We start from the raw sequence: 250,718 nt of genomic DNA, 5'->3' as shown, positions 1-250,718 counted from the left end.
ATGTCCATACAACATTTTCTTAAATACTTCCAGCAATGGCGTACTTAGCATGTCACAAAGTACCATTAGCACTTGAGGTAATTTTGGCTATCTGGAAATGTTTTTCAACTATTAAGTAACTTCAATAATTTTCTTTATTTTATCCTATATGCCCAGAAAGTCTCAATGAGGATCTCATTCATTTATCCAAAAATATGTACTGATTGCCTTTTTGGAGACAGGCACCTTACTATTTTATCTATTGATATAGTTACAATGGTGGGGTAACAGTTTCATTCTCTACCATCGTGTGTTAAAAACTAAAACAATAACTTACAAGTTATTTTAGATGTATATATTATACATGAATTTTTTTTAACTCCCAAAGAGGATTATTTGGACTTATTTGCACATGGAATTTTTATCCATGCTATTACAAGATCCATTCCAAATCTGTAGAAAGATAGCTACCACACTGTAAAGTGATTAAATGGGGAGCAAACTGGAAGAAGAAATGTCATTTCCTATCTTTTAGTTCATTTTATGGATATTTTACAACACAGCTTAAATTTTACAATTATCATTTGTTCAGTGTCATAAAAATCTATAAAGCAAACACGATACTGATTTCTATCTTAAAAGTCTACGCTCCTCAAAAGAAGACCTTACGAAAATGAAGAAACGAAAATGATGTAGATCATATTGTTCCGATTGCAATAGGTAAAAATATACAATGTGGGAACGTGAAAAAAATCTAAACACTGGTACAAATGGCAGTTAAATTGTGTTGGCAATATTAGTCTTCTTCAAGACTTATTTCTTTTTTCTTTCTTTTTTTTTTTTTTTAGGGCCACACCTGTAACATATGGAAATTCCCAGGCTAGAGGTCTAATTGGAGCTGCAGCTGTTGGCCTACGCCAGAGCCACTGCAACACCGGATGTGAGCTGCATCTGCAACCTATGCCACAGCTTGTGGCAATGCTGGATCATCAACCCACTGAGTGAGGCCAGGGATCAAACCTGCGCCCTCATGGATACTATGTCAGGTTCTTAACCCACTGAGCCACAACAGGAACTCCAAAGATTTCTTCTAATACTGCTGTTATATTATTCTTTCAGTCATTTTCTTTAGCCATCATGAATTGTACGTCATTTGAAACTATTGCTTGTTTCTCTCTTACATAAGAATAAAATACATAACTAAGCCCCACTGATAATCTGAAGTTTAGATCTTTTACTGTTTCTCAGCTAGTATTGGCAATCTTCATTATACAATAATTCTTTTAGCAAGAATGAAAAACTATTTTAATTAGTCCTATCCATTCTGACTGTTATGCTCTAAGGACCAAATAAGATGGGTATATAAAGAATCTGGTTTGTAACAAATGCTCCTGCCAGTCAGTGCCTTGCTCTACTTTCATCAAGTTGTGGAATCACTCCTTTTTATCAGAGCAGGTCACTCACCTGGCTCAGGGCAACACTGTATCGAGCCTTCCTGGCTGTGCCGATTTCCTCTGACTTCTGCAGGAACAGTAAAGGCTTTGTTGTCACAGCCTCCCTTCCCCTAACTCCTCCCCTTCTACCTTCATCACTGGTCTTAGGAACTTAGGAAACAGGCATAGGACTGGCTAAGAAGAAAAATCAGGTCACCAGAATCAACTTGTTGACATAAAAACCCACCCTTGAAAATAGTGTCCATTTGTCTCACAGCTGTCTTCGCACAGCTACTAAAAGACTCGATTCTACTGGCTACATCCTCACTTTTACACACTCAGTAGAATTATGTGTTTTAAGTGTTTTTCAATCTGTCAACATAACCACATGCGAAAAAAAGTGCATTTTATAAAGGTTAACGGTACTTTTTATGGCTCTGTTGGAAAAAGTAAAGATGTCTTGAGGGAAGAATCTTAATGCTTGCCCCAGAGTTCAAAAACAATAGTCTTAAAAGGTCCTCTTAAAAGATGAATGCTATCCCGATTTGAATTTACTTACATTGAAGATTTTTCTTAGCATAATGGATAAACTCATTTCTTAAATGCTCATTTTAACACCTAGATTGTGCTATGACTTTATAACTTGGGTCTACTAATACAAAACTGTTCTCATAGAATGGATGGAGAGGTAAGGCCATTTGTTTGTTTGTTTGGTCTTTTTGGGGGCCACACCAGCAGCATATGGAAGTTCAGAGGCTAGGGGTCAAATCGGAGCTGCAGCTGCTGGCCTACACCACAGCCACAGCAACTTGATATCCAAGTTGCATCTTCGACCTACACCACAGCTCACGGCAAAGCCTTAACCCGCTGAGCGAGGCAGGGATCTAATCCAAGTCCTCATGGGTACCTGCCAGGTTCATTACCAATGAGCCACAATGGAAGTCCAAGCCCATTTTTAAAATTGAAAAGAATAACATCTGAAAAGGGAAAGAGGGAGAAAAAAGGATTAACAAAAGTCTACGCTTACATTCTGAGTGAGAATACTAATTTTTCATTGTAGAAAACACTATTGGTTCATAATATATTAAATGAAGAGAATATTATGTATATATCTGTAAAGAGTATATGTGGATAAAAAAAGAGAAGAAGGATCTACCTCAGAAGTTTAACACTAGTTAAGTTCAAGCAGTGGTGATCGAGGTTCCCTATTTTTGTGCTTCTATATTTCCTAGATTTTTCCACACTAAACCTATATAATTTTTCTAATAAAAAACAGAACATTTTTTCTTTAAAATATAAGCTATTTCAACATAAAGAAAACAAAGTATGATATTGGGTCTATAAATAAGATAGAATCTATTTATTTTAAAAAAAACTGTACATTTGCGAACCATGTACAGTGAGCACACGTGTAGCTTGTGAGTTTTTCATTTTTCCCAAATACATTCACAGAATTAATTCTGCTTTGAATTTTATTAGCACGAAGTGTGGAAGAGCCCTTTCATTCCATTAAAAAAATATGTTGTGTTAATGTTTTTAACAATAAACTTCTGAACTATCAAGAAGAATGCAGATCGAAATCAGTGAAGAAATAGATATTAAGAGGCCAAAAAGCTTTAAAGTTTAAGAGTCCCACTAGAGTCATGCTACAAACCATCAGGGACACTGAGGCTACTGAAATTTAGGTCGTTTGACAAATACAAAGGGCCGAATAAGAACAACAGTGAGTGGATAACTTATTTTATGCATGATTAACAGTACTTTTATTTTTAAAAATCCTCTACAAGGTGACTTATTTTAATGTGTTTTTAGTCATGACACTCTGGATAAAATGTGCTTATTTAGCTGATTCCTCTATTTTCACGATTCCAATCACTATTAGTAATGATACACTGCCTCATTTATTGGCAATACGCCAACACCCTGACTCTCTGGCTCGGCTACCCTGCTTTTGGCCTTGATCATTGCTAATCGTGTCTCACTTGCTTTAAAATTCCACTTATAAAATTCCACTTATCTTGTTTAATTTTATTGACACTTGGCTTACCTATGATTGTCTACTCTAACCTTCCACTGCCAGTTTCCAAACCGATTAAGTCAGGTATGCAAATAACAAAGGAAGTTGCTCTATATATACAAAACGATAGAAAATGCTAGGCGGGGAGGGAATAAATTTAACAACATGCCTTTATAGAAACAACATACATGCGAGGAACTAAAAACACATTTCTTTTAAGGTTTCAGAATTTAAATTATTCCATAAATTAAATGTTTTTGTCAAAAATAAAGCTGCGTCTAATAACTTAGTTTCTATGTCTAACCACTCATTACAAGGACTAAAATGTTAGCTATATAACCATAAACACAGCATAAAATAATTCAATTAATAACTAGGGTATGTTCTTGAAACCAAAATTGCAAGAGAAATTCAGCAGTGTCAAAAAGAAGCCCATTTGCAGACATTTATCATTATTCTTCCTTTCCTCTCTATCAGCACTAGGCATATTTCCTTTGGTTATCATCTTTAAAAAAAAAAAAAAAATTTAAAAATAGAATTCTCCAAGAACAGTGTAACCAAAAAAGTGAACTAAAATACAATTCTGTCAATAAAAAGGTATTAAATATAAACTTATTAGGACTAAAAAGTCAATTATGAAAGTTAACATATTTTTGAAAAAGCCCCAGTATTTCCTTGCTTACTAGTGAGAGTGATCATTTTTCTAAAAGTTTATTAGTTGTTTCCCCTTGTAAAAGCTGTATATTCATGTCTTTTGCCCATATGTCTACAGTAGGTTTTCTTACCAATTTGTATGAGCTCCTTATATGCAATATGGGTATCAGCCCTTTCTGTCACATATTTTGAGAATGTTTTCACCCACCTTTGTTTTCTTTTTTAAATTTGAATTTGGTTTTTGGTTAATGCTCCCTCATTTCTTAATCATAAGTTCATTATGGCTAGGATATGAAACAATAAAAAATAACAAGTTCAGTTTTTTCCACAAATGAGAATTGGTGGAGTACTATATTACTACTAAGATTTCAAGCAAAAAAGAACACACAAGCCTCAATCTTAGTTGGCTACTTAGGAAGGACACTTCAAAACACATTAAAAAATAACTGTATTATTTTCCAAATGATTCAGAACTATTCGAAACAATGAGCCCTGTATAAGTCATGAAATGAACACTGTTGTCTGGGGAGGCATAACAATAGCAAATATAAGGTAGGTTATTCAATGAGTTATTCAAACCTAATAACAATGATTAAACACAAATTCATTTATCCTTAAAAATAAAAATAGTAATCCAATAAATAAAATTATGAAAAGTCCTTTTTTCCCCCATTAAAATGATTTATTTAAAGTACAAAAAGTACTTTTTTATGAATGTTTAGAAAACATTATTGTGCAAAATAATTCCTCTTCCAGAATATTAATTTTAGAGATCACACTAAGGCTAATGATACGCAATTAATGATATAGAAAGTGATAAAAAATTAAAAGTAGATGGCCTCCCATTATAAAACTAGCACTATATTGATGCAATAAGTATAAATGTAAATCATGCATTAAGAAAATGTGATACAAAATCCAAATTTACATGATGAAGTACTAATAGGTGTTTATATAACACAATGATGTTTGGTTTATAAAAGGATTCAATACAGATTTTCTAAATGGTCATTTTCCTCAACAAAGTTAAATGTATACAATTTCAATATCTCTTTGAGACAGTGATCCAAGCTTCTTCCTTGGACGAGGTTACCAGTTCATACTTAGTTTCGATAACTTGTCCCTCCACAGAAAGTAGGTGCAGTCTCCTCACCAGTACACTCAAAAGTACAGTGGTCACCATATACGCAAACCTAGTCAGGAAGAAAGTCAACTGTTTACTAAGGATTAACAATTATACTTTGATTACATAGACTGTTCATTCTCATCAACAGTGATCATCAAAAGAGTAAGTACCAAGTCTGGCGCTTCCCTTTCAGTTTCCTTTCTCTATCATCTCACCTCAGCTCTGGGCATTCCTGTGGGCCTGAGAATCCAAGCAAGGAGAAAGTCTTCATTACCGATTCATCATCAAACCGCTCTGGATCAAACCTAAAAAGATTTGGGGCTGATCACAACAGAACTCCACTGACATGGTACCTATTTACATGATAAGAACACAGGTATATAACAAAGTTTAAAAACTACCGAAGATAGAAACTGCTATCGCATTAAATTTAATTTTCACCTATTGTGTAACCCAAATAACATATTGTACATAAATCGTCTTTTTGCTTAATAATTTCCTAAACAATATATGCCAAATACATTTATCCAGAATCAGCATGAAATGAAATTGTAACATATGCTTATATCATCTTATGAGATATAAGGATACAAAATCACACAAAAATCACATAATGAATATTTACATTTCACAGTGTTCAAAATATGTTACATGAAATGATTGGTTCAATATGCAAGACATTTTACATTGCCTCTTCAATTACATTTTATTCCTTAAAATCAGAGACACCAAACTTAAAATTATATTCCTCAATTACTTTAGATCCAGACTTATTAAGTGAATGAAATGAAGAGGCTAAGATATTTTATTCTACAGATTTTTACGCTGTAAAAAATCACTGGGGAAATGGATATACTGAAACAAAACAAATAACTTACCCAACCAGGAGCATAAAAATTCCTCTCAAAAATAAATGTGTTTTTTTTTTTTGTTGTTGTTGTTGTTGTTCTTTTCTAGGGCTGCACAGGCAGCATATGGAGGTTCCCAGGCCAAGGATCTAATCCAAGCTGTAGCCAACAGCCTACACCAGGGCCACAGCAATGGGATCCAAGCCACATCTGCAACCTACACCACAGCCCACAGCAACGCCAGATCCTCAACCCTCTGAGCGAGGCCAGGGATGGAACCTGCAACCTCATAGTTCCTAGTCAGATTTGTTAACCACTGAGCCATGACGGGAACTCCAAAAATAAATGTTTTAAAAAGAACTAAACTCAAGGGGTTCCCATTGTGGCACTGTGGGTTAAGAAACCAACTGCAGTGGCTCCGTTCAATGCAGAGGTACTGGTTTGTTCCCCAGTCCAGCGCAGTGGGTTAAAGCATCCAGAGCTGCTGCAGCTACGGTAGGCTCCATTTCAAACGCTGGCCTGGGAATTTCCATATGTCATGGGTGTGGCCATTTAAAAAACAAAAACAAAAACAAAAAAAACCTCTAAAACTCTACTATGAGAAAAAAAAAGAATTCTTCTTTTATTTTATTTAAAAAAGTTTTTATTAAAGTATGGTTGATTTAAAATGTTCCTTTAATTTCTGCTATATAGCAACGTGACCCAGCCACCTATTTTTTTCATTTGCCATTAGGCTCTTACTGAAGAGACAGGATACAGTTCCCTGTGCTGCACAACAGGACCCCGTCACCCATCTGTTCTAAATATAACAGTATCCATCACCAAACCCAAACTTCCCATCAGTCCCTTTTCCCCCTTCCCACTGGCAAACACAAGTCTGCCCTCCATGTTCATTTTTGCTTTGTACATAGATCATTTGTGTCATATATTAGACTTGACATATATGTGATATCATACGGTGTTTGTCTTTTTCTAACTTACTTCACTTAGTATGAGAGTCTCTAGTTCCATCCATGTTGCTGCAAATGGCATTATTTTGTCCTTTTTATGGCTGAACAGTAATCCATTGTACATATGTACCATATCTTCTTAATCCATTCATCTGTCAATGAACATTTAGGTTTTTTCCCTGTTTTGGTTATTGTGAATAGTGCTGCAATGAACATGAAGGTGCATGTATCTTTTTCAATGAAAGTTTTATCTGGATATATGCTGAGGATGGGATTGCTGCATCATATGGTAGTTCTATATTTAGTTTTCTAAGGTATCTCCATACTGTTTTCCACAGTGGTTGTACCAATTTACATTCCCACCAGTAGAGAAGGAAGGTTCCTTTTCTCTACATCCTCTCCAGAATTTGTTGTTTGTTGACTTGTTAATGATGGCCACTCTAACTGGTGTGAGGCAGTACCTCATTGTAACTTTGATTTGCATTTCTCTAATAATTAGTGATGTTAAGCATTTTTTGAGATGCCTGCTTGCCACCTGTTTGTCTTCTTTGGAGAAATGTCTACTTAGGTCTTCTGCCCATTTTTCAATTGGGTTGTTTGGTTTTTTGTTGTTGAGTTGTAAGAGGTGTTTGTATATTTTGGAGACTAAACTTTTGCTGGCTGGATCATTTGCAAATATTTTCTCCCAGGAGTTCCCGTTGTGGCTCAGTGGTTAATGAATCCAACTAGGAATCATGAGGTTGCGGGTTCAATCCCTGTCCTTCCTCAGTGGGTTAGGGATCTGGCATTGCCGTGAGCTGTGGTGTAGGTTGCAGATGTGCTCGGATCCCACATTGCTGTGGCTGTAGCGTAGGCCAGTGGCTACAGCTCTGATTGGACCCCTAGCCTGGGAACCTCCATATGCCGTGGGAGTGGCCCCAGAAAAGGCAAAAAGACAAAAAAAAAAAAAAAAGATTTTCTCCCATTCTGTGGGTTGCCTTTTCATTTAAAAAAACAAACAAAAAAAAGGGTTTCCTGTGCTGTGCAGAAGCTTTTGAGTTTAATTAGGTCCCACTGGTTTATTTTTGTCTTTATTATCGTTATTCTAAGAGGTGGATCACACAAGATGTTGCTGTTATTTATGTCAAAGAGCATTCTGCCTATGTTTCCCTCTGTTTTACCATATCTGGCTCTACATTTAGGTCCATTTTAACTCCATTTTGAGTTTATTTTTGTGTATGGTGTTAGAAAATGTTCTAATTTCATTCTCTTACATGCAGTTGTCCAGTTTTCCCAGCACCGTTTATTGGAGAGACTATCTTTCCTTCACTAAATGTTCTTGCCTCCCTGGTCATAGATGAGTTGACCATAGGTGCTTGGGCCTGTTTCTGGGCTTTCTATCCTGTTCCTTTGATTTACATTTTTGTTTTTGTGACAGTATCATACTGTTTTGATGACTGTAACTTTGTAGTACAGTCTGAAGTCAGGGGACCTGATTCCTCCAGTTCCATTTTTTTCTTTTCAATATTGCTTTGGCTATTTGAGGTATTTTCTGTTTCCATACAAATTTTAAAATATTTTCTTCAAGTTCTATAAAAAATATCATTGGTAATTTGATAGAAATTTGATAGTATATTGCCTTAGGCAGTACTGTCATTTTGATTATATTGATTCTTCCAATCCAAGAGCATGGTATACCTTTCCATCTTTTTGTGTCATCTTTGATTTCTTTCATCAGCATCTTATAGTTTTCAGAGTACAGATCTTTTGTCTCTTTAGATGGGTTTATTCCCAGGCATTTTATTCTTTTTTATGCAAGGTAAATGGGATGGTTTCCCTAATTTCTCTTTTTGATCTTTCACTGTTAGTATAGAGAAATGCAGTTTACATCTGTGTATTGATTTTGTATCCTGAAACTTTACCAAATTCATTGATGAGCTCTAACAGTTTTCTGTCAGTGTCTTTAAGATTGCCTAGGTATAGGATCATGTCATCTGCAAACAGTGATAGTTTTACTCCTTCCTTTCCAATTTGGATTCCTTTAATTTCTTTCTCTTCTCTGATTGTGGTGGCTAGGACTCCCAAAACTATGTTGAATAACATTGGTGAAAGTGGACATCCTTGTCTTGTTCCTGATCTTCGTGGAAATGCTTTCAGTTTTTCACCATTGAGAATGATGTTAGCTGTGAGTGTGTCACAGCTAACATTATATTATTATTATATTAAGGTAGTTTCCTTCTTTGCCCACTCTTTGAAGAGTTTTTATCAGGAATGGATGTTGAATTTTGTCAAAAGCTTTTTCTGCCTCTATTGAGATGATCAAATGGTTTTTATTTTTCAGTGGGTCAATGTGGTGTATCACATTGATAGATTTGTGAACACTGAAGAATCCTTGCATCCTTGAAATAAATCCTACTTGATTATGGTGTATGATCTTTTTAATATACATTTGTAAGCAGTTTGCTAATATTTCGTTGTGGATTTTTACATCTATGTTCATCAGCGATACTGGCCTGTAATTTCCTTTTTTCTCTTTTTTTTTTTGTGGTATCTTTGTATGGTTTTGGTATCAGGGTGATAGTGGCTTCGTAGAATGAACTTGGGAGTGTTCCCTCCTCTGCAATTTTTTTGGAAAAGTTTCAGAACAAGAGGGGTTAACTCGTCTCTTATTGTTTGATGGAATTCAGCTGTGATGCCACCAGATCCTGACTTTTGTTTTTTGGAAGTTTTTAAATCACATTTTCAATTTCAGTGCTTGTGATTGGTCTAGTCACATTTTCTATTTCTTCCTGGCTCAGTCTTGGTAGGTTGTACCTTGGTAAGAATCTGTCCATGTCTTCTAGGTTGTTCATTTTATCAGTAAACAGTTACTCATAGTAGTCTCTCGTGATTCTTTGTATTTCTGTGGTGTCAGTTGTTGCTTCTCCTTCCTCATTTCTAATTTTATTTAAATGAACCCTCTCCCTTTATTTCTTGATGAGTCTGGCTAAACGTTGATCAATTTTGTTGATCTTTTCAAACAACAAACTTTTGATTTCATTGATTTTCTCTATTGCTTTCTTTGTCCCTATGTTATTAATTTCTGCTCTAATCTTTATGACTTCTTTCCTTCTACTCATTTGGGGCTTTGTCTATTCTTCCTTCTCTAGATGTTTAAGGTGTAAAGTTAGGTTGTTTACTTGATTTTTTTCCTCTTGCTGAGATAAGATTGTACTGCTATGAACTTCCCTTGCAGAACTGCTTTTGCTATGTCCCATAGGTTTTGGATCATTGTACCTTCATTGTCATTTGTCTCTAAGTATCTTTAAATTCCTCTTTGATTTCTTCAATGATCCATTGGTTGTTTAGCAGCATATTGTTTAGCTTTCAGGAGTTTGCATTTTTTGCCATTTTCTTTTCTTGCAGTTGATTCCTAGTTTCATAGCATTGTGGTCAGAGAAGATACTTGAAATAATTTCAACATTATTTTAATTTACTGAGGCTTCATCGGTGGCCCAAGATGTGATCTATCCTGGAGAACGTTCCATGTGTACTTGAGAAGAAAGTAAATTCTGCTGCTTTGGGGTGAAAAGTTCTATAGATAGTTAAGTCTATTTGGTCTAGTGTATCTTTTTTTTTTTTTTTTTTTGGTCTTTTTTTGTCTTTTTAGGGCCACAGCTGTGACATGGAGGATCCCAGGCTAGGGGTCGAATCAGAGGTGTACCTACAGGCCTACACTACAGCCACAGCAATGTGGGATCTAAGCCACATCTTCGACCTACACCACAGCTCATGGCAATGCTAGATCCTTAACCCACTGAGCAATGCCAAGGATCAAACCTGAGTCGTCAAGGATACTAATCGGGTTCATTAACCACTGAGCCATGACAGGAACTCCGAGTGTATCATTTAAGATCTGTGTCTCCTTGTTGACTTTCTGTCTGGATGATCTGTCCATTGCTATAAAAGGGGTGTTAAAATCCCCCACTAATACTGTGTTACTATCGATTTCTCCTTTTCTGGCTATTAGGACTTGCCTCAAATACTGTGGTGCTCCTATGGTGGGTCCATGTATACTTACACTTGTCATATCTTTGCCTTGTATTAATCCTTTAGTCATTATGTAATGTCCTTCATTGTCTCTTCTGACCTTTTTATTTTAAAATCTATGTTGTGATAGGAGTATTACTACACCTGCTTTTCTATAATTTCCATTTGCATGTAATATTTTCTTCCATCCCCACACTTTAAGACTGCATGTGTCCTTAAATCTGGAATGCTTCTCTTGTAAGCAGCATATATATGTTTTTGTATCCATTCAGCCAGACTATGTATTTTAGTTGGGGCATTTAATCCATTTACCTTCAATGTAATTACGCATAAGTATGTACTTACTGTCATTTTCTTTTTTATGACTATTATTCAATGAATTCATTACATTTATAATTGTACAAGGATCATCACAATCCAATTCAATAGGATTTCCATCCCACATCCACAGCATATCCTCCCAGCCCCCAAAACTGTCTCCTTTGGGAACCGTAAGTTTTTCAAAGTCTGTGAGTCAGTATCTGTTCTGCAAAGAAGTGCAATCTGTCCTTTTTTCAGACTCCACAGGGCAGTGAAAGCATTTGATGTTGGTGTCTCATTGTATGGCTGACTTCACTTAGCATGATAGTTTCTGGGTCCATCCTTGTTGCTAAAAATGCTGGTATTTCGTTCATTTTAATGGCTGAGTGATATTCCATTGTGTATATGTACCACATCTCCTTGATCCACTGCTCTGTTGATGGACATTTAGGTTGTTTCCATGTCTTGGCTACTGGAAATAGTGCTGCAATGAGCACAGGAGTACTTGTGTCTTTTCGAGTCATGGTTTTCTCTGAATAGATGCCCAGGAGTGGGATTGCAGGATCAAATGGTAGTTCTGTTTTTAGCTTTCTGAGGCATCTCCATCCTGTTTTCCACAGGGGTTGCACCAATGTGCAATCCTACCAACAGTGTAATAGGGTTCCCTTTTCTCCACACCCTCTCCAGCACTTATTGCTTGTAGACTTTTCAATGACGGCCATTCTGGCTGGTGTGAGCAGGTACCTCACGGTGGTTTTGATTAGCATTTCTCTAATAATGAGTGATGTTGAACATCTTTTCATGTCTTTTTTGGCCATCTGTGTGTCTTCTTTGGAGAACTGTCTGTTTAGATCTTCTGCCCATTTTTTGATGGAGTTTTTTCTTTTCTTGGTATGGAGCTGCAGAAGGTGTTTATAAATTTTGGAGATGAATCCCTTGTCAGTCGATTCAGTTACAAAGATTTTCTCCCATTCTGTGGGTTGTCTTTTCGTTTTGTTTAGGGTTTCCTTTGCTGTGCAGAAACCTTGACGTTTGATTAGGTCCCATTTGTTTATTTTTGTTTTTATTGTCAGTAGTCTGAGAGGTGGATCTGAGAAGATGTTGCTGCGGTTTATGTCAGAGAGTGTTTGGCCTATGCTTTCCTCTAAGAGTTTTATAGTGTCTGGTCTTATATCTAGGTCTTTAATCCATTTGGGGTTTATTTTTGTGTATGGTGTGAGGGAGTGCTCTAATTTCATTCTTTTCCATGTGGCTGTCCCGTTTTCCCAGCACCACTTACTGAACAAGCTGTCCATTCTCCATTGTATATTCTTGCCTTCTTTGTCATAGATGAGTTGGCTGTAGGTGTGTGGGTTTAATTCTGGGCTTTCTATCCTGTTCCACTGATCTATATGTCTATCTTTGTGCCAGTACCACACAGTCTTGATGACTGTTGCTTTGTAGTATAGTCTTATGTCCGGGAGCCTGATTCCTCCAGCTCCATTTTTCTTTTTCAGGATGTCTTTGGCTATTCTGGGTCTTTTGTGTTTCCAAACAAACTTTAAAATATTTTGTTCGAGTTCTGTGAAAAAATGTCCTTGGTAATTTGATAGGGATTGCATTGAATCTGTAGATTGCCTTGGGGAGTATGGTCATTTTGATCATATTGACTCTTCCAATCCACGAGCATGGTATGTCTTTCGACCTGTTTGTGTCATCTCTGATTTCTTTCATCAGTGTCTTATAGTTTTCAGAGTACAGGTCTTTTGTCTCTTTCGGTAGGTTTACTCCTAGGTATTTTATTCTTTTGGATGCGATGGGAAACGGGATTGCTTCCCTGATTTCTCTGCTCTCTGATCTCTCATTGTTAGTGTATAGAAATGCCGTCGATTTCTGTGTATTATTTTTGTATCCTGCGACTTTGCCAGATTCACGGATGAGCTCTAACAGTTTTCTGGTAGAGTCTTGAGGATTGTCTAGGTATAGGATCATGTCATCTGCAAATAGGGATAGTTTTACTTCTCCCTTTTCAATTTGGATTCCTTCTATCTCTTTTACTTCTCTGATTGCTATGGCTAGGACTTCCAAAACTATGTTGACGAGTAGTGGTGAGAGCAGACATCCTTGTCTTGTTCCTGATCTCAGCGGGAATTCTTTCAGCTTTTCACCATTGAGAATGATGTTTGCTGTGGGTTTGTCACATATGGCCTTTATTATGTTGAGGTAGGTTCCCTCTATGCCCGCTTTCTGAAGGGTTTTTATCAGAAATGGGTGTTGGGTTTTGTCAGAGGCTTTTTCTGCATCTGTTGGGAGGATCATATGGTTTTTATTCTTCAGATTGTTAATGTGGTATATCACACTGATGGGTTTGGGGATACTGAAGAACCGTTGCATCCCTGGGATAAATCCCACTTGATCATGATGTACAATCCTTTTAAAGTATTGTTGGATTTGGTTTGCTAGTGTTTTGTTGAGGATTTTTGCATTGATGTTCATCAGTGAAACTGGCTTGTAGTTTTCTCTTTTTGTGGTATCTTTGGTTTTGGTATGAGGGAGGTGGTGGCCTCATAGAATGAGTTTGGGAGTGTCTCTTCCTCTGCAGTTTTTTGGAACAGTTTCAGAAGGATAGGTGTTAGCTCTTCTCTAAATGTTTGATGGAATTCTCCTGTGAAGCCATCTGGCCCTGGAGTTTTGTTTGTTGGAAGTTTTTTAATCACAGTTTCAATTTCACTTCTTGTAACTGCCCCTTCGTCTTTTCCATTTCGTCTTGGTTTAGTCTTGGAAGATTGTACTTGTCTAAGAATTTGTCCATTTCTTCTAGGTTGTCCATTTCATTGGCGTATAGTTGCATATAGTAGTCTCTTATGATCCTTTGTATTTCTGTGATGTCCGTTGTTACTTCTCCTTTTTCATTTCTAATTTTATTGATTTGAGTCCTCTCTCTTTTTTTCTCGATAAGTCTGGCTAAGGGTTTGTCAATTTGGTTGATCTTTTCAAAGAACCATCTTTTCGTTGCATTGATCTTTTCTATGGTTTTCTTCGTTTCTATTTCATTGATTTCTGCTCTGATCTTTATGATTTCTTTCCTTCTACTAACTTTAGGTCCTGTCTGTTCTCTCTGGAGCTGCTTTAGATGTAAAGTTAGCTTGTTTCTTTGAACTTTTCCTTGTTTCCTGAGGTGGGCTTGTATTGCTACAGTCTTTCCCCTTAGAAGGGCTTTTGCTGCATCCCATAGGTTTTGGAGTGTCGTACCTTTGTTGTCATTTGGGTCTAGGTATTTTTAAATTTCCTCTTTGATTTCTTCACTGTTCCATTGGTTGTTTAGTGGCATGTTGTTCAGTCTCCACATGTTTGTGTTTGGGGCAGGTTTTCTCTTGTTGTTGATCTCCAGTCGTATAGCACTGTGGTCAGAAAAGATGCTTGATATGATTTCAAATCTCTTAAAGTTACCAAGGTTTGATTTGTAGCCCACAGTGTGATCCATCTTAGAGAATGTCCATGTGCATTTGAGAAGAATGTGTATTGTGCTGCTTTTGGATGGGATGTCCTATAAATATCTATTAAGTCCTTCTGGCCTAATGCTTCATTCAGGGCCTGTGTTTCCTTGCTGATTTTCGGTCTGGATGATCTGTCCATTGCTGTAAGTGAGGTGTTAAAGTCCCCCACTATGATTGTGTTATTGTCGATTTGTCCTTTTAAGGTTGTTAGCGGTTGCCTTACATATTGTGGTGAACCTGTGTTGGGTGTGTAGATATTTCAAATTGTTCTGTCTTCTTCTTGGATTGATCCTCTGATCATTAGGTAGTGACCTTCCTTGTCCCTTAAAATATTCTTCATCTTAAAATATTCTTCATCTTAAAGTCTATTTTGTCTGATAGGAGTATTGCTACTCCAGCTTTCTTTTGATTCCCGTCTGCATGAAATATTTTCTTCCATCCTCTCCCTTTCAGTTTGTATGTGTCCCTAGAAGTGAAGTGGGTCTCTTGAAGACAGCATATATAAGGGTCTTGTTTTGGTATCCATTCATCCAGTCTGTCTTTTGGTTGGGGTGTTTAGTCCATTCACATTTAAGGTAATTATTGATATGTATGTTCTTATTGCCATTTTATTAACTGCTTTGGACGTGTTTTTGTTGCTCTTTTTTCTTCCCTTCTTCTCTTGTTCTCTCCTCTTCTTGTTTGATGACTCTCGTTAGTGCTGTATTTGAGTGGATTTTTCTTATTTGTGTGTGTATCAATTGTAGATTTTTGGTTTGCAGTTATTCTGAAGTTTTGATATAAGAGTCTATGTATATAAGAGATTGTTTTAGGAGTTCCCGTCGTGGCGCAGTGGTTAACGAATCCGACTATGAACCATGAGGTTGCGGGTACAGTCCCTGCCCTTGCTCGGTGGGTTAACGATCCGGCGTTGCCGTGAGCTGTGGTGTAGGTTGCAGACGTGGCTCGGATCCCGCATTGCTGTGGCTCTGGCGTAGGCTGGTGGCTACAGCTCCGATTCGACCCCTAGCCTGGGAACCTCCCTATGTCGTGGGAGCAGCCCAAAGAAATAGCAAAAAGAGAAAAAAAAAAGGGGCGGGATTGTTTTAAGTTGTTGGTCTCTTAATTGCACGTGCATCTCCAGTGTCCTGCATTTGTACCCTCCTCCTCTCACGATTTCTGATTTTGCTGGCATACTTGTGCACGGATGATCTCGTATCTTTACCGTATATATACCTTTACTGGTGAGCCTTGTCATTTTTGAAATTTTTGTTTCCTGTTGCTGTCTTGTCTTTTCTGCCTAGAGAAGTTCCTTTAGGATTTGTCGTAAGGCTGGTTTAATGTTGCTGAATTCTCTTAGCTTTTGCTTATCTGTGAAGGTTTTGATTTCTCCTTCAAGTCTGAATGGGAGCCTTGCTGGGTAAAGTAATCTTGGTTGGAGCTTTTTTCCCTTCATCACATTAAGTATATCATGCCACTCCCTTCTGGCCTGCAGAGTTTCTGTTGAAAAATCTGCCGATAACCTTATTGGGGTTCCCTTGTATGGTACTTGTTTCATTTCCCTAGCTGCTTTCAAGATTTTCTCTTTGTCTTTAATTTTGGTCAGTTTGATTAATATGTGTCTCGGTGTATTCCTCCTTGGGTTTATTTTATATGGTAGTCATTGTGCTTCCTGGATTTGAGTGAGTGATTCCTTTCCCATGTTAGGGAAGTTTTTGGCTATTATCTCTTGGAATATTTTTTCTGTCCCCTTCTCCCTCTCTTCTCCTTCTGGCACCCCTATAGTACAGATGTTGGTGTGTTTCACATTGTCCCAGAATTCTCTGAGACTCTCTTCATTTGTTTTCAATCTTTTTTCTCTTTTCTATTCTGCATCCATAATTTCCACGATTCTGTCCTCCACCTTGCTTATCTGTTCTTCTGCCTCTTGTATTCTGCTGTTGGCTGCTTCTAGTGAATTTTTTATTTCAGTGATTGTATTTTGCATCTCTTCTTGCTTAAGTTTTATATCTTGCATCTCTTTGGTCAGTGTTTCCTGTAAGTTATCCATCTTTGCCTCCAGTTTATTTCCAATGTTTTGCATCATCTTTAGCATTAACAGTCTAAAGTCTTTTTCCTGGAGGCTGAGAATCCCCTCATCACTTGGCTGTTTTTCTGAGTTTTTTTCTTTCTCCCTCCTCTGAGTTATAGTTCTCTGTCTTCATTTTTATAGGTTTTTGGTGTGGTGACCTTTTTATAGATAATAGGTTTGTAGCCTCTGTTACTTCTGGTGGCTGCTGCCCTTGTGGCTAAAGTTGGTATGGGGTCTTGCTGCAGGCTTCCTGATGGGAGGGGCTGATGCCTGCCCACTGGTAGGTGGAGCTGATTCCTATCCCTTTGGTAGGTGGGACTTTGTCTCTGGGTGAGATTAGAGGGGCTATGTGCAAGGGGGGGGGGTATCTTTAGGTAGTCTGTTTACTGATGGGTGTGGCTATGATCCCACCCTGGTTGTTGTTTGGGCTGTGGCTTCTCAGCACTGATGGGTGGGGCCAGATTTTCCCAAAATGGCCACCTCCAGAGAAAGGCACTCTGCTGAATATTCCCAAGAGCTTTGCTTCCAATGTCCTTCCCTCACAACAAGCCACATTCACCCCTGTTTTCCCAGGAGGTCCTCCAAGAACTGCAGTCAGATTTGACCCAGATACCTACGGAGACTTTGCTTTGCCCTGGGACTCAGTGCACGTCAAAGTCTCTGTGGTGTGTGTGTGTGTGTGTATGTGTTTTTACCATTTCTTGGGCCGCTCTCACGGCATATGGAGGTTCCCAGGCTAGGGGTCGAATTGGAGCCGTAGGCACCGGCCTATGCCAGAGCCACAGCAACACAGGATCTAAGGTGCCTCTGCAACCTACACCACAGCTCACGGCAACACCGGATCCTTAACTTGCTGAGTAAGGCCAGGGATCGAACCCGCAACCTCATGCTTGTTAGTCAGATTTGTTAACCACTGCACCATGACGGGAACTCCTGTGTGCGCCTTTTAAGAGTGGGGTCTCCGTTTCCCCCAGTCCCCTGGAGCTCCTGTGCACGAGCCCCACTGGCCTTCAATACCAGATGCTCCTGGGGCTCTTTCTCACAGTGCCAGATCCCCACATGTGGGAGTTTGATGTGGGGCTCAGAATTCTCTCTCCTGTAGGTGAGTCTCTGTGAACCAGTTAGTTTCCAGTCTGTGGGGCTTCCCACCGCGGAGGTACGGGGTTGCTTATATCATGTAATCGCCCCTCCTACCTCTTGATGTCGCCTCCTCTTTGTCTTCCAGAGTAGGATATCTTTTTGAAGGTTTCTGGGCCATTTGGTTGAAGATTGCTCAGCATGTAGTTATAAATTTTGTTGTTTTTAAGAGAGACGTTGAGCTCCACTCCTTCTATTCTGCCATCTTAATCCCATCTCTTATTGTCATTTTCTTAATCATCTGTATGTGTGCAGAATTGTTTCTGGTTGCAGGTGTCTTAATTTCAACTGCATTTTCAATGTTCTGCATTCGTCCTCTCCTCTTCTCATGTTTGCTAGTTTTAATATCATATTTGTCAATGGGTGATTTCCTACTTTTATATTATCTTTGCCATTGCCAGTGAGATTTTTCATTTGTAATATTATTTCTAATTGTGGCTTTTCCTTTTCTGCTTAGAGGAATTCCTTTAGTAGTTGATGTAGAACTGATTTAGAGGTGCTAAATTCTCTTAGCTTTTGCTTGTCTGAAAAGCTTTTGCTCTCTCCACCCAATCTGAATGAGAGCTTTGATGGGTAGATTACTCTTGGTTCTAGGTTCCTCCTCTTCATCACCTCAAATATATCTTGCCACTCCCTTCTGGCTTGTAGAGTTTCCTCTGAAAAAATAGCTGTTATCCTTATGAGGGTTCCCTTATATATGATTTGTTGCTTTTCCCTTGTAACTTTTAATATTTTTTCTTTGTATTTAATTTTTGTCAGTTTGATTAATATGTACCTTCCTGTGTTTCTCCTTGGATTTATTTTGTATGGACTTCTCAGTGCTTCCTCAACTTGAATGTTTCCTTTCCCATATTAGGCAAGTTTTTCCTATAATCTCTTCAAATATTTTCTCTGGCCCTTTCTCTCTCTGTTCTCCTTCTGGAACTCCTATGATGTGGATGTTGGTATGTTTAAAGTTGTCCCAGAGGTCCTTTAGACTCTCCTCAGTTCTTTTCATTCTTTTTTATTTTTTTGTGGGGCAGTGATTTTCACCACTCTATCTTCCACCTTATTTGTTCTTCTGCCCCTATTAACCTGCTCTTGGTTCCTTCTAAGTATTTTTCAGTTCAGATATTGTGCTATTCATCTTGTTCTCTAGGTCCTCTAGCTCTTTGTTAAACACTTTTAAGTTCTCAATCTGTGTCTCCATTCTTTTTCCATGATCTTGGATCATCTTTACTATAATTACTCTGAATTCATTTTTGGGTAAACCATCTATCTCCTCATCATTTAGTGGTTTTTGTGTGTTTTTGTCTTGTTCTTTGTCTGAAAGCTACTTTTTTGTTGTGTCATACTATATACCTTTCTATTTATTGTCCCCTTGACAGTAGGACTGTAGATGCAGTAGCAGGTGCCCAGTCCTTGAGTTCTCAGGGGTGGTAACGGTTCACATGTACCCAGAGCACATGTTGGCAGCAGCAGTATCACACTCCCTCTCCTGGAGCTGGGTGGCTGCTAGAGATGGGGTCTGTGAGGCAGACGGCAGTGATTCACAGTTCACAGGATTGCTTTTGTAGCAGTTGGAGGTAGCAGTGTCTCTCTGCAACCCCACCTGCTACCAGGTAGCTTTCAGGACTATTTCCTGCAGCTTGCAATATCAGCAGTTGCGTCTGCCACGCTCCCTTTACTGGGAAGGCTGTGGGGAATGTCCTCTATAGCTGTAAGGGCAGGCGCCACCATTCTGCCTTCATTCCCCTTGCTTGGCCACTCTAGAGATCTCGCTCTCTAAAGCCCCAAGGGTGGGAGGCTTCTCCTTAACTGTTGCTAAGAGACTCTCCCTTTAGCTGCAGGAGATGTACTTCTGGTGGTCCCCCACACACACCAGGCTGCTGGTAGGGGTGCTCTCTGTAGCCACTGCAGATTGAATGTGAATTAATGGGCCTACCACAGGTCCCTTGGTACAGAACGAGTACCACTGACATCAACCCTCACAGGGCCAATGTAGCTTGTGCTCTTCTCCAGCAGGGCAGCCCACAGCTCTGGCAGGGAGCATGCACAGGCAGCCCTTTCTTGGCTCTTCTCAGTACAGATCAGGAACCACTAGTGCAAGCTCCTGCAGGAGCTTGTACTTTTCTTGGTCAGGGTGCTTACAGCACCCACGTGGAACAGGCACTGGTGGTCCTCTCTTGCCTCTTTTGGAACCAGTGCCGCCAGCATGAGCCCCTGCAGAGCCACTGGGCGTAGCTGTGGGGCTTGTGTTTTCCCTGGCTGGGCAGATTACTGCTCTCACAGGGAATGGGCACCTCTGGCAGTGGCTCTTCTGGCACAGGTCGGGGGCGGCTAACACAAGGGCCACCGGCAGGAGTCAGGAGCCTGTGTTATTTCCTCAGGCGGTTACTCCACTTGCTCCAAGGACTCTGCAGCCCTCAGGATGGGTCTGCTTCCCAGCTGTTGCTAGGCAGCCACTGATGCCATGTGACTCCCAGAGCTGAAGCAGGAAGTGTCCTGCAGAATGAGGCATGTGCACACGCGTGCCTGTACTGGAAAAAGGCTGTAGTGGTGGATTCTGCCCCTTCCTTCCAGCACCCTGAAACAACGGCGTCCAGCCTCTAGGCCCAACTGGGCTGCCTCCACTTAGACACTATCAATTGTGGTCGCCCGATACTCTAGTCCCTCCAGGATATTTCTGCATGGCCAATCCCAGTTTTCTTCCACATAGCCAGTCTCAGCTCCCTCTTTGAGTCTGATATCTAAAGGCAGAATTTTAGTTCCCGACACCTTCTGGCACCTGCAGCACTGGCACTAACCCTTTGTGGAGGAATCTTTCCATTTTAACTGCTTTGCACCAATTGTTTAAAGTTCCTCCTCCGTTGTGGTTGATCTCCTAGCTGGTAGAGGAACTTCCCAGGGTGCAGGAGCTTTTCCTCTTTCCAGCTCCCTCCTAGGGGTGCAGGTCCCGTTTTGCTTTGTTTTGAGTCTTTTTCTTCTTCTTTCTTTGTCCTATCTGGTTTTGTGAAGTTTTTCTTGCTCCATCATAATCATGAGGTCTTTACTCAGTTTTTAGCTAAGCTTCTGCATGAATAGTTCCACACGTAGATGTATTTTCAGTATATTTGTGGGAGTAGTTGAGCCTTACATCCTATTACTCCACCATCATCCTTCTATTTTCTTCTTTTTTTAAAGCATAAATTACCTTTCACTTTTAGACTATACTATATTTACATTACAGTCCATGTAAAAATTATATCAAATTTAATCAGCTTTCTCTTTTGAAAACAATTTTGAAAACTGAGACCCTAAATGTTTATTTGACGATATCTATATGGATCCAGATTAAAAGAGAATCAAACTTGATTCTTTCCAACTATTTTATGAAAGACCTTACAACTTTAAGGATTAAAAATAAAATAAAAATAAAAAACAGATTATTTAATATCAAAAACTGAGGTGTTTTAAAATTTATTTATTTATTTTGTTTTTTAGGGCTGCACCTGTGGCATATGGAAGTTCCCAGGCTGAGGGTCGAATCGGAGCTTTAGCTGCAACCCTGTCCCACAGCCACAGCAACATGGGATTCGAGCTGTGTGGTGCACCTACACCACAGCTCAGAGCAACCTTGGATCCTTAACCCACTGAGTGATGCCAGGGATCAAACCTGTATCCTTATGGATACTAGTCAGCTTTGTAACCCACTGAGCCACAATGGGAATTCCTGAGATTTTAAAATTTAAATTTAAAGGTTTTTCAGCTTTACTGAATTGTAATTGAGAAATAAAATTGTAACATATTTAAAAGTATACAATATGATGGTTTGTTTTTTACTTGGCCACACCCACTGCATGTGGAAGCTCCTAGGCCAGGGATCAAATCCACGCCACAGCAGTGACCTAAGCCACTGCAGTGACAATGCTGGATCCTTAACCCACTGTACCACTAGAGAACTCCTATGATGATGTGCACATACATTAGGAAAGGAATCCCACCCTCAAGTTAATTAGCACAACCATTAAATTACAAATAGTAGCATTTTGTGCTTATGTGGTAAGAATACTTAATTTCTACTTGGCAATTTTCAAATGTCAATATGGCATTATCGACCATAATTACCATGTTATATATTAGATCCTCAGACCTTTTTCATCTTATAACTAAAAGTTTGAACCTTTTGCCAAACGCTCCCTATTCCTCATCCTACTATTCCATCCGATGGCAATGTATTTTATTCTATGTCAGAAAGTTTTTTGGGTTTTTGTTGTTGTTATTGTTGTTGTTTTTTGATTCCCCATAAAAATGAGACCATGCCGTATTTTCTTTCTCTGTCTGGCTCCTTTCACTTAGCATAATGCCCTCCATGATATGAAAATGACAGGATTTCTCTCTCTTTAAAGGCTGAATAGTATTCCATTCAATATCTATTCATATCTTTATCCATTCACCTTTATCCCTCCAACCACTGACAGGTTGTTTCCATATCTGTGAATAATGCTACTATAAACATGTGAATTCAGAAACAATTTTGTCTTCTTTGGATATCTAATTCAGCAGAATGTATAGGCATAGGGGGTGTTCCTGCACTCATTTAAAAACCATTTCTTGGGAGTTCCTGTCATGGCTCAGTAGTTAACGAATCTGTCTAGGAACCATGAGGTTGCGGGTTCAATCCCTGGCCTTGCTCAGTGGATTGAGGATTTGGCATTGCCGTGAGCTGTGGTGTGGGTTGCAGACGCGGCTCGGATCCCGCGTTGCTGTGGCTCTGGTGTAGGTCGGTGGCTATAGTTCCAATTGGACCCCTAGCCTGAGAACCTCCATATGCCATGAGAGCGGCCCTAGAAAAGGCAAAAAAAAAAGAACTGTTTCTTAGTTTGCTACAGTCCTGTGGGACTCATGAACGCAGGCCCAGACGACTGTCAGAGGTAGATGTTTGGGGAGCCCATCCCTCAGATGGGAGGCTACTTAAAGTTGAGGCACTAAATGTGTAGTCCAAACCCTTCAATCCTCAGAGAGTAGATGGGAGTTGGGGGTTCCTTCCTGATTGTATGGCACTGTGCTGGGGGTATGTCTCAGCCTTTCCTACCTCTTTCACTGTGGGTATTTCCTCATTCACCCGATGTATAGGAGTCACTCAGCTAGTTTCTGGATTTTTCTCAGGGGAAACTGCTCCATGTGTAGCTGTATATTCAGTGTAGCTCACATCTGTATGAGGAGGGAGACTGCTATGTCTCCATCTTGGTCCCAGTCCACAATGAGGTTTCTGATGTCCTTTATTCTTTTCAGTTGAGATTTCTACTCTAGTCTAGTTTTTTTTAATAATAATTCATCATTTGGCATAAAGCAATATTTATAGTATCCATTTAAATCATAGAAATTGGCCAAGGGTTTCTTCCTCTGAGATACTGCCAATACAATGACAGTTATAATGTATTTCTGCGCATTTATCTCTGTAAATAAATCATATCTAGACATGTTTCTACAGGGAGAATAAAGTAATGTCAGTTATTCAAAAAGAAAACAAAAACCACAATGAAGTACCACCACAAACCTATTAGAAAAACTAAAATTAAAAATAGTAACAGCAGTTATTGATGCTGCTAAAGATGCAGAGAAGCTGAATCTCTCAAACACTATTGGTGAGAATCTGTGAAAAATAGCTTGGCAGTTTCTTGCGAAATCTGATGTGCAATCACACTCTTGGGCATTTATCCAAAGAAATGGAATCCTATATTCACACAAAAACTTGTATATGAATGTTCAAAACAGCTTTATTCAGAAAAGCAAAATACCAGAAGCAACCCAAATGCCCTTCAGTAGGTGAAAGTTGAACCAACTCTGTACATCCCTATAACAGAATACAACTCAGCCATAAAAAGACATGCAACAGCCTATGCTGAGCTGAAAAATATTAAATTTAGTGGACAAAGTCAATCTCTTCATCTTCCTCTGTGCAATAATCATATTTAAACTAATTAATCAACTGTCTCTACAAGGACTCAGTTCTTCTTTTCTTTTTTCTTTTTTTCTTTTAGGGCCACACCCCCACAGCATGTGGAGGTTCCCAGACTAGGGGTCTAATCAGAGCTACAGCTGCCAGCCTACGCCACAGCTCATAGCAATGCTGGATCCTTAACCCACTGAGCGAGGCCAGGGATCGAACCTGCAACCTTATGGTTCCTAGTCAGATTCGTTTCCGCTGCCCCACAATAGGAACTATCTCAGTTCTATGTATCTTTTTGTTACTATACCTTAGAGTGTCTCAGGGATCATCTCAAGGTGTGATATCAATGAAACTGGATTTTCCACAAGGGCAGGGTGAGGGCTCAACTTAAGAAAGCTTCTCCTTACCTTAGAAATCTATACATAGAACTTCCATATGACCCCGCAATCCCACTCTTGGGCATCTATCCAGACAAAACTCTACTTAAAAGAGACACATGCACCCGCATGTTCATTGCAGCAATATTCACAATAGCCAGGACATGGAAACAACCCAAATGTCCATCGACAGAGGATTGGATTTGGAAGATGTGGTATACATACACAATGGGATACTACTCAGCCATAAAAAAGGATGACATAATGCCATTTGCAGCAACATGGATGGAACTAGAGAATCTCATCCTGAGTGAAATGAGCCAGAAAGACAAAGACAAACACCATATGATATCACTTATAACTGGAATCTAATATCCAGCACAAATGAACATCTCCTCAGAAAAGAAAATCATGGACTTGGAGAAGAGACTTGTGGCTGCCTGATGAGAGGGGGAGGGAGTGGGAGGGATCGGGAGCTTGGGCTTATCAGACACAACCTAGAATAGATTTACAAGGAGATCCTGCTGAGTAGCATTGAGAACTTTGTCTAGATACTCATGTTGCAACAGAAGAAAGGGTGGGGGAAAAGCTGTAATTGTAATGTATACATGTAAGGATAACTTGACCCCCTTGCTGTACAGTGGGAAAACAAAAAAAATTAAAAAAAAAAAAAAAAGAAAGCTTCTCCTTGGCATACAACATGATTACTAACATTTCCTAAACTTGGTTACACTCAATTCCTAAAAATGAGTTCCATGTTTTGGCATATATTCCTTTTAGTATTTTCAATTTGTAACCTAGATTCTCTGACTGTTTTAAGGATAGGAATAGTGTCAAAAGTTCCAGAAAAGACCTTACTTTTTTTTGGGGGGGGGCGCACTCACAGCATATGGAGGTTCCCAGGCTAGGGGTCCAATCAGAGCTACAGGTGCCGGCTTACGCCAGAGCCACAGCAATGCCAGATCCAAGCCACGTCTGCGACCTACACAACTCACAGCAACACCAGATCCTTAACCCACTGAGCGAGGCCAGGGATCAAACCCCCAACCTCATGGTTCCTAGTCAGATTCGTTTCCACTGTGCCATAACGGGAACTCCAGATCTTATACTTTTTGCATTACACCTAAAGTTTATCAAAAAGTTGACATATTTCCACATGAGAATTTTTTTAAGATTTTGAAGTTCTCAGCTGCCTTAGTCAACTCAATATAAAACCTCTCTCTTGCCAGCATCATACATAACAATATACAAACAACACCTATTTTCTGAATTCAACTTAAGAGCTTAATCATTGAGACCAAGAGAAGGAAAACAAAGAAACTGCATATGCAATACCCACTTATCAATAAAAGAACTCCAAAATTCTACCAAAATTAAAGGATAACTGTAGAGATGAGGTAATTAAATAGATTCTTAGATATGGTAATAGCAGAGACTGAGTAGCAGAAAGTTGATGCATGAAAGCAAAAGTAGGGAGCAGAAGACATACAGGGAAGACAAAAGCTCTCTTTTTCTTATACCTTGTTACATATTGAATTTTCTCCTCAAAACTTAGAAAAGGCGTGCAAAACATGCAGACATATAAAAAGCAATAATCACAAAGACAATGAGAGAGATTTCCTACTTGTATGGTGATGACCAAGTACTGGGATCCTGAAGTACCACTCCAAGGGCATATAGGACAAGAGTCTGAAAAAAAATTACTCTAGTTATTCAAGGCCTAACAAAGGCAAATAACACTCAGAAAGCCAACTCATCCTAAATGTTCTTTTAAATAAGGTAATGGATACAAAATTAAAATACAAAATAAATGAAAGAAGCACAGGCCAGTATTTTGGCGCTTTCATAGCAGGAAAGTGTCCCTCAGCATGTCACAAAATATCAAAGCCATAAAGGAATAAAAGACTTAACTATATGAAAATTAAAAACCTGTACATAGTAAAAACAAAACACACCATGAAACCAGTAAAAGATTAATAACAGACAGGAAAAAGAATATTTGCCATAAAACTGACAGAATTAATATGCATAACATACCAAAAGACATAAACTCACTAGAAAGAAGATAATTCACAAAAGAGATACGAACTGTTCATATGTGCATGAAAAGCTGTTCAATCTCTCCAATGAGCAGCAGAAAGCAAATTAAAATTATGAGATAATTTTTCACATAAGATTCACAAAACATATAAAAGATTCATAAATCCAGAGGTGGTAGGAATATGGAGAGGTAAAACATTCTCATATACTGTTGTTCAAAATATATAGGGAGTTCCTGTCATGACTCAGTGGTTAACAAACCTGAATAGTATCCACGAGGACAAGGGTTCAATCCCTGCCCTTGCTCAGTGGGTTAAGAATCCGGCATTGCCGTGAGCTGCGATGGAGGTCATAGACTCGGCTTGGATTCCATGTTGCTGTGGCTGTGGCGTAGGCCAGCAGCTACAGCTCTGATTCAACCCCTAGCCTAGGAACCTCTATATGCCATGGAGCAGCCCTAAAAAGGCAAAAAAAAAAAATTGCCTTTACACATATATGTGGTTTGGCCCAAAAACTTCACTTCTAAGTCTCTACCTAATACCAGTACAAGTATACAATTTGTAATAATGAAAAAAAATCAATGTCCATCTAAATTTCCCTCAATGGGAACTGCTTAAATAAATTATGGTACATTCGCATGGTGAGATACCATATGTCCATTAAAAATAACAAATTGGATCTGTAGTAAATGCCAGTTGCATTAATAATCATGATACACTCAATAAAAGAAGAAAATTAAAAAACAGAGTAATCGTTCACATATAAATTTGTTTTTTAAAAACATAGATACATATGTGTATATGCACACAGAGTGATACACATACACATAAGAAATCTACCAAAAACACACACTAAACTATTAATGGTATTAGAGGCAGCACCTGTGGAGAAGATAGCATTTCTTTTATATTTGAACTTTAAAACAGGCATATGTAATTTTGTCATTTAAAATAATTGTGTTGATTTAATAATATGTAGCATTTATTACACACTTTAAAAAATAAAACTTAAAACTACACAATAAAAGAGTTAAAAAGAATAACTAAATAAGTTAAGGATACCAAATGATTCCTACCTCCTTAGGAATAATAAATGTGTCAATCTTTCCTTCAATATCTTGAAGCCGGGCAGAGACTGGGGTCAGTTTGGCAGTTCGAACAGTTTCACAAAGCACTTGCCGACAATATCTATTTAAAAAAAAAATTTTTTTGGAGGGTATTGTGGGAGAGGCAGTTTGAAATGTATATATATGTGTGTGTGTGTACATATATATATATATATATATCTTTTTTTTTTTTGCTTTTTAGGTCCGCACCTGCAGCATATGAAGGTCCCCAGACTAGGGGTCAAATCAGAGCTGCAGCTGCTGGCCTACACCACAGCCACAGCAATGCCAGATCTCAGCCAGGTCTGTGACCTACACCACAGCTCACAGCGACAGCGAGTCCTTAACCCACTGAGCAAGGCCAGGGATCGAACTTGCGTCCTCATGGATCCTAGTCAGATTCGTTTCTGCTGTGCTATGATGGGAACTACTATATACATTTTATTTATTTATTTTTTATTTTTTTTATTTTTTTTGTCTTTTTGCCATTTCTTGGGCCGCTCCTGCAGCATATGGAGGTTCCCAGGCTAGGGGTCTAATCGGAGCTGTAGCCTCCGGCCTACGCCAGAGCCACAGCAATGCGGGATCCGAGCCGCGTCTGCAACCTACACCACAGCTCACGGCAACGCCGGATCGTTAACCCACTGAGCAAGGGCAGGGACCGAACCCGCAACCTCATGGTTCCTAGTCGGATTCGTTAACCACTGCGCCACGACGGGAACTCCTACTATATACATTTTAAAATGTCATTCAGGAGTTCCCATCGTGGCGCAGTGGTTAACGAATCCGACTAGGAACCATGAGGTTGCGGGTTCGGTCCCTGCCCTTGCTCAGTGGGTTAACGATCCGGCGTTGCTGTGAGCTGTGGTGTAGGTTGCAGACGCGGCTCGGATCCCACGTTGCTGTGGCTCTGGCGTAGGCCGGTGGCTACAGCTCCGATTCAACCCCTAGCCTGGGAACCTCCATATGCCGCGGGAGCGGCCCAAGAAATAGCTAAAAAGACCAAAAATAAATAAATAAATAAATAAATAAAATAAAATTTATAAAAAAAAAAAAAATAAATAAATAAAATGTCATTCAACAATTCATAACCTTCCTAATTTGAAACAGCCATATCGTAATTTTTATTTGCTTAAAATACATTATATTTTAGAGGTATATAAAGTCCAGGTGAGTAAAGAATTGAATAAAAATAACTATCAGAAAAAAACTCAAAGCAGTATTTTTTACAATTTTTAATAAAGGATTAAATAAAAACTTTGATAAAAGACTTTCTACTTAAAAATTATAAAAATATTTAAACAATGATGGGATCCATAAGGAAAAATACAAATAATCTATGGAAATTTTTTTTACACACTTGCAATCCCATAAGTAAAATTAAAAGACAGGTAGGAAAACTATCTACAGTAAATATATCCTTAATTCATCAAAGCTCTTTAAAAATTCATAATTAAAGTGATCAAACACCCCTACAGAAATATGGACAGAAAAATACAAAAAAGCAATCAACCAAAAAAAAAAAAAAACAAAAAAAAAAACCAGGAGTTCCCATCATGGTTTAGAGGTAACAAATTCAACTAGTATCCATGAGGATGCAGGTTCAATCCCTAGCCCCACCCAGTGCATTAAGGATCCGGCATTGCCGTGAGCTGTGGTGTAGGTTGCAGATGCAGCTTGGATCTGGTATTGCTGTGGCTACAAGTCCGATTTGACCCCTAGCCTGGAAATTTCCGTATGCCGTGGGTACGGCCCTAAAAAGCTAAAAAAAAAAAAAAAAAGGCCTGAAAACATAAGAAATGATACTCAATCTCATCAACAATGAAAAAATTGCCAAAGTAATTTTTTTATTTTTTTACTTTCCAGATTAGATGAACAAGAGTAGTGTCAGAGAAAATACTAATAATAAAAAGAAGGGAAAAGACATTCATATTCAGTTGCTGGAAGAATACACCGGTACAAACTTTCTGAAAGGGATCTTAGCAATATGTATGAAAATATATAAAGTGTGCATCATAATGAGAACAGAAGCAGCTAAAATGTACGGACACCTTGCTTTGAGTCAGTTCTATTAAATACTTTCTATGCAGTAATTCATTTAATTCTTATAAGAAACTCATGGGTGCTATTGTTTTTTAATTTTACAGATTTAAAAAATGAGGCAATTATTTAAGATCACACATCAGGTAAATGGTACTGATAGGATTCAAACCCTAGTCTGTTACTCCACAGTCCCTAATCATAAACAATACACTACTGCATATAACCTTAAATGATAATCTCATTTCTTGGATCTTATTAATAGAAATAATTGGAACTATTAGCAAAGATGTAAGCACAGGAACGTTGATTATAATTTCTAAAAACAACAAAAACAAAAGAGGAAAACCTCCTTTCCTCTTTGAACAAGTATTTTGTGGGTACCTACTACATTAGAAGCACTGGTTTAGATACTGAGCTACAACAGTGAACAAGACAGATACCCTCAAAGAATATATATATACACACACACACACCCTCAAAGAATATATATATATACACACACACACACAAAGAAAAAGTTCTAGAAAAATAGTAAAGATAGTTAACAATTATTATCTCTTTTTTCTTTAAACTGTATCCACAGAATGCAGAAGTTCCTGGGCCAGGCAGGGATCAAACCCTCACCACAGCAGCAACTCAAGCCACAACAGTGACAATGCCAGATCCTTAATCCACTGTGCCACCAGGGAATTCCACAGCTGCTACCTCAAAAATCTCTTAATTACTTATACATGGAACAGTTCTCAGAGCTTTCTGAGATGCTCTTTCTGTGTCATAATCCTCACATTTGGCTCAAATAAAAATTTCCAATTCTTTCTTTAAAAAAAAAAGTATTACTTATTTATTAAAAAATTTATCTCAAGTTCTCACTGTGGTGCAATGGGTTAACAATCTGGTCTGTCCCTGTGACGTCGCCGGTTTGATCTCCAGCCTGGAGTAGTGGGGTAAGGATCTGGTGTTGCCACAGCTGTGGCATAGTCACACATGGGGCTCAGATTTGATCCCTGGCCTGGGGACTTTCATCTGCCACAGGTGCAGCCAAAAAACAAAACAAACGTACTCTCCTCGTGTCACTTTATAGTTGAGCCCCTCCCTATTCCTGCCTCATTGAACTGCTTCCTATCAAAATAATTTCCTTTGCTAGGATTTCCCCTAAATGAAACAGTCTTTGTATTTGTTTGTTTATTTGTTTTACTTAGCATAATGAGACTTATCTGTGTTGTATGTACTGATATTGTGTTACTTTTTATTACGTGGTAATATTCCATGGTATAGATATAACACAATTTGTTTATCTATTCACCAGCTGATGAACATTTGGACTGCTTCCAGTTTTCTATTACAGTGCTATGAATGTTTGCATACAGGTCTATGAGTGGAGATAACTTTCATTTCTCTTGGGTAGATATGCAGGAGAACTGCTAGGTCATACGGTATGTTTAACTTTACCAAGATCCTGACACAATGTTTTCTAACAGGGCTGTACCATTTTGCATTCCCACCAACAAGGTACAGAATGTTCCATTTACCAGACATCACTGATACTTTTTATACAGGCTCATGTAAACGTTTCCCAGAACTACCTTATGATTTTAAAAAGCAAATTATCTGTTAAAATCTGCATGTAATTTTTTTTTTCTGTCTTTTTTTTTTTTTTAGGGCCGCACCCACAGCATATGGAAGTTCCCAGGTTAGGGGTTGAATCGGAGCTATAGCCACCGGCCTATGCCACAGCCATAGCAATGTGGGGTCTGAGCCACATCTGCGACCCACACCACAGCTCATGGCAATGCCAGATCCTTAACCCACTGAGCGAGGCCAGGGATCAAACCTGTGTCCTCATGGATGCTGCTCCATGATAGGAACTCCCTATATGTAAATATTTTAAGTCCTATAAAAATATATGGCTTTCCTAGATATTAGCATTAGCTTTAAATTAGACAAACCAATTCAAGTTTACCTTTTAATGATCTCCTCTTTCCTTTTATTTTGTTCTTACCTGAGCTCCTCAATTTTCTCTGGAATAATAGGACCCTTCCCAAAAACTTGGTCTATCTCTTCATACAGTTTTTTCTGAACTTCTTCATAAGTGGTTAAAAAACAGATTGTCCAGGTGCACACTAAGTGAAAATTTATATTAATAACAATGAAAGCAGTTAAATTATAGTTTGGGTGCGAAATAAGAAAAAACTTACTACTTTTTGAGTATTTTCCTTTTTTTTCTGATACAAAAGATACATAAAAGCTACCAAAAGATAAAACAAGATTGTTCACAGGATCTATACTTCATTTAACGGAAAATGAACATTTATAGAATATTGCCCAAAAGACAGAGTGAAACCTACAAGACTTCTTTCTTAAAAGAGGCAAGTAATCAAAGGTGCTTAAAGCATTTTACCTCGGGCAAAACAGTAATGATAATAAGTAAACTTCATATCTGGAGAGGTGCTAAATTATTGATAACTGTGATGGAGTATATGGTTCACTCAATATTCTAAATTTTTACTTGCAATAGTAGATACACGGGTTCAAGAACTAAGACTAGTTATTGGTTAGGACAATGGTTCTCAAAAATCTGCTGGAAGTTGCTGATGGCATAACCTCATCACAGATCCTGACTGAACAGGTTTAGGGTATAGTCCAGGCACCTACACTTCTAACAAACACCACAACTATTCTGATGAATGCTAAAACTGGAAGGTCCTCAGATTCTGCCTTCACTTTGGCTTAAAATGGCTTATGGATTATATTCATTGAGGAAACCAAAAGGTAAGAAAATTAAGTATATGATGAACATAAAACAGAGGAAAGAGAGTAGTTATATTTTCTTTAGGAATCCACTGGGATTACAACAGTTCAAATGGAACCATACAGACACACAGCACCTCTCTCCCCTGATTATGCTTGACATCACTCTACCTGCAGCTCTCCTTTTCCATGTCAGGTACTTTTAAAAATGTGTTTGATGATTTCTTTCAATACTCATTATCTCTTTCCTGAGCTAAAGGGCTGGCTTAAATATGTCTCATAGTTAACATGTTTTAATGTTTGCCTAATTCACCTATTATCCAATTCCAATGCCTGGAATGCTACCTGCTTCTCAATTTGTCTTTTGGTCGCACCTGTGGCTGCAAGAGTTCCTGGGCCAGGGATTGAACCTGCACCAGAGCTGTAGCCAGAGTGATGGTGGTAAAAATGTGGGATCCTTAACTCACTGAGCTACAAGGGAACTCCAATTATCTTGATAATTTAATCACATCCAGAGTCCATAAAAGGCATAAGAGTAACTGTCCTGAACTTTTTCCTACGTGTTTTTTTTTATTATTACGGCTTTTGAGTGAACTGCAGGATTTCTATTTCACAAGGGATATGAACATTTATGCAGAAGTACACAATATGTACATGTATGCAATTTTACAGTATTACATATGTGGTAATATATAATACTGAAAGATTTAGAATATACAGTAGGCACTCATACACCCTGATTGACTATCACTTAAAATTAATATAACGGCATAAGTTTAGTAACCTCAAACACTGGTTTTTTTGTATAACTCTGGGGGATAGCTTTAAAATGTGTTTTTAAGCTACTTAATGTTCTTTAAGTACAATATTGAACCAAGACACTATTTTATAGCTGAAAGATACCTTGGAGGTCACCTAGAGCTAAACTCTTATTTTAGAAAAGGAGAAAACGCAGAGGTCAGTATCTTGCTCAAGGCTACTAGCTCGCAGAGGGGGGACTTTAATTAAGGCTTCCTAGACAAGAAACCTGCCTCTCAAATATTTCAGTGGTGCCTTAAAAAATAATCAGCCCACATTCAAAGAAATAGAAATACTCCAAAAATTCCCCCTAAAAATGGTAAAGAAAAAAAGGTTAAAATATGAAATCAACCTCGGAAGTGGTCACTTTTTGTGGGATCCAGAGTACAACTGATTCAGATTTTTTGAAGATCTTTAACAAAGATATATTTTACAAGTATCTTTTTTAAACAAGTATCTTTTTAAAAGGTTCAATACTTATTTTTGACACATGCTTACTTAAATCCCATTTAATCTAAATATCTGAATATCTCTAGGTGTCCAAAATTTAACCACAAAGAAAAACTTATGGCAAGTTTACATCTATACTCACCCTTTAACAAATCTCCATAGAGAAAGAGTTGTGAATGAAATCCTTCAGGTGAACATAAACTTTTTAGATTTTAAACTGCTTTAATACCTCCTTTAGCATTGTCTGTTGGTATAGTTTTATGGATTTTTATGGATATATACATTTCTAGAAATACTAAATAAATAAATGGTAGTCTGATAAACTAAAAACCAGTAAGGAAAATTAGAAAGATATCATAAATTTTAGAATTTTAAATAATAATCACCTTCAATTCCACCAAGAGAGGAGTTATTTTCAATTGTGATTTCTGTGGCCTATATCCTCTGTTGGTAGATTTTAATAATAGCCAACTGGATTGAAGTCAATGTGAAAAGCCGCAGCAGGAAATTGAAAAGCTCACGGCTCCAGTTGGAAAGGTGTCAATAGCAATTCATTTTAAAAGCACTAACTAGAATTCACAATCCATAAACTGTGTCAAGAAATTTATGGCAATGTTCAGAGGTGAAATAGAGCACCTGGGATAAAGGAGAAAAAAATGGTGCCTGTGAAATCAAGCCTTTCAAACAAGAATAAAAAAGGGAAACTATAAAGAGGTCTTATAAACAGTATTTCCTTTATTTTAGAATAGCTTTACCCACATATATTTTATTATCTATCTCAAAAAGAAATCAATTTATACTTACATTTTGCAGTTATTACACAACTGGCCAGAGAAAATATCATACTGTCTTCTAGGATCTATGAAATAAAATTAAGTTTAAAAACTGTGAAATGTAAGGCAGCCTGTTTTAGGCCCTAGTAAAATAACGTATAGTACAGAACTGGGGTTAAGGGAAGGGAAAAGTGTATCATTTCTTGATGATGTTTGCAATTAAAGAAAATGTATTTAATGCAAAAACAAACCTAAATACTGCACCACCTTTTTGATACAATGAACACTTATTTGGTAATATTACTGGCTCATGATAGCTTGGCCTGCTGCAACGAAGGGTCAGGAATAGTGAAGGACAACCTGCCACTGTCCTGCAGCCTGATTCAATTTCTGCACCCGCACACCCAGGAAACCACTTTTGTCTATGAGGACTAACATGCACAGAGGAGGGCGGAAGGTTCCTACAATGAACAGGTGTGCCTGTCATGGCTCCACTCCTGTCCTTTGTCTGACAACACTACAAAACAGTGGTGTGCTGGGCGTGACATACACGCACCAGGAACAAGCCGAGCTGCCACACCTGCTCATGCAGGCAGAGCGGCTCAGATGATAAAGACTTAGACATGTTCTCCCCTTTTAAGAACTTTGGTTCAATATTTACTTACCCAAATATTAAATATTACATAGCTGCTTCAAAGAACTAAATAATAAGAGACAGCGCTTGTACTATTTATGGATGATGAACAATAAAACAAGAAGAAAGCCAGTGAATTCTAGGAGGGCATCTGGGTTAAAGTGAATAAAAAGTCACCCTTTACATGTCTGATTATCTTTTGCTTGATAACTATTTAACAATCACGTCACCTGTTGGTCATTAAGGTTCCCCTGTACTAAGGAGTCAATGAAAACATGTTGACTGAAGTTCCTTCCTTTTCTTTCTTTTATGATTTTCTTTAAAATAGATTCCAGCTGCATAAGGGCTTAGAGAAGAAAGACAAAAAAGATTTTAGAATTTAAGCATTTGTGAGGATTGAACATTTTTTGTATTTCTACAATGTTCTTATGCTCAGAGTAAAACTTACATTCAAAGACTAATAACCAAAAAAAATTTTAAAGCTAATTTATGATTACTTTTTATTTTTTTATTTCAAATGATTTTTATTTTTTCCATTATAGCCAGTTTAGAGTGTTCTGTCAATTTTCTACTGTACAGCAAGGTGACCCAGTCAGACATACATATGTTAAAGCTAATTTATGTTTAAACTCGCCAACTTTTCTGCTAAATTTAACATACATCTCAAAAAGGACATAAGACATATATGCACAATTTAAGGAATAGCTATAGAGCAAATACCTATATATTGACACCCAGGTCAAGAAGTAGAACAAGGCAAGTATCTCAAGGCCCTTTTCCACATATAATCCCTCCCCCGATATTATCTACCTTCCTTCTAAATTCTGTCCTCTTAACTCCATTCTTCTCCCAAATCAGGTATCACTCATTTGGAGACTGAAACAGATGTGAAATAATCAGAAAACTAAATTTCTGAAACCTTGAAGATGAACTTAACTGTAAGGAAAATTATCCAAAGTCATTCCTCAGGCTCCATCATACCTGACCCATTACAGCCTCTGATACTGATCACTTTCTCTGCAGGAAGCACCTTTTCATTGGGCTCCCGGGATTCTACTCTCCTGGACTCCACATTTCCCTCGTACTTTACTGCCTGCTTATTCTCAGTACCCTTTCCTTCTCATCTCTCAATTTTTTTTTTTTTTTTTTCTCGTGGCATGTGGAAGTTCCCATGCCAGGCATGGAACCCACCCCATGGCAGTGACAATACCAGATCCTTAACCTGCAGAGCCCCAAGAGAATGCCAGAATTTCTTCTTTTTTATGTTTATCTTTTCTTCCAGTTTTATTGAGATATAATTGACATACAGCACTGTATAAGTTTAAAGTGTTCAGCATAATGACTTGACTTACATACATCATGAAATAATTACCACAAATAGTTTAGTGGATAGCCATTATCTCCTACAGATATAAAATTAAAGAAATAGAAAAAATGCTTTTTTTCTTTGTGATGAGAACTCTTAGATGTACTCTCTTAACAACTTTCATATATAATATATAACAATGTTAATTATATTAATCATGTTGTACATCATATCTCTAGTACTTATTTATCTTATAATAGATATTTTTACATTTTGACTACCCTCATCCAATCCTCCCTTCCCTCCACAAGTTCAGTCTCTTTTTCTATGAGTTTGTTGGTTTGTTTTTGAGGTATAATTGACCTACGATATACTTAATCACACAGAACTATACACTAAAATAGATAAAGTAATTGACCTACGATATACTTAATCACACAGAACTATACACTAAAATAGATAAAGTAGTGAAACCAGACCAAATCAAACTATATATATATATATATATATATATATTTTTTTTTTTTTTTTTGTCTTTTGTCTATTTAGGGCCACATCCACAGCATGTGGAGGTTCCCAGGCTAAGGGTTGCATTGGAGCTGTAGCTGCTGGCCTATGTCACAGCAATGCTGGATCCGAGCTGAGAATGCCAGAATTTCTTAACGACGCAATGCCCAAGGTCAGGAACCTCTTTTCCGGGACCCCTCATCTTTTTCAGTTTATATTCATTACCTCAGTGATCACCATTCTCAAAGTTTTGAATACAGTCTATGCACTGAACACTCCCAAACTTTTATTTCCAGTTGGGACCTCTTTCCCCTGAACTCCAGACTCATCATCTAACAGTCAACTCAGCATCTCCACTTGGATGTCTGAAGCTGACTAAACATAACATATCCAAAACTGAAATTATGATCTTTCCCCTCAGAATTAGATCTTCCCACAGTCTGCCCCCGTCTTATTTCCTAATATTTCATTTTCCAATTACTTAGGCCTAAAACCTTGGTGTCTCCTTCTCTCGTATACCCCACAAATAACCTGGCAGTTAATGTTGGTGATTTTAATCTTCAAAATACAGAATTATTCTCCTTTACTCTATTTTTTTTTTTAATTTTACATTTTCTGCTACCTGCCACCTAGTCCAAGCCACACTATTTTTCTTGCCTAGTTCATTGCAATAGCCCCATAATTAGTTTCCCTGCTTCTGCTCTGGGTCCCTGTAATATATCACAGCAGCCAGAGTGATCCTTTAAAAACATAACTCAGGAGTCTCCACTGTGGCACAACAAGACTGGTGGAGCCTCTGGATCTCTGGGACGCAGGTTGTTTTCAGCCCAGCACAGTGGGTTAAGGATCCGGCACTGCTGCAGCTGCAGCATAGGTCGCAACTGTGACTAGGATCGGATCTCTGGCCTGGAAACTCCAAATGCCCAGAGGTGGCCAAAAAAAAAAAAATTTAATTAAATAAAATAAATAAATAAATAATAAAAACACAACTCAAGTTCAAAACTGCTCAAAACCTTCTGGTGGCTTCCTATCTCACAGTGACTACCTAGTCATCCTTAAGCCAGACTAAATCTGTCCCATCCCCCCAATCTTTCTGGCCTTATTTCCTTCTACTCTTCTTCTGATTTGTTTTACTCTAGCCAGGCAGTTCCCTGTTGTACCTCAAATATACCAGGAAGAATCCTGCCTCAAGGACTTTGCAACTACTCTTCCTCTATGTGGAGTATTCCTTCTTTCCCCAGGTGTGTAGAACTCACACCATCTGTATTGACTGGTTATCTATTGAAAGTGTTTGCTCAAGTCATCTAATCTTGGTGAGGCCTTTCCTAATAATCATACTTAAAATTGCAACCTCCCCACCCTTAGCTTTTCCTACCCTCCTCCCTGATTTAATTTTCTCCATAGCACTTTTCATCTTTTAACACACTATTCAGTTTACTTATTTAGATTCTTGTGGACCTCTTCCCACTAGAATGTGGTGCCACGAGGAGAGGGATTTTGGTTCTGTTCACTGACATCTCCCAAAACCATACCAGGACGTTCTAGATCTGCACTATTTATAGAGTTGAATGAATCTAATAACACTTTAGTGATTAAAATTAGAAATTACTAACACTGTAATGTCGTGGTTCACAAACTCTGATACACATTAAAATCGCCTAGGGAGCTTTTTTTAAAAAAATCATAAAATACATGCCACACTTCATACCGATTAAATCTGACTATTTTAGAAGTGGAAGCCAGGCTTCAAAAGAGATTAAAAGATTCAACGTGTAGCAAAGTTTGGGAACTACTGCTGTACCACCTCAACCCTACAAGTCTATCAGGATAATCCAGAGAGGTTTTATAAAATTATCTGATGTCCAGGGCACCTCTATCCCATATTCTGAATAAACTGGTCTAGAGTGGGGCCTGATTGTCAATATTTTGGGGGGAGAATAATTTGAGGAGCCATCTGAAAGTAAAATTGCTATTTTTCTGTGTACATTTTATAAAGTTGTAACTAATACTAAATAATTTTGAAAATGTTTTTACTCAATGTTATAATGGCAAGAATTTTTTTTTTTTTTTTTTTTTTTTTTTTTTTTTTTTGTCTTTCATCTTTTTAGGGCCACACTCTCGGTACATGGAGGTTCCCAGGCTAAAGGTCAAATCAGAGCTATAGCTGCTGGCCTATACCACATCCACAGCAAGGCAGGATCTAAGCCGCATCTGTGACCTACCCCACAGCTTATGGCAACACCACATCCTTAACCCACTGACGAGCCCATTGATCAAACCCACACCCTCATGGATCTTAGTCAGGTTCATTAACCTCTGAGCCATGACAGTCACTCCAAGAATTTTTTTTTATGTTGCTACATTTTTTATTGTTTTTTGGTTTTTTTGGTCCTGCCTCTGGCATGTGGAAATTCCCAGGCCAGGGAATGAACCCATACCACAGAAGCAACCAGAGCCACATCAGTGACAAGACCAAATGCTCAACCTGCTGCTCCACAAGGGAACTTCACATGTTGCTACATTTTTTTTTTTTTCCCACTGTACAGCAAGGGGGTCAAGTTATCCTTACATGTATACATTACAATTACAGTTTTCCCCCATCCTTTCTTCTGTTGCAACATGAGTATCTACACAAAGTTCTCAATGCTATTCAGCAGGATCTCCTTGTAAATCTATTCTAAGTTGTGTCTGATGAGCCCAAGCTCCCGATCCCTCCCACTCCCTCCCCCTCCCATCAGGCAGCCACAAGTCTCTTCTCCAAGTCCATGATTTTCTTTTCTGAGGAGATGTTCATTTGTGCTGGATATTAGATTCCAGTTATAAGTGATATCATATGGTATTTGTCTTTGTCTTTCTGGCTCATTTCACTCAGTATGAGATTCTCTAGTTCCATCCATGTTGCTACAAATGGCATTATGTCATTCTTTTTTATGGCTGAGTAGTATTCCATTGTGTATATATACCACCTCTTCCGAATCCAATCCTCTGTCGATGGACATTTGGATTGTTTCCATGTCCTGGCTATTGTGAATAGTGCTGCAATGAACACGCGGGTGCATGTGTCTCTTTTAAGTAGAGTTTTGTCCGGATAGATGCCCAAGAGTGGGATTGTGGGGTCATATGGAAGTTCTATGTATAGATTTCTAAGGCATCTCCAAACTGTTCTCCATAGTGGCCGTACCAGTTTACATTCCCACCAACAGTGCAGGAGGGTTCCCTTTTCTCCACACCCCCTCCAGCACTTGTTATTTGTGGATTTATGAATGATGGCCATTCTGACTGGTGTGAGGTGATATCTCATGGTAGTTTTGATTTGCATTTCTCTTATGATCAGCGATGTTGAGCATTTTTTCATGTGTTTGCTGGCCATCTGTATATCTTCCTTGGAGAACAGTCTATTCAGGTCTTTTGCCCATTTTTCCATTGATTGATTGGCTTTTTTGCTGTTGAGTTGTATAAGTTGCTTATATATTCTAGAGATTAAGCCCTTGTCAGTTGCATCATTTGAAACTGTTTTCTCCCATTCTGTAAGCTGTCTTTTTGGTTTCTTTTTGGTTTCCTTTGCTGTGCAAAAGCTTTTCAGTTTGATGAGGTCCCATGGGTTTATTTTTGCTCTAGTTTCTATTGCTTTGGGAGACTGACCTGAGAAAATATTCATGATGTTGATGTCAGAGAGTGTTTTGCCTATGTTTTCTTCTAGGAGTTTGATGGTGTCCTGTCGTATATTTAAGTCTTTCAGCCATTTGGAGTTTATTTTTGTGCATGGTGTGAGGGTGTGTTCTAGTTTCATTGCTTTGCATGTTGCTGTCCAGGTTTCCCAGCAATGCTTGCTGAATAGACTTTCTTTTTCCCATTTGATGTTCTTGCCTCCCTTGTCAAAGATTAATTGACCATAGGTGTCCGGGTTTATTTCCGGATTCTCTATTCTGTTCCATTGGTCTGTCTGTCTGTTTTGATACCAGTACCACACTGTTTTGATGACTGTGGCTTTGTAGTATTTCTTGAAGTCTGGGAGAGTTATGCCTCCTGCTTGGTTTTTGTTTCTCAGGATTGCTTTGGCGATTCTGGGTCTTTTGTGGTTCCATATAAATGTTTGGATTGTTTGTTCTAGTTCTGTGAAAAATGTCATGGGTAATTTGATAGGGATTGCATTGAATCTGTAGATTGCTTTGGGTAGTATGGCCATTTTTCCAATATTGATTTTTCCAATCCAGAAACATGGAATATCTTTCCATTTCTTTACATCTTCTTTGATTTCTTTGATTAAAGTTTTATAGTTCTCGGCATATAGGTCCTTTACCTCCTTGGTCAGGTGTATTCCGAGGTATTTGATTTTGTGAGGTGCAATTTTAAAAGGTATTGTATTTTTGTATTCCTTTTCTAATATTTCATTGCTGGTATACAGAAATGCAACTGACTTCTGAATATTAATCTTATATCCTGCTACTTTGCTGAATTTATTAATCAGTTCAAGTAGTTTTGGGGTTGAGTCCTTAGGGTTTTCTATGTATAGTACCATGTCATCTGCATACAGTGACAGTTTTATCTCTTCTCTTCCTATATGGATGCCTTTTATTTCTTTTGTTTGTCTAATTGCTGTGGCTAGGACTTCCAAAACTATGTTGAAGCGTTGCTACATTTTTTTACACAACATTTATCATGTTGATATTATCCCCTTAACAATTTTTATATTTTTACATAATATTTAACCATGTTGATATTATCTCCTTAGCAATTCCCATATTATAGGATATTTAGATTTTTTTTTTTCTGGTTTTCTACTTGTATAAATAGCACTACAAAAAATACTCATGAATATTTCTTGTTCCAGATAATTTTACTGATTATTTATGGCTCTTTAATGTATTTTTAAACTGCTTTCCCAGGGTTTTATGCTTACACTTTCTATTAATCCTGCAGGCTATACCAGCTCTACAGCACCTTCATTCTGCAGTGAGTGCTAGGATTTTTTAACTAATTCACTGCTTTTTCCTCTCTTTTGTTTAAGAAAAACTTTTGCAATAGGAAATGTAGGAAAAAATGTACATTACCTGTAATTTCATGATTCAAACATAACCTATTAAAATTAGGGCACATTTCCTTTCGTCCTTACGAAAAATTAGGAGTGGCAAAACTTACCATCTTCATATTGTTTTTTCCGAGTTGTACTTTTATCAAGTGATCCATCTAGAAAGCCTTTTCCAATCTCAGACCAAACCTGAAAACAGGAAAACATACCTATTATCTAATATGCAAATTTTCAAAATAATACCAAGCATCTAAGCTAAAAATTACAGAACCTCTGTCTCACCACAGAACTGTTAATTAAGCTCTCCCTTTCAAGTGGGCTACATAATCATTTAATCCATAACCTTTGAAGACAGGGCATAAATATATTTTAATAATTTCATTTAAAGTACTTTTTAAACTAATTGTAATTAAAAAGTCAAAAATTCCCTTCCCAGAAAACTAAATATAGAACTACCAAATGACCTAGCAATCCCACTCTTGGGCATTTACCCAGACAAAGCTTTCCTTGAAAAAGACACATGCACCTGTATGTTCACTGAAGCACCATTCACAATAGCCAAGACATGGAAACAATCTAAATGTCCATCAACAGATGAATGGATTAAGAAGATGTGGTATATATACACAACGGAATACTATTCAGCCATAAAAAAGAACAAAATAATGCCATTTGCAGCAACATAAATGGGACTAGAGACTCTCATACTAAGTGAAGTACGTCAGAAAGAGAAAGAAAAATACCATATGATATCACTTGTATCTGGAATCTAATATATGACACAAATGAACCTTTCCACAAAAAAGAAACTCATGGACTTGGAGAAAAGACTTGTGGTTCCCAAGAAAGAGGGTATAGGAAGGGGATGGACTGGGAAACTGGGGTTAATATGCAAACTATTGCCTTTGGAATGAATAAGCAATGAGATCCTGCTGTACAGCACTGGGAACCATATCTAGTCACTTATGATGGAGCATGATAATGTGAGAAAAAGAATGTATATATTTACGTGTGACTGGGTCATTTTGCTGTACAGTAGAAAACTGATAGAACACTGCAAACCAGCTATAATGGAAAAAAATAAAAATCATTTAAAAAAAATTCCCTTCCTTTCAAAGGAAAAGGAATGAGGAGGGGAAAGATATGGCATTAGAGTCAATTCTCAATTTCTTATTATAAAGCTACCAGTGGATAAGTAAAATTCATTGGGAATTTCAAATTTTTACTTCACAGAGTAGTGACAAGCACTGGCTGAGATCAAAACAAAAAAAGATTAAAATTTAGTCTAAGGTTTAGAGATAGTAAACAACAGAATAGGCTTCTAATTATTTCAAAATTGGGTAATTAGCCCCTGAAAAAACCGTGTTTATAACTAAAAAGTGCTGAAAGAGCTTGGGGAAAGAACAAAACACTTACCAAATCAATGTTAAACACGTGAAAAACTATTAATAGAGTTAAGAGTCCTCAAGTTTTACCATACAAAGATATGCCTTTCAGATTCTTTAAATGTAAAAAATTAAACTATTAAAAGTACTGTAAAAATGTACAGTAGGTGTTTATATTAGGAATACCTTAAAGTGAGAAAGAAGTAGGCGTTCCCGTTGTGGCGCAGTGGTTAACGAATCCGACTAGGAACCATGAGGTTGAGGGTTCGATCCCTGGTCTTGCTCAGTGGGTTAAGGATCCGGCGTTGCCATGAGCTGTGATGTAGGTCGAAGACTCGGCTTGGATCCCTCGTTGCTGTGGCTCTGGTGTAGGCCAGTGGCTACGGCTCTGATTAGACCCCTAGCCTGGGAATCTCCATATGCCACGAGAGCGGCCCTAGAAAAGGCAAAAAGACAAAAAAGACAAAAAAAAAGAAAAAGAAAAAAGAAAAGAAAGAAGTATCTAAGCATTACCAGAGCACAAGGCAAAAATCCAGGAGGAAAAGCTGAAGTCATTTAGCTACACACCCCAACAACAAAAGACAAACAGACTGAAAAATCAACAACTCTTCTTGGTTCCCTGAGGCAGAGGAGGACCCAGGGAAAACTGAGGCTCCCACAATTGGAGAGATAGGCGAAAAAAGGGAGTCACATTTTATTGGAACAGACATACAAGTGCAACCTACTCCAGGAACCAGTGCTGGGGTAGGAAAACCTGAACTATAGTTGACAAACTGCTAGAGATCCAGTATACACAATGCTGACAGTTAAAAACAACAGGGGACCCAGTCATAGGGAGCCCCTCAGAGTACCGTGAGATTTACCTCAAGGAGCTTGATGGGGTTCCCACAGTAAATACAAGAGAAAAGTCTCCCTGGGTTCCCAGCCAGGGGGATTGAAAAAGGAAGCAATGTGAAATATGCCAGGGCACTCTGCACTTCTTAACAAGGCCTGCTCTCAGAGGGAACTAGTTAGCCAGAGTCTAGCTGGAGAAGGGAGAGATTCGATCCTAGTCAGGTCTAGCCTTCCACGTGGGAAAAGGGAAGTACCAAACTCGAACCTACCCTAGACATCCTTTCCCTCCGAAGAGGGGAGGGAAAACTGAGAAACACTTGTGAAGCTCAGAGTCCAGATCCAGACGCTCACTAAAAGGCTGGATGATGGAATGCTTCCCCTTTCCCCACACCTCACTGCTACACTGCTAACGGCCCACCTACACCAGTTCTTTACCCAGTACATCATGTCCAGCTATCAGGAAAAGGCTAAAAAAAAAAAATTGAAGAAATGAAGCAAGCATCAGATCTAGAGACAGTGGGAATCTTGGAATTATCAGATCAGGAATTTAAAATAACTACAATTAAGGGCTCTAAAGGACAGTAGGCTAAAGGCTCTAAAAGATCCTTAGGTAAAGGAAAAATAGACAGGATACAAGAAGAGAATGCAATGTAAGAGATGGAAATCCTAAGAAAGAACAACAACAACAACAACAAAAAACCAAACCTAGAGACTGAAAACAATGTAGAAATGAAGAATGCCTTTGATAGGCTTATTAGTACATGGTCTTGACTTAGGAAAGAATCTCTGGTCTAGAGGATATATTCACAGAATCCTCAAACACAGTTTCTTACAAAACTAAAAATACTCTTTCCATATGATCCAGCAATCGTGCTCCTTGACATTTACCCAAAGAAGCTGGAAATGTATGTTGATACAAAAACCTATACATGGATGTTTAAGCAGCTTTGTTCTTTTTTTTTTTTTTAATTTGTCTTTTTAGGGCTGCACCTGAAGCATATGGAAGTTCCCAGGCTAGGGGTTGAACTGGAGCTGTAGCCCCTGGCCTGCACCACAGCCACAGCAATGTGGGATCCAAGCCATGTCTGTGAACTACACCACAGCTCATGGCAACGCTGGATCCTTAACCAACTGAGCGAGGCCAGGAATCAAACCCGCGTCCTCTTGGATACTAGTCAGATTCATTTTCACTGAGCCACGATGGCAACTGCGAAAGAGTAATTTTGAATTTGGCTCTAGACTTACTGTGCCATGATTCTTCTGGAAGCGAATGACTTCTTGTTCATCCTCAAAGGTACTACCCATTACCATCTGCGTAACAGACTTCATAGCAAAACCAAGCATATGCTGGCAGAGGGGTACATGCTGGGACTCAGGGTAGGCGAGCCATTTATCTAATAATTCTTCTGAAAGCTGAAAGACAAAGAAAACTGCAATGATTTACTACTTCTTCCTACCGAATCTCAGAAAAATTCAGCAAGAAGATTCATTTTATAGATGCATAGTTCAACTCTGTAATTAAAGCAAGACCTCAAAATGTTTACTCCATCTGTTAGGCTAACACTGGTTCCACCTATAATTGCGTGCTCAATAGTTCAGGTTCAGATTCTGTCAAAGGGCTTATTTTCAAAACAAAACAGAACCACAACAATAAAAACAGAAAAAATATAAATTAAAAATTCAGGAGTTCCCTTGTGGCCCAGTGGGTTATGGATCTGGTGCTATCATCACAATCACTTGCATCACTGCTGTGGCTCAGATTCAGTCTCTGGCCGGGGAACTTCTACATGCTGCAGGCATAGCCAAAAAAAATAGTTCGAAGGCTGGAAATACCTTAAACCTAAAGGAAATTAAGAGAATACAGTTTTAGTATCTAATTTAAAATAGTAAAGGTCCACCACAGAGTGACCGTGATATAGTAAATAATCAATAAATACATGAATACTTTAAAGTCCTAGACATGCTTTAGGGACAGAAACCCCTCAGAGTCTTTCGGTCACTCCTTCATTTAATGAATATATACCAAATCCCTCTGTAATAAAAAACAATATGTAGTAAAAAGATCAAAACCATTGGAGTCAGAAAAACCTTGCGTTTACTCCTGGCTCAGTCATTTAGAAGTAATGTGACTTTGAGAAATTGGCCAGGCTTTGCCAAGGTTCCGGTGTCTCAACAGTTAAACAGGGATGACATCTCCCACTTTTCACGGTTGCTGTCATAGGGATAATTGTGCCCATGTCATGTAACACAGTAAGGGTTCTATGAGGTAAAATATGCAAACTCCTTTCATGTTAGGAACTCAAATTTAAGCTACTTTCCCATATCAACACCATGAAAGTTTTGCCACAGCGTAGAAGATAAAAATTAAATATTGTGAGAAACAGAATAAATATTCAAAATGAAAAGATTAGTGCTATGTAGGTTTACACCTATTTAAAGTGAAGTATATGGACTATAACGCTTTTTTAGAGAAAGGGTAGGGAAGCCTTAATGATTCTAAAGTATCAAGATTAATTAATCTGAGCCAGTTAATATACTTTAAAGAACTCTTTGAGACTTGGGTAAAGTATCAAGAACACAGGAAAATAATGATTAAAATAGAATGTTACTATATAGTTAAAAGTTATTTTCATGTTACCAACAAAATAATTCCACATATTTTAAAAAATTTAAAAAAAAAAAAAAAGAGTTCCCATTGTGACTCAGCAGAAACGAATCTGACCAGCATCCATGAGGACTCAATTTTGATCCCTGGCCTCGCTCAGTGGGTTAAGGATCTGGCGTGGCCATCAGCTATGGTATAGGTTGCAGACACAGCTTGGATCTGGTGTGGCTGTGGCTGTGGCTGTGGAGCAGGCCAGCAGCTGCAACTCCAATTTGACCCCGAGTCTGGGAACTTCCATATGCTGCAATTGCGGCCCTTAAAAGCAATTAAAAAAAAAAAAGATCTCTACATTGACAAGTAAAAAAAAAATCCTGAAAAGAACTAGAGACCAAGAAGTGGGAGGGTATTCTTCTATATTCATGGAATGGAAGATTCCATAATGCTGTGAACAAAGAATGTCACCTGTTGGACTTCCCACTGTGGCGCAGTGGAAACGAATCCAACTGGTATCCAAAGGATGCAGGTTTGACCCGTGGCCTTGTTCAGTGGGTTAAGGATCTGGTGTTGCTGTGGCTGTAGTGTAGGTCAGCAGCTGCAGCTCTGATTTGACCCCTAGCCTGGGAACTTCCATATGCCGCAGATGCCCTAAAACGCAAAAAAAAAAAAAGTTAAAGAATGTCAGCTGTCATTCCAGTAAACAAAGAATGTTGCCTGCCATCAAGCCACCAGACACTGCAGGTTGCACCCCATTCCCATGTGCCTTGAGGGGAATTCAGGATGGAGAAAAAGAGGACACTGGCCCTAGACAGTTAAGAAGCATACCTAAGGAGTAATTTCAATGAGCACAGACTCTTGCATCTTCCCATACATAGAAAAGCAATAAAATCATTAACTTGAGTCTGTTTTTTATGATTAGCAGTAATCTTTTAATGTTCAACATATGGTTTTTTCTTCTACAAAAACTCCTATTTATCCTGGCTCCTCCATCACCACTTCAGAACAGTTCCTCAGAGCTATCTGAGAGGCTGTATCCCAGGCTATAGTCCTTAGTAAGTTCCCCAAATAAAACATAACTTGCAACTTTCAGGTTGTGCATTATTCTTCAGTCAATAACTTTACATACATCAAGTGACCTACACAGTCACCTGGTATATGATAAAAATAACATTACAGTACAATGGAAAAGCATGATCTTTTCAGTAAGTTATGATGGATCAACTAAATAACCATATGGGAAAAAAATGAACAGTAAAGCCCTTCCTCATTCTTTTTTTTTTTTTTTTATTTGTCTTTTTGCCTTTTGTAGGGCTGCTCCTGCGGCATATGGAGGTTCTCAGGCTAGGGGTCTAATCGGAGCTGTAGCCGATGGGCTATGGCAGAGCCACAGCAACCCGGGATCCAAGCTTCGACCTACACCACAGCTCACGGCAACACCGGATCCTTAACCCACTAAGTGAGGCCAGGGATCAAACCCATAACCTCACGGTTCCTAGTCAGATTTGTTAACCACTGAGCCATGACAGAAACTCCCCTTTCCTCATTCTTTACACTATAATAAACACCAGATGGATTACAGGTCTAAACGTGAAAAGTAAATAGTAAAACTCTCAGAAGAAAACTTACATAAATATACCCATGACAATTGGTTAAAAAAAGATTTCTTACATAACATTCAAAATGCAGTAACCATAAAGGCAAAAAAATAAGTTAGACTACACTAAAATTAGTATCTCTTCATCAAGAGACAAGCTTAAGGTCATATAAAAACCAAGCCACAATAGAAGATACTTGAGGTGTATAGAATATATATGTAAATATCCAACAAAGTTCTTAAATTTAGAATTTTTTAAAACCTCTTGAAATTCATATTAAGAGAGATAACCCAAAAGAAAAGTAGACAAAAGACTTGAATTAGCACTACACCAGAGTGACTATCCAACTGGCCAGTAAACAAATGAAAAGATGCTCAATTTTACTAGCTATCAGGAAGGTGCAAATTAAAATCATAATGAGATACCCTATACATATACCAAGACAAAGGAAATGGTGAAGGTGCAGAAAAAGCAAATTTTTCATATACTATGGAACTGTTAATGTCTGGAAGCACTTACTAATGTACAGTCCACTTAATATTTACTACTCTAAGACAAGTAACTGTTACTGTCCCCCTTTTACAAATGAGGAAATGTCACAGAAAATAAGTAACCCATTCCCAAGGCTACCCAGCAAAAAATCACACAATTCCTACTCCAACCCAGGCAGCCTGATGAAGAGCCCAAGCTCTCAACCACTATGCCTCTCTCTTTGTAAGGAAGAAGGTAAGAATATATATCCTTAGAGTAACCAACTACATTCATGTTGGGTAAGAAGGACAAAAACCAAAAGATCGATGAACTTCAAAAATAGAAGGTGTTCTGAGATGAAGGGTTAGGATGTGGGTCAAGAATAGATTTAGGAGTAAGAGAAATACAAAGTGATAGTTTGCTGTAAGAAACTCAGAGTTTGAGCCTGGTTCCAGCATTTAACAAAAGGAATGCTTTTAGTTATCATCACTGTAATATGTGGTTAAAGACCCAGTATTTGATAACCATTAGACATAAAAACCTCCTTGAGGGCAGCTTTTTATATTGGTAATCCTAGTACCTAGCATAGTGACCAGTAAATCTTAGTGCTCAATAAATATTCAGTGAGTTTACCAGACCATTTTTTTTTTCAAAATATCCTGCCTCTACTTCAATAAATTAGTTATATTTCTGACAGAGAGTAAGAACTCTCTCAAAAGTTACAAGATATCTCTTCAATTCTATCTTACTAATAATGTTTCTCAGAACTGTATATGTAAAGTCACTGAAGGAGTTCCCATTGTGACTCAGTAACGGATGTGACTGGTATCCATGAGGATGCAAGTTTAATCCCTGGCGTTGCTCAGTGGGTTAAGGATCTAGTGTTGCCATGAGGCCTGGCGAGGGTCACAGCCGAGGCCTAGAGCCTGTGTTGCTGTGGCCATGGTGTAAAAGTCCAAATTTTATAAAGTGGTGTAAGCTGCAGCTCCGATTTGACCCCTAGCCTGGGAACCTCCATGTGCCACAGCTGCAGCCATAAAAAGCAAAAAAAATAAATAAACGAAGTCATTGACCATTAATAGCTTTTTAACTTCATAAAATTTGGCTTTTCACAAAGAGCAGTTTTGGGGTTTTAAAAAAGGAAAAAAAAAAATCTGATTAAAAAATACTATAGGGGGAGTTCCTGTTGTGACTCAGTGGAAACAAAGATGACTAGGAACCATGAGGTTGCAGGTTTGATCACTGGGCTCACTCAGTGGGTTAAGGATCTGGCATTGCTGTGAGCTGTGGTGTAAGTCACAGACTGCTCGGATCCCATGTTGCTGTGGCTGTGGTGTAGGTCAGAAGCTTCAGCTCTGATTCAACCCCTGACCTCATATGCTGCAAAAAGCAAAATTAAAAAAAAAAAAGGGAGTTCCCGTCATGGCGCAGTGGTTAACGAATCCAACTAGGAACCATGAGGTTGCAGGTTCAGTCCCTGCCCTTGCTCAGTGGGTTAACGATCCGGCGTTGCCGTGAGCTTCGGTGTAGATTGCAGACGTGGTTCGGATCCCGCGTTGCTGTGGCTCTGGCGTAGGCCAGTGGCTACAGCTCCAATTCGACCCCTAGCCTGGGTACCTCCATGTGCCGTGGGAGCGGCCCAAAGAAATAGCAAAAAGACAAAAAAAAAAAAAAAATACTGAATGGCACAATAACAACAGCAGGGAACATAATTCTCCCCAAATCAACTCCTGCATATCGTAGCTTACAGAAAAATAAAGGAAACCAAATACATATTCTGAAAAGTTCATGAATAAAAGACTTTGTTCTTAGAGAAAATTAAATTACTGGTTTGATTTTAATTTTACAATGAATTATTAAGCTTTGCTCCTAATGAAAATTCATTGGATATTCAGACTGTCACTGATAGTTGAGTGGTTGTTTTTTTGTTTTTTGTTTTTTGTTTTTTCGGTCTTCTCTCCTTTTAGGGCCACACCCCCAGCTAATGGAGGTTCCCAGGCTAGGGGTCTAATTGGAGCTATAGCTGCCGGCCTACACCACAGCCATAGCAACCCAGGATCGGAGCCACGTCTGCGACCTACACCACAGCTCACAGCAAAACCAGATTTTTAACCCACTGAGGGAGGCCAGGGATCGAACCCACAACCTCATGGTTCCTAGTCGGATTCGTTTCTACTGCACCCCTATGGGAACTCCTAATTGGCTTATTTCACTGTTAATTATTGGTAGGGTTTAAACAAGCTTCAAGTATTTAATGGGCTTTTTACCTTTTTTTTTGTCTTTTTAGGGCCACACTCATGGCATATGGAAGTTCCCGGGCTAGGGGTCAAATCGGAGCTGCAGCTGCTGGCCTACTCCACAGCCACAGCAAAGCCAGATCCTTAACCCACTGAGCAAGGCCGCGCATCAAACCCGCATCCTCATGGATACTAGTCAGGTTCTCAACCTGCTGAGCCACAAGGGGAACTTCTCAAGTATTTAATGGCCTTTTACATGTTTTCTCCAGTATACAGCATGTTCGCTTCTTGGCCCATTTTTCTACTGGGCTTATATTTTTTCATAATAATGTGTAAGAGCTTTTGTACACAGCTGATTTTTAAATGAAATCTGGGGTATATCTTCCCTTAGTTCTAAGTGATAGGTAGTCAAATAGCTCTCTGGTGACCTTTCTTCTATGAGGTATTACACATACAAAAAAAACCTAGGAGTTCCTGTTATGGCTCAGGGGAAACAAATCTGACTAGTATCCATGACAATGCAGCTTGATCCCTGGCCTCGCTCAGTGGGTTAAGATCCAGCATTGCCATGAGCTGTGGTGTAGGTCACAGACATGGCTTAGATCCCGCATTGCTGGGGCTGTGGTGTAGGCCAGCAGCTACAGCGCCGAGTGGACCCTTACCCTGGGAACCTCCATATGCCACAGGTACGGCCCTGAAAAGACCAAAAAAAAACAAAACAAAACAAAACAAAAACAAAAACTAAGAGTTCCCACTGTGGCTCAGTGGGTTAAGGACCTGACATAGTGTCCATGAGGATGCGGGCTGGATGGCTGGCCTCCCTCGGGGGTTACCAGCGTTGCAGCAAGCCACAGCATAGGCTGCAGATGTGGCTCTAATTGGTGTTGCTGTAGCTGGCAGCTGTAGCTCGGATTCAACCCTAACCCAGGAACTTCCATATGCTGCAGGTGCAGCCATGAAAAGAAACAAACAAAATCTATCAATGGCATTCCCAACACCAAATTTGGGGCCCAAATGGTATCCTAAAAGTCTTTTAGGACAATTTGTTACTTATCAAAGATTTTTAACTGCGACTATCTCCCCACAGTAGCAGATCACTGCTGATTATGGAACTAACAGATTAAATGCTTTTAGCCTATGCTGGTAAAGTCTTTTTTTCCCCCTTTTAACCATGACCATAAAAATTTTATTATCAATACTCTAATTTCTATCACAGAACTGCATGACAATTTGCTCATCCAGTTGTTTTGCACAGTACTCTACAAAACAATGCAACTATTATAAACGATTCATGCAGGATTTTTCTCTAGGCACATATATCTAGTACATCTACTAGAGGCTTATGTCACTCTCTTTTAGTTTATGGATCTTGACTATGTATATTAGATGGGAATTCTAACAATCTGTTAATGAGTTTCATTTGATAGTATTAAACCAATGGGTTCAATAATTTTGGCTATAAATATTATTACTAAGCTGTCAATCTTAAGAGGGTTCTGGAAAATAATTCTAAAATCCAGAAATAGTTGTTAAATCAGAATTTAACCTAAAGATCACAGGAGAATATGGGTTGAAGCACACAGAAGAGAGAAGTTACACTCACAGAATTAAAGTGGAGATTTACACACAGCCTTGGAGCAGAGATGGTCAGGGCAGGAAGGAGCCAGACAGGATGAGGTTTGAGAGGACTAGAGAAGAGTCAGAACACAGAACTCAGATCTAGACCAAAAAAAAAAAAAGCAAAAGGTTTATTGTGTCAATACAAAGGAGGGCTTATTTTGGAGTGATAACTCTGATAAAACAGTGCCCATCAGCAGGGAGGAGGATGTTCTGACCACTGCACTCTTTAATCATGTTCTTGGCTGATTAGATAGCGATAGGTATTTCTGACTAGTGAATGAGCCAAGTGCCTATAGGCTTGTGCAATGGGATTGACAATATAAACCTGAAACACATTCCTCACGTATGGACTCAGTCTATGAACCAAAGCTTGAAAATATGATGGCAAGAAATACGAAAACTGGGAAATAACTGTCCACTTTGATACGGCTTTGATCAAGCAGGAGGAAAAAAAAAATAGAATACAGACCAGCAACAAAAAAGATTGAAAATTTGGAAAACAGAGCCTCTGATAAAAGATTAAACAAGTTAGAATTACTCAGCTTGAAGCACAGAAGAAAGACTGATTAACAGGTTTTTAACAATAAAGAGTATTAAAAACAAAAAGATTTCTATCGTCATTGAAAACAAAGCAAAGAGAAATGGGCAAAATTCCCTGAAGATGTACAATTAAATACAAAGAGATTCTTACTGACAAATGTTAGGTGTTTAAACAGAATAGAAAGAAAGATTCTGACTGGTGAATACTTAGACAGAGGTAACAAAACAACTGCCTTCAGGAAGGACCATAAGGACCAGATATGATGACCTAAGCAGGTAGCATCAGAGGTCCAACAGAATATGATAATATAAAATAGAACTGACAACAATGAGATGTGGGAATTTGATACACAAATCTCTTGATGGCCCTCTGAACAATGGCTCCCAGTCAGAAATGGGAACTGGAAAGGAGAAAACTAATCAGCATCCAGCCATAGTTAAAGGCCTTGTTCATTCTGTTTAGGGGAGCAAAACTGTGCAGAGAGAAGCCAACACATTAGCCAGTCTCAAATCTTGAATGAAAAGTGTGAGTTTCAAACAGAACTCCAATAAGGGGGAAAAATGGCATTAAGCCTCTACCTAATGTAATTTGTAAAAGGAAGAGTTCCCGTAGTGATTCAGCAGAAATGAATCTTACTAGCACCCATGAGGATGCAGGTTCGATCCCTGGCCTGGCTCAGGGGGTTAAGAATCTGGTGTTGGTGTGAGCAGTCATGTAGGTCGAAGATGAAGCTCGGATCTGGCATTGCTCCGACTGTGCTGTAGGCCAGCGGCTACAGGTCCAATTCAACCTCTAGCCTGAGAACCTCCATATGCCATGGGTGCGACCCTAAAAAGATTAAAAAAAAAAAGTGGATACTGTAGGATAAGAGTCCTCTTAAGAGTTATCAGTTATTCTACAACTCAAAAAATTCAGAGAAGTGCTTACAGTGTGCAGTGAGAACATTTTGAGGAGGAATGAACAAAGTTATAGAAGGTGAGAAAGAAACGAAAACTGACCAAGTAGCTATTACATGCTAAACACTGTTAGGCCCTTTAAAATGCACGTGCTCATTGGTATGACGTCTGGATTCTGCTTTAAAATGATGCAAAGAGAAAATGGAAGAAGTAGGGGCAGAGATAAAATAAGATTACATCTTATTTGACAACTGTTAAAGTTTGGTGATGAGGATATGGATGGTCATTATACTGTTCTATTTTTATTTAAATTTTCCTATTTTTAAAATCATTTATATAATGTGAGTCAGTGGGGTATATCTGTGTACTTGTGAGTGAATGGGGGTTGAATCTCTGTAGAACAGACAGAACCCCTATGTAACCCTGATATAGGCCTAGGAACCATAAAAACCCTACATGAAAGAAGGAATGCGTTAGCTAAATTGGAAGCATTAATAAGGAGATGCCATTTCAGAGGAGCAAGTTAAATATGAACAAGAAGAAATGTTAAAGGAACAGAAGAATGTTGGGGGGGCAGGGGGAAGCAGCAAACAAATGGCAGGAAAATCTACTTCTCAAGCAAAGGAAGTAAAGGGTTTGTTTTTTTTCCAGTTACTGTGTTCTAAGGTCTAATATTAGGTATTTTATTTACATCATTATCTCATATAATTTGCACAGCAAATTTGTAAGGTGTGCTATTATCTCAATTTAAGATGAGGCAATAAAAGCTCACAGAGGCCATGCAACACACAATTATGCAGGCAGTAAACGGGAGAAGCAAGATTCAAAGCCTTTTGCCTAAGCTTAAAGTCTCTATGCAACACAATAATGCTACTTCCCAAGAAGGTATGTTAAACACACAACAAAATAAGTAACTTGGTTTGAGGTAAACAGATTAAAGGGGAAGGAAAACACAACCTGAAAAGGGAGGTAAGGACAGATACAAACTATTACATCTACAATGGATAAGCAATGAGGTCCTACCGTACAGCACAGGGAACTAATCCAGTGTCCTGGGATAGACCATAATGGAAGATAATATGAGAAAAAGAATACACACACACATACATACACACACACACACACACACACACGACTGGGTCACTATGCTATACAGCAGAAATTGATACAACACTATAAATTAACTATACCCTAATAAAAGATGGAAGAAAGGAAGGAAGAAGAGAGATAAGAAAATCAATTTCATTTTGTTATATAATTATATCCAGGTTGTTAAGGTAGCTCAGGGAGGGTGAATGTGAGAGGGCACATAACTAAACTGGAGACTGAAAGACCAGTTAGCTGGGAGTGAACTGAGGAGAAAACAGAGATAAGAAAGACAACGAATTGAGGATCTTTAAGTTGGTCAGTATTCATTCACTGATTTAATACATACTTGCCGAGGGAACACTCTCCACCAAAAGCCAAGTAGTGATCACAATGGACTGGAGTGCCCCTCCCCACTTCATGGAACATACATGAACATGAACATGAATGAGGAACATACAGCTTAGGAAAGAGATATTCAAAGAACTGCACAAACTGGGAAGTGTTGTAAAGGGAAAGTGAACAATTTTATGACAACATCTAAAGGGAAGACCTTCCTTGGAATAGTGGGATGATCAGAGATGGTTTCCCTGGGGAAATGACATTTAAATTGAACTGATAGGGAGTTCCATCATGGCTCAGCAGAAATGAACCCAACTAGTATCCATAAGGATGTGGGTTCAATCCCTGGCCTTGCTCAGTGGGTCAGCAGAGGTGATCCGGCTTAGATGAGAGCTGTGGTGTAGGTCGCAGACACAGCTCAGATCCTGTGTTGCTGTGGCTGTGGTGTAGGCCTGCAGCTGCAGCTCTGATTCAACCCCTAGCCTGGGAACTCCCATACACCATGTGTAGCGCCCTAAAAAGCAAAATAAACAAACAAAGCCAAACTGAGCTGAAGAATAAACATGCATTAATGAAGTATGCAGATAGTTAGGAAGGACAATCCAGGCTATGGGGATAGCATATGCGGAGGCCCTGAGGCAGAAAAGAACAAGGTATAAAAGTAAGACAATCTCATTGCTGTGTAGCACTGGGAACTATGTCTGGTCACTTATGATGGAGCATGATAGTGTGAGAAAAAAGAATGTGTACATGTATGTGTAACTGGGTCACCATGCTGTACAGTGGAAAACTGACAGAACACTGTAAACCAGCTATAATGGAAAAAAAATAAAAATCATTATATATAAAAAAAAGATACTAAATAAGTTGAACGAATGAAAAAAAAAAAAAGAAGAAGAAGTAAGAGAAAACCAGGGTGGCTAGAGTAATAAGCACAAAAGAGAAAGCAGGAAACAAGGCTGGAAAAGCAGGCAGCTAAATCACATTTTTCAGATGACATTAAAGATTTCAGAGTTTGTACCAAGAGTAAAGGGAAGCTAGTGGAGGGTTTTTATCAAGGGAGTGGTAAAATAAGAACTGCATTTTGGAAGTATCTGTTCTCAGGGGTTTGTTTTTGTTTTTGTTTTTTGCTTTTTAGGGCCATACCCACAGCATGTGGAGGTTCCCAGGCTAGGGATCTAACTGGAGCTGCAGCTGCCAGCCTACACCACAGCCACAGCAACACAGGATCTAAGCCACATCTATGACCTACACCAGAGCTCATGGCAATGCCAGATCCTTAACCCTCTGACTGTTCTCAGGGGTTCTGAATGCCCAGTCCACGGATATCAAGAGGTCTGTGCATAGAGTCAAGTCCATGAACTTGGATGAGAGGGGAAAGAATCTATTTTTCACTTAAATCCTAAATAAAATTTAGCATTTCCTCTCATTGTGAATGTATGCCCTTTAACTTTGTCACCAATACAGATCTCAAATATGTTCATATTACATTACAGTTATTGCAAAACTCTCAAAATAATGGTTTTGTCTCTCTTACCATCATTACTTTAAAATTATGGAAGTTTGGGAAAGCAATATTAGACCCTTTTATTTAACACATTAATAATAAAGTGTTACATAATGTGGCAAGTTTTTAAAAAATAATATTTTGATAACTCTATTTCCTTTGTATTTTGTAGATTCTTTTGTAAGCACACATTTCCAAATGTTATTCTTAGGAGTCTCTGGGTTTCATCAAAACTGCAAGGAGTACATGTCACAAAAATGGTTTAAGAATTCCTGCAGAGGGCAGAAAACTGCAGAGGGTGTAAATCAAAAGAGAAGTGTAGAGAAAAGGCAGAGAAACAAGCCAGCCACGTGAGATGATCAAAGCTTAAACTAGTATGGTGGCAGTGCTGGGGAAGTAGAGCCACTTGAAAGATATTCAGAAGGTAAAACTGACATTAGAAGGTAAAACTCTTGTCAAATTTTCAAGGAATAGTGTTATAAAAATGCTGACAATAGTAAAAAAAAAAAAAATACAGTCTAAAACTATCTGGACAGCATAATGCTGATTAAAATTCTATTGCACACAGGCTTTTGTTCTGCGGAACAGGGTGCCTCCCGGTCCCCTGCTTTCTAAATATGAGTCTTGGGTGTTTTGTGTGCCATCCCTCTTTCAGGATCTCCTGTTGCCCTGCAGCACTGGTCGCGGCAGAGTGGTGCCCAACGTGGGGCTGGAAGAGAAGGTCTGCCACGAATGGAGAAAAGAGAAGGTCTGCCTCGAGCAGGAAAAGGTGAAACTACAGACAGCGGAGACGGTAGCCTTGCACTCAACAGACTTGAGACGGTGAGTAGAAGGGCCTCTGGGATGGACTGGTCTATAGAGAGAACTACTGACTTTTAACTCACCCTAAAACAAGGCTCTAATAAGAAAAACACCAATGCATGGACCAAAAGAAGACAACATCAGAAGTAGACCACTATCCCAAGATCATCACACCTGACTCGAACCTACCACGTCCAGCCACCCAGTACTCATCATCCCTAACCAGCAGGAAGAAGCTACAGAAGAGAGGACCATCACCCCATCCCATAGAAAAAAAAAAAAAAAAAAAAAAAAAAGGCTGGAATGATGGCTACCCCCTGCCCCCTGAATGTGACTGTTCACCTTAGAGACCTGCTGTGGACATGGTCTGCAGAATCAGATTGATCCACAGAAACCTAATGAATGCCCTACAATCAAAATTTACAATGACGTCTTTATGCAACAAATAAATAAAAGAGGGAGAGATGTTGGAGCCCATGGAACAGCGGAACTCTGCAGAAGGCAAATATCTATGGACAAAGAGTTCTAAAGTACAGAGTCTCCTTCAAAGACAAGATGAAGGACTTACCATTAACCATGTTATTCTATAAACAGCTGTACTACTCCTAAGAATACGCCCTTTGCTATCACTAAGGAGATAACCTCGTTATTGCCTATGCCTGTTCCTGCCCACTAATCTTGTCACCTTCCTTAATCAAACTAATACTGATCTCATCACCTTCCTTAATAAAAGTCTTGTGGGCTAAAGCCTAGGGCCTTTGTTCTGCAGAACCGAGTGCCTTCTGGTCCCCCACTTTCCAAATGTCAAAAATAAATAAATTAATTAAATAAAATAAAATTCTGTTGCACACAGAAGTGACTGTAGTGATGGAAAGTATTTTAAAATGTTAAACACGGTTATCACCGGGTAATGAATAGTAGAAAAAATGTTTTTCCTCAGGATTTCTCTAAATGTTTCTATATTTTATAAAATGACTATTAGAAAAAGTATAATTATAGCTATTTTTGAAATTTTTTCTTTTTTTTGGTCTTTTTGCCATTTCTTGGGCCGCTCCTGCGGCATATGGAGGTTCCCAGGCTAGGGGTCTAATCGGAGCCGTAGCCACCAGCCTACACCAGAGCCACAGCAACTCGGGATCCGAGCCGTGTCTGCGACCTACACCACAACTCATGGCAATGCCGGATCATCTACCTACTGAGCAAGGGCAGGGACCGAACCCACAACCTCATGGTTCCCAGTCGGATTCGTTAACCACTGCACCACGATGGGAACTCCTGATTTCTTTTTTTATAATGATTTTTATTTTTTCCATTATAGCTGTTTACAGTGTTGATTTCTTTATATTGTTAGATTTTACATGTTTTCCTCAGCAACCATATATTACTTTTATAAATTACATTTTTAATTTAAATGTAATTTAAATCAAAATTTTTGGAGTTCCTGTTGCAGCTCAGTGGAAAGAAGTCCAACTAATATCCATGGAGACACAGGTTTCATCCTTGGCCTTGATCAGTGGTTTGGGGATCTGGCGTTGCCATGAGCTGTGGTGTAGGTTGTAGACGCAGCTCGGATCCCGCATTGCTGTGGCTCTGGCGTAGGCCGGTGGCTACGGCTCCAATTGGACCCCTAGCCTGGGAACCTCCATATGCTGCAGGCGCAGCCCAAGAAATGGCAAAAAGACAAAAAAAAAAAAAAAAAAAAATTTCTTCATGGAGTTCCCGCTGTGGCACAATGGATTGGTGGTGTCTAGGGAACACTGGAATGGGGGTTTGATCCCCAGCCCAGCATGTTAAACTTCAGCTTAGGTGGAGACTGTGGCTCTGATCTGAGCCCTGGCTTGGAAGCTCCATGTGCCAAGGGGTGGCCAAAAATGAAAAAAAAATTTCTTCAGATTCTCTCTGGTCCCATCATTCCAACTTACATAGGGAGTCTAAGTGTTAAGATTTTTGTTTTGTTTTAGAATTTCAGGAAAATAAAAATCAGCTTAGAAAGATAGATAAGGAGTTCTCTTATGGCGCAGCAGGTTAAGGATCTGGCATTGTCATTGCAGCAGCTTGGGTCACTGCTGTGGCTCAGGTTCAGTCCCTGGCCTGGGAAGGTGAGGCAGGGGTGGAGGGGCAGGGGGGAAACAGGTAAGAAAAGAGTAGCAAAGACAAAACACCAATAGTCAAAAAATACAGATGGTCCCTGACTTAGGATTTTCTGACTTTACCATAGTGCAAAAGCGATATGCATCCGGTAGAAACATACTTTGAGTTTTTTGTTTTAATCTTCTCCCTGGCTAGCAATATGAGGTCGATACTCTCATGATGCTGGGGGAGCCGTAGCTCACCGTCAGCCACGTGATCAGGAAGGGAAATAGCCCCTAAGCTTACAACCATTCTGTACCCAGACAACCATCTTTTTTTCACTTTCGGTATAATAGTCCATAAATTATATGAGCTATGCAACACGTTATTATAAAACAGGCTGTGTGTTAGATGATTTTGCCCAGCTATAGGCAAGTGTAAGTATCCTGAGCACACATAAGTCTAAGCTACGAAGTTCGGTAAGTTAGGTATATTAAATGCATTTTCAACTTATGATAATTTTCAACTCATGATGGGTTTATCAGATCATAACCCTCATCACAAGCCAAGGAAGATCCATATACTGTTATCTGTATGACAGAACTCCAGGCCAAACTACATTATCACCTTACCTTTAGCAGGAGAGCAAAATTACTCTGCAAAGAATTAGTCACACCATTTTCGTACAATTTTTTCCTCATGTGGTTTTCGCTCATGTTCCCACTATCAGACTGATATCTTAATAAAGACTTTAGCATGGTTTCAAAAGGGTCCGCTGAAAAAGACAAATTAAACATTTCTAAGTCAAAGTGATCACTCCAAAAAAAAAAAAAAAATCTCTAGCAAAACAACAGAGATCAGAGAGGTATGGGACTGTAGCCAAGAGGCTGGGAACTTTTTTTCACAACTCCCCTGTCTTTCCTAAATGTGAGCAGTTCAGGAGGCAATAAAAATTGGCAAAAAAACAATATCCTGACTAGGAATTCCACTGTAAATGTGTAATACTTAACATAAAGCTTTCTACCCATATGACAGCAATATCTTTGATTTAAAAGAAACTCATTCCACTAATTTTAAAGCAAAATTGATGTTATATATGTAATCATCAAATATTACATTTAAAATTATTTAGCTGAGTCCAAATTTCTTTTCTCCTTCATTCATTTTTAAGTGTTTCTTTAATGACTATATTGTTTTTACACACACACAAAATACGCTGTCACTGTAAACAATTTAAACAGTAAAATATAAAGAAAATAAATTCATCTAAATCTCACTACACAGAGATACTCAGTGTTAAATACTTTAGGGAGTTTTTTCACAGCTGTTAATATTTCTTAACAGACACAGACAGAAAAACCTGTCAGATTTCAAAAAGAACTACAATCCCTTCATTGAGAACAAGTCGTTCATTAGCTGATCATCTGATCACCATTTACATGCTTCCCCCACTCCCCAACACTAGACCATAAACTCCATAGGTACAAGGCCATGTCTGGTTTTACTTCATATTTCCTAACAGAGCCATCCTTCCATAGTATGGAAACAGTGATTAAGAGCATGGACTCAGTCCAACAGCTGAGCTTCAAGACCCAACTCCATCATTAATTAGTTGTGTGACCTTGAGCAAATGGTATAACCTCTTTATCCCTCAGTTTTCTCTTCTGCGTCATGGGGATAATCACAGCACCTGCTTCATAAAGTGTTCAGAGGATTAAAAAAGATAATGTTGGTAAGGACTTAAAATAGCACTGGCATATATTATTTGCTAAACAAATATCTGATGAATAAAACAAAATACATCTATATCATCATATTATGGCCTGAATGTATCCTCAGCCATTAAAAAATATTTAAATTTGTGGAGTTCCTGTTGTGGCTTTGTGGTTAACAAATCTGACTAGCATCCATGAGGACACAGGTTTGATCCCTGGCCTCACTCAGCGGGTTAAGGATCTGGTGTTGCCCTGAGCTGTGGTCACAGACACCGCTCAGATCCTGCGTTGCTGTGGCATAGGCCAGCAGCCACAGCTCTGATTTGACCCCTAGCCTCAGAACCTCCATATGACACAGGTGCAGCCCTATAAAGCAAAAAATAAATACATAAATAAATTTGCTTAAAATTATAAGTAATATTAATGTCTTTTCTAATTTATGTGCTTATCAAATTATGATAATTCCTTAAGATATTAGTGCTAAATCAAAGGCTACCACCAATCTTCTCTCCAGAGTTTGTAAAACATTCATACACTATTGCCTCATCTCTTCAAGTTAGATAAGTGAAAATCTCATCTTCATTTGCATCCCTCTGGTTATTAGTGAGGTTGAAATCTTTTAATTCCCATTGGCCATCTGTATTTCCTTTTGCTTTTTCTTTGCATCACCTTATTTATTTATTTATTTCCTCTTTTTTACTAACTTTGTTTTTCCACATTTTTCTATAACCACATTTTTTTTACTCTTATTAGTTTTTATTTACTTTATATATGTATAGGTATGGTGGTAAACAGTTTCCCCAGTTCTCTTTTAAACTTCTTCGTGGCATCTTTTTACTTTACAGAATATAATATGTAGCCAACATGTTCCTATCTCTCTCTTTTTCATTCTCTTTCAAGGTGTTTTTTATTGTACGGAAATTTTTCATTTTTGTGTGGACAGTTCTACATACATCACCTTGTGATGGATGGCTCCTAGACTGCATATCTTAGTAAGAAACGGCTTATTGGGAGTTCCCCATTATGGTACAGAGGAAACGAACCCGACTATCATCCATGAGGATACAGGTTTGATCCCTGGCCTCACTCAGTGGGTCAGGAATCTGGCACTGCCATGTGCTACAGTGTAGGCTAGCAGCTCTAGCTCCGTTTCCCTAGCCTGGGAACTTCCATATGCTGTGGGTGTGGCCCTAAAAAAGGAAAAAAAAAGGGGGGGGGAGTGTTGCTTACTGGCAATCCCTTCGAAAAGTTAAATATTTAACCACGTTTTCTTCTATCACTCTTATGACTCCAAGTTTTATGCATTTGGAATTTATTTTGACATAAAGCAAAACAGGGATTGAGATTTATTTTTTCTAAATAGCTAACCAGTTTTTCCATACTTCTCCCCTTCACCATAAAATGCTATCTTTATCATATATTCTTGGTTGGCCTGCTGGATTACCTACTCTATTCCATCAGTCCACAGTACAAGATTCTTTAAATTAATCAAGCATTATAATTCACTGTTCTAACTAATGGCACAAGTATTCTCCTCATTAAGACTCTTTCAGATGTTTCTTGTTTTGTTTTTGCCTTTTGTCTTTTTAGGGCTGCACCCTCAGCATGTGGAAGTTCCCAGGCCAGGGGTCGAATCGGAGCTACAGCTGCTGACCTACACCACAGCCACAGCAATGCGGGATCAGAGCTGCGACTGCGACCACACCACAGCTCACTACAACACCAGATCCTTAACCCACCGAGCAAGGTCAGGGATCAAACCTGTGTCCTCATGGATACTAGAGGGGTTCCTTAACTGCAGAGCCACGGCTCTTTTTTGCCTCCTTTACTTGTTTTGCTATTTTCCTTCCTACTTTACCTCCTTTACTAGTTTCTTGTCCCTTTACTCTTCCAGATGTTCCCCGGTGCTATTTTCTTTCATGTTCCAAAAAAAAATCCTACTGGGATTTATGTTGGGATTTTCTTCTACATGTTTATAAGGTGAAGGAAAAATAATCATTTTTTAAGACAATGCAGTATCTTAAGTGAGGGAATTAATCCAGAAGACTTTAGCACAATGCCTGGTATAGAGTATAAAGCATTTCATAAATGTTAGCCATTGCTATAAGAACAATGTATGGTCTTCCTTTTTGGATATTTATTCTTAAAAGATCAAGATCAGCTGATTAGAAATAAAATTAAACTTACATGTCTTATTGGGGTTGATATGCTGCTTCAGTACGTCAACAGTGCCCAAACTAACCACAAGGCGCCTCCCAAACCAGAAAGAGACCACAGGCCCGTATCTCTCATGCAAATTAACAAGGAACTCGTGCAAACTTCCACTGTTCACAATATCTGGAAGATTACCATCTCTGAGAAAAGAGTAACATTAGACAAAATAATCATTTTAACTTGGGAGAGTCAGAAAAAAAATATTAGCTGATTCTGAACTAGCTGTATCAACAGATGAGAGCAAAGATACATAAAATTCAAATTACTGCAAGATCCAAAACTCAATTATATTTGACTTCTCACTTTCGGTAGTTATATTTAGATAAAGATTTGTCTAATATTTTGAGAATTCATATCACTTCACACCAAATAAGAAAGTGATAAAAGGAACATCTGACTTGGACACTGAAAAACTATCCAATTTTTGCAGCATCTTATTCTAAGATGCAATGGACACCATCATTGGCTATTAAATCACAGGCTGATTTAAATCAGCTATAGCAATTTTTTTCTTACTTCCTCCTATCTTAATCCTTTCTTTCTATTTTCAACACTCTGGCGAGGGAAAGTGAAAGAAATTAAAGGTTTTGATTTATACAGGCTTCCTTTCTGTTCTTAACAAAGTTTAGGTAGTACGCCCAGAGATAAATTTAGAGAAAACAAAGGAATCAAATAAGCTGAGTAATCTAGAGAAGATACAGTTTAGTTTTGTTCCAAAAATTATGGGCTGACTCTATTTGATTAAAAAAATAATAATTACTCACTTTTCTTCTGTTGGAGTAATCCCTGGAATTCCTGCAGCTTGTCTGGAAGCCTTAGGGGAAGAAAATTTTAAATAGTTTAGTATAATGAATTATTATATCCCGTAAGTCAGATGTGTTTTGCCAAGACCACTGCAGGATCTTAAATGATAGGCTTTTCGATTCAGTTGAATTTCAGAGATTTTTCCTGTATTAAAATACAAAAATTGGATTATATTGAAAAGAATTATCTTGGTGTTCCCACTGTGACACAAGAGGATTGCCAGTGTCTCTGCAGTGCTGGGACTTGGGTTTGATCCCCAGCCCAGCACAGTGGTTTAAGGATCCAGAATTGCTGTAGCTGCTGTGGCGTAGGTCACAACTGCAGCTCAGGTATGTTGCAACTGCAACTCAGATCTGATCCCTGGCCCAGAAACTCCATATGCCATGGGGTGGCCAATAAAAAAAAAAAAAGGAAAAGAATTATCTTAATGTCCCTTCTCTCTGTCAATTAAACTAAGGTGTTTGAAGAAGTTAACATTCCTTCTACTAGTAACCATGAGGATGCAGGTTTGATTCCTGACCTCGCTCAGTGGATTAAGGATCCAGTGCTGCCATGAGCTGTGGTATCAGTCACAGATGCCACTCAGATTCTGCATTGCTGTGGCTGTGGCACAGGCCGACAGCTACAGCACCAATTCGACCCCTAGCCTGGGAACCTCCATATGTGTGTGGTCTAAAAAGACAAAAAAAAAAAAAAAAAGTTTAATATTATAACAAGCGGGAAAAGAATGGAAGGACTCCATGATGAGAAAAAGATAAAGTCAGTAGTATTAAAAACTCTACCTTTGGAGTTTCCATCATGGCTCAGCAGTAACAAACCTGACTAGGATCCACGAAGATGTGGGTTTGATCCCTGGCCTTGCTCAGTGGGTTAAGGATCCAGCGTTGCCGTGAGCTGTGGTATAGGTCGAAGACACGGCTTGGATCCCACATTGTTGTGGCTATGGTGTAGGCCAGCAGCTGTAGCTCTGATTCAACCCCTAGCCTGGGAACTTCGGCCCCAAAAAGGGAAAAAATAAAAACCCTACCTTTTATTTTCTAGGCTGAAATTATTAATATGACTGGAACAAGCTTTCTGATTTCTCTTTAAACATGGTAGATTGATAACACTCATCAATTATCTCTTCCTTCTGTAATGTCACAAAATGAAAGTGAAAAAATAAAAAAGGAGGAAATATGAGTTCCCTCGTGGCACAGTGGGTTAAGGATCTGGTATTGTCACTGTAGCAGCTCAGGTCACTGCTGTGGCAAGGGTAAAATCCCTGGCCTGGGAACTTCCACATGCCATGGGAGCAACCACAAAAAAGGAGGAAATAAGGATAAAGAGAATAGGAGAGGGAACAACAGTGGGTGAACAATCCAACTCAGTTTTGGAAAGTATCAAGCTGCTGGAGGACGTAGTTCAGTGGCCTCCTCTGGGGTTCTGCAGAGGAGGAGGCTTACAAGAATCAATCAGATTTGCACTCAGTAACCAAAAGGGCAGGGTAAGATGCAAGATTTTAACAATTGGCAAAAAGTCAGTATTCAGATCCCTTAGACACCTTCCTCATGATTGCCATCATTCTGGAAGGAGAACTTGAGATTCCAGATTTAGGGACAACAGGCTCATAGGCAGCAGCCCCTACAATTCTGAAGGAAAATTGTTTCCAACCTAGAATTTTATACCAAGCCAAACTATCATTCAAGTGTGAAGCTAGAACAGAAAGCTTTTCAAACAAGCAAGGTCTTAAACAATGTATTTTCCCCGCACACTTTTTTAGCAAACTACTGGAAAATGATGTACTGCAGCCAATGAAGGAAGTGAAAGGAAGAAAGAGAGAGACTCATGTGGCATCCAGGAAACAGGGTATCCAACACAGGCAAAGAGAATATTCATTCTGATAATAAAAGGACAAGAACTATGTAGCCGAAGGAGATGGTAACCACTACTGATTGGGGAAGGATGCTGGAGGGCTCCCGAGGGGATATCGTCACAGGGAAGAAAATACAACTGATGTCACTGAATATCTGAATGACTTCACTGACAAGAGTTATGCCAGAAATGTTGAGATAGCTGACAAAAACTATTGACAAGCAGGAGTGAACAATCTCTAAAAATGTGCAAATTCTAAGTACACCCACCCTGATCCTGGATCCACAGCTCAGTCCCAGCAGCAGGCATGTAGAGGGAGCCTCAGAAGTCTGTGTGCTCTGGATAAGATGGCTCTACAACCTCCCCGCTTCAATAGCAGAAGAGCAAGCCCCAGAATGCTGGGTAAAATGCCCTCCTGCCCTTTACTATATCTCCATGTCCCAAAGAGCTAAACTGATGAGAGGGATTCCTCTACTTGGCATGCACCTGGCAAAACCCTGCAAAGCTTCAATCTCCCTGATAAGCATAGCCTCACCACTACCACCTGCCTTGAGACAACCCAGAATGTTATTATGACTTATTTCCTGTTTCATTAAACACCAAAGGCCAGGGCTACCATCCCTAGGTCTCCCCCTGCCCACCAGACTCCTATTCTTACAGAAGTTTATCTTCTTTCTTGACCCATCTGTCCCCCACCCAAATTTCTACCAGATCTCTGCCACTCATTCCCATGGTTGTACAACCAGTCCTGACATGACCAATAACTTCACCATCCCTGGAAGTTTTTTTGTTTTTTTTTTTTTTTCAATTTTTTATGGCCACACCTGTGGCACATGGAGGTTCCCAGGCTAGGGGTCTAATTGGAGCTTCAGCCTCTGGCTTACACCACAGCCACAGCAACACCAGATCTGAGCCATTTCTGCAACCTATACCACAGCTCACAGCAACGCCAAATCCTTAACCCACTGAGCAAGGCCAAGGATCGAACTTGAAACCTCATGGCTCCTAGTGGGATTCATTTCCGCTGTGCCAAGACAGGACCTCCTTCTATTTTTAATATTTTGACTCCAAAAATTATTTTTACCCCAAAAGGAAAACTCATATACTCATTTCTCACATTACCCAGCTAGATTCCATGGTCCATTATGATAACCACTCCTCTGCGCAGTATCCTTCCGTCATAACCATCTGGCAAAACACCAATTCTAATTAAGCCCAATATTCTGTCATCTGCCCTTGATCCCACAGAGCTGAAGAAAAACAGCTGGGGGAAAATACAGCCATGCTGACCAGTATTTATAATTTTTCACAAACTTCAAATGAGCTGCCTGGAAATCTCATTTCCCTAGTCCCTCACTCTCCTAATCTTCCAGGTGGCTATTTTGCTCCTTCTTTCTCTTCAAATCCCCTATCTTCACCAATAACTGATAAGCCCATTTCTATTTCATCAAAAAAATTAAAGCAATCAAGAATAACTTACACACCATAGCTACCTATCTGCCTACATTTGTGCCCACATATTCCACCTTCCTTCCTGTTACTAATGATGCCCCTAATAAAGTGTTCCCCCATCCCTCCGCACTATCTCTACCACTGCTATCTTGGTCTAAGCCAAGAATTATAATATTCTCCTTATTACTCTGCCCACTTCCACCCTTATCTCAGGTCTTTTTTGGTGGCACCAACAGGATGCAGAATTCCTGGCCCAGGGATCAAACTTCAGTCACAGCAGTGACAACACCAAATCCTTAACTGCTAGGCCACCAGGGAACTCCCCTTAAGTCTTTTCTTAGCATGGCAGCCAAAATGATTCTTTTAAACTTTAATAAAATTATATTTTAATTCCTTTACATTTAAAATGCCACTCTTCTGTAAAGGCAAGTCCACAAAATGGCCTAAACTAAAAACTGCCCATCTTCATCCCTGATTCTTCTGGGTAGTCTCTTCCACTCCAGCCACACCCCTCTCCTTGTGTTCCCGGAACACACCAGACATGTTTCCCCTAAAGATCTGCACTTGCTCTCTTTGCCTGAAATGGCTTCTCAGATACCTGAGTGGCCTGATCCTTCATCTCCTTCAGGTCTCTGCTCAAATTTCTCCTTATCTCTTGACCATCTAAAATTACAATGGCACCTACTTCCAAATTTATTTAGCTCCCTAATACTTAACACTAACAAACTCTATGTTATTTGCTTATATTGTCTGTTTTCCCTTTCTAGAATAGGGTCAAATAGTGTCACTAGAAGAGTGTCAAAAATTCAAGATCTGGAGTTAACTGAATTTTTAACTTTTCAGAAAAAAAAAAAAGATACACTGAAAGTTTCAGATTGTCTAGTTGCAATACTCCAAACTAATCCATTTACCACCTCTGAAAATAATGTGAGGTGTTCTGTCATTGTCAGTGATATATTTGGCTCTGTCCTGCTGCTTTACAACTTCTCCTACAATCACCACCTTGCATTGTAGATGATTTTGTTTTCAGAACCATCTTCCGAGGTTGACAAGAAGGCTAGGAGACCAAGAGATAAAAAACAGATTCAGAGTCAAGTGAAGCTCACAGTTAACTCCCTGCTCAGAGCTATTTCCAGGACCCCCGTAGCCTGTGAGGCCTTGCAAGGAGAAAGACCCGATCTGCACCCTAAAGGAATTTGGATTCCAGGAATGACAAACAGAAAGACACAAGGAAAGAAATACTTGGGGAATCCTCCGGAAAGGAGAAAGGAGTGAAGCAGCCTGGTTTCCTCCCAGGCTCACTAGAAAATGGAATTGGGGTTGGCAGAGTTACCGACCGAAAGCCAGCAGGGCACTTCAGACCTGCCCCCCAAGAATGACGCGGCGATGCTGGGCGCAGAGATCTGAGCCGCCCGCACGCCTGTTTCTGCCTCTGAGGGTGGTCGTACCGCTCGCGCGGGTTGATCCTCAACGCGGGCAGCGCGCGCCTGCGAAGCATCACGTGCTTCGGAAACGGGGCCCGCGCGGGGCCGGTGGTGGACGGAGCGGGAGCGGGAGCGGGAGCGGAAGCCCTCCCTCGGGCCCGCCCCTTGCGGCCCGCTGCGGGCTGAGCGACGTGGATGTGGGAAAGGCAGTGAGGGCCGAGACGGCCGTTACCGGGTAGAGGTAGAGCACCGCTCCCACCAACGCCAGCAGGAAGGTAACCGCGAAGATCGCGAAGTCCAACATGGTTCCTCCGCCCGGGAGCCACGTCTCGGTTTCCCGGCCCGAACAGCAGCGCCTCAGCCTGGCCAGACCCGAGGAATGGGAGGAGGGCCCGCCGGACGTGCGAACGCCAGGGCCGCTGAGGGCGTGGCCCGCAGGGCCTGGCGAGGAGGCCACTGGGCGCCCGGGAGCGGCCCGGGGGCCGGAGCCACGCCCAGGGGCGGAGTTCCAGTGGGCACGACTCCAGGACACGCCCACGACCTCGGGAAGGGGTTGCTTGGGGAAGGGGAACCTCCGCTTCTAGAAAACGTTAGGACTTCTCGTCACCCTTCCACGACCAGCACTTTAAGGTTTAAGAATTTAAGGTTGATTAAAACCACTAAACCCGTCGTTCTCATACTGGGGTCCCTGGACCACCAGTGGCAGCATCACTGGGGAACTTGTAAAAATGCAGATTCTCCATCCCATCACAGACCTAGAGAATCGGACACTGCGGGAGGGAGAGGGGTACAGCAATCTGTGGTTTAATACCGCTATTAAACGCATTGAGAACCACTGACCTAAGCCAAACTGATGGAAACGTCTTAGAGTCAAACACGATTAAGTTAGATATTTTATATTTTATGAAAAGTATTTAGCACAGCTCCTATGTTTACAGAATTGCCAGTTAGATAAACTGTGTAAGACGGTTAAATAGAAAAAAGACATTCAGAGACATTTTCTTCCATGTTATTTGAATGTGTTTTTTCTGGTGGGCGTGTCAAAAAGTTTCACTGTTTTTTTAGATCAAAAAACAAATGACGGGAGTTCCCGTCGTGGCTCAATGGTTAACGAATCCGACTAGGAACCATGAGGTTGCAGGTTCGATCCCTGGCCTTGCTCAGTGGGTTAAGGATCTGGCATTGCCATGAGCTGTGGTGTAGGCTGCAGACTCGGCTCGGATCCCCGCGTTGCTGTGGCTCTGGCGTAGGCTGGCAGCTACAGCTCCGATTAGACCCCTAGCCTGGGAACCTCCATATGTCGCGGGTATGGCCCAAGAAATGGCAAAAAGACAAAAAAAAAAAAAAAAAATGACGAATAGTGCAATATCTTTTGCAAACAACAGCAAAAATCCTAGGCTATTTTCTAGAGCATAAAAATATCCTAGGATCCCTCTTCTGTCTCAAGGGACTCCAAGTTTTGACATGGATAACATAACTCAAGGCCTGCTACTTACTGGTGTCCACTTAGTGGAAATGTCCTAAAAGTATTAATAGATTTTATAGATTTAATTTAGATTATAGATTTTATAGATTTAAAGTCACACGGAGGCAGCAGTTCAGCAAGAGAAATCATTACAGATTTCATTTTGCAGTTTTGTGTGTGTTTGTGTGTGTCATTTTTTACTGCTCCCCTGGCACATAGAAGTTTCTGGACCATGGATGGAATCATTGCCACAGCAGTGACAATGCCAGATCCTTAACCCACTAAGTCACCAGGGAACTCCTGAAGGTTGCATTTTAGAACTTCTATGGTAAATGACTTATTACATAAACATGGAACATATCTCCTTTTTTGGCTTTTTAGGGCTGCATCCACCCCATATGGAAGTTCCCAGTCTAGGGGTCGAATTGGAGCTGCAGCTGCTGGCCTACACCACAACCACAGCAACACCAGATCCGAGCCAAGTCTGTAACCTACACCACAGCTCATGGCAACGCCAGATCTTTGCATGAGTCCAGGGATCTAACCCTTGTTCACATGGATACTAGTCAGATTCGTTTCCACTGAGCCACAACAGGAACTCCCAAAAGTTCATTTTTAAGTCTCCTGTTCTGAATTTTAAAGGCACATTTCCCATCGGAATCATGTTTCAAGTAGATTTTCAAGACAGTGAACATTAAGAGTTCCCGTTTCGGCTCAGTAGTTAACGAACCTGACTAGTAACCACGAGGTTGTAGGTTCAATCCCTGGCCGGTTAAGGAGCTGGTGTTGCTGTGAGCTATGATATAGGTTGCAGATGCGGCTTGGATCCCGGGTTGCTGTGGCTGTGGCATAGGCCAGTGGCTACAGCTCCAATTAGACCCCTAGCCTGGGAACCTCCATATGCCATGGGTGCGGCCCTAAAATAAGACAAAAAAAAAAAAAAAAGGGAATGAACATCAGATTTTTAAATGTGTAACACAGTTGTATAACAGTAGCTATAGGCAGTCCTCTGAGATAACTGGACTCCCCTTTTAGTCTTAAATTGACTCATGGCCAGAGACCTCTAAAATTTAAGGGTCTGTGAAAAAGAGACAAAGATTACAGACAGTGAACAGGGCAAAATACTTTAGAGATTGAGTCTCTAAAACTATGCAACTACCTCCTGTTCTTGTGTTCTTCAGACTTTTGCCCAGATACCCTCTAAAATATTTTGTAAAACCACGTGTATACTTTCACACATTTTTGTATTGACATCTAAAATTTTAATCCTAACTTTGAAGGATTACGTTTCTGATACACTATAAATATCCACATTTTGGGTAGGGCTTCCCTGTCAGAGGTGGACCCTCCCCTCATATTCTCAGATCCACTCTCTGCCATTCTTTGTCCTATTTTGTGACCCCTGGAGCTAATTTCTGCAGGCTATACCACCAGGGCCCCTTTAAAGCTTCCCTCCAGTTGGGTTCCACCAGTAGAGGCATCAGTATGTTGAGGCTGAGAAGAAAGCAGGGCTGACTAGTTGGCCCCAAGAGTGGCTTCCAGAAACAAGATGGAGTCCTGGACCAGGTTAAACACATATTTGACGACCTCATCCTTGACATTCTGTGGCATGCAGTGAAAACAAGATCATTCAAATGACCACCAGTGGTGGCACGGGATGCAGTGCTAGTAGGGAACAAAATTTGGGATAGCCTAGTGACTTTTGATGGTAATAATATGGATTACAAAAAAAAAATGGTGGCATGGATGGTTATTTCTAGCTGCATTATAGATCTTATGAAAGAGGGGAGAAAAAATTAAGGCTTTGAATTCTCAAAATGATGTGCAGAGAATGTGTCAGAAACCAGCCATGGTGGTCCTAAAAGAATTCTTTATCGTTGGCACCTGCAAGGCTGAGATGGCTGAGTATCAGTTTCCAAAATCGAATTGTGCACTTACAACAACATCACGACCTTGCCAGGTCTCTTATTCTCAAGTTATTCTCTGTTTGAAAAGGAATGGGACTCTGAGGTCAAGTGATTTGGTCAGTGAAAGACAAAGCTGAAACTCTTAATTTCTTCTGAACCTCCCTTGCTGATGGAAGCAGATCTTTTTCTCCTACTGAGAAAGCTACCTTCCCTCGCATAGAGCTTTCAGAAATTTCTCTAATGTCAGTTATGTCACAAGGGACTGCCCGTTATCCTGAAGACCTCCCATTTCCCCTCATTATTCCAGGCCCATAAAGAAAGTTAAACCCTGGAGTTCCCTTGGGGCACAGGGAAGGATCTGGTGTTGTCACTGCTGTGGCTCAGGTTGCTGCTGTGGCATGGGTTCGATTCCTGGCTTAGGATCTTCTGCATGCCTCGGGTGCAGCCAAAAAATAAAATAAACTCCTCATGGCCCACAGAGAGAAATGCCATTTCATTTCCTAGAGAAAACAACCTGACAGCAGCATTTCGAGAAAAAGAGGGTAGGTGATGTAGTGCCCCCAACAGAGTGGAGGAATTTATCAATGATGTTGTTTGCAATTGCACATGGTGACAATAAAAAGCAAAAGATATTTAGTTGGTTTATTATCAGTTTAAAATTCTCTACACACAATGCAGCCATAGGGTTGGTGATAGCTTACCTCTGTTGCTAATCTTTTGGTTTTCCTTAAACCCTTCCCATATCTTCATAAATGGCTCATTTGTTGAACCATATTTATTTATTTATTTTTTCTTTTTTGGCCGCCCCACAGCATATGGAGTTCCTGGGCCAGGGGTCAGATCCAAGCCGTAGTTGTGACCTAAGCCACAGCTGAGCAACACTGGATCCTCAACCCACTGTGCCAGGCAGGGATCAAACCTGAGTCCCAGGATTCCCAAGACACCGATCCCATTACACCACAGTGGGAACTCATATTGAACCATCTTTTTTTGGTTTTTTTTTTTTGTTTTGTTTTTGTATTTTGTGCAGCATTCGATAGGTTCCCGGGCTAGGGGTGGAATTGGAGCTGTAGCTGCAGACCTACACCCCCACAATGCAGGATCCAATCATGTCTGTGACCTACACCATAGCTCACAGCAACACTGGATCCTTTAACCCACTGAGCAAGGCCAGGGATCAAGCCTGCGTACTCACAGATGCTTGTCAGATTTGTTTCCACTGAGCCACCAGGGGAACTCCTGATCTGTCTTTAAATTACCTGGTTTCAGCATGCCATCTGTTTCCTGTTGGGACTCTGCTCCACATGGTAATTTTTATCCCTATTAATTTGCCTGTTTGGTGAGTACAAATTTTTTCCTCAATTCTAACGAATAAGGGTAATCAGATACCCTTTACCAAACAGAAACAGTGTTCAGTGTTTTACTCCAGGACTTATTGGTTCACTTCTGTGACATAAGAAGATAAAATTTCTAACTTGTTTGTAATGCTCTTCCACACAACATCTTGCTTTGTCCATTAGTCTGATGACCTTATACTTTGTGACCTGGCGAGCATAAAGAAGAAATTTCCTAGATGTCTTAGTAAAATAATACATGTCAGAAGGTTGGAGATACATCTCAAGTTATTTAGGAGAATGTATAGTGATAAAGATCTTACAGGTTGAGTGGTATGGGGTTGTTGCACATTGCATCAGCAGACTCTGAGGTGGAGTTTAAGATGCAAGATATTTAGTAGGATCGATATAAGAGAAGGAAGGAATCTCGACTGGGCAGAGACAGAAGGGCAACTGTGATGCAGGCCTAGCAACTCCTAGGCCAACCTACTGGGGAGTTTGGAATGGGAATTATCCGCAAGGATTGAGCTCTGCTGGGCTTTTTTTAATGTACCTACTTTACTCCCTTCATGAGGGGAAACGTGGAAGTTAGCTTCTGCAGATTGCCACGTTTGATACTCAGTCTTCTCCTCTATCCATGCTAGATTCTCTTTACTCAGCTCCCAAGTCTTGAGGTTTGCTTGGTGATTAGTCTGAACAAATGACTGGATCACTCTGAACTGAGTCCCTGGTAATTATATACTTTTCAGACTATGGTTTCTCCATCTATTTGCACTCACAGTTGGGCAAAGAAGTACAAAGTGTAGAGCCCAAGTAGATGAACTACACAATTCTAAACTATTACACATTCCACTATGTAATAACAGCTGTACCTCTTAATTATCCAGGTGAATTACTTCTCACATCAGCAAGCTCTTTTGATGCTTTATCCAGATGGCAGTTTGTGGGTGATGTGCCTGATATGACCAGTGAATTCCATGGCCGTGGGCTCCCTCCAGCACCTATTTACTGTAAAGGGGGTCCTTTGGACTGAGGTGATGTTATGTGGACTCCCTTGACAGTGAATCAAATACTCCACTGCACTTAATGGTTCTGGCTGAGGCCCTATAGCCGTAAGAGGCAAACCTACTTAAAATACATGTCTAATCCTATGAGAATGACCTTCTAGCCCTCCAAATGGAAGGGGCCTAAAATACTTGCCAGCATGTGGCCCTCTCTTCTCCTTGAGGAATGATGCTACACTGGGCACTAAACATTAATCTTTGTTGTTGGTAAACTGGACATTGAGTGGGGGCAATAGCTAGACCAGCCATGGTCAGTGAAGAGTTCAGGCTGCTGAGCCCATGTATGGTCTCCATTTCTGCCGCTGTGGCTCTTTCATGTACCTACCCATTGGGCTAGCCTTGGGGTGGTCAATGCAGTGGCTACTTGGCATGAATTGGATTGGTTCTTTGGTCCACTCGTTTGTTTGATGCCTCTTTTGTGGTATGTGCTCCTTGTGGCTGCTAATATGTGACTCAAAGGTTTTTCACATTTCTTACATCACTGCCAATGATTCTATATATATATATATTCTAACCTTAGGCGTCTTCACTTTCCACACAGTGAATGACAAGATGCACCATTAAATATCTGCTCACTGAGATGGTTTTCCCTTGCCACTGTCTTTCAAGACCACCTATAAGGCTTCAGTTCACCTGCTACCGTTTTTGGCTTTACCCACATACTGAGCCATCCCATCTGTAAATCAGCTTGAGGTTTTTTCTCCGCCTCCATCTGACCATACAAGATCACTTGAAAACCAAATGTGTTATCTGAGGAAGGAGCACTCGTTCAACGGTGATGCATACTTTGGAGTTCTGTGCTACTTCCTCACGCAGCTTACCTCTGCCTAATGTTTTAAAGACTTGGTGGTCTGACAAGACCTAGCTGATGACAGGCAGTGTTGGGAAACTGAGTCTCTTAGGCGTGGCATATGGAAGTTGCCAGGCTAGGGGTTGAATTGGAACTGCAGCTGCTGGCCTATGCCACAGCCACAGCAACGCCAGATCCGAGTCACATCTTCGACCTACACTGCAGCTTGTGGCAACACTGGATCCTTAGTCCACTGATCAAACCCGCGTCCTCAGGGATTCTAGTCAGGTTCGTTACTACTGAGCCACAACAGGAACTCCTGGATATAGCTTTTCAAGGATTGTGAAATGAATTCTTCTGATTTCATCTGTAAGCTTATGGTTATGGTACATTTAGGTCTATAATTCTCTTCCAGTTAATCTAAGGTAAAAGTGAGAGATTTTATTCCATATGTGTAACCAGTTCCAGCACCATTTGTTGAAATGACTCTTTTTTCACTGAATTACTCTGCACATTTGTAGACAATTAATTTATCATATATATGGCCATGGCTAAAGCACTTCTATTTTTCTTCCTTTGATCTACATGTCTATTCTTATGCTGGATACCGAAATGTCTGATTCTCGTAGCTCTAATTCTTGAAATCAGTTTTCCAACCTTGTTCTTTTTCAAACTGTTTTTACATTCTGAGTCCTTTGCTTTCCCTATAAAATCATTTTTTCAGTTTCTTTAAATCTCTTTAGGTTTTCTGCAGTTTTTCCAGCCATATTTTGTAGTTTGTGTATGTATTTGGCAGGTATTTTATTACATTTACTCCTAAGTATTTCATATTTTCAAGCTATTGTAAATTGTACTGCTTTGACTGTCAATTTTTGTTACTAGTATATAGAGATACAACCTATTTTTGTATATGGACATTGTATCTCGTGACTTTGCTAGGCTCAATTGTTAAATAAATTCTACTTTTTTGTGTGTATGTAGATATCTTAGAATTTTCTTCATGCTTGTTAACCACAAAAAGGGATATTTTTACTGTCTCCTTTCCAATTTGTATGTTTTTTCTTTCCTATTGTACTAGTCTCTAGTATAATGTTGAATGGTGGTGAGAATAGGGATTCTTACCTTATTCCTAATTTAAGGGGAATTCAGTCTTTTACATTAAATACTGTTAGCTATAGGCTTTTCATAAATACACTTTATTAAGAAAGTTCCTGCCTGGAGTTCCCGCTGTGGCAGTGGGTTAAGAATCTGCCTGCAGCAGTTTGGGTCACTGCAGAGATGGGTTTGACCTCTGGTCCAAGAACTTTCATATGCTGTCAGTGTGCACATTAAAAAAAAAAGTTCCCTTCTATTTTTAGTCTGATGAGAATTTTTATCTTGAACAGGTAACTTTTTAAAAATTAACCTTTTTTTTTTTTTTAATAGCCCCACCTGTGGCATACAGAAGTTCCCTAGGCTAGGGGTCTAAGCAGAGCTGCAGCAGAGCCATGGCAACTTGGGATCTGGGCTGCATCTATGACCCATGCCTCAGCTATTGCAGTGCTGGATTCTTAACCCACTGAGTGAGGCCAAGGATCAAATCTACATCCTCACAGAGACAATGTTTGGTCCTTAACCCCCTGAGCCACAACAGAAACTCCACTGACCCAATCTTAAATTTATGGGATAAACTACACTTGGTCATGATGTGTTATACTTTTTATACTTTGTTAGAAATGATCTGCATTCATGTAGATAATGCATTGTAGTTCTTTTTAGTTTTGGCGGATGAGGGTGAAGGGTAAAATTATATATCCCTTAATATTTTTCTCCCTGGCATGTAGGATTCTAAATCCTAAATTTCCCCTTGTCCCCTCCTTCACCAGTCTCCAAAGTGATTGCATTATCGCAGTTGTCTCAACAAGTAATGTCTTCTGAGATTACCATCAAATCCTGCACACTAAGTCTACTTTTTGTACACAGTACTTTGACCCACTTGAATTCTTTTTTTTTTCTTTTTTTTTCCTGCTTTTTAGGTCTGTACCCATGCATGCAGACGTTCGCAGGCTAGGGGTTGAATCAGAGCTGCAGCTGCTGGCCTACACCACAGCCACCAGATCCAAGCCCCATCTGTGACATATGCCACGGGTCATGGCAATGCCAGATCCTTAACCCACTGAACAAGGCCAGGGATTGAACCTGCAGCCTCATGGTTACTAGTTGGATTCATTTCCGCTCCGCCACAACAGGAACTCCTGACTCACTCAAATTCTTCAATATTTTTGCACTTAGGATGGACTTTCTCAGTTATTACTATTTTTTTTTTTTTTTTTTTTGTCTTTTTGCCATTTTCTTGGGCCGCTCTCACGGCATATGAAGGTTCCCAGGCTAGGAGTCTAATCGGAGCTGTAGCTGCCGGCCTACGCCAGAGCCACAGCCACAGCAACGCGGGATCCGAGCCGCGTCTGCAACCTACACCACAGCTCACGGCAACGCCGGATCGTTAACCCACTGAGCAAGGGCAGGGACCCAACCCGCAACCTCATGGCTCCTAGTCGGATTCGGTAACCACTGTGCCACCATGGGAACTCCAGAGTTATTTTTTTTTTAACTCAATCTTAGTCCTCTAATTATCTATTTTCAGTTTTTCTGGATTTCCTTTGCTCTCTCTGTAAAGGCTTACTGTAGAAGCTTAAGGGATAGCTCTGTTGGAATTTGTTTATATTTTTAAAGTAATTTGAAGTTTGTCATGTTATCTGTCTTGTTATCTAGAAGGCATGGGATTTCTGAGGTTGTATTTGTTCTTGTTTATCTATATAGTTTTTCGTAGGATGTGTGGAGAGATCTGGACTTAGGTACCCATCAGTATCTTAGGCATCTTGTAAACATGGATTAATCCATTTCGAATCCACTAATTTTCTACCTTCCAAAATTGTATTTATTATCTTCTCTGTTTTCTTTGTCTTTTGAGGCCTATTTATTTATTTATGTGGCTGTACCCACAGCATGTGGAAGTTTGTGGGCCAGGGATGAAACTCATGCCACAGTTGCAGCCTGCACCGCAGCTGCAGCAATGCCAGATCCTTAACCCACTGTGCCACAAGGGAACTTGTTTTCAGGCTTATCTTCATCCTTGTAGGTTTATGCCTTCACTCTTGCTCTGACAGAATTTTAATATGGAACAAAATGAAATACAGTCACTTACATTCAATCTGTTATTCTTACCCACAAGTGTAAATGCTTAGGATTAGGTCAACATCTAAACTGTCAAAAGTTGATGAATAAGAGACTTTAATGGTAAAAGGAAATAAATAAAAAAAAAACTAATGTGTCATTTGATTAACTACATATGTATATTTCTGGCTTATTTCTTGGTGGGGGTGGAATATAATAGTTTCTGAAATGGCTTTAAAATGATAGACTTAATACCTGTTGTTATATACACAAAAACTGGTTTACTAACATTTATCTTATGCACATAGGACTACAGAAGAAATTTTGCTCATATGAGAAAGAAGCAGTGCCCAATTTGTCGCTTAACAAATACTGTATCCAATCCCTTGCCTACTCAAATAATTTAGCCAATGGTAAGTTCTTTTTTTTTTTTTTTTTTTTTTTTTTGTCTTTTTGCTATTTCTTTGGGCCGCTTCCGTGGCATATGGAGGTTCCCAGGCTAGGGGTCTAATTGGAGCTGTAGCCACCAGCCTATGCCAGAGTCACAGCAACGCAGGATTCGAGCTGCGTCTGCAACCTACACCACAGCTCACGGCAACGCCGGATCGTTAACTCACTGAGCAAGGCCAGGGACCGAACCCGCAACCTCATGGTTCCTAGTCGGATTCGGTAACCACTGCGCCACGACGGGAACTCCCAATGGTAAGTTCTCATCAGAACCCTATAAATTGAGAATTACAAATCAACTGAAGAAAGTAACATCATTTTTTAATTTGATTTAAATCCATTTTCATATACAAAGCTAATTTATTATGTACAAAATAAATGTACATTCTTAAAAACTGTTAGAATACAAATTTCCAAAGGACTAAAAAAAGTGCAAAATTTTCAATTATCTTCAATCATGCTATACAGAAACAAATCAAACATAAACTCATATACACACAATGAAAAATTTTAAAATAGCATTCAATGAAACAAAACATACACCTTAAACATTTAATTTTAAAAGGATTAGAAAGGGAAGAACATATTGCACCAAATTAACAGTAACCTCATTGTAATGAGAATACTAATCAAAATTATTTACACATCTTTATTAAGTCTAAAACTTTCTGATCTTTAAAACCTTTTCTTTGGCATATAAATATTCATTGAGTCACAGTTTGCACAGTCAGTAATTAGATATAAATAAGGCTTAATAGTCTCTTTTTTTACGGTCAATTCCAGTAAAACAAATGAGAAGGAACATTTTATGATTACACAACTTTTTGATTTCCTTAAATATTTAAGTAGCAGCATGATTTGCAAGTTTTCAACAACTCCGAATTTTCCTGTATCCTCCTCTAAATTTACTATGTGCATATATATGCATTCAAGTCACTGTCATCTCTATGATAACAATGAAATTCTATTTAAACTGGGTCCCGGAAAATCTGACAGAAGAGACAACAAATGTGTCAATGTTTTGCTGTCTTAATGAATTCCCTTCCACAGCAATGCATCTGACAGATAACGACTGGTTAGATCGCTGATTATTTTCTGCTAAATGATTTGCTCCAAGTCTATGATAGCAAACAGTTGGGGGAAAGAAAGTCGTACTTGTTAGGAGTATCTGAAGAGAAGAGATAAGCCACAAGGTTTTCTGTAAAACTAAAAGAGCCATAAAAAAACTTTTGCTGCTAAAATTCATGAATCAGAGAGGACAGTAAAAACCGTAACAGGAAAAAAGTCAAAAATATAAAAGATCTTTAACAGTAAGATGTACTTCAATATGCCATAATTTTGGAAGAAATGTAGAAAGTATTATAATACTTTGAAAGTTACCCCCCAAAATGATCAAAATCCCAAAGGAATATAAATAAATTTATTCTCTTTAATCCCTATATAATAAACTAAGAGGTTGAAATTTTCAGTTAAGTCTGATAACTGACATCTCTCTATCAGAACTACTTTCTAAAGTGTTATTAATATAATTTTAGTATTCTGAAAAGCAAAATAATATGTTTATCAGAGATAAGTTTTTTCCCTTCAAAATGAAGAGGAGTATTTGTTGAATTTGTAGGTTGGGCCCAATAAATCTTAAGATAAGTTGCTTACATATTGTGGGAAAATATTTCCAAGACACAGAACATCAAAAATAGCATTTTGACATTAATTTAGTACACTGGCTACCAGACAACCTCCAGTTTTAATAACCGTAAGTTGTATTACTGTATTACTACTGGAGTTTGGAATGTTTGTGTGTTTTCACTTTTTATTTATTACCAAAATAAAATTTTAGAAGGTCCAATTGGAATAAGACTTTTTTCCTATTTTTTAAAAATTAAAAAAAATTTTTTTAAAGTTTATATTTTAGTCAATAACATATGATTTTATTTTTCATTCCCACATAAATCCTAACTTGCTTTCTTATTCTCAAATTACTACACTGTAATAGTATTTTAAGTAGCTAAATAATTTATATGCTCAAAAATAATTATAAACTTTATATAACGAGGCAGCCATCATAGTACAAGTGAAAACACACACACACACACACACACACATCCCAAACTCCAGTAGTAGTAAACCTGGAAAAATGAATGGATAATTTTTTTCAATGACAATACTGTATTATTATTATGGTAATATTTGCAAAATAAGTTTCCAAGGAAACATTTTAAAACTAAACAATGGAAAACAAATGTTGAATTAGTGACTTCCTACTTGTTCTTTTTCTTTGAATTTTAAGTTCATAAGATTAAAGGCATTAAAACAAAAATAAATTCAGTTTTACCTCTGCCCTTTTATTTTTCACTAAAGCCATCATGTTCATAGCCCCAAATCCTACAATGTGTTTAGAAATAACCCACATGTGACAGATGTCAATCTAAGATGTGTTTGATGAATTACTACATTCTACAGAAAGTACCTGATAAGAGTCATTTTACACAAGGTTCTTACATTAAAGAAAATCATTTAACTTCTATAATCTAGAATGGTCTTATATTTTTAACATAGAAAATTGTTTTTTTGTTTGTTTTTAGGGCCACACCCGAGGTACACAGAAGTTTCCAGGCTAGGGGTGGAATTTGAGCTGCAGCTGCTGGCCTACACCACAGCCGCAACAACGCCAGATCCGAGCCATGTCTGTGACCCACACCACAGCTCAGATCCCTGACCCACTGAGTGAGGCCAGGGATGGAACCCTCATCCTCATGGATGCTAGTCGGGTTCATTACCTCTGAGCCACGATGGGAACTCTTAAATCCAGCATTTCGTAACTCCTGTTTTTCTATTAATACTTTAAAATGTTAACCTAATTCAGGTAAGCAAAATATTCACTGATAGCCACTAGAAACTAATACAAGCAAACAAACACTTTTTTGGAAGCAAATATTAGTTATAATTTTCAAATGTGAAAGGTATGAGAGGGTTTATAAGAATAATGCAAACTGAAATGGAAATCTGATTGTTTCTATGGCATGCAAAACAAAGAAAGACATTGCAAGCAAATTTTAGACAAAATGTTGCCAAGGATAATGATTAAATCTATCTTTTTTTTTTGGCTTTTGAGGTCTGCACCTGCGGCATGTGGAGGTTCCCAGGGTAGGGATCAAAAGAGAGCTGCATCTGCTGACCACAGCAATGCAGGATCAGAGCTGTATCTACGACCTACACCACAGCTCAGAGCAATGCTGGATCCCAGACCCACTGAGTGAGGCCAGAGATTGAACCCACGTCCTCATGGATACTAGTCGGATTAATTTCTGCTGTGCCACAATGGGAACACCTAAATCTATTTTCAAATAAGCTTGTGAATATTAAATCTGATTTATAAATATAATGGACATAATTTCTATAACTGAAAATATTTTAAGATTTAATAACCCTGAGACATAATATTATACCAAGAATATCAAATGAAGAGATTCAGCAAGTCCAGAGTAATGCCTAAACATTTGTATAATTATACAACTTCACAAAGATGTCTGAACTACAATCTCAATTAGGAAACAATGACCTATAAAATGCTAGATTCAAATTCAAGAAGTTGTGGCCAATTTTTAATAATATTGAAATGATGATTGAAAGTACAATATTGTTGCCTAATGTTTCAGAAAAAGCAGGAGGGCTCTTACATAGAAACTCTCAAGAACAATGCTCTGGATGATCAAGTTTAAAGCAAATCCAATATACATATGATAAATGAATTAGGCAAAAAGAATATTAAGAATGGTATTTGTTTAGAGTGACAGAAATGTTTAAAACTGGTCACTTACTAGGAAGAACAGTTTTAGTTGATGAGAAGAACAGTAATTAGGACAAACTAAGAGTCTATCTGATAAAAGAAAATAACAGATTAGATTTAGGGGGAAAAAAAATGTATTTCATTTCTTGTATCAGTCAAAAACTATACCCTGAAGACAGGTTTAAGAACTTATTTATGGAAGACAAGTTTAATGATGTATTTAAAGTGACCAACCTTCACACATACACAACCTCGCATATTACATATGATATTATTTAATATTTATAATATTTATATTTAATATAGTCCATGCACTTGCATCTTTTCATTGGAAAAGTGATAAAGACAGTGCTATTCACTTTATAAATATAAATATACAAAAGGAGCTAACCTTTTTAAATTCATTTAAAAGATTTCCATTACTATTTCTTTGGTAATAACAATATAAAATATACTTAAAGGCAAAGGCCATGTGTCGTCATTAAATAAAAATAGGGTATTCAAGTTAACAATTTCCTCTGTCTACTTCTATTCAAGAAAATACACATCTTGGTTATGACAACTTTCAAATCTAAATTCTAATTAATTATGAGGGCACACTTACTCCTTCAGAAGCATAAAACTGACTTTCAATAATAGTTCTTTAAGGATAATTTTTATATGCCTTACATAGAGAAAAAAGGAAGCCTCACTGATGTTTCTTGTTAATAACAAGTGAATATGAGGCATTTTCTCTCTTACAAAAGGATGTGACCTAAAAAAGCACTGTGACCTAAAGGAAATTAATAAAAATTTATTCATAGATGACATGAGCTTCACAGGCTTAAAAGACTTTAAACCAACTGCCCAAGCTTTATTCATACCCTGCTCTATTTTTTTTCTCCTCTCCTCCAATTTCATCTAAATAAAGTAATGACAATACTGACTGGGGAGAGGTGAACGAAACTCTTACAAAGCCTCTTTATTCTCTAAGTGAGTACATCTGCTATATGTTTTAATATTTGACCTCACTTTATAAAGTCATTATCTTAGTATAAATTTCTCATTTAGGATGCTAGATTTTTATTTCCATCGCCAGTGTCAAGGAACAAAAACAGATGAAGAGTATTTCAGACAAAGCATTTTATATAACAGCCAAGTTGAGATATTATATTCATCAACTGAAATGTCGACCTGTTACTGTACTCTAATGATACCATTCATTTCTCCCATTATACAATATTAAAATAATTTCTATAGATAACATCTGAATACACCAGAATCCTCCAAAGTATATTTTTCCAGTGATTTTATCTAGTGACCTTTTTTTTTTGGCTGTGCACATAGCACACAGAAGTTCCCAGGCCAGAGATCAAACCCATGCCATAGCAGTGACAGCACTGGATCTTTAACTCACTGAACTACCAGGGAACTCCTTTATCTAGTGATTTTTAATTCAGTGGGCTAAACTGTTTAAAAGAAGAATATATTATTCAGCCAATGCTACTATGTTTACTTATTTAATAAACTTTAAGTTCCACTCTTCTATACTGTTGCTAGCATTCTCCAAGATTTCCCTCAAACTCTTAAATTTTTGATTTTCACTTTTTAGAAAATGTAAGGATTAATTCTACTGCTCTGAACATTTACTATTACTCTACTTAGGATATGTATTTTACTATGAATAAAGCTTTTTCCTATTTGTGCTATAAAATGAATACTGCTTGTTTAGTTCCTTCACCTAAACAGTGGCAAAGTAAAATGCAAAAAGTTTAGGAATTTCCCCCAATAATCTAGGTTAAACTTTTTTGTAACTTATAAGCATCCAAAATAACTTCCAGAACCAATATTAAGTGACCTTAAAAACAAACACATCCTTATGCCAAAATCTCTAGATAAATAGGCAAAAGAAATATTTCCAAAGTTTTGATTTAAAAACAGATTTTTAAAAATCAACATTTAAAATATCAAAAATCAATCATTTTGGTTCTGTTGAATTTGAAACCTAAAATACGTAAGATCAAAAAATGAAAACAGAATGAAATAAACTAACAGAAGAAATAAATCTCAATAAATTATAATTTTCTCTAGTGTTCTGAGACATTTTCACCACTAATTTCTGAAGTCCTCAAAGACATATCTGAGTCCCTCACATCTACATACATTCTATTTTACACTTACCGCTTCAGTTTATTTCAGCATAATTTACGTAAAACACAACTGTTTTATGCCAAAAAAAAAAACAAAAACAAAAAACCACCAAAAAAAAAAAAAAAAAACACCAAAACCCCAGGAGATTTTAAATAACTAAAAACTCTTCTACAGCCTTTTTTGGTCTTGACTCAAGCAGGTCAGGTCTATCAAAAGTTGCTCTAAACAGAATACTTCACTTCTCTTAAATTTTTTACTGACTCATAGGATTATAAAGAAAGGATACTAAAAACTGTGGGCAAAAGGAGAGAATTGCAAAGGAAAAATTTCTCAGAGATTCAATTGAGAAGACAACTGGATATAAGGAAATCTATAATTTGTGGAATAAAAAAGATCATTATTATTTTTTAAAGGTATTATGGTAAAAAGCTCCCCCCCCCCAGACCCATACAATCACTCGTTTCTGAAAAAAATGCAGCTAAAACAGAGAATTTCCACACAATTTTAGGGGATCTATAAATTCCCCTCAAACCTGTGAAATCTCAGATTAAGGACACTCGTAGTTGTAAAAGCTCCTGACTTAACTCAAAAGATGACTTTATAAAAGCACGAGGTTTGGCAATCTCTGAATTCCAGAATAAATCTATCAGCATTTTACTTTAAAATCTTCAATAGTAAAGCATAATGTAACATCTAACTATGTATAATAAAATTATAATCCTAAAAGTTATACATAACATGAAACAGAAATGTGTATTTAAAAAAATTACTACATCTAAATGACTAGTTTAAGTTAATGCATATCTTTTCAATTCATTCATCAATCACATGAAATAGGTAAAAATGTAGTATATTTGGGTGTCATTGCTAACTTCAATAATTACTGGGAGAAAACACAGTGTTTGCTTAATAAAGAAAAAGCCCAGAAATTTCAAACTCTGCAGATATAAACTGAGCTGTAGATGCTATTTAAAGGACCCAATTGTCAAAAATCATAGTCAGCATTTTTCCTTAACTATACTAATAATGAAATATATCTGCAAAATATACCTCTCATTCCTATTCAACCTTTATTACTTAAGGATAATAATGCATTGCAGTAAATTCTCATGAATATGCTAAGTAGTAGTGGGATAAGCCAATACACCCTTTCAAAAGTTATTTTCAACTTATTATAAAAACCTGGAATTTATACTCTGAATTTTGAAAATCTAGTATGCAACAGATGCCTTTAAAATATTACCTCCAATCAGAAGTTCCACAAATAAACTGATGTATTTTTAAATATGGTGGTCAGAAATAGGAAAATGATTAACTAAAGAATGTATTAAAAAGCCATGTCTCTCAACTGTCCCATTGTGTCTCTATTATTTTATTAGAAATACTTCAAATTTTGTCAATCTAATTTCTTTAGTTTTAGAAGTTTGTTTTTAAAAATGGATCTTTAGGAATAAACCACTAAGTCAAATCAAATGTATTTTTTCAAATTCATCTTAGTGGACACCAAGAATTAGTTTATAAGATTAGATTCGGTGATGTTAATCAGAAATTTTTGAAGTGGATAATAATATAACCTATGTCTTAATACACATACTGGACCAAATTTGGTAATCCCGAAATGATTTTCAGGGATAAAAACCCTGAAACATTTAAAATAGTTGAGAGATGTGGCTAAAGTGACAAAGCAATAAATCAAGGTTCAGTTTTCTATGACAGAAGACAGAAATAACAATCATTTGGAATCTTGAGTATTATATTCAGTTTCTCCAGCTGAAATCTGGCTGAGCCGCTTGCTAGATCCCCACAATTTTCGAGAAAGCTGACCTGAACGCATCTGTTAAAAGTAATCCAAAGAAAGGAAGAATAGATGTTATTAAGAAAAAAAGGAATAAATAAAATTGATATATAAGACACTGATTTTGTAGAATGCAGAAGAAAGAGGTTTTGTTAGAAGAATCATTAACATTTTAATTTTTTTTTTTTTTTATCACAGCTGCGTCATATGGAAGTTACTGGCAGAGATCAAATCTGAGTCACAGTTGTGACATGCCGCAGTGGCAGCAATGGATCCTTAACCCAGTGGTAACGCCTAATATTCTTAATTAATAATAATAATTAAAGAAAGACTTTTCTACATTGAATGTCTTTCAGTTGAGAAAGCTCTAATGTCAACATACAAATGTTTAAATGAAATGTGCCAACTATGTCAAAATTACCAGACTCCATTACAAAACTATTTTTCACTTCATTAAAATAATCTTCTCAAATTATTCTTACTCTACCTGACACATAGGTCTGGAGATTTTTCTCCTTTGACATTTGCAGTACTATTAATGACAATCAATGGTAAGAAATAAAATAACATTTTGATGAAAAGAAAGTAATTTTTAAATATTTTGATCTAATAATTTAAAAAACACATAAAATGATGAAAAGTTATTTAGAAAAAAAGAATAACATATGCTCTTTGAATCACACTTTGTCCACCATTAAATTTTTACCACCTAGTATACTTTCCAGTATATAACAATTATTAATAAAGTATTAATTAAATCAGTGAGTAAATGTCCCTGCAAAAGTGCTTAAACGTCTACACAGGGCAACAAAATCCCACATTTCTCATTCTAACCATATGATTTTGGAATTACTTTCCCAAGAGCAATCTACTTTTTTTTTTTTTTTTTTTGCGGGTGGGGGGAGGGCACAGCGTGCAAAGGCTTGATATGGGATCTCAGTTCCCATACCAGGGACTGAACCCAGGCTGCTGCAGTGAAAGTGCTGAATGTTAACCACTAAACACTAAACCACCAAGGAACTCCCCATCTACTTTTTTTAATGGTGCTTAATCTGCCACTCTTTTCTAGTGGTTATTTTTCTAGGGTCCATTTACTGGAGTGATAATAGACAAGCCTCAGGCAAAGACACTTTGGCATGTTTGTTTTACATTTTCATTTCCGGATGTATTTCCAAAAACATTATTTCCATTAATCTAGTTCCACTTTACCATCTAGTTTATAAATATAGATTTCAAATACTGACAGCATAATACAGAAAACTGACACATCTTTTAAAAATACACATTAATCAAGATTTTGATCTTTTACATAAAAATAGATATTAAAACTCTTCATAACAATTGATCTATTTAATTTCTACACTTTCATAATTATATTTAATTATGCCAAGTTCTAAGTATTTGATTATATTACTTATTACTAAAGTAGATCCATAATTCAGCTGATACCTCCAAAGATATTAAACAGATAAAAAATAATTTTATTCAAAATCAGCACACAATTCAAATTCTATGGGTTGTAGACTACATAAATCTGTCAATGAGGACCCAAAAATTTTTATACAGTATATATTTTTATATAATTTTTGTTATATATTTGATATATATTATATAAATTCAATAAATATTACAAAACATTGATTTAAGCCAATGAAATGAAGATGCTTAGGTATTTGTTTTCACAATTAACTTTTTTTAAATGAATGCACATTGTTCATTTCATTTAAAAAATTCAGTAAAATCAGAAACTAACAAATTACCTAAGTTGGAGAGCAGGCAAATTTAAAGGCCCTTGTGTAAAAAACAGAAAATAATACATACTCAAAGAGTAAAGTTTGAGCAGAGTTCTCAAGTAATCATCACATTAGCAGAGGACAGGAAGGTAACCTTTACTTGAGAAATGTATTAAAGAAACACTTCTGAATGGAAAAATGATTAACAAGTTTAACAAATGTTTTAAATGTAAGTAAATAATACCGAGATAGCTGCTGATGTTTTTGAGGGACCATTACCCCTGAAACTAAGTGTTTTTTCATTTAGTTAAAATGCTGTATATCCTGAAAAAGAGTATAAGGACTAACAAAATCTTAAAATATTTATAACACAGAAAGGTTCCTATGATCCATGATATATTTATTATAACCATTGACAGTGTGTCATTCAGTAATGTCTTCTCTTGAAGTAACAGCCACAAACGTCGTATTTTAAATTTCTCAGAAAAGACCAATGATATCAATAAAAATTTGTGATGCTTAAATATGACTCTATGTAATAAAATAAATCCTTGAGAAGAATCACTAGATTATTTGGAGTACAGCCACTAAGTCTTCTTAGGAAAGTGTTAGATTTATGATATCTGAGTAATCAATAATTGATAAACTACTGGCAAATAAAGTTACAGTAACTATAAGAAACTCATTGAAAATTAGCACATTATATGGGGATATTTATAGTTCCAGGTAAAAAAATGATGCTTTTACAAAAGGACAACTGACATACAATCATGAGGAATATTTGCTGAAATTCAAGTAGTTTTGTTGAGTCTGCTTTTCTTTTCTTTTTTTTTTTTTTTTTTTCCTTTTTTGGCTTCCCCATGGCATAAGAGTTCCCAGGCCAGGGATCAGATCTGAGCCACAGCTGTGACCTATGCTGCAGCTATGACAACATCAAATTCTTTAACCCACTGTGCCAGGCCGGGGATTAAAACCTACATCCTGGCACTGCAGAGATGCTGCTGATCCCCTTGTGCCACACTGGGAACTCTTGTTTCATTTTTATAAACACTTTCATGTATTAAAAATCCAAGTAGTGGTCATTAATCTAGATTTGGAAAGTTAGAGAACAAAACTTTCTTACTCATATAGAGTTATATAGATAGAAACTGCTAAATGTGTGATTTCAATATCATAATATAAACATCATTCTTGAATACTAGCTTTATCGTCTATCACTTACTGTACTTAGAAAAATCAAATTTGTTTTTCAATTTGTTTACCCACAATGGAGACTTCTGATTCAGCTGGAAATAAGAATAACCAAAAGAATCCCCGATACTATGGGAAATTAAATTCTTGATGCTAGGTTTTACCTCAGCTGGCTTGCCAACACCCACTACAATCAATTTGCCATCTTCTAATCCTACAAGGATATGGCTATGTTCTTTGGTTACACAAACACAGTGGATAGGCAATCGCATGGCTAATGGGTTGATGCTGAGATTCAAACTAGAAGAGAAATAAAAAACACAAACATAATTACATGGATATATAATGGATCCACAGAATCTTATACCTAGAAGATAAGTGAATGATCACCTAGTTCTGCCTTCTAATTTTACAGATGTGGGAACTTAGGTTCAGAAGACCTGAGTGACACAAGAGCCCACATTTGTAGCATTACTTAAAATACATAATAGATGTTTTTTTCTCTATTTCCAGCATCTGCTTTCCTTTTAACCATATATATGTGCCCTCTTTTCATCCTGATGATTAACAAATAAAAGTTAGATAAAAAGGCCAAAGCTCAAAAACTGTGTTTTAATGGCAGATGAGGTCAATAAAATTGGTCTTTTTGCTTTGTCTTAAAACATGTAATATATAAAATATTTTAAAATATAATACCCCAATTATGCAAAATGCTTATAGCTTTTATGATTAGAGAATGAAGAATCTTAGGATGATGTAGACAAACTTGCTAAAAGATTCCACTGATTTTTTCTAATTTGGGATTCTCCTAACAATATCCTAAAAATCAGGGTTTTAAAACAAAACATTGGAAAGATATTTTTGAAATGTGTACTCAATGTCCTATCACAGGAGAAAAACTGACAAAATTGAGAAGGGAAACACAAAAACAGGGAATCAATGTTAGTACAGAAGTGATTCTGATATGAATGCAATAGGAGAACAGTCTGGATCAGGAAATGAGGCCAAGATAGTATGAGGAGTATAAATAAGCCACAATAAATTTTTGAAAAAGAGAAGAAAAGAATATATTTGGGCATGTCGGGAATAACAGTACTTTATATATATAAGTTGGTAAATATAAAGAATAACAATAACATACATATCCACTTTTCAAACATTCTTTCCTTCACTGGGTTAAAAGACACCTCACCAATTTTAAACTCACACGTGCATAAACATGAGCAGATATGCTAGCCTTAAAAAATAGTTTATTTTACCACAATTAGAATTTTTTTTTGTTAAACCCAACTTTAGTTTATAAAACTTGAACTACGATTGGATAAATTTCCAAACCCATAATCCAGGCTTGGCACTATGAAAAAAATTCTCTGGCTATTATAAATTTTTTTTAAAAAAAAATTGTGGTAAAATGTACATAACATTTTCTATATTTTAAAAATTTACATTTCTTTTGCCAATCCAGAAATACTTTAGCTTCCCCATTTTTTCATAGCCAAAAAAGACATTTCATAATAAATGATAAATGAAAAATTAGAAATCTTAGATTACAGATTTCTACTCTTTCTAGGCTGAAAGTACTACCATCTTTTCCTAAGTGACATTTCAATAATTTTTATCATTTACCTGTGGAGATCTCTTATGGACAGGAACCCTTGTAAGCTGCCTGTAACAATGTGTTCTCCAATTATACACATATCTGATACTTGTTCCTTCAGGACTTGAGATCCTAGATACTTGCCATTTACAGAAAACAAATGCAATGCATTCTTATCCTGCAAAAATTAGTTGACGAAAATTTAATTACCTCAAATTAAAACTGAGTTAGAATATTATCAATTAAAATTATAACAGAACGATGACTGGGTTTTAAATTTTGGAATAAACACACGGTTATACTTAAAGTATACTGACCATACTATTAAAAGTGATTTCAATCAGACTGCCAACTAAATATTAAAGAAGAACTCTCTTAAAGATAAAGAGAGTATTCTAAAGGCAGCAAGAGAAACACAAAACTTTAATTATAAGGGACCCCCCCCCAAGGCTATCAGCTGATTTCTCTACAGAAATGCTACAGGCCAGAAGAGACTGGCAAGATATATCCAAAGTTCTAAAAGGAAAAAATTTGCAGCCTAGGATACTCTACCCAGCAAGAATATCATTTAAAATAGAAGGAGAAATAGGAGTTCCCGTCGTGGCTCAGTGGTTAACGAATCCGACTAGGAACCATGAGGTCGAGGGTTCAATCCCTGGCCTTGCTCAGGGAGTTAATGATCCGGCGTTGCAGTGAGCTGTGGTGTAGGTCACAGACTCAGCTCGGATCCCGCGTTGCTGTGGCTCTGGCATAGGCCAGCAGCTACAGCTCTGATCAGACCCCTAGCCTGGGAAGCTCCATATGCCGCAGGAGCGGCCCTAGAAAAGAGCAAAAAATAAATAAATAAATAAATAAATAAATAATAGAAGGAGAAATAAAGACTTTCTCCAACAAACAAAAGCTAAAAGAGTAAAGCAATACTAAAATCCATTCTAAAATAAATACTGAAAGGGCTTCTCTAAATAAAAAAGAAGTAAGAAGAAATAAGAGGAAACCACAATTGAAAGCAATCACTTAAGTAAACCAGTATACAGATAAAAAAACAAAACAAAACAAAACAAAAAACACAATCAAACAGCTGTAAAACTGATGATAAAAACAAGGAGCAGCAAAAGGACAAACATGAAGACGTTTAAAAAGGCCTTCAACATCATATGGAGTTTCCATCGTTGCGCAGTGGTTAACAAATCTGACTAGAAACCATGAGGTTGCGGGTTTGATCCCTGGCCTTGCTCAGTGGGATAAGGATCTGGCGTTGCCGTGGGCTGTGGTGTAGGTTGCAGACACGGCTCAGATCCTGCGTTGCTGTGGCTCTGGCGTAGGCTGGCGGCTACAGTTCCAATTGGACTCCTAGCCTGGGAATCTCCATATGCCGTGGGAGCAGCCCTAGAAAAATCCAAAAAGACAAAAAAAAAAAAAAAAAAAAAAAAAAAAAAAAAAAAAAAAAATCATAGAGTGTGGGGAAGGAAAGTAAGAAAATCTAGACTCTTTTTTTAATAAATAAGAACTCTCACCTCTCCAAAAAAATTAAAAATCTCATTCAAAAAAACCCATTCTTCAAACACAACAAAACAAAAACTATCTTAATTTTTAAAAAGCTTTATCACTGAAAGAAAATAAACATAAAATGTATGTTTTATTTATACCCTGCCCTGTGCAAAAATAATTTACTTTGGTTATAATTTCCACCTATGCTTATAAAGTCCCACAAAATCAGAAATTACTTTTAAAACCATATAGGTCTATAGAAAGCTCTAAAACAAAATCAAACATAAGACTAAGATTGTGAGAGGGAATGAACAAATTGAATGGTGAAAGAAAAATATCCTTTTCAAAATTTGGTATTCTTTTCTTCCTCAAAATGCCACACACACACACACCCACCCACCCACCCACCATGGGAAGGAAAAGACAAGCTTATGGATAGTTTAGCCCTGCTGCATGACACTGTAATATGCCACATGACACTGTAATATACCACACACACACACACACACACACACCCCATGGGAAGGAAAAGACAAGCTTATGGATAGTTTACCCTGCTGCATGAAACTGTAATATACCACATGACACTGTAATATACCCCCCGCCCCCAGCCACACACACACACCCTCATGGGAAGGAAAAGACAAGCTTATGGATAGTTTACCCTGCTGCATGAAACTGTAATATACCTTGAGGGTGGTCCTTTCTTCAATGCTGGAGTAGATGACAATATGTCCTTCCCAAGATATAGCCAAACTGGGAATGGTCAGGAGCAGAGAACTCTCACAAGGTGGCCGTAAAGTCCTCATGTACTGACCTTTCTGAATGGTATGTATGATCACAGTGCCATCCTATGTACAGAAAATATTAGAAAATGAAAAAGAAGAAGAACAAAAAAGAAAAGAAAGTGATCAAGAAACATGGGGAGGGAACAGAGAAAATGATTACTCCACCAAGGATATAGGTACTTTTGGAGAAATTTCAATCTTAAAATTTCAAATAGCATTTTATTTCATAACATGCCCTCTTCTTAACTAATAAGACCAGTAAAGTCCCCTAGGAGAATCCAGTCTCTTTAAGTTTTTTATTTCTAAATTTTTTTTACTTTTGCAAAGTCCTAGACAAAGAGTATAAAATTTCTATGCTTTTACTAATTCTCCTAGAAAAAAGTTTTAAATATATATATATATATATCTATTGTCCCTGAATTTGTAGTTTAGAAAATCAGTGTTCTTACAGGTGAAATCTTACCCTTGATCCTGACACTGCCATGTCTAGCTCAGTGCTGATGCCAACACTCAGGACCTCATCAGTGTGTCCATACAGAATCTGAAAGGGTTTTGATGCTAAGCCCACAGGAACACCACCCTAATATAAAACAAAAAAGGTAATTTTCTTATAAGCTATTTTCTACAAAAAGGTTTATATTGTATTTAAACTGTCTAATCACAAACTGACATTGCAACTACTTCATTCCACTAAATATATTCATAGTAGTACTCATTCTTGGGTTTTTCCTTGGATTTCCAAACTATTCCCAGTCCTTTGAAGGTAAAAAATTTAATCTGAAGTTTCAAAGTTGATTGCTTTAATTTTAACTGGTATATATTTTGCCCTTCTCGTCTACAGAATTATTCACCCTATAATTCAAAGAAACTTTTTATATTGTATCTCCGAAAACTTTCTCTTTTTCATTTATTGGAGTCCTTGTCTCAGAAACCATTAATTATTTTTATACTGATTTGTCTTTGATTTCTTCAGCTATTATTCTTTTTTTCCTTTCTTTTGTTTTGTAGGGCTGCACCTATGGCATATGGAAGTTCCCAGGCTAGGGGCTGAATCTTAGCTGTAGCTGCCAGCCTACACCACAGCCACAGCAATGCAGGATTCGAGCTGTGCCTGTGACCTACATCACAGCTCATGGCAATGCCGGATCCTTACCCCACTAAGTGAGGCCAGGAATTGAACTTGTGTCCTCACGGATACTAGTTGAGTTTGTTACTACTAAGCCATGATAGGAACTCCCCAGCTATCTTTCTTTTTCTTTTCTTTTTTTTTTTTTTTTGTCTTTTGTCTTTTTAGGCCCACACCTGTGGCATATGGAGGTTCCCAGGCTAGGGGTCCAATTGGAGGTGTTGCTGCCGGCCTATGCCAGAGCCACAGCAACACCAGATCTGAGCTGCGTCTGCAACCAACACCACAGCTCACGGCAACGCTGGATCCTTAACCTACTGAACAAGGCCAGGGATCGAACCTGCAACCTCTTGGTTATTAGTAGGGTTCATTAACCACTGAGCCATGACAGGAACTCCTAAAATCATGTATTTTAATGTTCTGTATTATTCTAGGTTTATAATACATATCTACATCATTATACATCTAATACTGAGTATTCTATATTATAAAATATAGAAATGCATTAAAGATTGAAATATTAAAAAAATAAGAAAAGTGTTATAAGAAAAATTTAAGATAATAACATGATGAGGTCATGAATCAGACAATAAACCTAGGAAAAAATGTGGTGATTAAGACAGAACAGAATGAGGGGAAAAAGAATGCAAAGGAGCTCAAATAAGCATCAATGCCAAAGAAAAAATTCACTATTCTATTAGAACATCTCAATAATATTCCCAGGGTGAATCTCTGATATAAACCAAGAGTATTTAAATGAATGACTACCTGTTGTGTTATCTGCCATATCATACATGTAGTATCTCTGGAACCAGAAATCAAATGTATTCCACAGTAATCTGTAGCTAAACAAGTCACAATATCTGTAAGAAAAAGGAATGCAAAAAAATGAAATAGCACAACTATAAGGGCAATTTTCGGTTATATGTTTAAACTGTATCAGTGGCTCTAGCAGGGTAAAACATAGGAATGTTATTGGAAAAGCATTGGGAAAGGGTGACATAGGGAAGAAGCAGTACTAAAATCATGTCAGGGCGCATTCTCTTAGGCCATCCTTTTTTGGGGGTGAAGAGTACACATGAATGCCTGTCAGGATCTTGGCAAGAGGTTATGTAGCTTGAGACAAATCCCCACTTAATTTGGATGTGCTTTTCTGCTCTCTCTCACTCTTACCTCCATTTACCTTCTACCCCCACTGGGATGGGAGCTGTAATCCTACAGAATATGTGCCCTTAACCAAAACACTACATACTACACTGCAAATTCACAATATAAAATACATTTTCCCTAAACTGTAAGAACCTGAGCTAAGTGACATCTTAGGAGTCACTGGTACAGATTTTAGCAGCAGACTCCATTTCCCTGCCCTTCCCCTAACCCCTGCTTTTTAACTGGCCATGCCCATGGCATGTGGAAGTTCCCAGGCCAGGAATGGAACTCGTGCCACAGCAGTAACAATGTCAGATCCTTAACTGCTAGGCCACCAGGGAACTCCTTCATTTCCCTTGCCTAATATGTTTATTAGGAAAGAAATCTATTCAATGTCTTATTCCTAAACTGAAGACTGAGACAATAAGAAGTACGAGGCTGTATTTGACAAATTTATCTCTCTTACGTTTTACAATTGACAGACCAAAGGGGAAGCTGATTTCTTATTCAACTATGACAGACTTTTTTTTTTAACCATTTTTTCATAAAATTCTTATTCTTTCAACCAATCTTCCCCTCCCCCGCAGTGTACAGTAGTGGCTTGACGTGGGCTCTCAGTTCCTAGACCAGGGACTGAACCCAGGCTGCAGTGGTGAAAGTGCCAAGTCCTAACCTCTAGACCACCAAGAAACTCCTTCAACCAATTTTTTTTTAATCTTTCATATACTATTAAGCTGTATTTAATTTATGCTTAGTACACCTAAAACACATTAGATAGTCTTAAAGAAAGAATATACTATTCAAAACACAATTCTATCAAAAAGTTCACTTTGCTTCAAAGGTAAAATTCATGCTTTTTATAAGGACTATGTACTACTTTTTTTAGGGCCACAACCGTGGCATATGGAAGTTCCCAGACTAGGTGTCAAATAAGAGCTACAGCTGCCAGCCTATATCACAACCACAGCAACGCAGAATCCAACCTGCATCTGCAACCTACACCACAGCTCAGGCAACGGCTGGATCCCTGACCAGATGAGTGAGGCCAGGGATCAAACCCTCATCCTCATGGATACTAGTCGGATTCATTTCCATTGCACCACAACGGGAACTCCCTGTACTACTTTTACATTTAGAAGAAAATAAAGAAAATATTGTCTGGGAGAAAAAAAAGTTAATGCTTACCCATATGTCTGATATGATGTGAAATAATTTTGCCTTTTGTAAGGGACATCACTTGAATGCTATTATCCCAGTGTCCAGCACTAAAAAGCAACTTTGCATCATGTGATACTATAAATAGCTTAGAAGTGATTTCCAGCCCTGGAGCAAAAGGACCATTCATAACACGCTGAGTTCTGAAAACACAATTAAATATTAGACTCTTCTTTAAAAACATTACTTAGACCAATTATCCACTATTTTTTAAATCTCTCCAAAAAAGAAAAAAAAATAAGTCAACTTGAAATGTCTATTAATAAATGATAGACATTTAGAATTTTAATTTTATTCATATTTTTCTCTAAACAAAAAAACATATAACAAAATATTCTCAAGGGCTAGGTGTAAGGAAGTTGAAATTGGTGAAGGAGTGAAAAAGATTTAAAGCCAATTTAGTAAGACTGTCAATTCTGTAAATAGTCTCAAAGTATAAAGACAAGATAAGAGTATGCTAGGACCAGGAAAGTTTGGAAGTTGGAAAATTTAATTTATTTGCTTGTCCTGGCAATAAGTTTCTGGCTGTACCTGTTTTGCTTTAAATGTTCATTTACTTACTTTGGATTTGTCACAGTTTGATCCTTGATGAATGTAAAGTAATTAGAAATGGTTCTGTCATAAGGCAGCCATCCATGGGTTCCAATAACATAATTCATGCTTACGGTTATCTGCAAAATAAACATGTGAAGACAAAAATTAAATGAAAGATTAAAGAGAGCAACACAGAATAACCAAATGCTGACATGAAGTTATCATTTATCATTTAGGGAATAGTTTGGGATTGTGTACTTAAAACATAAGACTCATTAAGAAAGTCTTAAAATAATTCAAATGGTTAAAAACTCACTGTTCTCTCACTGCAAGAAAAGGTACCAAATGTACATTTCTTCAGTAAGATTTTGTTCTTCAAAAATTTCAGTTTTCTAGTATCTATTAGCTGGCAGTCAGAATAAATTAAGAGCTAAGTCTTTCCATAAAAATAAGATACTATCATTTAAAACATAAATCAAAAATAGTCCTTATGAAGAACTGTCAGGAAGGTCTCCTTTTCTTAGGAAGAGTAAGAGTGAATATTTACACTTAAAAATGTGAAGCTTTATTTCTCTTTGATAAAAATAACAGACTACAGAGTTCATGCTGTGGTACAGCAGGTTAAGAATCTGACTTCAGTGGCTCGGGTCACTGTGGAGGCGCAGGTTCAATCCTTGGCCTGGTGCAGTGGGTTAAAGCACACAGCATTGCTGCAGCTGCAGTGTAGGTTGCAGCTGCGGCTCAGGTTCAATCCCTGGTCAGGGAATTTCATATGCCAAGGGTGTGGCCATTACAAAAAAGAAGTAATAGACTACCCAAACACACATCTGATAAAAAAATACGAGTATTAAAACTGAAAAAATGACAAAAATTTTACCACTCAAAAAAAACTTTTATTACCTTGTATATCTTCTAGACCTTTTTTCTAAGCAAACACACAACATGGATAATCAGAAAAATGGTTTAATTCTGGAATCTACTCTTCACTGTGCTATTCTCAATTTTTATCATTTTTAAGTGACAAAAACAGAATAAGACAGACTTAGGTTTGGTCCATTTGCTAGGGTCCTTACTTGCTAGCTCTGTGACTTTAAACAAGTTACTTCTGAGTTTTAATTCCTCACCTGTAGAAGGGAAATAATAACTGTGCCTATCTCACAGAATTGTCAGGTAGATTAATAATTTAAATGACAAAATTCAGGTAACATACTCACTAATATGTCTTGCATGTAGACTTTTATCAATTCTGGATTATGTCTCATTTTCATTATTTTCACTGCTTTATGATAAGATATTATATCATAATTTTCTTATACAAAATTTCCTGGTATTTTCACATATTTAGTATTCCAAATAAGCTTTAGAATTATGGAACTAGTTAAAGGCTGTATAAATAAAAGGAACTTTTTTTTTTTTTTGGCCGTGCCTGCAGCTGTACAAGTTCCTTGGCCAGCGACTAAACCCACACCACATCTGTGACATGAGCCACAGGAGTGACAATGCAGGATCCTTAAACTGCTGCACCATCAGGGAACTCCCTAAAAGATATTCTTTTTTTTTTTAATTTTTTTTTAAATTTTATTATTATTATTTTTTTTTAGCTATGTCTTGGGCCGCTCCTGCGGCATATGGAGGTTCCTGGGCTAGGGGTTGAATCGGAGCTGTAGTCACCGGCCTACGCCAGAGCCACAGCAACGCAGGATCCGAGCCGCGTCTGCAACCTACACCACAGCTCACGGCAATGCCGGATCCTTAACCCACTGAGCAAGGGCAGGGACCGAACCCGCAACCTCATGGTTCCTAGTCGGATTCGTTAACCACTGCGCCACGACGGGAACTCCTTTTCTGTTATTTTTAAAAAATGTAAAACAAAATTTATTTTCTTAATTTTTTAAGTAAGTTGTAATGGATATAGACATGGCATGTGAATAAGGTATAAATCGACTTACCAGTAACTCAGGACTGCCTTGTGACATAAAAGAACGAGACTGGTTTTTGGGAACAATGGCCTTTACTAGTGGAATACCATCACTAATTCCCTATAAAATAAAGGGCACAGGTTTAGTGGCTGGTTCTGCTTATCTTTATTAGATGTACATTATTGAAAACTTCTATTTCTTCAAACAAAGATAAACCCTGTGACATAGCATTTTACTCTACCAAAACATAATCACTTAATTCAAAACATGGGAAAGGAACTATACACCATGTTCAAATGGCATACTTGAAAGTTCTGAAAGCATCACCTTCTTGTATTCCACTACTCTGCTGTTAAACAAAGATGTAGATTTCAAGAAGCATAAAACATTTAAAACATCCAGTGATTTAAAAATCCTTCTTTTCCCTGATCACAATGACATGAACATAAAGTAGAAAATACAGACCACATAAGAACATTTCTCAAATAAGTGAAATGGGAAAACTGGTTCTATTTTATAAAATTTTCCTTTGGCAGTTCAACTTTCAAAGAACAGATCTATTCCATTACCTTAGGCTCTTCCAGAAGCCACAACAAAGGACCAGAACATAAAGGTAGCCCTCAGAAAACATCTACTAATATCTTACTACAACGTGAAAGAGAAGTATGACTTGAAGTAAGTTTCTTCCTTTTTCTTTCTTTCTTTTTTCTTTTTTTTTTTTTTTTTGGTCTTTTTGCCTTTTCTAGGGCCACTTCCTGCAGCATGTAGAGGTTCCCAGGCTAGGGGTCTAAATCAGAAATGTAGCCGCCGGCCTATGCCACAGCCACAGCAATGCAGGATCCAAGCTGAGTCTGCAACCTACACCACAGCTCATGGCAACGCTGGATCCTTAACCCATTGAGCAAGGCCAGGGATCGAACCCGCAATCTCATGGTTCCTAGTCGGATTCATTAACCACTGCGCCATGATGGGAACTCCTGAAGTAAGTTTCTTGATGTGACAACAGTTCATAAATTACACCTAACATTTATTAGGTAAATTATAACCTAACATTATTGAGTACATACTATGTGCCAGGTGTTTTCTAAGAGCTTTCCATGAGGTAAATAATGAATTATATTCATATTACAGCTTATCTTTTCATGCTGTGAATTAATCAAGAGAAGAATGACTTACATTTAAGTATGAATGGAAATAGTATCTGAAGAAATCCACTTACTAAGCCCTTGCTTTCATGGCTATGTCAGATGTCAATTTTCTTTCCCGTTTTAACACCTAGGAAGAGGCCTAAGAGAGGCCTTCTCTTTCCATATGAATGAATGGGAAATACCTTCTCGTATGATGAAGAAAGGGGATTAACAAGTTACTCATACACAAGGACATCTTATTGTGTTCTTTATCCTGCTCTAGACACTGGCGCTGGGGAAAGGTACCCTATGACTTGGTGGGTACCAAGAGGACACAAGTCACTGCCCCAGCAGATAGAACTTAGAATATAATGTCCAATAAAAACAATGCTACAAATGATTAGACAAGGTGAAAATAGTTTTATAATAAATACGGTATTGCATGTCCATCAGTTTAGGGGTCTAATAGGATTTTGTGGGTTGCCCTATGTGTAGTAAAGAGTTAACACAGCAGGACTGAAATTGCTCTCCTTAGAAAGGCCTGCTTGCAAGGCTGGCTGTTGGCTGGCCTTTAGGAATTTGTCAGGCAAAAGCCTCCTTACACTGATATAAAATCTGGCTTCAATGATACATGTGGCTCATGACTATCTTATTTGTGCCAACAAGAGTCTGAACATCTGCTTTTATGCAGAAAACCTTGCTTTTCTTCTGGAGGTCTAGAATTTTGGCTTGTGCTAGGCAGAGGGTACTTCTGTGACCAGCCCCCAGTAATCACCTTGGGTGCTAAGTCTATAATGAGCTTTCCCGGGAAACAAAAACATGTTGTCGCATTTCATCAAGCCATGTCCTGTGTGACTCCACTGGGACAGGACTCTTTGATACTTGTGCCTGCACCCCCCCAGACTTCACCCCATGTGCTCTGCTGATGTTGCTTTACATCCTTTCACTGCAACAAAGCTTAGCTGTGAATACAACTATATGTTGAATCCTGCAAGTCCTTCAAGCAAATCACCAAGCCTCGAGGACCAAGAGCACATCCTGGGAATTAGTCATCACTTCTATTTCCTTTTTTTTTTTTGTCTTTTCTAGGGCTGCACCCACAGCATATGGAGGTTCCCAGGCTAGGGGTCCAATCGGAGCTGTAGCAGCAGGCCTATGCCAGAGCCACAGCAATGTGGGATCCGAGCCACGTCTGCAACCCACACCACAGCTCACGGCAATGCTGGATCCTTAGCCCACTGAGTGAGGCCAGGGATTGAACCTGCAACCTCATGGTTCCTAGTTGGATTCGTTAACCACTGAGCCACAACGGGAACTCCTCCTTTTTCTTTTTTTTAAGGCTGCACCAGTGACATATGGAACTTCCTAGGCCAGGAAGCAAATCCACACCTCCACAGAGACCTGAGTCCCTGTAGGTGGATTCTTAACTCATTGTGCCACAGTGGGAACTCCATCACTTTTTTTTTTTTTTTTAATTTTCCCACTGTATAGCAAGGGGATCAAGTTATCCTTACATGTATACATTACATTTTTTCTTTCCCCACCCTTTGTTTTGTTGCAAGGAACTCCACCATTTCTAACTACTGTTTCCATGTGGTCAGAGTTCCAGGCAACTGACTTAAGATACTTTTGGAAAACAACCAATTTTGTCAAGCTTGTATTGCTAAACATTATATAACTAGTCAATAAACATGAATAAATGTGAAAAGGGTTACAAAGATTATTTTTGATGTGCTTTCACAAACACACACAAACATTTACATTAAAATACTGTGGAGTTTACTACAACACTGTTCATTCGAGTAAAGTTCAGTATAAAGGCGTAATTCTCATAAACTTCCTAAAAATTTTTTATACCAAATTATCAAAAAATTCTTGAGTTCCTGTTGTGGCACAGTGGAAAAGAATCTGACTGGGAACCATGAGGTTACAGGTTCTACCCCTGGCCTCACTCAGTGGGTTAAGGATCCAGCATTGTGGTGAGCTGTGGTGTAGGCTGCAGATGCAGCTTGGATCCTGCGTTGCTGTGGCTGTGGTGTATAGGCCAGCAGCTGTAGCTCAGATTCAACCTCTAGCCTGGGAATTTCCATATGCTGTGGGTACGGCCCTAAAAAGCAAAAATCAAAAAATTCTATAACCTTGTCCCAAGACACTGTACCTAGGAAATACATCATGATGATGCTCAATACAGGGTTTGATACACTAGACTTGTGGGACAAATTTAGTTTACCACCTGTTTTGTAGGCTGTAAATTAAAAATGGTTTTTATATTTTTTTAATGGTTATATTTTAAGTGGTTATATATATACCTACCTAATATCTACAAAGTTCAAAATGTTTACTACCTGGCTCTTTAAGGAAACATTTACCAACCTATGTTGCATTGCATGAGAATTACTGCTTGTTCTATGTACATTGCCAGTGCATTCATAATAACTTTTTATCATTTTTCTTCTAATAAAATTAATATTATCTGCCATAACCAAACTTATAGGTATGAATGTATTTCATATTCATATTCTGAACTATTCAAGTACAGCTTTCCCCTGGGGCTCCCATTGTGGCTTAGCAATAACAAACCAGACTAGTACTCTGAGGACATGGGTTCGAACCCTGGCCTTGCTCAGTGGGCTATGGCATGGGTCACAGATGCAGCTCAGATCTGGCATTGCTGTGGCTATGGTTGTGGCTGGCAGCTGCACCTCCAATTTGATCCCTGGCCTGGGAACTTCTGTGCGCTATGGGTGCAGCCCTAAAAATCAAAAAAAAAAAAAAAAAAAAAGTACAGCAAACCCTTGAACAACTCAAGGTTAGAAATGCCAACCTTCCATGCAGTGAAAATCTGGGCATAATACATAGTCAACCCTTTGTATCTGCATTTTGCCATATCTGCAGTTCTGTAACCACAAATTTAACCAACCACATATTATGTAGTACTGAATTATTTACTACCCCCCAAAAAAAATTCATGTAAAAATGAACTCACACTGTTCAAACCTGCATTGTTTAAGGATCAACTGTAATTCAATATTTAAACATCTGAATATGGAGGTACTCTTTTCTTTTCTTTTCTTTCTCTTTCTTTTTTGCGTTTTAGGGCTGCACCCACAGCATATGGAAGTTCCCAGGGTAGGGGTCAAATGGAAGCTATAGCTGCTGACCTGTGCCTCATCCACAGCAAAACGGGATCTGAGCAACACAGGATCCCTGACACACTGAGCGAGGCCAGGGATCAAAACCGCATCCTCATGGATACTATCCAGATTCATTTCCGCTGTGCCACAACGGGAACTCCCTGGAGGTACTCTTTCAATAAGTAACAGCATTAGCTATCTATCTTGCTTTCCTTCACTATTCCTTCTGATATTGACAATTAACAATCTGACTTACTGGGCCGTATCTTATATATGAGCAGATGTATTTAAAAGTTATGTTAGACTTTCTCTACATATCATCTCAACTGACTCAAAAAAGCAGTTTAAATCAAATTATTTATTCTTCCTTCTTATGTTTCTTTCAGGAAAATGTGAGTTAGAAGAAAGCAAGCCAAGAGAAACGTTGTTCAGCAGCAAACAAAAGTTTGCAGTAAGGTTGTTTTTAAAATCTAAGAACATATTACACAAGTATTATTTACTTCTCCCATTAAAGAATAAAAGAAACACTGAGGTGTATAAAATTCACAGAGCAAATTCTTTGACATCATCAAGTTAGATATTACCTCTATAAAAAACGACTTGAGTTCAGGGAGGTGTTGAAATAGGTTTAGGGTTGAGGTGTCTGTTTTGGTCTGCTTCTGCACTGCTTCTTCTGCTGACAATCTGGAAGGGTGTGGTTCCTTCAAAAAATTTTTAAGAAAAAATAACTCCGTAACTACATTAAAACATCTCTCATTATATTCCTTCATACATATCAGACTCTAGCTACAATGGGTTACACACATGCACTGCTCACAACTCCAGGGTTTTTGCTCAGACTGTGCCCTCAACAGAGTTCCTACACTTTTCATTTCTAGACAAACGCTCCTTCTAGCTTAAAGTTTTCTTACTGATATCTGTCCTGAATTTCTAAGTCAAAATTAATTATTCTCTTTTGTTATTTTCCTCAGCACATTACTATATTTAGTATTTTATTTAGGACTATTTCTTTCTATGCTCAACTATATGCAACTATATGCTCTATGCTCAATTATATGCAAAACTATAATTAGTTTTGGTCTTTACCAACTAGACATTAGGAAACAAAGTCAAAAACCAAATCTAATTCATTTTCGGGTTTTCAACATATAAAAAAGTTATCTTAGAGACACCAACATCAAATGCTATCACTGACACGTGGAATCTGAAAAAAGGACAAAATGAACTTCTTTGCAGAACAATATTGACTCACAGACTTTGAAAAATTTATGATTTCCAAAGGAGACAGTTTGGAGGGTGGGGGGATGTGCTGGGGGTGTGGGATGGAAATTCTATAAAATTGGATTATGATGATCACTGCACAACTATAAATGTAATAAATTCATTGAGTAATAAAAAAAGTTATCTTAAACATGGTAGATATGCAACAAATGTTTGGTAATTAAATGCATTATTCAAAAGTCAAAATTTATAACACAGGTGAAACTTTAATTCCTGAAATAATATCTAAATGTCAATACTATCAGAATCAAATTCTGTTATTGCTGTACTTCTTTCAAATAAATTACTCCTTAACGTTAACATCAGAGACAAAGGATAGTATTGCCTTTTTAAATAAGAAAATTATAAATTAACATTCTAATGTCCTAATTAAAATGCAAAACAGAATTCTATCTACAGAGAATTCTCCTATTTCCAGTGCAAAATTTTAGATTATGGGAAATTACTTCAATATTTAGCTCTCAATTATCCAGATGAGTATTATTCACTTTATTTTAAATAAAAGGCTTGGAATTCCCTGGTGACATCATAGGTTAAGGATCCAGTGTTGGCACTGCTGTGGCCTGGATTTGATCCCAGGTCCAGGAACTTCCACGTGCCATGGGTATGGTAAAAAAAAAAACCAATCAGTCAAAAGCTGATTTTTGTGCCTTTTTTTTTTTTGGTCTTTTTAGGGCCGCACCCATGGCATATGGAGATTCCCAGGCTAGAGGTCTAATCAGAACTGTAGCTGCTGGCCTACACCATAGCCACAGCAATGCGGGATCCGAGCCACGTCTGTGACCTACACCACAGTTGACAGCAACGCTGTGACCTACACCACAGTTGACAGCAACGCTGGATCCTAAACCAGAGAGGCCAGGGATCAAACCTGCAACCTCATGTTCCTAGTTGGATTTGTTTCCGCTGCGCCATGATGGGAACTCCTGTGCCATTTTTTAATGATAAAAACTAATTATCGCTATGTAAAAAAAAGAAAAAAAAAAGAAAAAAAAGCTTGTAGCAAAAATATCATAGGCTATTTTAAAGTCCAATGAAAGAGTCTGTTTTATTCTGTAACTTTTGCTTTCTGACTATTTGCAGGTAAGAAATAAAACATTGACTTCATATATGAATATTCTATCAAAATCAATGTTGGAAACTTCAAAAAAAAAAAAAAACTGTTACAAATGGAATAGTAACAATTAGAAAGCTTAGTCTGATAACTGAATTAACAAGTATATCTCTAAGCCAGGGTTTAGATATACTGTTGCTGTTGCAGCTGTGGAGATTTCAATTCCACAGATACTTACTGCATACAAACTATATGCAAGAAAGATAAAAATGATTAAGGCTGTTGCCTTTAACATATTTACAATATAGTAAGGCAAATGGATAAATATACAACTAACTAAGGTGGAAAGCGATATAGTTAGGATATAAATAACAGTCTATAAGAACATGGAAAAATGATCTACAAGTTCAACAAGGGAGCTGACTAATGGCTATTAATTCAGAGGAAACATGGCATGGTAAAAGGCTCTGGAGCTGGATGATCATGCACCCAAATCCTGCTGCAGTTACATCTTAGTTGCGTCAGGTTGGAAAAAGCATTTGATTTCTCAAAGATGTTGCAGGCTAGGAATTAGTTTCTATGAAGTGTGGCTTCATCATCTAAAAAATAAGGCTAATTGAATATTTACTGTGAGGGTTAAGAAAATCATCTAGCATAGTTCTTACATAGGGAAGTATAGACTTAATAAACAGTATATTATTATGTATTCCTCACTTCTAAACTCCTATACTAACAAAGATCAAGATATCTTTGCAAACTAATATTGGATTAACTTCCATGAATTCAAAGCTGCATGCAATGAGGAAGACAGTAATTTAACTTCAGATACTAGGATGGGAAAGAAATACAGTAATATCTATACTTTGATTTACAACAAAATAAAGGTGATCGGCTTTCTGAGTAAATATAAATCCTCTGTGATTTAGGAGTAATTGACTGTATATATGCATTTTGACTGTAATCTTTTGTTATTTCAAAATGGGAATAATCATTTAAATCTATTTTGCTTTTAAGTGACAGTATAATTTTTTCCAAATTCTAAATAATTCTGAAGTAAGGATTTAAATCATTAAAATCCTTGAAAATACTGGCAGCAATAGTCTTAGGCAATTAAATTCTAGACATTCAAGGCAAATTTCTGGATTTCTTTGAGTGTCTGAAGGGCATGTTTTTTAAAACCCACTCCATGGATGCACTTGTGAATGCTGATTATATTCTTTTACGGTCGCCACTTTGCTGATGGCAGACTAGTCCTGGCCACCTTCTTTGCAGGAGACATTTTGCCAGGCCCTGGTTGGAAAGGCTGGAGTCAATAAATTTTATGTTTTACCTTTAACAGTTGGCAAGGTGTTTGCCCAAAATTATTAATCATCCCTTCTAAGGCCTTTCTTTCCTTCTCATCTGTTAAGGCATCCAGATCTACAGCTCCTAAAACCAAGAGAAGTCAATTTACTATTGAGTGAAAACAAATCAGCAAGCCATATAGTGCCTAGTATATTAACATATCAGTGACATGTATATTTTCAACAAAATATTACTCCATTCATCAATTTTGTTTTTGTCTTTCTTTTTGTCTTTTTAGGGCTGCACCCGGGGCATATGGAGCTTCCCAGGCTAGGAGTCCAATCGGAGCTGTAGCCACCGGCCTACACCACAGCCACAGCAACACCAGATCCGAGCCACATCTGCGACCTACACCACAGCTCACGGCAACGCCGGATCCTTAACCACTGAGCAAGGCTAGGGATCAAACTGGAAACTTCATGGTTCCTAGTCGGATTTGTTTTTGCTGCGCCATGACGAGAACTCCCCATTCATCAATTTATAAAAACACTGTAAAGAGAAAACTTTTTTTTTTTTTTTGGTCTTTTTGTTTTTTCCAGGGCTGCTCCTGTGGTATATGGAGGTTCCCAGGCTAGGGGCTGAATTGGAGCTGTAGCTGCTGGCTTACACCAGAGCCACAGCAACACCAGATCCGAGCTGCATCTGCGACCTACACCACAGCTCACAGCAATGTTAGATCCTTAACCACTGAGCGAGGCCAGGGATCGAACCCGCAACCTCATGGTTCCTAGTCGGATTCATTAACCACTGAGCCACGACAGGAACTCCAGTAAAGAGGTAACTTTTAAAACTCAGTGAATCTTCAGATATTAAATGCCTAAAAATAAATTCCACCCACTACTTAGAGATAATTTTTTTTTTTTTTTTTTTTTGGCTTTTTAACACACCTGTGGCATAACGGAAGTTCCCAGGCTAGGGGTTAAATCAGAGCTGCAGCTGCTGGTCTGCACCACAGCCACAGCAACACCAGATCCAAGCCACGTCTGCAACCTACACCACAGCTCACGGCATCGCCAGATCCCCAACCCACTGGGCAAGGCCCGGGATCACCTCCACCACAGCTCGTGGCGTCGCCAAATCCTTGAACCCACTGAACAAGGCCAGGGATCAAACCTGCATCCTCAGGATACTAGTCAGATTTGTTTCCGCTATACCACAACGGGAACTCCAGTGCTAAAATATTTTAAAAGTTAACTGGCAGTCTATAAAATTTTCTCTTGGAAAAATACACACTATACTCATAGTACACCTACCTGACTGCTTTCTTCACAGTAATCAAGCTGAAACAAGTCTAATAATTACACAACTATACTGCTATACATTAGTTTATTTAACAAAAGCTGGGAAAGGTAATATTCTGGCTAACTGATTATACCCAGCTATACTTAATAGGGATTGTTTCATGGCTAGTAACTGGCCAAACTAGGTAAACTCTGCTTTCAAAACCTATGTTCCTGGGAGTTCCCATAGTGGCTCAGTGGGTTAAGAATCTGACTAATATCCGTGAGGATGCAGGTTCAATTCCTGGCCTTGTTCAGTGGGTTCAAGGATTTGGCAACGCCATGAGCTGTGGTAGAGGTGACAGATGCAGCTTGGATCTGGTGTTGCTATGGCTGTAGTACAGGTCAGCAGCTGCACCTCCAATTCAACCCCTCGCCTGGGGAACTTCCATATGTCTCAGGTATGGCCCTAAAAAGAGAACAACAACAAAAAAAAAGTCCATGCTTCTAATCACCATGTTATACCGCCCTCCTACAAAACTATTATCAAATGAATACAGCAAGGTAAAAACATCCTTGTCTAGTTACCAAAGGTCACATAGGCTCTGCTCAAATTCACATAACTTGACACTATTCATAATGTTTACAATTACTAGCTCTATGGAAGGATTAGAAAACAACTCCTTCTTAGGCCTTTCAAAACCTTCAGAAAGCGTTCTTGATCCTGAGCTAAACATTAAAATAATGTCATATTATGACATGGTCACTTTTCTGTACAGCAGAAATGGACAGAACATTGTAAATCAAATATAATAAAAAATTTTTTAAATGTCATATTATCATTAGAAGAATTTATTATTTGTAATTTTTAAAATGTCTTCTTTAAAGCCTGCTAACATTTTTATATTGATATCTAATGTAAGACCTGACAGAACAAGACACATATGGCTAGAAATCAAAATCTTTTATGCAACCAAGAATTTACATTTATAATTAGATTTGCATATAAATGCTTACCTGCTTTTTTTTTTTTTTTTTTTTTTTTAAGCATCAGTCTTTCAAATAGAAAAGATCACTATATCTATTTTTTTTTTTTAGGGCCACACCTGCAGCACATGGAAGTCCCCAGGCTAAGGGTCAAATCGGAGTTGCAGCTGCCAGCCTATTCCACAGCCACAGCCACCACAATGCCAGATCCAAGCCACATCTGCAAGCTACACCATAGCACTTGGCAACGCTGGATCCTTAACATATTGAGCAAGGCCAAGGATCGAACCCACATTCTCATGGATATTAGTCAGGTTTGTTACTGCTGAGCCATGACAGGAACTCTCTAAACCTATTTTTAAAATATCTTTCTTGTGTTAAATAGTTATGTCCAAAATGCCTGTTTAAACACATATTAAATATTTTCTATCCACATCATGTAAAAGTATATAGGCTTATACCTTCATAACTACAGTAATAGAAAACATTGAGTGCCTCCACTGCAGCTGGCCCCCTCTGTTTATAGCCAAAAATCAGATCTATCCATTCGTGAAGATGAGCAGAAACATATTCAGACTCCTAGAAAAAGAACAAATATAATAATTATTATAGATATACCTTCAACTACAATGCAAAGAAGGGTCCCTTAAAAAAGTAAGAGCATTTCAAGCACTTGTACATATAAATATAAATCTTACCATTGTAAATAAAATTATCTCAAAATCATGTTAAAAGTTAATTCAATATCTACTACATAGACTGACTATATTCTATCTAGCATAATGTAGATATCATATTTAGTAATATTTACGACATACACATCTCCTAACCAATGGCTGAAGAAAGTAACAACTATTCTCCAAATATGAACAACATTTTTTTTTTTTTAGGGCCACACCCACAGCATATGGAAGTTCCCAGGCTAAGGGTCAAATCTGAGCTGCAGCTGCCAGCCTATGCCACAGCCATAGCAATGCCAGATCCAAGCCACATCTGCAACCTACACCACAGCTCATGGCAATGCCGGGTTCTTAACTCGCTGAGCGGGGCCAGGGATTGAACCCGTGTCCTCGTGGACACTAACTAGTCAGGTTCATTACTGCTGAACCACAGGAGGAACTTCTGAACAACAAAAAAAGTTAATGAGGAAGCTCCTGTCGTGGCGCAGTGGTTTATGAATCCGACCAGCAACCATAAGGTTGTGGGTTCGATCCCTGGCCTTGCTCAGTGGGTTAAGGATCTGGCATTGCTGTGAGCTGTGGTGAAGGTTGCAGACACAGCTCGGATCCTGTGTTGCTGTAGATGTAGCGTAGGCTGGCATCTATACCTCTGATTTGATCCCTAGCCTGAGAACCTCCATTTGCCACTGGTGTGGCCCTAAAAAAACCAAAAAAAAAAAGAAAGAAAAGGTACTTAATGAACTCTTGGGTATGGGGATAGCGATTTCCAGGCAAAATGTTTTTAAGTGCTAATTGGCTTTTTTTAGCTGCCTGTGATCATGTGTGGGAGGAGCAGGATGGTGTTAAAAATGAAATGTGTGGGTTTTAAGCATAATGTTAAAAAAATATAAAGGAGCTGGGTCATGCTAGGTTTGAAAATTATCTCCCATTTCCAGGATCACTAGAAAGCAGAGTCTCAAAGTGAGAAACAGTCTAAGTTAAGGCTCAAGTCAGAAAGTTACCAGTAAAATATGGCCTCAGGCAAAAGTTTAGATTAAGAGTGTGGCTATAAACCAATCTGTTGAGATCTCAAAAATTTAAGGTTGTGTGTCACAGACCCACTCAACTAGAAAGCAGAGCATCTTAAGAACCTTAAGGGCATTTTCCTAGAGCTGCCTCCCACTCAGCCCAGAGGAGATAAGGGATTGTCTTGTGAGGTAATGCAGAATGATTTTTGCCTATTAGAGATGATGCATAAGAAACCGCTAACATTTTAAAGAAATTGCATTAGTTCTGGAGTCCCCGTCGTGGCGCAGTGGTTAACGAATCCGACTAGGAACCATGAGGTTGAGGGTTCGGTCCCTGCCCTCGCTCAGTGGGTTAACGATCCAGCGTTGCCGTGAGCTGTGGTGTAGGTTGCAGACACGGCTTGGATCCTGCATTGCTGTGGCTCTGGCGTAGGCCGGTGGCTACAGCTCCGATTCGACCTCTAGCCTGGGAACCTCCATATGCCGTGAGAGCGGCCCGAGAAATGTCAAAAAGACAACAACAACAACAACAACAAAAAAAAAGAAATTGCATTAGTTCGGACTGAAAGTGCAGAAACTGTTCAGAAAATAAGAGACTTTTGGCTTCCAACTTACTATGTTTAGGAAAGAGGCTGACAAAGACACTCTTGTAAACGATGTTTTTTGTTTTAGTTTTTATGGAAAAGAATGACTCCAAGTGGGAAGCCAAGAGCCCAAGGGTAGAATAAAAAGAGCCATGGAGAACCACTCTCAGAATAGCAATGGGCCCTAATAAAGGAACTGAGGGCCTGTGCCTCCTGGAATTCTGAATAGTTATAAACAAGACACTAGGTGCCTTAGCTTCCCTTTCCCTTCTGAACAGAAGTGTCTGTAATAGCTCCTATGTCCTCGTTACACTACTGTTACGTGGGGTGGGGTGGGGGGCAGAGGCAGATAACTTGTCTCTTGACAGTCTTCAGATCTAAGAGACACACTGGAGAAGTTTCATCCACACTTGGATTTGATTTAGATGACTAATAAGATTCTGGACTTCAGACCTCATGTCCTTATGCAGGGATCAACAAACTACTGGCTTGTAGGCCAAAACTCACTAGCAGCCAGATTTCTTAGCAGCACACAGCCATACCCCATTTTCTTTTGCACTACAATGGCAGAATTTCAACACAGACTAAGCTTATAGCTAACAAAAATATTTACTATCTGGTCCTTTACAGAAAAAGTTTGCAAATTCCTGCCTTTATGAGATAAGATTTTAGGAAGGTCGTGAAAAGTATGTACATTTGGCATGTAGAAGGAATTTAAACACTCTGTGGCTACAGGGCAGACTGTGCTGTGGATTAAAGATATTTGCAAATTCTTTCTCATTCCCACTATTGAGAAATGGAGTTTACTTTCTTTCCTCTTGGATCTGCACTGATCCTGTTACAGCTTAACCAGTACAAGACGGCAGAAGTGACAGCGACAGTTTGCAGCTTTAAGCCTTAAGAAAGTGTAGAAGCTTCCACTTTTGCATCCGAGGGGAGTCCTAGGCTGCCATGTAAGAAGTCTGGCTACTCTGCTAGAGATACCTCGTGAAAAGGAGATCTTCTGAGACTACAGGGAGAGGGAGAAAAGTTAGCATCCCAGTGTCTCAATGCAGTCTCTGAATGAGACTCCAACCTCAGCTGCCATCTGACTGCAAGGCTGTGAGAACCTTAAGCAAGATCGCTAGAACTGTTCAACTAAGACCAGTCAACTCACATAAGGGTGAGAAATAATAAAATGGTTATAGTTTTGTTTTCCCCTTTGGCTGCACCCTAGGCATGCAGAAATTTCCGGGCCAGGTATCAAACTTGTGTCATAGCAGTGACAACTCCAGATCCTTAACCTGCTGAGCCACAAAGGAACTCCAAAGTGGCTATAGTTTTAGGCCACTAAGTTTTGGGATAGTTTGTTACACAGCAATACGCAAATGAAACAGAAACTCCTAACATCTTATTAATAAGGAGTGTGTCTCTCTAAAATCTTGGATCCCTACTTAATGTCATAAATAATATAGAGGAAAGCATCTGAGAAGTTACTGGCTAGTTACAAAGTAAGATTATTTTTTAGAGTTGTTTTATTTTTTTCCCCAATTCTTTATTCATGCATAGGATTACTGCTTACAAATATTATAATCTAATCCTGAATTTCATAAATTTGACAAACTATATACTAATGACAAGGAATGTTTCCAAGTATTGGCCTATTTAGTTTCAGAATCTGCAACATTTCAGCCTAGATAGAAAGCGAAGGAGTTCCCATCGTGGCTCAGCAGTAATGAACCTGACTAGTATCCATGAAGACAGGAGTTTGATCCCTGGCCTGGCTCAGTGGGTTAAGGATCTGGGTTGCCGTGAGCTGTGGTGTAGGTCACAGATGAGGCTTGGAGCCTGCACTGCTGTGGCTTTGGCTGGCAGCTGCAGCTCCGATTTGACCCCTAGACTGGGAACCTCCATATGCCACAGGTGTGGCCCTTAAAAAAAAAAAAAAAAAAAAAAAAGAAAGAAAGGAAAAAAAAGCTAAGTGGGCTCCTGTAGGGGAAAAACACATTATCTGCAAGATCATAACACAATAGTGACATTAAACTAACTCTCATTAGCTTTTGAACTCCAAAATGGAAATTTAGCTAAAAACTAGTAATATTTTAAAGCAGAATTTAGGATTTATGTAGCTGTCTTATTGAAAGCTTAGTGAAATCCTTTAAAGAAAACAAAGTGTAGTTATCCTTATTAGATTCGAAACAAGGGTGGAAACTGTGAAACATCAAAATAATCTAGTTTGGTGACTGGAATAGTTTCATATACAATAGGCAGATATCTTTTACAACTGAAATTTTTTTGCTGTATATCCATGGGACTGTACAACTACGTTCTCGCTGTATCAGAAGATTTGTAACCTCAAAATAAATTACTATACTTCCTAAAACAGCCTATATAATAGATTGCAAATTAATCTAAAAAAAGAATAGATGTATTTTATTCCATCATCCTCTGGAAAACATGTATCTTTATCTTATAAACTTGTCTAATAACTGAACACAAAAATCTTACCAGAGCTTTCCTATGTTTATAGATGAAATCTTCAGCTGACTTAGCCCATTTGGGGAGAATGACATCATTTACTACTTCTTTTGAAACTTGTAGACGACCCAAGTTAAATTCTAGGACATATAAAATATAAATGTATCAAATCATTTTGGATTTAAGTAAATCAAGTAAAACAAATAAAAGGATACATTTCTTAGCAAAACTGAAGGCTCTTTTTCTTGTTTTATTAAGAGTGAAAGCTGAGAATCAAGTTCCCTTCTTTATCTGAATTTACTCAACAAAATAATTCTTATTTATTAGAATGCATTTTGTCAGCTGATTGAAAAGGTAAATGAAAATAGTTTAAAATTAGTTATTAGAAGATAAATCAGATTTATTTTTTGCTGAGGAAAACGAGGGAAACAATAATTATGAGCAAAACTTAATCTGAAAAAAATGCAATAACAAGCATTCTTCTTACATTAAAAATAGTTAACATAGTCCCTAATTAATATAATTAACCATAGTAACCTAATTTATCTTTAGGTTAATTCACGAAATACAGTTTTTTGTTTGTTTGTTGTTTTTGGTCTTTTTAGGGCGGTACCCGTGGCCTATGGAAGTTACCAGGCTATGCTTTCAATCAGAGCTATAGCTGCTGGCCTATACGCTACAGCCACAGCAATGCAAGATCCAAGCTGTGTCGGTGACCTACACCACAGCTCACAGCAATGCCAGATCCTTAACCCACTGACCCAGGCCAGGGATCAAACCAGCATCCCCATGGATACTAGTGGGATTCGTTACCACTGAGCCATGATGGGAACTCCCATGAAATATAGCTCTTTAAAGGTTTTGGTGTAACCTATACTTTAACTCACTTAATTTTGTCTTATGCAAGAACAATATATTTATATAGGCCCAGACTTAGTCAATAGTTCCACTTGATTTTCTGAAAGTGACCAATTCCAACTGCCTTTCTCTGAGAATCAAAGGCTTTGCCTCCAATGGCTTGTCCCAGAGTGCATGATCAAAGGTCATGAAGCCCTGTGAATGCTCTCACTCTCACCAGCCTGACAAATAATTCTACTGAACAAGCAAAGGGTCAAACAGTAATACATGCTAGCGGAGGACAAAGAAGTTGGTAAGGCCCTTTGAACTGGAATTTCCCTAAAGAACACCAGTAGCGACAACCTTGCCAATTTCCTTAATGGTGCCTAATATAAATCTAAAACTACCTCATAGAAAAATAATTAGGACATTTTAAAAGACTGTATTTCACTCTATGATTCTTTTCTTCAAAAACATAGTATGGTTTTTCAAATACTGTGGTAACATACCCAGTCATTATTTTCAATTTGCCTCTTATCTTCTGCTCTAAAAAGAGTCAACACACTTCTACAAAGGGTCAAAGAATAAATATTTTTGGTTTCTGAGCACCATGGTCTCTGCTGCAACTTCAAATGTGCCATTACACTGTGAGAGCAGCCATAACCATGTCAATTAATTGGCTGGTTGTATTCCAATAAAATTTATAAAACATGCGTTTGCCCACAGATTTGGACCATGAATCAATAGTTTGTTGACCCCTAGTATAAACTATCATCTAATTCAAACGCTTTTAACCCACATAACTGTGTGGCTGAAATAGCATATAGCCATTTTTGCTTCTCTAGTAAACACTATACTCTGATAAATTCTCTTACCAGTTCAAATTTGACTCATTTACCTTAGTTCACTGTAGCACTTCCCTAGAAGGTAATGCTAGTACCTGGATATCAGTTAAGCCCTGTCACTGAATAATACACAGACAGAATGAATCTTAATCTATAGGACATCGTAAAAGTGTCCAGAAAGGCATTTTCCAGCATCTTTCATTGGGACTTGTTGAGTCAAATTTTTAATCTTCTGTTTCTTACTATTTTGATTTTCCAAAAACTCTGGGAAATAGAAGAATTCAGGAATAAGTTCCTTCACATCATATGGATTGTCCATGAGAGCCTGCCAGGTGGCAGGGATGGAATGGAACTGTCGATCTGCACAGTCAAACCTGCATGTGGAGATTGCAAGAGCACAGTGATTAATGAAACCACCAACAGGCTAAAAGAAACCTTTAAACTTTCTTCAGGATTCGTCATGATTAATTTCTCTTTATTTATTCTTTCTCTTTGATGTCTAAAAACAATTTTCTCTTATTTTGTTATCAGGAACTAAATACTACCTTTTTTTTGCTTTTTAGGGCCACACCTTTAGTATAGCTGCCAGACTATGCCTCACTCACAGTAACTCAGGATCCGAGCCACGTTTGCCACCTACACCACAGCTTACGGCAACACCAGATCCCTGACCTACCGAGGGAGGTCAGGGATCGAATCCGTATCCTCATAGATACTACTCTGATTCATTTCCACTGTGCCACAATGGGAACTCCCTAAAAACTACATTTTAATTATTATCTTACATAAAATAGACGAAAATGGCATAATTATTGTAGGGTAAAATTTATTACAGAAAGTAAATAAATCTTATTTGGATATTTTAAAATTAGAGTTTAAACCACTCCAAGTATTATAGTATTTATGTACATAGTTCACTTCTATAGAAATTGCTGCTGGTTTAATCCTCAATATATAAATACCTTTACAAACTCTTCTAAAAACCAGAGGGTGAGTTAGAGAAACAGTTCTGTGGCTAAAGTTTTTATGCTTTACTTGCATACACTATTATCTTATTCTAACTTTATTTTCAAGTTCTATCATGGCTTATGGTAGTTGAGAGAAGCTTACATGGTCATACTGCAATTTATTATGCTTTTGCTTATCATAAACCATTCTACCTCATCTCTTTTGATATTGCTTTTTGGGATTTATTCCATAAATGACAATTTCCGAAGTGACAACTGATGACTATTGAGTCATCTTTTTTTACACCTACCAATCTTGGTTTGACGCAGAGCTGAACTTAGCAGAACTCTGAATTGAATTATAGTCCATGATTAGGTCACCAATAAAGTCTAATAATGGTTTATTCAAATTCAAGGAGAGATACCACTTTAATGGCAGAATCTTTTGTTTCGGTGGCAGAGGACAGCTTACAAACATATAATTTGCTCTTTTAAGTGAACGATTCAATGCTTTTCAGTATATTCCGAACTGTGCAGCCACCACAATCAGTTTTAGAACATTTTCATGACTCCAAAAGAAACCCTGTATTTAACAGCAGTCACTCTCCTTTACCCTACTTCCACCCCTGGACTGGCCTATTTTGGACATTCCAGGTATATCATACAGTATGTGGCATTTTGTGTCCGGTTCATTCCATTCAGTATACTGCTTTCAAGGTTCATCCATCTGGTAACATGTATCACGTTTTATTCCTTTTATTAGCTTACAGCCAAATAATACTCCACTGCATAAGTATAGCATATATCAGTTGATAGACATCTGAATTGTTTCCATACTTTGGCTATTATAAATAATGTTGTTAAGTACATTTGTGTACAAGTTTTTGCTTGTATTCAATTATTTTGGGTATATATCTAGGAAGGGAATTGCTGGGCCATACATAATTCTATGTTTAGCCTTTTGAAGGACTTTTGAAGAACTACCAGACTGTCTTACACAGAGACCGCATCATTTTACATCCCCACTGGCAGTACATAACTGTTCCAATGTCTTGACATACTCATCAACAGAAGGTATTATCTGTCCTTTTTATCATAGCCCTCCTTTGGGTATAAAGGGATACCTCAATTTGGTTTTGATTTGAATTTCCCTGATGGCTAATGGTGTTGGTCACCTTTTTTTCATGTATTTATTGGGCATCTGTAACCTAGATGGAGAAACGTCCATTTAGATCCTTTGTCCAGTTTTTAATGGGGTCATTTGTCTTTTTATTATTGCATCATAAGGATGCTTTATATATTCTACATACAAGTCCCTCCTCAGATCTAGAATTTGCAAATATAGTCTCCCACTGAATGGATTGTCTTTTTACTTTCTTGATGGTGTCCTCTGAAGCACAATCTATTTTTGAAGCTTTATTAAAAAATCATTTATTCATAAAATCATTAAAAGCTGAAAAGACCCAGTTATACACCATCCAGGAAGGAAAACTACTTGCTACCATGGTAAACATAACACGTGGCGATATAGTGATCTTGGGAACAAAGTTTCTTCTTGAAAGCCAAGGCTTACTGTACTCAAGACAGGAATGAGGAACACAAACTAATTCTGAGAGAGAAAAGGTACACAGAAAGAGAGTAAAATAGGTAATGTTTACATAGTTCTTGGGGTAGAAAAGGCAAAATGATAATGTTAAAGAATAAAGCAACATGGAGATAAAATGTGAATAAGCAGATAGTTACCTGGAGGATACATGGAGAATGAAGGATTCTTGGATATGTTTTTCTTTAGGATCAGTAGGAAAATGTGAAACTTAGGTAAGGTATAACACTGACAAGTAATATGACAATATAATGGCATCACAGACCTGTTTGAGCTGCTACAAATAATGTAAGGGCCCTCAAACCTCTTTTTTTTTTTTTTTTTTTTTTTTTTTTGATGGCCACATCTGCGGCATATGGAAGTTTCCAGGGTCAGGGACTGAATCTGAGCCACTGCTACATCCTATGCCACAGATGTAGCAATGCAGGATTCTTAACCCATTGTGCCAGGCCAGAGATTGAACCCACACCTCCACAGCAACCTGAGCTGCTGCAGGTGAATTCTTAACCCACTGTTCCACAGCGGGAACTCTGATCCTCCCTATTTTTATTTCTCTTGATTAATAAATTTTTTTAGGCGAATTACATAGGGATTGGTTAGTAATTTCTGGTAGATGTCTTGGATCACAAGCTAAATCAGTTCTACCTCTTCTCTACAGGTTCCTAAGCCCAGTTAAAAATCACAAAAGTACACTAGATAACTGTAAAAGGGAATTCACCTTAAAAGTCATTTGTTTAAGTCAGTTTGAGTGACCCATTCTTAAACTACTTTGGCTGCTTTTATCTAGGGGCTATGATATAAATCAAAACCTAACAGAGGAGAATTAAAAAAAAATAAGGCCATGTTACACAGTACATGACATGAAGAAAAAGTGTCTTCAACAATATGATATAGTCTTAATAAAATAGCTTATTTACCCAAAACTTACCTTCCACTTTGAAGCTGGATATGGAGGGTGGTGAATGGTTCTGTACGAATAAGATAATGCATAACTCCAGCAGAATTTGAATAGTGAGTACCATAATGAAACTTATCAATAGTTCCCATAGGATCCTCAAAATTTTCATACCTAAAAAAGGAAACTAAAGTTTTATAACCACAGTAGTAAAATTAATTTAGGGGGACATATGCTTGTACTGTATTGCTGAAAACAGTTTTAAAGAGGCCCTTATTAATATGTTTCATTATCTACATATTTATATCATCATACCAATAAATGAAAAAAATTATTAATTTTCTGAACAATAAAATAGCACTAATACTGGGTTTTGGAAGACTTTTGCATAATAATACATGTTCACTAGAGATAAACTAGAAACCATGAGAACCAAAAATGAATAAATCTAAAATCAATTATACTTCCCAGAGATAATTAACATCAATATTTTGGCAAATTTCTGTCAGTCCTTAATTATGAATTAATGTAAAATTTAACATGAAAGTATATTTTAATATAAAATGCTATGCGTAATATATTGTCCACAATTTATTTTTTCATTTAACAACTTCCGATTAATGTCTTTCGAAATGACCGCATAGTCTATTTTAAATATATACATGGTATTTATACCAAGCAGATGTACATGTGTACAGATATACAACAATTTAACTGTTTCTTACTTTTAGATAACTTAGGTTGCTTTTATTTTTCTGCTATTATAAGCAACGTGATAATTACACATCCTTTTGTGACCAAGGTAATGGGAAAAAAATACAGAGGGTTAGTCAGGAATTGTGAAGATGAATGTCTAACAAAGGTAAAGGAAGACGGAGATGGTAGACAGAAGCCCTAAATGAGATTATGAGCAAAGGATACATATAATAATTCTGCAAGCACTATCACTAATACTGTAACTATTTTGAATGGTGACATCTGAATTAGTGGGTATAAAATCTAAATAAAAATGAATGGTTTTTTGGAATCAATAAACAATGAAATTTTTAAACCAAAATGCTAATTGGTTCATCAAGATGAGGTCAATTTCCTTTTACAGAGAAATCATAAATATTCAGGAGAATAAAACAAGCTTTCAGATCACAGTCATTTGTACTTACACACAAAAAATATTATTAAAATTTAAAACCTGTACCTTTAGTTATCAATAAAATAAGTTACTTATATAATAAATACTTCCTGTGGGACAGTGTTAATGCTTAGACTAATGGCAGTGAGGTCTTGTATACACAGCAAAATTTCATTAGTAAACTCAATGTTAAACACTGCAGAAAGTCCTGCGGAAGATTTGAAAAAAAAAAAGAAAGAATAATGAACCATACCCTCAAATAAAACTACAACTAAGTCTGTTTGCAAAGCTGCTCTTTGTCTTTATTGTTAGAAGTCATAACTGACAAGTCATCCATCCATGAGTTCACATGGAGAAAAAGAGAAATTAAATAGATTATCCTTTTCCTGTCAGCAGCTTGCTTTGGATTAAAAAAAATTGTGAGATGTTTACATAGTGGATCATAAATATATAGAACTATAAATATTTTCTTGTCCTCATTCAAATTTCACTTTTTAAATTTTTTTTAGGGTTGCACCTGTGACATATAGAAGTTTCCAGGCTAGGGGTCAAATCAGAGGTGCAGCTGCCGGTCTACATTACAGCCACAGCAACACCAGACCTGAGTCTCATCTGTGACCCTATGCTGCAGCTTGTGGCAACACTGGATCCTTAATCCACTGAGTGAGGCCAGGGGATAGAATCTGCATCCTCATGGATACTAGCTAGGTCCTTAACCCACTGAACCACAATGGGAACTCCCAAATGTCACTTCCTAGAGTTCCATTTCACTGCTCTTTAGTCACATTTTTGGTGAACAATAGCTTCATATTACTAATTTTATATCTACCTAAATGATATATTGGATGGACATTTTTACATGTTTGAAGGTTTTTAAGTTTAAAATACCTGCGGAGAAAAATTCCAAGAACCTATTACCCTTTAGTACATACTTAATACAAAGTGAAAAGGAATTCTCAACATCAATTTAAATTTAGCAAAGAAAGGAAAACACTAACTATAGTTATTTCAAGGACAACTGATATATTTTCAAGAAAACTTAGTGAAGGAATTATCTGACTCTGATTATCAAAAGTAGCTGTGTATTTTAAAAAGCAACACTTGATGGCCACAGAAGAAATCAATACAAATTTAAACGAGTTATGAGTATCTTTCAAAGGAGATAAAAGACACTTACTTTTCTCGCATGGCTTTGGCATTTTTATCATTGACCACCCCAATTGGTTTGGATAGATCTCGAAATACAGATGGGTTATTAAGATCCAACTCTTCTGAAGTATAATCTTGTAAAATCCAGGGGAACTAAAAGAACCACAGTTTACACTTTAGTCATTCCTTCCTAGAGAAGCCACTAACTCCATATCTAATATCAAATGCTTAACTAAAGACAAAAAGAGAAAGTCTGTAAGAATATTTTTCCCTGTTGGAAATGTTTACTCATCTTTAGTTCAATAACTAGAAGCATTATTTCCCATAATTCCACAGGAATATTTTCAATGAAGTGAAAGAAAATTTTTTTTTTTTTTTTTTTTTGTCTTTTTGCTATTTCTTTGGGCCGTTCTCGCGGCATATGGAGGTTCCCAGGCTAGGGGTTGAATCGGAGCTGTAGCCACCAGCCTACGCCAGAGCCACAGCAACGTGGGATCTGAGCCGCGTCTGCAACCTACACCACAGCTCACGGCAACGCCAGATCCTTAACCCACTGAGCAAGGGCAGGGACCGAACCCGAAACCTCATGGTTCCTAGTCGGATTCGTTAACCACTGCGCCACGACGGGAACACCAAGATTTTTATTTTTGAAATACTCTTCCTGTTTATATACTTCTTGAAAACAGCAGGGTAGAAAATATACAGAATGGTAAAAACAATTTTTGTATCTTTCTTAAAATAAAAGCTATTATGTGCATATATTTCTGTGTATTAATAAAACAAAGGTAATTCCATATTTACAAGATTTATATAAAACTCACCACAGGATACTGTGCAAGGTCATTATAGGTTCGTCCTGCCATTGTATTTAATTGAATGAGGTAGTCAAAATTTGATATCTCTCTGTTCACCCATTTCTAGATAGAACCAAAAAAGAAAAAAAAAATTAATCTATATCTCTCAGAAATCAGTAACTATTACAGACAGTACTAACATAATCTTTTGTTTCCATTTTCTCTATCATCTTTCTGATAAAAAGAATGGAGTTTTAACAAGATTTAACAATATACTTTTCTTAAATTCACTTCCTTTCAAAAACTGGTCTCTGGAGGAGTGAGTTCCTCGGTAGCCTAGCAGTTAAGGACTCAGCAATGCTACTGTTGTGGCTTGGGTTACTGCTATGGCTCAGGTTTGATCCCTTCTGCATGCTGCAGGTATAGCAAAAAAAAAAAAAAAAAATTAATTGGTCTCTAGAAAAGGAAAAGAGGAGTTTCCGCTGTGGTGCAGTGGCTTAAGGATCTGGCATTGTGTCTGCAGTGACTTGGGTCACCTCTGAAACACAGGTTTGATCCCATATCCTGTGTTGCCACAGCAGCGGCGTAGGTCACAGCTCAGATTTGATCCCTGACCAGGGTGACCTGGAAACTTCCATATGCCACAGGTGTGGCCAAAGGGGAAAAAAAAAGTTCAACAGAAATCTTATACTACAATCTAAAAGGTCTTCTATAAGAACTAAGATCTTCAATTAAAAGATATTTTATTTGAGTATCTTTAAAAAAATTTAATTCTGGAAAGACTGTCCAAATTTGAAAATTTTGTCATAAGTTAAATTTTAATAAGTGTACATACTGAAAAATCAATATCTTAAGGTACTAAAATGATCTACAAATTTTAAATAAACATTATACTAACTATGCTCAGAGAACTACCTTTATAGAGCAAAGGTAGATGGGATTTTTCTACAATAGATATAAAAATTTTCTAAAGACATAGTCATTATTTTCTTTTAATCACCTTACTGTATGCAGCCTAACTAGTTAGCCTACACAGTGTGTGTATGCTTAAGCATTTTGCTAACATATTAACATTCACCTTTAAGTTTACTGTGTGCCTTAAGCAAAGGACATGTTATGGAAAATGGTAAGAAATGAATCTATGTATGCAGATTTTATAAAAAGCCCAATTATTATTGTACTTGAGTGCCAAATTGAGGGGTCAGTACTTTAATGAATAAAGTTTATTCTACAGAAAACAGGAAATGCATTTTTTTCTTTTGTCTTTTTAGGGCCTCACCTACAGCATATAGAGGTCCCCAGGTTAGGGGGTCAAATCAGAGGTGCAGCTGCTGGCCTACACCACAGCCACAGAAACGTAGGATCTGAGTCATGTCTGCAACCTACACCACAGCTCACAGCAACGCCGGATCCTTAACCCACTGAGTGAAGCCAGGGATCAAACCCACATCCTCATGGATACTAGTCGGGTTCATTAACCACTGAGCCACAATGGGAACTCTGGAAATTTACTATATTAAATAAAGCTTATTCCATAAAAAATAGGAAAGAATTGCTGGTGGCTACTGAACAAGAGCAACATTTAAGATTAAGATTAATGTATAAGTAGTAGGAAGGCAAGAGTCGGTAGCAGAGGCCCTACCTTAGTAGGAGCCTACTAACAACCCTGGAAAGCAAAAAACAATGGGCTTTCCTTGGATTTTGGCAGTACAGATTCAAGAGATGTTGGAATATAACTTCGCTAACTTTGGCAGAAAGAAGGATTGGTGAAAAATTTTTTAGCCTTTTTTCCATGGAGTCTTTAGTATTTTCCCTTTTTTTTCTTGTGCATGAATTACTTTTATTATTAAGAAAAAATTTATAAGATATGCCCATGAACTGAATGACATGGGAGCTGAAGGACAAGGCACTGTTATGTGTAAGGGAAACAGATTCAAATGTAATTCAAAAGATCAATCTGAATGGAAGAATAGCAATAGAACAATCAAAATAAAATAATCAGAAGAAGGAAGTTTTACTTTTAAGCAAAAGTCTGAAATATAAAATGAGCACTGGAGTTCCTATTGTGGCACAACAGAAACGAATCCAACTAGTGTCCATGAGGATGTGGGTTTGATCCCTAGCCTTGCTCAGTGGGTTGGAGATCCAGTGTTACCACGAGCTGCTGTGTAGGTTGCAGATGCAGTTCAGATCCCGCATTGCTGTGGCTGTGGTGTAGGCTAGCAGCTGTAGCTCCAACTGGACCCCTAGCCTGGGAACCTCCATATGCCGGGTGCAGCCCTAAAGAGCAAAAATGAATAGAGTAGCGCAGAATAGAGTAGAAGAGACACAAAACTGTGACAGTTAAATTTCTTACCTGTGTTAACCCCGATGTTTTGAATAATTCCTGTGGTGATCTGGTTCCATAACTATTTGGAGAATGAAGTGACAACAATCTGCTATATACTTTGTTTCTAACCTATAAAAAAAAGCATTTTATGACTTAAAACTTGATCAAGACAAACCAGGACTATAAAAATAATAAAAACTAAAAACTACAGACAAACCAAATATACATTATGTAACAGGACTATGCTTGCTTTAATTATACGACGCTCTAAAAAACATGTGCACTGTATTTTCCTGTGGGAAGAAATTTATTTTTAATAGTAAAGAAAAGAAAAATACTTCTTAAAGGTATGCATCAAATCATCTATAAAGAAACTTGGATCTCACAAGGGAACAGAAACTTAGTTACTGACTGTGCTAATCCAGATCATCTGAAAAGCAGATACTAAACACTGAACATGTAGGATTTAATTACAAGAGATGCCTGTGAGGGAAAACGGAGAGAAAAATGAGGCAAGGTGAGGAGTTATAAGACTATGATGCAAGTCACACCCCAAGTATAAGACAGAGAGGGAAGGAAGGCTTGTGGCAAGCAATGGGCTAAAGCTTGTGTACACAGCTAGTGGTGGAACAGTTTTATACCCAGGTAACCTGACTTCAGTGGCGATCTCTTAACCATTTATGTTATTTAAGAATTTAATCCTAGACAAATTACATCTTTCCTTATATTTTTTCTGATTACACATGCCCATTATTGCTGAAGTGAACCTAACCTAATTTCATAAATCCAATTATACCATATATGTTGTGTATGATTTCACAACTGAATAATGTAAGACATTGATTGGCTGAACCTCAATATTCTACTGACTTCTGTACCAATCCATATATATAAAAACTGAAAACATCCTTCAAACACTTAAACATAAACATAAATCCTAACAAAAATTCATGTACTGCTTAGCCCCAAAGGTATGTATTTTTTCGATTTGATGTTTCATTACAGCTCACTAGTTAGAAAATTATTTCAAGCTAATACTCTGGAACTTCTAGAAAGGTAGCACCTTACATACCTCTTTTTTGAAATTAAGAAAGTAGTTGGATTGGTCAACATGAAAAATCTCAAGGGCTGACCTCCTTAAGTTGTACCGTCGTAGGTGAATCTCTCGAACTTGAGAATGAGGCCACTTGAAATCAAAGCCTACTCCTAAAACAGAAAAATATTGGGACTGGGGTATCATAAAAACTTACTCCTGCTATGCAGAAAATATCTCCCTAGTTCCTGACAAAAGTAGCACTTAGGGAAAAGGAAGTCCCTGGTGGCCTAGTGGTTAAGGACCTGGCACAGTCATTGCTGTGGCATGAATTCAATTCCTGGTCTGGGAACTGAGCATATCACAGGTGTGGCCAAAACAAAAACAAAAACAAAAACATGTTTAAATTGTTTCTTTTTTTTTTTTCTTTTTAGGCCTGCACCCACAGCATATGGAAATTCCCAGGCTAGGGGCTGAATCAGAGCTGCAGCTGCTGGCCTATTTCACAGCCACAGCAATGCAGGATCCGAGCCATGACTGTAACCTACACCATGGCTCAAGGCAACGCCCGATCCTTAACCCACTGAGCGAGGCCAGGAATTGAACCCACATTCTCATGGATACTAGTTGGGTTCATTACCCTGAGCCACAATGGGAACTCCCTAAACTGTTTTTTATACAACTATTTTAAAATTCTATAGCTTTTCTACTTCCTTCTCACTAGACTAAAAATAATTTTGAATATTATATCTTAGAAATATTTTTCTTCTTCTCTTTATGTTGGCAGCTTAGATTTAAATATACTTTTCTTTTCAGATAAAGAATTAGGTGAGGAGTTCCCATTGAGGTGCAATGGAAACAAATCCGACTAGTATCCATAAGGATGCGGGTTTGATCCCTGGTCTTACTCAGTGGGTTAAGGATCCAGCGTGCCTTGAGCTGTGGTGTAGTTTGCAAATATGGCTCGGATCCTATGTTGCTGTGGCTGTGGTGTAGACTGGCAGCTGTAGCTCTGATTTGATCCCTAGCCTGGGAACCTCCATATGCTGAGTGTGAGGCCCTAAAAAGGCAAAAAAAAAAAAAAAAAAAAAAAAAAGAATTAGGTGAGAGGCCTATACGAAAAAGTATACATAAAAACAAAATTAAGATTATATTTTGTAACTTAAATTTATACTTGTCCACTCCAGACAAGCCTTTTAAAGAATACTGGTGATAAAAAAAGAAGCAGTCCCTTCAGTTTACTGTTGAATAATAAATTTAATCCCATATTGACTTTCCATTTCGACTTTTACGTGATAGAGTATAATTACACAGTCCCACCTTATTGCTTCCTTCTCATTAATGATTGAAAAACTGGATACTTAACTACTGAACAACAGAAATTATTTCCCCAGAACTCCTTACCATCTTCTTTTTCAATGCTGCCATCATAGAAGTAAATGTGTTGAGTAGTGATTTCTAATCTGCCAGGAATGACGTCAATTATTGTAATGAGTTCGCAGTCCTCTGACAACACCAATTTTTCTTTTTGATCTTGTTCTTCCTTCTCATCACTGTAAAAACAAAAACCAACTGAAAAAATATCCATTACATATTCTGTATAAATGGAAAAGAACATCATATCTAAATATGAATCTCATGTCTGTAAAATTACTATGCAAGAAAGAGTACTTGAATTTTCTACAAAAAATATTCCACTTCATATTAAATTACTTAAATGTTGTCCAAATAAACTTATTACACATTAAGAGAGCTCCTGCTGTGGCTCAACAGAAATGAATCTGACTAGCACACATGAGGACGACGCAGGTTCGATCCCTGGTCTCACTCAGTGGGTTAAGGATCCGGTGTTGCCATGAGCTGTGCTATAGGTTGCAGATGTGGCTTGACTCTGACGTTGCTGTGGCTGTGGTGTAGGCCAGTGGCTACAGCTCTGATTTGATCCTCTAGGCTGGGAACCTGCATATGAAGCAGGGATGGCCCTAAAAAGCATAAACAAAACAAAACAAAAACCCTTATTACACAATAAAAATGTTTTACATTTTAATGGTATATGACCCATTAAAACAAAATCTAGTGAATCTTTAATAGTACTGGTAGAGGGCAGTTCAAACATGCAGCAAGACTAGTTATATTCGGGAGACATGAATTGACCCAGGGAATAAATGAATCTGTGAATAAAGGATTGTGTCACTAGCGGTGTTTCAAAATTATCAGAAGTATTATTATAATTGATTCTTAAACTGTAAAATGTGATGTTTCAAGAGCGACTGAAACTACAGCCTCATCACAGTACCTGAGAGTGTAAATGGAGATAACATTGCCACATCATACTTAAAGCAAAATCACCTTGTATTTGGAGGATTCTTATCAATTATGTTTATGGGAAGGAGTAATTGGGAAGGGACAGTTTTCTGGTGGCCTAGGTGACTTTTAACTGCCATGTATAGAAATGAGAACTCCTATGACTTACGGAAAGTTATGCGAGTAAATCCTTCATACCACCTGCTCTCTGGTCCTAGATATTTCACATGTGCCTTATTTCCAGGATAGAAATGACTAAATCTAATTTTGTTTCCAATGGATTTCCATAGGGAAGCTTTATAAGTATCACCAACCTAACTGGTAGTACTGCAACTCTTAGCTTAAAGCTAAGTTTAAAAAAAAATTGATGTTTTCCTAAAGAGTGAAATTCCAATATTTATAGTGATAAAAGAAAAATAAATGACCCAAGAGAGTAAACAGTCTGAAGGTTAAGTGTATTCTATGAAAGAAAGAGTTTTGGCTTTTCAGTTGAAAATGAGTAAGACTGACATCTGATGAATTCACTAGTCACTGAAGAAAGAAAATTAAATTACATTAAAGGGCTGATGAAGTAACATACTAAAACCAAATATAGCTTTCTAGATAAACCCACCCCGGCCAAGTTCCCTGAAAATAATCAATGAAATATTTAATTATTATATTTCATGCTGTACCTTCCATCTAAACACTTCAGCTGTATCCCATACATTTGATATGTTTTGTGTTCATTATCACTCTGCTCAAAATATTTTCTAATTTCAAGGTCCAGTTCCAAATTAACCCAATTCTAAGAAACCTCCTTCAGTAGTCTCAGTTCACACTGATGAGACTCCTAACAGCTAGTACAGATAGTATCAACTGTTGGACCCTGGAAATACATAGTATTAGAATATCAAGTAAATATTTTCCACGTTATTTTTTCTTCATTGGCTGTACCCATGGCACATGGAAGTTCCCGGACCAGGGATCGAACCTGTGCTGCAGCTGCGATTTATGCCATAGCTGCAGCAGCACTGGATCCTTAACCCACTGTGCCAATCTGGGGATTGAACATGTCCCTCCGCAGCAACCGGAGCCACTGAAGTCAGATCCTTAACTCACTGCACCACAGAAGGAACTCCCTCCACAATTTTATAATCCCTTTCTCTGAATGAAATAATTTTACATTCTTTCGAGTACTTATACATACATATTTACTCTGGTTGTTATTTCTTCTTCTGGAAGATCTAATTTATCCTCGTCCATATCACTAACTTTGACTTGTTTCACTACTTCCAAAAGCAATGAATCACTGGAAGGCTGTGAGTGTTGGATACCTGTTTAAACATAAAATATCTGTTAAACACAAAGCAGAAAAAAAAATTCTATTATAGTCCTTCTGTAATTTCTGTTAATTATAACAATGTGTATTATCAATAAAGTACTTGAAATTTTCTAAGATAAAAAGAAATTTACTAACAGAAAAGTTTTTATACACGATTCAGAGTTATCAATACTGTTTGTGATTTTTTAAAATTATAAGATAATAAAGGAACTTAAATGTTTTTAGGAGTTCCCGTCGTGGCTCAGTGGTTAACGAATCCAACTAGGAACCATGAGGTTGCGGGTTCGATCCCTGGTCTCGCTCAGTGGGTTAAGGATCCAGCATTGCCGTGAGCTGTGGTGTAGGTTACAGATGTGGCTCAGATCCCGCGTTGCTGTGGCTGTGGCGTAGGCAGGCGGCAACAGCTCTGATTTGACCCCTGGCCTGGGAACCTCCATATGCTGCGGGAGCGGCCCAAGAAATGGCAAAAAGACAAAAAAACAAACAAAACAACAAAAAAAAAACTTAAATGTTTTTAAAATATGGTATCTATTTTTAAGGATAGTATTATTTATTTTAGAAATAGGCCAAGTAATCTCTTTAATCATATTTACGTGTAAGCATACAAATATGTTAACTCAAAGAAAGAATTATTCTCACATTAGTACAGTAGAATGATTTTTAATGTGCATTTGTACTAAAGAAATATTAAGAATGTGACAAATTATCTTTAATTACAAGATAAAACATAGGAGTTCCCATTGTGGCACAGCAGAAATGAATCCGACTAGGAACCATGAGGTTGCAGGTTCAATCCCTGGTCTTGCTCAGTGGGTTAAGGATCCGGCGTTGCTGTGAGCTGTGGTGTAGGTCACAGACGCGGCTCGGATCTGGTGTTGCTGTGGCCCTGGCGTAGGCTGGCAGCTACAGCTCTGACTGGACCCCTAGCCTGGGAACCTCCATATGCCACGCGTGCAGCACTGAAAAAAAAAAAAGATAACACAGAGACCAAAAGCAGAAGTGTTCCTTTCTTCTTCTTTTTTAGGGCTTCACCTTCGGCATATACAAGTTCCCAGGCCAGCAGTCAAATCAGAGCCGCAGGTACTAGCCTGCACCACAGCCACTGCAATGCCAGATCTGAGCCACTGCAGACTTGTGGCAATGCTGGATCCTTAACCCACTGAGTGAGGCCAGGGATTGAACCCTCATCCTCATGGATACTAGTCAAGCTGTTAACCCAGTGAGCCACAACAGGAACTCCCTGAAGTGTTCCTTTCTGGAGTATGAGGGATTTAATAGATAATTCCAACACACATATATATACATAAAAATATAATAAACTATGCATTTTTAATGTGATAAATTATTACATTATATAAGAAGGCAGGGCTAATGTAATGGAAAGAACATGGGTTGCGAAGTGGTAAACCTAAATTCAAATTCTTCTTTTTTTTTTTAGGGCTGCACCTGCAGCATATGGAGAGTCCCAGGCTAGGGGTCTAATAGGAGCTACAGCTGCCAGTCTAGGCCACAGCCACAGCAACACCAGATCCAAGCTGCATCTGTGGCCTACACCACAGCTCAGGGCAACGCCGGATCCTTAACCCACTGAGAGAGGCCAGGGATCGAACCCACAACCTCATGGTTCCTAGTCAGATTCATTTCCACTGACCCACGACGGGAACTCCTAAATTGAACTTCTCTCCTGCCATTTATTAACCATATTTCGCATGTAGAAAGTAAAAATAATTCATGCTAAATGACAAATCATTGTAAAGCTGACAAAACCTCCCTTAATTTCTCAAATGGTATCATTGCTCTGTCATGTAAAATGAATTACCCAAATGTAGAGTTGCATTTTTCTTTGTAAATATGCTATAAGTTCCTCCATACCAGGAATTACCGACTCACACTTTTACAGTACCAAGTAACTATTTCTACTGAACATATTCTTCTCCTGTGGCCTAATATAAACAAAAATTTATTTTTAAACATTTACTTACACAAAAGTACCTAAGAATGCAATAAAACATGGAAAGCAAGAAGTCTAGATAATCTGATACAAATAGACAATTGACTTTATGTAGTCAATTAGAGTACGTAATTCTATGTTACAGAGTAACAGTACTCCATGAGAGATGAATTGAAAATCTGATGTGGACTTCCCCAGTGGCCTAGTGGTTAAAGGATCCAGCATTATCACTGCTGTGGTGCAGGTTTGCTTCCTGGCCTGGGAACTTCTGTACACTATGGGTACAGCCAAAAATAGAAAAGAAAAGAAAATCTGATGGAAGACTGGTGCATAAACTGAGGAAAGAAAGCACTACAGGCAAGAAAGTCAGCTGGGAAAACTATTTTAAGTGTGGGAAAAGACAGCACTAAGCTAAGCCAAATAAGGAAAAATATTCAAAGTATACGTAAGAGAATTAACAGGACACTGTACATAAAGACCTACTGTGTATAGGGAATTAAGAGAGATGAAGATCAGAGCTCCCTCAGTGGCTTAGAGAATTAATGATCTGGTGTTAGCAAGGCTGTGGTACAGGTTGGATCCCAGGCTCTGGAACTTCTGCATGCCATGGATGTGGCCAAAAAATTTTTTAAAAAATTTAAAGGAGGGATGAATATAGACTCATAGTTAATACTGATAATTTAAATCTGAGTAACTAACAGATTTAGAGACAATGATAACTATAAGATACATGAGAAGCAGCATCTAGGGTTAGGTCTAGGGTTAGAAGCAGACAAATGAGAAAAGATAATGGATTCAGTTTCCAAATAAATGTTATACGAGACCTCTGTGGAAGAGGTATCACAACAGGCAGTTGGAAACCTTGGTCTAAAGTTCACAAATCAGGAGTCCCTGCTGTGGTGCAAGGGGATTGGCCATGTCTCAGTAGTGCCAAGATGTGGGTTTGATTGTCGGAGGTCCAGCACAGTAGGTTACAAGGATCTGGCATTGTCGCAGCTGTGGAGTATGTTGCACCTGTGGCTTAGATCTGATCCCTGGTCCAGGAACTCCATATGCTGCAGGGCAACCAAGCAAGAAGAAAAAAGAAAGAAAAAGTTCAAAAGGCAGGTGAGAATTATGAAAACAGGTAGGAAAGCATTATCATATGTATCATTATAAATACATTTTATATGTAGTGGTGAAATCATGAGATCACCACCTCACCAAGAGAAGTTTATATAAAAGACAAGATAGCCAGGCACAAATGTGAGAATTATCATTGGTAAAAGATGAATTGTCAATTAAAAGAATACTCTAGGGAAAAAAGACTAGCAATTGGTAAGAAAAGTAGGAGGTTAAGCAGCAGTGCTAAAATAATATACTTATGGAGAAGGACAACTACCAATGCTTCAGAGACAATGGAAGCAGTATAAAACTAAAACTAAGTTGTTGCATTTGGTAATCAGAAGAGTATTTCTAATGGAGAAGTGTAGACAAAAATTTCCTAAAACCAAATATTTTTAATGATACAATTACAAATATACTTTCTTTTTGACTATTTAAATTCCATAGTTTATAGGTGAGTGTACTCCAAAAGATAATTCACAAATTACTTGTTTGGAATTCACAAAGAATTTCCCATCAAAAAAGTTATGAATAATGGTTAACTTTGTGGGTTACCCCATAATGTAAAAGAGATTCTGAATACATGCAATGGGATGCTTATACAGTTGTACTGGGGTAGGTGAAACAAAAGAAAAGAAAAAAACCCATCATGAATTCTGGCAGCTGATGAAAATACTCATAAACATATGGAGTAGGTAAACATTTTGCAGTTAATTTGAAAATCTGAAAAGTCTGAAATCTAATATCTGAAGTAAACTTCAGGGCATTTAGTTTTAAAGATTGATGCCACTGGTTTTGTACTAGTCTCAATTTCACATTGAAATGATTATTTTTTTCTGTACAATTTTCTTGTCATCATTATACTTGGGGTGATTTTGAAAAGCAGATAAAGAGAGAAACAGAGATGGGAAAAAAAAGAAGGGGCATTGGTTTTCCTGGACTTGAAGCAACTGACTAGGGAGTTTCCTTGTGGGTTAAGGATTGTCACTGTAGCAACAGGGTCACTGTTGTGGCACAGGTTTGATCCCTGGTCCAGGAACTTCAACATGCTGCAGGCATGGCCAAAAAAGAAAAAAGAAAAAACCCCAAGACCAAGAAGAAGAAGAAAATTACTTCTGTATACATGTGTAGAAGTGCAAAAAAGGAGACGAAGAAGGACAGGGAATTTCCTGGAGTGAGATTTCTTAGCAAAAATGAAGAAAAAATAAAGAACACCATTCCTTAAATATAACTAAATTGAAATCATTCACCAAAAGATGTTTTCTGGGTGATAAGCAGAGTAGAATTTCAAGAGTTAGAGAAAGCATAACAGTCTCAGAATATACATGACGGGACAAGCTATATGCAACTGACAATTCCTATATAAAAGACACTGTCAAAGTTAGTGTTTGTATCATGGGCAAGGCCTTTATTTTCCATTAAGGAAAGTACCTTACTGTGTCTGATTTATTTCAGAATGTAAGACTCTAAATGGCAGATATCATAGCTCTCTAAATTTTATAGCATTTGACTGTATTAGCCAATTTATGGCATTTTTTAAAAAGTAAGATTAAAAAACTGGTACTTATTTCATTTATAACTTAGTTATTGAACACAAAGAGCATAGATGGATTTAGTACAGTTAATTACAATTTAGTATACACATGACTAGCCAATGACTTTTAACAATCAATATCATTTTGGGGTATTTCATAGACCTCTCCTCAAAAACAAAAAGATGCCAAGTCAAATAGGTCATTATAAAGGAATGCTTCCTAAAGAATTGTAGAAACTATTTAAAATCTGTTTTGATAAACCACGAGGCCATACATTTTTAAGCACTTTTTTTTTTTTTCCAAAAAAGGCATTAGCCCATCAAAATACTAAATTATCCAGAGTTCTATAAGAAGAATAGGTGATAAAAAAAAAAAAAAGGCCTAGGGAGTTCCCGTCGTGGTGCAGTGGTTAACGAATCCGACTAGGAACCACGAGGTTGCGGGTTCAGTCCCTGCCCTTGCTCAGTGGGTTAACGATCTGGCGTTGCCGTGAGCTGTGGTGTAGGTTGCAGAAGTGGCTTGGATCCTGCGTTGCTGTGGCTCTGGTGTAGGCTGGCAGCTACAGCTCCGATTAGACCCCTAGCCTGGGAACCTCCATATGCCGCGGGAGCGGCCCTAGAAATGGCAAAAAGACAAAAAAAAAAAAAAAAAAGGCTTAAAGAGTTGTTAAGAATTCTAAACATAATATTAGCTTCAGTTTTGGTAAGCAAAAGGCTAAGGTTAAAGGACCATTGTTTCACAATAGATAGAGATAACACATTTCATATGAACGACAGTATAATTTTGTGAGTTTAAATTGTTCTTCTTTAAAAAATTGCCATCAGTTTAAATAGGAGGTTATGTTATATTTAGGCCAAAGGTAACATACACAACCATTTAAATATCAATTATAAAATGTCACCCTTCTCTCATGAGTAAATAACTTAGAAACAATTAAGAAAAACAATAAACACCCCCCACCAACACCCTCATTATCTTCAACAAATAATTAAACAGCCATTGGAACTCACCTAGATTATCTCTCAAAGCACTCGCTTCATCGTGGGTTTTGAAGTTATAATTTGGCACCAATTTAAGTCTCATACGGGAATAATTTTCTACGTTAGCCAGTTTCCAGTGGATTGGTTTTTGCTTCCTATCAATGTTCATAAATAAACAGATAAAATTATTTAGCTTAAAGTTACAAAGATTGGTTGACCAAAACAGAGTGAGAAAGTATCAGCTACTTTACATATTTTTAGCACTATTTTATAAAAACATTCACATTTATTATCTCATTTGACTCAAACAACTCAGAGAAAATGTATGCATATCTACAGTTTAGACTTGAGGAGTCTAAGGCTAAATTATTTGCCTAAAATGCCATGTTGTTTACAGGAGGTACCAGAAGTAAGATTTGAACATAAATCTTCAGACTTACAGCTTGGTATGTTTTACTCTTTCACCATCACAAGGAAAAGTCTTAACTAGCTATATGAGTATATTCTAAATACAATTTTCAAAATAAGATAATTTTATCACAAATAAAGATAATATAATTTAAAATGGGCCAAAGATCTAAATATGAGTTAAAACTCTTAGAAGAAATGATACGAATAAATCTCATGACCATGCATTTGGGATTGGTTTCTTAATAACATAAACAACAACAGAGTTCCTTTGTGGTACAGAAGGTTAAGGATCTGGCATTGTCACTGCAGTGGCTCAGATTGCTGCTGTGACACAAGTTTGATCCCTGGCCCAGAAATTTTCATACGCCACAGGCGCAGCCAAAAAAATAAATAAATAACACAAGCAACAAGAGAAATATATAAACTGTATTTCAAAAATCCAAATCTTTTGTGCAACCAAAGGCCACTATCAAGAAAGTGAAAAGATAATGTACATATTTAGAGTAGTATATCTGACAAGGGTCTAGTATTGAGAAAATAAAAAGAACTCTTACAATTCAACCACAAAAAGTCAAACAATCCAATTTTAAAATGGACAGAGAACTTGAATAGACATTCCTCCAAAGAAAATATACAAATAGCCAACAAGTACATAAAAAGATGTTTAACAATATTATTAGGGAAATGCAAAAAAAAAAAAATCCTAAGATACAACTACTAGGATGATCATAATGAAAAATCAAAAACTGACAAGTACTAGTAAGGTTATGAAGAAACTAGAACCCTCAAACATTGCTGATGGGAATGTAAAACAACAAAGCTGCTGTGAAAAAAAGTTTGGTAATTCCTCAGTAAGTTAAACACAGAATTAACACACAACCCAGCAATTCTGCCTGCAGGTATATAACCAAGAGAATTAGAAACAGGTGTTGAAAGAAACACCTGTTCACAAATGTTTATAGCAGTACTATTCACAATGGCCACAAGCAAAAAAACCAAATGTCCATCAGGTGATGAATGAATAGACAAAATATGGTATTATCATACAATGCAATATATATTATTCAGTCATAAAAAGGAAAGTACTGTTACATGCCACAAGATAATGAAAACAATACATTAAGTGAAAGAAGCTGGACATAGAAGTTCACACATTGTATGATTTCATTTATGAAATATCCAGAATAGGCAAATCCATAGAAAGAGAAAGCAGACTGGTGGCTGCCAGTGGCTGGAGGAAAGGATAACAGGCAGTGACTGCTCAATGGGTCCAGAGTTTCTTTTCAGGTGATGAAAATGTTCTACAGCTAGACAGTGGTGACGATGACATAACTCAGGAATGTACTTGGTGCCACTAAATTACACATTCTAAAATGGTGAAAATACTAAATTTTACATTATGTGTATTTTACCACAATAAAAAAGGGTGGCTTTTTTTTTAAAGTGTGTATAATATACAGATAATCTATTTCAACAAAACAGAAGAAACTGAGGATAAAGAAACTGTAAAATATTCAAACACATAGCATTATTAACCCTAGTTCAAAGAGGTGGTGTCAGGAAAATATAAGTAAATGGAGTCAAAACAAATTCTATTATCACAGGGTAAGAGTAAAGAAAATAACTCCATGGTAAAAAACATATAAACACAAAACTCTAAAGAAAACAGACCTAAAATTCATAAAAGACAAGCAAATTAATTAAAAGCAATCTTTTAAAAACTGAATGCTTTAAAATTGGATTGCAGAGGCTAAAGGCTCATACATTTCTAGATCAGAGTTCTAAAGAGAAAAGGGTATTTAATGAATGATAAACTCCTACCTTTCAGCCCAAGGTCCCCTTTCACAGGTAAGATAGAGCTTTATTGCCTTCCAGCGCCTCAGAGTGGCTAACTGTTGACTGCTAAGTTGTTTAAGCATATTATTATACCTCAAGTTCTCTTGGCGTGCTTTTCGATTAAATGGCTCCACAAAAAACTCCTGAAAGAAACAGCAATACATAACAGCATTGAATCATATATTTACAGGTATATTTAAATCTTAATGCTATAATTTTAATAACCTGATCCAATAAAATCATGCAGTAAAAGAAAGCAGCTGGTAACCAACAGGATTTTCTTACTCCATTTGAATCATTTCTTTAATATGACTCTAGCTATAACTTGCTTGTATTTTTTAAAACTTAAGGAAGTACCTAATTAACATATGAAGAACTTCAAAAAGGTAAGGTGTCTCAACACAGGATTTTATTTTATTTATTGTTTTCTTTTTTTGGCCGCACCAACATATGGAAGTTCCTGGGTCAGGCATCAATTCTGAGCTTTAGCTGCAGCAACACCAGATTCTCAACCCACGGTGTGGGGCCAGGGATCAAATCTGTACCACCACAGAGACAATGCCAGATCCTTAACCTGCTGAGCCACAGTGGGGACTCCTCAACACAGGATTTTAAAACTCATACTTTTTTTTTTTTTTTTTGTCTTTTTGCTATTTCTTGGGCCACTCACGCAGCATATGGAGGTTCCCAGGCTAGGGGTCGAATCGGAGCTGTAGCCACCGGCCTACGCCAGAGCCACAGCAACGCGGGATCCGAGCCATGTCTGCAACCTACACCACAGCTCACGGCAACGCTGGATCGTCAACCCACTGAGCAAGGGCAGGGACTGAACCCGCAACCTCATGGTTCCTAGTCGGATTCGTTAACCACTGCACCACCACGGGAACTCCAAAACTCATACTTATTAATCTCATACCATCAAGTGAAACAATTTTCTTTTGAGATCTTTTAATTTATAAAACATCTGGAATGAGATTTAAGTTTAGGTAAAGTAAAAGGAACAGTAATCACATGCCACACTACTATGGATGGCCTGAAAAGCAATGCCAAAGACAGAAGAAATCTCCAGGGACAAGTCTCTCACGATGAAAAATTCCATCACTTAAATTGCTACTCTCTGAACAGCAACCTAGTTAGCAAATGAATCCACTTACTCATTCCAGTTTTCACGATAAAATATACTCTGATAGTAGGGTCTACCCTCATGTAACTCTAAGCCCTGAAATTAAAGTTTTCACATTTTCAAAAAGACAAGTGATAAGACTGGCTTATCTAACTTTCATTGATAATCATCTATTAGCAAGTATTATGAATTAAACAGTATTTAACTGTTTCAAACAAATCAACACTAAATTACATTAAAATGAATAGTTAAAGACATGGATTTAAAAGACATCTTTTAAAGAGGCAGTACAGAGTGTGTGGTTAAGAATATAAGCTTTGGAGCTAGACCAGGGTATGAATCTTAGCTATTTAATTCTCTGAGGCTCAATGCCATCACCTGTAAAATGAGGCTGACAATAACTATCATCATAAAGATTAAAATTTAATGTGCTTAATATAGTTCCGGAAAAGTAGGAAGCTCTCAATAAATTATAGCTGTTATTATAATTGCTATTATAATTATTACTTGATTTGTAGGATATCAATGATTTGGGGTACACTGTTACCATATTTTTAGAACAGATCATTGCTGAAACAGTTGAAGTTATGAGAGCTCCATGATAATTAAACATCAACTGCACAGTTTTAAAGTTCAAGCACGTAAGGATATTCTTAAAGTTGTAGAGAAAATGATGGCTGGAATACTAATTGGTAGAACTTCTATGAAGGCAGCATAACTGTATTTATCACGAGTGTTACACACCAGTAATTTCACTTATTCTAGGAAAGTTATCCTGAATAAGCTCACTAAAACATGACTGTAGAGATGATCAATACTATCTCTAATAAAGAAACAACTGATTAGTTAGGTCCAAAACTGGTAAATAAATTTAAATCTTCTAATACATAATATAGTGGAATATTACACAATCACATAATGGCATGAGAACATGTTCACAATACTTTTTTTTTTTTTGTCTTTTTAGGGCCACACCCTTAGCACATGGAGGTTTCCAGGCTGGGGGGTCAAGTGGGAGCTAGAGCCGCTGGCCTACACCACAGCTCACAGCAACATCGGATCCTTAACCCACTGACCAAGGCCAGGGATCGAACTTCTGTCCCTATGGGTGCTAGTCAGATTTGTTTCCACTGAGGAGCCATGATGGGAACTCTCACAATACATTTTAAGAAACAATTGGCAAATGAAACTACCATTTCAGTTGAACCAAATATATAGATAAAAATACAGGAAAGATTATGTATCAAAATGTTAGTAAAGGTGGATTACAAATGTTTCTTTTTATACCTAAGTTACGTAATAAAAATATGAATTTTTATTTGGTCTTCTTTGCTTCATCTGTGTTTTGTTAGTTTTAGCACACAGATTTACTTAAAACAAATTATCTTTATGGCTGCACCCGTGACATCATTAGATCCTTCATAACCCACTGTGCCAGGCTAGAGATTGAACTTGCACCTTTAGAGCAACCCAAGCCACTTCAGTCAGGTTCTTAACCTACTAAGCCATAGGGGGAACTCCTTTATTTTTTATATCTTGCTGGATTTGATCTGCACCTATGTTCTTGAGGGATACTGGTTTGTAGATACTATTTTTGCATGGTTTTAATGTGAAGGTAATATTGCCCTCATATAATGGCTTGGGAAGTTATGTCATTTTTTTATTTTCTAAAGAGATTGTAATTGATATAGTTTCTCCAATAAATATTTGGTATAATTTGCCAGTAAAACCACCTGGGCCTATAGTTCTCCCTTTCAGAAGGTATATTTATTTAACTATAAATTCAATTCCTTTAATAGGGGACAATCAAGGTTATCTACTTATTTTTGAATTAGTTTTAGAAATTTGTATTTGTCAAGAAATTGATCTGGAGTTCCCACTGTGGTACAGTGGGTTAAGAATCAAACTTCAGGGGCTCCAGTTGCTGCAAGGGTACAGGTTTGACCCCTGGCCTGGTGCAATGGGTTAAAGGATTCAGTGTTGCTGCAGCTGCAGTGTATACTGTAGCTGTGGCTTAGATTCAGTCTCTGGCCCAGCAACTTCCATATGCTGGAAGTTTTTTTAATGTGGCCATTAAAAAAAAAGAAATTGATCCCTTTCATTTAAATCATCTTATTTAAAGCACAGATTGGTTTATATTGATGGTTTGTGTTGATGTCTGTTAAGTCATTAGTGACACCCCATTTTCATTTCTTTTTTTTTTTTTTTTTTTCGCTTCTTAGGGCTGAACCGTGGCATATGGAGACTCGCAGGCTAGGGGTCAAATCGGAGCTACAGCTGCCAGTCTACAGTACCACAGCAACACCAGATCTGAGCCGTGTCTGTGACCCACACCACAACTCATGGCAACACCGGATCCCATGGAGTGAGGCCAGGGATCAAACCCACAACCTCATGGTTCCTAGTCGGATTCATTTCTGCTGCATCAAAATGGAAACTCCCCCCCCTTTCATTTCTGAGGTTAATCATTTTTTTTTTTTCTCAATTTGGCTAGAAGTTGATCAAATTTTTTGTGGGGGTGGGGGGCCCACACCCACGGTACATGGAAGTTCCCATTCTAGGGTACTGAATTGGAGCTGTAGCTGTCGGCCTACGCCACAGCCATAGTAATGCTGGATCCAAGTTGTGTCTGTGACCTACACCACAGCTGATGGTGACACTAGATCCTTAACCCACCTAGCGAGGCTGGAGATCGAACCCACATTCTCATGGATACTAGTCGGGTTTGTTACTGCTGAGCCACAATGGGCACTCTGGAAGTTGATCAATTTTATTGGTATTTTGAAGAAGTAGATTTGGATTTCATATATTTTCTCTGCTGTTTTTCTGCTTTCAAACTTCATTGCTTTCTGCTCTTTAATAATTTCTTATTTAAAACTAATGTAGATCAGTCTTTTTTCAGTTTCCTGGGTGCAAACATTAATTTGATGGCCTTTTTAATTTTTATTCATTTATGTATTTATATTTTAAATTTTATTGAAGTACAGCTGAATTACAAAGTCGTGTTTCAGGTGTACAGCAAAGTAAATCAGTTATATATATGTCCATCCCTTTTCAGATTCTTTTCCCATATAGGTTATTACAACAGAGTATTGAGTAGATTTCCCTATGCTATACAGTAGGTCCTTGTTATCTATTTTATATAAAATAGCATGTATGTATCAATTCCAACCCCCTAATTTAGGCCCCCCCAGCCCCTCCACATTTCCCCCTGAGAACCGAAAATTTGGTTTCAAAATTTCTGAGTCTGTTTCTGTTTCCTAAGTTCTTTTCTATTGTTTTTTAAATTAGATTTAACATATTAGTGATCTCATATGATACTTGTCTTTCTCTGTCTGACTTACTTGACATAGAATGATCATTTCTCGGTCCATTCATGTTGCTGCAAATGGCATTATTTCATTCTTTTTAATGGCTGAGGAATATTCCATTGAATATATGTACCACATCTTCTTTATCCATTTCTCTGTTGATGGACATTAAGGTTGCTTCCATGTCTTGGATATTGCAAATAGTGCAGCAATGAACACTGGGATGCATGTATCTTTTCAAATTATGGTTTTCTCTGGATAGGTGTCCAGGAATGGGATTGCTGGATCATATCATAGTTCCATTTTTAGTTTTTTGAGGACCCTCCATACTGTTTCCATAGTGGTTTTCACCAATTTACCTTTCCACCAAAAGTATGGAAGGGTTCCCTTTTCTCCACACCCTCCCCAGCATTTATGGTTTGTAGACTTTTTGCTGATGGCCATTCTGACTGGCCTGAGGAGATACCTCGTTGTATTTTTTTTTGATCTGCATTTCTGTAGTTAGCGATGTTGAACATTTTTTGGCCATCTGTCTTCTATGGAGGAATGTCTGTTTAGATCCTCTGACCATTTTTTAATTGGGTTTTTTTTTGGTATAAAGCTGTATGAGATGTTTCTATAATCTAAGGAATCCCCCCCTTCTTTTTTAATATAAGTATTTTGTGGTATAAATCTCTCTAAGCACTGATATATACTTAGCTGCCTTAGAGATTTCTACTATCAGCTTAACAGACTTTTTACATGTATAAAACACTTTGATATTAATTTTTAAATTTAGAATTTTTACTTATCAATGTTTTTCTTCCAATTCTGAAATAATATTCAAACAAACAATAGGAAATAATGAATTCAAAATTCTCATTTGACTATTAAATGCCTGAAATCAACATTAAAAACTAGGTATTAAAAACATTTAATAATTTTTACCTGAAACTTGAGCTTGCTTTCTCCTCCTTCCCGATCTCGTTTATGCATATTCACCATTAAGGCTTCATAACAATCTTTCCAATAAAGTGCCATGCTCTCATGACCATCATAAAATGTATGGGTTTCATACTGCTTCATATATGGTACAATCTTATAAAAAATAACATGGAAAATTTAAGATATGCCTCTCTAAAAATGATAATTTAGTAGAAAAATCTCACTCAACACAGATAAAACTTACATATTTTTCAATGTAAACTTGCCATTCATTTGAACTGCAATATTCTTGAAAATCTTCAAAAAATGAAGAGCTACCATTGGCAAAAGGTAAAGAAGGCAGGTGCAAGTTCATGAAGAGAAGCTCATAAATTTTGGAAACCAGGGTACGGACCAGGGGAATCAGAAATGAGTATATTTCAGTCTGTTCCTTGATTGACTGTCTTAGAACATGTTCCAGCTTCCCTAAAATGTAGCATGCTTCATCCTGATTCTCAATCACTTTTGTCTGAAGAAGGGTGTTTAGCTTAGCTGATGCCATTGCACAAACCTAGAGGAAAATAGTAAAATAAAGCAGATATTTAGCAATAGATAAATTCTTTGGTTCTTCTTGAAGTTATTTTTAAAAATAAATTATAGGAGTTCCCACCACGGCACAGTGGAAACGAATCTGACTAGGAACCATGAGGCTGTGGGTTCAATCCCTGGCCTTGCACAGTGGGTAAAGGATCCAGTGTTGCCATGAGCCATGGTGTAGGTCACAGATGTTGCTTGGATCTGGCATTGCTGTGGCTCTGGTGAAGGCTGGCAGCAACAGCTCCAATTGGATCCCTAGCCTGGGAACCTCCATATGCTGTAGGTGTGGCCCTAAAAAGACAAAAAGACAAAAAAAATTAATAATAATAAATAAAATTATAAAAGTGGAAGTTCCCATTGTGGCTCAGCAGGTTAAAAACTCAACTAGTATCTATGAGAATGTGGGTTCAATCCCTGGCCTAACTTAGTGGGTTAAGAATCTGGCATTACTACAAGGGGGGCAGACACCAAAAGTAAGAGAGGCCACAAACCTATTATCTGGAAATAGGTCACCACACCAAAAACCTATAAAAATGAAAATACACAGAACTATAACTCAGATGAGGGAGAAAGGAAAAACCCCAGAAAATCAGCTAAGTGACGAGGAGATTCTCAGCCTCCAGGAAAAAGACTTTAGATTGTTGATGTGGAAGATGATGCAAGACATTGGAAATAAACTGGAGGCAAAGATGGATAACTTACAGGAAACACTGACCAAAGAGATACAAGATGTAAAACTTAAACAAGAAAAGATGCAAAATACAACCACTGAAATAAAAAATTCACTAGAAGCAGCTAACAGCAGAATACAGGAGGCAGAAGAACGAATAAGCGAGGTGGAGGACAGATTAGTGGAAATTATGGATGCAGAACAGAAAAGAGAAAAAAGATTGAAAACAATTGAAGAGAGTCTCAGAGAACTCTGGTGAAACGCACCAACATCCATAATTAAAGGGGTGCCAGAAGGAGAAGAGAGGGAGAAGGGGATAGGAAAAATATTCCATGAGGTAATAGCCAAAAACTTCCCTAACATAGGAAAGGAACCACTCACTCAAATCCAGGAAGCACAATGAGAACCATATAAATAAACCCAAGGAGGAATACACCAAGACACATATTAATCAAACTGACCAAAATTAAAGACAAAGAGAAAATCTTGAAAGCAGCTAGGGAAAAGAAACAAGTAACATACAAGGGAACCGCAATAAGGTTATCGGCAGATTTTTCAGCAGAAACTCTGCAGGCCAGAAGGGAGTGGCATGATATACTTAACGTGATGAAAGGAAAAAAGCTCCAACCAAGATTATTTTACCCAGCAAAGCTCCCATTCAGACTTGAAGGAGAAATCAAAACCTTCACAGATAAGCAAAAGTTGAGAGAATTCAGCAACACTAAACCAGCCTTATGACAAATCCTAAAGGAACTTCTCTAAGCAGAAAAGAAAAGACAGCAACAGGAAACAAAAATTTCAAAAACGACAAGGCTCACCAGTAAAGGTATATATACAGTAAAGATACGAAATCATCCATGCACAATTATACCACCAAAATCAGAAATCATGAGAAGAGGTGGGTACAAATGCTGGACACTGGAATGAACTTTGCAATTAAGAGACCAACAACTTAAAACAATCTCATATAGACTCTTAAATCAAAACTTCAGAATAACTGCAAACCAAAAATCTACAGTTGATACACAAACAAGGAATCTCTGGAGAAGAAATATATCTCATAGTAAATAAGTGCATAATCCACCATGAAGGGGGTCATTTGACATCATTCTTGGAATGCTGAAGTCTTCTTAGATCTGATTCTGATTTCCTCTCCATCAAAGAATTTATGATAAATTATAATTAAATAATGCAACTGTACAATTAAATAATATAGTTCTACAATTGTATTATTAATAACCATTTCTCTTCATGGTACAATGTAAGGTCTACAATGTCTTGTTTATCACATCACCTAGAATGGTGTAATGCCTGTATTGACGAATCAATAAGATGTAACAAATTGTGAGGACACAGTTATATAGTTACACTGTTTTTTTAACCAATTTATGAATTTTATATTTACTTATTTTCAGGTGTATTATTTTTGTTATTCTTACCAGTGAAGTTATTCTTTTTATTATGCTATATAAAATATTTAATGGGTGAGTTCCCGTCGTGGCGCAGTGGTTAACGAATCCGACTAGGAACCATGAGGTTGCGGGTTCGGTCCCTGCCCTTGCTCAGTGGGTTAATGATCCGGCGTTGCCGTGAGCTGTGGTGTAGGTCGCAGACGCGGCTCGGATCCTGCGTTGCTGTGGCTCTGGCGTAGGCCAGTGGCTACAGCTTCGATTCAACCCCTAGCCTGGGAACCTCCATATGCCGCGGGAGCGGCCCAAGAAATAGCAACAATAACAACAACAACAAAAAGACAAAATAAAAAAAAAAAAATAAAAAAAAATATTTAATGGTATATAAGGCTTTCTTCTTTATAAATTTTAGTTGCATAATATACACAATTTTAATATAATGCTAATTTTTAAAGAAACATTGAAATGTAATAGATAATACTAAATAGTAAATATGAAAGCCATACAACATGAGATAAAGTATAGAATAAATTTCCTATTTGTCTCAGCATATTTTCCATTCCACTTCTCCAGAGGGAGTCACTTAATCTGTTTCTTAAGATCCATGATATAATAATCTGTGTGAATGTAACTGTGTTTAAATATATGTATTTTATTTTGTAAAAAAAAAATTAAAAAAAAAAAAGAATCTGGCATTGCTGTGAGCTGTGGTGTAGGTCACAGATGTGGCTTGGATCCCGTGTTACTGTGGCTGTGGCATAGGCCAGCAGCTGCAGCTCCAATTCAACCCCTAGCCTGGAAACTTCCATATGCTACAGGTGCGGCCCTAAATAAATAAATGGTAACTCATGTTTAATTTGGAATATACAGAAAAGTTAAAAGGTTTATAACTAATCACCTTAACATCCACACTCTATTCCTTCTTATAGTTTGCAAGAATAGCAGATGACCTCATCGCTAGTTCTAATAGTAGGTCCTAAATGATATGTCAAACAAAATAGCCAACTCCTTGCCACAGTGACTGGTTCAAGTAGCTCATCTTTCAGTCAACTCATGTCACTGCTTTTGTCACATGGATTCATTCAGGGATAGCCTAGTGTAAGGTCAGAACTTTTATACAGTAACTGTTAAGAACTGTGAAAGGGCTCAGATTTTACTTCACCTCCAAGCTAACACGTTAGCCTACCAGTTTCATAGATGCCAGCAGAAGAGTGAGACTCCTGCATCAGAGACACAGATCTATGGCACTAGCAATAGCCATATCAGCATTTGTCCTGTTTCCCAAACTGTAATTCCATGGTAAGAGATGAACAGTACCAGGTGATGCCTGCACACATAGTGGGCACATTATAGGAGAGGAACCCCAAGCACAGGGAACCCACATCTTTTATACTGGGTAGTAAGTGTGCCTGAACTGTGCCTAGGAAGAAGATACTATTTTTATTATACTGGACAATAAACAAACCTGCCTTTTCCCCTAAAAGGAGACATGATCTCTATCTTCCAAAACTGTTCACTATATATGCATCTTCAAAAAGGTAATTCATTACAAAAGCATCCAATGTCTTTATTCACAAGAGAGGAAGAAACACAAGAGATCCTTGAAGAACCATTTACGAAAATGAGTACAGGAAGAAGCACTCTTTTTATCTGGATATGAACAAGGAAGCCGGTAGACTCAATTGCTAATGGCAGTCATTTTGTGACAATAAGGGCTGCCAGCTTAAGACAGGCTGACACATAATGGAGAGTAATCATGTGAGAATAGCAAATAAATGGAACTGGAGCCTTGACTGAATCATGCCTTAAGCTCATCTTAAATATGGAATTTTTAACTATATGAATCTTAACTAAGTCAGTTTGCACTGCTATATCTGTTACTTGAAATCAAAAGCATTCTTACACATAAAAGACAGTACAGAGAGGATACAGTCCCTGATGAGAAATCTAACTACCCTTAAAGTTCCCAAGGAAAGTACATTTTCAGGGCACAAACCCAGACAAGAGAATACTCTATATTACTCTTAAGCTTTGGCCTTAAACTCCAATATAGACAGTAAAATTAGGTCATGAAGGGGCCTCTTCTTGTCTGGACTAGAGAAAGATGGAAGCCACAATCAGACAAATACTATAAAGTGCTTCCTTTTCCCTTAACCCTATACCTCAATTTTGGATATTACTTTCAAAATAAAGCCAGAGGGAAAAAAAAGTATTAGAATCTGACATTACTTCAAGACAGTATGTGTGCCAAAAACTGATCTGAGTAGCACGCACAGGTCTTTGTAGGCCAAGGCAACAATAAGGGACCTAAGGCAGTATTTCCACGCAAGACTTCAAGAAGCAAACAGCATTAGAGGAAACAATCTCCATCTCTAAGATGGCTCAAAACTTTAACTTTTCTGCTTTTAACTAAGGTTATACTAGTCAAGCTTTTCAACCACCTCAGATTTTCTCCAAACCCCTTCACTTTAGTCTTTGAATATAACTAAAGCTGTTTAAATCCAATAGAAGCTTCATGCCCGCCCAGGGACACCAAACTCAATCAATCAATCCAACAGAGGCTAACAAATGTGAGACAAAAGGTCATGAAATCTCACTATCTAGGGAATACCAACACTAATAGCTTTTTTGCTATGTGTTTTAAAAAATACTGCTTATATGAAAAGTTAAATATCAGTGCTTTGTTTTTAACTTAGCATCACAGAAGTAAATAAACCTTAGGTTTGCATGTATATTTAAAATTTTAAAAGTATAAGGATACTTTTTTTTTCTTTTTTGGTGGCCCCATGGCATATGGAGTTCCAGGCCAGGGATCAGATCCCAGCCATATTTGAGATCTACACATGCTGCAGCTGTAGCAACATTGGATCCTTTAACCCACTGTGCCAGGCCAGGGATCAAACCTACATCCTGGTGCTGCAGAGACGTCGCTGACCCCATTGCGCCACAGCAGGAATTCCAGTGTAAAGATACTTTTAATGAATACAAAAGTATTTACTTACCATTGCCTTGACTTTAGATGGATACACACACACACACACACACGCACACGCACACGCACACACACACACACACACACACACACCGCACAGAGACATGATTCCCTAGGCCCTCACATTTTAAAGAGTATCACATTAGGGTCACCTGAGAAATAGTAGCAAATACTGATATCCTACTTTCCTCATTCTGATTTAATTACTATGATTGATGCCCCACAAAAAGGTAGTTTTAAAAAGACGATTCTAGAGTTCCCATTGTGGCTCAGTGGTCAACAAACCTGACTAGAATCCATGAGGACGCAGGTTCAATCTCTGGCCTTGCTCAATGGGTTAAGATCTGGAGTGGCCATGAGCTGTGGTGTAAGTCACAGACATGCTCGGATCCTGCATTGCTGTGGCTCCGATTTGACCCATAGCCTGGGAACCTTCATAAGCTGCAGGTATGGCCCTAAAAAGACAAAAGGCAAAAAATAAAAATAAAAAATAAAAAGGTGATCCTTTAGGTAATTTCACATGCAATTAGTGATTTGAATCACTGGCTAATCTAAGACAATTAGGGGAGTAGAAAGTCTGACAAAACAGTGACTAAATAAATCAATAACCACTCTACCCTGCTTTAAAGACAAGCTCAGAAATCATGGCATTTATGGGAAATCACCCAGTATTTAAATGCTGGCAATTAAGTAACATGTATATGCCAAACAAATTTGCTAGCCAGCTTCATTCTGCAGGCAACTCTATTTAAATCCCCTATAAGGAAAGGGGTTCCTTTCCCAGCCTTTAACATGTACAACCTCAGGGAAATATGCTTTTATTCCTGAGAGAATGGAATTAAACAACTAGCTAGTGAGAAATGTTTTAGGTTACTAACTACTGGTGTAGAGGTTTGGTCTTATCCGTAGATGCTGTAGTCTTTATTTAATAAGTATTCATAGGAGTTCCCGTTGTGGTGCAGTGGTTAACGAATCCAACTAGGAACCATGAGGTTGCGGGTTCGGTCCCTGCCCTTGCTCAGTGGGTTAACGATCCGGTGTTGCCGTGAGCTGTGGTGTGGGTTGCAGACGCGGCTCGGATCCCGCGTTGCTGTGGCTCTGGCATAGGCCGGTGGCTACAGCTCCGATTCGACCCCTAGCCTGGGAACCTCCATATGCCGCGGGAGCGGCCCAAGAAATAGCAAAAAAGACAAAAAAAAAAAAAAAAAAAAAAAAAAAAAAGTATTCATAGAGTCCTACCTTGAGATAGGTGCTGGATACTTAATAATGAACAAATTAATCAAAAAGACATTTTATTCAGGGAAATCTCACCAAAAAGAAAAACACTGAGGGTGACTATGAGTGGAACAAAATAGAGTCCTAATAACTAAAACAAATAACTACCTGGCATGCTAGCTGCAAAGGCTTTGAAAGCCACTGGGCTAGTATTAATAAAAAAGCCAAAAGTTATCTGTGTTCTAGTTCTAGATGGAAAATAAAAGAATACTATAATGAATATCTATGTGTGAAAGATTGGTATTTTAGATTACTATCTCAGAATATAGTTTTAGAGTACAATTATTAGACAAAGAATACAATAATTTTTAAAGGTTTTATTTCATATATTTTCTTTTTTTGTAACTTAAAAAAATATATATTTATTTTATTGTTTTGGTCTTCAGGGTCGCACCTGTGGCACATGGAGGTTCCCAGGCCAGCGGTCCATTCAGAGCTACAGCTGTCAGTCTATGCCACAGCCACAGCAACTCCACATCTGATCCTTGTCTGCGACCTATACCATAGCTCATGGCAATGCCGGATCCTCAACCCACTGGATTGAGGCCAGGGATTGAACATGCAACCTCATGGTTCCTAGTAGGATCTGTTTCCTCTATGCCATGATGGGAATTCCTTTATTTCATATATTTTCTTTTTTTTTTTTTGGCTTTTTAGGGCTGCACCCATGGCATATGGAGGTTCCCAGGCTAGAGATCTAATCAGAACTGTAGCTGCCAGTCTACACCACAGCCACAGCAATGCCAGATCCAAGCCGCATTTGCAACCTACACCACAGCTCATGGCAATGGCAGAACCTTAACCCACTGAGCGAGGCCAGGGATCGAACCCGCAACCTCATGGTTCCTAGTCGGATTTGTCTCCACCGCACCACAATGGGAACTCCTATTTCATGTATTTTCAAACTGTATCTAAAACCCACTCAATTCAAACTTTCCCCATTCATATATCAGAACGTCTTTTCTGCATTTTCTATGTTTCCCACAATAAACATGTTACTTTTACAATTACAGGAAAAGAACACTATCTTTACTTCTAAAAAACCAAACAAAACGCTATCTTTAAAAAGTCAGCAACATGGGGAAATGAGTTTGATATGATTGTAAGGAAAATAAAAATGAACACAAAATTATCAAAATAGGAATTCCCATTGTGGTTCAGTGGGTTGAGAACCCAACTAGTATCCATGAGGATGTGGGTTCAGTTGCTGGCCTCACTCAGTGGGTTAAGAATCCGGCAGTGCCACAAGCTGAGGTGTAGGTTGCGAATGTAGCTTAGATCTGGTATTGCTGTGGCTGTGGTGTAGGCTGGCAGCTGTAGTTCTGATTCAATCTCTAGCCTGGGAACTTCAATATCCTACAGGTACAGTCCAAAAAAGTAAAAGAAAAATTCAAAATATGTGATGGCTTTAATCATCTGAAAAAAATATGTATATATAAATATTGAGGTGTTCCCACAGTGGTAGAGCGGAAATGAATCCAACTAGAACCATGAGGTTGCAAGTTTGATCTCTGGCCTCACTTAGTGGGTTATAGATCTGGCATTGCTGTGAGGTGTGGTATAGGTCGCAGACACAGTTCAGATCTGGCATTGCTGTAGCTGTGGTGTGGGCTGGCAGCTGTAGTTCCAGTTGGACCCCTGGCCCGGGAACTTCCATGTGCTTCAGGTTCGGCCCTAAAAAGCACACACACACAAACTGAAATATTTACAGTTGTTTTCTCTTAGGCTATGAGATGGTAGATGTTTTATTTTTTTCTCTTGATGTTTTTTGTGTAGTTTCCACATGAGCATGTTTTCTTCTTTTTTGCTATTAAAAAGTATGGCCTTTTTAAAACAGGACATCTTTTTTTTTTTTTTTTTTTTTTTTTTTTTTTTTTGTCTTTTTGCTATTTCTTTGGGCCGCTTCTGCGGCATATGGAGGTTCCCAGGCTAGGGGTCTAATCGGAGCTGTAGCCGCCGGCCTACGCCAGAGCCACAGCAACGCAGGATCCGAGCCGCGTCTGCAACCTACACCACAGCTCACGGCAACGCTGGATTGTTAACCCACTAAAGCAAGGGCAGGGACCGAACCCGCAATCTCATGGTTCCTAGTCGGATTCGTTAACCACTGCGCCACGACGGGAACTCCTAAAACAGGACATCTTTATAATATTTTAACATCCTCACATTCTTATCAATAATACATCAAGTTTATGTATATTAGAAATTATCCCCACTCCAACCCCCATGCCCTAGGTATTTAAAAATATCAGTATCAAAAGAAAATAAAGGGGTCAGGTAAATAGCCATGGGATAGTGTTATGGCTAATCCAACCAAGGTAATCATAAGCATCCAATGTAAACAGAAAGATGACAGACTAAAATCTGCATTGAACTTTTCCAAAGTTAAAAATTTTTTAATTAAAAATAGAAATAATTTTTATTTATTTATTCATTTGCCTTTTGTCTTTTTAGGGCCATAACAGTGGCATATAGAAGTTCCCAGGCTAGGGGTCAAATCAGACCGACAGCTGCGGGCTTATACCACAGCTGCAGCAATACCAGATCCAAGCCGTGTCTGCAACCTACACCACAGCTTGTGGCAATGCCAGATCCTTAACCCACTGAGTGAGGCCAGGGATTGACCTGCGTCCTCATGGATCCTAGTCAGATTCATTTCCACTGCACCACAATGGGAACTCCAGAGTAATTTTTTAAAAATTTAAACTGTAATAGGTGTTTGGTTATAGTATTCTTTTTAATTAAAAAGAAAAGTTTTACAACATAATAAACAAATAAATTAGAAATAAATACTCCACAAGCCTATATTTTATTTATCCTTATTACAGAAACTTAGCACAATGTTAACAGTTGGTAGGTGTTCATAAGTATTTAATGAATCAAAAAGTGATATAAAATGCAAAACTGAATTAGTGGGTTAGTAAAGTACAGAAAAAGACTTTGATACGAACAATTTAAAAAATAAATTTCCTGGAGTTCCCATCATGGTGCGCATTCCACTAGGAACCATGAGGTTGCAGGTTTGATCCTTGGCTTCGCCTCGCTCAGTGGGTTATGGATCCAGTGTTGCTGTGAGCTATGCTATAGGTCGCAGACACAGCTTGAATCTGGCATTGCTGTGGCTGTGGTGTAGGCAGGCAGCTATAGCTCCCATTAGACCCCTAGCCTGGGAACCTCCATATGTCGTGGATACAGGCCTAAAAAGCAAAAAAAAAAAAAAAAAAAAAAAAAAAAAAATCCTACAAATATAAGCCCTATACTGCACACATATAAATACTCTATGCAGGCTATATGGCTCCTCAGTATACTAAATGTAAATGATGTGATATATAAGCTATATATAAATCCTCTAAAAGGAAACCTTAAATTATACTGGGTCATAAACATCAGGAAAAATAATCAATTATCTGCCTCTCATGTTTCCTTCTAAACTCACAAAATTGAAATGTGTTAAATCATGGTATTTCTGAAACTAATTTTCAAAACTGAAATCTGAAAACATACTGCCATTCAGTTATTATACAAATTCCTACGTCACATGCAAGTAAATAATGTAAAAGAAGTGACAAACCTGCAAATTACCCCTTCCAATGAATCCTAGAAGCAACTGGATCTGAATCTGAGAGAGTTTCACCCAAACTGGACTTTCAGAATACCAAACTGACAGACTGTCAAAGAGCAGCATCATATCCTCTAAAAGCTAACATAAAAGAAAAATTGAGAAAATAAAAACATTCTATTTTTACTCTACTAATGAGTTTTCCCCAACAGCATCACAAATCATAATATTTCAAAACAAATTCCATGTCCAGTTGGTAAAAAATAAAAGAACTGTCCTACTAACAGCTAACAAAATTTGCGACTATCACATCTTATCCATGTTTATTGCATCTGATTAAATATTAATGCTCTGAAAAGAGAGAATACAAAATATCTGTTTGAATAAAGTCTTTCACTCCCCCCCAAAAATTTCAAAGAGATATTACTGCACCTTCTCAGTCCACATGTTTGAATTAACTAGTCCCTCTGACTGCAGAAAGTCCTGTATAATCAGCATGAGTCGCAAAGCATTTTCAGCAGTTACTGGATTAATTTTTGCTTCTCTGTTTTCTGTGACTGCCCATTCTAACATCTTCTGTAGCAAACTAAATATAAAACAAAGTCCTCTTAAAACCATTTTAAATTTATAAAAATAGCAAGTCATTAAAAAAAACCCAAAAAACGGCAACAAACCTAGTTATTTATTAACAGTAGTGTATTTTCAAAGATAATATCATAGGCAGGTATCATAAGATACTGTGAATGGAATTTAGTAACAATGAAGCAACTTTTTCATCTCTGGAGTATTTTTCTCCTTTTTTTTTTTTTTTTGGAGGGGGGCTGGGCATGGCATGCAAGGCTTGTTGTGGGATATCAGTTTCCAGACCACAGACTGAACTCAGGCTGCAGCAGTAAAAGTGCTGAATCCTCACCACTGGAGTATCCATCTTTAATATACCTAATACTAACAGGTAAAGTAAAAGTTAACCTGTTTAACTTGATGTTAAAAAGGCTATAAAAATAATTCACATGTTAGTCTCCATGAGATACTTAAAAGTTTCTTTAAACTGAAATTGGGAATGTTGGGGAAGAAAGCCTTATGCCTTACAGACAGTCCAGCCTGTAGAAAAACAAAAAATTAATTCTCTTCTAGTATGCTATTGTTACAGTGTTCTAACATGTGCAGGGAACTCAAAGCTTTAGAGAAGTCATTTTCATGAAAACACTACTTCCTTCTTTTGCATGGAAACACCCAAATTTGGACCCGACTGTAGAATACAATACACCAAACGCTTAAATAAAGCAGAAAACAACTTAAACAAGGAGTATATAATCATTTAAATTCAAAGTAGTGTAAGGTTTAAATCTCATCGCACTGGGGTTAGTTCTGGATTTCTCCCCGGATGCCACTAGCATGGCAACAGACAGGAAAATGAGCCAAGCACAGAGTTTCTCCTTCTCTCTCTATACACACACTGAATAGTGAATAAATGTTTGATAACTAATAGTATTTTAGATTCCTGCTCACTCCAAAGAACAGGGGACATCACCAACCGCATACTTACATTAGTTTTATTTCATCTGGAGGATGAAGTAGCTCACTGGATATTCCAGGTTTAGTCAGTGCCGAAAACACCTGTCCCCGTTCAATCCAAGTATCATCATCAGACTTTTCTAGTCCCTTGCACATTACATAATTCAAAATAGTTGTCAGTAATTGAAGAAGCTCCTCTTCACATCTCTATAAAAAAGGTTTTTTAAAAAAGATAAACTAATATGAAATTATTGGAGGGAGGGGTGTTAAAAGCACATAATGAGAACATCAGGTACACAGATTGTAATAATTTAACATAAAGTGTCTGGGTGAACCTGGAAGTTACTAGAAAGACCCCAGACATGCCAGATGAATAAGACGCTGGTTTTGCTCTCAAGATAGGCACAATTTTGTTACTTCTAGATTTCCAGTATCTTAGATCATGAGATTTAGAATATGAATAAAATATGAAATTGCTAACAATTACACATTTCTAAGGTTAGACATCTAAAAATAAAAGTCACATTTGGAGAAGTAAGAAATTTTACCTCTTGGCTTTCAAGTAAAGTGAAGTCATCACTAAAGCCCATATCATTTGTGACGCTGCTTTCTTTGTTGGACTGCACAGAAAATGATTTGGCGGACTCTATTGGGGATGGCGTGCTAGGCAGGCTGTCTGGCATTTGACTTCCACTATCACTCAGTTCATAGGAATCAATGCCACTGAGATCTAAACTCAAATGTGAAGGGTTACTGTGCCAGAACTCTTCTTGATTCTCTGATTTGAAGGACAATTCTCCCACAGAGCTATCTTCTTGAAATAATGGTGTGTTAGAGTCTAGAGAATGTCTATCCTCCAAACTCCACTGATCTGAGGACACATGAGCTGAGGCAAAAGAGCTGATTTTTTCCTCATCTGTCTTTTCATCAAAGCTCCTCTTGATATCTTCAGTTGCTATATTTTTATCACTGTCTTTCATTAAAATAGTCCTAATGTGCTTATGAGGAGTATTTCCATTTTCGAAATTTGCTTTTAAAAAAAGCCTAACTAAAGTGTCTTGCCAGCCCACTTGTTGAGATATTTGATGTGCTGCATCTGGCTGAGACTGTAAGGTCTGTAAAATCTGCAAAGAGATTAAGAATACAAGATATGTCAAAAAGTATATAGTACTTTATATCAAAAACAGTTTCTTTTTGGAGTTCCTTGTGGCACAGTGGGTGAAGGGTCTGGCATCATCACTGTTGTGGTTCGGGTCGCTGCTGTGACACAGGTTCCATCTCTGGCCCAGGAACTTCTGCATGCCACTGGCGCAGCCAAACCAAAAGGTTTCTTTTCAGTTACTTTAACGACAAAGTAATGTAATAAGACACTTTGGAAGGATACACTTTCAAAACATTAGGTCCTTAACTGGACTGGAAACTACTTGGAGGGCAGACATTGTGTTTTTAACTAATCTGCATATTATTCATTGTAGATATACAGTAGGGATCTACTTGAATATTTGATGAAAGATAAAAAAGGAAAAACAATAAAATGAGCTTCCACATGTCAACACACTCATGTTATTAATTTGTTCAGAGAAGATATATAAATAGAATTGAGGTACATGGAAAATGTAGTAAAGTTACATCCTCTTAACTAAATACTTTCCATGAGTCTACTACGTTTGTTTAGCAAATACCGAATGTCTATTAGGTGCCAGGCACAGTTCTGGCACTACATTTAGGGCAACACAACACTCTGATAGAATCTAGGTACTCTAAGAATAATTTTTTTCCTATCTCATTTTCCCTCCAGGCAAAGTTAACAGTTGCTTTAGCAAGAAACATTTTTTTTCATTAACTCTATATCATACAAACAAAAACTGAGCTTTACTTCCAGAAAACTATTTCCATTATGATGGATTATATTATACATTCATTTAATACCATTTCAGTAGCTCCATACTACAAAAACCAATGCAATGCAGACTTTCTCTATTTTACCTTCTCCAGAGGATAACCTTTCAGTCAGTCTTCATTATGGCTATATGGAATTGAAGAAAGTATTTAGGGATCTGATCCCCCCTCCCTTTATTTTTATGGTCACACCCACAGCACCTGCAAGTTTCTGCACCAGGGACTGAATCTGAGCTGCAGCTGCATCAACACCAGATCCTTTAACCTACTGTGCTAGCCAAGGATCAAACCTGCACCTCTGCAGGGAGCCAAGCTGCTGTAGTTGGATTCCTAACCTGCTCCACCACAGCAGTAACTCCTGAAGGTGTGTTTTTTCTTTTTTCTTTCTTTCTTTTTTTGCTGTGTCCATGGCATGCACAAGTCCCTGGACTCAGGGTCAGAACTGGAGCCACAGAAGTGACAACATGGGATCCATAAAACTAGGACACCAGGAAACTTTCTGAAGGTGCTTAACAAAGAAATGTTCTCCTATTTTATATACATATGTTTTTTTTTTTCTTTTCTTTTTCTTTTTTCTTTTCTTTTTTTTTTTTTTTTTTTTTTACTCTTTTTTAGGGCAGCACCTGCGGCATGTGGAAGTTACCAGGCTAAGGGTCGAATCAGAGCTGCAGCTGCAGGCCTATGCAACAGCCACAGCCACATGGATCCAAGCTGCATCTGTGACCTACACAGCAGCTCATGGCAATGCCAGATCCTTAAGCCACTGAGCGAGGCCAGGGACTAGCCCACATCCTCATGGATACTAGTCAGGTTAGTAAGCGGCTGAGCCACAATGGGAACTCCTGTCTGGTAATATTTTTCTGACTCTGAAAAGGACATAATTCCAGGAGCCCATGTATGGCTAAGAACAAATTTATATCCTGATTTCTTATGATGAATGAGGCTAATTCACCTCAAAAAGGGAAACTATAAAATTATATCATGTAAGAGATATAAAATATATATCTGGTGCAAAATACTCGATCTAAAAGCTATTCAGTTAACGATGCTGCTGTGTTACACGTCTATCTTTAAAGTTTACTAACCTTTCTGCAGATGACCACTCTGACATTTACACATGCTCTGTGAGATATATATACCACAGATAACAGATCTTTGAAATTAATAGCAGGATCTATGACAGGAAAAAAGACAGTTAAAATTAAATACTAAACATAACCAGAGAAGAACTGTGGTAATAGTTATATACTACAATAATGGCTTCATTTTTATTTTCTACTGTAAACAACACATACCTTTTATTTTCCCCCCAGTTTTATTAAGACATAATTGACATCAAACATTGTTTAAGACATAAAACATGATGACTTGATACATGTATATACAGGGAAATGATTATACAATAAGTTAGTTAACACATATTACCTCACAAGTTACTGTATTTCTTTTTGTGTTGAGGACATCTGCTCTCTCAGTAACTTTCAAGTATACAATACAACATGATTAATGATAGTCATCATGCTATATTAAATCCCTAGGACCTACTTATAACTGGAAGCTTGTACCCTTTGTACCTTCACCTACGTCCCCCACTGCCCCAACTCTGGCAACTACCAATCTACTCTGTTTCTGTATTTTTGTATTTTTTTATTTTTTTTGGCCGCACCCACAGCATGCGAAAGTTCCTGGGCCAGGGATCAAACCTGCACCATAGCAGTGACCTGAGCCACTGCAGTGACAATACTGGATCCTTAATCCAGTGAGCCACACAGGAACTCTCAGAATTTTTTTTTAATTTATTTCACATGTAAGTGAGACCATACAGTATTTGTCCTTCTCTGCCTGATTTATTTCACTTAGCAGAATGCCCTCTAGGTTTTTCCATAATGTTGCAAATGGCAGGATTTCCTTCTTTTTATGGCTAATATTCCATACACACACACAAACATATGCCACATTTTTGTAATCCATTCATCATTGATGGACACTAAGATTGTTTCCATGTTTTGGTTATTGTGAATGATGGTGCAATAACCAAGGCAGCATTGTGAGATACAACTTTTTTTTTTTTTTTTTTTTTTTTTTTTTTTTTTTTTTTTGTCTTGTCTTTTTGCTATTTCTTGGGCCGCTCTGACGGCATATGGAGGTTCCCAGGCTAGGGGTCTAATTGGAGCTGTAGCCACCGGCCTAGGCCAGAGCCACAGCAACATGGGATCCGAGCCACGTCTGCAACCTACACCACAGCTCACGGCAACGCCGGATCTTCACCCCACTGAGCAAGGGCAGGGATAGAACCTGCAACCTCATGGTTCCTAGTCGGATTCGTTAACCACTGCGCCACAACAGGAACTCCATTGAGATACAATTTTATTTCATTTCATTTGGATATATATACCCAAAAAAGGGATTGCTGAATTAATATGGTAGTTTTATTTTTACTTTTCTGAGAAACCTCTGTACAGTTTGCTATAGTGGCTGTACCAGTTTACATTCCCATCAACAGCACATAAGGATTCCCTTTTTTTCCACATCCTCAATAGCACTTATTATCTCTTGTCTCTTTGGTAACAGCCATCCTAACAGGTAGGAGGTGATACCTCACTGTGTTGTTTAATTTTCATTTCTCTGATAATTAGGATGCTGAGCACATTTACATGTACCTGTTGGCCATTAGTATGTATTCTTTGGGAAAATGTCTATTTAGATCTTTTGCTCAGATTTTAACTGGATTTTTTACTATTAAATTGTACGATTTCCTTATATATTTTGAATACTAACCCTTATTAGATTTGATTCGTAAATATTTTTTCCTATTTCCTAGGTTGACTTTTCATTCTGTTGATGGCTTATTTTGCTGTGAACAAGTTTTTTAGTTTGATTTAGTCCCACAGTTTATTTTGACTTTTGCTGTTTATGTTTTTGGTGTCATATCGAAAAAAATCATTACTAAGACCAATGTCAAGAAGCTTGGATCACATATTTTCTTCTAGTAGTTTTTCAGCTCAGTTATTACATTTAAATCTTTAATCCATTTGAATTAATTTTTATGGGTGACATAAGGTAGAGATTCATTTTCATTCTTTTGCAACTAGGTATCTAGTTTTCCCAACATTTTTACAACATTTTTACAACATTTACTGAAGAGACTATCTTTCCCCATTGAGTATTCTTGGACTTCACATCAAATATTAGCTGACTGTATATTCATAGTTTTATTTCTGGGCTCTTGATTTTCTACCATTTGTTTATGTATCTATTTTTATGAACACTGCAGCAAACTGTTTTCATTACTATAGTGTCATGCAGTCTGAAATCAGGAAGTGTGATTTCGCCAGTTTTCTTCTCTCTCAAAGAAAGAACTGTGGGTAATAGTTATAAAAATGCGGAAATAGCTGTTTAATTTTAAGTAAGACTAATAGATATCTTCAAATTTTACAAAGACAATAGGCTTAGAATGTCTGATGTCTTCCTGAACAAACTCTAAATAACTGTTCTGCAGCTCCAATTTGCCACTTAGCCTGGGAACTTCCATATGCTGAACTTGCAGCCCCCATGAATTAAATAAATAAATACTCAAGGAAAGCCCTGCTAGTCAGGTGACAGTTAATTTTAAAAAGCAATCTGGGAGTTCCCATCTTGGCTCAGCAGAAACAAATCTGACTCGTATATATGAGGATGCAGGTTCAATCCCTGGCCTCGCTGAGTGGGTTAAGAATCCGGCATTGCAGTGAGCTGTGGTGTAGGTCATAGATGTGGCTTGGATCTGGTGTTGCTGTGGCTGTGGCATAGGACAGTGGCTACAGCTTTGATTTGACCCCTAGCATGGGAACTTCCATATACCATGGGTGGTGCGGCCCTAAAAAGACAAAAAAAAAAAAAAAAAAAAAAAAGAAGAAGGAAAAGAAAAGGCAAAAGCAATCTGAAGGAGGAGGGGAAAAAAAACCTTAGGGAAAAAAATGAGAGCCATCAAATAGAATTATACTACTATGAAGAAAATTTCTCAAATGCATTATTTTTAGCCATAGTCATACCTGTATTTATGATTTGATTGGTGAGGCTTTTAATGAGAGAAGTATTAACAGGTGCTTCATTAAGAAGGAGCCCCAATCCTGAGTAGCCAACTTCTCTGAGTCGGATACGTTGTTTACTTCGTTCATAAACATTTGTGCATTTCAACATCTGTTCCATAACCTGGCCACAACAGTAATACACTCATTGCAATACAGAAAACTAAATGACAGACTTCCCTAATTTTTTTAATTGAAAAGTCAAAGTGGGTGACTTTAGCCAAAGCTCAAAGTTCGGAATATTCTGGGCAGCTTAATAAAATATGTTCGACATCCTTTGACATGCTATTAATTTCTCGGCTTTGGTTTATCTATAAAATGAGGATGATGATAATAATATCCACTTTATAAAGTTGTTGCAAAGGACTACATAAACTAATATATGAAAAGGGTTTAGTGCCTGGCAAAGAGTGGGTGCTAAATAAGGTTGGCCACACAGACCCACCATAAGTCAAAAGGGGGAATGAGAGGCTTTACATGGAAGATGTTATAACAAAGTGAATTTTTCCACTGAAATTACTGATCAGATTATAATATAATCAGTTTTTAAATACAAAAACATGAAACATATACATTAAAACAAACTGAGCCATTTAAAAATAGATAGAAGTAAAAAAATAAATAAAATTAGATAGAAGTAGATATGAAAAAAGAATTTACATTCATAGAATAGACATGTTCCACACAAATTCATATACCCACAAATGCCCCAAAATATAAGATGTTTAAGAAATGCTCGTACCTTAAAAATGATTTCTCTTAGTCTGTCAGAGTACTTCTGATTTAAGAGCAAGGCATAAAGTATGTCAGCATTTCCTGGTTCAAACAGCAGTAAGAAAAGCTGACCTCTAGTTGGGCTGGTATGTAGGAGACTGAAGAGTATGTCCAAAATTCCAATAAGCTTTTAAAATTAAGCAACACAAAACAAACGACCACACTCATATATGGAAGCAAAATTAGTCATAAACCACAAAGTTATTTAACTAAATCCCATATTCCCTAATGTTCCAGCTTAACTAGATTATCTGATGTCTTCTGAACCAGCCCTGCCTTTTCCCTCCATTATGCTTCTGGCTTATTCCATTCCCTTTTGTATATCTTCTCACTACCCATATTCACTCGCTGAACCACTCCTTTCTTGCTTTCACCAAATGAAAAGCCATCTCTTCCATAAAGCTTTTCCTGGTCTCCTCAACATGTAACACTCTCCTATGAAAATCTCGAAGGACTTTATATTTCTCTTATAGATTTTATCATACTTTCTTTTGTTTCATAATTATTTATAAACCTCTCTTATCTACCCTTGCCACAATTAGGCTAAAAGGAAAAGGAAAAAAAAGTAAAAGTAATTCATTCATCATTATATATCTACAATATCTAATATTCTAAGTATATGTATAGCAAGTTTTCATAAATAATTCTTTGATTACCAAGAAAATATCAGTGGCAATGAATCATAGGTGACGATACAGTTATCATGAAATAGTATGGTTACTCACTACTCTAAATAATAATAAGCTTTTTTTTTTTTCCTTTTTTCTTTTCAGGGCCTCACCGGTGGCATATAGAAGTTCCCAGGCCAGGGACTGAACCTGAGTCACAGCAGTAGCAATGCTGGATCTTTGGAAGTTTCTAGCTCAGAAGTAACGAACCCAACTAGTATTCATGAGGACACAGGTTCAATCCCTGGCCCTGCTCAGTGGGTTAAGGATCTGGAGCTGCTGTGAGCTGCGGTACAGGTCACAGAGGCAGCTTGGATTTGGATGGCAGCTGCAGATCCGATTTGACCCCTAGCCTGGGAACTTCCCTGTGCTATGGTTTTTAAAAAAAAAAAAAAAAAAAAAAAACCCAAAACAAAAAACAATGCTGGATCCTTAACTGCTAGGCTACCAGGGAATTCCAAGAGCTACTGTCTTAAAGGGTAGTTCTATGGTATAAATGAATAGTGTATATAAAAGTATTTAAAATAGAAATACATTTATAATCTACTTTTGGAACAAAATTTCTAGGAACTTATGCTGTGTTAAAATTCCTGTTAAAAACCTACCCAATAACTTTGATGATAGTTAAATATACATCATGTGGCCTATGAAAAAGGCTTCAGAATTGCCAGAGCAAATATTTCCACATACTACTTTCTAGCTAGTTAAAATATTTTTACAATGCCATTAATTTTATTAAACTTTCAGTTAGGAGATACAATTTACTTTTTTAACTGTACAGTATTATATGTGACACTGTAAGCATTCTCTTAAAATATGTTTTATATAAGTTTAAAAAAAGATGATACAGCAACTTAATTGTTAAAAAGAAATAACAGATTTATCAAGAGTATGGCACCTGTTCTTCTTCACTGATAGCAGCAATGTAACCCACAATACTTTGTATCTCTTCATGAGTTCCACCTTTGCACAGAAAATATTTAATCAGTCCATACAAAGAAGTCCTTATTGTTCGAATATCATCTAGAGACAGCTCATTATATTTACAATCACTCCTGAAAGAGAAAGTAACAAAGCAAGAATTGAAATTTAAAGTTTTTACATATAAAAGAATTCATAGTTTAAAAGACGATGTTTCCATGTAAGTATTATAATTCACGGTATCTTTAACTTCTTTTTCTTTATAAGGAAAACCTTTTAAAGGTAAGAGATGCAAAGACAAAGACATAAACTATTAGTTTATGTCTTATATTTATGTAATACTATATGGCAGACACAGTTCTACGTGCTTTACACATTATTAATATAATCCTTAAAGCAAATGTAGGAAGTCATACAGTTCTATTATCTCCGGTCACAAAGCAGAAAACTTTAGCACAGAAAAGTTGAGTAAGTTGTCTACAGCTGAACAATTAATGAAACATAATAGTCAAACCCAATGTATGTGGTCCATTGTTCATCATTTTAACCCCCACAAATCCTGGCTCTCTGAAGTTAAAGGTATTAGAATTGCTGGAAAATAAACAATCTAGATGTACCACTCCAATTAAGTAAAAAGACAAAAAACAATATCAAACTGAGCAGTAAGACATCATACCCATAATAAATCCTAAGTGTATCTAGGAGAAACTGCACGCCATACTTCTTTCGGAAAACTCTCCTGCTATCTTTGATGATGGTGGAAAGATACTGTATGTGACCTACAATACAAAGTTCATTCACATTATATACCTAAAATAAAGTCATGTAAGTAGTCATAAAGTTCTAAAACAACTATGAAATTTTATCCAACAGCCTGCTCTCACCAATTCGAAAGGGAAAATCTCCACGGTTCCAAATACGGAAGTCAAAGAGTAAATACTGATACATTTGTTGCAGAAGCTGCATATTTTTCTCTAGTGACACCTGTTCAATGAGTAACTGAATTGCCATCAATACATTAACATCCATCAAGGTGCTTGGCACCTGAAATCCAAACAGAATAGGGTTCTGTAAAGCTCAGTTTAAATAACTGTCTTTAAGCTATAATTTGAAATTATTCAGAACATCTAATATAAAAATCTGAGAAAATATAAATTTGAACATTAATTTTTCTGATATAACTCTAGAACATACTTTCTTAATGTCATATTCCTAAAACAGTCTTTAAATGATCAAATATCCCAAATATCAAAGTTAACACACAAGTTCCTGTATATCAAAGATTATACACTATATGTAAGATAATTAATTCTTACATAAGGTAATTCAATAGAACTTTTAAAAAGCCTCCTGTGAAATAAATTATATCCACTAATATAACTTAGGCTATAATAGTGTAATTTTAAAATACATATTGATTGGAAAGAAAAAACCCTCAAGACTAACTGGTAATTATAATCATCAGCCATATCTACATAATGTTAGGCTAGCTTACCTTCTGAAGTAAGGCACCAAGAACGGCAACTCCATGGGAGTGAATAAGATTGTCCTGGTTAATAGGATGTCTTTGAATAAAGTGTTTCACAATCAAGATAAATGTTGCAATTAAATTTCTCTCTAGTCTTGACTCTGTGGAGTTGTGAACATATCATTAATTGCCACAATTACGCTAATAATTTTTATATCACATGTTCTATATTAGAATGCACATTAACACACAAGAAATCTGGTTCAGGAATTTACATCCAAAGGTAATTTGTAAAAAACAAATATCAGAGAAAGCAGTAATTGCATATTATATACTTATTTACGCAGATGTAAATATTTTTTCTACTATAAATTTAACAATTTAACAGATTTCTACTAAGAATACAAACTAAGGATAGTCAAGCATATAACCAACATCTTAAGTTTTTTGACCAAAGTATCACGAACTTTCTGAACTACATTAGTAAAAATTAGGCATGGCCTTCTTCAGCTACAAATGGTTCATTTTCTTAACATATTTTTAATAGATTAAAACTTTAATCTATGTATCCATTAATTTCCAAATTTCTCAATGACTATTCTGTGTTAATTCAGTTTAATACCTGATGCCTTTGTGGAGGTCAATACCACCCAATCTCCTTCTACAGGTGTTATCAATTCAGAAACTGTGTTTTCGCGTGGTCCTTCAGGAATCTGTCCTTCACCAAATTCCAACAATGGAATTTGTTCCATTAGAGGAAAGAGTACATTTAATCCACCTATACAGTTTATGATGTCCTGAAAAAGAAAATTATTTTACTTTTTTTTTTTGATAGGCAAGAAATAGATTTATTAAGATAGGACGCTTGTGAGAGATGCAAGCAGGCAGGCACGGAAGCTCTGATGAAAATTATTTTTTAATCTTCAAAAACATGGGCATGAGTTCCCACTGTGGCACAACAGGACTTCAGTTCTGGGAGTTCTGGGACATAGGTTCGATCCCTGGTGTTGCCACAGCTATGGCTCAGATCTGATCCCTGGCCTGGGAAATCCATATGCCGCAGGGAGGCCAAAAAAACTGATTAATTAAAAAACAAATTAAAAAAATAAAAATGGGCAAAAGACTTGAGTAGATATTTTTTAAAAATATAGGCAAATTTATCATGTAATATCCACACAGCATGTATGAGGTTACAATTTGCTAAACCTTTAGGTAATGTGTAGAATAGCCAAAGCTAAAGGAACCCTTGTATGGGCATATGCTTTAAAGGGCAGCCTCAAGAGAGGTAAGGCCAGGCTATTTTTAATGTCCCTTTGTTTTCAAAAGTTTAGGAATTCCAAACATAGGCAATCCAAACATGATCCCACAAGCAGATTTCGTAACAACTATCTTTTAAGGAAATCTTATATTTTAGAAATAATATATCTGACTTTCACATTAGCCTAAATAATCTTTAATAGTTTAATAACAGTCAACAATGTTATGTTGTATCTCATGCCAAGCACTGGGGGAAAAAAAGCAGTGGTCCTTCTTTTGAAATTCTTAGCGACTGTTGGAGAATCAAGCAAGCACTATACACATAAGCGAAGTAATAATAAGTGCTAAAGGTAACCCATGACAAGAGCAATTAACTCTGTCTTGGAAAATAAGCAAAGGTTTTTAGATAGAAGCAGACATTACATCTGGCTGAGACATAAATATGAGGCACATGAAAAAGGCAGGCAAGATAAACTGGCTAGAGGGAGCAGTGGGGAAGAGAAAAAATTACCCAACTTTAACCTCAGAGAGGAAAGATCTGAGTTTGTTTAAAGCTGATGGACAGACTATAGACAGGAAGAAGTATATGACACAGGAAAAAAAGAATATTCAATGAAGTCTCTGAGAAGGTTAAGAGGGGCTGAAATCTGCCGCATATGTTTAGGGATTTAATACCTTAAAAGTGGAGCAATTAATGACTTTTAATTTTCTCCATTACAGTTGGTTAAGTGGAGCAATTAACAAGGACAGCGTATTTTTCTTATGAAAACTGATAAGCTCACGGCATAGTTTAAAAAGGTAACTAAGTTTCAAACTCATCAAATAGTCATTGAACTATTTGTTTATCCTTCAAACTATATTTTGCCTGTAAACATTTTAAACAAGGCTTATTATTCAGATCAATCTGGTGGTGCTCAAAAGACAAATGTTTTTAAAGGATCAGTAAACATGAATAATATGTTGCCTGTCATTCATCATTAACTTACCTTAATGTCCCAGTTTACTACTTTGTTTCCTGTTAATCTTCCATGCAAACAATTAGTAGATAAATCAAGACAGATTGAATTTTTGCAGGCCTAAAAATTAAAGAAAAATATGGCAAACAGCTACGCACAATGAAAACAAAACATTACTTTAACTACAGATGGAATATTTCACCATGATTTTAAAAGCTATACAGTATAGTTAATGATAAGATGTCTACAATAGGAAGTTTGGTATTACTATTTCCTGATTGTCCCTAGAAGAATCAGGGATTAGATTCTAAAGCACTCACTCAAATGCAGGTCACTGCTGCTTGTCAGCTGACAGATAAGCATCAACTTATTTACCAATAACTTATAACCAAGAACTTATTTATCAATCACATAGTTTAAAAATCAATATATGCAAATAGAGTGACCTTTTTAAAAAATTCGGTATTTTAGTTCCATTAGTACAGAAAACTCTATCACAATAAAAAAATCAAACCACAGGCATAAGCCACTATTTTCTCTTTTATTACTGATAATTTTAATTACATACAAATTATATGCTTTGTCTGTAACTCCGGAAATTGTTAAAAGTTATTAGTTAACTCCCATAGAGATTTACAAAGCAGGGAACGTCACATTTAACCTGTGGATTTGCAAGTAATAAACCATTGTTGATTCTAATCCCCGGTCCAAAAGAAAATAAAGAAATCTACAAATTTTAGCACAAATGATGTGGTTGCTGCTTTCCTCTTATAGGAACTGAGAAAATTTGTTTTAATATATATAAATACTCAATATAAACTATACTAGTCTATGAGACAGAATTGTCTTTCTCCTGTTATTTCCTTAGTTTGGGTACTGTGTAAATATGACCTGTCTGAACACAGTAATCCCTCATGGTATGACTGCCTCCAAACTCCTCTCTCTCCAATCCAACGTTGACTCTATAGCTCAAGACCTTTTCCGGTTTGTTTTTGTTTTTGCCATGCTTGCAGCATGTAGAAGTTCCCAGACCAAGGATCGAACCTGTGCCACAGCAGAGACTTGAGCCACTGCAGCAACAATGCTGGATCCTTAACTCACCATGCCACAAGAGAACTCCCAGACCTTTTTCTGATAATATTACTCTTCTGATATAAAATCCTACCCACTGCCTACAATTTAACCTGGTGTAAGGGGTTTGCTATGATCTGGCCTCCACCTGGCCCTCTAACCTAATTTCTGGTCAACTTCTCCTGCTTAGTGACCTGTATACCCAAATATAAGTAGAATCCAGTTTTACAGTCCATGCCTTTGTAGGTGGTGCTCATTGTACATCTCTCCCTCCATCCTGCCTTTTAAAAGACAAATCAAACCATCTTTTCTATGATATTCTATCCTCCTAGAACTAACCACTCTTCCTTTGTACTCACATTACATTTTGTATATAATTCCAACCCCAAAATACTATATAGTAGTTATGAATATGCATTAAGTAGGCTGACCCTTCACTAGAATTATGAGGCTAGGCAAGTTACATAACTTTCCTTAGCCTCAGACAACTAGAGTTTAGCAACGATACAGAGAATAACATATGTCTCTCAGAGCTTTTGTGACAATTAAGTGAAACAATATGTGTGAAACATTTAGCATAGTGTTTAATATACTGCAAACACCCAATAAATGGTAGCTAAAAGGAAAAATGCTTGTATTATATTTCACTTATTTTTTACACATTTATATCACTTTAGATTGAAAGCTTCTTAAAGCCAGAGATTTTAACTTATTCATCTTTATATCCTAAAAGTTCAGACAATTCTTGTCACAGAGAAGCTACTCAAAAATTTTTAAAGAAATGGATGGTTAAACACCTACAAACGTACAAAGATGGAAACCTACTGACTGCCAAAAAAGTCTATAGAGCAGAGCTACCCAAACTAGCATTTGTTAAATGAGATGAAAAACAAAATGTGTTCATTTTCAAATAACTGGTTAAAAAAAAAAAAGTAGGATAAAACAAAAATAAATTAGTTTCTTCATAAGTAGGATTTTTCAAGTGGATCATCTATCTCCAAGAATATACAGAATGCAACATTGTCTCAACCTTATTTAACCACAGAATCCTTTTATCATGATATGTTACCATTTTTAAGAGATAATCCTGCAATAAATTTTTATTATATATATTTGTCTTATTGGGTTTCCTGAGGAAAAATAATAGCTATTTTTAATATTACAGGATTTTTACTTCCAATGTAAAAATTTAACCTTTATGTTATTAAGATCAAAGTTACTTTGAAAAAAGGATATGCCAAAAAGACCCAATTAGTCATCACATGTCTAGACATGTCACCAATTAGTGAAAATAAGTCCAATTATTTCCTATTTACTTATAATGAATAGTTGTAATGAATATAAGATATAGTTTCTGCCAAGAAATAATACACTAGGATGAGATTTTTAAAAGGCTAAATAAATAATTTTGGGGAAAACTGGGAATATGTGAACATGGGTCACAAAGGACATGAATTATTGCTCATTTTCTTGGGTAGGTTAATGATCATGTTAAAAAGTGTAGATATACGGAGTTCCCATAGTCGTGGTACAGTGGTTAACGAATCTGACTAGGAACCATGAGGTTGCAGGTTCGATCCCTGGCCTTGCTCAGTGGGTTAAGGATCCAGCGTTGCCGTGAGCTGTGGTGTGGGTCACAGATGCAGCTCGGATCCCTCACTGCTGTAGCTCTGGCGTAGGCTGGTGGCTACAGTTCCGATTCGATCCCTAGCCTGGGAACCTCCATATGCTGCAGGAGCGGCCCTAGAAATGGCAAAAAAGACAAAAAAAAAAAAAAAAAAAAAAGTATAGATATAAAAATGTCTTGATAACTATGTCAACCTGCTTATAAAAATGATGTGATATAGACAGATGAAGACCAATGTTAATACTTGGTGAATTTAGGTGAAGAGTATACACGATTTTACTTTACTGTTCTTTCAACTTCTCTCTAGGTTTGAAATTAATCAAAATAAAAAGTTGAGAGGAAATATCAACTGATAAGTAAATTTTATTAGGTTACAAGTAAACAAATAAGCATTCAAAGTAATAAATTATAACCATGAACTAACTGGCTAATCTAGGGAGAAAAATTCTACGATTATAATCTCACACAACAAAAGCATCTTCTGGGTCAAAGTAACATTAAATATAATGAAGGCAATTAATACTCTTGTTTAAGCTTGGGAGTTCTCTTGTGGCACAGTGGGCTAAGGGACCAGCATTGTCTTTGCAGTGGCTTGGGTCACTGCTGAGGTGTGGGTTTGATCCCTGGTCTAGGAACTTCTGCTGCTGTGGGTGTGGCCAAAAAAAAACCATTGTTGTCTACGCCACTTCTTTTTCTTCATCCCCATTTTACCTTTCATCTCTCCCTACACCCTTGCTGACCTCAATTTCTTTCACTCAAGACCTTTCTTGAAGGAAAAAGAACGGGCATGTTATGTATATAAGTAGTATCTTTTTTATCCTTCTGAAATAGATTTTTTTATTTCTTGCTACTATCACATTCGAAAAATAAACAATGTTGAGCACAATTTTGTTTCATCTCTCCTTCCAAAAAGTAGAATACATTTAAACAGTTTCACTTACTGCAGCTGATTCATGAGTACAAATTTGCATTACAAACATTTCCCTTCATACTACTGACATAATAATAACATCTGAACCCTAGTTGAGAACTGCACCTTAATTTTTAACTGCTTATCTTCCTTTGAAAATTAAAAAAATTTCATGGTAATTCAAGCCCCTTTTTTTCAATTACCCACTGAAAAGGAATAAAAATGGAATTTTGGTTCACAGCACAGTTACACAGAGCCAGATGGACAGTCCATGCATTTACTCTGACCTTTGCAGTGTAGTGAAGAAGGACGTTAGCAGGCAGGTCGGCCATGTCAGACTCTTGAAATTTCCAAGGGCTTAAACAGTTTGGACCTGAAAATTATTTATACACATATACACACATATATCACTGAATATATATGGCCTCCCCAGTTCTGTGTAATCAAAAAAAATTTTAATTAAGCTGTTTCAAGCTTCTCACATTAACAGTTGAATACACTAGCCAAAATGTACTTTATTTTTATATCACCTCCAATTCATAAACACCAAGAAAAGTTGGGGGAGAGGGTAGATCAATCTCTACTACAAAAAGGAATTTTATTTAGCGTTAAGAAATGAATATAGGAGTTCCTGTCATGGCACAGTGGTTAACGAATCTGACTAGGAACCATGAGGTTGTGGGTTCCACCCCTGGCCTTGCTCAGTGGGTTAAGGATCCAGTGTTGCTGTGAGCTGTGGTGTAGGTTGCAGACGCGGCTCGGATCCCACGTTGCTGTGGCTCTGGTGTAGGTCGGTGGCTACAGCTCTGATTAGACCCCTAGCCTGGGAACCTCCATATGCCACGAGAGCGGCCCAAGAAATGGCAAAAAGACAAAAAAAAAAAAAAAAAAAAAGTGAATATAAAATATAACAAAGTTTACATATTAATTTATGTAATGTAAGCCAACTGAATCAATAATGTGAATAGCTATCACAGAAATGGAATAGCAAATAAGTAGGAAAAAATTATTAACTACTAAAATAAGCAAAGAAGAGTTCCTGTTGTGGTACAGTGGAAACAAATCCGACTAGGAACCGTGAGGTTGCAGGTTCCATCCCTGGCCTCGCTCAGTTAAGGATCTGGCGTTGCCATTAGCTGTGGTGTAGGTCATAAACGGGGCTTGGATGTGGTATTGCTGCGGCTGTGGCTGTGGCATCGGCCAGGAGCTATAGCTCTGATTTGACCCCTAGCCTGGGAACCTCCATATGCCTCGAGTTGCAGCCCTAAAAAGCAAAAATAAATAAATAAATAAATAAATAAATAAATAAGCAAAGAAATACAAATTAAAATAAAGTTCCATTTTACATCAAAAAATTGGAGGAAGCAGTGCTGACCATCCCATCTTAATGAGGCTGTGGTGAGTCTGGTATACTTATGTGTTACTGGTAGGTACTGTCAATTGGTATATCCCTATGGAAATGGATTAATATGTATGGAGAACCATGAAAATAGTCATACACTTTGAATATTTATCCTGGGAATTTATCATACACAAATCCATCATTAGCCAAAAAAAAAAAAAAAACTGGGTAAAATAGTTCATCATATTTAATATCTGAAGTTTATCACTATTAAAAATTATAAATAACCTAAGTCAATCACACATTATGAATCCAATGAAATATTATGTAGCCATTAAAAATTACTATGGATACCATATAACAAATAATTATTATTTATAAGAGTAGAATTTTAAATAGGAAAAACTGTAAGAACAAAGGCCAAATTATATAGTTATAAAGGCTACACCAAATGATTTATTATTAACTTGGAATTTGTCTAGATTAAAGATCAACTGTGAATACTTTGGTGAGTTTTAAAGTAATGACAATGTTCTAATATAATCTTAGAAAGTCTAGAGACAAACGTCCTACAAGAAAAAATTAAAATTAAAAAATAAATAAATAAACTGTGAAAGTCTGGACAAAGACATTCATCTCAAAACTCCATGTAATCTAAAATTAGACATTATGACCAATACTAAGCTAATTTGTAGAGTTAATATACATAACCACTTAGAGACTTAATTCTTGAACATTCCACTAAAATATAGTTTTGAAAATAATTATGATCCAACAACACACCAGCGTTTATCTTTAAAATCAGAGCCAAAAGTAAAAGTCAAAACAAAAACAGCTGGTAATTTATCCAAGGACTCCTAATTCTAACGCTGTCATGAAATTTTAAGATACATTAATATATATAAATTATAAAAATGACAAGTTTTGAGTAAGACTGCTATGGTTTTAGAATCAGGCAGTTGTGTGATTTCTTACAAAAACAGGCTTATATTTGTTTCATCAATGCATTAAAATTATCAAGAGTATCAGCACTATTATAGATTGAATTGTGTACCCTCCTCCCAAAATTCCTGTGTTGAAGCTCTTACCTCCAATGTGACTGTGTTTGGAGATAGGGCGTGTAAGAGGTAATTAAGGCTAAATGACATCGTAAGAGCCAGGCCCTAATTCACTTTATAAGAAGAGGAAAAGAAAGCAGATCTCTCTCTCTCTCTGCACACACAGAGGATATACTCCATGTGAGGATACAGCAAGAAGGCAGCCATCTACAAGCCAGGAATAGAGGCTTCACTAGAAACCAAACCTGATAGGAACTTGAGCTAAATTCTGGCTTCCAAAACTGTAGAAAATGTTTAAGCCATTGAGTCTGTGGTGTTGTGTTATGGTGGTCCTAACAGACTAACACAGGTAGAATTACAGTGATACCTAAAATATTTCTGAAAGGTTTGCTTTATTTATGCCTTATATCAAAACAGTATACTGTACTATAATTAATTATAATGTACAATATACTTGAAAGTTGTTGAGAGTAAATCTTTTTTTTTTTGTTTTTTGTTTTGTCTTTTTGCCTTTTCTAGGGCTGCTCCTGCAGCATATGGAGGTTCCCAGGCTAAGGGTCTAATCAGAGCTGTAGCTGCTGGCCTATGGCAGAGCCACAGCAACGCGGGATCCGAGCAGTGTCTGCAACCTACACCACAGCTCACAGCAACACCGGATCCTTAACCCACTGAGCAAGGCCAGGGATCGAACCCTCAACCTCATGGTTCCTAGTCGGATTCGCTAACCACTGGGCCACGACGGGAACTCCAAGAGTAAATCTTAAATGTTATCAACATACATTACAAAATGGTAATTACAGGTGTGGACAGATGTTTAAACTAACTTTATTATGGAAATCATTTTGCAGTGTAACCATGTATCATATAAGCACACTGCACACCTTAAGCTTATAGACGCTACATGTCAATATCCCAATAAAGCCAAGGAGAGTAAGAGTATGGTATGTGGTGGGCTGCTTCTTCTCTTTCAGCTCAATTAAAACGAATACTGTTGACACTTGAACATGGGTTTGAGCTGTATAGGTCCACTCATACACAGATTTTTTTCAATAGTGAATACTCCAGTGCTACAATCTGCAAATGCAGAACCACACATACAAAGAACTGCAAATATATGGAGGACCAACTATTAGTTATGTGTGGATTTCTGACTGCATGAAGAGTCGGCACCCTTAATCCTCAAATTCTTCAATGGCCAACAGTACATTCTTCAGAATATATACAGGCACAGAAAAAACTAGGTTTAAGTAAACAGTATGATGGTACATGCTCACCTGCTAGGTATAATGCCTTCACCTGAGGAGGCTGGAGTGCTTCAGAGAAGATGATAACAGACCCTAGCTGACCCTCCAGAGATGTGGGACAGCCCCATTCACTGTCTTGGGTTCCAGCTGATATCAATTTGGTAATCAATTTTGATTTTTCAACTGTTCCTCCCCAGGAGGCTGATGACAAAATTCCACCAAATGAGGTCCGATGAGGAGTAATGGGAGAAGAAAAAGGTGGGTCTGGGATTTGAGATGGTGGAGGAGTGGTGGTTCTTTGCCCAGCTGAACCAATGCAGCAAGAAATAAAAGGCTAAAAATTAAGAAACAAACAAACATAAAAAAACTACACATTTTAATTAAATGTCTATCCTATTTAAATGAAACAGTACATAAAATTAAGCAATATACTGAAATCAAACTAAAAGTTTTATTTTTAATATAATAAAATAATGCGGGCACATGTGTATACATATAAGACAACATTTCAGACCTGCTGGATTTGGATGCACTATTTTAATTCACTTTATACCCTTTTGTAAATTCTGTATTTTTAATGAGTGTATTTTTTTAATATTTTTTAAAAATTTACTATATTCTAAAATAGAGAAAGCAGGAGTTCCCTTCATGGTTCAGCAGAAACAGATCTGACTAGCATCCATGAGGATGCAGGTTCGATTCCCTGGCCTCGATCAGTGGGTTAAGGATTCGTGTCACCATGAGCTGTGGTGTAGGTCACAGATGCAGCTTGGATGTGGTATTGCTGTGGCTGTGGCGTAGGCCAGCAGCTACAGCTCTGATTCGACCCCTAGCCTGGGAACTCCATAGACCATGACTGTGGCCCTAAAAAGAAAAAAAAAAGGAAAAAAAATTAAAAATAAAATAAAGCCACTTTTCTCCTTTGAAATTTATAAACATAAATTTACACTTCAGTATAATAATGCTAATTACAGGTTATCCTGAAGTGATCACAGAGATTAAACAGCAACAAGAAATTACTGGAATCCTAGAAGGACTTGGGAAATAATTAGTCCATTCCATTATCTTCAGAAAAAGCCCTTTCAGGAGTTCCCGTCGTGGCTCAGTGGTTAGCAAATCTGACTAGGAACCATGAGGTGGTGGGTTCGATTCCTGGCCTTGCTCAGTGGGTTAAGGATCTGGCGTTGCAGTGAGCTATGGTGTAGGTTGCAGACGCGGCTGAGATCTGGCGCTGCTGTGGCTGTGGTGTAGGCCCGTGGCTACAGCTCCGACTGGACCCCTAGCCTGGGACCCTCCATATGCCTTGGGTACAGCCCTAGAAAAGACAAAAAAAAAAAATACAGGTTCATCTGGAGTTCCCAGAATCTGACTAGTATCCATGAGGATGCGGCCTCGCTCAGTGGATTAAGGATCCCGCAATGCTGTGAGCTGTGGTGTGGGTCACTGTGGCAGCTCAGATCCTGTGTTGCTATGGCTGTGGCGAAGGATGGCAGCTATTGCTCTGATTCAACCTCTAGACTGGGAACTTCCACACGCCTTGGATGTGCCCTAAAAAAGAAAGAAAGTAAGACAGAAAGAAAAAGCCCTTTCAAAAATATCCAAAAATTCTGAAAGAACTTTTTACACTTATGTTCTTTAAGAATCACCTCAGTAAATAAGTTCTATTTTATACCTAACTACAATGTAGCGATTTAAGGTTCCTACATTATTGTTTCAAATTGAATGAAAAATTCAATGATGGAAAAAAGTCTACCGTAACAGTCTCTTTCATACACTTGGATAGCTTTAATAAATGACCCTTTGCCCTGTTTTTGTTCTATTCAGTTTCCTTGGCTTTCCTGTTATGAATCTTTTTTTTCAAAGCCTTTAATTATATTTGCTTCTTCCTTGAGCTGTTTTTCTTTATGTTTTATCTGACTTCATCTAATGATGACAGGCTAACAGAATTAAATATTAACTTAACAGACTGTAGTATGTAGAAAACAAAATTTATAGGAACATACTTTGAAGAAACAAAACTTTATACATTAAAGTGAAAAATTTTCAAGAGTTCTCAATCTACTGGTCCCATAAAGAGTAGGTTAGATATGCTTACTTCATTCATGGCAGGAAATCTAAGAGGGGCATAGACCTTCTGCTGTCCATTGTCATAGATATAGACAAGGCTCTGACCAAAGGGCCTTTTCCCAGGCATGTGAACAATGGTTATGTTGTGCTGGTAAAGTAAAATATATATTTTAAAAGGTAAAAATTACATTAAGGTTATGGAATGACAAATGTTTCACAGTATTACTATATAACTAGTTTGTATGAACAGTAGAACAATAAGTTTAAGCATACTAAATGCTGATCAAAATGATGTTCTTAAATAACATTTTTATAGCACTGTAAAAGCACTTCTAACTATCCAGAAAATTTACACACAGTTGTAACATAGTATTTTTTCTGCATTTTCCAAGTCTATGCATATTCTTTAGGATCAAATTTTCTGAGAAGCATTTTATTTTTTAAGAAAAGCAACAGAAATGCACTGTTATTAACAATTTCTGTTCTCATTTTAAATTGAAATTTAAGTATCAAATTTGACTCCAGAAAACTTGAAAGAAATCATAATATTTCACTTCAATTTTTAGTAGAAAAATGATAACTGCTAAAATGACAATTATGATGTTAAATGGTATTAACTTCATAGGCAAACTTCAACATGAATGGAACTTTGACTTATTAAAATCAATTGACTATCAAAAGGCTGATAACACATCTGATGTACACGTACCAAATATGTGTTTTTTAACAGAAAGAACAGAGGTTAAATGGGATGCCCTAAAACCTTACCCAGAGGGAATCACAGAAACTGTGGTCAGGAAGCATAACTGTTGCATATTCTCTTTTCGTGCACACTGCCACAACCAACGTACCTGAATGGGTAATAAAAGCTTCAAAACCCATGCCACTTCCTGTGAAAAAGCTAACAAAAAAATATATCATCAGAACTTTTGAAGTTAGTTGTACAGTTTTATTATCACTGGAACACACAAAACTATAACTTCATCCTGAGTATCTGCATCCGACACACGGTGGCTTACATTCTATTGACACACAACATCAACACAAAGATGATTTTCAAATCTTTTTTGGGAGTTCCCACTGTGGTGCAGTAAAGATCTGGTGTTGTCTCTGCAGCAGCCTGAGTTCACTCCCCGGCCTTGAGCAATGGGAAAAGAATCTGGTGTTGCTGCAGCTGTGGTGCAGGTCCCAGCTGCAGCTCAGATTCAGACCCTGGCCCAAGAACTTCCATATGCCTTGGGAGTGGCCAAACAAAAAATCTTTTCTGGGCATAAATGTTTTAATAAGTTATAAATGGTAGCCTTACAAGCAGAATGCCATTAGCAAACAATGTCAAAACTATAAACTTTCAAATATTCAAAATCTTCCAAATAAGACTTAGAAAGCATGAATAAAAGTCTTAAAAAACCACAAGTGATATTAAAAATTATAATTACTGAAGAAACTAAGTTTGTATACACATAGGTTTCCTGCTCCGTCATATAAATATATAGTAGCATCATCAATAGAACAGAGAAATCACCATCCATTTTCAACTTTACTATTCCTTTTTTCTCCACTCTTACAATAAATAATTTTGAGAAGGAACTTTGTTTCCAAATTAGCTTCAGAACCTAACTAGGAAAATATCTGAGATATACAATTATTATTATGAAATCAACAAGCACTTTTTAACTGTATACACCCTAAGGAGGAGATGCTTCAGACAAACTGCTGTACATTTAAAAAGTAGATGTTTAGATTCCTACTGTAGTGCAGTGGGACTGGCAGTGTCACTGCAGAACCAGGACTCAGGTTCGATCCCTGGGCTGGGCATAGTGGGCTAAAGGATCTGGCATTGCTGCAGCTGAAGCATAGGTTTTAACTATGGCTTGGATCTGATCCCTAGCCTGGGAACTCCATATGCAGTGGGATGGCCAAAAAAGAGAAAGAAAGAAAGAAAGAAAAAAGAAAGAAAAGTAAAAAAAGAAAGAAAAAACAAAGTAGATGCTTAGAAAAGCAGTTTCCTGTTTAAGTATCACGGCATATATTATTACGACAGTATTCATTTTAGTCCATGACTTGTACCAGTACCTGTACAATTGTTTTCTTTTTCCTCCTTTGTTAGCACTGCCAAGAGTCAACTGATCCTGATCCAAGCAAAACCATGCATTGAAAGAAAAGGCAGATCCTGGCCATTTCTGTATGGAAGGCACAGAAATTCCTGCCATACTATGTGACAAATTAAAATATTGTAGTGCACTCTCTAGACTTTGTTTTCGGGCCATTGTCAGGATTGCTCGAGTTACAGGAGTGATATAAGGGTGAATATACTCAGGTTCATCCACTCTCAGCAATCTCAGTAGTTGACGGATTTCTTCTGAGCTCACTGATTGACTCCCCAAGGAACCATGGAGTGCAATCAAGTTCTCAGCACAAGTTCGATGGAGGGAAGAATGGGAATCAAGAGTTTCAATGATTCTAATTCCCATGTTTGCATTGACACAAGTTGTTCGACTCTGCCTATTAATACAACAAATTCTTTTCAGCCAATCAGAGATGAAGATTTGTAGGTCATGGGATTCTATCTCTGGAAGCCACTGGATAAGAAGCAAGAGAGGCTGGACATTACTAATGCCCAAAATCCCAACTGAAGTGTGGTCACCCTCTACAGCCTGGAAAGCAATATGAAAGACAAGAGGTTAGTTATTATCTTTGACATGAAAATAATGGACCTTCTTTTAATAAAGCTAAGAAACTCACCATATTCATAAGTTCTTTAAGCAATTCCAGTGGTGGCTGACCCAGGGATTTTAATACTTCAAACATATGCGTATAACCTATTCTTTCTTTAAATACTTCCTAGGGGAGAAGAAATCAATACATGGAAGCACAGTCTCAAACACTGGATTTGTTAGAATATTAAAAAATGTTGAATAATACCAATGTAAATTAATTAATAATAATATTAAAAAGATTGTGAATTCAATATTTCTATTTTATTTATTTATTTATTTATTTATTTTGTCTTTTTTTTTGTCTTTTTTTGTCTTTTTTGTTGTTGTTGTTGTTGTTATTGTTGCTATTTCTTGGGCCGCTCCCGCGGCATATGGAGGTTCCCAGGCTAGGGGTTGAATCGGAGCTGTAGCCACTGGCCTACGCCAGAGCCACAGCAACGCGGGATCCGAGCCGCGTCTGCAACCTACACCACAGCTCACGGCAACGCCGGATCGTTAACCCACTGAACAAGGGCAGGGACCGAACCCGCAACCTCATGGTTCCTAGTCGGATTCGTTAACCACTGCGCCACGACGGGAACTCCCAATATTTCTATTTTATAAAGTCTGATGTCTTCATCTGAAATAGATTCCATAGACCTTCTGGAATACAACGCTACAATAACATACCAAAATGTAAAACAAATGGAATTAGCATAAATTGTACATCATAAAATTATTATTTTTCTTTACTTGATTTGTTATTAGTATAGTATTACTTGAAACAAAAATGGAGAAAAAATGAGACTTTGGGGATAAAAGGAGTCAAGCAGCCTCAAAGGACAAGATTAAAGACTCCTAGAAAAAAAAAATTAAAAAGGGAGTTTCTATTGCGGCTCAGTGGTAGCGAACCTGACCAGTATCCATGAGGATGCGGATTCAATCCCTGGCCTCACTCAGGTTAAGGATCCGGTGATGCCATGAGCTGTGGTGTAGGTCGCAGATGCAGCAGCTTGGGTCTTGCATTGCTGTGGCTGTGGTGTAGGCCAGCAGCTGCAGCTCCGACTGTACCCTTAGCCTGGGAACTTCCATAGCCCGTGGGTGTGGCCCTAAAAAGCAAAAACAAAAACAAAAACAAAAAGACTCCTGGCAATTTTTCAGTGGCCTGAAAAAAACTGGGTACGGTTTTCTTTTTGTTCTTCGTATTTAAATGGTCTGGATTATCTGGACCATTTAAGTTCAACTTGGTAAGCTTTAAGTCACATGTATTTTTGAACAAGTGGGCACTCAAAGCCATAAAAATAAACTATAAAGACAACCAAAAAAAACCTAGCAATATAATTTGGTCCAATAAGTGAAGCAAAAATACATGCATTCATAATAAAATCAAAAGATTTAAATAAAACAAGTATGATTAGTTGTTCTAGGGAAGGGAATTAGTTGGCTATAGGCCAGGAATAGGAAGAAAATCTTTTTTCAAAGCCATTTCAAAAGACAATCTTTCAAATTTTAAATCATGCAAGGCATTACATAATTTAAAAAAATTATACTTAGAAAAGACACGGACATCATTTCAGGTTTGAATTTCATGAAAGAGTATAGGCAATCCATTATATTCATAAACCAATTACTTAAAACTTTAAATAATTTTTTCCTTAAGAAACTATTTCAAATGGAGATTAGATTCCTGTGCCAGCCTGTTATAGTTACAAAAGCCTATTCACGAGGAATCTAACCATGAGTTATATATAGCAATATTTATAGGGCAAAGTTAGTCTCCTAACAAAGACCAATGGAAAGTAAGAAATACAACTGAAGGGATGGCTTAGGGAACAAGGAATAATTCATTCATTTCTGATACTAAAAAGTAAGGCAAGAAATATATTAGAGGTAGTGGATAAAAAGGTAAAATGATAAAAATAACAATAGACACTTATTAAGCATTTATCATGTGCCTGACACTATGCACTATGCTTTCCATTTTCAACAGATGATGTCACTAATCCTTAAAAGTACTCAGTGGAAAAACTACGAGCACAAAATCAGCAAAAGTGGACTGCAGAGTAGAGTCAGTGGTGGTGAATGAAAAGGGAAAGAAAATCCTGAGGGTTAGTGACTACAAACAAAGAAGGAGAATTTCCGAGATCATCTGGAAAAACAAGTCCCAAATTGATAGCACTGTCACATGTGGAAAATGTTGATTCTAGGCAATCAAAAACTGACCAAATAGCAAAAGAGTAATTATTTTATTAACAAAGAAAAAATATGCTATAAAATTTAATTCTTTAACTGTACTAACCAAATAAATCACTTAAAATGATCATTTCAACACCAGTTCTCTTTCCATTCATTGACTATTGATGTAAATCCGTACAGCTTGCAGTCAGTCATCAATGTTTTAATCCCAAAGCAGTGCCCACAGGTATTTAAATTATCAGCAAAGTGATTTCTGAGCTATTTTGTGAACTATTTCATTTCATGGGTGAAACCATATGTATTATATACTTTCACATATTACTTTGGGAGTTATATAGTAAAAACTGGTACATCTGGTACATTTTACAGGTTGAGGACATATGTTTTACCTTAGCAGCTGGAGATTTGTTCATTACTGCTGTCAAAGCCTGAATTGCTGACACAGCCAAACAATCCAACTGTCCCTGAAACACCTACGAGAGGGAAAAAAAGTGAAAAATTAACAGTTGTGTTCAAGATTCTTATTTTAAACAAGGAAACCTTTGTTCTGAAAACCTGAAAAAAATATTATTTAACATGCAATACATTCCTCTTCTAATGAAATGGATTTCTGAAACACTAAAACCTGTAAGAAAAGTTACATACTGGACAGAAAATAAGCCATGTATCAAGAAGGAAAAGGTTACATTCACTCATTACATTAAAATGCTTTGGGGGGAAAATCAAGCTTAATACATGCTTTTTATAAGTAATGGACAATCTCAAGAGGAAGGGAGGGAGGGTTAGCATTGGAAATTCTTAGATGTTTTAATTTTCCTTCAAAGATATACTTGATACTTCCTAGGTTAAAATTTCATTAGCGGGTATAATAAGAAGTCTAAAATAGTCTTGCCTACTTAGTTTCCAAATCCTGTATGATAAATGAAATGGTATCTGCAAACACCAATCAATCACACTTGCAAACAATAACGTACTTTTACTAAATAACGTATTTTTACTAAATACTAAAATACATCTATTTTTACTAAAAAATCACACTTGCAAACAATAACATTTTTACTAAATAACGTATTTTTACTAAGTACTAAAATACATCTATTTTTACTAAAAAATGCACAATTTGAGGCAGAAAATGAAATACGTATCTACAATCATTGTTATGTTTTTAAGGCGGCAACTTTACTGCCAAAAGCTGTAAGAAAAAATAAATACCAGCTCCATTTTGTCTATTTCTGTTTAAGCTTCATCATTAAGAAAAGATGTGTTCAATTTTAGGGCAGTGCATTCATAGCAAAAAAAACAAAAACAAACTAGATAATCAACAATACAAAAAAAATTGAACATGGATGTTCATCATGTATCATGAGACCTAGTCAACCATGAAAGCAGGGCATCAGGACTAGACAGTTGTAAAAGTTACCAGTTCCGAAAATCTGCTTTCGGGAATATATTACTATTACTTGTCACCCCACAGACAGGATTCTCTTTCCCTCCCACTAAAAATGATGTGAGTAAAGGGTGACTGATTAGATCTTTGTCATTTTAAACTAAACTCTACCACTTTCAGGTAAGTTATTTAGATGGTATCTTGGTTTATGTTGATGTTTGTTTATTAAACATAAACACATTACATGTGTAATAAACATAGTATCATATGCATTAAACATTCTGCATACAGAATTTCATACAAACAAGAACTTTTCTAGACTTTATCAAAGAAGACTAGATATTACAGTACCTACAGTTATAATGTTTTATGAATCTACATAAGAAGACTTTAACAGAGACTAACGCTTATAGAGAAACCTATAACGGTACTCTGTAATTGATATTTCACATCCAGAATAGAAAATAACAGATTATCATGTCTCTTTTTATACCACAGCTCTAATTAACCACCAGACAGTAAGATAATGTTAAGACTTCATGTAAGCTCTCTCATAACCATTTTGGGAAAGACAAATAATTTTTATAGGTAGTTTTTTCCAAACTAAATTACCTAGTATATTGTGAAAAGCAAGATAAATTCCATATTTCTGCCTTATACCCACGTAGAATTGAATTTTTAGAAAAGAAAAAAGTTAAATTTTATGCTAAACAAAGACTTAAAGAGTTCGGCATCTTCTTCCCTTCCTCCAAGATTTGGGTTGTCCATTGAATTATAATCATTATTTGTCAACAAGAAGCAAAGAATCAAGATATTAAAACTGATCGTACATATTCACAAACAAAGCCTAAGATCCCAAACACCACAATGCTTAGAAAAAGAAGTCCCCAAAATATGGAGTCACTGTCAAGTGGACAGCATTGAAACTGGGATCCCATTCCTGTACTTCTATCTCCTCAAACTGGAAAAAACACACACATACATAGATGGAATACTATTGGTCATTTATATCACTCGCCAAGATTTCAATATATTTATCTTTTAGATTCAAGCAATTGCTATTTTAAAATTTTTGAACAACTTTCAATTGTTTAAAACAGTTAGTGAAGAATAAGAATAGATAATGTCTGTACTTTATGACATAAGAAGAAAAGTACAGGAATAGGTGCTCCCATTGACTGATTTTGGACTTCAGCTGAAACAAGATGCAGGCTTTGTAGATACCTGGTCCTCATTCATTTCTGTCAGTAATTTGTTGGCAAGGTCTTTCTCGTTCTTGTCTGCCACCTTATTGTTAGCATTTAAAAATAGCTGTTAAAAACAGAGACAAGAATAATGGAGAAAGAACATTAAATTGTTACCTATAAGCACAGGTGAAGCTTAAATGGAATTCCATGTCTCTTGAAAATAAATCCAAGAATCCACTCATGAAGTATACCACTGTTAAACTGATAATTAACTATTCACTTTTTGGGTTACTAACATTAGTTCATATATTATACAATTAATTATTATTTATTTCTCTCTTGCAACTCAAAGTTACTAAAATAAGAAACAACAGCAATAATTAATTAGCATGAATACTTAGTTAATATTCCTAAATTCTTAAAGAATCAGCAGGGAATGATTCACAGAAAAGAAGGAAATTGTGGAGTTCCCATCATGGCACAGTGGAAACAAATCCGACTAGGAACCATGAGGTTGCGGGTTCGATCCCTGGCCTTGTTCAGTGGTTAAGGATCCAGCGTTGCCATGAGCTGTGGTGTAGGTCGCAGACACAGCTTGGATCTGGCATTGCTGTGGCTCTGGCGTAGGCCAGCAGCAACAGCTCTGATTAGATCCCTAGCCCGGGAATCTCCATATGCCATGGGTGAGGTCTAAAAAGACAAAAAAAAAGGAAATTGCTATTGAGACAAACTAAAGATACTGTAGTAAATAATGTATAGTAAGGGTTCTACACCAAATAGCATTTATGAAATGCTATTCAATTAACTATAAAACAGGGTCTTTCTGGAAATATTTTTGAATATGCTAATGTGTACTTTGAGAAGGGAGGTCAATATGCAGCATTTCCCAAATTTACCTGACCACACATTTTATTAAAAATATTATAACAGTATTCTCCAAAATTATTGACCTGAACATAATTTATATTAGTTTGTACACTAGTAAGAGGAATTAGGATTATCTTTAACAAACATGGTGACTGCCCTTTTCTGAAAGAAATTAAAGAATCAAGTAGTTTAGTTCAATTAAATGAAAATCAGCATTCTCTACCCAGTTTGGGAAAAGAGAAAACTAATTCAAATGAGAGTGAAAATGGAGAGAAAGGTAGATTTACTAAAGGATTTATCAAAAGAATCCTAAGGAGGAAGTTCTTAGGAACTACTATCATTTCAGAAATCAAACAAAAATCCAGTAACATGCTGAAATAACGCAATAAAAAAATAAAATGGGTAGTAGTATGGTTTGATAAGATATGTAAGAGCACGAGTGAAGCTTAACCTAAAAATAAATTCGTGAACACAGTATAGGCTTTGAAATCAGAAACCTGGATTTTAATCTTGGTTTTGCTACTTTTTAACTGTCTGGTTTTAAGGAAAACTACTTAAATTTTCCAAGTATGATTTCTCAAAAATGAAAAGAATAATATCTCATGAAATAGGTGTGCAGCTTAAATGAGATAATCCATGCCAGTTTATGAGCTTAGAAACTGGCATATAACAAGGGTTAAATAAATGAAAGCTTGTATTATTACTATCAGCAAAGATTTTTATCTTATTTATTTATTTATTTTTGTCTTTTTGCCTTTTCCAGGGCTGCTCCTTCGGCATATGGAGGTTCCCAGGCTAGGGGTCTAATTGGAGCTATAGCTGCCAGCCTACGCCAGAACCACAGCAACACAGGATCCGAGCCAAATCTGTGACCTACACCACAGCTCGTGGCAATGCCGGATCCTTAACCCACTGAGCAAGGCCAGGGCTCGAACCCACAACCTCATGGTTCCTAGTCAGATTCAGTAACCACTGAGGCACGACAGGAACTCCCCAGCAAAGATTTTTAAAAAGTTAAGATTCCATGTTATCTAGTTGCAAGAACACAGGAATGCTCAAAATTGATGAAAATAAAAAATAAGTGGTCTTTCCAGAAAGCAATCCACATCAAGACTCTTTAAAACTTCTAACACTTTAGGAATTCCTGTAGTGACTCAGTGGTTAACGAACCTGACTAGCATCCATGAGGACACAGGTTCGATCCCTGGCCTCACTCAGTGGGTCAAGGATCTGGTGTTGCAGGGAGCTATGGTGTATGTTGCAGATGTGGCTTGGATCTGGCATTACTGTGGCTGTGGTGTAGGCCAGCGGCTATATCTCCAATCAGACCCCTAGGAACCTCCATATGCCGAGGCCCTAAAAGACAAAAATAACAAACGAAAAAAACCTTCTAACTCTTTAAATCAGCATTCATATTTCTAGAAATCTACTCAAAGAAACAGAAACTCACACTAAAATTTTACAACAGAAATGCTCACCTCTCCTTTGTTTACAATGGCAAAAAATTAGAGACCACTCAATATCTACATAGTAGAATACTTAAGTTATAGTTCATTCACAGATTGAAAAAGAAGTCCTCAAATTTTCTGGTCTCAGGACCCCTTAACACTTAAAAATTAAAAATTACTGAGTCCCTTCCTTATACATTGCTGGTGGAAAAACAGTGGTGCAACCACTTTCGGAAAAAAAAAATTACTGAGGACCTGAAAGAACTTTTACTTATGTGAGTTACATCAATCGATATTTACCATATCAGAAATTAAAATCAAAACATATTTAAAATATTTATGTATTTAAAATAACAATAAGTTCATTCCATGTTTACATAAATATTTAAGGAGAAATGTTGGAAACATATTTATGGAAAATATTTCTGAAATGGACCTTAGTGAGAATGGCACTGCTTTTACATTTTTGCAAATTTCTTTAAATGTCTGACTTAAGAGATGACAGATGAACTCTCATACTTGCTTTTGCATTTAGACTTTTATAATGCTGCTGTGACTAAAGTTTACTAAGAAAATCTAGCGTAGGGAGTTACTACTGTGGCTCAATGGGTTACAAACCCAACTAGTATCCACGAGGATGCAGGTTTAATCCCTGGCCCCACTCAGTGGGTGAAGGATCTGATGTTGCACTGGCTTCCCCTTCCACCAGCAGCTGAGGTTCCCATTTGACCCCCTTAGCCTGGGAACTTCCATATGCCACAGGTTCAGCCCTAAAAAGCAGAAATAAAGAAAGGAAGAAAGGAAGGGAGAAAGTGAGAGAGGGAGGGAGAGAGGGAAGGAGAGAGGAAGAGAGAAAGAAAAGAAGGAAGGAAAGAAGGAAAGGAGAAAATCTAGCCTCAAACAAATTTTGTTAAGATTAGACTTTGCAGACTCCCTAAAACCATCTTGGAGATCTCATACTTTGAGAACTGCTGGGTTGAAATATTTGCAGTCATTAAATGCAATCTTTTGAAAAACATACGATGGCATATGGGAAGACTCATGATATATAATTAAGTGCAGAATAAAAAGGGAGTTCCTGTTGTGGTGCAGCAGAAACAAATCTGTATCCATGAGGATGCGGGTTTGATCCCTGGCCTCGATTAGTGGTTCAGGGATCTGGTGCGTTGCCATGAGCTGTGGTGTAGGTCACAGATGAGGCTCAGATCCCGAGTCGCCATGGCTGTGGTGTAGGCTGGCAGCTGCAGCTCCAGTTTGACCCCTAGCCTGGGAACTTCCATATGCCATGGGGAAAAAAAACCAGCAGAATAGAAAGTATTCATTGAATAGTGTTTCAATTTCGTAAAAGAAAATAATCCACATTAAAAATATATACACAAAGATTGTTATATACAGCTTGCCACAACTTAAGTACCAGTTGATAAGATTACAAGATTAACAAGATTTTTTAATATATTTCTAATTTTTTTCCTCCAAAATCTCTATACCGGTTATAAATATTTCTCTAGAATTTAAATAAAAAATCTATTTTTTTGGTGTTCCCGTCGTGGCTCAGCAGTAATGAATCCGACTAGTATTCATGAGGACTTGGATTCAATCTCGGGCCTCATCCAGTGGGTTAAGGATCTGGTATTGCCGTGAGCTGTGGTGTAGGTCGCAGACTCAGCTCAGATATGGCATTGCTCTGGCTGTGGTGTAGGCCAGCAGCTACAGCTCTGATTTGACGGCCTAGCCTGGAAACTTCCATATGCTAGGGGTACGGCCCTTAAAAAAAAAAAAAAAAAAAAAAAAATCTATTTTTTAAAAAATGAAGAAGAATTTACTCAAGGTCATTAAGGCAATGTGTATGAATCCAGGCAAGTGTGACTAACAAAGTTAATCTTTAAACTATACCATTCTGTCTATTCACTCCTAACATTCTTCTCCAAAAAGCATCCCTCAGTTGTTCCCTTCTCATTCCTACTAAAACTGTCATGATGATAAAGTTTTTGTTGTAGTTGATTTTAAGTAGTAGATGTGGAGAAGAAAGAGAAGAAAATATATTAAAGAAGATGAATAAGACCACAATAGCAAAGTTTTCCAGAATCTTATGATAAGTCCTCAAATGGAACCTCACAAATTTACAATATGTGCAATGTCTATATTTAAAAAAAAAAATGCTTTCAACTAGCAAAATGCTAAAGTCAAAGAGTTCTGTTGTTTTTTTGTTTTTTTGGGTTTTTTTTGTTCTGTCTTTTTTAGGGCTGCACCTGCAGCATAAGGAGGTTTCCAGGCTAGAGGCTGAATGGGAGCTGTAGCTGCTGGCCTACACCACAGCCACAGCAATGCAGGATCCGAGCCACATTTGCAAACTACACCACAGCTCACGGCAACACTGGATCCTTAACTCACTGAGCAAGGCCAGGGATTGAACCCGAGTCCTGATTCGACCCCTGGTCTAGTCTGAGAACTCCCGTGTGCCATGGTTGTGGCCTTTTAAAAAAGGTGGAGAGAGGCATCTTGACTCTCCAGTGATAATTATTTATTTATTTATTTATTTATTTTTGCTTTTTAGGGCCGCACCGGTGGCATATGAAGGTTCCCAGGCTAGGGGTCTAATCAGAGCTACAGCTGCCAGCCTAGGCCACAGCCACAGCAACACCAGATCCAAACCGTGTCTGTGACCTACACCACAGCTCACAGCAACACCAGATCTTTAATCCACTGAGCGAGGCCAGGGATCAAACCTGCAACCTCATGGTTCCTGGTCAGATTCGTTTCCACTGTGCCACAATGGGAACTTCACTAGTGGTAATTTGGTAGATTTGTTGACTTCATAAATATTCACTATGACTTACTTGATCAATATATTCTTTACTATTTTAAGCTATTTTTTAATAATTTTACTATAAGTTAAGCAACATAGTGACATAAATACTTTCAAGGCTACCCTACCTAATAGTGTGGAAAAATTTAAGGAACTGATATTAAAATTCTTATTCTGGAATATTCTCACAGAATCAGAATACCTAGTATTTTTCAACAGGGAAATCATGATAGGAATACCTCAAACAGAAGGTAAAAGCTCTTTGAAGTAGTTTTCTTTTAAAGCTTCTTAAGAAACTCTCTAAAAAGGTTCTGGTACCATCATGAAATTCATGGACACATAATAATCAGAGGTAGTAGTTATTATGTACCCATACAAAAATCTGCTACAAGTATAAATTGGTAAAAAAAAATTTTTTTTAAATAATAAGCAAATTGGAAGTATATATCACAAACCTTAAGAGTATTTCAATTTTTCTACTTTTCTACACTTTCCACTTATTCATAAGTGATTTTTATACAATGTTCCATATTTTAAAAACTTATGCCCTTATACATAATAATTCTAGTAGAAACAGAATTCTATTTTATGAAACTGAAGAGTTACATAATATCAAACAAAATTGGAAACAAATTAAGTATATAACAGTAGGGAACAGTTAAGTAAATTATGGTACATAGACTTAACATAATAATATGTAAATATTGAAATCATAACACATGAAAATGCTAATGAAATAATCTTAAATGAAACAAAAGCAAAAAATATATATGCATCAAATGCTCATACCAAATTTTAAAAAAGTATAAGAAAAAAGACTAAAACTCAACAACAAAAAAAGCTCAATGACCCAATTAAAAAATGCACCAAGGAGAGTCTTCTTGTGGCTCAGTGGGTTAAGCATCTAGCATCGTCATTGCAGAGGCTTAGGTCACTGCTGTGGTGCAGGTTTGATACCTGGCCTGGGAAATTCCACATGATGTGGGGGTAGCAAACAAACAAAAAAAACTGCACCAAGAATTTGAATAAATATTTGTCTAAAGATGATATACAAATGGCTAATAAGCACATGAAAAGATGCTCAGAATCATTAGTCATTAGAGAAAAGCAAATCAAACAACAATAAGATACCATACCTCATACCCATTAAGATAGCTATTATTAAAAAAAGAAACCAAAAAAAGGGGAAGATGAAAATAACAACCTATTGATGAGAATGTGGAGAAACTGGAACACTGTATTACTGGTGGAAATGTAAAACAATAGGGTGGTTCCTCAAAAAATTAAAAATTTAATTACTATATGATCCAGCAAACCCACTTATGCATATATACTCAAAAGAATTTAAAGTACAGTCATGAAGACATAATTACATACTCATGTTCACAGCAACATTATTCACAAAAGCCAAAAGCTGGAATCTACACAAGGGTCCATTAACAGATGAATGATAAACAAAATGTGGTATATACAAACAATGAGATATTATTCAGTTTTAAAAAGGAAGGAAATTCTGCAGTATGCTACATGACATGAATGAATCTTGAGGACATCATGCTAAATGAAATAAGCCAGTCACAAAAAGACAAACACCTGTACAGCACAGAGAACTCTATCCCAATATTCTATGATGATCTATCTGGGAAAATACTCTAAAATGTGTGTACATGTATAACTGAATCACTTTATTGTACAGCAGAAAATATCACAACATTGCAAATCAAATATACTTCAATAAAACTTTCAAAAATAGGAGTTCCCGTCATGGCTCAGAGGAAAACAAATCTGACTAGTATCCATGAGGATGCAGGTTCGATCCCTGGCCTCACTCAGTAGGTTAAGGATCTGGCGTTGCAGTGAGCTATGGTGTAAGTCGCAGACACAAGCTGGATCTGGCACTGCTATGGCTGTGGTGTAGGCCAGCGGCTACAGCTCCGATTGGATGCCTAGCCTGGGAACCTCCATATGCCATGGGTGTAGCAGCCCTAAAAAGACAAAAGAAAAAAGAAGATAAAACACTGTATGATTCTACTTATATAAGGTACTCAGAGTAGCCAAACTCATAGAGACAGAAAAAAAAGGCGTTTCCACTGTAGCGACATGGAATCAGTGGCATCTTGGGAGCAGTGGAACACAGGTTCGATCCCTGGCCTGGCACAGTGGGTTGGGAATCCCATGTTGCCACAGCTGCAGCTTACATTGTGACTGTGGCTTAAATATGATCCCTGGAATGGGAATTCCATGTGCCACAGAGCAGCCAAAAAAGAAAAACAAACAAAATAAAAATCAGAGACAGAAAGGAGAGTCGTTGCCAGGGGCTGAGGGCAGAGGAGAATGTGGAGCTGTTTAATGGATATAGTTTCGGTTTTACGAGATCAAGAGTTATGAGGAATGGATGGTAGTAATGGTTGCAACAACAACGTGAATGAATTTAATAACACTGAACTGTACACTTAAAAATGATTAAGAAGGCAAATTTTATGTTATGTGTATTTTACCACAATAAAAAAAAAGGAAAAGAGTTTAGTTACAATAATATGCTCAGAATAGAATGAAAACATAAAGAAAACAATAGCTTCTTAAAATCAATAGTAAATAGTAGTGACAATAGAAAAATACCTTGCAGTTCTGTAGCAATCGTATGAGATGTTCAAAGCAATTACTGTTAAGAAAAATGGCCTGAAGAACAGGCCTATCTGTGCAGTCTAACATGGCTGTGATGGTATCTAGGAAAATAAAAACAAAATTGTTCATTTATAAAGTGGAAAATTTGGGATCACGGAAACATTTACTCTGGCCATATATTTACTTAAGGCTTTTCAGATGACAAAGAGATATATATTAATAGGAAATAATCAGGATGGGGAGTAGAAAAGAAAACCTATACCTACTATTTGATAAGAAAAGTGAAGATTTTTATACTTTATTTAAAATATTTAGTTTATATATGTATGAGTAATATATATTTCCCAGAGATATACTCAAATGTTCTTCCATTATATAACACTTAAGTACAACAAACTGTGGTTTCCAACTTATTATGAATAAGCAACACTTGGTTATGTTTGACAACACAGTCTCATTTATAAAATGAACATACGGCTATCGTGAAAACAAGACGTAGGTAATTAATCCATTTGGGATGATGCTTTGCTCTTGTTTCCTACTGGAACAATGTCCCCCATTTAGAAATAAAACGATATTTGGCATAGATAATACAAAACCTCATAACAAAAAGAGAAGTCCATTCAGTGGAGACTCAAACTTCCTTATAAAGTCACAATTTATATTATAGAACATGACATGTTATATAACATATATGAATAGAAATTATATAAGATGAAACATATTCCTACAAAAATACTGTCATAATGAATTACTAGTTTCAGCAAGATTTTGAGGTCCAATATTTTTAAATTTGACACCACACACATAACCAAACAAACATTTTTTTTAAGTCTCTAGAGCTATACAACATAGCTCTACATACAATATCTGGGTGGTAGGATATAAAAATCTTTTCTTTTCACTTATCTGAATTTCCTACATTAGCTGTGATGAAAATATTTTACTTCTATAAAAAAGGAACTCTCAGTTAATAATACTAGTATCTATCAATCTAATAGGAATATAAAAAGAAACCACATATATTGGTGAAGGGGCTTGGAGATGGCGAGAGAGAGAGAGAGAGAGAGAGAGAGAGAGAGAAGCATAGAATGGCACAAACAACCAACACAAACAGAGAAACACACACAGAGGATCTGAGGAATAAAGACAAAACACCAGAAACTCTCAAGAGGAAGAATGTGGTGAAGTGATTTCTACAGAGTTGTTGTAGAAGCACATACAAAAGTGATCCTATATGACTCTGTCACAGAATAGAAACTACAAATGGCACTTTCTGAAAATTTACTTTCCTTAAAATTACAAAACCACAGCAGATATTCTTATTAACACTGATGTTTTTAGTGGATTACAACTTACAAAAGGGAGTGTAGAGGCTCAGTTTTGTCACTGTTAAAGCAAGTATGTGGAAGAAAACTCAATTCCGTATTAACTGTTTTGAAGTCTAAATCTAAATAGTCACATAGGATCTGAATTAAACATCAATATTTTCTATACAATGGCCTTGAATTCCAAATGAAAATGGAGACTACGAAACTAAAAAAAAACAGACTCAGAGAAAACTGAATATAATACACTTTATCTAATACTCACTCAGCATTTTGATCTGTAGTGCTATGAACCGGCTTTCCCACTGTCTGGACCTCCTTTGATTAGGTAAAGCTGAATGATCTGAATTTAGCAATTTAAAATAGTTCTCCAAGATAGAGCTGGTTTCCACTTGACGCTGATCAGAGCTACTGGTAAGAAGGATATGTACCACTTCTGTAAGGCACTTCAGAGTAAGTTCTACCTTCCTACCCACTTCTTCAGGATTTCCATCCTCCCAAGAATCACAATCGGCCAAAACTCTCATAAGAACTTCCATGGTGGCTGGAGAAATTGCCTGCAAAGCATTCTTCTGAAACACGAGAGGCAATAAAAATGAAACCTTAACCTAACTCAAGTTCTATACATTGGCAAAAAAAAACAAAGAAAACTGAATAAATCTGCAGACTTTTTCATTATAAATCAACATATTTTTACACAAATACTTTGACAGACACCACTAGCATTTACGCATATTAGATCTTGATTTCTTCACTACCAACAGAATTCTGTTTTTATTCAGATAGTACTCTGCCTGTGTAGAAAACTTAATTAGCACCCTCCCCTGTAGCCAGAGGTAGCCATGTAACATAGTTCTGGTGAAGAATATATGCCAGGAAGCTATGAGGAGGATAACACTTTACAAATAAAAAAACGGAAAGATTCTAGGTCTTTTCTCCCTTTTCCTGCCTGGAATGCAGACAAGATACTTGGAGCCACCTTTATATCACAAGGAAAGAAGCTCCAGAATTAAAGTAGCAGGTTACAAATCAGAACAGAAACAGTAAAGGACCTCAGTCCTTGATGATATCATTGAGCTGCTGGGCCATCCCAGAACTGCCTGCATCTGGATTTCTCAGGCAAAAATGAAAATAAACTGGTTGGAGTTCCTGTCGTGGCTCATCGAGTTAAGGACCCAATGTTGTCTCTGTGAGGATGTGGGTCTGATCCCTGGTCTCATTCAGTGGGTTAAGGATCCAGTGTTGCTGCAAACTGTGGCACAGGTCACAGATGAGACTTGGATCCAGTGCTGCTGTGGCTGCAGAGTAGCACTCAGGTGCAGCTCCGATTTGACCCCTAGCCCAGGAACTTCCATGTGCCACAGGTACGGCCATAAAAACATAAAATAAATAAATAAAAACAGGTCGATTTGGCTAAGCCTCTCTCAGGTTTTCTACTGGTTGCAGCAAATGACATTTATCGCTTCTATCATTAGAAGACTGGCTTAGCTCTGATTCTACATATTTCTGAAATTCTACGTTACTGGTAGCTATTTGAGGTGACCCATTAAATTTGAAATAAACAATATATAGAGCCTTACATTGTTAAACTGATATATAATACATCAGTTGTGCAACATTATCTGAAAATAATAACACTTAGGGCATTTGGAGTTATTACCAATATGACAAATAATATTAATAACAAGTGCTACTATGAAAGAAATTGCTTATGGCCCATACAACATCAATTTTCCTCTGCTTCCTCATTAAACAAAACCTCCGATGTTGTGCTGGACACCTCGTGACCAGGAATGAAGACTACACTTCCTACCTCTGCTGCTACTAAGAAGGCTAAGGAAACAAGGTTTATCAGATTTTTCAGCTGAACATATTTGCATCTTTGCAGCTATCGATGATGAATTTTGGCAAATGAGATACTGTCAGCTTTTCAGTATCTCCTTCAGAGATAAGTGGCACCTGTCATTTGTCTTCTTCTTCACTTCCCCTTCCATTTTGTGCCTAAAATATGGACATGATGGCCAAAACTCTAGAAGCTACTTTGTACCATAAGAAATAATAATAAGGATAACAAATTGACATTCAAAAGAAACACAAATTCCTGAAGACCCTAGAGCTATTAGATAAACTCTGTACTGCTTACTGCTATTTATTTTTTAAGGAAACAAAAAAGCATACTTCTGACTTAAGCTGTTATAATTTTAGTATTCACTGCTTCTTCTAAAGAATCATAAATCCAATACACCTGCAATTTACTTCGTTCTTAGAAGTGCAGGCATTTTGTTAAGTGCTTCACACATATTACACGTCATTTTGTCCTTATGACTACCCTGTGTTACTATTTCCACATTATAAAAAGAGAAACACACATGTAAATAGTTTATCTACGGTGACACAGCTAGTTAAAAATGACAGAGGATTCAAAGATCCCTTGCTCTTAACATAGCACAAAACAATAAATACGCCAATGGGAAGCTCAGGCATGATGGTTCAGAAAGGGAGACCAGTCCGTGGACTTTAATTTTTCTGCTCTTTATGACAAAGCGATTCTTATGCCTTTAGATATTCATTTAAATGGCCCTATTCTGAAGTTCTATCCTACAGCCTTCTGATTTCAATATAGTTGTATCTATAGCTATGACCTGATTATAAGGATTTTGAGCACTTCTAGGACATAAAAATAAATTGGACTTCCACTATCTACTTGATTTCCAGGTGTGTTTTGATTACTGGAGGTCTATCAGGGCTTGATTACCCCTAGGCACTAACAAGAATTAAGTCTGGGACGTTCACAAAGGGAACGGTAGGAGTTGCCACTGTGGCGCAATGGGATCATGGCATCTCTGGAGCACTGCGATGCAGGTTAGATTCCTGGCCTGGCACAGTGGGTTAAGGATCTGGCATTGGTGCAACTGCGACTCAGATCTGATCCCTGGCCTGGGAACTCCGTATGCCAAGAGGTGACCAAAAGAAAAAAAAAGGTAGAGATAAAAAAGGGGGAAATGGTATCCAACCAGCTTCTCCACTTGTCAAAATCAATGTCATTTCCAATTTTATTCATGTACACTTGTTAATTCTTATTCTTAATAGTAGAGAAATGATGAAATGGGGAGGCACTGAAGCAAAAGAGAGATATTAGCTAACAAAGGAAAGTGACAAAGCAAACAAACTGAAAAATAAGATTCTGATCACATCCCTCTCACCACAGAGATGCTTACCTCCTGCAAGAGGGAAAGGGAGCCCACTAGGAAATCCAGGCAGTATTATTAGCAATACCTGTGATTTTGTCATCAACAGAAATAATATACATTTTCATGTATTACAGTTGTTGTAGTGCCTTGAAACATCATTCATGCTCATCTCTTCTTTGAAAATAACATTAGTCACTAGACTCACTGCTTTTTTTTTCTGATGTGTTATAAAGAAGCACATTACCATGTTAAAAATCTGTTTTACTGTATATTTTAGTAACTGCATTTCAGCAGAGTTTCCTTTGTGATCATATGTATTTTATTTTAGGCATGTGAAAACATTCAGACAAGAGACTATATCAGATTGTCAAAGGGCTATGTAGTATAAAATGTGTTTGAAACCTCTGATATAAACTTTGTGGTTAAAGGAAAAAAGTAGAATGTTCTTTATGAACTATAATCCTATTTTCAACTAGCAGTTAGACTCAAAATTTATCACAGACAGCTTTTAAGATACTTAAATTTTAAAATTAAACATTACTAGAACTTCTTCCTTTTAAATAATTAAAAAAATTAGTTGAGTTTGTTGAAGAAATGCATATAAACCCTATATATATGCATTTAATAATTATAAATAGAAGACTGACTGAATTCTTATGTCTTAAGGAAACTGCTAGAATTCAGTTTTATCAAATGAACTAATAGGGATGACTATCTTCTATATTCGATGATGGAACTGAAAGCTGAAAGTTAACATATTTAAGAACTTAAAATACCAAAATTTATTAAATCTGGTTATTTATGCAGTAATTTTATTGTTAATGCTAATATTATTACTTAGAATTTTGGGAAGTTAATAAATAAAAGTAAGTAAATTAGTTTTTAAACAAGATCTAAACTCAGAAAAATACCTGCATGGCTCATGAAGTTACCACAAAAACCAAATAATTCATTAAATATTCCGCAGAAAACTTTCTGCACTGTTCACTATCATTTTATAGGTTAACTTTCAACACGTTCCTCACCTGCCCGCCGGCTACAATGGCTCCAAAGAGATGCAATAAGCAACACTTAAGACTTTCCTTGAGATGTTCACTTTCTTGAAAACACTCTGTGAATATGATACATAAAATATATAAATAAGATTCTCTAAGGAATAGCTGACACAAACATTAAGAACTATTTGTGAAAGGCTAAAATTTGTTAAAAGGCAAAGTTAATATGCATTTTTTTCCATAGGAAAGAAAAAGAGAAACCATCAAAGAGTATTTTTAGATACTTTCCTTATATTACTTCCTTTAAGTCTTATAATACTCCGTATGAGGATAATTTGCCCCCATTTACAAATAAGCAAATGAAAGATCAAAATTTAATATCCTGCCTGAAGTCACTAAGTAACAGACCTAGAAATTAACCCAAATCTGATATAGAATTAGATGTCTTTTTACTACTACCATTGCTTCTTATTAGTATAACTGACTATAATTATTCAACTGTAAAACTGAAAAAAATAGACAAAAAGATTTCCTGGGTCCACTCCACATCCAATATTCTAAAGTTCCGGTACTAGTAGAAACCTTTCATTTAACATAATTTTATTTTTTAAATAAAAAGGAAATAAAACTTAAAATTTTTAACCTTTCTTTTTTTTTTTTGTCTTTTTGCCTTTTCTTGGGCCGCTCCCGTGGCATATGGAGGTTCCCAGGCTAGGGGTCGAATCGGAGCTGTAGCCACCGGTCTACACCAGAGCCACAGCAATGCAGGATCCAAGCCGCATCTGCAACCTACACCACAGCTCACGGCAACACCGGATCGTTAACCCACTGATCAAGGGCAGGGACCGAACCCGCAACCTCATGGTTCCTAGTCAGATTCGTTAACCACTGCGCCACAACAGGAACTCCAATTTTAACCTTTTAAAAAGGTTATACATGCACATGAGAAAGAAAAATTAAAACAGCATAAAAGAACTGACAAGGAAAAGCAAGGTTCCCCCAACCTATGCTTCAATCCACCTTGCTCCGCACACCTTAAAAAAACAAAAACAAGACAAAAAAAAAAAACAAGCTCAAAATATACTACTAGATCATGTTTTTTTGTTCTTAATATATTCTGGGCACTATTACATCTTAACATGTACATCTGCCTTATTCCTTTTTATGACTAGAGAGCACTCCCTTATAAGGATGTACTTTAATTTACTTAACCAGTTCTCTACTGATAAACATTTATGCTTTTCCACTGTCTTTTGACACTACTAACAATCCAGTACATTAGTACACACAAAGACAGGACTATCACATTAGATTATTTCCAATCTTATACATAAAATACTTTACCAAAGGAGTTCCTGTTGCGGCTCAGAGGTAATGAACCCGACTAGTATCCATGAGGACACAGGTTCAATCCCTGGCCCCACTCAGTGGGTTAAGTACCCAGCGTTGCTATGAGCTGTGGTATAGGTTGCAGACGCGGCTTGTATCTGGCATTGCTGTGGCTGTGGGCGGAGGCTGGCAGCTGCAGCTCCTATTTGACCCCTGGCCTGGGACTTCCATATGCCACAGATGTGGCCTTAAAGAAAAAAAAAAAGAAAGAAACATTACCAAAAAGAAACAACTTTGAGTTAAAATGTATTGACAGACTGCTGAGTAAGGAGACAGACAAAAAGTTTGGGGAGGCCCAGGCAACTGGAATTTATGGAGCAATAGTGGAATGGAGGGAGGTATACAGAGAAAGCAATGTAGAATATTCAAAAGGCTCACTTTAAGCCCAAGTACCAATCCTAAATTACAGCATGGAGTCACACAAGATGGAAAAACCTAACAAGAAGTTAGTTGCAAGCTGAACTGTAAAACTTCACAAAGATGACAGAGCTCTGTTCAGCCATAGAGGACACACAGAACACACACAGAGAATGTAAAAAGATACACAATGTAAACTGTAACCATAAGACTGCTGGAGTATCAGATACTATGTTAGTATCTGACAAAACAGGCAAGGAGTATTAATCAAGGCAAAGCAAGGACTATTATCATGGATAGAAAGGGACATTTCGTTATCAAAAATAAGCCCGAAGATAAGGCTTTTTTTTTTTTCTGCAATAGTTTATTTTAAAGACTTCACATTTACAAGTACTTGGAATAAATATTTTGGGGTAAATTAACAAAATATGTGTACAATTTATACATTGAAAACTACAAAATACTGATTTTAGAAACAAGTAACATACAAATAAACAATGAGATACAGCAAGTTCATGAATTGGAAGTCTCAGTATTGTTAAAGTGGCAATTCTCAAATGGTTCCACAGATTGAGGACAATCCCCAATCAAAGTCCCAGCAGGCCTTTTTGTAACAACATTGAAAAATGGATTCTAAAACATATAAAAATGCAAGGGATCCAGAATAGCAAAAACAACTTGAAAAGGAAGAACAAAGTTAGAAGGCTTAATGAGTTTAGAACTTAGTATAAAGTCACAATAATCAATGCAGTGTGGTAACAGCATGAAGGTAGACATATGGAACAAAGAAAGAGAATCCTGAAATCGACCCACATTTATAGTCAACCGATTTTTGACAGATGTGCCAAGGTAACTCTATGGAAGAAAGAACGGCTTTTTCAACAAATGTTGCTGGAACAATAATGAAAAATCTTATGCTAGGTAGAAAATATTAACTCAAAACAGATAACTGACTTAACAGAGGGAAAAAAAAAGAAACAAAGAGAAAATCTTCACGAACTTAAGGTAAGCAAGATTTCTTTGGTAAAACACAAAAACCACAATCATAAAAGAAAAAATTCATAAATTAGATTCCATTAATATTTAAAGCTTTTGCGTTTAAAAAGACTCAACTAAATGAAAAGGCAAACTGAAAAGGAGAAAATACTCTCAGTGATCAAGTGTGGAACAATTTTAGCATCAAAGACTATAACTGATTGTAAAACACTGCATAAATAAAAGTCAGTGAATCCACAATGATACACAAAAAAGAGAGTAATAAAACTTATTTGCCCCACTAGAAGTAACTACTACTTGAACTCATTTTGAAAACAGACAGCAAAAAAGAAAAATTTAAGTATTTTGCCCAGCCTTTTTAGGAACAATTGTAGTTTATGAGAGAAAAATCTTTTTTACAGAATATAACAGCCGATTGTATACAGAATACAACAGGATTGTATACAACTCCTTATCCTTAGAAGTATAAGGACAGAATTTGAAGGCAACAATATTGCAACCCTCAAGGAAATAACTAATCCAGGTATGTATTTTCAATGGATGCAAAAATATTAGATGAAAAAAAACACTGAAAGGAGTTCCTACTGTGGCGTCTTGGGAATGCTGGGACGTAAGTTCGATCCCAGCCTAGCATAGGGGGTTAAGGATCCAGGGTTGCTGCAGCTGGGATCTGATCCCTGAACTCCATACACCACAGGGCAGCCAAAATTGGAAAAAAAAAAAAAAAAAAAATGTTGAAAAACAAGATATTCACCCTTTGCCAAAATACCATCCCAAGGATGACTTGCAAAATTACAAAAGGAAAAAATATTTTTATAATCAAAAGATTTCATTATTATTACTGTGAATAATGGTTACTATCAAGGGGCATGAAAAATTCTTTCTCCTTCTATATAGGAAAATGGACCAAGAATTACATCACTGAAAATCTGACAGTAACGGTGACAAATTAGTTACAAGGCAACATTGGTAACAATGGCCCTTGATCTGGACTATGATAACTATAAACAACCGATAGGAATTCATCACCTTTGGCTTCCCTGACGATAGTGTAACCTGTAATTTAGGTATTTCCTTTCCTAGGATTTGGAAGTTACATTCACAGGTTATTACAAGGTATAAATGTCTTCTATGGAATACTGCACTTCAAAGCCAGGGTGGCTCGCACACCCATCAATTTGGTCTCATACCTTCCCTTAGAAAACCCAAGAAAAGCCTTTGGAATGTTGCAAGATCTCTTCCTGAATAGAAACACCTACACTATTCTACTGGCATGCTGAGTTTCCTACTGTGGACATGTGAGTTGATTATCTAGATGAAGCCAACATCACCACTGGTGGCTAAGCAAATTACGCACTGCAATCATCTTCACCAAGCAATCAAACAAAGGACTGGTTAGCAGACATTTCGTCCTTTCCAAAACCATGTGGCATGAACCAAATATGCTCATTTTGAACAGGACCAAATATTAAGGATCTTCTGGCATGGCCAAATGTCTTATATACATTTTGGACAGGACTAAATGCCCTCCAAAGGACTATTTGTCTTATTTTATTTCTTAGGGGAGAAAAGAAAGAAAACTGAAACATATATAGCAAAACGCTAAGATCTGACAAATTTCAGCAGGAAATACAAGGTATTCCCTTTATAATTTGCAAAATGTTCTATTTTCTTAAAATATGGCGTAATTTTTTTTAAAAGAAAGAAAACTAGGAGTTCCTGTTGTGGCTCAGCAAAAACAAACCTGACTAGTATTCATGAGGACACAGGTTCGATCCCTGGCCTTGCTCAGTGGGTTAAGGATCTGGTGTTACCGTCGGCTATGGTGTAGGTCACCACATGTCTCAGATCTGGCATTCTGGCATTGCTGTGGCTGTGGTGTAGATTGGCAGATGTAGCTCCGATTCAACCCCTAGCCTGGAAACTTCTATATGCCATGGGTGCAGCCCTAAAAAGCCAAAAAAAAAAAAAAAAAAAAGGAAAGAAAACTAGATTCCACATAGGTCACATAATATAGGGGTCAATTCTCTCAAGTTTATTTTCAGTAAAAATTCTAATGTTCTAAAATGTGGTACCGTCATTAAAACATTTAGCTATTCTCAAAACACTTTTAGAACAATAAATAAACTAAATTAACCAAGAACAATAATCACAACAAAACATGGAATTCCCATAAGAGGTTCTTAGAATCTTTATCCTATAAATACACAAAGCCAAATCAAGGTCTGAATAAGATAAGGAATAATCAGCATAATATCAGAATCAAAGCAAGGGAAATTAGAGCTGTTACTTACGATAAAAGAAAGGGACAAACTCCACTGTGAGAGAAGCTGGCTTATATTTCTGTCTGCTCTTTTCCACAGTACTAAGGATTCGTCTATGTTAAAAAGAAGTTAGTACCAAATTATAACATGGGCAAGTATGGAGAGCACAATTACAAAAACAATTATAAAATAAATTTAATATTGTACTTTTGATTTGTGTACTTAATAATACATCTCTAGGATTGACACAATCTTAAAAAGGAAGTCTAGCCAATAATTTGAATACTCACTAATTAAAATAATTTGTTTTGAATTATGCAAAAAAAAAGTTGGAACGATTAACAGCGAAACATAGCTGGACTACTAGATAAGCAATGATGAGTCCTTTTTAGACCATCACAGTCGGAGGCACAGGATGTCCACCTGCTTCTCAATGAAGATTTTAATTTTGATCATCCGGTCAATGTACTGCCCAGTAGTATACAAAATAATTACCAATTTTTCCTTTGCAACAAGTAAGTAATCAATGGAGAAACATTTTAAAACCATGCAAAAACCATGTTCCTTATCAAAACTTCTCCCCCTAGACTTAGCATCATGATCCACATCTTTCCTATAATGTGAAAAATGGTGAATTTTTTTTTTTCTAACATCAGCTCCCCCGTACATTACTAATTGGCATTTGGCCTTCTAATGTAAGTAAGAGCCCCCTCTTCTCCCCTCTCTTTCTCTCTCTCTTCATCACTCCAACACTGAAATTAATCATATTTGGGTATATATTGTCCCAGATTTGGCCAGTAGAAGCCCCAAGGCATAAGTTAATATAAATTATTTTTCTCTGTGGGCAGTCAGTGAGTCCTACTGATCTTACACTGGGCACAAAGTAGACACTCAATAAATGTATTTTTAAATAAATGCTTGAATGACTAAGTCATTTTCAGGAAAGACTGCTTTCCCTACACTTATTTTAGTGTCATTTGAAGAAATCTTTCTAAATATGATAGATTCTAGGAGTTCCCGTCCTGGCACAGTGGTTAACAAATCCAACTAGTAAACATGAGGTTGCGGGTTCGATCCCTGGCCTTGCTCAGTGGGTTAAGGATCCAGCGTTGCCGTGAGCTGTGGTATAGGCCATCGGCAACAGCTCCGATTAGACCCCTAGCCTGGGAACCTCCATATGCCATGGGAGCAGCCCTAGAAAACTCAAAAAGACCAAAAAAAAAAAAAAAAAAAAAAAAGATATATTCTACTAATAGAATCAAAATTGGGTTAATATATTAATCAAATCTATTAAATCAAATTACATATAAAGATATGAAAAAATCCATATATTTCATCAAACAAGAAATACACTTTTAAAAGGCTCCGTGTTTGAAATTATGCTAATTTGATTAAATCTGTTCTAAACTGTTTTAGCCATTTTGTAAGCAACAATCATAAACAATAAGAAAATATATGCCAAATCTCCATCTAACTTCAGAATCAGAATAATACATAAAGTCTAAGTTGTTGCTATAGTTCCCTTGTATAGGTCTTCCACAGCTATAGATTTCCCCTACTTTTATGATTTATCTGCATTACATTTTATCAAAGTCAAAGAAAATCAAGTCTGACTCTCTGCTTTTACCATTTACCTCGGAATTAGTTCATATTGTTCCCAGCAAAATTGTTATGCCTATTAGATATAATACACAGACAGTGCCAGCATAACTCCTGGCATACACATTTACACACATTCACAAAATGCCACCACTCATCCTCTACTCCTTCTTGTTCTTATTGTCACATGGCACTTACAGAATTCTCTTTCTATATTCTAATGTTTAAAAGTTTTCTTCTTGTTTTTGGCTCTCAGAAGTTGTTTTTGTTTTCAATTACCAATTTTACTTAATTTGGTTCAATCTGTTCTTGGATCTACTTTTTTACATCTTCTCTCTTTCTCCCACCTTTACTTTCATTTTGCTCTTAAAGATTCCTTTAAAAGCCTTTCTTTTGCCATTGTCATACTGATACTATGTTCCTCCTCCTATAAGTCTTCCTGTCTATAAGGAAAAATTCTTTGTCATTGTTTCAAAACTTAAAATCTTATCTTAGATTTGCCATTACTGACAATTCTAAGGTGGGGGAGGGTGTGGGGAAGTAGCAATAGTGAGAAGAAGAAATATAATTTCCTTAAGAAACGCCAGCATAAATGTCAAAATAGAGGCAACAATGACTGGTTGAGAACCAAAGGGCCAAATGAGTAAAAAGGCTACAAATGGAGCACTTAAATCACGTGCCTCTTTGAATTTTTAGAGTCATGAGCAGTACACAGGCAGAGACAAAAGGCAGTGACAGTGCTGTCAACTACTTCCATGTTTACCCCTTCCAGTCACAAGGTAGACCTAACTCCTTGGTCTCGCTGTAGTAGATGGGTACATGTGACTAGCCCCGGCCAATGAGCTCTGAATGAAAGTGAGATATATCATGACCAAAAAAGAGCAATAATTTGCCAATGTGAGAAATTTCAGAGCTTTCTTTTCCTTCTCACATGGTAACTAGCAAGGCCTTAGATGCTTGCTTTTCTGCTGGTTTAGGATGTGGAGTGACTCTGATGAGTAGAGTAGGCTCCCTCTACTCATTACATTCACAGTAGACAGAGAACATGAATAAGAAATAAATCTTTGGTATTCTAATCTATTGTGAGTTACTGCAGCTTATCCTATCTGATACAACATCTTTGCCAAGAAAAATGCAGAGCACTTTCTTACTGGAAAAAGACATATTAGTGCTCAGTAGAGGGAGTTCCTGTTTTGGCTCAGCCGACTAAGAACCCAGTTAGTATCCATGAGGATACAGGTTCAATCCCTGGCCTTGTTCAGTGGGTTAAGGATCCAGTGTTGCCGTGAGCTGTGGTGTAGATTGCAGACATAGCTCAGTTGTACCTGTAGCTGTGGCGTAGGCTGGCAGCTGCAGCTCCATTTCGACTCTTAGCCTGGGAACTTCCATATGCCACAGGTACTGGCCTAAAACGCAAAAAAAAAAAAAAAAAAAAAAGCTCAAAATAGAAAAGGAAGTATTTGGGAGGTCATTAGTACCTTCCTATTAAAAGTATGAGAACAGTGTGATGGTTAATTCTGTCAACTTGGAGGGTGTTAGGTAAGATTAACATTTAAATTGGTAACCTGTGGGTAAAGGAACTGCCTCCAGAAAGTGCCTCATCAAATGAGTTGAAAGCCTGAGTAGAACCAAAAGACTGGCATTTCCACGCAAGGGGGAATTCTCCAGCAGACTGCCCTCTGACTTCACCTGCACTATCAGTTCTGAGTCCCCAGCCTGACTGCCTTTGAACTGGGGCTGGAACTGCAACACTGGCTCTTTAGCCTTGGAACTCTAACTGCACCAGTGGCTCTCCTGGGTCACAAGCCTGCCAGCCCACACTGCAGGTCTAGACTTGCCAGCCTCTGTACTTACGTGAGGCAACTGCTTACAATAAAACTCCTCCTTTACACAAACCTACTCTTTCTGTTTCTATGGAGAACCACTAAAGATTACTTCTTTCAATACAGAAAGGAGAGCAAATTTATAAACAAGCAGACAGGATTATTTAATAACCGAGGTATATGTTCCTATTATTTCTACTTGATACTTTCTGCTTTAACTAAAAGAGGTGTTATTTCAATAAAATATCACTATATGGAACATACAAAGTACTACCATATAGTCTACACATATGTCCCTCAGTTACCAATTCTTCACCATCATCTAATGGTGCCTATTCCAAGTGAAGGCATACTACACTAAAAAACCTGAAAAGCCTATAAAAAATAAACATTTTTAGTAATGAGATGTTGCAGGAAGTAGGAATTGGTTATAAGTGGGTCAAGTTAGATTGACAATGAAAAAATGAAGAAAGTCTTGAGATTTGGGAGACTTAAAAAAGAAACTGACTGTGGGTGATTATACAAATCTTATTCCTTGCCCACAGGTAAGAAAGACATAGGAGTTTTTAAACTCTTCTCTTTGAGTTGAGTACTAGTAATTATGCCATTGCCACCAAGGTCCAAATCCAGTATCCTATATTCCACCTGCTTTGTGATGCTGGGACAGGCATTCTGTAACTATATTTTTCTCCAGCTACCTCCCTGTTGAGTTCATCAATAATGGATACTAATGGAGCCTGAAAGGTTGAAAGAATGAAAAGGGGACTGACTCCTTAGTCCTATTTTTTTTTTTTTTTTTTTTTTACCAGCCAAATAGTTCTACTTCTTTCTTTCTGTTTTCTTTTTTTTTTTTTTTTTTTTTTGGCATACCCAGAGCCTGCAGAAATACCTGAGCCAGAGATCAAACCCACACCACAGCAGCAACCTGAGCCACTGTAGTGACAATGCAGGATCCTCATCCCACTGAGCCACACAGGAACTCCCGACAACAGTTCTTAACCAGCCCCTTTTTGACTGCTAGTGATACCAGCACTGCCTAAGGGCTCTTTCCTCAGAAGACTGAGACCAAGCACTGCAGAGTCTCCTTCAACTTCTAGTTTCTGAAACTCCAATCTCTTCCCTTTGTTCCCACAGCCCCAAAGAAATAGCTGCTTCCTGAGGTCACTGGTGTTTTCCTGACTGACATAAGCTCTGCAATTAAAAACAGATAACACAAAATACTGTTAAAATTCATTTTCAAATTATGAAATATTCTTTAAAAAAAGAGAAAAGCTCCTTGAAAAATTTGTACACTCTACTTGATACTACTGTATTCTGAGACTTTCTTATCAGATTATTAGCATTCAATTGCATTACAAATAAAAGTTCAGAGTAAATCTGTTATCTAGAAGTGGCATTTATGACTAATCATTACCTCCAATGTAGTTCTCTATCTCAGAGATAGAAATAGGGGTCTTAGACACATCTTACCAATTGCTTTCATGGAGAATGAGACTTGCTTTGAAGAACTGTATATATATGACATTCACGTTTTAAATGAACATTTGATTTATAAGACATACCCTGAAATTCTATGCCTCCAATTCCGATATGGGTCATATAAACTTTCACAAAATGCCAATGCATGGATCACAAATTCTTCAATAGATGTCTGATCTGCCAATTCCTTCTCTTTTTTTTTGCTTTTTAACTGAAAATTTAAACATAAAATTATATGTACTGAAAAATATTAAGCTATATAACATACATCATTAAAAACTACATGTTTCATTCATTATATAATAATAAATAATTTTATTGGAATAAGTTTAGTCCCATTTGAGTCTGTAGAAGGTCAGTTAATCATATGGACTGGATAAAACCTTTCAAATTTTAAGTATTTACCAGGAAGGATTGCAAATAGCCAAACATCCTTCCAAAAAAGATGCTTTCAATAAGAGGGCTATTTGATGAATAATTAATAAATACATAAAATGAAAAATTGTGTCACTTCATAAAGCCATTTATAAAACACTTCAATTTTTAAATTAAAATGACAAAATGTATTAGTAACTGATTACTTTTAGATAATACGTATAAGTTCCCTGACATATGTAAGTACCCAATGACAATTTTAATGATCTTCTCAATTATCACCTCCTTTAAAAAATTAACTTTACCATAATATTTTAAAAAATAAAAACTAGTTATTCTCAATAAAGAAACAAAAATGAATATATTAATTCACACCTACTTGCTGAATATAGAGTGTTGTCATAGTGATGACATGATTGATGTATGAGCAGGTCCCAATTTCTTCTACATTAGATAGATTTCTGTGAAGAAAAAACAGTCATATATTTATTACGTGTGAATACTAAGAAAAATGTATGTTCATGTATTCAGCTTGACTTTGAGAATGCATGTTAGCAAATGAAATACAAATAACATTTATTCAAACAAAATCAATATGGTTACATATAATTGCTTTTCTACTGAATGTGAAATATATCTCACGAAGCATTTTTTTTTTTCTTTTTCTTTTTAGGGCTGCACCTGCAGCATATGTAAGTTCCCAGGCTAGTGGTCAAATCTGAGCTGCAGCTGCCAGCCTACGTCACAGCCATAGCAATGCAGGATTGAGCCGCGTCTGTGATCTACACTGCATCTCACAGCAATGCCAATCCTTAACCCAAAGAGCTGAGGCCAGGGATCAAACCTGCATCTTCATGGATACTAGTCAGTGTGGTTACTGCTGAGCCACAATGGGAAATCCATCAAATGACATTTAACAATCAACAGAGAATGTTTGAGAAATACATGTTATTACCATTTATTAAGAAAAATTTAAAAATATCACAAAGCAGAAATAGAAGAGAAAAAGTCACTAATATTCTTACAACCTGAACAACAGCAACTACATAAATTTTGGATTATTTCTTTCCAGGTTTGTTACTATTTCTCTGTGCAGATCCTTAGCTTGGTTTTTATACATATCATTGCCTTTATGCCACATGCTGTGTAGTTTTATAGTTTTCAACTTGTTTTCCGAAATTATAGTTCCCTTTTTATTCATAATTTATCTCCTCAGCTATGTTAAAAAGGCTTGGTGGGCATCTATACAAACTCCAAGAGGTCACAGTACATGCCTTGCTTGGTCAATAGGTCAACAATTTCTTTGCGGTTTTTTTTTTTTTTTTTTACAAAATGGCCCTCATTTTTATTCCTTTTTTGTTTGTTTGTTTTTGCCACGCCCATGGCATGCGGAACTTACCATGCCAGGGATAGAACTCTTGCCATAGCAGTAACCAGAGCCACAGCAGTGGCAACGCTGGATCCTTAACTATTGAGTCACCAAGGAACTCCCTATTTCATTTTAATAAGACTGAGGTATGACACATAAAATGCTAACATGAACTCTAACATCATCCATCTTTTTCTTGACATATTAAAAAAATTCTATTAAGACAAAAAACTCTATTATGTTCTGAGATACCCTGAAAAACACATTATATCTTAAAACCCAGTAGATGCTAAAAGAATGGGAAAGATTAACTGAATCAACTGAGTTCTTACTGTAAGAAGCCAGACTGGCATGACATCTTTGAGAAAGAAAAAGGTAAAGGCAGAGGTAAAATTCAAAGCCCCTAGAGAGGATTTCAGGAAGGTAGCCAAGGAGGAAGTACTAGGAATCTGTCTTCCTACCTAGGAAACAGCTACACTGCAAGAAACAGTTTGATGTAACAAGAAAATTCGGATGGTAAATTACAATTATGTCCTAAATTTTGGTCCACTTCAGCTATTAGCATGGTAGCACTACCAATCCCCAAACCCAGACGTGGTAAGCAGCTGTGCACATGTTCAGAAGCAGCTTGCTAAGAGCTGACAGGAACTAAGGCAGGCAAAAAGACCCTGTCCTTCAAATATGGGGGATCTGTGCTCTGATCACTGATTGCAGCTTATGATTACAGAGGTGCAAACAAAGAGTTGCACCTCCCCTGCTGTTGGAAGCTGCTACAACCTCTGGCTGAAGTAAATTCCAGGGGCCTTCGAGAGCCATTCCTCTTCCCCTCTTCATCTTTTGTTTTCTTCCCTTTCAGGAGCCAGATATTAAGGACTCAGACATTTAAAAACAATGGCATAAATGGAGGAAATGAGAGTGACCACATATGCTGAGGAAAAGGGTCAGGAAAGATCTAAGCAGACTTTATGTTTACAAGTTAGGTGATTGTCAGCACACTATCTCTAACAATCAAAGACAAAAGCAATAAACAAAAATAATACAAATAAGCAGCAAACTCCTGAAAAGGGATTTTCAGAGTTACCACATTATTAGAGTCAAATGCCCAGTATTCAACAAAAACAAAAATCAGGGAGTTCCTGGAGTGGTTCAGCAGGTTACAAACCTGACTAGTATCCATGAGGATGCGGGTTCGATCCTGGCCTTGGTCAGTGGGGTAAGTATCTAGTGTTGCAACAAGCTGTGGTGTAGGCTGCAGATGTGGCTCGGATCTGGCATTGCTGTGGCTATGGTGTAGGCCAGCAGCGGCAGCTCTGATTCGACCCCTGGTCTGAGAACTTCCACATGCCACGAGTGCGGCCCTAAAAAGCAAAAAGCAAAAAGCAAAAAAAAAAAAATCAAAAGGCAATCAAAGAATGAGATATATGGCCCAGTTGAAAGAAAAAAATCAACAGAAACTCCCCAAAAAAGATCTACTAAACAAAGATTTCAAAATAACTGTCTTCAAGATGCTCAAAGTACAAAAGGAAGAAGTGGAGAAAGTCAAGTTACTGTACAAACAAAACGCAAATATCAATAAGAAGGTTTAAAAAATTAAAAAGAAACTAGAAAGAAATTGTGAAGCTAAAAAGTACAACACTAAAACGAAAAATTCACTAGCGGAATTGAAGGGCAGATTTGAGCAGGCAGAAGAATCAGTGAACTTGAAGATAGCACAATGGAAATTATCAAGTCTGAGGAAAAGAAAGAAAAAGATTGAGTCCCAGGGAAAGAGGAGAAAGAAAAAGAGGAAGAGAGAATATTTGAAGAAATAATGACTAAAAACTTTCCAAATTTGAGGAAACAAATGAATATGAACAGCCAAGAAGCTCAGTGAACTCCAAGTAAGGTGAACTCAAAGACACCCATACTGAGACCACATGTTATAATCAAACTTTAAAAAAAAAAGAGGGGAGAGTTCGCTGGTGGCCTAGTGTGATAAGGATCCAGCATTGTCACCACTGTGGCTTGGCTCGTTGATGTGGCCAGGTTAGATCCCTGGCGTCGAACTTCTGCATGCTACAGGCACGGCTAAAGAAAGAGAGAGAGAGAATCTTGAAAGCAGGAAGAGAGAAGTAAATCATCACATGTTACAAAGAATCCTCAATACAATTATAAGCAGATTTCTAATCAGAAACTTAGGCCAGAAGATAGCAGGATGATAAATGCAAAGTACCAAAAGGAAAAACCAAGCAACAATTCTGTATCTGGCAAAATGTTCTTCAAAATGAGGAAAAAAGAGGTAAGAGAGTCTGTGACCACTAGATCTACCCTGCAAAAAAATGCTCAGGATGAAAGGTATGAGCACTAGACAGTAACTCAAAGCTGTATTGAAAAATAAAGATCTCAATGAAGGTAAATACATGGGCAATTAAAAACATTGGTTTTACTGTAGCCATGGTTTGTAACTACGTTGTTTTTATATATTTAAGAGATTATATATAAAGAAAAAAGTTATTGTAGTGTAAAAACTGGCATCACTATAACTTTAGTTAGTAATTCAAATTTTGTTTTAATACATAATTTAAGAGACTAATGCACTTAAAGTAATTATTAGCTAATGTTTTGGGGCAAACAATGCATGAATGTAATTTCGTAACATCAACAACCAAAAGGAGTAGGGACAGAGCCATAAAAGACCAGAGTTTCTATATGTTATTGAAGGAAAGGTGGTATAAATTAGAATATTATAACTTTAGAATGTTATATGAAATACCAATGGTAATCAGAAAGAAAATAGCTTCGAATTATACAAAAGAATATAATAAAGGAATGTGAACATTTCACCACAAAAAGTCAACTAAAAACGAAGACAGTAATTTAGAGAATGAGAGACAAAAATCTTATGTTTTGAGGCATAAAGAAAACAAATAGCAAAAAAAAGAAAGAAAGAAAGAAAACAAATAGCACAATAACAAGTCCCTCCTTAGGAATAATTACTTTCAGTGTAAGATGGACTAAATTTTGAGTCAAAAGACAGAAAATGGCAGAATGGATACAAACACATGAACAAATTATATACTATCTACCTGATGTCCAAAGACACAAATAAGTTGAAAGTGAAAGGAGAAAAAAAAGATGGCCCTTGCAAATAGTAACTCAAAGCGAGTAGGGGTTGCTATACAAATATCAGACAAAATAAGCTTTAGGTCAAAAAAAAAAAGATTATAAGAGACAAAGGACATTATATATTTTTAAAAGGTACAATGTAAATATACATAATATACATATAACAAAGGAACAATACTAGTAAGAATATATAACTATTATAAACATTGATGTATCTAATGATAGACAATCAAAATACAGGAAGCAAATATTGACACAATTGAAGAGAGAAATATATAGGTCTACATCAAAAGGTGGAGAATTCAATACCTTATCTGGATTAATCAATAAAACAACTAGACAGAACAAGAAAGCAGAGGACTTAATTAACACAGTAAACCAAACAGGTATGACATGTACAGATCACCCTACACAACAAGAGAACATACTTTATTCTCAAGTGCACCTGGGACATTTTACAGAACAGGTACTGAGTTAGGCCACAAATTAAGTCTTAAGAAATTTTAAATGATAGATATTATACAAAGTTATCTTCTTTAACCTCAAAAGGATGAAGTTAAAAATCAGTAACAAAAAGAAAACTGAAAAATTCACACAACTGTGTAAATTAACCAAAACATTTAAAAATAATCAATGAATCAAAGGAGAAATCACAACAGAAATTAGAAAATACCTGAGATGAATGAAAAGGAAAACAGGACTTACCAAAACTTTATAAGAAGCCATGAAAGTGGTGGAAAAGTAGAATTTTATAGGTATAAATATTTACATTAAAAAAACCAGATTTCATCGTGCACCCCTATGCACAGTACTATTCACAATAGTCAAGACATGGAAACAACCTAAATGTCCGTCGACGAATGAATGAAGACAATTGAGGATTTTATGTTTATATATATATATATATACACATATACATACACACACACACACAAATATATAAATATATATATAATAGACTATTACTCAGCCATAAAAAATATTGAAATAATACTGCCATTTGTAACAACATGGATGTTGCTAGAGATCATCATACGAAGTGAAGTCAGTCGGAAAGAGAAAGACAAGTAACACATTATACCACTTACATGTGTGAACAACACAGGATATAAAGAAAGATCACGGGAAGTCAATAAGCCTCTACATAATTCTGCACACAGTGAGGGATGGTGATGACACTGATCCTCTATCTCAATGATTGAGATTACTTCCTTTAATACTTTAAAAAACTTTTATGGCCATGGAGAATCTAGGGAGAAAGCTTTGGGGGGACATCGAGTCCACCACCTCCTCAGACTGCTGGCATTCTGATTAAAAAAACTTTCCTGTCTCCCAACATTTGTCTCTCTCTCTATTAATGACTATTTAGTGATAAGGATTAACAGATTTTGGCAACCCAAACGGAACCTCACTCTTACAGGAGTCAGGTCCTCGGGGCCTCCCTTTCAGAGTAGAGCCACCAGCTATGAAAACATGATAGGACAATCATGACAAGCCAGGTACTTGTAGCTAGCTGGTCTCGTGAGGGAAATTTGTGGGGATGTCTCAGACGAAATCAATTGCTTCAAGGACTCTCCCCATCTCGCCCCTGCCTGACACCAGCTGCCTTTTCCCTCTGGGTTGATCAAAAGAAATCTTGCACCTTTGAGAGCCAATGGGTTCTAGGACTGGGTAAGTCTGCTGGAGCTAGTGCCAGCCCAAAAACTCTCTTTTGTGTTCTGTGGCAACTCACCACCCTTTGACCCTAATGAGCATCAGTCTTTTGCACCACAGTCAAGTTATTAAGGAAGAGATAAACATGAGATTCTGGTCTCACCCTAGGCTTGGGGAGAATTTGGGATTGTGACCAGTCTGGTTTGTGAATTTGTGTTTCTTGTTTACCTTTTGTTATTTGAAAAGGGAAATATTTTAGTTATGACATTATGATTAAGAGAAAGATAGTATTTTATTATAACATTGTGTGGCCACAGGAGTTCGTGCTGTGGCTCAGCAGGTTAAGAACCCAACTAGTATCCATGAGGATGCGGGTTCCATCCCTGTCCTCACTCAGTGGGTTAAGGATGCAGTATTTCCTCAAGCTGCGGCTGCAGCCCTGATTTGCCCCCTCACCTGGGAACTCTGACATGCTGGAGGTGTGGCCCTAAAAAGACAATAACAATAATAATAATAATAATAATAACATTGTGTGGCCATAATATTCTGTAGACTCCAGGGGAAAATTAGCTAAGCTGTTTGTATGTCTGTGTACCCATTATATATATGTGATAGCTCTATCTCTGAAAAATATTATCAAAATTGAATTTATAAAAAACTTTATTTAATTGATTTAAAAATAAGTGCTTACAAATTAAATATAAAAGAAGCTACACACAATGACTTTCAAGTTCATATGAACTGGGAAATAGTCAATATTAATGCCTGGTATTAAAGCTAGTTTAAGTTTGTTGATCTAATTAATACAGACATGTCTTTAGAGTCATCAACATTAAGTATAACATTTCACTGTACCTAGGTTTAATATAAGTCAAATAAGTTCTTGTTAGATCTGTTGCAAATCTGTCAGCAAGAAAAAAAAAACTTGAGGGAGTTCCCGTCATGGTGCAGTGGTTAACGAATCCGACTAGGAACCATGAGGTTGCGGGTTCAATCCCTGCCCTTGCTCAGTGGGTTAACCGATCTGGCGTTGCCGTGAGCTGTGGTGTAGGTTGCAGACGCGGCTCAGATCCCGCGTTGCTATGGCTCTAGTGTAGGCCGGTGGCTACAGCTCCGATTAGACCCCTAGCCCGGGAACCTCCATATGCCACAGGAGTGGCCCAAGAAATAGCAAAAAAAGACAAAAAAAAAAAAAAAACTTGGTATGATGAAATTCTTATAAGTAAATAAATACAAATAAGATAAGAGCTTTTGGGTGAACTCTTTAGAAAATAATTATATTTTAGGAATGCTTACTTAAGAATGATCTCTTGGGATATTCAGTAACTTCAAAATTTAGAGATATGCTAAACTGAGCCAAATGATTATTAAATAACTAGGTCATTCCCAAATAAAATAAGATACTGAAACATTATTTACTAGACACTGGCTTCCCTTTATGGAAAAACTAAATGTGTTCGAGACCTGCTGATGAATATTTTTAATACCACTCTGAGATAATTTTTAGAAGAAAGCACATTTTTTTTTACAAATTATTATTGATATTTATATTTGCTAATTTACAGAATGCTAATCTAGAAGATAATTCATATTTGCTTATTTCTTAGTTTTCACTAAGAAATGAGCTTTTAAGAGTGGAGCATTTTAACTTAAATGTGTAGTAGCTAAGGCTACTATAAATAATAAAAATATTTTGGTATACAGTAAGAAAATAAGATGTCTGTTTTAAACAAAAGAAGGTATAAAAGATAGAATTACATTTTGTTAAAGTAAAAAAAAGTACTTTTGTCTTAGAGATGGTTGTTTCTAGACAGAAAAAATAAGGGACAATATAATATGGATACAGAAGTTGATGGAAGGTTGTAGAAAAGAAATCCTGAGAAAATAGTGTTGGGCATGGTTAAGAATGACTGAATTTAGATTTAAAATAAAGTAATGGGGAGTTCCCGTCGTGGCGCAGTGGTTAACGAATCCGACTAGGAACCATGAGGTTGCGGGTTCGGTCCCTGCCCTTGCTCAGTGGGTTAACGATCCGGCGTTGCCGTGAGCTGTGGTGTAGGTTGCAGACGCGGCTCGGATCCCGCGTTGCTGTGGCTCTGGCGTAGGCTGGTGGCTACAGCTCCGATTCAACCCCTGGCCTGGGAACCTCCATATGCCGCGGGAGCGGCCCAAGAAATAGCAACAATAACAACAACAACAACAACAAAGACAAAAAGACAAAAAAAAAAAAAAAAATTAAAATTAAAATAAAGTAATGGCTTTTGTGGTTAAAAGTAAGCTAGTGGAGTTCCCGTCGTGGCGCAGTGGTTAACGAATCCGACTAGGAACCATGAGGTTGCGGGTTCCATCCCTGGCCTTGCTCAGTGGGTTAAACGATCCGGCATTGCCATGAGCTGGGGTGTAGGTTGCAGACGCGGCTCGGATCCTGCATTGCTGTGGCTCTGGCGTGGGCCAGTGGCTACAGCTCTGATTAGACCCCTAGCCTGGGAACCTCCATATGCCACGGGAGCGGCCCAAGAAATGCCTAAAAGACAAATAAATAAATAAAAGTAAGCTAGTAAAAGACTGGAGCTTGATTTTCTCTCTCTGTTAAGAGAACAAAGTTTTCTTGGAATGCTGCTTTTCATAATGATTTTGTTTCTATTTAATCTGTATTCTTAAGTTTCTTAAATGATTTGTATTTGCTTTACAAAACTTTCTGGTTTGGAGTTCCAGGCATGGCTCAATGCTTAACTCATCTGACTAGGAACCATGAGATTGCAGGTTCGATCCCTGGCCTCGCTCAGTGGGTTAACGATCCGGCATTGCCATGAGCTGTGGTGTAGGTTGCAGACACGGCTCAGATCCCGTGTTGCTGTGGCTGTGGCGTAGGCCTGTGGCATAGGCCGGTGGCTACAACTCCGATTAGACCCCTGGCCTGGGAACCTCCTGCTGCGGGGGTGGCCCTAGAAAAGGCAAAAAGACAAAAAGAAAAGAAAAGAAATCTTTCTGGTTAAATGAATAAGTATGTCTTACAGTGACCTATATCTGATCAAATGTTTAAAAAATTTTTTTGATATTTCTGACAAACTTCCTATCAAGTTTAAATTAAAGTTCTTTGGATCTCCAACTAAACTTGGGATGCTTTAAAGGGCCTCTAAGGCATCATACAGAAATGTTAAACTTATTAGAATTGTTTGCTATGTTAATTTACATGGAAAGCATTATCAAATTAATGATAAGCTTCCTCAGATTATACAGTGTGGATGTTATTAACACAGATATTCTAAAATTACATAGTTTCTGAAATTTGGATATATCCTTGTACACAGTTATAATTCTAGTTGTTATCTTAAAATGTTGATATGTCACAGCAACTTGGTTAAGCTTCTTTGTGAAAAAACACTGTAATCTTTAACCATGCCTTTTTAAGTCCTTTATCATTTATAGAAAGTTAGGCTGATGCTTTGCAGAACTGTTTCATCTTCAAGAAGAGTCATAGCGGGAGTTCCCGTCATTGTTCAATGGAAACAAATCTGACCAGTATCCATGAGGACACAGGTTTGATTCCTAGCCTCACTCAGTGGGTTAAGGATCTGGTGTTGTTGTGGCTATGGTGTAGGCCAGCAGCTCTGATTCAATCCCTAGCCTGGGAACCTCCATAGGCTGCAGGTGCGGCCCTAAAAGACGGGGTGGGGGTGGGGGTGGGGGTGGGAGTTGGGGAGAAGAGTCATAGAAAGGATTTTCTAACCAGAACATATGTATGGCCGCACCTGTGACATACAGAGGTTCCCAGGCTAAGGGCTGAATCAGAGCTGCAGCTGCCTGCCCTATGCCATAGTCACAGCAACATCAGATCCAAGCAGCATCTGTGACCTATACTGCAGCTCACGGCAACACCAGATCCTTAACCCACAGAGTGGGGCAAGGGATCAAACTCACGTCCTCATGGACACTAGCTGGGTTTGTTACGACTGAGCCACAATAGGAACTCCAAGAATAGGTTTTGATAACTTTTGATTCATACTGCTAAAATTGGTAAGAAATTTTAAAAGTCTAAACATTTTTGTCTTTTTAGGGCCACACTCACGGCATATGGAGGTTCCCAGGCTAGGGGTCTAATTGGAGCTACAGCTGCCAGCCACAGCCACAGCCACATCAGATCCGAGCCGCGTCTGCAACCTACACCACAGCTCACAGCAATGCTGGATCCTTAATCCACTGAGGGAGGCCAGGGATTGAACCTGCAATCTCATGGTTCCTAGATCAGATTCGTTTCCACTGTGCCACGATGAGAACTCCAAGAAACTTTCAAAGTCTAATGGTAACTCTGACTTTATAAAACTGTTAGTAGAAAGGATTAATTATATAGGATTGAATAAACTAATAGTTATAGTTTTTTGGTTTTTGTCTGAAATATTACTGGCTTCTATTTATTTATTTATTCATTTTGATTTTAGGGCTGCACTCGCAGCACATGGAGGTTCCCAGGCTAGGGATCAAATCAGAACTGCAGCTGTTAGACTAGGCCACAGCCACAGCAACAGAGGATCGAAGCCGCATCCGAAACCTACACCACAGCTCATGGCAACACTGGATCCTTAACCCACTGAGGGAGGCCAGGGATCGAACCTGCAACCTCATGGTTATTAGATGGATTCATTTCCGCTGCGCCACAACAGGAACTCCATTACTGGCTTTTAATTTGTATTTTTCCAGACATAAGGAAATCTTTCCTCCTAAGATAATCATGACTTAACAGCAGTTTGGTAAATTACACCTTTGTAATCAGAACAGAAACATTTATCTTTTCTCTCTGATTCCACCAGAGATTAGAAACTTTTAGGTCCTCAGCAACTTTGTCAGAAAAATTAGGAAGGCCACCTCCTAACAGATGCATGTATCTCAAGGTATTTGGGGGATCTCAAATAGGAAAGAATTAACCCAAACTTGTGAGATAAAATGTGTGACTAGCTTATGGTATGGCTTTCCTAAAGGCCTTTCAAAAAGTTCAACCTGAAGGTGCATTATGAAAGTTTCAGCACAACTAGTTTAAAAGAGCCTATATGAACAATTAACCAGACTCATTTTGCAAACAAGCCATCCTTAACTTGGATCTATTTGGTAGAAATAGGGTAATTTTAGAGGGAAAAAGATTATGTTTCAGTGGATATTAAATTTTATTTTGGTTGAGATCTGTTTCACTAAGACTCACTTCCCAGACAGTTTCTTACTGTTATATCATGGCCAAATTTAACTGAATTATTAAAAGGACACTTAAGTTTGTTTCTGATGTTTATCTAGGTAATCTATCTTTGAATGGAGATCAGGATGTGCCAAGACCTGCACCAGGATATTATGCATAATTTAAAGGACTATCTCCAACCAAGATGGAGGAATCTTTATCAAATACTCTTAAACTAGCTCATGCATGCCCAGCAAAACTGAACAGAAATGACTCTTGGATTAATATTTTCACTTAGAAAGGGCCTCTGCACTGAACTGGCTTATAGAGAGGGCGGCTGACCTCAAAATCACCTTAAAATAATGCTCAAACAGGGAGTTCCCATCATGGACCAGTGGTTAACGAATCTGACTAGGAACCATGACGTGGCAGGTTCGATCCCTGCCCTTGCTCAGTGGGTTAAGGATCCGGCGTTGCTGTGAGCTGTGGTGTAGGTCACAGATGCAGCTCGGATCCCACGTGGCTGTGGCTGTGGCGTAGGCCAGCGGCTACAGCTTCGATTAGACCCCTAGCCTGGGAACCTCCATATGCCGCGGGAGCGGCCCTAAAAAAGGCAAAAAAAATAAAATAAAATAATGCTCAAACAGAGGAGCAACTACTAGATTAGGATGAGAAGACGAGAACATCTGAAATAATCAGGTGACACAATATGCCAGACCAGGCCTGTATACCCTTACTTTGATTAAGTGCTTACACTTTTGCTTATGACCAAATGCATTTCACAAATTTATGCGTGTTAAAGTTATTCCAAATGTTAGGTTTAGGGTCAATTACCTGTATCCAGCACTTGTGGGTTATCTTGGTAGATGATCTACTCTAAGGCTCTTATTGATTGGGCCTTAGGAAATTTATTCTAGAAAGAAATTGTAGTTCTATTCAGGCCACTATTGATATTATAAGGCAGAATGCCCTCACCTGGCCCATTAATAACACCTGCTCTGACCCTGGCCATAAATATGAATTTTCCTTTAAACTTAAACTCAGAGTTCCATGGTGATCTAGCAGTTCAGGACCTGGCACAGTCACTGCTGTGACTCGGGTTCAATCCCTGGTCCAGGAATTTCTGCATTCTGTGGGCACAGCCAAAAATAAATAAATAGTTACTCAAACTCAATCAGAGCAACAAGCAAAATTTCAGCCAAAGAATATAACTTCCCACAATTATGGGATGGATTTATGTGTTTAACACCAAGCTATGGTCATTTAAGTTTAAAGGCTCCCTTATGCTGGAACAATTAAACCATACCAAAGATAACCAGCCTAGTAATACTAGTAAATTGGGCTAGGTGCCTTACTGACATTGTGAACATGTAATTTCTCTTAAGGACTGGCACAGAACTGACTAAATCAGATGACTTAGGGATATACTGGGCTGCATCTAAGGGAAGTTCTTGATTTAAATTTTTACTGATATCCTTACTAATACTGCTAGCTCTATTATTTGTATATTGCCTATTTTATAGAATTGTTGTTTCTTACATTACCAAATATGTGACTAAGCCACCAATAAAAATAATGATGACTGGGTGACCTGAAACAGTTGACCAGACATAGAGTTCAATATAAGATCAATGATTTTTTTTTTTTTTTTTTTTTGGTCTTTTTGCCTTTTCTAGGGCCACACCTGTGGCATATGAAGGTTCCCAGGCTGAGGGTCTAATTGGAGCTGTAGCTGCCGGCCTATACCACAGCCACAGAAACACGGGATCCGAGCCTCGTCTGTGACCTACACCACAGCTCACCGCCAAATCCTTAACCTACTGAGTGAGGCCAGGGATCAAACCCGCCACCTCATAGTTCCTAGTTGGATTCGTTAACCACTGAGCCACAATGGGAACTCCAAGATCAATTATTTTAATAACGTAATTTCAGATATGCGAAGAAGCAACAAGTGGGAATTTTTTCTTGGACTGTGACAGATTTGTAAGAGAGGTGGTCCAAAGACTTTTGGCTACTGTTAATAAAGCCTAGTCCAGTAATAGCACAATGAGTGGCCCATCAACAAAATCTTCATCTTACCTAGGAATGAACATTCCTAGCACCATGGGACAAACTGGTCAGGAAATGTCTCCCAAACCATGGTCAAAGTTATAATCGTGAGGACTAAACACTCATGATCCTATGAACTAAACTCTCACACTTGCCATCTGCCTCTACAAGGGTCACGTCACAAGCCACTTCAGCTGCTGACGTTCAACATACCCTGAAAGGAGTCTGGAGATCAGGAACGAGGCACTCAGTGCTCTGAGAAAAACTGGAAGAACAGGCCTTCAGAAAGTGAGCTATGTTCAAGAGAGGATTTTATGAGCCCAAATTCTTGCATATCCTCATATCTAGAGAAGCACTAAAATGATTAACAGTGACATCTGCTTTGGCCATTAAGGACAGCAATGCCTTTGAAAGACAAAATGGAGTAACTACAGTTCAGACATTCAAGGTGAAAGTAGAATGTGATTTCAGACAGGCTTCTAAACTCCCAAGAACTTGTATTTTCTGAGCTGTGTGAGACTTGGATACCACCAGCTGTTCTCAAAGCAGGGCATGCTGGTGAAACTGACTAAAATCCTATGGGTTTCTGTGTTATGATTTAACTTCTCTATTCAAAATGCTAATCCTTTTCATGTACCATACCTTTTCCTCCTTATGACTGAGGAGTATCAAAGAAAAGGAGTGAGTTGAAATGTTCAGAACCCTGCACTCAAAAGCCCCTCCATATCCCCTGCCTCTTGTTTATAGAAAAGTACTGAATATGGCAATTCCAAGAACTAGCTTTAAGAGAATGGGACTAACACTATTCTTCATAATTAACTAAATCTCTGTGGGCATCAAAATAATTGCAGCATGTTCTGCTTGTATACGTAAACAGTCAACTACAACTATCAAGAAAGGGACGCCACAGACACGTCGACATCTTCTACTCTAAGACAACGGCATCCTATGTCAGCATAAAGAGGTTACAGAAAACAGACCTTCACCCATAATCCCATAGAAATGGAATGATGTTTTGCTAAGTGGGGATTTGTAGCTCTTTGTAGCAAAGAGCTCTCTACAGGAGGCCCCTTATGTCTTGATATGAACCGTAAGCCAGGTATCTCCATGCTCTACTCATCTCCAGACCTAGCACATCTTTCAAACCTTTTCATCACACAATACTTTCCCTAAAATGTTTGTTCTTTCCATAGTTCAAAGAAGTAGAAATAAAGAATAAGTAATTAACAGATGACCAGATCTCTTCCCTAACTTCCCCTTCAGTAATCTCACCAACAAACTGTGTGAACAAGATAAGACCTAAAGAAAAATCACAGGAAATTGACAAGCCTGCATATAAGTCTGCAAACAGCGGGGGATAGCGATGACTCTGACCCCTTATCTCAGTGATTAGCTGTGATTACTTCCTTTTTTCCTTTTAAAAACTTTCATGGCCAAGCAGAATCTTGGGAGGCAGTTTTGGGGGGACACTGAGTGCACTATCTCCACAGATTGCTGGCATTCTGATTAAAAGCAACTTTCCTTTCTACCAACACTTGTCTCTCTATTGAGTATTGATTTTTGAGCGATGAGCAATAGGATCTTCATTAGATAACAACAGAATTCAGCAAACTTTTCTGATAACAACACTCAGCAAACTAGTAATAGAAGGAGAAACTACCTTGACATAATAAAACCATATATGACCCAGACACCTACAGTAAATTAATCTTTGACAAATGAGGCAAGAATATAAAATGGGAAAAAAAAAGTCTTTTCAGCAAGTGGTGTTGGGAAAACTGGACAGCCCCATGTAAATCAATGAAACTGGAACACACCCTCACACCATACACAAAAATAAACTCAAAATGGTTTAAAGATCTAAACATAAGACAAGACACCACCAAACTCCTGCAAGAGAACATAGGCAAAACATTCTCTGACATCAACCTTACAAATGTTTTCTTGGGTCAGTCTCCCAAGGCAACAGAAATAAAGGCAAAAAAAACCCAATGGGACCTAATCAAACTGAAAAGCTTTTGCACGGCAAATAAAACCATAAAAAAAAAAAAAAAAGACAACATATGAAATGGGAGAAAATAGTTTCAAATGATGCAACTGACAAGGGCTTAATCTCTAAAATATACAACTTACATAACTCAAGAGCAAAAACCCCAACAATCCAATTGAAAAATGGGCAAAAGACCTGAATAGACATTTCTCCAAAGCAGATATACAGATGGCCAACAAGCACATGAAAAAATGCTCAGCATCACTGATTATTAGAGAAATGCAAATCAAAACTACTATGAAGTACCACCTCACACCAGTCAGAATGGCCATCATTAATAAGTCCACAAATAACAAATGCTGGAGAGGGTTGGAGAAAAGGGAAGCCTCCTACACCGTGGGTGGGAATGTAAATTGGTACAACCACTGTGGAAAACGGTATGGAGGTTCCTCAGTAAACTAAATATAGCTACCATACGACCCAGCAACCCAACTCTTGGGCATATATCCAGACAAAACTTTCCTTGAAAAGTTTTCCTTGAAAAAGATACATGCACCCATATATTCACTGAAGCACTATATACAATAGCCACGACATGGAAACAACCTACATGTCCATCAACAGATGAATGGATTAATAAGAAGTGGTATACATACACAATGAAATACTACTCAACCATAAAAAAGAACGACATAATGCCATTTGCAGCAACATGGATGGAACTAGAGACCCTCATACTAAGTGAAGTAAGTCAGAAAGAGAAAGACAAATAGCATATGACATCACTTATATCTAGAATCTAATATACGGCTCAAATAAACCTTTGCACAGAAAAGAAACAAACTCAAGGACTTGAGAACAGACTTGTGGTTGCCAAGAGGGAGGGGGAGAGATTGGGAGTGGGATGGACTGGGACTCTGGGGTTAATTTGGAATGGATAAGCAATGAGATCCTGCTGTATAGCACGGGGAACTATATCTAGTCACTCATGACAGAGCATGATGAAGGATAATGTGAGAAAAAGAATGTATATACGCATGTGTGCCTGGGTCACTTTGCTATACAGAAGAAAACTGACAGAACACTAACTATAATGGAAAAAATAAAAATCATTTTAAAAACCTATATATGAAAATTTCACAGCAAAAATCACACTAAATGATAAAAGACTGAAAGCTTTTCCTCTATGAATAGGAACAAGGTAAGGCTGGCCATTTTTACCACTTCGATTCAACAGAATAATGGAAGTTCTAGCTAGAGCAATTAGACAAGAAAAAGAAAATAGAATGTGTACATGTATGTGTAACTGGGGCACCATGCTGTACAGTAGAAAAAAAAAATTGTATTGGGGAAATAACTATTAAAAAAATAATAATAATAATAAAATGTAAAAAAATTAAAAACATCCAAATTGGCAAGGATGAAGCAAAATTATGTTTAAAAATGACATAATTTCATATGTAGAAAACTGTATGAAGATTCTACAATTACTTAAAAAACAATTACTTATCTATATCATTTTTATTTCAATAAAATTGCAGTAGGTAGTTAACAGGAGAAAACACAGCAGATTAACTGTAACAGAAGGAAACTCATGTTCTACCACCTGAGTAAGCCCTTTTCCCTAAATCCTTATATAATTCTTGTATTATTATTTTTTTTAATTTAAGGATAAGGAGTTCCTGTCTGGCTCAGGAGAAACGAAATCTGACTAGGAACCATGAGCTTTTGAACTAGATCCTTGGCCTTACTCAGTGGGTTGAGAATCTGGCATCACCGTGAGCTGTGGTGTAGGTTGCAGATGCGGCTCCGATCTGGCATTGCTGTGGCTGTGGCATAGGCCGGTGGCTGCAGCTCCGATTTGACCCCTAGCCTGGGAACCTCCATATGCCATGGGAGCAGCCCTAAAAAGACAAAAAAAAAAAAATTTAAGGATGAGAAAGAGCACAAAATCAGAAACATGCCTAAAGTTCTGGGAGAGCTTAAATTAGAAGAAAAATGTTGCAGCAATTATTGTTCAATCTTTCCGTAATTCCTACATCAGAGGCAATGATCAATTAAATCAAAGGTTAAATAACAAGTCAATTAAGTCCCCATTTACCTACTAATATAATTATAAAATATTTTGGAATAAATAATATTTATTACAGGAAATAGCTTACAAAAAGAAGACAGATATTAAGAGGTATATGTACAGAATGGGAGAAAATAGTTTCAAATGATGCAACTGACAAGGGCTTAATCTCTAGAATATATAAGCAACTTATACAACTCAACAGCAAAAAAACCAATCAATCAATGGAAAAATGGGCAAAAGACCTGAATAGACATTTCTCCAAAGAAGATATACAGATGGCCAACAAACACATGAAAAAATGCTCAACATCGCTGATTATAAGAGAAATGCAAATCAAAACTACCATGAGATACCACCTCACACCAGTCAGAATGGCCATCATTAATAAATCCACAAATAACAAGTGCTGGAGGGGCTGTGGAGAAAAGGGACCCCTCCTGCACTGCTGGTGGGAATGTAAACTGGTACAGCCACTATGGAGAACAGTTTGGAGATACCTTAGAAATCTATACATAGAACTTCCATATGACCCCGCAATCCCACTCTTGGGCATCTATCCGGACAAAGCTCTACTTAAAAGAGACACGTGCACCCGCATGTTCATTGCAGCACTATTCACAATAGCCAGGACATGGAAACAACCCAAATGTCCATCGACAGAGGATTGGATTAGGAAGAGGTGGTATATATACACAATGGAATACTACTCAGCCATAAAAAAGGATGACATCATGCCATTTGCAGCAACATGGATGGAACTAGAGAATCTCATACTGAGTGAAATGAGCCAGAAAGACAAAGACAAATACCATATGATATCACTTATAACTGGAATCTAATATCCAGCACAAATGAACATCTTCTCAGAAGAGAAAATCATGGACTTGGAGAAGAGACTTGTGGTTGCCTGATGGGAGGGGGAGGGAGTGGGAGGGATCAGGAGCTTGGGCTTATCAGACACAACCTAGAATAGATTTACAAGGAGATCCCGCTGAATAGCATTGAGAACTATGTCTAGATACTCATGTTGCAACAGAAGAAATGGTGGGGGAAAAACTGTAATTGTAATGTATACATGTAAGGATAACCTGACCCCCTTGCTGTACAGTGGGAAAATAAAAAAAAAAAAAAAAGAGGTATATGATGCTCCTAACCCACCAGTTCTCAAATGCGTACATGCAGATTAACACAGAATATGTGAAAAAGCAAAATGCCTGAGCTCTTTCAAATCAGAATTTCCATATGTATTCCATATGAATTTCCACAAGTCTCAAGCCCTGTATTTCTATTAAGCTTCCCAGCTGATATTTATGCATACCAAAATTTAAGTACCACAAACCTAATCATCTAAAACCTGGAAACATAAGCTACAGAATAATTATACTTTCTTAGGTAAAATTATAAAATGAAAAAAATAAATATATTTCACAGATAATAACATACAGTATAAAAATGTAGGTGTATCTGTTTACAGGTGAGAGCTATACAGAAAACACTAATGAAATAAATTCTCAGGATAAAACCCCTATCACTGCCTGTAAAGCAACCTTTTTTTTCATCCTGGCTGAATCAAAGTAGGCATAGTAAAAGGTTTTTCAATATAATAACAAATCACAAGACTACTGCAAAAGCTACACTCATCCTTAAAAGTTCCACGTGAACAACAAACATCATTAGTAATCAATAAATGCACTATCATTTTGCTAATAATTGTTTAAAACAAATTAATTGTTTATTTGTACCAGATACCTGCAAAGAATAATGAAGAACTTGACAAGCAAAATTGACAAGGCTTGTTGTTCTTCCTCTAACCCATCTGCCATTTTCTGAACACACTGTAGAAGCTGGCTCCTCAGAACCTGCAGAATATTATCAGGAAGCAGAGATATTCCTGGAGGCACATCATCTACCCTAAGGGGAACAAAATAAGAAGGGTATTTAAATATAGAAAGAAAATCTTTGGCACTTTAAAAGAACTGCACTTTCAGGAGGTCATGAAACTGACTAGTATACATGAGCATGTGGGTTTGATTCCTGGCCTTGCTCAATGGGTTATAAGGATCTGGCGTTGCTGCGGCTATGGTATAGCCTGGGATCCTCCATGTGCCACAGGTGTGGCCTAAAAAAAAATAAAAAGAATTGCACTTTCTGGAGTTCCTGTCATGGCTCAGTGGTTAACGAATCTGACTAGGAACCATGAGGTTGCGGGTTCGATCCCTGGCGTTGCTCAGTGGGTTAAGGATCTGGCATTGCCGTGAGCTGAGGTGTAGGTTGTAGACGCAGCTCGGATCCTGCGTTGCTGTGGCTCTGGTGTAGGCCAGCGGCAACAGCTCTGATTAGACCCCTAGCCTGGGAGCCTCCATATGCCGTGGGTATAGCCCTAAAAAGACAAAAAAAAAAGTTTCATATATTTTCAATAAGGATTATATATGAATTTCTATCATTAAGGTGACTAGACTAGTTTTATGTATCTTGCATATAACATTCACTTGAAAAACTGAAAATTTCCTACTAGCAAAATCTAAATTTATGATTCAGTTTTCTAATGATAGGAAATAGAATTTTAAATAAAAAAAATAAATTAATTAATTAAAAAATTTTTTAAAATTCTTGGCATTCTTCATCTTACTTTAAATACAGTAGCAATGTAAATCTACATAATGTTTTTATTTTACTTTTATTTTTTGCTTTTTAGGGCCACACCTGCAGCATACAGAAGTTCCCAGGCTAGGGGTTGAATCAAAGTTATAGTTGCTGGCCTACACCACAGCCATAGCAATGCAGGAACCAAGCTGCATCTGCAACCAACACCACAGGTCATGGCAACACTGGATCCTTAACCCACTGAGTGAGGCCAGGGATCGAACCCATCCTCATGAATATTAGTCGGGTTCATAACCTGCTGAGCCACAACGGGAACTCCTTCTACATAATATTTTTAGAAATGACCTCCCAAGAAAGGAAACAATTATAATGTATGGATAATAAGTGCATCTTACAAAATGCTAGGAGATCAAAGGCCAAAATAATGAGGCCATAAGATCGTTAGGTTCATGATTTAAAGTGAGCTGTAAATTTTTAAAAGAAAAGCACTTCTAAGCATAAACTACAAGAATATTCTTTTATGAGTAGAAATCAATAATACATAATCTTATTTGATTTCAAGATTTAATAATGCTTTTCAACCTTTATGAACCTGTTACAAATAGTCTAATGGGAGAGAACTCTGAAATCGTATTTATAAATAATAAAGTGCTCGTGCTTTCTGAGCATAACCACATCCTTTTTTAAGTTCAATGCTTTGGTCCAAAGCTCTAATGCTTTTTCTCTGAATTTTACAATTACCTCCTATCTGGGCTTCTTGCCTTCAGTCTCAACTCTTTCCAATCCACCCTCCATTATGCATTACCAAGATGACTTTTAAAAAACAAACTTGATCATGATATTCTTACACAGAAAATTCTTTAGTAGAGTCTTATATCTTCCATAACAAAAAAACAAAGTCCATTAGCAATGCATTCATGGCACTTTATGACCTGGCTCCTATCTGATTCTCCAGATTCGACCCTTTCGCTGCCTATCTCCACCTCCAAACTGCATTTGCCTCCTTGAAGTTGGGTTTTTTTTTCCTTTTCAGGGCCATGCCGGCAGCTTATGGAAGTTTCCAGTTAGGGGTCCAAACAGAGCTGCATCTGTGATCTACATCACAGTTCACATTAACACAGATTCTTAACCCACTGAACAAGGCCAGGGATCGAACCCACATCCTCATGCATACTAGTCGGGTTGGTTACCACTGAACCACAATGGGAACTCCCTTGAAATTTTTTGATTCACCAGATACTCTTTTTCATCATCAACCAGCACCCATTTCTCCCCTCCCCTCACAACAGGGCCCTACAAGTGGAGTTGCTTTTGTGGCTAAGGGTGTCTCCTCATTTTTCCAGCTTTTTACCACAGCCAATCTAATCTCCCTTACCTAACTACTAAATCCACAAGATGATGTGAGATACAATAAGAACTTCCTCTAAGAAGCCTGGGCCATCATTAATAGGTCCACAAATAACAAATGCTGGAGGGGGGCAGAGAAAAGGGAACCCTCCTGCATTGTTGGTGGGAATGTAAGCTGGTACAACCACTATGGAGATTAGGATGGAGATACCTTAGAAATCTATACATAGAACTACCACATGGCCCAGCAATCCCATTCTTGGGCATATATCTGGACAAAAGTTTCCTTAAAAAAGACATATGCACTCGCATATTCGTTGCAGCACTATTCACAATAGCCAAGACATGGAAACAATCCAAATGCCCATCGACAGATGATTGGATTAGGAATGGAATCCTAATCCCACACACACACAATGGAATACCACTCAGCCATAAAAAAGAACGAAATATGCCATTTGCAGCAACATGGATGGAACTAGAAACTCTCATACTGAGTGAAGTACGTCAGAAAGAGAAAGACAAATACTATATGATATCACTTATATCTGGAATCTAATATAAGGCACAAATGAACCTTTCCATAGAAAAAAAATCATGGACTTGGAGAACAGACTTGTAGTTGCCTAGGGGGAGGGGGAAGGAGTGAGGTGGTTGGGGAGCTTGGGGTTAAGAGACATAAACTACTGCCTTTGGAATGGATAAGCATTGAGATCCTGCTGTGTAGCACTGGGAACTATGTCTAGTCACTTACGATGGAGCATGATAATGTGCGAAAATAGAATGTGTCCATGTATGTGTAACTTGGTCACTATGCTGTACAGCAGAAAAAAAAATGTATTGGGGAAATAACTATTAAAAAAAAGAAAGAAGTGAGCATGGGAACTCTGAGATTGGGGAAATGGTGGTAGGCAGAGGAGAGAAAATATGTGCACTTTCACTTACACATTTCCATAAGATTTTAATTTTTCACTCATTTTATAATTTTCAAATCTAGTTTTTAAAAATCTGAAAACTTCACCTCCTCTAAGATGTACTCTAAGACTATGAAAATAAATGTTTCAATTAGAATGTCTGTTGTGTAGTAAATTTTATGCGGATGAATGAAGTGACACATAGTGGACCCTTAGTTTCAATAAAGACCACATCTGAAAGACCTCCCCACTTCTAACTTTCTGGGAGGGGAAAGGAGCTAGAGCCTGAGTTTAATGACACGGTCAATGTTATAAGACACAACAAGTTCCTGTTGTGGCTCAGCAGGTTAAGAACCTGACTAGTATCCATGAGGATACAGGTTCAATTCCTGGCTTCGTTCAGTTGGTTAAGCTGTAGCGCAGGTTGCAGATGCAGCTTTGGATCCAGTGTTGCCGTGGCTGCGGTAGAGACCTACAGCTGCAGCTACAATTCAACCCCTTGCGTGGGAACTTCATATGCGACAGGCGCAGTCTTATAACTAAAAGTAAATAAATAAATAAATAAGACCCAACAGTTTGAACACCCAAAGCTCAAAGACCTTCCTTCTCTGAACACACTGATGTTCAGGGCAGGAACCATGACCTACTCCACAGGGAGAGAGTACAGAAACTCTGCAGCCAAGACCCTCTCAGCCCTGTTCTAAGTGTATCCTTTATAATAATACTGTAATTACAATCATAGGATTTTCAGTGAGTTCTGTGAGTCATTCTAGCAAATTATTGAACCCGAGGGAGTCATAACAAACAACTTCCAAATTTATAACCTGTTGGTCAGAAGTGTGGGTGGCTCCCAAGACTTGCAAATAATGTCTGAAACAAGGGCAATTGTGTGGAGGACTTTGCCCTTAACTTGTGGGAACTAGTGCGAACACCAGGCAGTATCAGAATTGAACTGCAGGAAACCCAGTTGCCAGTGGCTTACCAAGTAAAGAAGAGCCTTTTAGAAGTCAAGTCGAGTATCAGAAAGACTGCCATGATTAATCATCAATGTCTGCCATGAAAGCAGGGTTATGCAGGAGTATCACATGAGTTACGTAACTGCCATCCTTGTAATACGTTATCAACAAAGTTTTTGTGACAAAAATTAACAAACTCACCCAAGGGTAGGAAATTAAGTGTTTCTACATACCTGGTAGGAAGCTTTTCAAAGTCAACATCTAAGAATTGTTCGTAGCTAGAAACAAAATTGTCCAACCACAGCTTCAGATAATCTGGATCTTTCTGAAATAAGAAAACCATTGTAATATTAAATATATGTCTGGAATTTTTTAAAAAAATGCATTCACTCCTATTGAACAGATATGAATTGATAAGTTGAAAGAAGCAATAATATGAAATCTCTAAGTGACATTCAGGAAGATATATATGCTGCTTTAAAATGTGTATTAAGGAGTTCTCTGGTGGCCTAGTGATTAAAGATTCGGCATTGTCACTGCTGTGGCCTGGGTTTGATCCCAGGCCCAGGAACCTCCACATGCCATAGGGGCAGTCAAAAAAAAAAAAAAAAAAAAATTAAGAACCTAGAAAAAGAGCAAATTAAACCCAAAGCAAGCAAATGGGAGGAAACATTTATATTTATTTATAAAGATTTAAGCTGGGAGTTCCCGTCGTGGTGCAGTGGTTAACGAATCTGACTAGGAACCATGAGGTTTCGGGTTCAATCCCTGCCTTGCTCAGCGGGTTAAGGATCCGGTGTTGCTGTGAGCTGTGGTGTAGGTTGCAGAAACGGCTCAGATGCTGCGTTGCTATGGCTCTGGCGTGGGCTGGTGGCTACAGCTCCAATTCAACTCCTAGCCTGGGAACCTCCATATGCCGCAGGAAGCGGCCCAAGAAATACCAAAAAAGGCCAAAAAAAAAAACCTTGCAAAAGAAAATATGGTAGAATACTTTTGCAATCTTGAGGAGACAAAAATTTCTTAGGTAGGACACCAGAATCACTAAGAAAAAAATAATAATTGGCCTTAATCAAAATTAAAGACTTCTAGTCATCAAAAGACACTGTTAAGAAACTGAAAAGGTGGAGTTCCCATTGTGGCTCAGTGGTAATGAACCCGATTAGTATCAGTGAGGATGCAGGTTTGATTCTTGGCCTCATTCAGTAGATTAGGCATCCATGGAGTTCCCGTCGTGGCGCAGTGGTTAACGAATCCGACTAGGAACCATGAGGTTGCGGGTTCGATCCCTGCCCTTACTCAGTGGGTTAACGATCCGGCGTTGCCGTGAGCTGTGGTGTAGGTTGCAGACGCGGCTCGGATCCTGCGTTGCTGTGGCTCTGGCGTAGGCCGGTGGCTACAGCTCCGATTCAACCCCTAGCCTGGGAACCTCCATATGCCGCGGAAGCGGCCCAAGAAATAGCAACCATAACAACAACAACAAAAAAGACAAAAGTAGATTAGGCATCCAGCGTTGCCATGAGCTGTTGGTATAGGTTGGCAGCTGCTGTGGTGTAACCACAGACATGGCTCGGACCCCACATTGCTGTGGCTGTGGTGTAGGCCAGCAGCTACAGCTCCAATTCAGCCCCTAGCCTAGCAACTACCATATGCTACAGGTGTAGCCCTAAAAAGCAGAAAGAAAATGAAAAAGTAAACCATATTATACTACCTGAAAATACTTTCAGTACATATATCTGAAAAAGGACTTGAACCAAGAATATATAAAGAACTCTTATGATTCAATGTAAAAAGGACAACTCACTTTAAAAATGGGCAACAGGCTCAGACATTTCACAAAAGAAGATACACAAATGGCCAAGGAGCATGGAAAAGCATTCTCAACACCATCAATTACCCAGGGAAATGAAAATTAATATGAAACAGAATACCATTACACCCACTAGAATGGCTAAAACTTAAAAGACTGTCCATACCGAGTGTTGGAAAAAATGTAGAATAATTGGAACTCATATTTTCGGCAGAAGTATAAAATGATATAACCACCTGGAAAACAGCTTGGCAGTTTCTTCTAAAGTTAAACATAAATTTCCACATGGCCCATTTAATCCTCTCAGGAGAAGTGAAAACATATATTCACAAAAAGACTTGTACAAAAATGTTCATAGAAGATTTATTTTTAATGGCCTAAAGCTGGAAACAAACCAAAACGTCCATAGCAGGTTAACTGATAAACTGTAATATATTCACAGAATGGAATGCTATTCTGCAATAACAATGAATGAACTATTAGTATAACAACAAGTAGAAATTTCAAAAATATGTTGAGCAAAAGATGCCAGGCATTAAAGTATATACACTGTGCGTGATATCATTTACACAATGTTCTAGAGCAGGCTATAGTGTCAGAAATTAGATTACTGACTGTCTTTCAGAAGACTGACTACAAAGGGACACAAAGGAAATGTTCCTAGATGATAGAAATTTTCCATTTTATTAGGGTAGTGGGCACACAAATGTTTGGCTGTATCAAAATTCATCATATTTGGGAGTTCCCGCAATTGTAGCACAACAGGATCGGCAGCGTCTCTGAAGCACCAAGATGCAGGTTCATTCCCTGGTCCTGCACCGTGGGTTAAAAGATCTGTCGTTGCCATAGCTGCAGAATAGGTCAGAACTGCAGCTCAATTCTGACCCCATGGCCCAGAAACTCCATATGCTTCAGGGCATGAAAAACACATACACAAAAACTCATCAAATTTGGAGTTCCCTTGTGGCACAGCAGGTTAAGGCTCTGGAATTGTCACTGCAGCAGCTCAGGTTGCTGCTGTGGTGCAGGTTTGACTCCTGGGCTGGGAATTTCCACATGCTGCAGCTGTGGGCATGGCCCCTCAAAAAACAAAACTCATCAAATTTGACACTTAAAATCTGTGAATTTTATGGTTGGTAAGTTACATTTCATAGTTGATTTGGAAAAAAAACAACAACACTGTGACTCCTCAGAAATGTCTTTTTAAGTATAAGTTGCACCACTAAAAATGATGCTCAAGGGAATTCCCACTGTGGCACAGTGAGATAAGGATCCGGTGTCGCTAAACCTGCAGCAAAGGTAGCACCTGCAGCTCTGACTTGATCCCTGGCCCAGAATTTTGCATATGCCATAGGTGTGGTTAAAAAAAAAAAAAAAAAAAAAAAAAAAAAAGATGCTCAAATTTGTTTCTTTTACTTCCTTTACTCCTTTTTACTCCAGTCAATTTCAACATGATATTAGGAGTCTTAATTAGTTTTTAAATATCATTGGTTAGGCACTGTTCTTACATAAAGAGAACTCAAGTATTTATTTTCCTAAAATAAAAGCATTACACTACAAATCAGAATTCCTGAAAGAATGTTCCCAGAATATGCAGACTGCTGACATTTCATGTATTTGTTTTTTCTATTAATATACTGTTGCAAAATCAGATCATAATTTGTTACCATCCACATCATCACTGAGAAATAGGACGGAAATATTTCAGAGAAAGAACTACCTCTTATGAGAAATGTTCTCAAGAGTTTCATTAATTACCTTGTTCAACTTCAACTAGCACACCATTCACGCATTTATTCATTCATTTATCCATTCAGGATAAGACTCCAGAAATACAAACAACTGGAGTTTTCTTTATCATGGTTCCTTTTTAATAAAGCAGAGAATTAACTCCCTGTAAAAGTTTGACAAAAAAGTTATCTCCCCATTTGCATAATATTTATTAACACAATACACAAATATATTAAGTACTGCAGAAGCACTGAAGTGACTCTTCCCTGTCACCCTAAGTTTGCAAAACAGTTTTTCTATAAAAATAAAGATAATATCTTTACACATGTACATATTTAAGTATTTCATGAGCCCCTACGTCACATGATTTTAAGTGCATTATTTTCCTTTCAAATCTCTTTGCATTTAAGTCAGTCATATTCATAATTTATTCTCTAATGTCTTGGCAAAAGAAAATAAATTCCTCCCATATAAACATTATTATTAATGGTGATTAGTCTTTCAGGCCAGCCCTCAAGGCTGACAGAGACTAGCTACTTCAAAAAACATTTAATAAGTACCAGTCAACCATGTACCAACCAAAGAGAGTGCTGGACTCTATGGGCCTGAAGACAAAACATAACGTCTATCAACTATATTTCAACTTAAAAAAAAGAAAGCTAAAATAACCACAACCTTGTCTTCAAAGTGCTTTCTTCAATAGGAAAGAGAAGCATCAAGAAATAATGCAAAACATCCTCAGAAGTAAAACAGTTGTGAAAAGTATCAAAATAACACAGTCACAGAACCTGTCAAGGTTGGAGGTAACTGAGTAACAGAAGTTCTCAGAAGTTTTCTCAGGTCATAAGCAGATGCTTTCAAGGAGAAAGAAGGAAAGAGGGTAAGTCCAGATAGAAAATAGCAAGATGTGCTCCAAGATGTACAATACTGGTACTGTTCCAGTGTGGAAAGAACACAGTTCTATTCCAGAACTGAAGCAGTGGGACAGATACAAAGGACTATAAGACTTCAAGAACCCAGCATTTCCTAAGTGAGTATTTAGGAACACTGTCCATTTGGATGAGAACAGATTTAATTTGAAAAGTTAAAGAAAAAGAAAAGATGGCTGTGCTTAACCAAGTTTGAGAAGCACTAGTTAAGCAATGTTAAAGAAGATTTTTAACAATATATTATCTTAGTTCCCGTTGTGGCTCAGTGGTTAACACATCTGACTAGGAACCATGAGGTTGCGGGTTCGATCCCTTGCCTTGCTCAGTGGGTTAAGGATCTGGCGTTGCCATCAGCTGTGGTGTAGGTGGCAGATGTGGCTCCGATCCCACGTTGCTGTGGCTGTGGCGTAGGCCAGCGACCACAGCTCCAATTCAGCCCCTAGCCTGGGAATCTCCACATGCTACGGATGTGGCCCTGAAAAGACAAAAAAAAAAAAAAACCCAAAAAACAAAAAAAGAATACATTATCTTAAAAATGAAATATGCCTGGTGAATGGCATTGGAAGAGGTGAATATGAAATTTCTGAAACATATATAACTTTACCCTCCTGACTGCATTTCACTAGTTCTACCAAAAACCAACTTATTTGGTTGATCCTACTATGTTTATTATTTTAATAATTTCTGCTCTAAGAGCATTTTATTGAACAAAATTACAAACATACATAAAAGGTAGAGAAAATGGTATAAATGACTCAGTTCCAACAACTATCAAATCATGCATAACCAATCTTCTTTCATCTATATCCTCATCCTCAACTGATTTATTTTTAAGCAAGTCCAGATATCCTATTTCGCCCACAAATATTTTGGTATCTATTCGTAAAAAATATCTTTTAAAATACAGCATCACATCTAAAAAAACTAGCAATACTTTAATATCAGATGATGTTCAAGCTTTCCTGACTTGCTTATAAATGCCTCCCCCCACCTTTTTTTTTTTTTTTTTTTTTTTTTTTTTTTTTGGGTCATGCCTGCAGCATCCTAAATTCCTGCACCGGGGACTTAACTCACACCACAGCAGTAACACCAGATCCTTAACCCACTGAGCCAGCAGGGAACTCCCATATATGCCTTTCTTAACTGTCTGATAAGATCAGGACCCAAATTAAGTCCACAATTTGCAATCTGTTAGTGTGTGTGTGTGTGTATGTGTTATATATATATCTATATATATAGATATATATACACATATATTTTTTTTTTTTGGCTTTTTGCCATTTTCTTGGGCTGCTCCCATGGCATATGGAGATTCCCAGGCTAGGGGTCCAGTTGGAGCCGTAGCCACCGGCCTACGCCAGAACCACAGCAACGTGGGATCTGAGCCTCGTCTGCAACCTACACCACAGCTCATGGCAACCCCAGATCCTTAACCCACTGAGCAAGGCCAGGGATTGAACCTTCAACCTCATGTTTCTTAATTGGATTCGTTAAATACTGAGCCATGACGGGAACTCCTGTTAGTATATATTTTAAGGCTTTTAAACCTACAGGTTTCTTTTAGATTTCTCTTTTTTCCCCCCTAATTTACCTGTTGAAGACATTGGGTCTTTTGTAATTTAGTTTTTCTTACATTAGAGATTTTGCTGACTGCCTATCTTTATATTATTTAACATGTTCCTAAGTCTTCTGACTTTCCTGTGAAGGAGTATACCTAGAAACTCTCAGATTTGGTGGGGGTGGGGAGGTGCAAAAATTCTACATAGGTGATGTTATATATGTTCTTCAGATAATACATACCTAGTTATCTCTTTTGTGATATTAGAAGCTACTGATTATCATTTCCTAGATCCGATGTTTTGAGTAACTTTTGTAATAAAAGTTATAATTTCCTTATGATAACACCATGACTACTAGAAAGATTTGCAGAAGGAAGACCTATTAATTTACTCTCAAACTTCCAGATTCTTAAATTTATATCCAGATACAGATTGTGTTTATGCCATTCATCTCAAGATGTTATATGGATAATTTATCAAAATTAAACATTCCTTAAAATATGTCAACCTTCTTATTTATGTACATTTCCTTCAAGAACCAAAACAAATGTAACAAATTTGAGAACTTTCATATTAACCAAACAAAACAAAACAAAACTTAGGAGTACCTATTGTGGCTCAGTGGCAACAAAACTGACTACTATCCATGAGGATGCGGTTTCAATTCCTGGCCTTACTCTGTGGGTTAAGAATCTGGCATTGCTGTGAGCTGTGGTACAGGTCACAGACGCAGCTCAGATTCCTGGCTTCTGTGGCTGCACCTCCAATTTGACCCCTGCCTGGGAACTTCCATATGCTATGGGTATGGCCCTAAACACACACACACAAAGAAAAAAACCTTAAAATTTAATAATCTGCTTCTGCATAACAAAGTAAAGAGCTTAAACAACAAATACTATGTTTTGTAGGGCCAGGAATTCAAAAACAGTTTAGATGGGTGGTTCTGGCTCAGCATTTCTCACTAATATGTAATAAAGATGGAAACTAGGGCTGCAGTCATCCCAAAGCTTGACTGGGCTAGAGGAACTACTTCCAACCTCACTTAAGTGGTGGTTGGCAAGGTTTCAGTTCTTCACAACTTGGGCTCCTCCACAGGGCTGTTGACAACATAGCAGCTTGCTTCCCCCACAGCAAATGATGAAGGAAAAAAAGAGTAACTGAGAGGGAAACAATAGTGTCTTTTCTAATTTCAGAAATGTCATAGCATCACTTTTGCCAAACTCTATGGGTCAGAGACAAACCCTAACACAATGTAGGCGAGGACTATAAAAGGGTGTGAATACCAGAAGGTGAGGATCTTGAGGCTGCCCACCACAAATGACTAGCTAATTTTTAGCTTTTGCTCTTCTTTTTTAACACATTTCTAGCCATAAATTTTCCTAAGTATTGTTTTAGGTTCCACCCCCACCATGAAGTTCTAAAATGCAGTACTTTTAAAATTCAATTCCAAAGACAGACTCTAACTTTCCTTTATTAGTTGTTTTTTAATCGAAGTTTTGTTTTAAAGTGTATTTCATGGCTTCCAAACATTTTTTATAAATCAGTTTGCTATTTCTTCCTTAACTACATTTTTGTCAGAAAACATACTCTATTGTTTCAATCATTTGAAATTTGCTGAAACTTGCTTTTAAGGTCTGTCATATCACTTTTCTAAGTATGTTTGCTTGAAAGGAATGTATGTTTGGTGTAATGTTCTAAATAAATTCCTTTCAAATTTGTCAAATCTACTACTTAAATCTTGCGTATCTTTACTGATTTTTTTTTTTTTGGTCTGTTTATTCTAACAATTACTGAGAAAAATGTGTTTTAAAAAACTGCTAAAATATCTAAGTTGAAAAAAAAAAAAAACCTACCATGATGGTCAAATGCTCATTATTCTATCATTCTCTCAATGCTTGCCTTATTTTGAGACTACAGTATGAGTGGCACACAATTTAAAATTGGTATATTTTCCTCATGAATTGAACAGTTTTGGAATTGCTGAAAATGATTTTAGTTCACTTTCTTCTTTGAAAAAAATGTCACTTGGTTGGAAATTACATTAGTAAGTCTTTTCTTTAAAGATGTTAATCCATTACCCTTTCCCTTCTATCATCACTGAAAAATTAGCTATTAATGTATAATCCCTTTGAATATAATCATTTTTTCCTATGGCAGCTTTTAAGATTTTTCTCTTTCTCTCTGGTTTTCTGCAAAACCACTATGATTTCACTATCTTGGTTTAGAATTTGTTTTATTTACTCTCCTTGAAATTCACCAGACTTTCATCAATCCTGGAAAGCTCTCACCTGCAATCTCTTCAAATATTAACATTTGCTTCATGTTTCTTTACTCTCTTTTCCAGTCAAATTACATGTGTTAAATCTTTTCATACTATCCTTCTTTGCCTTCTATATTTTCCATTTCTTTGACTTCATAGGATATATTCTAAAAGAATTCTGTGATCTCTCTTCCAACGCTTTAATTCTCTTAAGCTATTTAAACTCATATCCCATTTATTGGTTTTTAGTTATCATTATTGGGGTTTCTTTTCCATTTCTAGACATCCTTTTTCCCAATTGCTAGGTCATTTTTCCATATTTCTCTGATTCTAAGACAAAATTTTTTACATTTTGGCATCTTTGAAATCAAAATGCATCTTACAATTTCTCTTAGAAAGGCTGCGGTTGGAGTTCCCACCATGGCGCAGTGGTTAACGAATCCAACTAGGAACCATGAGGTTGCGGGTTTGATCCCTGGCCTTGCTCAGTGGGCTAAGGATCTGGGGTTGCCGTGAGCTGTGGTGTAGGTCGCAGACGTAGCTCGGATCCCGAGTTGCTATGGCTGTGGCATAGGCCAGAGGCTACAGCTCCGATTCGACCCCTAGCCTGGGAACCTCCATATGCCACGGGAGCGGCCCTAGAAAAGGCAAAAAGACCAAAAAAAAAAAAAAAAAAGAAAAAAGAAAAGCTGCTGTTATGACATACTTCTCATTGCCTATGCACATCTGTTAAGAGGTGTTCATGCTGATGTGCTTTCACTAGATTTATGTGCATAGGTGGTACTCCAACATGTCAAGATTAACTGCTATTCAAAAAGTCTTCAAAAAAATTATACTAAATTAGGCAGTAAAATGAAGTTTTTGTGTACACAGATAAGCATGAAAACAGAGAAGCAGCATACAATTTCACATTAATGACGCAAATTTGTATTAAGATCACTTTTCCTTTGTACTTTTGGTCATGCCTTACCCATGTCTGGCACGTCCTCTCTATTAAATAACTATTAATTCTTTAAAATCTTGACCAAACGCTCTCTCTTCAGCTCAACAGTCGCTAATGACTTCATGCATCCTCCCTTAGGTCTCACATCTGGGCCTATGAGCCGAGTGGGAAACTGACTCTAGTTGGAAAAGCATGCCCTCAGATGAAGTCACAGTCAATTAAATATAGATATAAAATTTTGATGGAAATTCTGATGAAAGCCAGTCACATCCAGGCAAGACTTGGAAGCCATTTTAACACAAACAAAAGCAGTAATATCCTAAGAGCAGTCTCTGCATAAATACAGGTTTAGAATACACCAATCCCTAGGGAGAAAAATTTTCACTTTTTACTTCAGGTATTTCTTAAGTTTTAAATAACTATTCATATAATTAATAAAGTTCTACCTTTGGTCAATACAGTGTAAAAATGCTTGGCTAAAATTAACAAGGCTTGAAAAAACTAACAGCTGCAATGTTGGAATGTTAGATATATTCCCTGTTGCTTGTTCTGTTCATCTTGGAGTTTCACACATAGCAAACAAGTAAAGAAATTTCTGGTTCAAGCGTTTTTGGGAAGTCAGTCAAGTGATCAAATGTTCCACTGTGGTGTGGGATGTCAATAGCAGGAAAGGCTATGCATATATGGAAATGTGGGTACATAGGAACTTCCTGTACTTCCAATCAATTTTGCTGTGAAACTAAAACTGCTCTAAAAAATGTTTATTTTTTTTTTTTAAATGATCAAGTTTTTAAAGAGAGGAAAAATGTAAAATTCAAGGGATGAAATGACAATAAATAACATGTACATACAACAGGCACTGAATTAAAACTAACTGAATTGAACTAAATTCTTTAGAAAAGTGTATTACTACGTATGCACTAATTAAATATAACATTGACACTTTTTTAACAGGACTGAAAAGATTAAAATAATGTTCAAACTTCACATCAGGTTCAAGTTTTTCAAATTTAATATCTTTTTTTTTTTTTTTTTTGTCTCTTTAGGGCCACACCCAAGGCCATATGGAGGTTCCCAGGCTAAGGGTCAAATCAGAGCTGCAGCTGCCAGCCTACACCACAGCCTGAGCAAGGCCAGATCAGAGTCGCGTCTGCAACCTATACCACAGCTCACTTGGCAATACCAGATTCTTAACCCACTGAGCAAGGCCAGGGATCAAACCTGCATCCTCATGAATTCTAGTCGGGTTCATTTCTGCAGAGCCACAATGGGAACTCCTCAAATTTAATATGTTAATGATCTGTAGTAGTAAATGTAATTTACACACTTTTCAATCACATGCATAAAAGGCCTATAAAATTGGATTGTGACCACTGTACAACTATAAATGTAATAAATTCATTGAGTCATTAAAAAATAATAAAAGTACTTTAAAAGTCTCTGAATAATGAAACTTTTTCTACATATCTGCATTTCCTAGATTTTCTACAATTAATCTGTGTATCTTAAATTTAAATCTCAGTATAAAAGTAAAACATCTTTACTACTTGCTCTTAGAGCATAAACCTAAATTAGAAAGTCTGTTTATTTTCATCCCTCAAATAAAGTTCATTCACTAGGAAACTGAAATTTTACATTTTGAATGTATTTAGGTTTTATATTTTGACAAAACTCCTAAGTCAAATTTATTCACTAAAAAAGTAAATTCACCTCACAATGACATCATAAATTGAAATCATACCTATCTTTCCTACTATTCTAATGTTTACTATCAGAAAAGATTGTGTAGTAGTTAAATTAAATGCATCGAACAACCACTTTTTTTTTTTGTCTTTGTCCTTTTAGGGCCACACCCTTGGTATATGGAGGTTCCCAGGCTAGGGGTCGAATCGGAGCTGTAGCCACCAGCCTACACCAGAGCCACAGCAATATAGGATCCGAGCTGCATCTGCAACCTACACCACAGCTCACAGCAATGCTGGATCCTTAACTCACTGAGCAAGGCCAGGGATCGAACCTACAACCTCATGGTTCCTAGTCGGATTCATTTTCGCTGTGCCACAATGGGAACTCTAACCACTTTTTTTTTTTTTTTAAACATAAGCACTGTTTTGAAATGCCTGAATGACTTCTGTATAAAATGCATGGATCAGTTAATGCTTTGGTTTATCCCAGGAGATGAAAATTTTACCAGTCTGACACCAATCACGACATAAATTAAAAGAAAATGTTGATATTCCTTATGGTTAAGAATGAATATGAAAGGCCCTCGGTCAGGTAAGTACAAAAATAAAGTAAACATTTAAAAACTTTAATAGCAGTTTGTCAGTAATTTTAAGTCTGTGGAATCTAATTTGAAAGTAAAATGCAGAATTGTGATTTAATATCTTCTCCCCCCACTCTCTTTAGACCTACTTTGCTAAAGCTGCCAATCATCTCTTAACTGTGGAATCCAATACAAGCTCCATAATGCTTTTCTTCAAAGCTACACTGAAAGTGACACTACCGACTATTCCCTTCTTTATAACAACCCTCTTCTTTCCAAGGCGACCACTCACTCCTGGTTCTCCTCCATTCAAACTCCCAACAAACTCTTCTTTCTCTTTGCTTCTCTTAAATGATAAAGTTCTTCACGACTCCCTGTGTCTGATCCTCTTCTCTTCTTAACTGTCATGTAACTTTTCAACAACTGCCAACATAAGGACTCTGAAATCTTTATTCCCAACATAGACCACCTTCTGAACTCCACTTTGTGGGTATTTCTTACTACCTAGATGTCCCCAAGGCACTGCAAACTCACATATTAATCTGAAAACCTAGTGAACTTGTATTAGCTAACTTGGTGAATGGGATGACAAGAGAAACCTGAAAGTGATTTTAGCCTCTTCTTTCTCCCCTTTGCTCCACACATCTACATATTTAAGTGCTTCTACCAAGAAAATTAAAATTTTGCTATTCAAAAGACATGAATAATAAGAAATTTTCATGCATCTTAACAGCTTTTTAGAGTAGTGCATAAGCTCCTCAAGTCAAATCACAAAGGTAGTGATATTCCTTCCCTACAGACATGTCTATTGTTATTAAATACTCATTTATTGTTCTTTCACATCTAACTTCCTAAAATGAATATGTAATTGGTAACCAATATCACTGAGCTAATGATTTTGTTTTGTTCTGCCTTAGCGTCAAACAACACGACTTTCTTTATATACAAAGTCACTATTAAGCCAAAGAAAATGAAGAGCTATTTCTATACTTTGTACATACCAGAGACTTATTAAAAAATGGGTTAAATTATAAGGATTGATGTATATTATTACAACTTGCCAGAAGTTTCACTTAGGATTATAAACAAAATTATATAAATAAATTATAATTTTCTCATTAGAAGAGGATTCATTCACCGATTGTTTCCAAATTTATATATAAAAGAGGTACTTGCCTTTTTATCTGAATAAAACACCTCTAAATTCTATTTTCCTTATGAAGCAAAACTTTTATTCTGAAAAGGAAGTTTACTCTGAACTCATTGCAAAACTATCTATTTCAGTCATATGCCAGATTTAGCAGGACAAAGGGCAACAGCAGGAAGTGGAGCATCATCAAGATCCAAAACAAACTTGGTTTAGAATTAAAAAAAAAAAACCTCAAATTATTACCAAGATGATTAAGCACCATGCTTGAAAGCAAAAATAAACACAGATTAGAAATTCAGACATTCATCACTACTGCTAAAAAGACAATATTTCTATTATTATACAATACAAAAACAAACATGTATCTTTTAAAAACTTATACAGTACATTTTTATATTTCTTACCCTCATGGTACATTTAAATGCAGTCAATTCATTTTGTTCTCAACAACTTTGAAAAATAGGCAAAATAGTTATTTTTTTCCATTTGAATGATGAAAAAACAGAAATATAAAGGAATGAGATAAATTAATCTGTTTTCAGGTTCGTTACATCAGAAATAGAATTGGAACTAAGCCTTGACTTTAATTCTGAAATTTCATGAAATTTTCCAGTGTAAATTGAATCTCAAAAAAAAAAAAAAACCAAACGCAGTGACAAAAATGAACCATGAATTTCAACCCACACTGCCACATTACAAGATGTCATGTTTTTCAGTCACCTTGTATATTTTTACTGAGTTAATGCATTTGATACTTTCCACTACACAGAACAAAAATAACAAAGTTATCAAGGAATTTGAGAAGCTCAGTTTCTCTTCTGCATATTCTGGTGACTAAGGGTAGCACTACCAAAAGGTAAATGTAGAACAGAAATACTTATGCCTATCAAAGGGCAACAGCTGAGACAGGGATACATATATATGTATATGTTTTATGCAATATATGAATTCTAAAAAGTTACATGATAATGCAGACACCAAAATTGTTCTCCCACCATCTCTCTTATTACGAGCACGTTAAGTAAAGAAATAATGTCAAAAGATACAGGGAATAATAACATGGTACCAAATAGAGATAATATACATTGAAATCTGTAGATATTAAGAAATAAAGTTGCTCTCTACACTTAAGAAAAATCAGACCAGAAGTAGTTAACTACTGAACTAATAAAATCCAGATACAAGATGAAACCTGTTTTCAAATTAATGTTTAACTTATAAGAGCTATATGAAATGCACTGTTGATGAAATCCTTGACCAGGGTGGGGTGGGGATGACCCTTTGTAGGCAAGAAAAGTTCAGACTATATAACTTGAATTAGTAGATTTATATATTGGTGAAAGACTCTATATACAGCAGGAATGCTGGGTTATCAGAAATCATCCTGCCTGTATTATGTAATAACAACTACACGAGGTTAACAGATAACTTACTAGGAAGATGCATGTTTTTAACAATTTAAATCCTATTCCTAGAAAGAGAAAGTGAAAAGCTGGTAAACACTGAAACAGTAATTTATTTTAATTCTACTTAGAAAACTTTAATCACTAGTATTTAGGCTTGCAACTAAACCCAGACTAATGGGAAGAAGACATATTTATATACCTCTTTAGTATTCCTTTGACCAAGCAATACTGCCCCAGGGTTGTTTCTGATACAGTCCTATTTAAACACCTATTGAGCTTTCATTATGTTCAATGATAAGCTTTAAGACACCACATTAAATTACACAGAAACACTATCATAGTTCCTTAATATTCATCTATTGCTAATGCCCTGTGGGATACCTGGGTCAAGATTAGCATTATGGCAAATATAAAGGATATCTTAACCATACATATTGCCCTGAAGCAGACCTTCATAAATCTTCCGAGTCATCTTCTTTAATCAGGTATGTGTACAATGTTTGATATGAATAGCATACCAACTAGGTCAGCAAAATAGTAGAGAATGTTTAAATTTTAATTTTAATCATTCAAGATGAACTTGACACTCAATGAAAATAAGGGTCACCTTTGGGAGGATGCTAGTAATTATTCTGAAAACAAAGAGAAAGAATCAGACATTTAATTGCTTCCCTTCCCTTTAAGGAACTGTCATCAAACAACTGATGAGGGGACATGTATGTTCTACTAATAAGAAATTATAAAATTATAATATCACAGTTTTGCAAACTCCTAATGAAATAATTAATGCATATAGGCACAAGTCACTGATGGCCAAGATACTCATGAAATATTCTAGCCTTACCCCAGGAAACAGAATGTGAATCAATCAAGCCTCTAGATCTGCCAGCTTGCAGACACCAGCAGAAGCAACAATTAAAATCAAGGGAATTGGACCAGCAAAACTCAGACTGAGGAAATTCTAATGTCAAAACCCCATTTCTTCAACAAATAAATAGAAGGAATAAAAAGTGTGGTGGGGGAGAGTCCATTGATTAAAAGACTCAACAGATTTTCAGCAAAATACATGTCTATTTTGTTTAAATGTTGCATCAAACAGTATGAAAACAACATTTATGAAGCACCCAAGAAAGTCTGAAGACCGATCAGATACTTGAGATTTAAAGAATTATACTGTGATTATGTTTTTAAGAGGAGTTCTTATTTTATAGATATATTTGTAAATATTTACCAAGAAGCTATGTCATCTGGGATTTGTTTTAAAATAATTCAGGTGTAGAGGAAGGGATAGCGGAATGTTTTAGATGAAACATCATTGAATATAAACCGATAGTTATTGAAGCACAGTACAGATACAAAAAGGTTCACCTTAGCACCTTCTCTATTTGTGCCTACTTGAAATTTTCCATAATAAAAGCCCAAAAAAAGAAAGATGAACCAAAAAAGTTCCATATGACAAACTACAGAATTAGGACGGAAAACAAACAAACAAAAAAAACCCTCCATGGCCCTCAGAGGTCAGAACAAATGAAAATCTTTTCCCCTTTTTTGCCTTTTCGGCCACACACCGGGCACAGTCCCAGACAAGAGGTCAAATTCAAGGCGTCACAGATGCAGCAATGCTGGATCCTTAACACACTGCACCAGGCCAGGGATCAAACCAGCAACACTACAGAGACAAGCTGGATCACTAACCCACTGCACCAGGAACTCCTAAATGAAAATCTTATGGTGAACAAGGCAAAAATTCTTCCTGGACAAACACCACTAATGACAAATGAGAAAACTGAGACCCAAAGAGGTAAGTCTTGCTCAAGGTTACAAAACAAAGCATCAGTAGAGGCAAAACTGGATTCCACAATTGCAAGCCCCAAAAGAGATCTAAGTTGGAGCTAAGTTAAAAGATCTTCGCAGTCCTGAAGTAGTCTGAAAGCCCATCAAAGGAGTTTTAAAAAGGTCTTAAAAGTTAGTCCAGTGGAGAAAAAGAAGTCAGGTGGTTTGAGGAGCTATGTGCTAGATGGAGGGCAATAAGGCTAGAGAGAAAGTACCACAGAGAACTGAGTATTTGGTAACCATCCTCACTAGGAAGCAGAAATGTTAAATCTGATACATTATTTGGAAGCTATTTGAATTCAAGGTGTTTGAACAAAACATAGTTATTGTCTAGCTTACAAGTAGCTTATTCATGAACTGATGAAACAAAATCATTAAGCAATGATTTTTTTGAAAGCAGGTGGAAAATTTTTATCTTATTAAGTGCACAAATGATTTAAATCTTAAACATAAAAAATGAGATTTATCTTCCTCTCCAAGAACAGGCTTCAAGATTTGACCATGAAGGGCCTTCATTATTTACTTAGACATTCTCATAAAAAAGGGTTCACGTTGATGTTAAATCATTAAGAACTAAAGTCTGTTTCTGTCAATGATACTGTCTTTTCAATAAGCACAGTATCACTTAAATAAAACATGAATTCGACCTAGAAACAATATAACTAATTAATAAGACAATGTAACCCCATTTACTTTTTGTCATTCTGAAAATGTAAAAACCTAGTAAGTTTGATGGATTTTTAAAGACATCATTTTCAAACTACTAGGCAAGCATACTAAATGCATTTTGATTTTTGGACGACGTGTTAGTGACTATTTTCAAAAGTTGGTGAATTGGATTCTTTTTTTTATTGGAAGAGTGGTCTATTTTTAAAAAGACATTTCTGGAATTAAATTACACAAGACTAAAAGCTATTTTAAAAATCCATATTAAACATTTCAAAGTATACGTCCTTCAGTAACTGTAATATCAAACCAGGAAGTAACAGAAAATTCCAGTGCAAACTCTAATATTTAATATTAAGATAACTGAGGTCATCTGTTAAAGAATAAGTTGTTCTTTAAAGAGGTGAAAGTATAAAAAGGGAACCCAAAGGGATAATGCAAAAAACGCAAGCTGAGACTTGAGAATTTCACCACATAGACCTAAAGTAACTTAAGCAGTAAATTGGAGATGTTACTCTGACCCTTTTCAGTATCTTCAAAGTAGTAATCAGCTCTCACTGGAAAAACATGTTTTTAAGTAATACCTTTCTCCCCCAATAACCTAAAATCAAAGTTAACATGTAAAGTCATATAAAGATGAAAAAAGAAAAATTAATTTTGAATGACAAAAGTAAAAATAATGAGTCATAATGGATAAGAGCATGGACTAGAATCAGACAGTACAGAGTCCAACTAGGTACAGAAGCAGAAGTGCCTGCTTCTCATTGGCCTCTTTAACCTCTGCATCAGTTTTTCTCATCAGTCAAAAAGGATAATTACAATACCCGTTTCACATGATGATTGTGAGGATCAAGTAAGACAATGCTTCTAAGGTGCATTAGGGCAAGCTTACAGTAACCACCTCAAGTCTATAGCCCTTTTATACAATAACCTTTTTATACAACTTAAAAAAGATTAATTATGAGAAAAATGTTTAATGGTCTTATAAAAATATCTCTATCAGTACTTCCACTTGTGAGAGGGAAAAAAACCAAACAAAAATATAAATATTTTTATCTTAAGGTCATAGTTTTACTTATATAATGTTAGGATCACTGAAGAAAAATATCAAGTTAAAACCACACCCTAGGAGTTACCATCTTGGCTTAGCTGCAAGGAACCCGACTAGTATCCATGAGGACTTGGATTCAATCCCTGGCCTTGTTCAGTGGCTTAAGGATCTGGGGTTGCCACGAGCTGTGGTGCAGGTCACAGACACAGCTCGGATCTGGTGTTGCTATGGCTGTGGTATAGGCAGGCAGCTGCAGCTCGGATTTGACCCCTAACTGGGGAACTTGCATATGTGACGGGTGCTGCCCTGAAAAAAGACAAAAAATAAATAAAAGCACACCGTACACTTTTTAATAACATGCCAATATTGGGTATGTGTTCGAACTTGCAAAAGCAGAAAACAGAAAATCCTGCGTTTTTACATTTGAGGTCATTACTATAAATAAACATGATATTATCCATTAAATAAAATGTTAATAATGGCAGTTACAAAAGTTTTTATAACAAAGTATTTTAAAACTTAGAAATAGAAAGAAAAGTAGTTACCTTCGCACAATAAAGCATCCAAAGTTCGAAGAGTCTCTCTCTGGATGCCATTCTGGCTTTCACTCTGGCACTTTAATTTTTCCTCAAAAAAAAAAATTGTGTTCAAGACCACAGTATGTTCATTTTATTTTCCAAGTTTTTCAGCTGTTACAATAAAACTCAAAGCAGTAGGGAAAACAAAAAGAAGTGAAACAAAGGACGGTCTGCTTTCTGGTTAATAAGATTCAGTTTCAGCAGTTATTCCAACATATATTCATCAGTGGTCTTTGGGCAATTACATAAATCTGTAAAAGAGAAAAAGATGCAAGATTCCCTTTAACAAGAGGCCATATTAACAATTATGGGTTTATAAAAACTAGAGATTTATTTTCTTCACTGCCCACAAACAACTGGCTAAGCTTTCACAACTGATCGGATTTCACAGAAATTGGTATTTCAGAAAAACATCACAGCTAATACAATATTTCACATCAACAGAAAATCAGAATCCTCTTGGGCAGAACTCAAAGATGAGTATTTTTCATAACAAAAAATGTGTCCAATGATAGTAAGCAGCAAAAACGCCGTTCCCACTCATACATTTTCTATAAACATAAGAAAAAGCACACATACTGACATATTTCAAAGACAGAATCCCTTGGAATTCTCTAGGCTGCTTCTTAAAACTTCTTGGGAATGTTTGTCGCTGTGTTGCAGGGCAGGGCGTGGGGAGGAGGGGGAAGAATTTCTGGTTTGTTTGTTGCAACAATCCTCAGGGAGTGAAAGTCGACCTTTCCACCTGGCCTCGCTACCTCTCCATCCAGTTAAGGAGCGCACAAGGAAAACACCGGCGCGGCAAGGAAAACACCTCGGGAAAACCTCCGAGTGTTTTGGGGACCTTTAAATTTCCTCCTCGCATCCCGGGCAACCGAGAAAGGGAGGCAAACTTAATGCGAGCCGAGCCGCCAAGAGAAGCTTTGGCAAAGGGGCAACGCGAGCTTGGCGTTCCGCGACCCACTACCCACGCCCTCTCGACCGCATCCGGGTCGACCTCGCCCCCTCACGGCCGCCCCCCTCTCTACCGCGCCCTCACCCCCAAACACCCTGGGCCCTCCCATTTCTGCCACGCGGCCCCCTCTTCCCTACGACCCGCTCGCCTCACCACGCTCACATTGGGGGGTCGTGTTGCCGCCGCCGCCAGGCCGTCTAATCTGCTTCCCTGCCCCCCCCTTCCCCAGCGAAGCCCCGTGTCACCCCGCAGCTAAGCAGGCGGGCAGGAGAGGGAGGCGGGGCGGCGACCGCACGGGGCGGGGCGGGAGGCTGGGAGGGGGCCAGAGGAGGGGCTTTCCTCTCGGCTAATCATTCTGGCCTCTAAGGATTTACCCGCCCCAGGGCACTAGCTGTTCATTGGTTGCGAAGGCTGGGAAGGGGCGGGATGACCTGAAGCCTCGCCCCAGCATACCTGCGCAGTCGCAGTCGACCCGGCTTCTGAAGACCCGGCGGCCGGTTCCCGGTGGGGCGCTCCTGTCGGCCCCGAGCTGAACGAGACTAAGGACCGACGACGTGCTTACGTCCACCCGTTGCTGCTGCCGGGGATGGGCAGACAGAGCGTTCGGCTCGTGGCGTCATTTCCGGGAATCATTGGAGGGCAGGGAACCCTACGGTGATAACTAAAGAGGATTTCATTTTGATTTCTTTTTGTAAAAAGGGGATTGGTCCTGAGAGTGTACGCTAATGTAAGAACAGACAATTGCTCCCACACGCACCCCAAAATCCTTTATCGTGTTTGTGTCTCATACTTCCGCTGTCGCTGAGTGTCAAGCACAACGGGCTTGTTTCATCACTACTAAAGAATTAAAAGGGCTTTGCTCTTAAAAAAAAAAAAAAAAAAAAAAGATACGAAAGGAAAACAACTGCATTTACTAGCTATAGACCACTTTAGGGGGAAAGGTGCTTAAGGAGTTGGGGAAAGACGCATGAGATTAGTACACCTAAACATTTTTAAAAAACTTTTATTGTGAAAAATGTCAAACAG

At 37.4% G+C, this 250,718-nt stretch overlaps 2 protein-coding genes across 8 annotated transcripts; both read right to left on the bottom strand.

The window, feature by feature from the left end:
* Positions 3,166-69,570, bottom strand: CYP20A1 (cytochrome P450, family 20, subfamily A, polypeptide 1). The gene is given in 13 exon segments (NM_001315809.1): positions 3,166-5,276; positions 5,425-5,514; positions 25,891-25,955; positions 27,382-27,493; positions 31,454-31,574; positions 34,255-34,309; positions 35,088-35,203; positions 41,810-41,888; positions 45,164-45,331; positions 60,319-60,461; positions 63,589-63,755; positions 64,380-64,429; positions 69,379-69,570. Coding segments are annotated over 13 exon segments (1,389 nt in total). The 5' UTR covers positions 69,451-69,570; the 3' UTR covers positions 3,166-5,125.
* Positions 79,607-250,290, bottom strand: NBEAL1 (neurobeachin like 1). Of its 7 annotated transcripts, none has more exons than XM_021075106.1 (56): positions 249,855-250,010; positions 248,705-248,988; positions 230,792-230,883; positions 226,487-226,648; positions 207,710-207,791; positions 207,039-207,166; positions 202,085-202,167; positions 197,079-197,164; positions 193,128-193,434; positions 191,529-191,635; positions 183,826-183,912; positions 181,604-181,687; positions 179,065-179,163; positions 178,396-178,976; positions 177,091-177,223; positions 176,351-176,470; positions 174,286-174,589; positions 170,899-170,984; positions 167,034-167,123; positions 165,413-165,587; positions 164,818-164,951; positions 164,207-164,366; positions 163,999-164,101; positions 163,300-163,456; positions 161,702-161,860; positions 160,924-161,083; positions 157,978-158,066; positions 155,542-156,117; positions 155,025-155,200; positions 153,911-154,064; positions 153,491-153,619; positions 143,242-143,547; positions 143,001-143,150; positions 137,625-137,782; positions 135,423-135,547; positions 129,688-129,814; positions 127,599-127,747; positions 126,234-126,367; positions 125,189-125,290; positions 122,860-122,955; positions 122,067-122,191; positions 119,794-119,934; positions 116,559-116,689; positions 114,664-114,773; positions 110,367-110,484; positions 107,685-107,782; positions 104,604-104,720; positions 99,789-99,878; positions 97,867-97,976; positions 97,276-97,448; positions 95,710-95,804; positions 94,279-94,395; positions 93,717-93,878; positions 91,569-91,717; positions 90,107-90,242; positions 79,607-87,057 (listed from the first exon to the last, which is right to left on the bottom strand). In XM_021075106.1, exons 2-56 carry the CDS (start codon positions 248,753-248,755, stop codon positions 86,956-86,958), a joined length of 8,175 nt encoding a protein of 2,724 aa, XP_020930765.1. In that variant the 5' UTR covers positions 248,756-248,988; positions 249,855-250,010; the 3' UTR covers positions 79,607-86,955. The 7 variants fall into 7 exon arrangements, with proteins under 7 accessions (XP_020930765.1, XP_020930768.1, XP_020930769.1 ...); XM_021075110.1 differs by lacking the exon at positions 79,607-87,057 and adding an exon at positions 234,124-234,259 and having other exon boundaries at positions 88,158-90,242; XM_021075109.1 differs by lacking the exon at positions 183,826-183,912.

The sequence above is a fragment of the Sus scrofa genome, chromosome 15, assembly GCF_000003025.6.
Source record: "Sus scrofa isolate TJ Tabasco breed Duroc chromosome 15, Sscrofa11.1, whole genome shotgun sequence".
In the NCBI taxonomy this organism is placed as follows: Eukaryota; Metazoa; Chordata; class Mammalia; order Artiodactyla; family Suidae; genus Sus; species Sus scrofa.
The sequence above is the reverse complement of the archived record's forward strand: the minus strand, read 5'-3'. Positions and strand labels throughout refer to the sequence as shown.

What these genes read in the sequence shown, in the direction of transcription:
- NBEAL1 (XM_021075105.1), bottom strand. Translation starts at nt 248,755, where the DNA reads ATGGCATCCAGAGAGAGACTCTTCGAACTTTGGATGCTTTATTGTGCG. An exon ending in ATCCAGCTTCAAAGTGGAAG is followed by an intron (nt 116,690 to 119,793) that starts GTAAGTTTTGGG and finishes CTCCACATGCAG; the next exon opens with GTTTGACTGTGCAGATCGAC. An exon ending in TCCATAAGAGATCTCCACAG is followed by an intron (nt 90,243 to 91,568) that starts GTAAATGATAAA and finishes TTTCTCTTCTAG; the next exon opens with TTTGAATCTCAGCATCAACC.